General features: G+C 45.3%; 3 pseudogenes across 5 annotated transcripts; all 3 read right to left on the minus strand.

The window, feature by feature from the left end:
• Nucleotides 1–9,879: 9,879 nt before the first annotated feature.
• On the minus strand, nucleotides 9,880–114,029 carry LOC147706490 (epidermal differentiation-specific protein pseudogene; annotated as a pseudogene). Of its 3 annotated transcripts, XR_015297643.1 has the most exons (3): nucleotides 35,180–35,309; nucleotides 17,468–17,558; nucleotides 9,880–11,587 (listed from the first exon to the last, which is right to left on the minus strand). The product of XR_015297643.1 is annotated as an epidermal differentiation-specific protein pseudogene, transcript variant X1 (transcript). The 3 variants fall into 3 exon arrangements; XR_015297645.1 differs by lacking the exons at nucleotides 17,468–17,558; nucleotides 35,180–35,309 and adding an exon at nucleotides 113,977–114,029; XR_015297644.1 differs by lacking the exon at nucleotides 17,468–17,558 and having other exon boundaries at nucleotides 35,180–35,293.
• On the minus strand, nucleotides 103,416–133,706 carry LOC147706491 (epidermal differentiation-specific protein pseudogene; annotated as a pseudogene). The gene is made up of 3 exons (XR_015297647.1): nucleotides 133,661–133,706; nucleotides 113,977–114,067; nucleotides 103,416–105,896 (listed from the first exon to the last, which is right to left on the minus strand). The product of XR_015297647.1 is annotated as an epidermal differentiation-specific protein pseudogene (transcript).
• Nucleotides 133,707–206,114: 72,408 nt separating this feature from the next.
• Nucleotides 206,115–216,742, minus strand: LOC147706492 (epidermal differentiation-specific protein pseudogene; annotated as a pseudogene). The gene is made up of 2 exons (XR_015297646.1): nucleotides 216,656–216,742; nucleotides 206,115–208,595 (listed from the first exon to the last, which is right to left on the minus strand). The product of XR_015297646.1 is annotated as an epidermal differentiation-specific protein pseudogene (transcript).
• Between the last annotated feature and the right edge of the window lie 71,616 nt (nucleotides 216,743–288,358).

Below are 288,358 nucleotides of genomic sequence, written 5' to 3' on the forward strand. Positions count from 1 at the left end.
GATTTAGAGGAGGTTACTATGTTGCACACGTGACGCATATGCTATCTGATGTGTCACAAGTGCATTATATACAATGGCACGTGTAATACACGAGATGGGATATCGGTCAAGTTTGTGATGGAGTAACCAATCCGCCGAACTGTAAATCACACCCTAAATGTTCAACAACAGAAAGATAACAGTTATCCATAGGCGAGACCTTAAAATAAAGCTACTGGACATACTCTAACTTATATTTGATTAATTCCCTTTAGGAAATTGTAATATTTATTAGGCAATGTTTCTATCATTGCTGCTGAGTTAAATACCATTTAAGGAACATGTGCATAAGATCAGCTCGTCCATACTTAATGAAATCATGAATTTCTACCAGTAGTAGGAAAATATGCTAGAATTATTTTGTCATAATAAATAACTTTGAAAGTGGGGCAGTAGTTCCGATTATTATGTAAATTATATGCAAAGAGAAAAAATTCTAATAATCTATTGTTGATCATTTTAGTATGTTGAATTTTAATTGTGATGGTTCTTACACACTATGGCCCTCATTACGATGTCAGACGGAATCACCTCCACCCGACACTGCATCCGTCAAGGGAGCGACCGCCTCATTAGAATGTGACCAAATTCTGTTCGGTCGCATTCCTACATTTTAATATAGGAGCATGCATTACGACTGTAAACCGGCTGTAATGCATGCTCCCGTAGTAAAATGGGAGGTCTAGCTCATCCCAGCACCCCGTGGCAAGCACCTCAAGGGGCCTGCAACAAGGTGCAGGAATCAACATGGGCCACTGTAGGGGACCCCAAAGGTGCTTTCCGACAGGGTTTCCATGTCAGACAGACCAGCATGGAAACCATGTCGGAAACCATTATCGTAATCTCAAGGGGGGGAAGGCCTGTCCTTGAGATTACTTGCCGGATTCTGGTGGACAGGCTCTCCGAGCCCATACGATGCCAGCCTGAATGACCAGAAGGTTTCCTTTCCAACATCCTCCATTGTAATGAGAAGGTCAGAAAGTAATCCGACTTGCCTACTACGATGCGGCTCGGAACGGAGCCTTCAGAGCCGCATCGAAGTCGGCCCCAGGGCCGGACTGGCCATAGCGTGCATCAGGTGTTTCCCCAGTAGGCCGCTAGGGTGGGGGCCGGTTTTGGGCCCCTGGGGGGCCGTTTTTGTTACCGGGGTCGGCAATGTCGTCCCCCGGTATCAAAATCGGCCGAAACCGGCGTCGCAAACTGCTCAGCTGCACTCCCCCTGACCCCAGGGGGGCCAGCTGAGCAGTTTGCCAGGACCGGTTTCTGTTCTCAGTCCGGCCCTGGTCGGCCCCTTACTTGTTATGTATTCTACTTATCATTTAATGTAATTGTGAAGGTTTTCTTTGTTCAAAGTAAACTGTAACTTTGAATTGTTGATTGTTGTACTCCTTTACGTTATGCTTTTGATAAAATAACAGTTGAAGCGAAATACAGTGCAGAATAATATGTTTTATCTTTTTCTCTCTGCTCAACCCCTGATATTAATTGCATGTAAATAAATGTTTAAAGAGTCCTTAAATACGTTCCAATGAACTTTTTAGGCCCTTTGCAATGTGGCTAAAGATGTCAGTGGTTGTGCATTCAATCAGCTTGTTCAGCTGTTCCTCTTTGGAAGAACATTTGGGTTTTTTCAAATTATATGCTATTTGATGTTTTCAATCACAGTTGGTAGGAGTAAAACAATTAGTGCCACACCTATGATTGTTCACTTCCAGGGTACAGCTATAGTTACAGGGTTTAAGACAGTTGTGTGGCTCTCAGGCCTGATAACAAGAAGTTTTCTTGGCTTCAGGCAGCCATAAGAATGCCTTTCAGGGCCTAGAGATGCCTTAACACTGGCTCAAGGCTCATCAGGGACAACTTTCTGCATTTAGATCCATCTGAAGCCTGTAACATGTTTTGCAAATTAGGCCGTTTGTTCTCGTCGCCTTATGATTATGTAAGTATTAAAACAGAGTTAAAAGGGTGTCTACAACTTGGAAGGATTATAACCTGAACGAAAGTCAAGGCAAATCAGATCAATGTTCAATTGCACACACACTCGCGGGGCGGCCTCCGTAAGGGAGAGAGTTTGTTAATCGGGTCCTAGATCAGGAGTTGTTGGCACAGACTCAAGATCTAGGATTCCTGAGAAGTCTTAACAAAATTCAAACCATAATGTGCTCAGAGTTCTAGGACTGTGCGTGTTTTTGTGTCTGTGTAATATTTTGTTCTGTTGTGTGTATGTGTGTGTGTATATATCAGACTATATTTCTATGTTGGTATTTTATGTGTTTGTGTGTATTTGGATAGTAGTAGATTACTCTGGAAATTGCTTCTGCCTCGAGCTGGGACTCTGGACTGCTGTTTTCTACCTCTGCCTTCACCCTAACTGCTCGCGGAACCCGCTGCGCGGGTCCCGCTTCGTGTGGGGCTCCTTGTGGGAGGTTGACTCTGCAGGGCTGCGAGCGTGTTGCGGCGCAGGACTCCAAGTCCCAGGAGCGCCAGCAACCCCCAACCGCCACCACCTGGGACGCTCTCCCTGCAGCTCCTCCCTGCAAACATCATAGTTAAAAGCCGTCTCCGTTGGCTGTAAGTTGGATTACTCTGGAAATTGCTTCTGCCTCGAGCTGGGACTCTGGACTGCTGTTTTCTACCTCTGCCTTCACCCTAACTGCTCGCGGAACCCGCTGCGCGGGTCCCGCCTCGTGTGGGGCTCCTTGTGGGAGGTTGACTCTGCAGGGCTGCGAGCGTGTTGCGGCGCAGGACTCCAAGTCCCAGGAGCGCCAGCAACCCCCAACCGCCACCACCTGGGACGCTCTCCCTGCAGCTCCTCCCTGCAAACATCATAGTTAAAAGCCGTCTCCGTTGGCTGTAAGTTGGATTACTCTGGAAATTGCTTCTGCCTCGAGCTGGGACACTGGACTGCTGTTTTCTACCTCTGCCTTCACCCTAACTGCTCGCGGAACCCGCTGCGCGGGTCCCGCTTCGTGTGGGGCTCCTTGTGGGAGGTTGACTCTGCAGGGCTGCGAGCGTGTTGCGGCGCAGGAGTCCAAGTCCCAGGAGCGCCAGCAACCCCCAACCGCCACCACCTGGGACGCTCTCCCTGCAAACATCATAGTTAAAAGCCGTCTCTGTTGGCTGTAAGTTGGATTACTCTGGAAATTGCTTCTGCCTCGAGCTGGGACTCTGGACTGCTGTTTTCGACCTCTGCCTTCACCCTAACTGCTCGCGGAACCCGCTGCGTGGGTCCCGCTTCGTGTGGGGCTCCTTGTGGGAGGTTGACTCTGCAGGGCTGCGAGCGTGTTGCGGCGCAGGTCTCCAAGTCCCAGGAGCGCCAGCAACCCCCAACGGCCACCACCTGGGACGCTCTCCCTGCAGCGCCTCCCTGCAAACATCATAGTTAAAAGCCGTCTCCGTTGGCTGTAAGTTGGATTACTCTGGAAATTGCTTCTGCCTCGAGCTGGGACTCTGGACTGCTGTTTTCTACCTCTGCCTTCACCCTAACTGCTCGCGGAACCCGCTGCGCGGGTCCCGCTTCGTGTGGGGCTCCTTGTGGGAGGTTGACTCTGCAGGGCTGCGAGCGTGTTGCGGCGCAGGACTCCAAGTCCCAGGAGCGCCAGCAACCCCCAACCGCCACCACCTGGGACGCTCTCCCTGCAGCTCCTCCTCTTTTTCAAAAGGATTGTACATCAGTAGCAGCCGTGTCCCGCTGCGCGGGAGCGCGCGGGAGTGCGCCTGGAGAAGCCCGGGACAAGGGCGGGCCCTCTGTGGCCCTCAGAGGCCTGAGGCGGCTGGGCTGGGCCAGAAGCCCTGCTCGAACATTGTACTGTCCTGGACTATTGGAGTAAGTGTTTGGGGGCTATTTTATTGTTGAACATTATGTCTGTTGAAACCCTAACCCCGGAGCTTGTTGGCCCCGAGAAACCTGTGAGTTTGATTAATGGGAAATTAGATAATTATTTCAAGAAATCTGTTATGGATACCCCCACTACTCCTACCCTTGCAGAACGCCGGGCTGAGCGCCGACGCTCGGTAGAGAGCCTAAAAAATAGAGTATTATCCGATTCACCTGTTCTGATTAGTTCTACTTTGGAGGGTGGTTTAATTGAGAATGTTTGCACTCTCACTCAGGACAGCGTTCCTTTAATATTCAGAGAGGGTACGCCTACAATTGATATAGAACCCCAGGACATTACCAATACCACATCTAAACCAACTAACTCTAGTATAATTAAAAACATAGTTACAACCAAGGCACTAATAACCCCCACCCCTAGGCAAATTAAATCAGCAAGAAATAGGGTAAAGAAAGTTACACCTACTAAAATGTATGGCCCCCCACCTAACAAAAAGAGGCGGAAAAGGTCCGACTTACCAAAAAGGAAAATTAATCATGCTGATTTTGGCGTTAAAAACGATGCTAGTGTAGGGGGAGAGCGGGTACCAACTATGGATAAAGGAAGGATAGCTACATCACCTATACATTCTTGCCCCACCCCCAAAGTAGTACAGTTCAGCTCTATACCTGATAACTCTCCTGCCGTTGTGACACCACAGGAATCTTCAAATGGTGTCCTAATTGATAGTATAGAGTCCATAATACGGACCTATACTCTTGCCATTGTAGAAAGACTTAACAAAATGGACGACAGGCTGGGGAAGATAGAGCGTGAACTGGGTAGCAAGTTAGTAATCACCAAGGTACCATCTAATCCTGTCCTACAAACTTCCACTATACCAACCCCTTCAAGTACACCAGTTTTAATCCCCACACCTGCCCCTGTCCAGATTGCAGGTATGCCACAATCATTACAAACTGTGAAAGAAACTATACCTAAAGTTAACCCTGCATTACCTAATAGTTTACCCGCACTGCCCCCCGCTGTAACGGTTACCGGTTCGGCGAAGAGCATAGGTCAAGCTCCTGGGAATCAGAAGAGGGACAGAGGGAATGGGCGACCCACATGGGGAAATTATAACAAGGGCCCCCTCCCAGAACTTCCACCGGAAGCAGTGCCTTTCGTGGTGGTACTTACTGGGGTGCCAGAGCTAGAGGCGAACAAACGCGAAGGTTTTGCCCAGTTGAAGAACAAAATAATGCATTGGTTGAGTATGTATAGACCCATTGCAAAAAACATCAATGGCGAAATCGTCCATGTTCGTCGTCTTCCCTGGCTGGGGGGAAGACCCAAAGACATCGAGGGAGATATAGTGGTCATCAATTTTGAGACCAGAATGCTGTCCACTTCATACTTACCTGGCCTTCCGATCATGACAGTAATCATATCACCCCTCGCCCTCTTACTTATTTTTATCCCCGCTCAGTGGTGTTTCCACCCCATCACCAATTCCTGTCAGCCCCTCTCCCCCCTTTACTGAGGCAAGTGTACCCAAATCCATACTGTCCACCCGTATATAATAACGGTTTTACAACCAATGGTCATCATAACATAACAGTAGCTGACCCGCATGGGTGGAATATTGTGGCTCCAAGGCATAATTCTGCCACACACAGGAGAATGGATCATCTCAAACCCTTCACGCCCCTAGAGACCACCAATAGGTTTGACCTGTTTAGCGGCTTAGAGGACTGTGATTGAAGCCAACTAGTCACGGGGGAGGTGGGTGAAGGAACATGTGGAGATGAAGGGGGGGATGTGGGTTTGTGTATGGTGGAGAGAGGCTCTACTATGGACAACCTGCCTAAGGGGTTTAATGCTGCCAGCTATCCCAGTTGCAATAAACTCACTATTGGGCAGATTCAATGTAACCTGGATTCCTCTACTCCGGGAGATGGTATCATAACACCCATAGACTTACCGGTGTGGGTTAGTATTCCCCGGGTATCCGATGAACACACGATCAGGAAGGTGACCCCTCTCCATATGAGCCCTCTGCCCAATGAGGCTGTAAGTTCAATAGAGAGAGGCTATAAGTTAGGGAGTTGGAATATTGCTGGGTGGAACAACAAGACGGATCGTTTAGGGTGGTTAGAATTTCTAACCCAATTCGACATCCTATGTCTCCAGGAGACTTGGGCAGTCGAAGACGTCTACCTTGATGGGTATGCTGCCTATAATTGTCAAGCACAGCCATCCAACATGGGAAGAGCTAGCGGCGGGTTGGTGATATTGCTCTCTGTGAGGCTGCCGGTACAAGTGAAAATCCATCTGACTGTTGGTCTGCACTCGCAGCTGTTATGGTTGCAACACAGGGATGGGCGGAATGTCCTAATAATAAATCATTACAACAATGTTTTTAACCACTCAAACACTGTTATGGTTGAAGAACTTGATGCGGAGGTGGAGAGACTGTGTGGCCGTAGCAGAGTGCCTTTTGAAATTCTGTGGGGAGGCGATTTCAACATTCACATGTGTCCCTTTGCTGGCACGAGGGTGTGTGGGTATGGCGGGGAGGCTGGAGATGATCAGGCCCACTTTCTACATTCGGCCTATGGTGAATCTTTAAACACTCTCATGCTCAAATTGGATTTATGTATCATGTTACCTGGCGTAGACAGTGAGGGTAATTCGGTACCAACCTTTATTGGTAGGAACTGTGCGACGGTTATCGATTACCTCATCGTCTCCTCCAGTATTATGACTTTTTGTACCCCCCCTGTAATAGTTGACCTAGCCCTTAGTGACCACAATTGTTTAACAATGTATCTCTCTTTGTGGGGGGATAAGTCAAAGGTGTCGCATGGTACCGTGACAGACGTTGTTCCACACAGATTAAATGGCCCTAGAATTAAATGGGGTAGGCATAATGAGGAACGCCTACTAAGCACCATAGTGTCAGCCTGTTTAGATGAGGTAGAATGCTGTCTTGAACCCGATAAAGGTAGTGCCGATATATTAGTTAGTTTTGATACCATTAATAAAAATATCGCAAACATTTTAACTGGTACAAAACCTAAAGGCACTAGGACCACTAGTGGATGGTTCAACAAGGAATGCACTAAATCCCTACAAAAACTAAAAGCCGCCCTTAATTGCAAACCTAGGGATAAGGAAGCAGTTAGGGCTCTGAGGAGGGACTACACCACTCACCTGAAGGCCAGGAAACAGGAATTAAGGGAAGAGGCCTGGGACAACCTCACCATGGCCCTGGATCTTAAGGATGCTAAGCTCTTCTGGTCCACGGTCAACAGTCCTTTTCTTCAAAAGGATGAAGCCCCGGTATTGTCTGCCCAAGTGAGCGAAGAACAATGGGTTGCCCATTTTTCCAGCATTTTTAACCCCGACAGATTAGACGCAGGGGGTGACAGGGATGCTGTGGTTGCCCCCCCCTACCTCTTAACATCACAGTCACCGTGGTGGATACTGCCATCCGGTGTAGTAAGGGGGGGAAGGCACCGGGCCCCGATGGGGTACCCGTTGATCTCTATAAAGCTGAGGTATCCCTTTGGAGTCCACTGCTGACCAAGGTGTTTAATGCAGCAGCAATGACCCAAGCCCCTCAGGCCTGGGGGGAATCTATCATCATTCCTATTTATAAAAAAGGTGCGAGAGGAGAGGCAAAAAATTATCGCCCTATCTCGCTCCTTACTGCCTCCCTAAAAATTATGAGTAGGGTATTATTGAGCCGCTTGGAGGATTGGGTTGAAGAAAAGGGTGTCCTTGCGGACTCCCAGTTTGGTTTCCGAAAGGGGCTAGGCACAATAGAACAGTGCATAAACCTGGACCTCATCATAGGCAAATATACGCGTGCTATACTCGCTGTTTCTTTGCTTTGCTGACCTCTCCAGTGCTTTCGACCTGGTTGACCATGGTCTTCTGTGGTCAACCCTACTGGATATGGGTGCCCCACGGGAAATCATCTACTTCTTAGCCCAATTGTATAGGAACCTGTCGGCTAAGATACGTTACGGGCAATCAGGAGAGTGTTCCCCTAATATTCTGATTGGCTCTGGTATTAGGCAGGGATGTGTCCTTGCCCCTCTTCTTTTCTCCCTTTTTATTAACGCAATTGAGTCTGAACTACGTGCTGTCAATGCTGACGCACCGACCGCCGACGGCATACCCATTCCGGTATTGCTTTACGCTGATGACGCGGTCCTACTCTCGAGAACCCCTCTTGGGCTGCAGAAACTCATGGACAAATTTGTGGATTTTATCAACGGGAGAAAATTAAAAATTAACAATTCAAAAACCTTTATTATGGCCTGTGGCAAGAAAGTCAAAAATCTAAGACCTTTTACAGTTATGGATCAAACAGTACAAGTGGTTGACAAATTTTGCTATTTAGGCATCACTTTTAATAGTGGGGGGATGTGAGCGTCCGAAATGACCAATGTAAGAGCTAAAATGGCCAAGTGTTCCTTTGGCATATTTAAGTTTGCAACTAAGCTAGGCTCTAGGCGGATACCCGACATGCTGTACTTATATCGCCATAAATGTGTTGCCCTGGCCCTCTATGGTTCAGGTGTATGGGGCCATTGTAACCATTATATGCTCCAGGTGGAGGAAAACAAATTTGTTAAAAAGCTTTTATGCTTACCATCCTCTGCTTCAACCAAACTGATCCACCAGGAGGTTGGTCTGGAACATCTTTCTGATTTAATCAGCCTAAGACCACTTCTAGTATGGAGATCTATTTGGATTAAGGAGCAGACGGGGTTCACAAAAAAGATCATTCTTGACTGTCTCCACTTGGATAAATGTTCCCGTATCCCCTGGCTCAACTATATTATCCAGGTATTTAAGGATGTCTTCAATCTTTCTGTGTGTGATAACCCACCCTGTGTTATAGACATCCCTAAGAAAGAGCTCAAACATGTATTCCTGAGGGCTGGTACTGTAAAGCGTATTGCTGCTACCTCTCAGTATTCTACACATGTTTTCTACGATAGGTACAACATGTTAGAATCGGGATTCGCAGGATACCTTAGAATGGTCACCATTCGTTCCCACCAATATGTATTGACAAGATTGTGGATGGGGACTGTTCACTTGCTTGTTGCGTATCCACACATCAAGACCCACACCGTTGCCCCCTGTCCATGTGACGGGATTACAAAGCAAAGCCCGGAGCACTTTTTATTGTTATGCCCTTTTTATCTTCATCTCCGTAAACTATATTTGAAACCACTTTTTAAAAAGTACAATGTATCCACAATCGAATCTGCTATGAGGCTCTTATTTGGACTTGATTCGCAGGACATTTGCTTTTTTACTGCTGTATTCATTTTAAAGTCTGTACACTTGAGGAATAATATGTCCCTTGATACATGATTATTCTAAATCAGTTGTATTTATATGTATTTTATCGATTTATGTATGTATGTACTTTTATGATTATTATCAACAAATGATCGAATAAAGTTTTTGAATTGAATGGATAGTAGTATGCAGGCTTGTGTATATCTGTTTATATATCTGTATGTGTGTGTCTGTGTGTGTTGTGTTTCACAGAGAGTTTTGCATATGTGTGTATGTTTCTGGTTACATGTGTCAGTGTGTATGTGTTTTTTGATTGGGACTGTATATGTGTGCATTTCTTTGTGTAGTTTTGTGAGTTTTGTTTATTGTTTTTGCAAGGATATCCATGTGCATGAGTATGAATGTGCAGCATACAAGGATCTTTGTCCAGACTGTTGTGAGTGAATAATAAAATGAGACGAAAGCATAAAATGAAAACAGATTATGTGGGATAGGTATTCTTGGAGACAGACACCATTTTCCGTCTCTAAAACTGTCACTGTCTCTTGGCAGCTTCAGTCACTGTCTCTTGGCAGCTTCAGTCAGTGAGACTGTGCTCTTCAAACTATCCTCTCTAAGACATGTCTTTGTAAATGTTGTGGTCAGAGAAGGCCTGCAATGCAAAAGAAAAGAAGAGACACATGCACACCAGAACTGCTCACAACTGAGGTTTATTTAGTCAGGAGGCATTACAAAAATAACCATACAGGAATCCAAACCCTGATCGTTGACTTGCATTGCAGATTGTAGTAAAGCGAAAACAAAAATGAATACTTAATTATTACATTAGTTATCTTCGCTACCTTCACCATAGTTGTAGGATGTTTAGAAATCGATGATTTGTGTGAATTGACAAGGCTTAAAATAAGATGATAGAAACACTGTACCAGTTTAAGCTGCAGTATGATGGAAGTAAATATTACAAAGAAAATCAAAAAAAGTTACTTCAAATTCAGTGCTGACAATGAACCTGCACATAAATATATCTGAATCATTGAAACTTTGAGGAAACATGATGACAGTGAGTATCAAGTCCAAATATGGCATTGATTGTGATTCAGGTGAGGTTAAATGTATGGCCATCCCACTAAAGGAGGAACACCCTTGATGGCTAGGAAGAAGGGATGGGTACATAGCCACAGTCTCCTGACTAAGGTTGATTTTTGAAGCAATGTCTGGGTACAAGGCACCTATAAATGAAAGGATCCCTCTCAGGCATCTCACTTTAAAGGAAAATACAGTCCCTGAAAAAAGAGCAAACCAATGTCAAGGCATGTGCGCTAAGGTGAAGATAGTGCGGTTCCCACTGCGATCAAGCTACGGGAAGGCTCTGCACATCAATAGTGGTTTCTGTACCAGATTGACATCGGTATGTTCCGGTTTCGATACGAGTTGTGCCGCCCTGGACGATTTTCAGCTCAACCGGCACTGTAATTGTAACCTCCTTGCACATGAAACTGACAGTCACATTCGACCGTGGTGGAGCCTTCACCGGCATGCTCAACTCTGTCTTTTTCCTCATGGTGGATGACTCAGTCTGCCCTTTCTTCACTGTGAAGGTGTTGGACAGCTCTGTATTAATATCGACCACTCCTTTCAGGGTAAATGAGGTACCCACCGTGAGTGTTGTCGAATTGCTGAATTCAAAGCTATGGGAGACAAATTTTTCAAACTCTTTGGAAGAAGTAGCAGTGAACTGCTGCTCAACGCTTGATTGGTTTTTGTAATGATACTGATCTATCTGAACATTCCTTTCACTCTCTACCCTTTTCTTGTCCCACAGAATCGTCGCTGTCACAGAGGACTTTCCACCACGCAGAGGATACACATGGGAGACTTGATCATTGAAACCAATAGTACAGTAATTCGCCAAATATTCACCAGCCCTGGCTACAATGCACCTTCCACCTCTATTTATATGCTCGTATAGAGCCCAGGCTCCACTCTGGACTCTGTGGGAGGATATATTATCATGCATGCCTCCAAACGCGAGATTGGACTCCGCAGTCAGCACTAACGCCTTACCCCCTCCATTGATATGCTCATAGACTGTGATCTGTGGATTGCTCAGGTCATCAGTGATCAGCCTAAGAGAGGTTGCCCCATCATTCATGCTAACTTGTGCATATTCTCCCTCCTCTAGGGGTACGGCTTGTCCCTGATAGTGCAGATGCTCGTACAGGACCCAGGGCTGGCCGACGATCTTCACCGATGAGATGCAGTCATTGAAGTTTTCATTTACCAGATTTGGAACATCTGAAGTAAATATCTTATACATTCCTTGGAAGTTAGCATGTTCATAGACAGTGATTGTGTTCATGGTCGTAAGCTTCAGAATTTGAAACGTGTGCTCTTCTTTGACCCTGTAACAAGGAACAAAAGAAACACAGTAGAGAAAGATCAAGTAAGATTTTGCGCAAATTCACAGCACTGATTCTTCTCCATGCAAAGAAAAGATTTTATCACCAAAATTGTTACATTCTGAGCCTGTGTTTTTAAAATGGTTTTCCAAACTAAGAGCTTTGTTTACCAATAATTTAGAGGTACCACAGATAAAGCAGTTTGCTCCGGCACATTTTCAGGGTTTATTAATCTTGTAGCTAGCCCATACATAATGGTGTGAGTAAATCACCTTATGAACCAGAAACATTGGGCCCGATTCACAGAACTAACTTAAAACAAAATCCTAAACTTACTATTTTGGTATTCACAGAAGTTAGGATTTTGTCTTAAGTTTGTTTTAAGACAAACTTAAGACAGACTTAAGACAAAATCCTAACTCAAGTCTGTCTTAAGTCTGTCTTAAGTTTGTCTTAAGACAAACGTAAGACAAAATCTTAACTTCTGTGAATACCAAAAGTAGTAAGTTTAGGATTTTGTCTTAAGTTAGTTCTGTGAATCGGGCCCATTGTCCTGTTCCACTTTAACAGCAAAGATGTTGACTCTTACTCATGATAGAAACAGAGTAGAGGTCAATATCAATTCCCTCTGCAGTAAATCTACTGATACAAGTTACACAAAAGAAAATCATTTTAAATAAAAAATTCTCTATGTTTCTCTCTTTCCTCACATAACACAGCATTAACTATGAACTAACACTGGAGAACAAACGTAGGGAGTTGTTCACTATTCAAGAAAAGTATGTGAGATGGAAAGTGGACACATTTTCAACTTTGAAAAACAAGTAAATCAATCTTGGGTTGGCAAAGAATATTTGCAAATAAATGTAATTATATTAGTAGACAGACCCAAGGCACCTGCAGAGTAGAATCTAGCCCAAGCGAAGGCAAAACCTGATTCAGGTATTTTAGTCAAATTTTACCTGATGTTCTGTCTGAGAAAAACTGTGTTTTCAAAACTGGAGGGATTCTAGACGTCATTGGCACACTAATTTCCCATAGGATGTGTAGGATCAGATGTCACTCTTGCGGTATCACTGTGCCATCCTTCTCCTAATTTAATCACGTCTGACTGTCTCCTAATATGTTTTTCTGCTCAGGAGTCTTGTGACCTGCTTTTCTGTCATTTGCCCAAATGATTTTGATATTGTGTTCCTATGCAGAGTACTTGACTCTGTGTGGATGAAGTTTCACCCTAGGTTTACCTTACACAGAGAGAGAATACTATTCCCTCTGCCAGGCCCTCAAATAACTGTAGCCAATGGCAACCAAATACTTCATTGGGTTTCAGAATGTTCTGTCTGTAACTTAATTTGAAGGATGACCTTGAGGAGCACAGACACCTGGAACAATATCTCACATACTCCCATACTATTGCCATTTTTTCATGCTAGTGGGCATTGTAGGCTGATTGTAGTTAGTGTTATTGCACAACTATAATACATTGGCTTTAACAATTGCTTTTTACCATTAGTGGATTACACCTATGCTCTTCCTGAATGCAGGAACCTTGACCTATCACTTTGTTGCACACACACTACAACTGGGTGGATCTCACAGATGCTAATTGGTGGCTTGGAGGAGCTGCACCTTTCAATGGGTTGCACTGAAACTGCCCAATAACACTTAATAACTAGGGAGTCTGGAGATCCGTGCCTTCTAGTTTGTTTGTGTCTGAGGGTCTAATTACAAGTGTGGTGGTCCTGGAGTGGGCTGCCACACCACCGCCCCGCTCTAGTACCGCCTGCCTGCTGGATTATTCATTTTTCGTGGTCTGGCAGGGGCATGGCGGTACTTTTTGAAGGCACCTATGTATGCCTTTGAAAAGGTACTGCCACAGGACCGCCGCAGCATGTTACGGCACGGCATGGACTGTGAAGTCCATGCCGTGCTGGAACCGGGGGTGCATGCATACAGGGAGGCCCATGCATGGGGCACGGGAAGCCCTGTAGGACCCCCTTTGTTTAATGACTGCCAATAGTATGAAGGAAGAGCCTCAGTGACAATGCTGGCCGTCCTGAAACATGTAATATGCATGGCAGTGCCGCAGCAGCACCGCTCACATATTATGAGCCCCCAATGCCAGGGGCCCACCAGGGATCACGGTTCCCTGGCAGTTGTGACAGTGCTATGACAGTCCGACTGCCAAAGTTGTAATACAGCGGTTGACCCGCCGATGTGGTGGTGGCTGAAAATCAACACCGTGCCCCAGCGAGTCCAGTGGTCCTCGGACTGCCAGACTCATATTAAGGCCCTAAGTCTCCCGTTCCGTATAGACTATTGTTAGCTTGCAGTTTGGGAAAATTGCCCCTTTTGAGCGTTGCACCTGCACCACTACTAGCTCACCTCATCAGCTATGACTAGCTAGTGATTTAGGGAAGCTGGACCTTCTAATCTGCATTGCCACTCTGCAGGTAATCAGCTCAAATTTTCAAAACGTTGCTGCCTGGGATCTCACTTTTCATAGTGGTAATTTCCTTACAACCATGCTTCTTATTGTAATGTTCCCTCCTCCCATTCTGTTCTACATCTTCACGTCATGCTTTGCACTATCCCTTTCTGGCAACAGGTTAACTCTCCTTTACCCCAACCCTCCTTACCTTACAAGTAACCCTCTTCCCTCATTACTACTCCCTGGATCTCCCCACTCCTCTCACGCTCTCCTCTCTTCTCAACTGCCCAGTCCTTTTCTCCCCTTGACCAACTCAGGATCATTCTTCTAATGCACTTGCCTCCTCTCGCGAAACGTTTTCTCCCACACTCTCGACACGCCTTCTTGCAACTTGCCTTACTCCTCCCTCAACCCTGCACCAGTCTAGAAACACTACCCAAAAGAAGCGGATTGTTCTCCACTTCACACCTCAAGTTCAGATTTTCTCTTCATCACTGAAGAATATTAGGCTGATTACATTATTCCTGCCTTTCATGAGTTTTACTCATCAGTCACACAGTCCTCATGTGAAATTGACCTTCTATGAAGCCAAGCAGAAAAGCTGTAGTCATCCTTAAGAAGTCCTTATCCACCTCCAGCTACTTAGAGTGTTCATCCAAAGAATGCAAAGCTTTACTCATCAATGGTCTACCTTCTCCAACCAGTGCTTTTGGATTTCTATTGAGTTACACACTGCCTCTGAACAATCCAGCCTTCTTTGGCACCATTGCAGATGTCACCACTTTTACATCCGGAAGTCTAGAATATCTGGTCTGACAAACAATACTGTACCCACATCCGCTGATGGTTAGGAACTTAGCTTGGACAACATCCACCTGACCTCAATAACCGCCTGACCTACCTCAGAAACCGCCTGATCTACCTCAACCGCCTGACCTTCTACGCGCCCACCCGCCAGCTACGATCGTCCAGCCTCGCCCTCGCCGCCGTATCACGCATCCGCAAAGCCACCGCCGGGGGAAGTTCCTTCTCCTACCTGGCAGCCAAGACATGGAACTCCCTCCCGATCCACCTTCGGCTGACCCAGGATCATCTCTCCTTCAGGAAGCTCCTCAAGACTTGGCTCTTCGAGCAGTAATGAACCCCTCCCCCCCCAGCGCCTTGAGACCCTCCCGGGTGAGTAGCGCGCTATACAAATGTCCATGATTGATTGATTGATTGATTGATCTTTAATGTTACTCACATACAGCTGTTAACATCCCAGCCAAAATCTTTCTTCCACTGGGACACATCACCATCATAGCAAATCGTTCCATCACCTTAAGTGACAACCACAGCCTTCACTTTAAATACAAAATGTGTTCTATGACTATCACTTCACACAAGCAGTGATTGGCTGAACCTCACCTCCCTTCAGTCAGAGCCAATGAATTTGATGAACTTTGCTAAGCCTGGTTCACCTGAAGAAAATCCTCCTCTCTGCCTCTTCTGCCTTCCCTGTGAGAGTCTTTATCAATAAACTCATCTGGCAGGATCTTCAGTGATCTCAAGGCCCACTACATTAAACTGACCAGTTTCTGACCAGTCTCTAGTGTATGTTTCTTGGTAAGCTCATCAAAGCTTTTGTCCTCTAGTGAGACTTCGGCAGTCAGCATGGAAGCCATGGCCCTTTGAACCCATCTTATACATCAGTGGACACCACTGTAAACAAATGGAGTGCTTCTGCTGGCTTCACTTCGGTATTTAACATGGTGTACCACACACCCTCCTTCATGCAGGTCTGACCTCCAGATTTATGACATCATCCTAGACAGCATTCCTTCAGACCTCACCAAAAGGTACATCATCATCAACACACAAGCAATGACAAATCTCAGTCATTGGAGCTCCACATTAGTGCATGTGCCAGAAGCATCTTCTTCATGTCTCAGTGTTTTTCCCCATTGACCTTCATTCTTGAAATTAAAATTCACTTATCGTCTCAGACAAGGATTCATCAGTTGTAAAAAGTTTACAATTAATGGACCATTATTTTTGTTAACAATATTTAGACATTGATATTTATTTCAAGACATTTATGTTTTTACTTATAATCTGACATACAACCCATCATTTGAACGTCACCAGCATAGTTTTTTTAATTGATTCTTAGGTTAAACAGTAGCTGGTGGAGAGTCTGAAAGTGGTTATTAAAGAGAGTTGGGCACAGACATGATCCTGGAGGCACCAGTATTGGACCTTTACAAGTTTAGTTGATTCCTGTCCCACTCCAACTACAACCTTACTTTCAGGGTGGAAAGACTTCAACCAATTTAGCTACAATACTACTGACACCCAGCAATTCTCACCAGTATTATGAGGTTGACAAGCAAGTCACAAATCCTCCTAAAAATCCAGCAATATCAAGCATGCGCTATCTCAGGAATCTACAGTGTTTAAAATAGAAGAGTTTACATAATGAAAGCAGTCCTTGTAAAAGCTTTGGAACCTGGAACTTGGCTAGCATTCCTGCCGATGCATGTTAGCATGGTGACTGACCTATGGTGTCTGACCTGCACTATGAGGTGCTTTCAATGTAAGATTCTAAGGCTGTCTGGAGGGTGCTGCAGTATTTAATAAACTAGGAAAGATGTGATTGAGAGGGCAGATCCTTCGAACTGGCGACCCCGATTCATAGGGCCCGATTCACAGAACTAACTAAAGGCAAAATCCTAAACTTACTACTTTTGGTATTCACAGAAGTAGGATTTTGTCTTAAGTTTGTCTTAAGACAAACTGAAGACAGACTTAAGTTAGGATTTTGTCTTACGTCTGTCTTAAGTTTGTATTAAGACAAACTTAAGACAAAATCCTAACTTCTGTGAATTCCAAAAGTAGTAAGTTTAGGACTTTGTCTTAAGTTCGTTCTGTGAATCGGGCCAATAGCCTTTAACTTACACTGCAGTTCTGCCAGCTACATCTCAATAAACCAGGCCATCAGACAAACCTAGAGCATGGGGTACAGTCAGGAACCATCTCACCCTGGGTCATCTGGGTAAGGTAGTGCCAGGCATCCAGCCTAATGTACATAAATGGCATCCGCAGTGCAGTGTTAGAGTGTAATCCATTTCTAATAGTGAGTTCATTAACAATGTGAAGCAAAGCTTTGCACCTGAAGGGCTGCCCACACATGAAACAAGAAGCAACAAATCATGCAACTGGAAAAAAAAACAAAATAACCATCCTTTGGCAATCAAATCATAAAGTAAAAGAATTATTGCTGTACAACAACATTATCTCAGTTGAGATCTGGAAGATTGAACAACACTTTCTCTCAAGTCTCACCAGAGCTGGTCCTCTAGTGAGACTTAGGCAGTCAGCATGGAAGCCAGGGCCCTTTTAGTCCTCATCACTCCCTGAGTATTTGCTAATAGGGGACCTATGACACAAGGACCTAAAGCTATCACGCTTACCTCTCCACAAGATGGTTTGCAAATGACTTAAGTGGCTTCCAGAGGACCCCTGCTGGCTCTTACACCGGACAGCTGACAATGATGGCTGGATCTATAAGGAGAAGAAAAACAATGTAAACAATTTAAAATGTTAAGATAGTATATGGATGGCGCATATATTAAATAAACAGTCTTTTGGAAGAAGGCCTCAGGTCCTGCTGCCAGTTTTAGAATGTTTATGAGGGAATCAGAACGTTTTTCACTGCATTGAGACTAGTGTAAAGGGCATTAAATGCAATAGAAGTAACTATGTCACATTAATTTGGCAAAACAGTTCAGAAAAAAATGAGACATCGCAAATGTGTTTTGTTGTACAGAGAGTGCTCATGTCTTATGTCAAGATCAGTAGTGAACAGCAAAGTGATGGTGGGATGCTTGAATTAATTATAGTCACTTGCAATGATTCTGGCTATACGCATTCCAAAAGTTTATGCACAATGTGCTACCTCAGTCTAGACCAACCCACATGCAAATCGGCCTTCATCCCACTCTACTAAGAACAGTTCAACCTGAACTGCCAAGCCAGGTCCTCTCAAAATGAAAACAAAAGCAATCCAAGAACGGTTTCAACCTAGTTGGTTCTCTTCAGTGAGTTATAGCTTGCTTCCAGTAGGACAGTGAGTTTGGGACACCCGTTTGGTCATACTTAATGCACTTTGGGCCTGGTTATGAGAGGCAACAAATCATATGTGTGTAAATCAGTGTATAGAAAATGTTACATAAAGCAAAGGAGACACCAAGGTGTAGGATTTACATGTCTTCCATCCAGATAAGCACTTTTTAAAAGGGGTTGGTCTGGAGTGGAAAAAATCCAGGATTCAGAACATCACACAGAGGTTAAGCTTACTTTAATAACAATCATTTATTTCTACCCTAACAAAACCTTTTTTAGCAACATCAGGATAATAAAAGACTGGGAAAAACATAACTTTCTAACCTGTACCAGGCAATTTGCATTCAACTCTTTGATGGCAGTTCACAACTCAATGTGTTAGAATATGATTGTGACTGATGAACTGCACAATAACAAAACAACCTCTGTAACAAAAGCTTTAAACCATTGAGCTATGCACATAAAATGTTCTTCCTTGATATGTAGGGTACATGTTTTTTGCAGCAGGCACATTAACCCTGTGTGCTACCTTAGATGCGTCCTCCCATCTCTCTCTAGCAGGTATGTTAATCACCAGAATCATCTTTACAGTTTCTATTGTTGCCTGGCAATTGCTGGTTATAGTAGGAACTTTTCCGTGTGTTAAAACCTCTGCGCTGCTGCAAAACCGGCCCTTACTAACAAAACCAGTTGCCTACCCTTTCAGTCTCCTGAGGAAATGCCTGATGCCCAGTATTGCCAGTTCGGCCTTGGATGAGATCACAATCCCACAAGAGAAGCAAACAAACAGGAGCCTCGCACTGACCCAACTGTCCAGTTATACAATTATTTTTTTACCCCAAATTTCCCAAAAGTTACAGAATGGATTCACACCATAGCCTCTCTGTTCCTTCCAACACATCTCACATGATAAATTTATGGACCTGGTCAAGCAAGCAGGCCTGCCAGCAGCCCTTCTGACCCGTGTCCCCCACAAACTTTCAAGACAATTCTTGTAACAACCTCTGATGCCACTCCAGTAAGAAGAATCATCAATGATTCCTTAACTACTGGAATATTTCCAGAAAAACTCAAAAAGTCACAATTCATTGAAGAGAATGACATACTTTCAGACTTCCAAACAGGAATCCATCCGGGAAAAGGCATTGAATCTGACCTCCTTGCCATCTGGGATCACCTGAAGAATACAGTAGACCGCAACGGGGTTGCTGCGCTACTCCTCTTGAACCTCTCGACTGCTTTTGACACAGTTGACCATGACACTCTGAAACAAAGCCTCTATGAAGCCGGGGAACTGTTCCAGACTAGATCGCGTCCTACCGTCGAAACAGAATTAATGTCATCCATACTCCACCTTTCTCTTCCAAACCATCTCGCCCATGCTTTTCAACATCTACATGAAGTCTTTACCGGCACTGATCAATACATTTCACCTCACGTGCTATAACTATGCAGATGACAAGCAAATACTCCTGCAACTGGAATGCCCCAAAGACATTTGAAAAATCCCTAATTTTCAGTTGTCTCAGAGCCGTGGATCAGTGGATGACTTGGAGCCATCTCAAATTGAATGCTTTCAAAAAGGAAATACTCACGTGTGGCGATTGGAAACATTATGACCCGTTTGCTCCCTGGCCTGATGAACTGGGATCACTGCATAAAGTATCGAAGGAAGTAAGAAACCTCAGAATGCCCACGGACTCCCAGCAAGCAAGATCAAGCATGTCACTATAAAAATGCTGCAACACATTTATCCTCATTTGGGATTTCCACACAAGGTCCAAGCTACCATCTCCCTCGTTCTGTCCAAAGTCGATTACGTCAATAGCCACTACCACAGATCACCTTTAACAACCATGAAAAGACTACAACGTATTCAGAACGCGGCTGCCAGTCTACTCTTGCATATCAAACCACAAGGCCACATCTCAACTGCCTTGAAGGCCCTGTGTTGGTCACCAGTTGCCAGAAGATCCACGTTCAAGCTACTTTGTATCACCCACAAAGCAATACCATGGAATAGGACCGCTCTTCATCATGAATAAAATCACCAAACACATTCAACAAAGGAACCTCCGCTCTAAAGGGGCGTCTCGCATCAAAATCCCACCATATAAGAAAAAAAACATGGGTGACACATCCTTCTCTGTTCAAGCAGCCAAACTATGAAACTCTTTTACCCCAACATAAGAACCACTGACAACCACCTTATCTTCAAGAATTAGCTCTTGCCCTCATAAGCACCATACGCAAATAGAAATTCACAGCATATCCCGCCATATATAAGCATTTATTTTTGCTATAGATATGTACCTATCTTTGTGTATTGCTTTGTATAAACATGTAGAATGATTATGTTGTAAAAAAAATCATCTTTGGTCTACATGTACTGTTCTTGCTTCCATTGTGCATCTATGTACCTTCCATGTACTTGGATCTGTGTGTTTGGTACTTTTCTCCTAAAAAAGCATATCCAATGCACTACCCTATTTCTCATTCTGTACCTCTATCAATATCTTTAATCAACATATAATTACCTCCTTTAGGCATCTATATCCTTTCCATGTACTTATGGATCTATATATTTATCACTTTCTTCTAATTTAGCATTTTCAATGCACTACCCTATTTCTCAGCCTATACTTCTCTCAATATATCTTCTAGCCCAACTTTCTGACTCATCTCAAACTTCTTTCTACAACTCTTTCCAATGCACTACCCTATATATCTATCGATATATCCTCTACATCACAAACAACTGGCTAATATTCACCACTCAAATTACTTTCATATGTCACCATACTAATTCAACACTAATCCTTTATGGGTTTCCGGAGTAGCGTGCTACTAGCCCAAAACAAAAAAAAAGCGCTTCAAAATCCCTTAAGGGGTAACAAGTGCTATTTAAAAACAAACCTTTTTTCTCTTCTATCCTTCTGCTATCCTTCCGAATCTAAATAACTGACTAAACCATCCACCACTTAACATTTCTTTCATGTATCACTATACTAATTCAACACTAATCCTCTATGGGTCCTAGAGTAGTGCGCTCACCGCTGAAAAAGCGCTTTGACTCCTTGTCAGGGGTAGTAAGCGCTATATAAATGCAATTACTATACAATACAATTACAAAATCACTAAAAGCACAATCTAGATTCCTGAGAAATTTGGTGAAATTTTATTCATCAGTATTTTCTGCACCCGTTGTCTAAAGAAGCCTATGGGAAATGCATGGGGATTTTAAGTTTTCAGACACCCCTTTTTTCTCAGCCCCTGTTACACAGATCACCCAAAACTTTCCAGGAAGGAGTTGAGGTGGGTGAACTATTATTAATACAAATATTTCTTTTACATTATACACATTTTTTATTACCGCGAAAATGAATAAATGAGTATAAATGTTAAAAAAACGTAATGTAAAATGAAAAGATAACATTTATACATAATAAAACCATAAGAAATATAAACAATTCAATAGCAAAAAAATAGAATAATAACATAGACAATAAATAAAATATTAAAAATGTAAACCTCCAAAAACACTTTTACAAAAAATACTATAAACATTAAAATACATTTAAAAAAAATAAAAAACCTGTAATATAAAATATTAAAAAGTAATGTTCTAAAATATATTTTTGCAATCTTATGAAATCTACTGAAGTCTAAGAATATTAAATATGCTATTCCCGCTATTTATGCAACAGAAGGGAAAGTGCTGGAATTAGGACGGGTTAGATTTACTATTTCTGCTCCAGTCAATGCAACAGCAGAGAATGGACCGAACTTCTAAAGGGTTATATTTATTTACTATTCCTACTACAAACAATGCAACAGAAGGAAAAATGTTCAACTGCAAAGCGGTTAATTTCACTATTCCTACTGCAGTCTAAACAAAAGTAGGGAGAGTACTTCACTGCAAAAACAAAACATTACATATACAAGTAACACTATGAATGTAGAAAAAATATTAAACTCAATATAAAAATTACCAATTAATATGAAAATACATATCTGCAAAGCAAAAATAAAAAAACAATTAATGAATTTACATAATTACTATTCAATAAAATAATTGTCATTCAATGTTTTATTAATTTCCCACCATATAACCCTACATTCCTAGCAGCCTGCAACTGAAATGTAACAAAAAAATAAACAGTACATCATTTACATATTTAAATTCAATTAAATAATTAACAATGAATTACTAACTGTTGAATAATCATTACTTAGGGCCTGATAAAGAGTTTGATGCTCTCACAGTGGGCTGTCACACAGGTGCCCGCTGCGAGACTGCCAAAACCGTAGTCTGACCACCTGCCAGATTACCAGTTGGATCCGGTGTGGGTGGTCCTGCTGAGGCGGTCCCATGGCTGTTCCTTTCTAAGGCTCAAAGCAGAGCCATAGAAAGGCAGCGGCATGGGAGAGCTGCAGCATGTTCCTGCACAGGAAGAAATGAACCTTGTCATGCATTTCTCCATGTGCAGGAACTGGGGGTGCCAACATCTCTGAACTCATCATCTCACAACAGTTGTACCTCCTGATCCTTACCGAAACTAGGCTCAATTACTTCTCTTCCTCAATGCTCGACATCTTAAGCCCTCCTGATTATGACATTATCAGATGTGATAGACTGGTTAAAATGGGAAGGGGCATTGCCTGCATTCATCTCTCTAGCCTCAATGTCAAACAGGCTCCAAAGGTGCTGATGTCCTCCTGTGAGCACCAAGTCACAGAAATCTGGAATAATGGCAAGATTGTCTGTGTGCTCCACACGATATATCATCCACCTAGTAACAATCTGCTCTTCATAGAGCAAATTATGAAGTCCATTTCCTCATGCGCGAACCTTTGCACTAGCCATATCTTCCTCTGGGATTTTAACCTTCACTGGAATGACACAAAGGATCTCCGAACATGCTCTTTTAAGGCTTTCCTCTCCGACCTCAACCTCATCCAGGCCTGCAATGGACCCACCCGCATTAAAGGCGCCACCCTGGACCTTATCATAGTTAGAGACAACTTTATACTTCTTGATAACATTATACCCTGTGATTGGTCGGATCATCACCAAATCTCCTTTCACATTTTGGAAAAGGTCCTACTTAGACATGGTCAACCGCTTAAAACCAAACAGCTGGTTCAAAATCTAAGAGACATCAACATCAATAATCTAACTACCATTAGCAAGAATCTGCCTCAACCTCCCCCTAAAATGTCTAACTTGGACGACCTTACGGATCACTACATAAATTCCATTGCATGTGTATTTGGCTCTATAGCTCCCAAGCAACTCAAAAAGATTCTGATCAAACAATCCAAACCCTGGTTTAATGGATCCCTAAATGAGGAACTTCACAAACTTCGGCTTTCTGAGAGACTATGGAGAAAATCTTCCTTCCCTTCAAGCCTCGATCAGTTAAGGAGGATGAGAAGCGCATAGAACAAACAGATTTGCTGTGCGCCATCAGATCACTTCAGGGTCCAGCTTGACAGCGCTAAAAACAGACCCAAGAAACTGTTTGAAATCGTCAAACAACAAGCTACTCATAGTACAAACCATATATCAGCACTCATGACCTCCTGCCCCAGTGAGGAGGACTTCTAAGGTCACTTTTCAGAGAAGGCAAGGAAAATTTAACTTGAACTGCAATGTGCCACACCAAACCGGCGGTCCTTGAGCTCCCCTGCATTTGGTGTACCTACGGCTAGGATTTTATTTTCCCAAGCCATAGTCTGCTCTCCTAAATACAATGCTTCTTGGAATTCTTTTCTGCTCAGGGATGATGCGGATATTGCACTTTCTCTGGCTTCTCTAAAACCCTCTAACCACTTCAGCGATCCTCTTCCCGCTAAGCTTCTCAAAGATCTCAATTTAACCATTCTTCCACTGTGGACCCGGATCATTTAAGAATCTCTCTTACAGGGGATGATTCCTGACTGCCTCAAGATAGGGCAAGTCACTCCCCTCCCAAGAAATCGAATTCCCACTTAGCAGATCCCAATAATTTCCGTCCGGCCACCAACATCATGAAGTTAGCGACATTTCTCAAGAAATGCATCCACACACAGCACTACAACCACATTGAGAAATTTCAACTCCTTGACCTTTACGAGCCAGATTTCAGAGCAGGGCACAGTACTGAAATGCAACTAACTCACATTGTTGATGACGTCTTGAGATCTCTTGATCAAAATGGCCCTTGTTTTCTAATCCTTCTTGAGGTGTCCTCAGCATTTGACACTAATAAACATGAAAACTCGGTTGCTATTCTTCAACATAGGATGGGGTTATTGGGCCCTGTCTTAAATTAGTTTGCTTCTTTCTTGCATAACCGTACCCCAACAATCAATGGTAACCAATCACTTGCTGTCAGTACCCCAGTCACTATTAGAGTACCTCAAGCTTCTATACTGTCACCAACCCTCTTTATCCTTTTCATGGAACCTCTTTCCAATATTCTGAACGGCTCTAGAATTCAATACCATATATATGCTGATGACACCCAAAAGTATTTAAGGATCTTCTCTCCTGATGACATAAAATCTCTAAATGATGCACTTCCAAAAACTCAACATTGGCTAACACATAATCATCTGTTGTTAAATACCCTCAAAACAGAATTCCTTCTGATTTCCCTCCCGCAACCATTCTGATCCTACCTAAGACTGGAGTAAACAATTCTCTGCACTCAACTGCAGCCCTCATGTGGTTGACTCTGCTAGATCTTCAGGCATCACCCTGGACAAATATCTAAATATGCAAGCTCACATTAGTGCCACTATTATGGGTGCCAATCATCAGCTCAGCACCCTAAGAAAAATTAAGCCATTCGTTCCTCCTGAGGACATCCAGTCACCACTCCAATCCCTACTTATCTCACGCTTGGAATATTGTTTGGTGACCCTAATTGGCCTTCCAAAATCTAGATTGGATCCGCTTAGAGCCACTCTTAACGCGTCACTGGCTCCAGAAAACATGACAATATCACTCCAGACTTAATTCAGCTTAACTGGCTATCCCTTGAAGCATGGATTTGTTTCAAGATAGCTTGCCTGATGCACAGAGCTATTCATTACAACACCCGTGTCTACCTAGCAAAAAAACTTGAGCTATCAGGCTCGAGTCAGAACCTAAGAAGCTCTAATACTCTACTTTTGAAACCACACAAATTCAATAAGAAAAGAACATACAATCGTCCTTTCTCTCGTCTTGCTCCAAGAATTTGGAACGCTCTTCCTCCCAAGATCAGATCCAACCCATCGACTACCTCATTTAAGAAACATGTCAAGTGGCTACTACTGAATAACCATCTACAGCAATAGCCCTTATGCCATCTTTAATCCACTTCCATCGGAAGCTTGAGTCTTTTAACCTGTCGCTCAAAATTTGTTATGTTTCTCTTCACCGGTTCTTTTTGATGTACTAACTGCTGCAACTTTTTTTAGGTACTTCTGGTGTTCTATTTTGTACTGTCACCATGTTTTTAACCCCTTGCCATGTACCCTACTTTTTATAGTGCTCTGATACCCTTTTTGGGTCATGTTCGTGCTTTATAAAACTTTCAAATAAATAAATGGAGGTTGGACCGCCACCAAGGTGGTACGCGGATCATCACTACAGATCACCACCACAGACGTCCAAACTAATAATCGGAGCTTTAAATAACTACACGGCCTAGAACCCAAAAATCTTGCAGCCCGCAACCAAAATATAATTCAATTAAAGAATTATTCCATCATTTAAATATTTAAAACTCAAATAAATATTATACAAATACAAGTTAATAGTTAATTAATTATTGCCTAATAAACTTCCCACCCTATACCCCTACAAAGTTAGCGTCCCACACCTAAATTTTCAGTGAAATTAATCAGTATTCCATATTTTCCGTAATTAAAAATGCATTAAATATATTATTAACATATATTAGTAAATTGTTCATTATTTATTACTTAATTAACTTCCCATCCTATTCCCTTACAAACCTAGCAACCAACAACTAAATTGTAAGTAAAATAAGTATTCCATAAATTAAAAATCAATTAAATAATTAATTGTATTGTATTGTATTGTAAGGGGTGCTTGTAAAGCGCACTGACACCATGGGTTTCCTGGCGCTGGTTGGAAGTAAAGAGGACAGAGAGACTAGCCAGATTGGGGGAAAAGCCAGGTTTTTAAAGACTTACGAAAGAGGGACAAAGAGTTGGAGGTTTTGAGAGATAGAGGAAAAGAGTTCCATAGCTTGGGGGCCAGGTGAGCAAATCTCCGGCCTCCAGATCTGCAGAGCTTATAAGAGGGGACGGTCAAGAAATGAAGGTGAGCGGATCTCAGATCCCGGGATGGGCGGTAGGGAATGATAAGAGATTTTACAAAAGCGGGGCAGGCCCCAGCTAACGACTTAAAGATGATACAGCCGATCTTGAAGGCTACCCTTGAGGAGACAGGGAGCCAGTGAAGTTTGGTAAGAAGGGGCCTGGCGGAATGCCACTTCGGAATCCCTAGGGCCAGTCTCGCCGCTTGATTTTGAACCGCTTGCAGTCTAGCCATCGATGTTTTAGGCAGACCGTGGTAGATTGCGTTAGAAAAATCTAAGCGGGAGAGGACGAGGGCCATGATGACTCGCAGGAGGGCATCAGGTGTAAGGAGGTATGCCACTTTCCTGATCCTGCGCAGCTGGTAGATGCAGGACGAGACCACCGTCCCCACTTGCGGCCCAAGGGATAAGCCGGAGTCGATTGTGACCCCCAGACTCTTCACCGAGGTCACCGGTGTGGGGGAGGGACCAAGTTCCGCCGGCCAGAATTGTGGCCCCCAGAAGGTGGCGCTCCTGCCAGGAAGAAGGAGCTCCGTCTTACCGGGGTTCAATTTTAGCTGGTTGTGGCCCATCCAATGAAGGATGTGGGACATGACTGCCTGAAAGTTGGGAATAGCAAAGGGAGAGTTAAGAGAAAAGATGAGTTGTAGGTCGTCCGCATAATTAAACACGGTGACGTCCCACTGCCTCAGTGAAAAGAGAAGGGGGCGAAGATAAAGATTGAAAAGAAAAGGGGATAGAGAAGAACCCTGGGGGACCCCACAGGGCGAATGCTCCCTGGGAGCCCTAAAAGTGCCCAGACTAAGGGTCTGAGACCTGCCGGTCAAAAAGGATTTGACCCAGGCCAACGCCAGGCCTTGGATGCCAGCCTGCTCGACACGGTGGAGAAGGATGTTATGATCCACCGTGTCGAAGGCGGCTGACAGATCTAATAATACCAAGGCCTGGGGGGTACCCTTGTCGACACCGTCTCTCAAGGCATCCAGCACGGCCAAGATCACTGTCTCCGTAGAGTGGCCGGGTCTGAAGCCAGCTTGGTTGGCCTCGAGGAAGTTGGAACTCTCGATAAACTGAGAGAGACAGGTGGTGACGTGGGCTTCCAGGATTTTAGAAAAGAAAGGTAGGAGAGAGATAGGGCGGTAATTTGCCGGGACGGCAGGGTCAGCCCCTGGCTTCTTCAGAAGGGGCACCAACACAGCCTCCTTGAAGGCGCCAGGCACCGTGCCGGAGGAGAGAGAGGAGTTTAACAGAGGGAGGATGCCGTCGGGTAGAGAATGGCAGATGTCCCGGAGTACGGAGGGGGGGAAGCAGTCGTCTGGGGAACCAGACTTGATGCGAGTGGCGAGAGTGGCCAGAGAAGTAGAATCTAGAAGGGGAAGTTGTGTAAATGAGAAAGTGTTGTGGGGAGGGGAAACAGATCCAGCGCCAGGAGGAATGACTGGGATGGTGTCCCTAATCAATACAATTTTTTCAATGAAAAAGGTGCTAATGGTATTGCATGCTTCCTGTGTGGGGGCCTGAGTTGGCAGCGTCCTAGGGTCGGAGGTAAATTCATTTAGAACTTTAAAGATTTCTTTCGACTGGCAGGGGGCAGATAGGATTTTCCCTGACGCGTAAGCTTTTTTTGCAGCGGCGATGGCCAGTTTGTACCTATTGCGGGCGGCCACATAGGCATCTCTGCTTAGAGAGCTGTAGTCTCTCCTCCACTTACGCTCAAGCTGTCGAAGTTCCAGGTGAAGGGTCTTAAGATGGGGGGTAAACCATTTGTGGGAGTTACTGTGCCGGGATTGGGGAAACCTAGTTAGGGGAGCAAAAATGTCGCTGGCTGACGTGAGCCAGTCTGCCACCGACCCATAAATATTATAGATTAATTGATAATTCGTTTTACTTAACTGTCTGCAAATAACATATAGCAACATAAATCAATATTACATACTTTACATATTAAATATCAATCATATAATAAAATAAAATGATATAACAAAATTCTAATTCAGTTCCCGCATTCTCTATCTACAAAACCAACAATCCGCTAAAACTCTATAAATCACTATTGAAAATTAAATAAAACATTAATACATAAAACATTCTAATTAACTTAAAACTGCTAGCTTATTTTGAAAAAATAATAACATTCATATAAACAATAGCAGCACATAAATGTAGTATATCAATTAAACACATCCAAATAATTTTACAACTATATATTTCACCACTATATTATTGAAAACTACAATAAAACATCAATATTATTAAAACGCTATTACATTCCTCAAAAATGATATTCTTGTCAATGATATTTGTGCATTGCAATATTTATATGTCAAGATATTTAGGGACATGGTAAGAGCGTCAGGGCTTGCTTGAGGTGCTTGCATTTTTGATTGGACTGATTCTTCAGTGGCCTGATAGTTTTAAACTTTAAATGACAGAATGACTGCGTATAAAAAGTAAGTCTGGCATCAGTAAAAAGCCACTGAAACACAAAAATGACAAGAAGTGATGATTATGGAGCTGGTCTCATGATGGATATGGGAGCTGACAGTGCAGACACATAACCCTCAACCTACACAGCTCTACAGTCAGTTGCATTGCATTAGACAAGGTACTGGAACAGAGGCTAGAACATAGGGTGACGTCAGAAAGCATCACATTGGGTGCCATGTGGGTACAGCACTGCTAGGCTGCCCACAGATGCAATACCGAGCAGCAAACCATGCCTCAGGCACCCAAAAACAAATGTAACCATCCTGTGCAAATGTGGGGTCGATGCAGTACATTGTGAGACTTGGGGCCCTATTACTATCTCAGCGGGATTGGGAGCGATTGACAAGTAGCTGGGGACCCACCCAGCAAATTAAGATGTGACCACCGTGTAGGCAGCCAGAATCATGGCTTTTTCCATTGCGGCTTGTGCTGTGGCCCAAAAGGGGCGGCAGAACACGCTGCAATGTTTTTAAACATCCATGCACTGTATGCCAGGAACAATATGGTGCATAGCACATGGGGTATGGAAGTTTGGAGAGGTACCACAGGTGTCCCCCAGGCCTCATAGCGGAGGGCCACGGGTGACGAGGGCCCTGCTAGGGGCCTTCAATGTCCCTTTCCCACAGCTTTTCCATGGCGGTAAGACCCCTATGGTAAGGCAGTTGGAAAGGAACATCGTATTCCCTATGGCAATGCCTGCACTGACACCACCCCTATTGTAGGGAATACAATCCGACTGACGGCCCGACTGGCTCCTTGAGCCCATCAGAAGCATCTGTTGGTCCCTCGGACCGATGCTGTCTAACTGACCGCATCATAATGCCGCAGTCGGACCACTCTGCTGAATGTCGGTTGGACCGCCACTGACGGCCTGTTGGTGGCAGTCTGACTGCTATACTAATGAGGCCCTCTGTCAATCAACATGGAAGCCTTGTTCCTTTTATCCCTGCTCCTCCCTGAGAGTTTGCTTCCTAATGAGAAACCTTTGGTGTAAAGTTTTTTGATTCAGTAATCTTTATTTCGGTTTAGAAAAAGCATAAAAGATACATAATAACATTCATACATTTTGAATATTAACACACAATTAAAAATGAGACATTACATTGGTGCTTCCTTGACCTTTAGTTCAGTCCATAGGCCTTGAAAATGTGTATACAAAACAATAAATAACACCTAATAATAAAAAGGGTAAACAATTATTATAAAAAGAGGCCGCCCAGTACCAGATGATTTTGTGGAGCATGGTCCTGTTTGACATTGCCATTCTAGACTACAATCTAATTGATCATTGCTACTCACATTTTATATAAAAAAGAATTATATATGTTCTCACAACATGTATCATGTAAGTATGAGAATCAGAAACAGTCTGCGGTGAGAGGAGGGAGGCAATTTCTCAGTTTTCTTCATCATTTTTTAAAAGAATCCAGTGTCTATGCTACATTGAGCGTAGGAATCGGGAGACTCCCAATACAATGTCAAGTCAAGTCAATAAATTTTTATAGCGCGCTACATACCCAGAGGGTCTCAAGGCGCTTGAGGAAGGGTGGGGAATTACTTGTCAAATATCCACGTTTTAAGTTGCTTTCCTAATGCTAGGTGGTTCTGAGTAAGGCGAAGATGAGTGGGAAGTGAGTTCCAGGTTTTAGCTGCCAGGTAGGAGAAGGATCTACCTCCCATGGTGGTTTTGTTGATGCGAGGTACAGTGGCAAGGGCTTGGTTGGAGGATCGTAGCTGGCGGGAGGGGGTGTAGAAGGACAGTCGTGTGTTGAGGCATTCGGGTCCGATTTCGTAGAGTGCTTTGTGTGCGTGGGTTAGGAGCCGGAAAGTAATCCTCTTATTGACGGGGAGCCAGTGGAGGTTTTTCAGGTGGCCAGAGATGTGTTCTTTACGCGGTATGTCTAATATGAGCCTGGCTGAAGCGTTCTGGATGCGTTGGAGTTTTTTCTGGATTTTTGCGGTGGTACCGGCGTAGAGGGTGTTTCCGTAGTCCAGTCGGCTCGTGACCAGAGCGTGAGTGACTGTTTTTCTAGTTTCGGTGGGGATCCAGCGAAATGTTTTTTTGAGCATGCGAAGAATGTTGAAGCAAGATGAAGAAACGGCGTTGACTTGTCTGTTCATCGAGAGTGAAGAATCCAGGATGACGCCCAGGTTGCGTGCGTGGTCCGTCGGGATAGGTGCTTTTCCAAGGGCCTCTGGCCACCAAGAGTCATCCCAGGCGGAGGGGGAGGTGCCTAGGATGATTTTTTCTGTTTTGTCTGAGTTCAGTTTCAGACGGCTGTGCTTCATCCATTCTGCTACTTCTTTCATTCCTTCATGCAGGTTGGTTTTGGCCATGTTCGGGTCTTTGGTGAGTGATAGGATCAGTTGAGTGTCGTCGGCGTAGGAGATGATGTTGAGGTTGTGTTGGCGTGCGATGGCCGCGAGGGGGCTCATGTATACGTTGAAGAGGGTGGGGCTGAGTGAGGACCCTTGGGGTACGCCGCAGATGACTTCAGTGGCCTCTGACTTGAATGGTGGGAGGCGGACTCTCTGGGTTCTTCCGGTGAGGAACGAGGTGATCCATTCCAGCGCATTTCCATGGATTCTGACGTTTCTGAGGCGTTGTAAAAGGGTGCTATGACAGACCATGTCGAAGGCTGCGGAGAGGTCGAGGAGGATGAGGGCGACTGTGTCTCCATTGTCCAGTAGAGTTCGAATGTCGTCTGTTGCTGCGATGAGGGCGGTTTCAGTGCTGTGCTTGGCTCGGAAGCCGGATTGTGAGGAGTCGAGGGATTTGTTGGTTTCGAGGAATGCGGCGAGCTGGTTGTTGACCGCTTTCTCGATGACTTTGGCCGGGAATGGAAGGAGTGAGATAGGGCGGTAGTTTTTGAGTTTGGTGGGGTCAGCTGTGGGTTTCTTCAGGAAGGCGCTGAGTTCGGCATGTTTCCAGCTTTCCGGGAAGGTTGCGGAGTTGAGGGAGCAGTTGATGACGTCTCGGAGGTGCGGTGCTATAATGGAGTCTGCTTTGTTAAAGATGTGGTGAGGGCATGGGTCTGTGGGGGATCCTGAGTGGATAGAGTTCATCAGACGGATGGTGTCCTCAGTGGAGATTGGCTTCCAGTCATTGAGGATGTTCAGGGGGGGTGGGGGTCCTGTAGGGGGTTGGGTGGGTTGGTCTTCGGGTCGGTTGTCGAAGCTGTTGTGGATGTCTGCAATTTTGTTGTGGAAGAATGAGGCTAGGGAGTCGCAGAGGGCTTGAGAGGGGGTGATGTCGTTGGAGTTGGCCGAGGGGTTGGTAAATTCCTTGACGATGTTGAATAATTCCTTGCTGTTGTGGGCGTTGTTATCTAGTCGGTCCTTGAGAGCGGCTTTCTTGGCATTCCGGATCAGTTGGTGGTGTATGCGGGTGGCGTTTTTGAAGGCGACCTTGGTGCTGGTGGTTGGGTCTTTTTTCCAGGTCTTCTCAAGGGAGCGGCAGAGTTTCTTGGATTTCTTAAGATCATCGTTGAACCAGGAGGCCTTCTTGCTGCCTAGTTTGATTTGTCGTTTTTTCAGTGGTGCTAAGATGTCGGCGCTGTTGGATAACCATTGGGTGAGGTTGGTGGCTGCTTGGTCTGGGTTTGAGGAGTGGGCTGGGGGGTTATGAAGAAGCGATGAGGAGATCTGGTCGATGGTGATTTTGTTCCAGTTTCTTTGCAGAGTGGGTTGGGGGTGGTTGTTGGAAGTGGGCTTGTTGTAGGTGAAGTGAACGCAGCTGTGGTCAGTCCAAAGGAGATCTGTGGTGTGGCTGAAGGAGACATGTTTGCTGGAGGTGAAGATAGGGTCGAGTGTGTGACCTGCGATGTGGGTGGAGGTGGTGACAAGTTGTTTAAGTCCGAGGTTGGCGAGGTTGTCCAAAAGGGTGGTGGTGTTGCGGTCGTTGTTCTTTTCAAGGTGAAAGTTGAGGTCTCCCAAAAGGATGTAATCCTTGGAGGGGAGCGCGTGTGGAGTGATGAAGTCCGCGATGTCTTCACTAAACTGTGCGCGGGGTCCTGGTGGCCTGTAAAGGAGGGTGCCTCTGAGTGTGGTTTTGGGGTCGATGTGGATCTGGAAGTGAAGGTGTTCAGAGTTGGCGAGATTGACGTCTGAGCTGGTTGAGATGCGGATGGATTTCTTATGGACGATAGCGATACCTCCTCCTGTGTGGTCGGTACGGTCCTTGCGTATGATCTTATAGTCTTCCGGGATGGCAATGGTGATGTCTGGGGCTGATGTGGCGTTCATCCATGTTTCTGTTAGGAAGGCGACGTCCGGAGAGATGGTGTCTAGTAGATTCCAGAGGTCAATGGCGTGCCTGTGGACCGATCGGGTGTTGAGCAGGATGCATTGTAGGTGGTTGGGGTCGGATATCTGTTGTGTGATCGTAGATGAGGAGTTGTTCTTGGTGCCGTCGAACTTGCAGGAGTTGCAGGAAAAGGGTCCATGGGTGTGTCCAGGGGAGGCTTGAACGCAGTTGAGGGAACGACCGGAGTTGAGGGCTAGGAGGGTGGTGGCATCATAAGTAATGCGGGAGGGGTGGACATTACGAGGACCAGGGGCTCTGGCGCTGGGCGCGGTCCAGGCGCAGACGGGCGTAGACGGGCTTACCTTTGGCGCACCTTTGGCGCGGACGTAGCGCGTGGACGCTGCGCGTTGGTACATCTGACATAAATGGAGAGTGGAGGGGGCGGAGCGTGGGAGGGTCAGCAGGGAGGCGGGGGCGAGGTCGAGGGAGGGCTCGGGTCAACCTGGGAAATGGCCGACCAACAACAACAACAAGGAGCAATGGAGTGCTATGAGGGCCAAAAAGATGTGAGTTCGTGCGCGGAGACAGTGGAGATCGTGACACACTTTGAATAAAACACAGCCAATGCAATGCAGACAATCAGATTTTGACACTCTGTATGCCTCCTGACAATGCACAAACCCCAGATTCCTACACAACTGTTTGAGCCAACATTGCCTAGCAAGTTTGTATCCTGGACAAAAAAATAAAATATGAAGTTCTGTCTTGGGGTCTACAGATGGGGCACCCTCGCGAGGCCGTGCTAGACCAACTTGCAGTAAAGGTACGGAGGGGACGGGTGCAGAATCTAAACTGTAGATATCATTTCCTAGCTAGGGGAGGCAAGATATCATCCAGGAAAGGCTCAAATTTGTATTCAACTTTGTGTTTGAGAAAATCTGCTGTGAGATTGCCCTGGTTCCCACAAATAACTGCCAATTTATGTAATCATGAGTTTTGACCAGTTCCACATGCGAGGTTGCCAAGCCTGCTACCTAGGGGTCGCTCCAGAGACTAGGATTACCTATCCTGCTGCACTCTTCCTTTAGGTATGTAAACCAAGGGATCTTTTTCTCTGCACCCCAGAAGACCAAAAGCCCTTTTATTTCTAACTGGTATGCTTCCAACTCTGGGGTCACCCATAGTCTTCGCCATTAGGTTAGGGGTCTTAATGCAGCCTCATCTCCTATTGACCTAATATCCAAATCGAGTCTCAGCGGAATTAAAGGGGTACTAGAGGGGAGACCCAGAGTCTGTCTTAAAAAGCTATTCTCAGCTTTGCTCAATTGGCTCCAAGAACAGTGACCCCACAGTTCAGCCCCATACATTGATGAGGCCCTGGCCTGCACCTTATAAATCTCTAGGATAGGGTCAGGAGGTTTAAAGGAAGAATCTCTCAGTAATTTTGCAATTCCTCCCATGGTCTGGGCTAATTTGAGGTTGGCTTTGGGAATTAGTGGCCCCCACTCCCTATTCTCGGTCATGGTTACACCTGGATAGTCAAATACAGAGACCTTTTCCAGAACCAAGCCATTTAGGCTGGGATTAGGGCGTGTTGTCTTGGCTGGATTGAAGACCATACATTTGGTTTTTATGGTGTTGATTTCCAGCCCCTTGTTATTACAGTAGATTACAGAACTGCCCAGACCCTCTGAATTCCCATTGGTGACTTGGACATTAAAAGGGTATCGTCCACGAACAAAAGTGCTAGGACCTTAGAATTTGCCACTTTGGGGGCATCATTGTCCATAACCTCATTAACTTGCGCAGTCAATTTGTTGAGAAAGACACAAAACAGGGTAGGAGCAAGCACACACCCCTGCCTCACCCCCTTCTCAACGGGAAATTGTTGAGTTAGCTCGCCCTCTTTCCCGCATCTAACTTGCGCAAAATTGGCTTCATGCAGCCTCTCAAACATGCTTAAAAGATAAGATGGGATCCCCAAGTCTCTGAGTTTTTACACTTACCTCTTCACAAAATGTTTTCCCAGCGACTTAAGTGACTTCTGAGGGACTCCTTCTTGATGTTGACAAATCTCGCAGGACACAGGTAACAATTATCACTGGATCTACAAGGAGAAATGAAACACAGCACACCTGTATTAGTTGTAGGCAACACAACATAATATAACGTATTAAAGTGGATTAATCAATATGTTCAGCCTTTCAGCCGTAGGCACCAGGACCTGCTACCAGATGTGGAATGTTTAGAAGGTGACGAGTAAACCATGCATTGCGGTGAGACTGTGTAACTACCCTATGTGCATGAGAAAGTGATAAGAAGCATGAATTCTGAGCATTTGTTGGCATAAATGAGGCAATACAAGCCCGATGCATAGGCAAATAAATGGGTATGGCCTACTCAAGCTCCAGCTCAGAGCCAGTAACCGACGGAGCCTGTCACCTCTGGTAAGATGGCCTGGTGTGTCAGTCACTGAGTGCACTCACACCAACAAACTGAGACTGATGAATCCCAGAAGAGAAGCAAACATACAAGAACCTCATCAATATCTACAGATGGGCTATATGGAGGCCTTGATCGATATAAAGGCGGCAAGAACCATGCTGCGCGTCACCCCATTCAGTGAATGAGCCTCACCGCCACTGCTGCCTCCTGCATTGGCGTGATGCAGCCAACAGTGTGCCAGCACAGCGAGACAGCAGGAACGCACCGTATTGCGGGAGATATGATGCATTCCTGTCCGTTCCCTTTCACATAGACCAGTGTGGCAAGAGGTCTTGCTGTGTTGAGTCGTGTAGGCAAATGATAAATATTACCTATTCTTTGAATCTGCCCCAGACCCATACTCAGTCCAAACTCCTCCACCACCCCAACCTTACCACTGATGTCCTGAACCCAAAACGGGAGTAGAGTCACCTGCACGCAGCGATGGCATAAAATCAAGAAACCTGATCAATTGTAGAGGCTGCTGTAAGCTTCATATATTTCGTTTTGGATTTAGAACAGCTATTGCATGAAAATGGAGCTGTGTTTAGCGCTTTCGGATTTCATTCTGGCTAAAAATTGGGATTTATGGACAGCGAACTTTCAAACAGTCCTAATCAACCATATGTTTAAGCCTTGCTCTCCCGCCGGGTTCTTGCCTTAGCGCCGAAACACTCATTCAGCAACCGCACGCGATACAAATCCAATCATTCATTCAAACAACAGCTGATTTAGTGTTTTTCCAGTTACTTTCCATTTTTGCCTCCGAGCAAAAGAAGCAAAATGTGGGAACTGAGAAATGATCAATGATAAATGTCTGAAAGTGGCATGGAAATGAAAGAAATACTAAAAATAAAGCTGTTCCCACACTTCTTAAGACGGTACTTGAGTGTGAGCAGATGCCCCACGGTACAAAGACGAGGGGTGGGAAGTTGACGTTGTAGGTGTAGGCTCTCCAGTGGCGAAACGAAACCTCAGGGGCCCCCCTGCAAAGTGCATGGAGGTGCCCCCTCCGGACTTACTCCGGAGCTCTCAGGCCATGTACTGTGCTGAGGGGGCCCTCTAGAGCTCGTCCCCCGCACTGCAGGGGCTGTGGGCCCTTTGTTATGCCCCTGTGCATCTTTTGATCATTTATCTTTCAGATGTTTCAACACCTGTTTGCGCTTTTCAGCCAACGCATTTAGTTCAAGAAACTTTCTTTTTTTTTATTTCAAAAGATTTTATTAGAAGAAATTTTTACAAAAACAGTACAGTTTCTCAATCTTTAAATAATGACATTGCTGTGGGTGGAAGAGAATGCTGCTGGATTTGTCAATCGATCTGTGTTTACAAAATACATTGAAAAGGTGTCATTGTAGCTTATTAGAGTATATCTCGAGCCCTACCCTCCGTGCATAGGGTCTCATCCGTCCATAAATAAAAAAGCAAGCAATCCAGCATGTCCCTGTCACATGGCGGAAAGCCGTAGAGCCATGCAAGCGAGCGTGTAGATCCATACACATGTCAGGTATAGACACTATGAGGTATGTGGTCGGAACTGAGTGGTGCATAAAAACACCAAGGCACAAATTTACTAACTTTGGCGCAACACAACTTGCTGCACTGCATCAAATGGCGAGAACAGGAATGTGTCAAATGTACTAATCTATGGCACATTCCTGTTCTCTCTCTGCGCTGGCGCACACACTGCAACCTAGCGCAAATGCACGCTTACAGCATGGGTGAAGCATTCCTGTGTTACAGGTAGGATTTTGGTTGTGCGGGAAGGGACAAATTCAGCACAAAAACTATTTTCAGATGCATTTTCCTCTTTCTCCTTTTGGTGCAGGATGCAGTACACCTTGAAAGAGGAAATAACGAGGAGCAATAAAGATATTTCTCCCTATTACGCCTCTGTTTTGGTCGGGTATATTAGTCCCCTTCCCAACGCAGAGTAATGCAAGGCATCGACTTGTGCTGCTTTGTGTTACTCTGGATTTACTAAGCCATGCAGAGCCATACAGGCTGGCTTTGCATGGCTTAGTAAATCTCGCTGAAGCCCCGGTGTTGCCTTGCACCACCTTGCATGATATAACGGCAACCCAAGGGTTTCAAAAATCTGGGTCCAAGTTTACAGACTAGAAGCCATATTTACTAAAATTTGCTTCGTGGTTGTGCCACTTTTGTGGCACAGCCACTATGCAAAATATTAGTCGATATTTAGGAAGCCATGCAAAGGGCGATTTGCACCACATTATATGGCTTTGTAAAGAACTGTAATGCAACACAGTTGCTTGCGATGCACTGCATTGCATTTCATTCTGGGAGGTGTTCCAGAAGTGGATCATGGGCATTACGTGCATCCACCCACGGATTTCATGCCATGCCAGATTTACAAAGGTTTGTAAATTTGGGATTGCATCAAATAGCTACACCTCCCAGGGGATGGCGTAAGGAGGAGAAATATCTTTATGTCTCCTTGTTACTTCCTCTTTCTATGTGTGCTGCATTCTGCATCGAACCGCAGCCTAGCAGCGTTAGCACTGTGCTATAACCTGACTGAAGAGTGCATGTTTACACAGAAAGATGACCTTGCCCTTTCGCCAAACCTCGAACACTCGTCTTGCGGTGGGGGTGCTTGTGACACCAAATGCATCAAAATTTGCCACAGAGCTATAGCCCAGGGCAGAAAAATGTGCTGCTTATATTGTTCCTCCCCATAGCGCTGCGCCAGGCATGCCCCAAAACGTCCAGAGGCAGGAGCATTCGGCCCTAGAGGGTGCAGTCAGGAGGCTAGAGAAACTGCCCCAATGGGCCCCAGACTCACCGCAAGAAACCACTGATGCTGCCTCCTGACTCAAGAGCATGACAAGACATGGCACAAAGAGGTCGGCACCTGTGGACAGCGTGTCCAGCAGGGAAACAAAGAGGCCGGCACCTGGGTGGGGCAAGTATAAGTAACTGGCCCCATCCCCCCAGGTGCTGGAAATGATGCGGGGAGAGCGCCTGAAGAGAGGGACTGTCACAGGGGTCCCTATGAGTGGAGCCAGGATGAGTGTGCCAGTGTGAGGCCCTATGGACCTGCCCTCTTAAGAGGGCCGACTGCTTGTGCAGCGGTAAGCCACATAGGAAGTGGAAAAAGCCTCAAGGGATGGTTTTTGCGCAGGAAGGTATGCCTTCCTGTACAAAAACAATCCTGCCCATTACTCGGGCACCCTTGTGCCATGGTGCAAGGATGCTCGCATTGGAGATAGGATGCCTGAAGAGCGTCAGTGCCATGAGAGTGCAGACATCTTTTAAGATATGGCACATTTCTGCTCTCTCCCTCCACTTAATGCAGCACAGCAAGTTGCCTTGAGGCACTGTGTTGTGTGAAAGATCAGTAAATATAGGCCTTTGTGTGCTTCCACACATACTATGGGATGGAACCACCAGATACCTCGCGTCTGTGGCTCAGCGTGCAAAGTTGCCGTTGCCACCCAAGATCCCTTACAAACCCCCCCCCCCCCCCGATTTCTTTTTTTTTATGTCACCAACTTGCACTTTGCAAAGCTGGTATAGTTGAAAGTGGCAAAGTAACAAGTCGTTAACTTCTCAAGTTTATAGACCCCTTCAATACTGTATCTGTTCTATGTGAGAGGGAACCTTCAATTGATGTTGCCTATTCTGCTCTGTGTGTGAGGGAAGGTGGTCCAAGTGCCGGACATGCTGTTCCTGCTCAGAGTGTTGGCGTGTGTGGAGGGGGATGCTTGAAGCCACCTGTGATGCGGGTATTCTCTGTGCGGGAATGTTGCACTGGTGCTGCCAGTGGTGGTCCTACTCAGTGTGTGTGTGTGGGGGGGGGGGAGTTGCATGAAGTCAACTGTGTGAGGGAACATTGTGCTGGTGCTGTTGCCTCGTCATGTGCAGTGCATGAAGGGAAGCTGGAGTGAGGGCGCCTCCTGTTCTGAGCGTTGCCTTTGTCATCACATGTTTTGTGAGACTTGAGTTTCCTAAGAGACTCCAGTGCTCCCACCAGTCCAGATCACATGGATCTGAAAATCACTTCAAGATGAAAACTGCTTGCTCGTGAGCTACCGTATTGATAGATGTACTAAACAATCTCTTCTAAGTCTTGGAAGATCACACCAGCATCTCAAGGGAGCTCAAGAGAGACCTAACCAGAGGGACACTGAGGGAGTCACAAGACAGCCCCTTGAGCAAGGGGACCCAGCAATCCCCAAGTGGAATACTTGGCCTTAAAAATAAAACCGAAGTGACATTAACATTATGTAGCTCAAAAAAGAAACAGCTCTGCAATAAAATAAGAGAATCTAGCAAAAGGGCATTGTCCCAAAAATGGAGTTAAAGGAACACATCATCTCCAATTGGTAGCAGAGGCTCAAGTGGCAGATGTGAAGAGAAAACATTGAACTTTGTAAAAAGAACGAAAAACATACAAACATATAAGAGGAGGTTTTTCAAGTAAAAATGGCTTCAAAATGTTTGAAGGAACGTAGCACAAAGAGGAAGAGAACCTCGCGTTCAATACTCCCATTGATACTCCCATAGGTACTCCCACCTCGACGCCAAGACCTGGAACACGCTCCCCATCCTCCTATGGCAAACCCAGGACCTACTAACCTTCAGAAGATTACTCAAGACCTGGCTGTTCAAGCAGTAGGAGCAACCGCCCCCCCCCCCTCAGAGCCTTGATTGATTGGCATTCCCATAGGTACTCCCATTACTTCTATCAGGACTGCTGAGGTGTCAAAACCCTCCGAGACCACCTCTGACCGTCCGAGTAAATGCCGCTGTCTCTCCTTCCTGGCGAAGTGGCATAGACGCCCTTACTCTCCGGAACAGACGTCCCTGTGACTGAAATACCTCACAGAGATGAGCTCTCTACTCACCAGTTCCAATATCCGAAAACGAAAACCTCAGTATTTCAAAATAAATCTCGCCTTCTCAACGAAACATTCACAACACGCACCTCAACACTGTGTTTTTTCATGAAAAAGAACTTGCACTCGTGATGCCCCAGCACTGTAGCAACACAGCCGTGCACGCTTCCTCACAGGCGGACTCTAAAGAGTAACGACATGTGCAGTACAAGCATTTCCGCAATCTATGAGTGCACCTGTGTGGACAGCATTCTATTGGTAAAACGATATAATACTTACAGCAGGCTGAAGTTGCAGAAGTGATGTGCGAGGCGCTCTGTAAAATCTACGCGTTGCACGTGTCACACATTCGAACATACGTGAAAAAGGCCTTGCCTGGTAGTCTCCCTCCATGTTTCTGGCGTGGCTGGGTCCTGGGATGCCTCACCTCTCAAGTCACGCGCACTTTAACTGCGCTCCACAATGCGCAAGACAAATTCAATGGCATTGGTCCCCAGCCCCACCCAGAAGGCAACTGCGCGCCGCTCACTCGCCGTTTAATTAATGAAGCGCCTTGGAGGCCCTGCCGGGCCCGCGTGTGCGCGGTTGAGCTTGCGCACCGTTTAATTCAGTCCTATGTAATTAATCGATGAAGAGCCTCTGAGGCCCGACCGGGCCCGGGCGTGAGCACCATCATGATGCTGGCTCCGAGTGAGCCCCCCCCCCCCCCTAACGCGCCGCGGGGGGCTGTGTTACGCCCCTCAGTCTCACTAAAGCTCAGTGGCGGCTGGTGACATTTGAAAGTGGTGGGGCGTAAAATTGTCGTATTGCACCGCGGCGAGCAAGCGAGCCTGATCAACCTAATTTTGAAAAAAAGAGTGGGATAATGGTGCATTTTCAATCAAATTTTAGGAAGCAGGAAGGTTAATAAAGCAATAAGATTGAATTATTTATCATTTAGGAAATCGCCAATTTTTATGAGCTATAGAGGACAATCTAATCTTTGCGTATGCTGTTATCATTTACCCATATTAACCTTAGAACACACACACTCTTGTAACGGTTTTAACTATACAATAAATACACTCATCGACTGTGCAGTGCTGGGAAAGAGCAGGCTGGACCAGACTGTGTCTGTCGCAGCCACTTAGCTCCGACTTGCAAGTAGGCACACAGCCCACTGAGCTACCGTGATGGCCTCCTATGGCAATGTTATTTGCCACTCGTGACACAGCTTTGACCAGAGAATCCCCTGCTTGAAATGGGGCCTATGACAACCTTCCTATGCTGTGCTGAGTTTAGGAGAAGGTTTGTACGGCTGCCGCTGGTACTGGTTTGAAAGCTCTGACATCCGCAGCTTTCACTGGAACTACTGTGCAATTAATTTCAGACACACTTCCTCTGAAAACTGAAACCCTGCTAAGGTCACACATATTAAACCTTCCAACAATCACCACGTTACTCCCTTCAACTCTCTGCGCATTCTGAAACACTTTCTTCAGTGAGACCCCCAGAGAGGCATTCTGGTACTTGCAGTTTTTCACACCACATCAGACATCAAGGTTAGTATTTTGAAGTTGTTTTCTAGGGAAACTCTGAGGTACTCTGGTTCCTTCAGCTATTCACATCACAATCTTTCCTGTATTTTCTCAACTTAAAGTCAATATAAAATGCATCTAATTAATCACCTTAGATACGTCATTACAATACACACTGATGCCACAAAATAAAATGTACTTCAGGTAACAGATGTACAACTCACCCCGCCCACGACAAATACATACTCGTTTGATCCCAAGATGACTAAAAACTGACAGGATGCCAGGCCAGGCAGCGTGAGCAAGCACTTCCCTGCACTCTTCTTCGACCGGTGCGTGCTGGTAGCTTACCCCATACTACGAACGAACAGCATACCTGCGAGGATTCCTGATGCATCCGAGAGGCCGGCGGGGTTGGAGATGAGTCAGTTACACACCACACAGACATCCCTCCTTTGACCCACTTTTCAACAGCTGAAAACTCCGATCAGAGAGGCTTGAATGCGGCATTAACCCTAGCTCCCTCTTTCGCTGGCACACTAGTTATGGGACATTTTCCTTCAATGAGAAAGTGGAAAACTTGTACACTTTTGTCTCCATGACAAACGAGTACTGGCTCTGCCTCACACACCAGTGTTTCCACATTCCGACAGCTGACATCCCTTTGACCTTCATGCCACTTGGAGGCCCTTTCACCTGAACATCCATTCCAGCAGCCTTTGACATAGCCAACAACAAGCTGCCCTCTGAGCCGGTTCTCTGACCTGCTGCATTCCCTATCGACAAAAAACGTTATATACCTCACGGGGCCGTTTAAATCCCCACGTCTGGTTTATTTAAGCCAGCTCTGTAAGACTAGGACAGGCACATCGATGTCGCTCGGAGAGCATAACATACCTCGACGGGGTCAATGAAACAAACAACCGAAAATAAACTCAAGATCAGGTTTTGTAAATTTGACGTCACGATAAAGCATTTGCACAGCTGCCAACCAGGTCTCAAACAGGAAATAAAACTCGGGCATCCGCTTGATAAAGCAAGCCTTTAATGTTGAATAAATAATGATGCCGGCAAACATAGGCTTATGAACCCCTCTGCACATTAACTCGCGGGACATCTGCTCGGGTTCCTGTTAAAAAACCCACCTCGCTTCAGTTCACGGAACAGCAGCAGGCAGAGTGTTGTAGAAGGAATTGAAACAGGGAGGGAGAGGCGCAGACTCAATACACACTTTACCGGGGAATAAAAAGGAAGAAAACTTACCTGATCGCCGGTCAGCTCCGCATCTTCTAGGCTCTTGGCGCCTTCACTGGAGCGGAAACCGGAAACCCTGCCCTCCGTCCTCAGCCAATCCTGGCGCAGGAGCAGCACCAGGATTGACACAGGGCATGTTTGCTTTCTGCCCGCCTGCCCATTAGGAGAGCGAGGTTTCGCTCTCCTATGGGCATGCGAGGAGGCACAAGTGCGCATGCGTGGGCAAGGATGAAAAATGTGCCTCCGTCCCCATTCTTGCGCACCTGTGCTGCTGTCTGCCCCTGACAATGCCTGTCAGTCAACATGACACAGGACCGCCCACCCCCTTCAGACTCTGAAGAGGGTGGGCGGTCCTGCATCATGCTAACTGACAGGCATTGTCCCTCGCGTATTTGAACTTAAGTAAACAGTTTACTTCAGTTCAGAGAGATGCCGAGGGAGCTGCGGGTACGTGCGGGGGGGCAACGCCCCAACGCCCCCAATGGACGCACCGCCACTGCTAAAGCTCCTGCGTCACTGCTTGCGCCATCTCAGTACCTCTTTCCAAGTCACAAGTAAAGCGTCCGCTTGGCGCGCGCTTACCGATCGTGGCCCACCGCAGGCCTGATGCAGAGGGACAAAGAGGAAGCTCTCCCTGGCGCGCTGGCTTAAATAGGGCCTCTTGATGCCGTCACCGGGGGACCTTCCGTGGCCCTTTCCTGCGCCAGACCAAGGCTCCTGCCTGTGGCACGAATGAGGGCGCCCCTCCTGTAGTTGTGTGTGTGAGGGAGGGGGGGGGGGTATTTATGGCCACGAGACAAGTCCTACACTGTCACCTTCACTTAGATGCCTGAGGAAAGTGCCCTCTCCCGCGGAACGGCATCCACCAATAGAATGACCCACCCAAGGCCATTTCCAGCACTGAAGATACAAGGCCACGCTGAAGATGTGCGTCAATCACGCTGTCACTCACAGCTCAAGGCATGTACTGCTATCTACAATATTAGTAACATGATGTCTAATGCACAGCTAGCGCTACTTGTAGCAAGACCTAACAAGCATTGGAAATGCAATAGGTCTCGCAGCATTAGAGTTAGTGCTTTTAGAATTGTTTATGGTTTTTTTTGTAAATCTTTAGCATTTTTGTTTCCTGTAGCCAATGCTAAAGAATTAAAAAAAAAAAAAGCCATAAACATTTCTAAAAGCTCTAACTCAAATGCTCCGAGACCTATTGCACTGTGTGAGAGTGAGGGGTTGAGGGTGAGTGAGGGTGAGTGAGGGTGAGGGTGGGTGAGGGTGAGTGAGGGGTTGAGGGTGAGTGAGGGTGAGGGGTTGAGGGTGAGTGAGAGTGAGGGTGAGTGAGGGTGAGTGAGGGTGAGTGAGGGTGAGGGTGAGTGAGGGTGAGGGTGAGTAAGGGTGAGGGTGAGTGAGGGTGAGGGTGAGGGTGAGTGAGGGTGAGGTATTGAGGGTGAGTGAGGGTAGAGGGTGAGAGAGGGTGAGGGTGAGTGAGTGTGAGGTGTTGAGGGTGAGTGAGGGTGAGGCGTTGAGGGTGAGTGAGGGTGAGTGTGGGTGAGGGTGAGTGAGGGTGAGGTGTTGAAGGTGAGTGAGGGTGAGTGTGGGTGAGGGTGAGGGAGGGTGAGGGGTTTAAAATGTTACTCAACAAGTGATTAAATTGCATCCTAAAGTACGTAACAGCTTTTTACTAACAGAGCCCCTTCTATCACTCAGAGTAAAATATTTATTGAAAAGTTGCAATTTGCACTTAGCACAAAAAAGTCTATGTGCACACTTATAATAAAAGGTGCCCCTCTTTTATTATGTGCATTCCGGTGATGATAAGGTTTTTTTCAAGCACAGCAGTGAACTGAAAGAATTTGCTGCAGTGGGGGTCAGAGCAGAAAGTCAAAGCATGCCGCCCGCGGCTGACGGGAGCGGCGCCAGCACCTCTGCGTGTGCCGTGGAGGAAAATGCCTGCTGAAGGGGGTGAGCAGTACTACTGGCAGGCCGTTCCCAGAGTATGGGTGAAAGAAATCCGTGCCCCAAGAGGTGTATGCCAGCAAGGTACGTTCCCAACCCAAGCGGAAACGAAGACCACAGAAAAGTAGCGAGATCTGGGAGTTTCCGAAAAGCAACTCCTGCCCCTTCTCCCCACGCAGCGTGGGTAACGAGCGATACAGCGACGGGGCGAGGAGGGAGACAGACGATGGGCCGGTATAGCAGCACGAGTGGCACAGGAAGACGAAACAACGCCTGCCATTCCTGACGCCGCAGTGGAAGGCCAAATTGCTGGGGGGTAGGGCAGGGGAGGGGGCGGAGCGGGGAGAGGGAACAGACGGAGGGAAGGCCAGATAAGGGGAGGGGGGAGGAGAGTAGGAGGAGGAGAGTAGGGTTTGCAGTTTGGTGACTAAGTTGAGGATGGTCTGGCCACTTCCTCAATGAGTCTGTGATCCGTGCTATTTAGTTGTCTATTCTATGATTGCAGGAGTCTGAGCTGGACGTTTTTGTTGTAATCTTATCTAGTTTGCCCTTTCATAATGGTATGTTCCAAACCCCCTTTCCTCCCACCCCGCGTTATCTGTTCCATGGAATGTTGGCAGGGCGTCTGTGATAGAACGTTCACTGAAGGGAGCGGAGTGCATGAGACCAGACGTGAATAAACTAGCTCTTCCATACCTCCGTGTGGTTGCGCACTGGCCGCTCCGTGATTGTCAAAGGAAGTGTCAGCGCTTTTGATATTTGCGCATCAGCCGCTCTGTGACGATCAAGAGAATTGTCAGATTAAGCTCTTGGAGGCATTACTTGTGACATTCACAGAAGGACTGGCGATAATTCAGGCCAGTGTCAAACTTATTATTCGGAGGGCCTCGCTCTGTGAACTGAAAAAGGTTGACGCTCCATTGGTAACTGCTGCCACTGGGAGACTTTTGAACGGATTGGCGCTTAGTGAAGTACCGAGTAATTTATTGTTACGGTGCCAGAGTAATTATGCTGCCGTAAATCCCCTCCTGGCATTTAGGGTTGAGTGAGAGTCTTTGCGGAGAAGCCTTCAGCGGAGAACTGTCAGCTGAATAATACAGCTTTGACGCCACCTACAGTATCCAGCTGATCCTGCAGTTTAGCGCTCCGTCAATCTCAGCTGCAGAGCCAAACTGGGAGTGTATAGAGTTTGCAGGTTACGTGAGGGTGTCCAGTAAGTGAACCTAATTGCAGGAGTGACGCTGTGCATCTGGTTTGGTGCAGGAGTGACGCTGTGCATCTGGTTTGGTGGCAGTTCCCTCAATAGAGGAGCATTAACCTGGTTGGAAGCCTATACAATTATAGACTAAGCTGATGTGGAGCCTACGGGGATAACCACATGAGGATTCTTCAATTATAAGCACAGATTTCGGTGGGAAAGCTTGTCAAGAACCTCTTCTCGTTTTTCAGCTGTTGGGCACAGCTAGTATAAGATTCGTGTGCAGCTAGAGTGGAGGTGCCTAATTACACTGGAAACTGAAGATCACGCTGACAGGCTCAGCCTGCGCCTAGGAATTTTGTGAGAACCCTCATCTCGCTTTTCACGCTGATAGGCACAGCTTTTAGAAGACTCTGGAAGCAGGGGTGTCTATTGACATTAAACTGAGGGTAGTAACGTACTACAGGTATCTGGATCTGATTTGTCTACCTAGGGTTGTCTGTGGAGGTGGTCAGATACAAGTAGTGTTACCCCACTGGGATATTATTTAAAAAGCATTCCATGTTTTGTTCACGCTGACAGGCACAGCATACATCCAAGAGCTTGTCAGAATTTGTTAGTTGTGCATCACGCTGATAAGCACAGCTATTGGAAAAAAAAAGGAGACTCTACATTTCTTCGTGGTGTCTCCTTAGTTTATTCTTCAAGTATTAATGCTTAAATGCCAATCTTGAAAGGGTTTTATATGTTGATGTGTTAAGACTGGTGGGTTCAATCTTCTCACTTGTGTGCCATCGCAGTTAGTATTGTACGGGGGTGAGAAAGTGCATTAAGGGTTAATAGTATGGCTACAGCAATGTCGATGTCACAACCCCCTCCCTTTCTCAATGATGATGGGGAACCACTCACTCCGTGGAAGAATTGGGAGAGGATTTTTGAATCTTATTTGATAGCTATAGGAGGCAACAGATTTTCATCAGTTAGGAAATTACACATATTGTTACACAATTTGGGTAAGCAGGCTAGAGAAATGTATGATAATTTACCTGAAATGGAGATGGAAAGCAGTGGTGGAGGGGGAGAAGGTGATGCTCCACCAGATGTGTACATTATTGCCTTGAAGAAATTAGAAGTACAGTTTGGTAAGAAAATTAATGTTGTGTTGGAGCGGCACAAATTCTTTTCAAGGTCTCAAGGGAAACAAGAAAGTGTGGTGAATTACATTGCAGTCCTTAGGGGGTTATCTGCCACCTGTGATTTTGGTAACCTCACGGATTCACTGATCAGAGACCAGTTGGTCAGGTGCACTTCAGATAGGAAAATACAAGAGAAATTGCTTGCAGATGCCCCCGATTTGAAGCAAGCAGTAGATATAGCTAAAGGCATCGAACACACGGCATTCTGCATGAATGAAATGAAAGAGGCAGTTGAGGTGAAACAGGTGTGTGAGGAGGAAGTACTGAAAGTGTCCAGTTGGCAAGACAAGGGCAAATATGTACAAAAAGGGAGTTCAATTCTGAAGGATGAGTCCCAAAAGATGAAATGTTTCCGTTGTGGTAATCCAAATCATCTTGCTAATAGTGCAAAATGTCCAGCAAGGGGTGCTTTGTGCAGGAAGTGCAACAAAAAGGGCCATTTCACCAAGGTGTGTCATGATTTGGAAAAAGAAGTGACCCATATGATTTGGAATGATGAGGAGCCAAGGGGGGACATTGTATTCATGGTTAACGAATTGATTGAGAATACAGAATGCAGCTACCCAGAATGTGAGATCATGCTTGATGATGTGGCCTATAATGTATATGTGGATTCATGTTCACAGTACACACTTATAAATGAAACTACATTTAAAACCAGGTCTGTTGACAAAGAGTATGAAGTGTTGCCTCCAGACATCAACCCAGCAGGTTACAATTTTGACACTATACCATTGGTGGGAATGATCTGTATGCACATCCGATTCAAAGAGAGAGTCACTGTAGGAAAAGTGTATCTAACAAAGAAGGGTTCGTGCATATTGGGGTGGAAACATCAGAAGGACCTAGGCGTAAAATTAGACCCCAATGCCTCTGAACCAGTATACCTGATGGATCAACCTAGTATTGGTAATGAGGTGTGTGAGGAATTCCCTGAGGTATTTTCTAGTGTGTTGGGGTTATTAAAAGAGTTCCTGATGATAGGGGTTAAATCTGTGACTCACCAGGGGCATGCCCCTTCAGGTGAGGGAACGAAACCTAGAACCAGCCCGGTAGATGCAGTATCGTTGGCATCCGCTCCATCGACCAAGGAGGAGCTCAGGTCCTGTTTGAGATTAGTTGAGTACATAAGTAAGTTCATTGGTAATTTTCCTAGTCACACAAGCAACATGAGGGAGCTGTTGAAAAAGGGTAGTACCTTTGGGTGTAAGGAGGAGTGCAAAAAGGAATTCAAGTATTTTAAGTCAGCCATAGCTAGGGCACCCACATTGGGGATGTTCCATTCCAATGAAAAAACCACACTGACCACAGATGCCAGTAATAGGGGCCTAGGGGTGTCACTCACTCAAAGGATTGGCGGATGCGGAAGTGTAATTGCAGACTTCATGTATAAGTTGCCAATACAAGGAGATGACAATGCGGGTGGGCCACCAGAAGAAGTCATTTTTGCAGTGGAACATCCGGCCATCAGTAAGGAGGAGTGGGAGAAGGATTCCCAAAGAGACCCAGATTTAAAGGAACTGTGGAAGTTGGTTGAGGAAGGGTGGCCAGAGCACAACAGTGAGTTAGCGGGAAACCTCAAACCTTATTGGACAGTGAGGAATGAAATATCCAGCAAGAATGGTCACATTTGTAGAGGGAACAAGGTCATTCCCCCGGGTGGCATGAGAAACAGGATCATTGTGTTAGCACATGAGGGTCATCCGGGAAGGAGCGTGATGAAGTGTATAGTGAGACTACACTATTGGTTCCCAAGCATGGATGTGCTGGTGGAGAGCATGGTAGAAGACTGTGGAGCATGTAGTAGAAGTGAAAATCTAAAGTGGTACATAAGGCCCCCCTCACTCCAGTAGAAGTTCCAAGTAAACCTTGGGACAAGTTGGGGTGACATAATAGGGCCCGTGAATTTACTCTATGCCAACCAGAGGTTATGGTTGTACAGTTAGATTACCATCCTCATTGTATCAGTACCATGTTGTCCCCTCAATAGTTACACGGTATTGGTAGAAATCCTGAAGGTAGCTCCCTGTCGTACATTGGGTAGTGGTCAATGACCTGCTGTAGGTTGAGCAAAAGTGTCCTCCTTTGTAAAACCTGTAAGGATACCGATAGTGAACAATAACTCGCTGTTGCTGGAAGATGGAAGCACTGGAAGCTTGGACATTGTAAGTGCCTGCTCCGACGTGTGTGTACCTACGGACATTGGCAAGGGAAATCTTGGATGGTATTTAACCGGACAGTCAGGAGACCAGAGTGACCAGGATGCGATAGCCACTTAGTTGGCAAATAAGACTATGTAACTTAAGTTGCCTAAATTGTTTCCTCTCCGAGGACTTGTCATATAATTGTTTATCCCGTACAGAGGGAGATGTGTTGTAATCTTATCTAGTTTGCCCTTTCATAATGGTATGTTCCAAACCCCCTTTCCTCCCACCCCGCGTTATCTGTTCCATGGAATGTTGGCAGGGCGTCTGTGATAGAACGTTCACTGAAGGGAGCGGAGTGCATGAGACCAGACGTGAATAAACTAGCTCTTCCATACCTCCGTGTGGTTGTGCTTTATTCCAACAGTTTTCTTGCGAAATTGTTGGTTTATATGTGTGGCGTCATTACACTGGCTTGTAAATTACCGTTATTTTCTCCTCAAGCGAAAGGATCGGAGACACGGCAACACGGCGGGCAGGGGAGGGGGCGGAGCGGGTAAAATAAACAAACAAGACGGAGGGAAGAGAGGGGAGGGGGGAGGAGAAATGCGACACGGCGGGAAGGGGAGGGGGCGGAGCGGGTAAAATAAACAAACAAGACGGAGGGAAGAGAGGGGAGAGGGGAGGAGAAATGCGACACGGCGGGAAGGGGAGGGGGCGGAGCGGGTAAAACAAGACGGACGTGCACGCGCTTTTAAGCTCAATGTGCATGCGCATTGAGCTTAAAAGTCACGGGCACTGCAAGGAATCGCCACGATTCCTTGCAGTGGATAAAGAGTGGATAAGCCCCCATAGTCTCGCTTGCTCGATGCGCATGCGCATCGACAGGCGAGACCTAAAAACCCGTCTGGGCAGCTGTAGCATAGACAACAGAGGTCTGGGCTTTCGCCTTCACAGCATACCAATGTGCATGACATGTTGAAACGGACATTGCACCAGCCACAGAGGAAGTTGCAATTAATTAACTTGATATTTCGCCAACCTATTACAGGAAAAAGGACCTTCTTGCTTCACATGCCGTTGCACATCTACACAGCAGAAACAGCTCGCCCATATCCCGGAAGTACCTGGTAAGGCACGTCATAGGTTTTCAAGAAGTTTGCCTAAGCTGATCACAACTTCAAATATTTCATAAAACTGCAAAGAAATCAAAATATATACAGTATGAAGTTATAGACACATGCTTTCTGTTAGGGCTAGAGCTGTGCACGTGTTATAAATGGACGAGCTGCATTTAGATCTGCGGCAGCTCAAATAGACCACCTTGCCATGTGTAAATTATGCATGAGATGTTTTCATTGTGCAGGTCAAACCGATATACTGGAAAAAGGCAGCTCACCAGGCTCCTGCCCCATCTGCTGCAAAACTCTGGCACGCAGCGAGTTCCCGCCACTCATCAAGAGCTGGTCGAGGCCAGCGTTGGACTTACACAGGGCCCCTATGAGCTGGGCAGTCCTGCTCTCGGGCGCAGTCTGGAATCAGGGGCGGCTCTAGGCCCTTGGCAGCCCTGGGCAGGGAGCGTAGGTAGGGGGCCCCCGGAGGAACGCAGGCGCGGAGGCCAGTAAAGAGGGGGGGGGGATGGTCAGGGTGTTTGGAAGTGGAACAGAGCGGAGGCCGCTAAATCCTTTCCAGGGGCCGCCACACAAATATGTATCCATCCTCAGAGGATTATTATATTAAGAATATATATTGGTGTGGCGGCCCCTGGGGTTTGGCGGCCCTGTGCAGGTGCACAGCTTGCACATGCCTAAGGCCGCCCCTGCTGGAATATTCCTTTTAACAAACCAGTGCTGCTGGAGAGAAAAGTCTGCACAGACCTGGGAAGCATAAGTGCTATATTGCCTAGCCATTAGCAGCACATGTTTTCTGATGTAATAAAAGGTATGTTGTGGGGAAGAAGCAATGCTTTAAATGCAGGTGAACACATCCATGGGCATTACGCTCCAAACTGATCCATAAAAGGCTCTAACATCCAATATAATCCATCGCTAAGCAATTCACCTGTCTCTTTTGACCTCGCAAGCCGCTATCCAACATCACCTCTGCCGTGTTCCCGATCCCAGGAAACACAAGGGACACAGCTGGGCAATCAGGTATACCTTTATTACGTTACACAGTGCACGAGGTTTCCCCGACCTCTCTCCTCGAGGTCCGATCCCAGAATGCCCCCAGGTCCCCTCCCCTGACCGGATGTGGTGTCCGGTGTCCCCTTGTCCCTTGACCCTATGCCCCAGGGTCCTAGTGCCATTGTCCAGGGCACGACATCTCCCCCTGTGTTGTGAACAAAACAATTTTTTTCATTAGGCTTGCTGTTTGACGATGGTGTGAGAGAGAGAGAGAGATGCAGATAGAGAGTGTTTATAGCCTCTGTCCCCTTACATCTCCTCTATTAGTCTTTTTGTCTTTTTGCATTCTCTTCTTGGTCGCTGCTCTTGTAGGTCCGCTGGTGATTCGTTGGTGGTCTGTCCTCCTCCAATTCTTGCTTTGGCATCTCTTCTTCTTTTGTTTTCAGCTCCTTGAAATGCAAGCTATTCCTGGTGATGTGATATTGACCGGCTGAGGCGGTGATCATTGGCCCTTTTACTTCCGTCACCGTCAAAGGTTTTCTTGAGAAAACGCTGTCTGATTTCTTCACTTGCCTCTGTTTTACTAGCACGGTGTCTCCTTCTTTTAGTTTTGTGTTTGCTGCATGTCTTCTCTGGTCAGTATAGGCCTTCATCTTGGCTTTCTGATCCTTGTCCCTTGCGGCGATATCCTTTTGTTCTGTCTTCTCCACCTCCTTTATTTGTGGCAGCCTCGTTCTGCTTGAACGTCCTAGTACCAATTCTGCAGGGCACTTTCCTGTGGAGCTATGAGGGGTGTTTCGATAATCTCTTAGTACCTGACATAAAGCCTGCCCTGTTGATATCTGCGTCAGTTTTGCCCTCTGTATCGCCTTCTTGATGGTTCCCATGAACCGTTCTGCCATGCCGTTTGCCTGTGGCCACAGCGGTGTTATTCTTCTGTGGTTGATTCTCAGATATGCCATGAGTTTTTTGAACTCCTCACCTGAGAAAGGCGGGCCATTGTCTGTTTTCAATGTCTGTGGTGACCCCTATGCTGCGAATACATCATCTAGCACTGGCAGCGTTGCGTTGGCCGATGTGGATGCTACCGGTCTCACTATCGGGAACCTTGAGTATTCATCTACGATCACCAGTAGGTAACTTCCTGTTTCCAATGGCCCATAAAAGTCTGCAGCCAGCTCTGTCCACACCACCGTTGGTAGTTGGGACATTTGCAGCGGTTCCGGCTTTGATGAGGGCCCTGTTATTTGACAAATGTGACAGCGCGTCACCATTTCTTCTACCATGTTGTCTAGTCCTGGAAACCACACCTTTTCCCGTAGCATTTTTTTTGTTGCCACAATTCCTCTGTGCGATTCATGCGCCAATTCTACTGTTCTTTTTCTCAATGTCCGGGGCATTACTATCCGAGTGCCTCTCATTATTATCCCATTTCCGCACTCCGACAGTTCCTCACTTATCCTTTTGAACGCTAGCAGTTCTTCTTTCTCTGCCCCTCTTTCTACACTGCTGTTGCTGTTCACATGCCTCCATCTTTATTTGATGATTCTCATTGTCTCCTGCATGGTGTGGTCTCTTTTTGTTTCGCGTTCCAGTTCTTCCAATGTTATCGTTGTCGGTGTACTTAGTTTCAGTGCAAAATTGAGGTATTCCTCTGCCATTGTTGTTGCTTGCAATGCTTGTGGCAAAGGGTGCCGCGACACATAGTCAGCCGGGTTGTGTTCCTTTCCTGGCTTGTGAATAATCTTGAAGTTGTAGTCCATGAGCCTGATTCCCCATCTCTCTATCCTTGGCGGTATCTTTGCGTTCGGATTGCCATATATTGTTGTGAGTGCCTGATGATCTGTTATGATTGTAAAGGGTTTCCCGTAGACGAACATGTGGTAATGTTCGCAGGCCCACACTACTGCCAAACTCTCCTTTTCTGGTTGAGAGTATCCTTTCTCAATCTCCGACAAGCTCTTGCTTCCGTAGGCCACTATGTGTCTTGGGGAGTCTCTCCCTGGTTCATGCTGCGCCAATATTGCTCCTAGTCCCACTGGACTTGCATCTACTGTTAATTCTGTACACAGTCTTGGGTCGAAATATGCTAGGTTATCCACTGCTGTTACTGCTTGTCTTATATATGTAAAAAGAAAGGGGTATCCCCGACTAGAGTTCCTAATTCGGGATGGGTATGGTATTTGAAAGAAAAGTAATTAGGAACTTGTTTTAAATAAAGAACAGGGACGGACAAGTGACAGCAAAAACTATAAGGAACCGAAGTGCATGGTACAAAATTATGGCTTTTATTTTATTCAATTGTCATTATGATAAAAAACATCATTACTTTATAATAAATTATTATCGTGTGCATGCCTCCACTATACATGTGACTTTTAATCTACATATATATACACATTATTGTGTCCTTAGTGTAATTCAGAGCTTTTCAAAGAAAATTGATTTTGACTTGAAAGCTGTGTGGAAGCTTGTTTTAACACACTGTACATAAAAACATGGCTAAGTATGACATCTACGCGCGTTTCGGCTGAGGGCCTTCATCAGGGAGCCATGTGAGTATCCAAGTGAACCTATGCACATAGAAAGATATAAACAATAGCAGTGCTTGTCAGTGTCCGTGAAATGTCCTAAATATTTACATGTTAAAAAACAGAGAGAAATATTGTGATACATTTATACAGTGATACAAAACATGACAATAGTGTCCTAAAAGTACTCAAACAGCCACGATGGGCGACACCCACGGCGTCGGTCCTTCTGCTGGCTCTATTATGTCCTGCTTCAGTAGTGCTTCCAGCTCCTCTTCTAATTGTGGCTGCAGGTGAATTGGCACTCTTCTGTGGTGTTGTGCAATTGGTCTTACTGTCTCGTCAATGTGCAGCGTAATTTGTCGTCCTTTGAGCTTCCCTAGCCCTTGTAGTAACTTGGGGTATTCTCTCAGAATGTTGTTCCTTTCTGACATGTTGTATGTCATTGCCATGAGACCCATCACTTGAGCCGTGACATTACTCAGCAGGCATGGCGCTGGGATGTCTCCTTTCAGTACGTGTATTTCTTCGGTTGTCTTTTGATCCTTGTACGTCAGTTCTTCTTTGAACTTTCCCATGTTTATATCACCAGTCTTTTGGACCCCCATGTGAATACTTTGACCCGAGATGGTCTTAGAATCGGCTTTATCTTCATTCTTTCATATTCTGAGACACACATAATGTTGCACGTTGCACCACTGTCCAGGACAAATTCTGCTTCATGCGGCCCCACCTTTATGTTCACCGATTCTGTTTTCTTTATTTTCTTTTTTCCTATTAGGCATATTCTTGCTTCATCTTCTTCTTCACTTTCCTCTTCAGTTTCTGACTCTGCGTTGACATCTGTCATGAGATACAATCGTTCCATTTTTCTACTTCTTCCTCTTCTTCCGACTCTACTGATGAGCTTCTTGCTCCTGTCTCAACATGCCTGATGTGTCTGCTTGTTGGCATTTGTGCTCTTCCTGGCCATTCCTCGGTCGTTTCTGAACTGCATTCCTTGACACACGCTTGCTTAGTGGTTTCTTCCATTGCATTTTCTGCAGGTCTGGCCGAATGCCGGGCATGGGCCTCTGTGTGGGAACTCAAGTCCGCACCTTTAGCATGTTCCTTCCGGCTGTTTCTTCACTGCCTGTTCATTCTTTTCCTTCTTCCAGCCTCCTAATCGGCTGTTGTTTGTCATCCGATGAATCTGTTCTCCACTTCTTGTCTTGCCTCGTTCCATTTCCTTTGCATGTGCTGTCGCTCTGGCTTCGGCCCTTCCTAGCGCCAGGATGTTTTCCAATGAGATTGGTTCTTTTAGGATCCTTGTGCGGAATTCGATGTCACAACAGCCTTCGTAATGTTATTGCCTGTTCGTTGTCGAACTTATCAAATTCGCAATGAGTTACCAGTTTCCGCAACCTTGTTGCGAAGTCATCCAGAGATTCTTCTGCTTGTTGGAATGCGATCATGAAGCTGTACCGTTCGAAATCAACATCTCTCTGGGGTTCAAACTTGTCTGTTAAACATTTTATTAGTTTCTCATAGGTGGCAATCTCTTCTTTTGGTAGCGTTACCAGTAGGTCCTCCACTTCATCTCCTACTAGGTTCAGAAATAGACCTTTCATCTTAGCTGTTGTTACATCAGTTGCTTCCACATAGTTTTCAAATCGCCTGACCCATTTTTCCCATCTTATTCCTGTTTGTGGTTCAGATAGACTGAATGGCAGTGGCCTCCTATATTGTGCACTTGGTTTTGGGTCCGCCATTGTTGCCTTCTTTTCTTTGTGTTTTCTTTTGTTTTCTCGTGCCCTTTTCTTGTTTATTTTGTTTTGTCTTTAAGGCTCTTTTTCTTGTGCCTTTACTTTATTTTCCTCTATTAATCTTCTTTTATTTCATCCTTTTGCCTTCCTGTGCCTTTATTTCTGTTTCTTCCCTTTTATTTGCACTCTTTCTGGTGTCCTCGCGCTTTGCCTGACTTCAAAATGGCCGCAGCGCTGTTTCTTGTTCCTTATTGGTCACTTTGCCTGACCACAAAATGGCCGCCGGTATTCTCGCATTGTTTCGTGGCCAATCGGGATCCTGCCTGTCTTCAAAATGGCCGCCCGTGTATTCTCTGCTCCTATTGGCTCACGAGCCTGATCCTAAGATGGCCGCCCCGTCTCTCGCGAGAGCTCGCGCCAAATCTTCAAACTTCGCGCTTATTGCACAGCGTCTTACCGGCACTCCTGGATTTCGTTTCCAGCGATCGGGGTGGGCTCCCACGTCGCTGTATTCTTCTCCTCTTCCTCCGCAATCCTCTGTGGGCAAGCGCAATCCAGGGTGGGCTCCTGGTCTAAAATCGCCGATGTTCGTCGTCGGGATGTTCGTCGTCGGACATCGATGGCCTTGCACACGATGGAAACGTCTCCGCCTCGTCGCCAGATGTCGTGTTCCCGATCCCAGGAAACACACGGGACACAGCTGGGCAATCAGGTATACTTTTATTACGTTACACAGTGCACGAGGTTTCCCCAACCTCTCTCCTCGAGGTCCGATCCCAGAATGCCCCCAGGTCCCCTCCCCTGACCGGATGTGGTGTCCGGTGTCCCCTTGTCCCTTGACCCTATGCCCCAGGGTCCTAGTGCCATTGTCCAGGGCACGACATCCTCTCTCTGAACAATATGCAAAAAGTCTCCGAAGATGGATGTTGCAGAAAACTCAAACAGTCATCACTCAGTTTTGTTGCACAATTGCCTTGGGCCCTAACGCAAGCCAGGGAAGTGGGCCTTCTGGACTGCGTCTGGGTAGCAAAAGCAAGGTAAATTCCTCATCCAATGGTGGCTATGACTGAAGCAGCTGGATCCCTCACTTTGCTGGGGCATGGTGCCACTACTCCTGCAGCACCTAGGATATCTACGCCCGCAGCCAGTTTACAGAAACTCACCTTGCTCTTCACCTCTCCTGTGACATTTATACAAGTCAATTGTAAGTAGGGGTGCGGGAGGTGCACCTGCACCCCCAGAAAACCTCCAAAGTGCCACCTTAACAAAACAAGGAAGACCAGGACTCTGAGCAATGGAGATTAGCAGCAAGTGTGTCAATCCTAAACCCAATTTAACAACAACTTAAAATTGCGACTACGAGTATTCATAGTAGCACCCCAATACACAGTCAATGGAGTCAAGTGAAGAAGCAGCACCCAAGGTCATTGTCAGACAATGATTAGAAAGCTGGTGATGGTGTGCCGCTGTCCTTATGCTACAAACCAAGAGAATAAAGTAAAGAAGTCCGTGACGACCACGGTGAAAGTTTCAAAATTACTCTAGACAGGGAAGCATTGTGGTACAATCGGTGAAGAACCAGGTATACAAACAAAAGGAGTACACCACTTTTCAAGGTAAGAATGTTATAGAGGCGCCATTATATACTGGCAGAAGGTTTATTAGCCGGGTGGTTATACGGGACGAGCGATCAGCCACTTAAAAATATTGGATTTTCAGATTAAGAGGACTTTGACTGATTAATGCGCACAGCAGGTTTACACATGCTGGCTTATTTCTCCCCTTTCGGTTCATAAATGTACAAAGTGTTCTCTCAAATGCTCGCTGGCTTTGACCGGTCTTCATTGTGCTTATTGAAAAAAAGCAAAAAATTAAACGCAACATCATTTCAATTCAACAGAACTAGTGCGTTTGTGCTTTTCTTCGCTGTCGACAAAGCACAACCCATGCAATAAGATTCAGCTTCTGGGTCCAGGTCTCAACTCTTATTTGTCCCACGCAGACTATTTCCTTTGTCTGCTGTAGTTTTCATTTTTAACTCCTTTGCAGCCATCCACGGTACAGCTGACAGTAGTCATGTGCTATTAAGGTTCTTAAAATTAGAACGTCAGAAATTGAAGACCCTGCACGACTTTCGCTGCCCTCATACAATACATATATCAGACTTGTTATGCATTATATTCGGAATACTTAGCTCAAAGTGTGTATCTCTGCTTATAAATAAATAACTGGATAACCGCTCCGGATCTGAATTTTCGTTACAATGGAATGGATGTTATCACCCAAATCTTTGGCACTGATTTAATCTATTCACAAACATAAAAGGGTGTGCAGACATGTGGGATTAGAACCTGTGATCTGAAAATTCGTCACAAGCTGCATTAACAATCTCAGACAAAAAATGCCTAACAAAAGTATTGTGCTAGCCCAAACTGAATCTAAGCAGGACAACTGCGAGTCTCGCCTTCTCAAAATTCATTATTCAATCTAAATCATACAAGGATGTGACATTTACTTTAGAATCCAATCCCTAGCAGCGAGCACAGCGTATCATAACTTCAAAAGAAGTTAGCAAGTTTTGAATCAGACTTTACAGGAGTAGGTCAACAGGTCTATGGAAGCCTGTAAAGTGCTCCTGGACTTACCGTTCTCAGCTGAGAATCATGGGCGGTTAAACTGGCACCTGGTGGGGGGCTAGCAAAGGTGAAGGGAAGGGGCGTTGGAGCGAACAGACACAAAAAGGGGAAAAAATCACACGCCCCGCGCGGCAGAAGGGGGAGGTGCCAGGGGCGTAACACAGGCCCCGCAGCCCACGCGGTGCGGGGGGGCCCTAGCTCCAAGGGGCCCCCTTGGCACTGAACTCTGGCCGGGAGAGCTCCTGATTGAGCCCGGAGGGAGCCCCACTAAGTACCGTGCAGGGAGGCCCCCTCACTTTTCGTTACGCCAGTGGGAGGCGCATGCACCTCACGCAGCAGCAGGGGGAGGAGGGGACCTGCACAATTCCCTTGCGGGAGAGGGCAACCATATGGCGCCACCATGCTGCGTGCTCCCGCAAGGTGTTCGCGCTGAAAATTGAAGGCAATGGAAGGCATGCACGTGTTTAGCTGAAAGCCGAAGTGATAGCAATAGGTCACTTTGCCTATGCAGCGCTTGTGTGCTGCGTAGGCGAGACCTTAAAAACGAAAATCACTTACCTTTCATTTTTTTAAATGTAAGTTTAACTTGTCATTTCTTGTCATCAGGGCACCCCCCCTCAGTGCTCTTGCTTGCACGAGCCGCACCTAGCTACGCTACCCTACGCCAAGGTGAAGGGGTAGGAATGCAGTGTATTTATGCAATACAGTGCATTTCTGTCCTTTCCCCCTGTGCTGGTGCTGTTTTGGCAGCCTAGCACCAACACGAGCACACTTGCACCATGGTGCCTGTGTTGTCAGCAGGATTCTTTGTGTGCAGGAAGGGGTTTTGCTTTCCAAAACCTTTATTCTCATAAAGAGATTAGTGATATTCCTTTTCTCTTTATTCAATTACTGTGTCAAATAAATCAGTTTACAGAAATTTACCAAGAGGGAATATGATTAGGCAATACACACTAAAATACCAAATATGTTCCATAAAGGAAATTCAGCCTCATTCATGAAGCCGAAATCGGCTCGCAAACTGCCAGATTCTGAGAATCTGGCCCTTTGCGAGTGCGATTTTTGCATTTGGGATTCATCATCCCAAATGCAAAAATCGCTAATTGCAATCTCGCAATTTTGCGAGGAATTACATTTAAGGAATCTCTATTTGAGATTCCTTAAATGCAATTCATCATCCAATTTTGTTTTGCGAATTCTCAATTTCTGGCCGCAATTTACCGCGAGGTCAGACCTCGTGGTAAATTGCGAAAACTCAGAAAAATGCTTTTAAATGCATTTTTCTGAGTTGCATGTTACACACACACATGTCCTTTGGACATGTGTGTGTGCAACACCTGTGTAAAATTTCATTTGAGGGGTGCTACAGGGTGTTCTTTGGACACCCCTGGCACCCTTCAAATCGCTATCTTATTTGCGATTAGCTAATTGCTAATTGCAAATAAGGAATACTCCCCATTCATTCCTATGGGCCTTTTGGCCCATAGGAATGAATGGCGAGTTATTCCTTATTTGCGATTAGCAATTTGCTAATCGCAAATAAGGATTATGTAGGAATCGCATTTCTTTATGCAATTTCTACATGAATCCCGTTTTGCGAGTCCTTAATAGCGATTCGCTATGAATCGCTATTAGGGGCTCGCAAAACAGGAGAATGATGAATCAGGCTCTTAGTCCCTACTCTAAGAAAGTCACATTAAGGTCAAGCTATCAAATACATTTGTGCAGAATTCAGAAATTTCTAAAGCTTCTATTTGTTAAAGAGAACTGTTACTGCAGCCTACCAGTGAATATGACTGCCAAACACATTTTGACTACCTGTCATTTTTCAATGCGTTTTCACATTAATATATAAGCCATTTTAGCAGCTTCATTAATTGATTTGAACTTACATTTTCAGCTTTATGCACTTGATTTTGTGATTAGTGCCCCAGGCGCGTCCCAAAAAGTAACGATCAAGAGGCGCAAGGTTCTCATAAATTTGAAGTTAAAAGTCCAAATTGTATAAGTGATCTATGTTAGAAGCAGCTGAGGACACTTCACCTGCTTCTCAATTGGGGACAGTTTTCTGATAAGAGCTGTGGTTGGACCTCTGCTTCCTCTTATAGATGACCCCCACTCCCCAGACCCCCAACATCCATTGAAGCGAAGGCTCACTCGCAGTCACTGCTCAGATATTATGAGTCAGGGAGAGCAGAATTACTGTATGAACCAGTGGCGTAAGAAACGTGAGAGCCCCCCTGCAAAGGTACGTGGAGGACCCCCCTCTGGCCTCAATCAGGAGTCTCTGGCCAGAGTACTGTGCTGAGGGGGCCCCCCTGGAAGTTGGGGGCACCCCCTGTCCCACGGGGGCAGCTGTGGCCTCTTCGACGCGCCTGGTATGAACAGAATTCTACCTGGCAGTAATTCCACCTGGATAAAATGCATGAGACTTTGACTGCAGCTGCAGCATCTTTCCCTCCTCTTTTTCTGGCAGGGGGAGCCGTAGAGTGCTCCCAAGTCCAGACTGGCTGTACTGGGCATCAAAAGTTTCTCCAGGAGGTTGGAAGGGTGGGGGCTGTTTTTGCTCCCGGGGTCGGTTTTGTTACTGGTGGCTGGTTTTTCGCTGAGATGGAGGGCACTGTTGTTGGGATATGGTTCATTAGTGGGGGTAAGTAGGTATCTATCACAAGTCATAAGGCCACAATCACAATATAAGGCACTGCGCATAAAGCAGTCAGCAATAGTGGGCTGATTGGGCGCGGAGCAGGCACCATCACATTTCCAGCCTGAGGAGATGCTGATGTCTGAAAGAATCTTCAAGGTTCAAGGTTCCAACATTCCATAACCACACCTTGTGCATACAACAACAGGCCTCAGGCAATGGATGGGTCCCATGAAGATGCTCATCTTCAAAGACCGGTCTGTCTGGACGTGGAATCTACCACCAGCACGTTTTGTAAAAATAAGGTTTCATGTGCATGCTATTATATATTTCGTAAAAATCAATGCTACCCTCAGTAGAGCAGGAAAACATTATGGGGCATATTAACAAGGGATTTTCTCCGCTTTTTTGGCTTTAAAAGCCAAAGAAGCGGAGTTAAAAATATAGCCCTATCAATAACAGGGTGCTAACATGCAAAATCGCACGTTAGCACCCTTTTTCACTACGCTTCCCTTTGCATCTCTAATGAGATGCAAAGTGGGCGTTCCAGTGCAAACAAATAAGAGAAATGTCACTAAGCGACATTTCTCCTATTATCAAGCTTCACGCTAATCCTGTTAGAGACAAAAAAAGCAGCGCTAACCACGGTTAACCCTGCTTTTTTACGTCTGCTAATTTTCAGATTTAGCCATGTAATCCAATGGGAGGTGGATTACATGGCTAAATCCACCATGGGCTATCAACAAGGATATCCCTAGTTTGATCGCTGCATTACCAGTGATAACCTCCCAAAATGCCGCTATCGCTGGATCTTTTATCGCCTAGGCGGTTATCGTTGTTAATAACACGATAACCAGGCGTTATTATCCAGCGATAGCAGGCGTTGAAAAAATTAACCCTAAGTGCCCTTAGCGTTAATTTTCCCTGTTCCTTGTTAATATGCCCCTACCTTTTTTTAGATTGACAGTTGTTTACTACACCTCGAACAAAATGTACGTTCATTGAGGAAGTCTTACAGCGAAACGTTTTCCAAACTCCCCCCAAGACCCAGGTGGATGTTGCCCACTGTCGTGGGGTCTTTTTTGCATATGAGAAACCTGCTCACTCCACTGGTTTGCCTTTGGACAGTAATATGCCCAACTATTATTCTAATACCTGCATGCATGTATGAATGTATTTTTGTATGTATCTTTGTATGCATGCATGTTTTGTTATTTCTAAGCAAGAATCTAGAGGGTTTACACCAGAGGGGTGGGGGAAGCACCACTGGGGATTCATGGGGGAGTTTGGAATCGACGATAGTTTGAAGGTTAAAGTTGGGAAAACATGAGGAAGAAGAATACAATTTTGTAGAAGTGAGGTATGTTCTAAAATGCTACAGATGTCCCTGCCACCCTAGTGGGAATTCTCAGAGAGGTAAACAATCTTAATAGGGAGGGCGGGACATTCTCCGGTTATGGTGGATTTCCTCCGTCCACAAAACTCTGAAAAATAATCATAAGATCCTTGCGGTCATTTTGACCAAATTAAGGCCCTCGTTTATGGGCATTTGGTGTAGGGCTGTGCAGCAGGTAAGCTTGCTGTGCTGTCCTATGCCAAAGTGAAGGGGCATGAATGCAGGGTATTTCTGTCCTTTCCCCCTGCACTGCTACCGTTTCGGAAGCCCAGTGCCACGAAGGCCCCTCCTTGTAAAATAGTACAAGGGTGCTTGTGTTGTCAGCAGCATTGTTTTTGTGGAGGAACGGGCACACATGGAAAGAGGAAAACACAAGGAGTAATAAAGGTGTTTCCTCTCGTTATGCCTTCCCTCTGGAGGTGTAAGGCTTCGGCACTTCCCCCGGGTAACATGCTCTCGTAATTGTAGGGAAGTCAAAATCCATGGGTGTTGCATGGGGAAACTCGCTGCAGTGTCTATGGAATTCCTCCCAAGCGCAGAGCAAGGCAACACAGCAATTGCGCCGTCTGCCGTACTCCATATCTATGAGGCTATTTGTAGTTCGAGTTGAGGGTAACATACGGCGACGGCTTTCCTTTTAAAATTGAATGTTTTAACATTTTTAGGTACGTTCATAAGTGTACAGGTTAGTGTTTCTATTAATATTCAGATTTTCAGTAGAACTTGTTCTGTAATTACAATATTAACGCAGTAAAACAACATGTTGCTACCGGTCAACAGTTTACATTTCCATTGGTGCACAAGCACTGTGTTAAGTTTCTTGAAAACAAGTGCAACACATGAAGGAGCCTTTAATGTGACGTGCATTGACAAAGCAGTGTGTTTGGATGACCTCCTTATATAAATTGTAGAAGGCACTAGTGTGCACTGCGTGTGAGGAATGTTAGTATAACTGTAGCAAAACGTAGTGAAGTAAGGTGAGGTACAATATGTATGGTTGTGGGTTGCCTTGTACGATACGGGGGAGGTCGCGAAGGGCTTGTCGGTTAGTGGAGGAGAGGGTTTATGATGGCTGGTGTGTTGGGTGACAGCTGCCTGCCTCTCTCGAGCCCCAGCCGGACTCAGACTCGCAATGCTCCTAGCAGTGAGCCCAGCGGGGTCTTGGGGCAGAGTACTCACCCCACCAGCCTCGGTGCACTGCCCGGGTACTATGGGAAAAGAGCTGAGACCAGGTTGGGCCGAGTGTGCCTGCTTGTTCCCCACGGCCACAGCAGGCACAGTGGGAAATGCTCAGCAACCCGGGCAGGAACGGGAGAACCCCCATCCCCCCTCCAGGAGTGTCGTGAAATGGAAGTGGGGGCACATGGCCCTGGGTAAACACTCTAAGCTGTGGCCAGTGTGTTCACCTAATAACTATAGGAGAGCCTCAGCACATCCAAGTGGGTGCATCCCAGAAACATGGAGCAGAGCCCATGTACATAAATCATGTGCACGTGACAGGTGCCATGAATGATGCCGGAAAGCATGCCCTGAATGATGCCGAAAAACATGCCGTGCCTGTAGTAGTAGAAACTCATTAAAGAAAATAGTGCTTGCAGACTAAATAAGCTGTACAGTGTAACAAAGGTAAAAGGGTCAGTCCTCATGGGAGGTTGCAAATGAATACTTGAAAGTTGCGCTCTCCTCATCGGGGAGCGTCCCTTGCATGCACCCCCAAAGATCCCAATGGAAAACAATATTCAACTTGAGTGTGTTTATAGATTCCAATTTTATTCAGGTATTCAATTTTGAAAAGTTTCTTATTTGGAGTTACTAATCCAATATAACTTCGGTGTGTGTTCAATGCACAACAAATTGTACCTCTAGATGCATCATTCAGGCATGTCCGTACCAGGACAGGTCGTAATTTATTATTATGTATGTCCCCAATGCATTTCCGGCACACATCGTATAGTTTTACTATCGAAGAGGACGCAAGGTCCCAAGGACACAGGTTTCCGAATTCACCCCCTGATGTAGGGCAGATGTGTGCCCAAAATGCATTGGGGAGATGCATGCAAATAAGAAAAATAGAATCTATAAATACACTCAAGTTGAATATTGTTTTCCATTGGGATCTTTGGCAGTGCATGGAAGGAATGCTCCCCGATGAGCCTAGCACAACTTTCAAGTATTCTGACACGCCTATGCTCAGAAGGCGATACATTCCTGCATGTCAACAACTTATCATAACAAGATGAAGAATTAGTAAAATATTCATAATCTATTTGGAGTGCGTAAGTCAAGCCCTACTTACTTAAGGATACAAATGAAGATAGGCTTGTTAGTCCATCCTTAGTACCGCCTTATTATCCAGTCAGAAGCCAGCATTTACATGGCCAATGACAAAGGCCAATGACAAATTGGGCAGAAAGTGAAAGGGGCTTCAATTACATACTCCAATACAGCATGCTTCACCGAGCAGCGCTTCAGCTGCCCAGGCTCGACATAAAAACATATTGCCTTTGAGCTGTGATCTAATGAGGAAGGGGGTAGTAATGGTAGCAGTGTGAAGCCCCATCTCCCAAGAATCCCTTTGTTGTTCTCCTTGCAAGAGCAGGAAAATTCCTTACATTTTCATGTGTTGCATATAGATTGGGTCTCTAGAAAAGTAACGCTACGGTCCTCCTATTGCATGGTACACTGCTATCAAGAAACCGCCATATGGCAAGCTCTATTGTGTTGCACGCTTTCCAATTCCAATTCCACATTCCTCCTTCTAAGTATCTTGAAATTGCTGGTGTTTTTGATGAGGTAAAGGCTATAGCACTTCCCCCACACAGAGCTTATGATTGCAGGATCGATTTGATTCCTGGTGCTGAGCTGCCAGTCAGCAGAGTATACGCCTTAACTGAACCAGAGACTAAGTATCCTTAGGAGTATCTGCAGGACATGTTAAAGAAAGGCTTTATCCATCATTCAACCTCCCCTGTGTCCTCTCCTATTTTTTTTATTCTTAAGAGAGAAGGAGGATTGAGAGTGTGCCTGGACTATCGTGCTCTGAACAAAGTGACAGTAAAAAACAAAGACCTTCTTCCACTCATCTCCAATCTTGTGGATCAGGTGCGTAAGGCCAAAATCTTTACTAAGCTTGACTTGCGAGGGGCGTACCATCTGATTCGAGTCAGGGAAGGAGATGAGTGGAAGACGGGTTTCCGCACTATGTTTGGTTTATATGAATACTGCGTAATGCCTTTTGGCTTATGCAATGCCCCTGCAGCTTTTCAAATTTTTGTAAATGAGATACTTCGGGAGTTCTTAGACCAATCTGTTATCGTCTACATTGATGACATTCTTATCTATTCTCAAACTGAACAAGAGCACGTGGAGCACGTATGGTTAATACTGCAACGACTCCAGGATAATCATTTTTTCGCTAAACTGGACAAGTGTCTATTTCATACCCAGAATGTGGACTTTTTAGGTTTTGTTATATCCCCTGATGGTATTCATATGGATCCTACCAAGGTGTCTGCTATCACCTGTTGGGCTAGCCCTAAAACAGTGAGAGAAGTGCAATCCTTTTTAGAATTCGCTGAAGATTTATCCATCACTTCTCTGAACTAGTTGCTCCAATAACAAGATTCCTAAAAAAGGGGGTAACGTTTGAAAGGGACAATGCTGCTGAATCAACCTTCCGGACCCTGAAGAACAGATTTACTTCTGCACCTGTTATAAGACATGCAGATGAGACCCAGATGTATTTTGTGGAGGCTGATGCCTCTCAGTATGCAGTGGGAGGGGTATTATCACAGTGAGACGTAAAGTCAGGCACTCTCCATCCAGTAGCCTACTTCTCGAAAACCCTAACACAAGCTGAACAGAACTATACAATAGGTGAAAGGGAACTCTTGGCCATAAAGATAGCATTCCAGGCGTGGCCTCATTACTTGTTAGGATCTCCTCATGCCATCACAATCTATTCTGACCATGGAAATCTCCAATTCTTTTGCCCTGCTAGTGCCCTTACCCCCAGACAGATGAGATGGGTATCCTTTTTCTGTGAATATGATTTTGTTATTACCCTTTGTCCAGGATGGAAGCAAGGAAAAGCAGATGGCCTATCGCGGTTGGGAAGAGATCACAGGTACATAGAGGAGACCCCTGTACCCATCATACCAGAGAACAAAATCATAGCGCTGGGTGAACGACAAGATGTTGATTCTGACTCTTTTTTTTGCAGTTGGAACAGGAGTTTATCAAGCTTGATAGAGGGAAATGGTTGGCGAATCCTTTGAATAAAACAGTGAAAGGCCTGTTTTACCACAAAGACCGTCTGTTTCTCCCTTCAGAAGAAACTCGAAATCTGATAATGAAATGGTGTCATATCTTACCCATGGCCGCACATCCAGGGGGAGAAAAGACCGTGCAAACATGTCAGAGATGGTTCTGATGGAAGGGTATGACCCAGGACATCTCACATTTTGTCAAAGCCTGTCCTACATGTGCCTGACAGAAACCCCTGCATTGTGCCCCTGCAGGCCTTTTACTACCTTCACCAGTCCCTGATTGTCCTTGGTCCTCTATCAGCATGGATTTTATCACAGATCTACCAGTGAGTAGAGGATTTACTGCCATACTGGTAGTAGTGGCTATGTTATCCAAGATGGCGCATTTCATTTCTCTCAAGAAACTTCTTAAGGCCAAAGAACTCACAGAGGTATTCATAGAAAACATAGTGAGGTTACACGGATTGCCCACAGTGATTGTGTCAGACAGAGGACCCCAGTTCGTATCTAAATTTTGGCAAGGACTATGCAAAGTACTTCACATAGACCATAGGCTCTCTTCGGCTTATCATCCGCAAACGGATTGACATACAGAGAGAGCCAACCAAACCCTTGAGCAGTTTCTTCGGTGTTTAGTTGGCACCACTACCAGTGATTGGGTCCAAGCCCTCCCATTACAGAGTTCGCCTATAATAATTCCACGCACTCCGCTTCCAAAATTTCCCCCTTTTACTTCGTTACAGGTTGCCACTCTAAGTTCCTCCCCCTGCACCTTCCACTCAAGTTGCTAGACGTACCAGCAGTCACTGAACACCACAAACTCCTTATGTCCATATGCGAACAGGCCAAACAAGTATTACTGGAAGCCAAACAACATATGAAAGAGTACGCTGACACACATAGATGTCCTGCACCAGTCTATGCGGTGGAAGACCGGGTATGGCTCTCCACTAAAAACCTCAGGTTACATAGACCACGCAAACTCCATCCCAGATACACAGGTCCTTTCTCAATACTACATGTAGTTAACCCTGTAGCTATGACATTAGAGCTTCCATCAGACATGAATATACATCCTGTCTTTCATACTTCTCTGCTCAAACCTTTTGTCCCTCCTTCATGTCCTGAACCTCCACCTCCTCCCATCACAATTGAAGGGGAACTAGAGTACGAAGTCAGGCGTATTGTTGATTCCTGAAGATACAGAGGAAAGCTGCAATACCTTGTAGATTGGGTGGAATATGCCCCTAAAGACAGACCTGGGAACCTGCGGAGAACATTCATGCCCCAGTATTAGTGAGTAACCCTGGGCGTAGTTCGCGTAGCCGCACTCCGCGGAGCTACGCGAAGATGCACTTGCACTCCGCGAACTACGCATAGCTCCGCGAGCATGCGTAGTAGCTTGCTTGACCCGTTCGCGAGCCATTTTTTGTCTTTGGGAGCGCCGTGGAACTCTGGAACCTGCTCGACACCACATCTCCAGACGTCGCCTTCCTCACGGAAACATGGATGAACGCCTCCTCAGCGCCCGACATCGCCGTCGCCATCCCGGACGGATACAAGATCACCCGGAGAGACCGCGTCAACGAGACAGGAGGAGGCATCGCCATCATCCACAAGAACACCATCCGCATCACGACCAACTCAGACGACACCCTCACAGCCGCTTAACATCTTCACTTCCAGATACACACCGACCCCAAGACCACACTCAGAGGCACCCTCATCTACAGACCCCCAGGACCTTGCACACAATTCAGTGAATGTATATAAAAAGAAGGCGGTCCTAGATACAAGTTTTAAACACGAATGATGATGTGAATTATCATTACTTCACAGTCAACAAAAAATCAGAATAAATCTGAACATACACATACGTGGAGATGTATTATTAGCTTAATCAGCTCAACAAATGCAAACAATGCAGGAAACCCAACACAACAATACTATGACGAATGTTAATGCAGTTTATTTACAAATTCATAAAATTCAGCAAGAGAGAAAAGGAAAGAAAAAAAGTTGGTGCTCAGGTGAAGGAAGGTGTAAGTAAAGATTTTAAAGTGATTTAGTGCAACAGAAAAATTATTTGTACATTGCACATGTAAAGCCTACCCATTTACAATCTATATACAATATTATACAAGGGGACAGGGAGGGGCAGGTGTAGGCTTTAAGGGAATAACGGGGGGGGGGATCGTCGACGTTTCGACCCTGGCGCAATAAGGGGAAGTCACGACCTCTGCTGCGGGTCTTCTTCAGGACGGTTGTGGGGACAGGGGGCAGGGAAGCACCAATTAAAATTGGAAAGGTGTCGCAATTCCGGATCAGTTGGGCGATGCACCTATGGCTGAAAATATCTGCTCAGAAATGGGGTTCAGTCAAGAGACAGTATATACTCGATGGGCAGTCGAATTCAGTCGTGCCTAGTCCGATATCATGCTGGACATTGTACCGGTGATCGAGGGCGAGGGGGTAGTTAAGTTCACGTAATTCTCAAATTTGGAACGTCACCCCAACTCTTCCAAGACGGGGGGCGGCCAGATAGTAGTTCGTTCGGCAGCTCAGCTAGCCGGTCGTGTGAGACGGAAGCTGTCTGTAAAACTCTGAGCTGCCGAACGAACTACTATCTGGCCGCCCCCCGTCTTGGAAGAGTTGGGGTGACGTTCCAAATTTGAGAATTACGTGAACTTAACTACCCCCTCGCCCTCGATCACCGGTACAATGTCCAGCATGATATCGGACTAGGCACGACTGAATTCGACTGCCCATCGAGTATATACTGTCTCTTGACTGAACCCCATTTCTGAGCAGATATTTTCAGCCATAGGTGCATCGCCCAACTGATCTGGAATTGCGACACCTTTCCAATTTTAATTGGTGCTTCCCTGCCCCCTGTCCCCACAACCGTCCTGAAGAAGACCCGCAGCAGAGGTCGTGACTTCCCCTTATTGCGCCAGGGTCGAAACGTCGACGATCCCCCCCCCCCGTTATTCCCTTAAAGCCTACACCTGCCCCTCCCTGTCCCCTTGTATAATATTGTATATAGATTGTAAATGGGTAGGCTTTACATGTGCAATGTACAAATAATTTTTCTGTTGCACTAAATCACTTTAAAATCTTTACTTACACCTTCCTTCACCTGAGCACCAACTTTTTTTCTTTCCTTTCCTCTCTTGCTGAATTTTATGAATTTGTAAATAAACTGCATTAACATTCGTCATAGTATTGTTGTGTTGGGTTTCCTGCATTTTTTGCATTTGTTGAGCTGATTAAGCTAATAATACATCTCCACGTGTGTGTATGTTCAGATTTATTCTGATTTTTTGTTGACTGTGAAGTAATAATAATTCACATCATCATTCGTGTTTAAAACTTGTATCTAGGACCGCCTTCTTTTTATATACATTCAATTACCCAGGCCCTATTGATTTCTTGGGTCTACCCCATTGTTTTCAATGATCACAATTCAGTGAAGACATCGCAGACTTCATCAGCCCGCACGCCGTCGCCTCCGCTGACTACATCCTCCTAGGGGACCTCAACTTCCACCTGGAGAACAACAACGACAACACCACCACCACCCTGCTGGACAACCTCGCCAACCTCGGATTCATGCAACTGGTGAACACCCCCACCCACTACGCCGGACACACGCTTGACCCAGTCTTCTCCTCCAGCAAGTACATCTCCTTCAGCGACTCCACCGGACTCCACTGGACAGACCACAGCTGCGTCCACTTCAGCTTCAGAAAGACCACGACTCACCACCACCCGCAACAGGTTCCCCGCAGGAACTGGAACAAGATCACCACTGACCAGTTCACCACTTCACTGAGCCAGAACCCTCCCGCCAGCTCAACGGACCCCAACCAAGCAGCCAACAACCTCACACAGTGGATCACCAATTGCGCTCGCCCAACCAGCCTCGACCACTCGCAGTCCGGCTTCCGCGCCAACCACAGCACCGAGACCGCCCTCATCGCAGCCACTGACGACATCCGAGCCCTGCTGGAGTGGATCATCTCGTTCCTCACCGGAAGAACCCAGAGAGTCCGCCTCCCCCCGTACAGATCCAAGGCCACCGAAGTCATATGCGGCTTACCACAAGGATCATCACTCAGCCCTACCCTCTTCAACGTCTACATGAGCCCCCTCGCAGCCATCGTACACCAACACAACCTCAACATCATCTCCTACGCCGACGACACCCAGCTGATCCTCTCCCTCACCAACGACCCAGGAACCGCCAGAATCAACCTACACGAAGGGTTGAAAGACGTAGTCGAGTGGATGAGGAACAGCCGCCTGAAACTGAACTTAGACAAGACGGAAGTCCTCATCCTTGGATCATCACCCTCCGCCTGGGACGACTCCTGGTGGCCCCCTGCCCTGGGCAGCGCACCCAAACCAACGGACTACGCACGCAACCTGGGCTTCATCCTGGACTCCTCCCTCTCGATGACCAGACAAGTCAACGCCGTCTCATCATCATGCTTCAACATCCTACGCATGCTCCGAAAAATCTTCCGATGGCTCGCCACCGAAACCAGGAAGACGGTCACACAGGCACTCGTCACCAGCCGACTGGACTACGGAAACACCCTCTATACCGGAACCACAGCCAAACTCCAGAAAAGACTCTAACACATCCAGAACGCCTCCGCACGACTCATCTTGGACATCCCCCGAAACAGCCACATCTCCGGACACCTGAGAGACCTTCACTGGCTCCCCGTCAGCAAGAGAATCACGTTCCAACTCCTCACCCACGCACACAAGGCCCTCCACGACCTGGGCCCCAGGTACCTCAACAACCGCCTGACCTTCTACACTCCCACCCACCAGCTACGATCGACCAGCCACGCCCTCGCCGCCGTGCCACGCATCCGAAGATCCACCATGGGAGGAAGATCCTTCTCCTACCTGGCAGCCAAGACTTGGAACTCCCTCCCCATCCACCTCCGCCTGACCCAAGACCACCTCTGCTTCAGGAAGCAACTCAAGACATGGCTGTTCGAGCAGTAGCGGACCCCCCTCTACCAAGCGCCTTGAGACCCTCTGGGTGAGTAGCGCGCTATACAAATATCCTGATTGATTGATTGATTGATTGCCTGCATGCTCGGGATGTGTAGCGCGCGAAGTTACCCATGAGGTTTGTCCTGCCCGCTCGCGTCCCCTTATTTCCGGTCACTACTAACGTGTACGTGTTCGCGAGTTATTCTGTGCCAGATTCCAGTATCTGCGTGTTCGGCAACTCGATCTTACCGACAAGCATCCTCGCGCACGCGAAAATGCTATTGAGCGCGCGAGAACTACGCTACGCAGCAGTTTGCGGAGTATTCGACAACTTCGCGTTCTCCGCGGAGCGCGGAGTTGCCAAAACTCCGCAAACTCCGCGAACGGAGCATAGTTCTTCGCCCAGGGTTATTAGTGAGAAGAATTCATGCATTACACCCTTCTAAACCTAGACCTGTGAATAGGCCATTAGGGGGAAGAACTGTCAACCGTCAGCCTTCTTGCACCCTTTCCTTGCTTGATAACAATCAAAGAACTACTATTCCCAGGATGCACTGCGATGGCTATCGCATTGTATGCTTTCCCTTGCTGTACAAGTGTAGGTCAGGTGACCTTTTTCAGCATATAGGCAGCCAGCTCCCGTTATCAGGTGCTTGGCTTTCTTTCCTGGTTAGGACCACGCTCCTGCAGCTGCCCTGAATGGTGAATTCTAGTACGGATACCTGATCAACACAGCACATACAGCAGCCCTAAATTGCGAAATGCAAGTAAAGGCTTGAATCCTAACATTGGGTCATTCTTTTTGATTTTTGGTACAGCAAAGTTTGGGGTGGGGGTGAAATGCGTAGTGTGCATTGGAGGTTTTCAACTTGCTACATGTTTCGGTTCTGCTTTTGCTCAACGACATTGCCTCAGCAGACAGCTTCCCCTCCCTGCTGTGGTTGTGACTCTGGTTTCTGTTGGGCTGGGATCCCTGTCTGTTGCTGTAGTCCCGTATTAGTTCGACCACCTGATACCTGTTCTGCAGCTGTGGTGGACGGCTGGCTTCCCTGAGGCTGAGTGTAAGTTCCATTCGGGTATCCCCAGGCTTGGTCTTGTGAACGGAGATTTTTCAGGGACTGACCCATGCTCATCAACCTCTGTTCCTGATATACCTTTAGCTGGCATCGAACAACCATGGTGCCCATTCTGTAGCAATAGAAACATTCTCTAAGGTCTGGATGCTGTCACCCTCCCTTACTTCTGCCATTATAGCTGGGTTGAAACCCTCTGGGAAATTGCAGTGGAGCCCCCTTCAAAACAGGTGCCATTTATACGATTGTGGCCAATACTGACCCCTTGAGGGCGATCTTTTTCAATTTGTGTTGGACCAGCTTAGTGGTGTCTCTCTCGGTGTGCTGCTGTTTCTCCCTATCTTTCTCTTGTTCCTTTTTGTAAAAGTACAATATGTGGGCCTGTATCTCCCGCCAGGGTTTGCATCTAACCCCACTATACAGTCCAAACCCCTGTATACCTCAGTGCGCACCTCCTTTTTGAGGATACTATAAAAGAATGCAGCTTGTGGGCCCATATTCATTCATGGCTGTCCTGTCTCTGGTCCCCATTGTTCCCTCATTGTATCCAGAAAATCAATCATGATCTCCCCAGGCTTCAAAGTTTCCACCATTAAACCGTCACCATCTGGGCAGTTAGGGAACCTTTTCCTCAGGGACATCACTATTTGGTACCTGAAGGAATTAAATGCTGCGGCCCCAACATGCTCACTCTTTGTCAGAGCGACTGCTGGGATACACGTTTGTGTGTACACTGTGCTAGTCGGCTCTCTGATGAGGCTACTTAGCAGACTTTTGACATCGCCTATCACTAAGTTTACTCCTGCGGTGTTCTTCTCCAAACATGAGATTAATTTCCCCACTCCATCTAGCAGGGATGGCAATTTAGTCCTTAGCCCTTTTTTATCCGCCTGAGGCAATGGCGCATAGATTGTCCCTGTCATGCCCTTCTGCATAGGGGGGAAATTTTGGCTTGGGGTAGCAAAATTGCTTTTCCCTCACATACCATTCCCATCATCTTAGGTAAACCTCCATGTAGGGAAAATTCCACTTGGTATTTCCCCCTTCATACCACATACAGTCTTCCGCAACAGCCATGTCTCCCTCCTCCGGCCAGGGTCTATTGTACTGGCCCTTCTCTTTGGTCAAGCCAAGTAGCAAGTGTCAAAGTGTTTGCGGCAAGATCTTGCCTTCCTTTTGGGTTACTATTTCCCTTGTGGTCAGTTTGTCTGTCCTGCACATTCAGGAGGAGCAGTGGGCTTCTTCATTGCTGCCCCCCATGTACACACGCAAAGGTCCCATCCTACTTCTTCAGTGTCGTAGTTGAGTTTGCACCAGGCTAACTTGGTCTCTTATTGCCCGGTCAGCCCCTCTCCTACGTGGACGATCTGGTGAGGCTTATATCCCACACTGAAAACTCCTCTAGTTCTTCCCTGCAATCTCTTCCCTGAGTGGTGCTCTGTACCTACACCACCCTCCTCAGGTGGTGGGCGCACTGCTCTGCATTCTTGCTGTGCTTCCATGGTGCAAGCTCTCTCTCTCCCTCCTTAGTTAGCAGCTTTCCTCTAAATCCCACCTAGATTTCCTCCTTCACTCTGCGCTATGCGATGTTCTTTTTGGCTGGATGTTGTGCTCAAACTCGCTTCCTGTTATTTCTTGGGCTACCTGCACAAACCCCTTTACCCCCCCCTCATCATCAGACCCTGGAGGGCTGGGTATCTCTGTCCAGAACCGCTCTGAATCTCCATGTTACCCAAGTGTGTTTACCTAAACCAATGGGAGTGAATGTTATCTGCACTACTGGGGTTCAAAGAGATGAATGCGATGGATGGGGGTGAGGACGAACTTCGGGGAGCTCGAGCAGTGGACTGGGGTGGTTCTGGGATTGCCTGGGCCAGCTAGCCTGTTAGATTCTCATGCCTCAACCTAACTGTTCATGGTTTGGTAGGGAGCCTTTTGTCTCTCTCAACCGGCAGAATGGAATAATCTATTGCAGGAATAATAGGCATCAGGGAGAGCACCTCCATTCCTGCATATGGTGGGGGAGGTGTGGATGCTGGACTTGCTGACTGCGGGATAGGATTATCAGTCTGTGCCTCCTCAAAGATGGCCCATACCTCTAATAGTGCCTCTTTCCTGTCTTTCTTTTGCCCTACATATGTGTCCTCATGCGTTTGATTATGTTAGTGTCAAAGGCTCCCTCTTTTGACCAGGAAAATGTGTGTGCATTAGTGTTTGTGTGCATTCTTATCAAAGCCTGTTACATTTTTAGCCTGTGAGGGGACCCTGATAAGCAAGTGTTTTAGTGGTGACTCTATGATAAGTTGGGTAGTTTTGGAGGACAGATGCACACTAGTTTTTCTTGTGGGGGAATCCTAAATTCTACTCTGGTCGTGTGGCCAATATATGCACAGGTAATTCTGTTTCTAACTACTTAACTATGCTCCAACTTGAACATTTCATAAAGTAAAATATTAATGCATATGAAGGGTCACAACCTCGAAGAAAGTGCAATTGTTAATCAAACAACATGAAAATTTGGCATCAAATAGAATACCGAATGTTGCTTTGGCTTCAAAATGACCATTTGAGAAATAGCAGCACCCTCTTATACCACACTGAATCATCGCCAAAATACAGCACTTTGGACAAAATACAGTGGCATTAATGATGAGCACCACAACATCAAAGATACATCAATTTCAACTATAATAAAAAATTAATCTTACAGAGAAAAAATGATGACTTTGTCTGCTCCTAACGCATGCTATCCTGTGACCAATGGAAGCTCTGCATGGTACACAGGGCTAAGTGAGCCTGATAGTCTGTCCATATCGGCTATAGGATATAGAAAATAACAATTTATGCAGAGAAAAAAGAATAATGGGGCAATCACAGGCCCTTCTTGACCAAACACAAGTAACACCTAATCTCCCAGGTCCAAATGTTTTTGCTAACATCCGAATCTCACCCTGTATCACACCCTGGGGCCAGGCGAACCATCTCTATCATGCCCAGTGGTCCAAACAAACAACACCTCTCACTTCTTTCAGATACTAACAGTGTTAAGACACTGGTAGCACTGAGAAAACCCTTTTAGACTAAAAAATAAGATTGAAGTGCCGGCCTTATATCATACCCAGGGCCCATGCGGACCATCTATATGACACCCACCAGTCCAAGCAGTGACGATGTATCACACCCAGGGACTAGCGTACCATCTGTATCAGGCCCAGTGGTGAAAGAGACACCCAATATTCACCTTTCCTAGCCTGCTGCCTGTACAAGAAAGGTGACCTCTGCTGGAATGCCTCCGAGGCCGGCTTGTGAGTAATTAGTTTGAGCACATAAAATAGGTAATTTGCCAGATTTCTGTCAGTTGCAGGGCAGACAGGTTACATTTTTGCGCTTCTTCCTGGTTTGCCAAACCCCAAATGCTGGGACTAACGATCAGATGTGATCTCTTACACACTGTGACGGCAGCTTCCAGACAGACTTCCGCCCTGCTGACTTAGCAGAACTTCCAATCTATTGCGATGTCTGATCACCTTCCTTTCAGCACAATTCTGAATCCATCTGAGCGGAGTTCCTTTCCTTCAGCTGAAGTCAGGTCCAAGGTACCAATCTTTCCTGGCTGGCTTGCAAAATGTTGCTTGGAAATGAATTTACCTTGTATAAACAAAAAGCAAGATAGGTTTCGCAAAACAGGAACAGTTGGTTTAATTAAACGCTGCATCTGGGAGTACAGTTACAAAAGCGGGTCTGAGGACTGACTCAAAGTTCTAAGCAGGGTTTGATACATTTCTTTGGTTACCATAAACAGTTTCCGTCAACCCATTTTCCGCAAAAAATGCAGGTCTTGTCTTTAGAGGCATAATAAGTCCCCTGGTAACCAAAGTGGGCCTCGACCTTATGTGGACACAATGTGGGCTAGTGGGTAATTTGTCCAGATGTCTGGCACGAGTGACGCGTGATTGCTGCATGAGTGTTGTGTTTTGATTGTATGGGTGTTCCTAACCTCGTGTGGCATCTTAATTTATGAAGTTTTTGGAAATGTGTGCACCCCTCTGGCCATGTGTGCTTAATTGGGGACAATCTCCCTGCACCATTGTGGTGTTGCTGTGGGATTGATCTGAGTTTACTGTTCGCATGTTTGTCTGCCAGCTATGTGTCACCCCACCTGTGACCTATCAATCATTAACCTCAGGCCTGGGTCTCAGGGCCTGTCAGACCTCATTTTTCTGAGGTGGGGTTCATGGAGAGTTCATGACGGGCAAATTTGATAATAATGATTCGATCTCAGACTTATACTTACTTGTATCATTATGTACATCAGCATCGACTTTTCTAATATTAACAGTCTCAGCTGTGGGAGCAAGGTAACACCTCATAAAGGGGGCTATTTATCTCCTGGGTGACAGTTGGAAGTTCATACAAAAGGCCTTCAGGAAGCTTTAGGCAGGTGACATGCATCATTTTAAAAGTGCCTGTTCTAAAACAATTGTTACAAATCAGATTTTACCAACAAATTTGATTTGTAATAAAAAATGTTAAAGGGCCAAGAATGAACTCTGTGGCTGTTTCCCAAATGGAGATATCAATATTGAATGTATTACAGTATCCTAGTGCTTTCCTATGCAACAGCTAACTCTTTGGTAGTGAATATACGGCCCGATTCACATAACTAACTTAAGACAAAATCCTAAACTTACTACTATTTTGGTATTCACAGAAGGCACTTACTCATTTTGGTATTCACAGAAGGCACTTTCTCATTTTGGTATACACAGAAGGCACTCATCAATGAGTAAGTTACTCAAAATGAGTAAGTTACTCATTTTGGTATTCACAGAAGGCACTTACTCATTGATGAGTAAGTGCCTTCTGTGAATACCACAATGAGTAAGTGCCTTCTGTGAATACCAAATGGTAGTAGGTTTAGGATTTCCTCGTAAGTTAGTTCTGTGAATCAGGCCCATAGCCGTTTGGGATTTTTCCCTGTATAGGCATATTTAACATTTAACCTTTATATTTACAACTCTTGAATACCATGCCCCCTGCCTTAATGAGCAGTAGAGCCCACTTAGGGGTGCTTTATTAATATTTAAAAGGAGGCTTTAGGCCTTTCAAAATGAGTTTAGTTTGTCTGGTCAATTTGCAGTTAAACCTGTACCACCGCAACACACAGACTGGGCCTAAAGTCATTTTAGCCCTGTCTCTGCAGGGGGTGGCACAGTGTGTGCTGTAGTCCACTGGTGACATTTAACTCACAGGCCCTGGGTACACTTTAAGTACCACATACTATGGACTTATAGCTAAGTTGAAGACGTCAATTATGAGTATACTACCATGTTGTAAGGAGGAGCACAAGCATTTCACCATTGGTAAGCTGAGATAAAGTGCTAAAAATTAATAAGCGGTAAAGATAGACTTATATAGCCAGAAAAAATGGAGTTCAGCCAAAAATGCAAAGTAAAACAAAATCTGGAGTGACCCTGAGGAAAGGACACATTTCCAAACCCTTTCTGTACTCCCTGTGTGACCATAAGCAGAGAGGGTTACAAGTGCCAAGATATATCTGGTGCTCTTGCTAAGCAAAGCACATGGAGCACAGCATTTGCCTAGGACAGTTTGATACTTGATTCAGGTTCAGTTACCTGTATAACAAACATATTAAATTAGACAGCTGATCATTACTACTTTGCAGGACAGAATCAGTCAGATATCTGGTGGCAGTACTTCTGTAGCTTCAAAAGGATGCTTTGTAGGGTACATGATCTTAGATGAACATGAAAGTGCAGAAGATCACAGGGAACAGTGACGATGAGCTGTTGAACACATGAGTCTTACTTGACTGTTGGGTTGTAGAAGATGACAGGGTAAAATAGAGATGTCATTCCGTCGCATAGACGCTCGTTGCCTCACACTTCCTGATGAGTAGATTCTGGCAGAGACGCGGGGGTACATGATAGCACCGGGATAATTGGCACACACACACGTGTCTCCTAACTACGGATTGTCATACTTTTGGTCTATTAACATCTTATCCTGTCAAACACACTCGTAGGACGCCGTATTGGCCAGCTTTGAATTTTCAGACCTATATTTTGCTATTGTTCCTTGCCTGTTTGATTTTTGGCATTACTGGCCTTTGAATTTGGATTTTGGAACCCAACCGGGTTGGAATTATCACCGGATCAGGGATTATATATACAGTCTATTGAGACTTGAGCCCTAAAGAGTCTGAGATTATCGGTCCCAGACGAAACACGTGTCGGCTGGCTGTTTTCTGTGCCAACACACATTAAAAGAACAGAGGAATTCACAACCAGATTTTGTTTTCATTATCTTAAATACGATTACATACTGTATAATCTTGATTATATGTGTGCACAGGTCATTGTAAATTGTTGTGTGTGGTTAGTTCTAATCACAAGTAAGGGGTTTATAGGGTCACCCCTTTCCTGTTAGCACCATTAGAAGTTAGAACTGTGTCGGACCGACTACTGGAACTCTTGCTGAGCGCCACTAATTCCTCTATACTAAAACCCTTAATTTCTAGAGATACATTGTCAGGCATCCATGTATTACACAGTTATCAAGCTGAAAAGTATGCCTCTCAATATGGTGGTGAAAGTGAAGTACATGGGCTGCAATGGATCTTGTCCTTGCTTGCAAGGGAAATGCAGGATTTAGTGACTAGACCTAACAGGCTGCCAGTCCCAGCAAGTTAATGTTTCCCAGCCTTTTCACAGCAAGATCTGTAGCACTGAACCTGGGCTCTGTAGATGATGAACAACACACTTCTTTTTTCATTTGGGATTTGCCGTCGTGACGTGTGTGCATCAACCTTCGGGTATAGTCTTAACTCATCGAAGTGAGACAGCTAAAAATTCCGAAGTGGGTACTCACCTTCATAAACATGGTGCTATGACCTCTTTGGCTTGAAAGGCCCACCATGATAAAAGACAGGGGTCAGCTTACACCCAGTCTTGATGCAGTTGTTCCAAATTTATTGGTTCAAAGATTAGACACACAATTTAGGGAGAAGAAAGTTACTTCCTTCTGAATGTTCCAGACATATATGATGTGTTAAAATCTCTTAAAAACTCATGATGTCCTCTTTACGTGAATTCTGTTGATAGTAAGTGTCCCTCTTTAACCGATCTTTGAGCCAGCAATCAAAGAGAAGTAGAATTAGTTATTGCAGACATCCATTCAGGGCTCCCAAAATACCGGGTTGGTGGTGGTGATATTGAAATCCCTTGCCCCAACCATCACCGACAGGGTCACAGACCTCATCAATCCATTGGTGCTTATGATAAGCACTCTTCTATCCATTGCTGTGCTGTTTCACCTATTGCATTAGTAATATCTGCAGAGCTCATCAATAAGGAAATGTAGATGGCTTTTAAAATTGAGTGTATCTTCAAGTGGTATTATTTAAAAAGGTGTGTCTTCAACTCTGTCATAAATTGCAATTAATGCAAGGCGGCGCATCCATGCCTTGGAAATGTCTCCTTTTAATTGAGTCACAAATGAACTGACATCACAGAAAAATACGCCAATTTACATTGAGTAGCATTCTACAGTTAGACTATAATCTTAGAAAGGGTGGATTTGAAGGTTTAGCCAGACCCCTTTTTCTGGAACTCATGGCATCTGTTTGACATACAAAGTTGGAGGACAAGTTTGGCATCATTTGCCCAGTCCTGGATTTTGCAATCACACAACAACCTTTCCTAATTGGCATTCCAGGCAGCTTGCGATTCATCCCTCCAACAGGAGGTCTGGTGGATATGCATGCGAAGCGTATGCAGCTGTGGTGCTTAATCACATGCCATCAATGTACTGCCTGAGAGCACAAGGGTCACATATAAACGGTGGCAAATTCTCGCCATTGGACATTGACAGAACAGGTATAACAGTTTCTTCAGGAGTGCCAGGATATGGCCTGACTGGAGAGCTTCTGGATAGATGGTTTAAGTAAAGGCGTCATTGACAATGGAGAGTAGGAGTGAGAGAGCTTCTTCTGAAAGGTCTATGATCAAGGCAAAGGTAGGATCCAATCTTTATAGGGTTGGCTCTGAGGCAATAGATGCTTTCTGTTAGGTCTATGAGAAAGAAGGGTTTGAAAGATAACCAGTTTGAGATTCAACATGGAGCTGTAGGTGTCCATGGAGAAGCATCCTTCCTGTTGTTAACCTGCTGTGAAATCTTCTGTATTTTTCCATTGAAGAGGAAGCTAATAGCATTTCAATGGTCCATTGAGTATAAGGTAGGAAGGTATAACAGAGGGTTGACGCAGGACTTCATTTTCATAAAGAACATTCTCCTTCCTCAAATTCCACAGTTTTTTATTTTGTGTTTGTAATTAAAATGTTTCCTTCAGTTGAGGCCTGTAATCCTTCACAGTTTGCCAGTGGCTTTCTAACAGACTGTCAGACAAATTGTAGAAAATACTTTGAGCCTGTTGCTACCTTTGTACTTACAGAGTACATCTCGGAGGCAATTGTAGCAATGCTTTGCAGTACAGAAGGAAATGCAGAGACAGTGCAGTTAAATCCAGTAATTTCACACCTGCAGGAACAGACCAGGCCTAAGTTAGTCTCTCCACTGGAGGAAGAAAGGCAAGAGTATCAGATAAGTGCTCTGACAAGTAAGAAATATCCCACTGCCACAAACTCAAAAAGGAAAATAATACATGCATCCCATGAGGAGACCTTAAGAAGTTGATATAAGACTCCCATGCTGCATACCATGACGTATGCTTGAGAGCTCAGTCTCCCCTCTTTATAGCTGATGGCCTACATCCATTTGAAAAGGAGACCCCCCCCGCGGTGCAGACTGCGGATCCTGCTTCTGTCAATGAACTCCTGTATGACTATAAAGATGACAAAGAGTCCCAGGTGTTGGATAGAAGTTCTTGGGGGGCCTGTTGTCTCAGAAGAGGAAAGACAGTTTGCTTAGTGTGACTGAGCCTCTACCTGACAATGACTCTACTCCAAAAGCCTGCGGAAAGAGAAAGAAGAATCTGCTGTAGGGCAGAGTGTGCTAGACCTTTTCTTACCAGTGCTGTTTCCCTGCAGAGCGGCATTAACATGTTCTCTGTCCTAGGGCAATTCTCCAGAGATCTGAAGAACAGGCTGGACAGAGCCCGGCTTGTCTATAAAGAAAGCGGTCAGCTTAATCCTTAACTCCATGTTCTTATTAGAATTAGAACTTTCAGATGCAAACGCTAGAATATTTTGTATTCCTCATCCATTCCACCACGCTTCTAGCCACTACAAAAGTAGTGCAGTTGCTCCTCATTTGAAGCAAAAAAGCCACAGGAATTGCAAAGTCACAAACCCAGGAGGTGTGTTTACCTCCTCTGGGGCAGTAATTAGCATTTTTGCAGCAGCAGCCATTGTGAAACGATAGTTACAGCAGGCTTCCACTGCAGGAAAGCTTGAGAAGATGCTCGTTGGGGGCATTTTTGGGCCTTTCATCTCTTCCTCTGTTGTCCAATTTCAGACCAACCTACCCAACATCTGAGGTGACCATGGAGCTCAGAAGTTCAGATTTTACAGGGTGGGCCTCCCAAATTGATGTCATCAGAAGCACTTTTATCATTCACGAGGGTTTCGCCTACAAATAATAGCCATCAGGTTAGTCAACCTAATTTAGGAATGTTGAACAATGGTTTAGAAGGGTTAGATCTATTCCAGATCATCAAATAAACCCATGCCGAAGTAAATGAGCTTCATTTAGATTCATTGTCATAATAAAACTTCCTTTTCATAGTGTGCTTCATCCTGAAATTCTGTTTCTCAAAATACAACAAACGACAGGTGTTGCTACCATCTAATATATTTTTACTCAATTATTAAGAACTGCGTTAAAATTAACGCTGCTTAGGTGGCAGGAAACTGCCGCTAAAGCGGCAATAATGGGCTTGATAATATGCCCTTGAGAATTCCCATAGAAGCGCAGGTTCTGGTGTGAACCTGGGCTTCTATTGGAATTCTCAGGGGCATATTATCAAGCCCATTATCACCACTTTAACGGCACTTTCCTGCCGCTAAAGTGGCGTTAATTTTAACGCCGTTCTTGATAATATGCCCCTTGGTGTTTTAACATCAGAATCTCACTGTCAAGAGTGTTCTTCCTTCCCATAAAATGTGTAATGTACTGCACGCTGTGCAAGGAGAACAAGTTTGTTTACATTAAAGCCTCGAATACTTAAACAGCTATACCATTTTCCAAAAATCTGTTATTGTGCCAAAACTAGATTTATGTTGCAAACCAAACAAGCATTGAAAGTGCAATAGGTCTCACCCTCGTTTAAGTTAAAGCAATTCTGTTTGTATGAGGTGGCTTATTAGCTTTGCTTTTATTAGTGTTTTTCAAACTTTAATGTACATAACATGCATATGTATGCATATATGTATATGTATAGGTATGCACGCATTTATATTTGTATTTATACAGATATGCAGATGTGTATATATATGTTTATATATGTATGTATGTACATATACACACATACATATATATAAATGCATATGCATATATATATATATATATATGTATATGTATATGTGCATATGTCTGCGCGTAGAGAGGTAGAGAAAGGTGTAAAGAGTTAGAGGTAGAGTGGTAGACAGAGGTAGAGAGAGGGAGAGAGTAGAGAGTAGTAGAGAGAGGCAGAGAGAGAGGTAGAGAGGTAGAAAGTAAAGAGTGAGTAGTACAGTGTAGAGTGAGTAGTAGAGTCTATAGTAGTAGAGAGTAGTAGAGAGAGTAGTAGAGAGTGAGTAGTAGAGAGTGAGTAGTAGATAATTGTAGTGAGTAGTAGAGAGTGAGTAGTAGAGTGATTAGTAGAGAGAGTAGACAGTAGTAGAGAGTGAGTAGTAGTAGTAGAGAGTAGTAGAGAGTGAGTAGTAGAGAGTGATTAGTAGAGAGTAGTAGAGAGTGAGTGTAGAGAGTAGTAGAGAGTGAGTAGTAGTAGAGAGTGAGTAGTAGAGAGTGAATAGTAGAGAGTAGTAGAGAGTGAGTAGTAGAGAGTGAGTAGTAGAGAGTGAGTAGTAGCAGAGAGTAGTAGAGAGTGATTAGTAGAGAGTGAGTAGTAGAGAGTGAGTAGTAGAGAGTGAGTAGTAGTAGAGAGTAGTAGAGAGTGAGTGGTAGAGAGTGATTAGTAGAGAGTGAGTAGTAGAAAGTGATTAGTAGAGAGTGAGTAGTAGAGAGTGAGTAGTAGAGAGTGAGTAGTAGCAGAGAGTAGTAGAGAGTGCTTAGTAGAGAGTGAGTAGTAGAGAGTGAGTAGTAGAGAGTGAGTAGTAGTAGAGAGTAGTAGAGAGTGAGTAGTAGAGATGGATACAGAAGAAGAGGCAGAGCAGAAGAGAGAACGAGGAAGGAAGAGATTGGTAGATGGGAGGAAGGGTAACAAACATATGTGAGTAGAGAGGAAGGGAAAAAAGGAGTGATGGACAGGAGAAGAGGGGAAAAGACAGGGGAAGGAAAGAGGTAAAGAAGTAGTGCTGAAGAGGGGTGTATGGAAGAAGGAATAGAAGTAGAAAGAGAGAAAGGAGTGGATCACATGGAGGGAAAGAGCAGAAGAGAAAAGGTATGAGGAGCTTGAACGAGTGAGAAAAGAGGGGGAAAGAGAAAGGAAAAGAGTGCATGAGACTCAGGCAGACATGAGAGGGACAGAGGATGTGAATTCAGAGACAACCGACAGGTCCATGGAGAGAGAGCAGAGGGTCTAGTAGCAGAGAAGAGACAGTCTGGGGGATTTAGAGAGACAAGCGAGGGCCCGAGAGACTTTGGAAGGAACATGGCCAGGGACAGACGAGAGAGAGAGAGACATTAATGGAGTCAGGGAAGACTTGAAAAAGAGCAGCGAGGTCAAATGATAGAGAAAAGAGGGCCGGTGACAGAGCTAAGAGGGTGAGCACAGAGAACAGAGGCCAGTGATAAAGAATAGAGGGTCAGTGATGGGGAAGAGAGGGCTAGTGGGAGTAAACAGAGCCTTTTGAGCGGAGGGAGACCCATTGCTACACTGGATGGTTCTAGAGAGTGGAGAGACTAAATGAGAGAGCGCCGAGGCCAAGAGACAGAGAGAGGGTCAGTGAAAGATTAGAGAGGCCCGGTGAGAGGGTCGGAGGAGAGCAGAGAAGTAGAATGTTAGAGAGGCCATGTAAAGGAACAGAGAGGCCAAGTGATAGGGTTCGAGGAGAGCAGAGAAGCACATTGACAGAGAGGCCATGTAGCGCAGCAGAGAGGCCAATGAATGGGTTCTGAGGAGAGCACGGAAGCACATTGATAGAGAGGCCATGTAGCGCAGCAGAGTGGCCAAGAGATAGAGTATGAACAGAAAAGCAGATTGGTAGAGAGGCCATGTAAGGGAGCAGAGAGGCCAAGTGATAGGGCCTGAGGTGAACAGAGAAGCACATTCACAAAGAGGCCATGTAACGGAGCAGAGAGGCCAATTAATGGGGTCTGAGGAGAGCAGAGAAGCACGTTGACAGAGAGGCCCTTTAACGGAGCAGAGAGGCCAAGAGATAGAGTCTGAGCAGAGAAGTAGATTGTTAGAGGCCATGTAATGGAGGAGGGAGGCCAAGTGCTAGGGTGTGGTAAGAGCAGAGACGCACATTGACAGAAAGGCCAATAGATGGGAAGGATCTGAGAAGAGCAGAGAAGCACATTGACAGAGAGGCCAAGAGATGGGTAGGGTGAGGGTCTGAGGAGAGCAGAGAAGAACACTGACTGAGAAGCCATGTAGCGCAGCAGAGAGGCCAATGGATAGGGTCTGAGGGCAGCAGAGAAGCACATTGACAGAGAGGCCAAGAGAAGGGTAGGGTCTGAGAAAAGCAGAGACGCACACTGACAGAGAGGGCAAGTAGCACAGCAGAGATGCCCCGTGTCTGAGCCGGGAGAGCATGGCGCTCAGTGATGATGCAGACAGGGCCTCGGGCTCACGCAAGGTATGAGCTTGCGCCTGGTTGGGGTGGGAGTGGGGTCTGCCCCAAAGTGAGACGCTCTAAGTGGAACACGCAGGCGTCGCAAGCACGGAATTCTCTGCGCGACGTGTGTATCTCGCGCTCACATCTTTCCACACTCATTAACTTTGCCATTCTTCTTCCGATTTGTCACCCTTCCCTCCTCCCTCCGGCCCCTCCACTCATTGTTCAGTTAATTAAAACCATAACAATTTTACAAACACTATTTAAAAAAAGAGCAAATTGCGAAAAGTTACATTTCTCTAAAAACGTCTTAAAATGTATACAATTGTAAAAGTTACCCAGTGCTGGACGGGACCTGCCCATTGAAAGCACTGCTTCTGTCCATATGGACTCACTCTCTTTACACATGAAAACCAAGGCCTGTGATGTCTATTCGCCTTAAAGTTCTCTCCATGGCAACTGTTATTTTTCATCAACCCTCCTATGTCAGTGTCAGTCAGTCAGTCAGTCAAGATTAACTTTATTTGGTTTGTCACAACCATAAAGTATACATACACAATTTACAATTTTTAAAAAGATAAAATTCATTTTCTTAAAACATATTTCTATTTTTTCGGTTCTTAAAAAGTAAAACATTATTTTACGGTCCCCACTCTTAAGTTAATTCGGCCTTTGAAAGCAAAGTCTCTACTTCTTTCATAAATTTCACACCGCGGCATATTAAAATGTTCGAGCCTGCACCCATCCAGCTGGTGATAGCCTGCCTGCAGGTACGGATCTGAAGAGCATTTAGAACTGATTTCAGCAAAGTTCTTCTCTCGTCTTTTATTGACTCGCACGTACATAATAAGTGGCATAAGGTTTCCGTGTGATATCCGCATAATCTACATCTCTGTGTGTTTTTCCAAGATGGAATCAGATCTTTAGAAAAGTGGTCGCCCAATCTAAAAGCCATACATTTCGTTTTTAAAGATAGACGGAAATGTGCCGCAAGATAAGGTTGCGGTTTTAATCATTTATATGAATTTAATACAGTCCATGCATGTCGACGTTTGGCCAAGGTCCTTTTATCTTCTACCAGGGATAGAGCTTTTGCGTTTGATTTGCAGATCTTTTTAAAGGATGCTTCTTCCAGTTGGCTGTTCAATATTTCCTCTATTTTAAGGGTTTCCAAAGTTGTTCGCAAATCCTCACCCCAAGAGTTTGGTTCACATTGATCATATTGTTTCTTGATTTCCAGCCAGCATAGGTTATTTAGTGAACCTGGTTCTGCTGATCTGAGCTTCCAGCACCATTTCGCTAAGACTGCTTTCCTTTGGTAGGTTTGATTTTGAAGGCCAAATTCCAATTTTATTTGTGCTGGAGCTGATCCTTTGTAAAGGTTGAACACCGATTTGTATATTTTTGTCTGGAGTGTGTTCAGAATGTCAATTTCTTTCCCGTGCCATATTTCTAGCCCATAGGACAGAGATGGTAATACTTGGGCTGCCTTAACTTTCAGAAGATGTTCGTAGGACGGGCATTTAAGTTTCTTTTGGAGTGTTCTGTAAGCGAAACTCATTGATTGGGCTCTCGCATTGATATTTCTTTTTTGGTGTAATATGGACATGTTTTTGCTTAGTGTAACTCCTAAGTACTTATATTATGTTGTTTCCTTAATATGTTTGTCCTTTGTATACCATTTGAATGATCGTCTGCCTGAGCCCGCCAATCTCACCACTTTCGTTTTTTTGATGTTTAGTTCCAGACCTTCAAAGTCAAAGTACTCAGTTAATTTAGTTATCACTCTTTGGAGGCCTATCGGTGTTTGACTTAAGACCACAATGTCGTCTGCGTATTGTAAGAACTGGATGCATTCATTGGCTAATTTTGGTGGGTGTCCGTTTACATTCTGCAGATGGCTTTCTAAGTCTGCCAGGTATATGTTGAAGAGGCTTGGCGAGAGCACACAGCCCTGTTTGAAGCCATTTCTTGTTTTTAATTCTGCGGATATTCGTCTCCCATCACCTAGCTTTACTTTTGCCCACGTTCCGCTATATAAAGCTATTATAATATCAGTTAATTTCTGCGGGAGGCCCCATGTTTCGAGTTTTTTCCACAAGCAGTCTCTTGGCACGCGGTCAAACGCGGATTTCAAATCTATATAACACGCTAGTAACCCGGTCTTCTTTTTTCCTGCTCCTTCGATAAGCAGCGCCAGTGCTGACAGATTAGTTGTACAACCCGTGCCTTCCATAAAACTCGTTTGGAATTTTGGTACTATTTTGTTTTTATTTATCCATTGTCGAAGGTGAATCAATATACAAGATGCAAAAAGCTCTGCCTCGATATCAATTAGGGCTATCAATCAGTAATTTCCCGGTTCCATTCTACACCCGTTTTTATATATTGGGTGGAAGATGTTACCCTGGTAGGCAGACAAAATATCGAAATTAAAATATCGATATACAATAATATCGATGTTTTAATTTCGACAGTACAGAATATCGATGTCCAAAATATCGACAGACAGAATATCGTTTTTTTAAGGTATGTATGGTACTAATATCGAATTTTACTAATATCGAATTTTTTTTAGTGTTATGTATTTTATTATGTCGTTTATATGTTTGTTAAACATGTTTTGTAATGTATGTTTGAAAATGTGTAAATTTGTTTACATTTTACGTTTTAGTATCAGAGCGTGTTGTGGGTTTATAGGGGAATAGGGTGGGAAGTAATTTAATAATAATTAATTAATTAATATATGTTTGTAAATATTTTTAATTAATAATTAATTGGTAATTAATTAATATTAATTAGTTAATTAATTAATATAATTTTGTACATATTTTTAATTAATGATTAATTGGTAATTAATTAATATTAATTAGTTAATTATATTAATTAGAGTAATTTTTTTATATATAATTTTTTGTTATTGTTAATTAATTAATTGGGAAAAATAATATTAATTATTAAATTTAATTAATTACAGCTAATGTGCTAATATATTTACTTTATTGTTTTTGTTAATTAATAATTAATTGGTAATTAAATAATATTAATTAATTTTGGGTAAAGGAGTATTTTTAGGGTTCAGGGTCAGTTTTCAGTTTTTGGGTAAAGGGGTATTTTTAGGGTTCAGGGTCAGTTTTCAGTTTTTGGGAAAGGGGTATTTTTAGGGTTCAGGGTCAGTTTTCAGTTTTTGGGTAAAGGGGTATTTTTTGGGTTCAGGGTCAGTTTTCAGTTTTTGGGTAAAGGGGTATTTTTAGGGTTCAGAGTCAGTTTTCAGTTTTTGGGTAAAGGGGTATTTTTAGGGTTCAGGGTCGGTTTTGGGTTTTTGGGTAAAGGGGTATTTTTAGGGTTCAGGGTCAGTTTTCAGTTTTTGGGTAAAGGGGTATTTTTAGGGTTCAGGGTCAGTTTTGGGTTTTTGGGTAAAGGGGTATTTTTAGGGTTCAGGGTCAGTTTTGGGTTTTTGGGGTACAGTCGTACAGGGTAAAAATAAAATAAATTTAAATTAAATCAATTAAATGAAATTAAAAAAATTTAAAATTACATTAAATTATTACGTTTTTAATTTATTTTAAATGTATATGTATTAGTTTTAATTTTTTAATTATGTTTTAATATTTTTATTTAATATTTGTAAAATTATATGTATTTAAAAATTATTTTTACATTATTATTAATACATTTAAAAAAACGATATTTTTAATTTCGATATTTTTGTACTAAGATATTAATTTTTCGATATTTTTGTACTTACCTTTATGAAGATATGACTCTGATATTTTTGATTTCGATATTTTTGTGTCGATATTTTTGTATGTAGATATTCTGTCTGTCGATATTATGTCAGACATTCGTTACCCTACCAGGACTGCGGTATCTTTTTTTCCACGAATATTTGGTTAAATAATGGTGTGAGATACTTTGCCCAAAAATCGGGATCATATTTGAATAGAGTGTTTGGGAGCCCATTGGGGCCTGATGCTCCTTCCGCTTTCAGTTTTTTTTATCATGATGATTGTTTGTTTTACTGTTGTCAGCAAAGTTAGATCTTCTGGATCGCCATTGGAAGAATTTTCATACCGGTCATCTTTTGCGTGTCCAGTGGCTGCTTCTTTCTGAACCATTCCTTTTATAGAATCATTATTTATTAATTTGTGTGGTTGGTGCCTGTATGTGTTATACAGGCTTTCAATATAATGTAGCCATGTGGTTTCACTAATTCCTATGTTGTGCTGTCCCCCCAGTTCCTTTTGATAGTTTATTTATTATACTCCAGAATTCACTACTATTAGGTAGTTTGCTTGTCCCTAGCAGATCTTCCCAAATTTTCTCCGTGTGCGATCTTTTCGCTGTTCTACATTCCTCTTTGTATACTTTTCTCATTTTCAATATTTCGTTATTATCTACTTCTTTTCCCAGCCTTTTGTCTACAACTTTTGTTCTTAGTTTTTTTGCCATTTCCCTTTTTTATCTCTTAATTTAGTAGTGTACCAGGGCTCATTGTTAGAATCTTGTCCATATTTTATTGGTGTTTTTACTGGAAATTTTCCTAGCACAAGCTTATGTATGTTCTACCATTTTTCTTCGAGCGATTGGTTTCCAGTGGCCTCCATGATTTTTACTTGTTCAAACACCATTTCCATTATCTCTTTTTTTATAGGACCCCTCCATCTGAGTTTCTTCAAGTTGTATACTTCTGGAATAAAAGCTAATGATACTATCTTCGTTTTTTCTTCGGTGTTTATGCTCAGTATTGTCTCTTGTGGGAAATGATCACTTTCCGGTCGGGTTATTATTTCGAAATGATCGACCGTCTTTATTAGATCTTTACTAATTAGTGTGAAGTCTAGTATGGAGTTTTTCTTTCCACTCGAGAAGGTGAATCTTGTGGGTTGATCTCCCTTCATATTTCCAATTAGGATCGTTAATCCTAGTGATTCCAACTCGTTCCATATTTTTTGGATATTGTTTTTGTCATGCATAACACTTGTTAGATTACTATTAAAGTCGCCTGAATTAAGCATCCCGTGGAATTGGTATGTTTTTTGTAGGGTTTTTATCAAATTTAATAGCGTTAGTAATTTTTTGACTTTTGTTGCCTTGTCACGATGGATGTATATGTTTATGATCAATAACCTCCATCCCAAACTGTCTTTAAATGCTTTGTTTTCTAATTTGATGACTTGTATCCAATTCACCCCTGAATCGAGTGCTTCTGTTTTCCAGGTTAGGTCGTTTGTTATAAAAGTAGATAATCCTCCCCTTGGATGTCCGTATTTATCAATTTTCTCCGCCATTACGTGATGTTCTTCATATCCCATGATTTGTCTCGGGATTTCGTTCCATGTTTCCTGAAGAAATATAATTTCGAATTTGCTCAGAAAAGCTATTGTCTCTTGGTCTTGAATCATTTCTTTAAAACCATGAACGTTCCACAAGCAAATTTTTATTTTCCTCTCTGGTTTCTGGCCTACCTTGATGTTTTGCTTTTGCTTGTTTCGGACCGAGTTACTGCCATCAGGATCGATGCGAGTTTAGGGCTAGTGCTATCCAAGACCAATCTTCGTCATCTTTCGACCCATGGTTCACTTGTGTTATTTTTATGTTATTCGACTGTTGTTGCGTGATTGTTTTGTTTCTTGCCCCCTTTAAGATTGAATGCGTTTTTTCGATTGTGTTCTTAGGTTGGGAAGCCATGTTATTTAGTAAAGGGAATGGATACTTAATTGGCGTTGGGAGTTCTAATGTTATTCCCCATTCTGAAAAGTAAGATCTTGTCGAAAGAATCAGCTCTACTATATCTTTTGATGCCCACGTAGTGCTGCTTATTTCCTCTTCTTTCTCTTTATGTATTTGAACGAATTCTACTGATATGAGGTCACTTGTTGTTATTCCCCTTAATTTGGGTATCTCTCCAAACAATCTCAGTATGTTCCCCCGATTCAACGTGTCCAATTTTCCTCTTATTTGGAATTCCGGCCTAAATAGTAGTTTACAGCCTGTTTCTGGGGATGCCATTTGGGGATTCTGTTTTTGGTAGACTTCTCTTTTTCCCTCTCTTTGATCCAGTTGAATATATGGTATGTGTTGATATTGTCGTTCCGTAGTTGTTGTTTCTAGTCGACTGGGCCCCAGTACTGTCACCACTTTTTGGACTTCCATTAATTCTAGCTCTGCTGGTCCATTGCTTGTGTTTTGCCCCGCCTTATCATTTGGTAGAGTTCCATATGAAGCATTACATGTTCTTCCTTTTTTCCCACCATTATGGTTAGGCGTGTGTTTGTCTCCCTGACTTGATCTACTTGTATTTTTTGGCTTTCTTCTTTTTCCATTATATTCCGCCTGTATAACTCATTTCCTCCTATTGGCCATTTTAAACAGTTTTGTGCTGATAGTTCATGCTCAGGTTTTTGTATTAATGCATTTACTTGTACTTTTTGTTGTTCTGTGTCCTGACCATGAATTGTTTTTGCTATCTCGTCTTCTTTATATGTTATTTTATTCTGTGTGAATATATCAGCTTTTTCCTCGTCCTTTGGTTTTCCTTGTGAGATTGATGTTTTTTCATTCTGCCATGAACATTTTGAATGTTCTTTAGCCTCTTCTTTTTTTGTTTCTTGGTTGCCTGCTTTTTTAATAACCTTTTCTTTAACCGGTTCATTTGGGATCTCTTTCTTTTTTCGTTCGATGATGGCAAAGATTTGTTTTTCTTGCTTGGTTTTGATGGCATTTTTCCTTGCCTTCCTTGCGCGTTTACGCTGTCTTTTGGTTAGGTGTTCTGTTATATCCAATGACCCCAGTGCTTTATTTTCATCTAGTCCTTTCTCAGTTATTTCATTCTCTTCTGATCCATTTAGGGTTTTTTCCTTTTCAACTGGGGAAAATGTTCTATTTTGTTTTCCAATTTTTATAGCCTCGCCGTTAGAATTTTCACCTTGGATATTTTTTGAATGTGTTACGGCTAGTATTTCTCTCAAAATGTCTGGTAATGATGCCAATTTGTCTTTTATTTCCCCGCAGATGCAATTTTGTTCCATTAACTTAGCTTTCCATTGTTTTCTTCCTCCTTTTCTTTTGTGAAATACACCGAGATTGAAACCACTTTGGAATTTATTCCCACTATGTGTATTGCAATTAAGTTCATCAAATCCACCTGAACATCAAGTTTGTTTGATTGAAAATTTAAAGCATTAATCGCTTGTTCTAAGCTTTTTAATAGAGCTTCACCCCAGAACGCTGACTGTGCTATGGTTTGTTGCGTCCGGGTCCTTGTGGTTGAGTTAAAGCTACCTGCGGAAGAAATAGTTATTGGCGAGTCTTCTTCTTTCCCCTCTTTTACTTTATCAGACTCCTTGATTTTAGTGTTCAACTGTCTGATCGGACTTGATGTAAGTTTTTTGGGAGCAAGTGTAGTCTCCTGTTTCTCATCGTCTCCATTTATTTCCAAATTTTCGGATTCTTTCACCTCTGCGTTACTACATCGTTCTGGTTCCGCTTCCTTATCTGTGCTGTCTTCGAGCATTTTCAGAAGTGCTGCCTCTTCAAAAATTTAAAAAGATTTTGACCAGTCTATTTTTTGTATACTTCTATACGATTTTGTTTGGGACCCTGATTGACTTTGGGCACTAAGTATTAAACTTTTTTCATTGCCCTCGGTGGGTTTTTTGTTTGGTGTAGACATTGCTTGGCAGTTAGGTACGTGGATTTGTGCCGTAGTTTTTGCCAACCAGTTTTTTATTGTTGATTTTTCTTTAAACTGGGTGCCTAAACTTAATTCTGATTCATTTCTCTTTTTGCGTTTTTTGCTTGATGAGGTTAAGTTTAGTGGTTTTATTGGACTTTGTAGGGTTTTTGCTTCTTCACCTATGCTGTGAATTACTGCCATTTGATGTTTTAAGAAATGAAATTTGTGCTTAAGTTTTTCCTCCCCAAACTTGAAAGGCTCTGCCATGGGCACTGGTATCGGGTCTGTTTGTTCTTCACTGAGCATTTCGTCTGACCTAATTTTATTTCCTTGTTTGTTTCTTTCCTTTGCCGCTAACCTTTTTTTTATTTTCTGTATTGGTGTTTGTCGAATTGTTCCCGACCGCATGTCCTATTTCTGTTGTTCTGTCCTGTGGTCTGTTTTAGAGGTGTCTAGGCTCTTACTTTATTTTTCGTAGTATGGGTGTATCTGGTTATCCCTTTGTTTTTAAACTATTTCTGTTTCCTTTTGCACAGTGTAAATTTTCATTCCAACTCTTAATTTTTCAGTCTGCTCTGGGTTGCTAATTTACTGATTAGCAAACGGCGTAATATGGTTACCCCTGCAGGTTTCCTTGAGTTCACTGGGCTCAGACTCAGACTCACTCGTTGCGAAGCGTGATATGGTCCCCCTGTTGCTTGTAACCACCTTCACATTTACCTTCACACTTATACTAGCACTCCCAAACCCCCCAAGCCTATCTGCCCCTTGGGTATGGAACAGCTGCCGTCAGGGAGAGAGCGGGAGCGGGAAGGTAGGTGCTGGGCAGTGTAATGCTGTTCTTGATGGAAAATAGTAGGAATGGGTAAGACGAGACCAGCTGTGACTGTCACTGCTTTTTCCAAAGCACGTCAGTTCTTGTATTTCCCGGAGTAAAGTTCTGCGTGCCTGCTTGATGCCTGCTTGATGTTCCGCAGGGAGTATGGGGGGTGGGAGTCTTTTATTTGCGTTTTATGTCTGTCTGTGAGTTTTTGTTGTTGTTTTTTTCACCTGAAGTACAGGGCTTCGGGGCAGGGTTGGGGGTCTGCTGTGTCTATAGCACGGTTTCCACAGTTCATCCCCCCTCCTCTGACTCCTTTGACTGTGTTCGTGTCCCTGTCTCCCTCCCCTTCACTCCGCCCCTTTCTCTTTATCTCTTTCTTTTGGTATTCTAAATTCTCAAGTGAAATGGAGCTTGGTACTCACGAATCCTTAACCACAGCTCGCCCTCACTGCTCCGCTTCTTCGCTGCGATTCTTCTCTTTTGTTCATAGGCCGCCGTTCGACCTCCTGAATGCTTCACTCATTCAGACACTTTCACGCCTCATGCCACTTGCTGTGCCTGGGCTTGGGTATGGGCTTGGGCGGAATATTGGGGTCAGGCTGCTGGTGCCTCCTGCAAAACCCCCGAATTCTCCTGACCGAACCCTGGTTTCTCGCCGCGGCTCCTGCGGCTCTTATGACTCCTCCAGCTCTGTCTTTGGCTCCGGCCGCGGCACCAGCAAGCTCTCTGTTTAGCCCTCTGGGCGTCTCCTGCGGTTTCCCGGCTTTAGCAGTCTCTATACGAAGACTCAGCCGCCGCCGCTTCAGGGACTCTCGGTGCTTGGCGCTTCTGTGCGGCTTTTCCGATGGGGCGCTACGGCAGTTCCCTGGTGTTCCGCTTTGCCTGCTCGCTGCCTGGTCACTCAGTTACAGCTTCTGCGGGACGCCGCCACCGCCTCCGTTACAGCAGCTCCTTGCAGCTCCTCGCTGCTCCGCTGCTCGGCTTGCCTCAGTCTGCTCTGTTGCAGTTTGCTCTCTAGCGCCACCTTTGCCTCCAAACGTCAGTGATGTGTGCTAAGTTATCTTAGGTGGATGACCTCTTTCCATCACCATCCCATTGCCCGACACTCATCCTCCCTATAGTTTTTCCAGATATCTGCCTAGAGTAGGGAATGTTTTACTGGCTGTGCATCCCATAGGTATTCTTTGAAGTAGTGAGCATGACTTGCTCTGCTCTACCCAGTCTGGCAACTCACCTGTTTTGCAACTCCTACGTGATGCTTCTGGTCTCCAAACAATATAGGTGACTGTTCAATACTTCCTCCCCCTCCTACAGGACTTTTTGAGTGTGCAGCTTTGTCATAGAGGTGATATCACAAGTTTTCTTTCAGTTAATCAACCTAGGCTTGATTTGTCTCATACTTAATTAAATTAAATGTATGAATTCGTACTTGTATAGCGCACTTATACCCTGAGGTGTCTTGGCGCTGTACGCATACCGCTGTGGAACCCTTCCTGGCTTTTCCCTGTGAAATGCCCACTCCTGGGCATCCCCAAGGTGAATCCAGGCATCCCAGCGCTGTTGGGCCGTTGTGGAGATTAAGCAAGCTATTGCCCAGAGTTGCAGAGTGGGACACATGATTAGAATAGGCACTGAGGCGAGAATTATCAGGTCCGAGGAAATTGAGCCCAAGACCCGCTGAGGCGGGAATTGAACCCTGGTCCCGGGCCAGTCCTCTGCATCAGGGTCTGCCGCTCTAACCATTAGCCACACTTCTCCAAAGCATATTCAACATCAAATGCTACCTGTGTGGTACTCACTGAGAGGTGATAGCTTTTCTCTGTTTTTTTTGGAACCTATTCTGCTCACTAATGAACACTGTTGCCACAAACCCTGAGTTTGCAGTGGTTTAATCTGCCTCTGTTATGCCTCGTAGTTTGCTCAATTATTTGCCAAGGTGGATTAGTAGGAGTTATGTAAATCTGTGAAGGCCATATGTTAAATGGACTGCTACCAGTATTCATTGATATGCCTCATACTTGAGGCTTCTGGATTTTATGGCATACGCGCACCCGGGAGTTGGTCCAGTGCAGTATCCCGACCACTTTCCTATCTCTTGACTTGTAAAAATACCTTTTCCACAAAGTAGTAGTTCTTGCAGTCCGTGGAGGATTTCTATTTGAGGTGCCTCCTAGAGCCACTACCATAGCCACACCTACCTTAATAATCATTGCAAAGTCAATAGGTCTTGTCTTTAGAATGCAAGTGTAAAGCTATTGGCATTGCCAATGTTTGTTTGTTAATTTTTGAAAAGATAGGAGAAGAACATTTCAAAATACTGGAGGAAAAGCAAACACATATGTTGAAGTATCTTGAAAGTTGACCCGTGTCGAGGCGGCGGGCATTGGGGGCGCGGGCATTGGGGGCACGGCCCATGCCTGGCTCCGCTCCTTTTTAACGGACAGGGAGCAGGCCGTCCACCTGGCAGACTTTGCTGCCCCTCCTCGCAGAGTGACTTGCGGCGTCCCCCAGGGCTCCTCCTTGTCTCCCCTGTTATTTAATTTATACATCTCACCCCTCATTTTTTCTTTACAGCAGATGGAGGTCTCGGTGTTCAATTACGCCGACGACCTCCAGCTCATCTTTAACCTCTCCCACTCCCCCACCTCTGCCCAGAACTTCCAGAGGGTGATGCTCTTCATCCAAGACTGGATGAACTGCAACCACCTCAAACTGAATCCCGACAAAACCGAACTGGTTTTGACTGGGAGTGGTTGCAGTCCTTGGTCCCCTTCCTTCTGGCCCCACTCACTTGGTCCCCCTCCCCTCCTGGTTCCTAAGGTCAAAACCCTAGGCATCTTTATCAACTCCCAGCTCTCTCTTCACACCCAGGTTCACTAAGTGGTGTCTTCCTGTTTCTTTTCCCTCCGCACCATTCGTAAGGTTTCCCGTTTTTTTTCTGCTCCCGCCCTCAAGCTCATTCTCATGGCCATGGTGCTATCGCGCCTTGACTATGGGAATGTGGTCTACAATGGCGCCCCAGACTACCTAATCCGCCGGCTTCAACTGATACAAAATCAGGCCGCCCGCCTGATTTACGGTCTCCCTAAATTTCACCATGCCACCCCTCTGCTGCAATCTTTGCACTGGTTACCGGTGAAGGAGAGGGCTCTTTTCAAGTTGGGCTGCATTACTTATCAGGCTAGGTCAGGGACTGCCCCCGCTTTCCTCTGTGAAGCTATATCTTCCTATCTTCCGGCCAGAGAGCTCTGCTCTTCTCACCAGGCCCTCTTGTCAGTTCCCCGCTTCAGGAAGCAGAGGTCCGGGGGGACGAGATTTGCGGTTCTAGCTCCATCTTTTTGGAACTCGCTCCCTTTTGCCCTCAGAGCTTCTGCTTCCTATCCGGAATTTCGTAAACATCTCAAGACCTTCCTGTTTTCCAGATCCCTAGCAGTCTAGCCTTCCTCTCTGCCTCCACTGGTTCACCGCCGCCTGGCGCCATGAAACCGTCCCGGTATAAGCGCGCTTAATAAATATGTTAAAATTCAAAATTCAAATTCGAAAGTTGTGTGTACAGCGTTGCCAAGCTCAGTGATAGGTTACATGATAAGCACTGTTTGGAACAGATAGCCGTGTTAACTTGCATAGCTGCCAGTGTTTTGTTCCCAGGTGTTCATTCCTGTGGAGGCCTCAACTTAGAGACTGGGACCAGTTAATATACAACAGGATGGCTTCAATAACATTACGTGACATTACTGACATGAGGTTGAACCACAAAATAAATAACACAACACAATACCACTACATGCACCATGATTCAACTCCACATATTTACACTCTGCTCAATACCACATCCACAGACCCCACATAAAATCACTGTCACATAGCAACAATCCACATAGATACTCAAGACCATACCACATAATCTCAATCAGCATAATTACACTAAACAGATTCATGCCTCACAATTCAACTCCACACATTTCCATTCCACACCATATACTTAAGCACCAAACGACACTATTAAACTCAACACAACTGCACAACATACCATATACATCCAATCCATACCACACATTCCACATCATGCCACTGAATTTAATACCAATCCACATAATTACATTCCACTATAGCACTCTACAACACAAAATACCATTCCACATAATTACATTCCATGACGCACAACCCACAACACATAATTCCATTAGACTCAATACCACATAATTACTCTTCACATAAATCCACTGCACACTATGCCACTTAATTCCCCTACGCACATTTACTCCACACCACACAATTCCACCACACATAGTTCCACAACTAACAATACTAATTCAACCGACATAATTCCACTCCACAAAGCATACATCCACTCCACTCCAAGCCAAAACACATAGGCAAAATACATTGTAATTTACAACACCAATAGCTCTAACTCTCACTAGTGCGAAACTGATTGCATTGCAAATGCTTGTTATTATTGCAACTTTATCAGCACATCCATGTAATACAATTCTAAGGGCTTGATTCTCTGCTGTTAAAAATCTATAAGTGTCGTTTTGGAAATGTGTGCCCATGATTTTCCTTTTTTTCTTAGAAGTAGACTCTATATCAGAGTGCTCACTGGTATACTTGGTATAATTTGGAGGTGTTTAGCCTTATGTTATCTCTCAGTGATTTATTTGCTTGACTAACCTTATGCATTTTGTCTTATGTAATGATTTTTTTTAAATACAACTTGCTTGAATCTTGCACTGAATGAATTTTCCTGTGTGGATTTACTTAGTGGGTATTCAGAAGTGCCTAGGGTTCTTGTCCTTTTGGACTTTCGTATGGCCCCAATCCGTCTAATTGACCATTTCAATGCTAAAACATCAACACTATAGGAAACAGGAAACTAAATTTGCCATAAAAGGCAATGAATGGTAAGGATCGGCCAATACAAAGCACACTCTAATTATTGGTGCTGTTCACAGTTAGGAAAGGGGGTGGTGATGAACAGAGTGTCTGAATTAAGCAGACCACTCTTACCCAGTCCAAAGATCAGGGCTTGATCCATCACCGTTTTTTAACTCACTGCACCATCCCAGCTCAGAACTTGGCTATATGCAAATTAGTCTGACCCTGGCCCAGTGCATCATGGGAACAGGGCAGACCAAACTACCAAGCCAATTCTTATACTGGGAAGGAAACAAGCTACCGGGGACCGGTTTCTGGCATTTCAGCCGTCTTCGGCCCGGCTTGCTTGAATCCTGATGCCCTGTTCCCATGATGCACTGGGCCAGGGACAGACTGATTTGCATATAGCCAGGTTCTGAGCTGGGATGGTGCAGTGAGATAAATAACGGTGATGGATCAAGCCCTGATCTTTGGACTGGGTAAGAGTGGTCTGCTTAATTCAGACACTCTTTTCATCACCACCCCCTTTTCTGAATCGTTCACAGTTAGGGCCTGGCTTAGAAGAGGGTTACTCTGTTACACACGTGACTGGTATGCTATCTGATGTGTCACAAGTGCATTATATACAATGGCACTTGTAGTACACGAGATGGGATATCGGTCATGTTTGTGATGGAGTAACCGATCCGCCGAACTGTAAATCACACCCTAAACGTTCTACAACAGAAAGATAACAGTTATCCATCGGTGAGACCTTAAAATAAAGCTACTGGACATACTCTAACTTATATTTGATTAATTCCATTTAGGAAATTGTAATATTTATTAGGTAATGTTTCTATCATTGCTGCTGAGTTAAATACCATTAAAGGAACATGTGCATAAGATCAGCTAATCCATACTTAATGAAATCATGAATTTCTACTAGTAGTAGGAAAATATGCTAGAATTATTTTGTCATAATAAATAACTTTGAAAGTGGTGCAGTAGTTCCGATTATTATGTAAATTATATGCAAAGAGAAAAAATTCTAATAATCTATAGTTGATCATTTTAGTATGTTGAATTTTAATTGTGATGGTTCTTACACATTATGGCCCTCATTACGATGTCAGACGGAATCACTTCCGCCCGACACTGCATCCGTCAAGGGAGCGACCGCCTCATTAGAATGTTACCAAATTCTGTTTGGTCGCATTTCTACATTTTAATATAGGAGCATGCATTACAACTGTAAACCGGCTGTAATGCATGCTCCCGTAGTAAAATGGGAGGTCTAGCTCATCCCAGCACCCCGTGGCAGGCACCACAAGGGGCCTGCAACAAGGTGCAGGAATCAACATGGGGCACTGTAGGTGCCCCCTCTGTCTCCACCCGGTGCCGGTGCGCCCAAGTGGGCACAACTGGGGGACCCCAAAGGTGCTTTTCGACAGGGTTTCAATGTCAGACAGAACGGCATGGAAACCATGACGGAAACCATTGTCGTAATCTCAAGGGGGAAAGGCCTGTCCTTGAGCTTACTTGCCGGATTCCAAATGGTGGACAGGCTCTCCGAGCCCATAGGATGCCAGCCTGAATGACCAGAAGGTTTCCTTTCCAACATCCTCCATTGTAAAGAGAAGGTCGGAAAGTAATCCGACCCGCCCACTAGTCGGCCCCTTACTTGTTATGTATTGTACTTACCATTTAATGTAATTGTGAAAGTTTTTTTTGTTCAAAGTAAACTGTAACTTTGAATTGTTGATTGTTGTACTCATTTACAATATGCTTTTGACAAAATAACAGTTGAAGCGAAATACAGTGCAGAATAATATGTTTTATCTTTTTATCAGCCTCTATTTTGGGCACGGTGACTGCCGCTGAGTCGGCTCGCAACTTAGGGGTCTTGTTTGAGCCTAGCCTGCAGCTTGACGCCTCTGTTAACAGGACTGCAGCGACTTGTATGGGCTTGATTCGAGCCTTACGAAAAATCTTGCCGTTACTCCCTCTAGGAGCCAGAGTAGAATTGGTGCGTAGTTCCATTCTCAGTAGGTTAGACTACTGCAACACACTGCTTCTGGGAGCTCCTAAGATTCTGATACTAAAACTGCAGAGGATTCAAAATATGGCAGCCAAATTGGCTTTATCTCGCCCACGTTCTGCATCGTCATCTGCAGCACTATCTGATCTCCACTGGCTACCTGTTCAGCAGCGGATTGCTTTTAAGGCATTGTGCCTTGTTTTTAGTGCTTTGCATGGACTGGGACCAATGCTGCTCCAAAATCTTTTTTCCTGGTACCAAGCCGCTAGACCCTTGAGATCTTCTTCAGCGTTCCTGGTGATGGTCCGCAAGATTAACAGAGTGAGGATGGGCGGTCGTGCTTTCAGTTTCACAGCCGCCAAATTATGGAACACCTTACCCCTGGCGCTGAGGAGTAGGCAAGATCTGATTTCTTTTAAGAGGGATTTCAAGACCCACCTCTTCCCAAGAGCAATGTAGTGTATTACATCCGATGGAATAGTATGGTCACAGCGCCAGGATACCCTTTGGGTGGCAGCCGCGCTTAACAAGTACTCATACATTACATTACATTTCTCTCTGCTCAACCCCTGATATTAATTGCATGTAAATAAAGGTTTAAAGAGTCCTTAAATACGTTCCAATGTACTTTTTAGGCCCTTTGCAATATGGCTAAAGATGTCAGTGGTTGTGCATTCATTCAATCAGCTTGTTCAGCTGTTCCTCTTTGGAAGAACATTTGGGTTTTTGCAAATTATGAGCTATTTGATGTTTTCAATCACAGTTGGTAGGAGTAAAACAATTAGGGCCACACCTATGATTGTTCACTTCCAGGGTACAGCTATGGTTACAGGGTTTAAGACAGCTGTGTGGCTATCAGGCCTGATAACAAGAGGTTTTCTTGGCTTCAGGCAGCCATAAGAATGCCTTCAGGGCCTAGAACTGTCTTAACACTGGCTCAAGGCTCACCAGGGACAACTTTCTGTATTTAGAACCATCTGAAGCCTGTAACATTTTTTGCAAATTAGGCCGTTTGTTCTGGTCGCCTTATGATTATGTAAGTATTAAAACAGAGTTAAAAGGGTGTCTAAAACTTGGGAGGATTATAGCCTGAACGAAAGTCAAGGTAAATCAGATCAATGTTCATTGCACACACACTCGCGGGGCGGCCTCCGTAAGGGAGAGAGTTTGTTAATCAGGTCCTAGATCAGGAGTTGTTGCCACAGACTCGAGATCTAGGATTCCTGAGAAGTCTTAACAAAATTCAAACCATAATGTGCTCAGAGTTCTAGGACTGTGTGTGTTTTTGTGTCTGTGTATTATTTTGTTCTGTTGTGTGTATGTGTGTGTGTGTATATATCAGACTATATTTCGATGTTGGTATTTTACGTGTTTGTGTGTATTTGATAGTAGTATGCAGGCTTGTGTATATCTGTTTATATATCTGTGTGTGTGTGTCTGTGTGTGTTGTGTTTCAGAGAGAGTTTTGCATATGTGTGTATGTTTCTGGTTACATGTGTCAGTGTGTATGTGTTTTTTGATTGGGACTGTATATGTGTGCATTTTTTGTGTGTAGTTTTGTGAGTTTTGTTTATTGTTTTTGCAAGTATATCCACGTGCATGAGTGTGAATGTGCAAGCATACAAGGATCTTTGTCCAGACTGTTGTGAGTGAATAATAAAATGAGACGAAAGCATAAAATAACAGATTATGTGGGATACATATTCTTGGAGACAGACACCATTTTCCTTCTCTTAGAGGGTCACTGTCTCTTGGCAGCTTTAGTCATCGAGACTGTGCTCTTCAAACTATCCTCTTTAAGACATGTGTTTGTAAATGTTGTGGGCAGAGAAGGCCTCCAATGCAAAAGAAAAGAAGAGACACATGCACACCAGAACTGCTCACAACTGAGGTTTATTTAGTCAGGAGGCATTACAAAAATAACCATAAAGGAAACCAAACCCTGATCGTTGACTTGCATTGCAGATTGTAGTAAAGCGAACACAAAAATGAATACTTAATTATTACATTAGTTATCTTCGCTACCTTCACCATAGTTGTAGGATGTTTACAAATCGATGATTTGTGTGAATTGACTAGGCTTAAAATAAGATGATAGAAACACTTCATGTACCAGTTTAAGCTGCAATATGATGGAAGTAAATATTACAAAGAAAATCAAAAAAAGGAACTTCAAATTCAGTGCTGACAATGAACCTGCACATAAATATATCTGAATTATTGTATACTGCAGCACAATAATGATGTCAATGAAACCTGCCTCCTCAGGTCAGCAGTTGGAACCTTGAACACAGGTGTGTCTTTTGGGATTCTATGTTGAGCTTCATTCAGTACATGTATAAACCATTACAACCATAAACATTTGAAATAAGTGAATGCAGTGTCTTAGAACCAAGTATTGACTGCTCTGGTGATTTAAGCAGTACCAATTTTTCAAGGGATAAATCATTGTCAGACATCTGAACTGTCCCATTGGATCTGAAAGTGTGGCAGAATGCAGTGGGCCAATTCTTGTCATGAAAGTGGGTTGGGCCCTACAAATATGTCAGGTGCAGCAGCGATAACCTAAGGGCAGTCAGTGAATGAAATAATTTGATTTCTACAGGATTTCAGTCAGTGATATTTGGATTACAGATACCTAACTTACTATTCTCAATATGGTAATCTCCTGTGTTCTGGAGAAAACAGATATTGCTGCATCTTGACACCCAATGGAAAGATAAGAGTATGCCATTTGCAAGATGCAGACACAGCAAAAAACAGGAGCTGGTGTAGTACTCAACCTCAAGGCCAGGCTTGGGGCAGCAGTGGTGGAAGCATTGTTGTCTGCAGACAGACACTAATAAACCCTTGGCAGGAAGTGACCTGTCTCAGTAAGACATTTCCTACAGATGTGAAAGGAGCAGCAGACCTAAACATTGACAATCACACTACAGCTTTGAGACTGCCTTTATGCAGGTTACACTCATTCCTTGGTGCCTCTGTGACATCCGGGGTCTGTCAGATTATGGCACTAGCTCTCCACTTTGAGGAAACATGATGACAGTGAGTATCAAGTCCAAATATGGCATTGATTGTGATTCTGGTGAGATTAAATGTATGGCCATCCCACTAAAGGAGGAACTCCCTTGATGGCTAGGAAGAAGGGATGGGTACAAAGCAACAGTCTCCTGACTAAGGTTGATTTTTGAAGCAATGTCTGGGTACAAGGCACCTATAAATGAAAGTGTCCCTCTCAGGCATCTCACTTTAAAGGAAAATACAGTCCCTATGCGCTAAGGTGAAGATAGTGCGGTTCCCACTGCGATCAAGCTACGGGAAGGCTCTGCACATCAATAGTGGTTTCTGTACCAGATTGACATCGGTATGTTCCAGTTTCGATACGAGTTGTACCGCCTTGGACGATTTTCAGCTCAACCGGCACTACGAATGTAACCTCCTTGCACATGAAACTGACAGTCACATTCGACCGTGGTGGAGCCTTCACCGGCATGCTCAACTCTGTCTTTTTCCTCATGGTGGATGACTCAGTCTGCCCTTTCTTCACTGTGAAGGTGTTGGACAGCTCTGTATTAATATCGACCACTCCTTTCAGGGTAAATGAGGTACCCACCGTGAGTGTTGTCGAATTGCTGAATTCAAAGCTATGGGAGACAAATTTTTCAAACTCTTTGGAAGAAGTAGCAGTGAACTGCTGCTCAACGCTTGATTGGTTTTTGTAATGATACTGATCTATCTGAACATTCCTTTCACTCTCTACCCTTTTCTTGTCCCACAGAATCGTGGCTGTCACAGAGGACGTTCCAGCGCGCAGAGGATACACATGGGAGACTTGATCATTGAAACCAATAGTGCAGTAATTTGCCAAATATTCACCAGCCCTGGCTACAATGCACCTTCCACCTCTATTTATATGCTCGTACAGAGCCCAGGCTCCTCTCTGGACTCTGTGGGAGGATATATTATCATGCATGCCTCCAAACGCGAGATTGGACTCCGCAGTCAGCACTACCGCCTTACCCCCTCCATTGATATGCTCATAGACTGTGATCTGTGGATTGCTCAGGTCATCAGTGATCAGCATAAGAGAGGTTGCCCCATCATTCATGCTAACCTGTGCATATTCTCCCTCCTCTAGGGGTACAGCTTGTCCCTTATAGTGCAGATGCTCATACAGGACCCAGGGCTGGCCGACGATCTTCACCGATGAGATGCAGTCATTGAAGTTTTCATTTACCAGATTTGGAACATCTGAAGTAAATGTCTTATACATTCCTTTGAAGTTAGCATGTTCATAGACAGTGATTGTGTTCATGGTCGTAAGCTTCAGAATTTGAAACGTGCGCTCTTCTTTGACCCTGTAACGAGGAACAAAAGAAACACAGTAGAGAAAGATCAAGTAAGATTTTGCGCAAATTCACAGCACTGATTCTTCTCCATGCAAAGAAAATATTTTATCACCAAAATTGTTACATTCTGAGCCTGTGTTTTGAAAATGGCTTTCCAAACTAAGAGCTGTGTTTACCAATAATTTAGAGGTACCACAGATAAAGCAGTTTGCTCCGGCATATTTTTAGGGTTTATCACCATCGATGCTCATGACCAGCTGAGCTCGTCATGAGGCACGGCGCTCCGGTGCTCATGACGAGTTCAGTTCGTCATGAGCAGTTGGAAAGCTCACACATGGGGATCATTCCCCTGCTGTGCTGAGCGTTCCATGGGAACGGGTGCACCTGTGACGAGCTGAGCTCGTCATGAGCACCGGAGCGCCGTGCCTCATGACGAGCTGAGCTCGCCATGAGCATGCGGGTGCTGTATACGCCCCCCGCCCCCCAGCACAGCGGGGGAATTACCCCCCGCAGTGAAGGGGTTATTAATCTTGTAGCTATCTCATACATAATGGTGTGAGTAAATCACCTGATGAACCAGAAACATTGTCCTGTTCCACTTTAACAGCAAAGATGTTGACTCTTACTCATGATAGAAACAGAGTAGAGGTCAATATCAATTCCCTCTGCAGTAAATCTACTTATACAAGTTACACAAAAGAAAATCATTTTAAATAAAATTGCTCTATGTTTCTCTTTTTCCTCACTTAACACAGCATTAACTGTGAACTAACTGTGTAGAACAAATGTAGGAAGTGGTTCACTATTCAAGAAAAGTATGCGAGATGGTAAGTGGACACATTTTCCACTTTGAAAAACTAGTAAATCAATCTTGGGTTGGCAAAGAATATTTGCAAATAAATGTAATTATATTAGTAGACAGACCCAAGGCACATGCAGAGTAGAATCTAGCCCAATCAATCAATCAGCGAATCTGTATAGCGCGCTACTCACCCGCTAGGGTCTCAAGGCGCTGGGGGGAGGGGGAGTCGCTACTGCTCGAACAGCCAGGTCTTGAGTTGTTTCCTGAAGGAGAGATGGTTCTGGGTCAGCCGTAGGTGGGTGGGGAGGGAGTTCCATGTCTTGGCCGCCAGGTAGGAGAAGGATCTTCCTCCGGCGGAGGTTCTACGAATTCGTGGGACGGTGGCGAGGGCGAGGCTGGCGGATCGGAGCTGGCGGGTGGGTGTGTAGAATGTGAGGCGGCTGTTGAGGTATTTGGGGCCCATGTCGTGGAGAGCCTTGTGTGCGTGGGTGAGGAGTCTGAACGTAATCCTCTTGCTGACAAGGAGCCAGTGCAGATCTTTCAGATGGGCAGAGATGTGGCCGTGACGGGGGGTGTCGAGGATGAGTCGTGCAGAAGGGTTCTGTATCCGTTGGAGTCTTTTCTGGAGTTTGGCTGTGGTACCAGCGTAGAGGGTGTCCCCGTAGTCCAGTCGGATGGTGATGAGGGCCTGGATGGCCATCTTCCTGGTTTCGGTGGGGATCCACCGGAAGATCTTTCGGAGCATGCGCAGGGTGTTGAAACAGGATGACGAGACGGCGTTGACTTGCTTGGTCATCGTGAGGGAGGAGTCCAGGATGAAGCCCAGGTTGCGTACCTGGTCCGTTGGCTTGGGGGCGGTGCCAAGGGCAGGGGGCCACCAGGAGTTGTCCCAGGTGGAGGGGGACGGTCCCAGGATGAGGACTTCCGTCTTGTCTGAGTTCAGTTTCAGACGGCTGAGCGTCATCCATTCCGCGACGTCTTTCATTCCTTCCTGGAGGCTGGCTCTGGCGGTGGCGGGGTCGTTGGTGAGGGAGAGGATTAGCTGGGTGTCGTCAGCATAGGAAATGATGTTTAGGTTGTGTTGGCGTGCGATGGCTGCGAGGGGACTCATGTAGACGTTGAAGAGGGTGGGGCTGAGCGAGGATCCTTGCAGAACGCCACAGATGACTTCGGTGGCCGTGGATCGGAACGGGGGGGGCAGACTCTCTGGGTTCTTCCGGCGAGGAACGAGATGATCCACTCCAAGGCCGTTCCTTGTATTCCGGTGTTGCTGAGGTGCTGTATCAGGGTGCGATGGCATATGGTGTCTAAGGCTGCTGAGAGGTCCAGGAGGATGCGGGCAGCTGTTTCCCCATTGTCGAGCAGGGACCTGATGTCGTCGGTGGCTGCGATGAGGGCGGTCTCGGTGCTGTGGTTTGCTCGGTAACCGGACTGCGAGGGATCGAGGGATCAGTTTGTCTCGAGAAAGGCGGAGAGTTGTTTGTTGATGGTCTTCTCAATGACTTTGGCAGGAAAAGGGAGGAGCGAGATGGGGTGGAAGTTCTTGAGGTCCGTGGAGTCCGCGGTGGGTTTCTTTAGGAGGGCGCTGAGCTCGGCATGTTTCCAGCTCTCCGGGAAGGTGGCGGATGCGAAGGAGCTGTTAATGATGTCTCGGAGTTGGGGTACGATGATGGAGTCGGCTTTGTTGAAGACCTGGTGTGGACAGGGGTCGGTTGGGGAGCCGGAGTGGATGGTTTTCATCGTGCGGGTGGTGTCTTCGGTGCTGACCGGGGTCCAGGTGCAGAGGGTGGTGGTGGGGGGCGCTGGTACGGAGGTTGGGTGCGTGGTCTGTGCGCCGAAGCTGTTGTGTATGTCGGCGATCTTGCGGTGAAAGAACGAGGTGAGTGAGTCGCAGAGGTCTTGCGGGGTGTGATGTCGTTGTTGCAGGCACAGGGGTTGGATAGCTCTTTAACGATGCTGAAGAGTTCCTTGCTGATGTGGGTGTTGTTGTCCAGTCGTTCTTTGAATGTTGTCCTTTTGGTGGTGCGGATCAGCTGGTGGTGTTTGCGGGTGGCGTTCTTGAGGGCTGTCATGTTTTCTGTTGTCTGGTCGTGGCGCCAGCCTTTCTCGAGGGTGCGGCAGGTCATCTTGGAGTTTTTGAGGTCGTTGGTGAACCATGAGACTTTCTTGCTGCCGGGTCTGCTGGGGGGGGGGGTTCTTCAGTGGTGCGAGTTCATCAGCGCAGTTGGTCAGCCACTGTGTGAGGTTGCGGGCTGCTTCGTTGGGGTCCGTCATGTTGGTGGGAGGGTCCAGGCTGAGGGAGGTGGGGAGGTGGTGAGTTGGTTGGCGGTGATCTTGCTCCAGCTTCTGTGGGGAATCTGTTGTGGCTGGTGGTGGGTTGTGGTTCTCCTGAAGTTGAAGTGGACGCAGCTGTGATCTGTCCAGTGTAGTCCGGTGGAGTGGCTGAAGGAGATGTGCTTGCTAGAGGAGAAGATGGGGTCTGGCGTGTGGCCGGCGTAGTGGGTGGGGGTGTTCACGAGTTGCTTGAGTCCGAGGTTGTCCAGCAGGGTGGTGGTGTTGCTGTCATTGTTGTTCTCCATGTGGAAGTTGAGGTCCCAAGCAAAGGCAAAACCTGATTCAGGTATTTTAGTCAAATTTTACCTGATGTTCTGTCTAAGGAAAACTGTGTTTTCAAAACTGGAGAGATTCCACTAATTTCCCATAGGATGTGTCGGATCAGATGTCACTCTTGCTGTATCACTGTGCCATGCTTCTCCTAATTTAATCACGACTGACTGTCTCCTAATATGTTTTTCTGCTCAGGAGTCTTGTGACCTGCTTTTCTGTCATTTGCCCAATTGATTTTGATGTTGTGTTCCTATGCAGAGTACTTGACTCTGTATGGATGAAGTTTAACCCCAAGTTTACCTTACACAAAGAGAGAATACTATTCCCTCTTCCAGGCCCTCGAAGAACTGTAGCCAATGGCAACCAAATATTTCATTGGGTTTCAGAATGTTCTGTCTGTAACTTAATTTGAAGGATGACCTTGAGGAGCAAAGACACCTGGAACAATATCTCGCATACTCCCATACTATTGCCATTTCTGTTATGCTAGTGTGCCTTATGGGATGATTGTAGTTAGTGTTATTGCACAGCTATAATACATTGGCTTTAACAATTGCTTTTTACCATTAGTGGATTACACTTATGCTCTTCCTGGATGCAGGAAGCTTAACCTATCACTTGGTTGCACATACACTACAACTGGGTGGATCTCACAGATGCTAATTGGTGGCTTGGAGGAGCTGCACCTTTCAATGGGTTGCACTGAAACTGCACCTGGCTGGTATCCAATAACACTTAATAACTAGGGGATTTGGAGATCTGTGCCTTCTAGTTTGTTTGTGTCTGAGGGTCTGATTACAAGTGTGGTGGTCCTAGAGTGGGCTGCCACACCACCGCCCCGCTCTAGGACCGCCTGCCTGCTGGATGATTCGTTTTTCGTGGCCTGGCAGGGGCATGGCGGTACTTTTCGAAGGCACCTATGTATGCCTTTGAAAAGGTACTGCCACAGGACCGCCGCAGCATGTTACGGCACGTCATGGACTGTGAAGTCCATGCCGTGCTAGAACCGGGGGTGCTTGCATACAGGGAGGCCCATGCATGGGGCACGGGAAGCCCTGTAGGACCCCCTTTGTTTAATGACTGCCAATAGTATGGAGGAAGAACCTCAGTGGCACTGCTGGCCGTCCTGAAATGTGTAATATGCATGGCAGTGCCGCAGCAGCACCGCTCACATATTATGAGCCCCCAATGGCCAGGGGCCCACCAGGGATCATGGTTCCCTGGCAGTTGTGACAGTGCTATGACAGTCCGACTGCCAAAGTTGTAATACAGCGGTTGACCCGCTGATGTGGTGGTGGTTGAAAACCAACACCATGCCCCAGGGAGTCTAGTGGTCCTCAGACTGCCAGACTCATATTAAGGCCCTAAGTCTCCCGTTCCATATAGACTATTGTTAGTTCGCAGTTTGGGAAAATTGCTCCTTTTGAGCGTTGCACCTGCACCACTACTAGATCACCTCATCAGCAATGATTAGCTAGTGATTTAGGGAACCTTACCTGGACCTTCTAATCTGCCTTGCCACTCTGCAGGTAATCAGCTCAAATTTTCAAAATGTTGCTGCCTGGGATTTCATTTTTCATAGTGGTAATTTCCTTACAACCATGCTTCTTCTTGTAATGTTCCCTCCTCTCATTCTGTTCTACATCTTCACGTAATGCTTTGCACCATCCCTTTCTGGCAACAGGTTAACTCTCCTTTACCCCAACCCTCCTTACCTTGCAAGTAACCCTCTTCCCTCATTACTACTCCCTGGATCTCCCCACTCCTCTCACACTCTCCTCTCTTCTCAACTGCCCAGTCCTTTTCTCCCCTTGACCAACTCAGGATCATTCTTCTAATGCACTTGCCTCCTCTCGCAAAACGTTTTCTCCCACACTCTCTGTAGTATGTTGCTTTGTAACTTGCCTATAATATGATGCTCAGCATTGTGGTTGTAGTTTGGAATGTTAGTATTTAGAGTTTGTCCGTCATACTACACTCTCGACACACCTTCTTGCAACTTGCCTTACTCCTCCCTCAACCCTGCACCAGTCTAGAAACACTACCCAAAAGAAGCGGATTGTTCTCCACTTCACACCTCAAGTTCAGATTTTCTCTTCATCACTGAAAAATATTAGGCTGATTACATTATTCCTGCCTTTCATAAGTTTTACTCTTCAGCCATACAGTCCTCATGTGAAAGTGACCTTCTATGAAGCCAAGCAGAAAAGTTGTAGCCATCCTTAAGAAGTCCTTATCCACCTCCAGCTACTTAGAGTGTTCATCCAAAGAATGCAAAGCTTTACTCATCAATTGTCTACCTTCTCCAACCAGTGCTTTTTGATTTCTATTGAGTTACACACTGCCTCTGAACAATCCAGCCTTCTTTGGCACCATTGCAGATGTCACCACTTTTACATCCGGAAGTCTAGAATATCTGGGTTGACAAACAATACTGTACCCACATCAGATGATGGTTAGGAACTTAGCTTGGATAACATCCACCTTATCTTTAATGTTACTCACATACAGCTGTTAACATCCCAGCCAAAATCTTTGTTCCACTGGAACACATCACCATCATAGCACCTTAAGTGACAACCACAGCCTTCACTTTAAATGCAAATTGTGTTCTATGACTATCACTTCACACAAGCAGTGATTGGCTGAACCTCACCTCACTTCAGTCAGAGCCAATGAATTTGATGAACTTTGCTAAGCCTGGTTCACCTGAAGGAAATCCTCCTCTCTGCCTCTTCTGCCTTCCCTGTGAGAGTCTTTATCAAGAAACTCATCTGGCAGGATCTTCAGTGATCTCAAGGCCTACTACATTAAACTGACCAGTGCTTGACCAATCTCTAGTGTATTTTTCTTGGTAAGCTCATCAAAGCTTTTGTTGTCCCCTTTGAACCCATCTTATACTCCATCAGTGGACACCACTGTAAACAAATGGAGTCCTTCTTCTGGCTTCTCTTCGGTATTTAACATGGTGTACCACACACCCTCCTTCATGCAGGTCTGACCTCCAGATTATTGATGTCATCCTAGACAGCATTCCTTCATACCTCACAAAAGGTACATCATCATCAACACATGAGCAATCTCAAATCTCAGTCATTGGAGCTCCACATTAGTGCATGTGGCAGAATCATCTTCTTCATGTCTCAGTGTTTTTCCCCATTGACCTTTATTTTTCCAATTAAAATTCACTTATCGTCTCAGACAAGGATTCATTAGTTGTAAAAAGTTTACAATTAATGGACCATTATTTTTGTTAACAATATTTAGACATTGATATACATTTCAAGACATATATGTTTTTACTTATAATTTGACATACAACCCATCATTTGAATGTCACCAGCATAGTTTTTTAAACTGATTCTTAGGTTAAACAGTAGCTGGTGGAGAGTCGAAAAGTGGTTATTAAAGAGGGTTGGGCGCAGACATGATCCTGGGAGCACCAGTATTTGACCTTTACACGTTAACTTGATTCCTGTCCCACTCCAACTACAACCTTACATTCAGGGTGGAAAGACTTCAACCAATTTAGCAACACGACTACTGACACCCAGCAATCCTCACCAGTCTATCTGACATTATGAGATTGACAAGCAAGTCACAAATCCTCTTAAAAATCCAGCAATATTAAGGATGCGCTATCTCAGGAATCTACATTGTTTAAAATAGAAGAGTGGACATAAATGAAAGCAGTCCTTGTAAAAGCTTTGGAACCTGGAACATGGCTAGCATTCCTGCCGATGCATGTTAGCATGGTGACTGACCTATGGTGTCTGACCTGCACTATGAGGTGCTTTCAATGTAAGATTCTAAGGTTGTATAGTGGGTGTTGCAGTATTTAATAAACTAGGAAAGACGTGATTGAGGGCAGATCCTTCGAACTGACGACACCGATTCATAGGGCCCAATTCACAGAACTAACTAAAGGCAAAATCCTAAACTTACTACTTTTGGTATTCACAGAAGTTAGGATTTTGTCTTAAATTTGTCTTAAGACAAACTTAAAACAGACTTAAGTTAGAATTTTGTCTTAAGTCTGTCTTAAGTTTGTATTAAGACAAACTTAAGACAAAATCCTAACTTCTGTGAATACCAAAAGTAGTAAGTTTAGGACTTTGTCTTAAGTTCGTTCGGTGAATCGGGCCAGTAGCCTTTAACTTACACTGCAGTTCTGCCAGCTACATCTCAATAAACAAGCCCATCAGACAAACCTAGAGCATGGGGTACAGTCAGGAACCATGTCATCCTGGGTCATCTGGGTAAGGTAGTGCCAGGCATCCAGCCTAATGTACAGAAATGGCATCAGCAGTGTAGTGTTAGAGTGTAATCCATTTCTAATGGTGAGTTCATTAACAATGTGAATCTAAGCTTTGCCCCTGAAGGGCTGCCCACACATGAAACAAGAAGCAACAAATCATGCAACTGGAAAACAAACAAAATAACCATCCTTTGGCAATCAAATCATAAAATAAAAGAATTATTGCTGTACAACAACATTATCTCAGTCGAGATCTGGAAGATTCAACAACACTTTCTCTCAAGTCTCACCAGAGCTGGTCCTCTAGTGAGACTTCGGCAGTCAGCATGGAAGCCAGGGCCTTTTTAGTCCTCATCACTCCCTGAGTATTTGCTTCCTAATAGGGAACCTATGACACAAGGACCTAAAGCTATCACACTTACCTCTCCACAAGATGGTTTGCAAATGACTTAAGTGGCTTCCAGAGGACTCCTGGTGGCTCCTTCACTGGACAGCTGACAAAGATGGCTGGATCTATAAGGAGAAGAAAAACAATGTAAACTATTTAAAATGATAAGATAGTATATGGATGGCGCATATATTAAATCAACAGTCCTGTGGAAGAAGGCCTCAGGTCCTGCTGCCAGTTTTAGAATGTTCATGAGGGAATCAGAATGTTTTTCACTGCATTGAGACTAGTGTAAAGGGCATTAAATGCAATAGAAGAAACTATGTCACATTCATTTGGCCAAACAGTTCCAGAAAATGAGACATTGCAAATGTGTTTTGTTGTACAGAGAGTGCTCATGTCTTATGTCAAGATCAGTAGTGAACAGCAAAGTGATGGTGGGATGCTTGAATTAATTATAGCCACTTGTAATGTTCCTGGCTATATGCATTCCATCAGTTTATGCACAATATGCTACCTCAGTCTAGACCAACCCACATGCAAATCGGCCTTCATCCCACTCTACTAAGAACAGTTCAACCTGGACTGCCAAGCCATGTCCTCTCAAAATGAAAACAAAAGCAATTCAAGATCGGTTTCAACCTAGTTGGTTCTCTTCAGTGAGATACAGCTTGCTTCCAGTAGCACAGTGAGTTTGGGACACACGTTTGGGCATACTTTTGCAATTTGGGCCTGGTTATGAGAGGCAACGAATCATATGTGTGTAAATCAGTGTATAGAAAATGTGACATAAAGCAAAGGAGACAACAAGGTGTAGGATTTACATGTCTTCCATACAAATAAACACTTTTTAAAAGTGGTTGGTCTGGAGTGGAAAAAATCCAGGATTCAGAACATCACACAGAGGTTAAGCTTACTTTAATAACAACAATTTATTTCTACCCTAACAAAACCTTTTTTAGCAACATCAGGATAATGAAAGACTGGGGAAAAACATAACTTTCTAACCTGTACCAGGCAATTTGCATTCAACTCTTTGATGGCAGTTCACAGCTCAATGTGTTAGAATGCGATTGTGACTTATGAACTGCACAGTAACAAAAGAACCTCTGTAACAAAAGCTTTAAACCATTAAGCTATGCACATAACATGCTCTTCCTTGATATGTAGGGTACGTGTTTTTTGCAGCAGGCACAATAACCCTGTGTGCTACCTTAGATGCGTCCTCCCATCTCTCTCTAGCAGGTATGTTAATCACCAGAATCATCTTTACAGTTTCTATTGTTGCCTGACAATTGCTGGTTATAGAAGGAACTTTTCAGTGCATTAAAACCTCTGCGCTGCTGCAAAACCGGCCCTTACTAACAAAACCAGTTGCCTACCCTTTCAGTCTCCTGAGGAAATGCCTGATGCCCAGTATTGCCAGTTCAGCCTTGGATGAGTTCACAATCCCACAAGAGAAGCAAACAAACAGGAGCCTCGCACTGACCCAACTGTCCAGTTATACAATTATTTTTTTACCCCAAATTTCCCAAAAGTTACAGAATGGATTCACACCATAGCCTCTCTGTTCCTTCCAACACATCTCACATGATGAATTTATGGACCTGGTCAAGCAAGCAGGCCTGCCAGCAGCCCTTCTGACCCGTGTCCTCCACAAACTTTCAAGACAATTCTTGTAACAACCTCTGATGCCACTCCAGTAAGAGGAATCATCAATGATTCCTTAACTACCGGAATAATTCCAGAAAAACTCAAAAAGTCACACATACGCCCTTTACTGGAGAAAACAAACTTGAACCCGCTGAACCCTGACAACTATAGACCCATTACAAATGGACATTTCCTGGGCAAACTTATAGGAAGAGCAGCGTTAGCCCAAATGTCACAATTCATTGAAGAGAATGGCATACTTTCAGACTTCCAAACAGGAATCCATCCGGGAAAAGGCATTGAATCTGACCTCCTATCCATCTGGGATCACCTGAAGAATACAGTAGACCTCAACAGGGTTGCTGCGCTACTCCTCTTGGACCTCTCGGCTGCCTTTGACACAGTTGACCATGACACTCTGAAACAAAGCCTCTATGAATCCGGCATAGAGGGAACTGCTCTAGACTGGATCGCGTCCTACCGTCGAAACAGAATTAATGTCATCCATACTCCACCTTTCTCGTCCAAACCGTACTCCACAAAAGCAGCGGTCCCTCAAGGCTCTATCATGCCGTCCATGCTTTGCAACATCTACATGAAGTCATTACTGGTACTACTCAATACATTTCACCTCACGTGCTATAACTATGCAGATGACAAGCAAATACTCCTGCAACTGAAATGCCCGAAAGACATTGAAAAATCCCCAATTTTCAGTTGTCTCAGAGCCGTGGATCAGTGGATGACTTGGAGCCATCTCAAATTGAATGCTTTCAAAATGGAAATACTCACGTGTGGCGATTGGAAACATTATGACCTGTTTGCTCCCTGGCCTGATGAACTGGGATCACTGCATAAAGTATTGAAGGAAGTAAGAAACCTCAGAATGCCAACGGACTCTCAGCTAGCAAGATCAAGCGTTGTCACTATAAAAACGCTGCAACACATTTTTCCTCATTTGGGATTTCCACACAAGGTCCAAGCTACCATCTCCCTCGTTCTGTCCAAAGTCGATTACGCCAATAGCCACTACCATGAATCACCTTTAACAACCATGAAAAGACTACAACGGATTCAGAACGCGGCTGCCAGACTACTCTTGCATATCAAACCACAAGGCCACATCTCAACTGCCTTGAAGGCCCTGTGTTGGTCACCAGTTGCCAGAAGAACCACGTATCACCCACAAAGCAATACATGGAATGGGACCGCTCTTCACAATGAATAAAATCACCAAACACATTCAACAAAGGAACCTCCGCTCTAAAGGGGCGTCTCGCATCAAAATCCCACCATATAAGAAAAAAACCATGGGTGGCACATCCTTCTCTGTTCAAGCAGCCAAACTATGGAACTCTTTACCCCCCAACATAAGAACCACTGACAACCACCTTATCTTCAGAAAACGACTCAAGAATTAGCTCTTGCCCTCATAAGCACCATACACAAACAGAAATTCACAGCATATCCCGCTGTATGTAAGCATTTATTTTTGCTATAGATATGTACCTATCTTTGTGTATGCAAAACATCCATGCACTGTATGCCAGGAACCGTATGGTGCATAGAACATGGGGTATGGATGTTTGGAGCGGTACCACAGGTGTCCCCCAGGCCTCATAGTGGAGGGCCACGGGTGACGGGGTCCCTCATAGGGGCCCTCAATGTCCCTTCCCCACAGCTTTTCCATGGCTGTAAGACCCCTATGGAAAGGCTGTTTTAAAGGAACATTGTAATCCCTATGGCAATTCATGCACTGACACCACCCTATTGTAGGGAATACAATCCGACTGACGGCCCGACTGGCTCCTTGAGCCCATCAGAAGCATCTGTTGGTCCCTCGGACCGATGCTGTCTAACTGACCGCATCATAATGCCGCAGTCGGACCACTCTGCTGAATGTCGGTTGGACTGCCACTGACGGCCTGTTGGTGGCAGTCTGACTGCTATACTAATGAGGCCCTCTGTCGATCAACATGGAAGCCTTGTTCCTTTTATCCCTGCTCCTCCCTGAGCGTTTGCTTCCTAATTAGAAAACTTTGGTGTAAAGTTTTTCAATTCAGTAATCTTTATTTCGGTTCAGAAAAACCATAAAAGATACATAATAACATTCATACATTTTAAATGATAAAACACAATTAAAAATGAGACATTACGTTGGTGCCACCTTGACTGGAGCAATTCCTTGTTATGACCTTTAGTTCAGTCCATAGGCCTTGAAAATGTGTATACAATACAATAAATAACACCTAACAATAACAAGCATTGGCATAGCCAATAGGTCTCGCCTTTGGGACATTGTAAGTGTATAGCCATGCAACAGTTGATGTTGCACCAAGGATATTGTGCTGCGTAATTAAATGCTTGAAAGGTCCCAAAGGCGAGACCTATTGGCTATGCCAATGTTTTTGTTATTAGGAACAGTGAAGCCACTCAGGGAGACACTACCTGGTCAGAGGGCAAGCAGCATTAAGACGAGAAAAGAAAACTAGATATGGGTAGGTATGGGCGAGGGACTGAGTAGTTGTATTTTTAAAGTGCATGACTCACGCAGTCCATCGTCCCTACGGCCTAAGGGACCATTACCAAAGGTATTTTTATATTCTCTGGGCCAAGCGGAGGCCGTCAAATTGTATGAGAACTGCATCCTGAAAGACTCCTTCTGACATGTGCTAATTTAATGATGTAATGGTGTTATGATTCCTTGTGTCAGCTTTGTGCTCAAGGCTTCAGTTTATGTAACATAACACAGGCGCCTCATGCGGTGCTGGTGTGAGGGTCACGTGAGGCTCAAAACTGTGCCCTTTTGTGTGGTTCTTTTGAGCGGTTCCTATGGTATCTGTTCTTGTACCCGCTGTTGTCGCAGGCAATGCCCAGGCATATGCTATCTCTTTTGATTCTGCCGAGCCTCTGCCACCTCTCTCTCTCTCCTACCAGACAGTGGGCCCCCCTCAACAAACTTGCCAAGAGCCGCCGAGTCCACCATGGAACAGCACTGAGCGGGTCGGGGGGAAGGGGCGGGGTGGCAGTGGGAGACCGGGCTGGTGGCACTGATGCACAGGCTGCCTGGGCACTCAGGCTAAATAACATGGAAAGTGGAACCAAAAAAAGCAGTGTCTGAGGAGCAGACAGAAATAAAGTGTGAACAAAACTAGACTCCGAGACAGCACGTCCGCCTTTACCTGGGGGTAGGGGCAGCAGCCCCCAGGTTTGCACTGGGTTGCCAAACTGGGACCCGGGGCACTTGTTTGCCAACTCCCAGGGTCCATCTAAGAGCGGCAAGCGGAGGCAACACCCGGCCCTGTAGACAGCAGTGGGAATAGCAGAGTTACCTCTAGGGAAACTTTAGCACTTCTCAAACTTTCAGACACCGGCGAGAGAGAGCAGACGGATAACTTAAGAGATTTGGCAACTTTCGCAGGGAAGGGGCTCTTGTGGGGGATGTATGCTTGCAGTGCGGGCTGGACCTGGACAAGAAGCAGCCTTTCTGTTGTGGGATGCACCAGGGAAATGCTGCAGTCAAGAAGCAGCTTTCTTGTTGTGAGGATGCACCCTAAAAATGGCGCAGACAAGCAACTGCCATCCAGTTGCGGGGATGCGCCCTAGATATTTTAGTAACCCCAAGATGGCTTTCTGATGTGGGGATGCACCCTATAAGTTCCAGACAAGAGGCTACTTTTTTTCTGTTGGGAGGGACGAACCCCAGATATGGTAGAGACATGCAGTAGTCTTTTTGTTGTGGGAACGCACCCTAACATTTTTACCTCGAAGAAGTAGCTTTTCTACCATGGAGATGCGCCGCAGAAATGTGCAGACATGAAATGTGCCTTTCTGTTGAGTAGCTGTGCTCTCTGCCAATGCGTAATAGGATGGGTAAAATTGCCTCCAAAGGAGTTTGTTGATTAGAGAAGTTGATTTAGTTATATAACTGAATTGAGTGCAGGTAACTTAATTATCCTGGGTAAGATTAATTATAATAGCTTCAATGAACATTCATATACTTAACTGGACATAACAACACTTAACATTAAAGCAACAACAAATAGACATGTGTATAGGCAAAAAAATGAATTTTATCAAAATTGAATCATCAAGGGAAAAATACAAAGCATAAAGAATGTGCAATACAGGAATACAGGATAAATGTCACGAAACAAATCAAGAATCACTGTAAAGCCTGTGGGCGGCCTATCCAAAATAAAGATTTTAAGAAATTTTCCTTTGGATAAAGCTGATAGTCGACGTTTCGGTCTTTATGGGTAACTCTTCAAGACCATCATCAGGACAGTAGATAAATAATATTGTAAATCCCTAATAGAAATAGAATAGAACAATATAACTATAACATAATAACTGAATTAGACATTCAATATTGCGCTATACACATATATACAAACAGAAAACATCTGACCAGGCTAAAATATAGTCATTATAATATATGACCTGTACTAAAATACTCAACTAAGTAGTGACAATTAGACAATAAAGACAATGATGACAAAACAGTGAGACAATTCTGTGCAAAAATAGTAACGAGGATTATTTACAATGGAACAACTCATTGCGACATGTAATTTATCTTGCGCCTGGAGATGGGCTAAAGTCAAAGGAATTGCCAAAAATGCATAACAATTTAACAAATCAAGCAGTTGACCTATGATACAGCAATTTACAAAATGCGGACACACATAGAGAAGATACCAGGTGCCTAGAACTCATAGGACATTCTTGTTATCGCATGCGAATGTATCTAAGCGGCTACGATTTAAGTTGGTACCTAAAATTGATAACTTTAACTCCGCGTGGTGGAGAAGGATGATAAGTAGAACCGGGACAGAGGTTGATCTGTAATATTTAAAAAATGGGGGTTGTCAATACCCACTACTGTGCCAATAACTAAGGCAATTCGGCATATAGCGTGATGATATCATTACCTATGGTCTCACACAGAAGTTAGCAATTGGGGCTTTCCCTTTCACTTGGTCGAACCGCACTTGCTTTGTAGGGGAAATCACAGGAGAATTCGGGTAGTCGGAATTGGAGAATCTGTGAGAGTAAAATGGGTCAGATGTTAGAACCCACAGCTAGGCGGAATGCAAAGGGTCCACAGACTCAGGGCATAAACCGGCAGCATTTACCTGTAAAAGCATTAGGTAGAGCAAGAAATTGAGCAATTAAAGCTCTGTTCGTTTCAAGTCCCTCCTCACAGGGGTCGTCTGAGTTGGAGGATCTATGAGAATGAAGTGGGTCAGATATTAAAACCCATAGCTACGCAAATTGTAAAAGAATCCCAAGGTTCAGTGCATAAAACCGGCAACATTTACCTGAGAAAACATTATACAGAGCAGGAAAGTGAGTAATTAAAGCTCTGCTCTTTTCGTGTCACTCCTCGCAAGCTTGTCAAGGGGATCTCAACTAGTAGCCACGTCGTCAGAAATGGGCGATCTGGATGAATGAAATGGGTGAAGAAAATTATTATAACCCATATCAAGTGTGGCAAGGTTTAAGTGGGTCCAAAGAGACCAAACGCATGGGTAGCGAGCATTTACCTGTTTTAGTTTTCACAGTTCCGTAATAGCAAGAGATGTCTGCCGTCACTCTGCAAGCAAGAAGCTGCAGTGCGCGATCGCGTGAATTTAAACATTAATTGTTTGGAGATCGAAAGGGGACTGTGGTACCTATTTGTGCACCATCTTGAAGTGGTTAGAAGTTCGTGTAGATGCAAGCTTATTTGTCAAACATTGAAAACTTGCTAAAGTTGATAGTCTATTATTAAAACTATGCGTGCCACTCGAAATGGGTATTTGTCCATAATGTAAGAGCACAGCATCAGTGCGCGATTGAGTGAATTTAGACATAAAGTATTTGAAGATCGATGGGGGCTATGCTACCTATTTGGGCGCCATCTTAGAATGGTAAGAGGTTCGTGTAGAAGCATGGTCATTTATCAGACATTGAAAACTAACTAAAGTTTGTGGTCTATTATCAGCAATATACGTGCTGTTAGAGATGACTATTACCCAGGATCTAAAGGAACAGCATCGTGACAATCATTTAGTATATTTACAAACAAAGTAAACAAATTTCAAAAAATAGAACAAATTAGCCATATATATACAATTTTTCTCAAAAAGCTTACTCGGATACCATGTAGAGCCAAAGAGATTTCAGTTCTGTATCGAGACTTATTTAAACAACTTTTTGTTATACAGTCAAACCAATACACGTTGGTTATTGAACCAGATGACAACATGTATTATGGGTCATTATATACTGTATCACATACAAATAGGTGTTAGCAGCCTATTCCTTACTTAACAGAAGGGCAGTATGAAATGAAGAGGAACCGAAATCCTATGTTAGGCATGCCAATGCATGCCATTCTGTGGAAGAATTTAGTCCCTTGTTAACCGTGTCTGCAATACATATCAATTTGCCCTCTCGTAGAGAGAGTGTTCTGTCTAGATTATTGTGTCTTTTGTTAGGCTTTATGACCTCAAGAACCCACCAAATCATGTCGGTTTCTTTGTGGCCAAAACGAAGGTAATGCTCAACAAGTGGTGCATTTTCCTTCTTGCACCTAATGCGAGGTTGGTGCTGCAGGATTCTTTTTTTGACAGGTTGGATTGTTTTGCCGATGTAGTGGAGTTGGCAGGGACATTGAATGCAGTATATGACGGTAGTTGTGTTGCAATTTGAAAAGCTTTTCGCTATGAATTTAATGCCATTAATTTCACATGATTTAACTGTTGCGGTTGTAGGACATGCCGCACAATTATGACATTTAAAATGACCTACAACAGGTGATGTTTGCAACATAGTGGTCAGTGAATTTTTTACAGCAGGTTCTTCATAGGCATGAACCAATCTGTCTCGAATATTAGTGCCTCTTTTGAAGGCAAACAGAGGTTTTTGCGTTAATTCAGGAATGGATGACAATAAACTCCAGTTTTTTGTGATAATTTTTTTGATAATGTTGGAATGAGTGCCAAAAGTGGACACACATACTATGTCAGTTTTGTTTTGACGCTCACGAGTACTCAGAAGGGCTTCCGGGTTGTAATACCAGGCCCTTTTCATAGATTTGCGAAGTACCCGTGACGGATATCCACGTGCCATCAATTTCAGTTTAAGTTTGTTGGCTTCGGAAAAATAGTCATTTTTAAAGGTACAGTTTCTCCGGAGGCGGAGAAACTGGCCAAAAGGAAGGCCATCCTTAAGGGCTTGAGGATGATGACTATTGTAACTAAGTAATGTGTTTCTAGCAGTTTTCTTAGTGTAGAGAGTTGTGTACAAACAGTTATTTTCATCAATTTTGATGGTGACATCCAGAAATGGCATTTCTATTGTGCTGTGATCCAAAGTAAATTTTAGATTAACGTTTGTTGCATTCAACCATTGATGGAAAGATTCCAATTCTTGAATGTTACCATGCCATATCATAAAAACATCATCGATGTAGCGAATCCATTTGTGTATATGGTCAACAAATGGATTGGCTACATTGAGGACGTGTTCTTCCTCAAAGGCGGAGACATAAATATTGGCAATGTCAGGGGCATAAACTGCCCCCATTGCTACCCCCTTAAGTTGCTGGTAATAGCAATTTTGAAAGAGAAAGAAATTCTCGCACAAAGATATTCTAATGCATTCCATAATGAATGTTGTTGGTACCGAATGTGGTCGGGGTCTGGACTCAAGCAATTTGTTTAAAAGATCCAGCACGTCAGATTGAGGAATGTTGGTGTATAAGCTCTCTATATCCATAGAGACTAAAATATCACCAAGGGGATCAAACTTCTGATTCTCAACTGCATTTATGACTGACATGGTGTCCCTGATGTAATTGGGATTATCCACAGCAAACGGTCTGATAAAGAAATCGGCATATTGTGCAAGGGGCTTAAGAATTGAGTTGCACCCAGAGACAATTGGGCGGCCCGGGGGATCCACCGGATCTTTATGTACTTTAGGAAGTAGATAGATTACTGGAATGGTTGCTGTTTTATTGACCAGAAAGGAGGCTTCTTTTTCGTTCAGCCAACCTCCATCAAGTCCTTGTTTGCTGAGAGTTTCAATCTCTTTCATTATACGTGCAGATGGATTACCACTAAGTTTTTTGTAGTGAGAAGGAACTGTCAATTGTCTAAGCATCTCTTCATCATATTTAGATTTATCCCAAATCACAATTCCACCTCCCTTATCTGCAGGTTTTAATAAGGCTGTAGGAAGGTTCTGCAGATTCTGTAAGGCCTGTTGTTGAGGTTTTGTTAGGTTTTGTTTATAGCCTAGAGGTTTTATGAATAGGTTCTCTATTTCTATTAGTGTTGCATTTTCAAAAGTAGGAATTTCTTTGCGTACCATTGCATTGGTGGGATAGAAAGTTGAAGGGTTTCTAAGGCCTGTGATGCCTTTCTTGGGATCGCAAATATTGGTAGCAAAATAATTGCGGAGGCGAATGGTACGGAAGAAACGATATAGCTCAAGTTTAGTATTGAAAATGTCATTTCTATAAGTTGGTACATAACTCAATCCTTGTGATAAGACAGATATTTCATGTTCAGATAAGAGATGGGAAGAGAGATTAAAGATTGTAATGGTTTGGTCAGTTTCTACCATTCGTAGTACTGGTTCCGGGTTTGCCGGAATCCCGGAGTGTACTGATTGCGGTACCATCCTCGCTTCGGTGGTTGTGGTCTCCGAGGAGGTCTGGTTGATCTTTGGTCCTGTGGTAAAAAAACCTTTGTTGGAAGTGGAAGTAGATGGTTGTTGATCGTACCGATGGTAATTGGGATCATAAGATTTTTCACTTCCTGTTTCAGATCCTAAATCAGAGAAAGTAACCCTTTTGGATTGTTGCTGATTAGCTCCTTGGTTAGTATAGAAGTCTTTTCTGAGATAGGGATACGTGCGTTCTTTATTGTATCTCCTGATGTCATTTTGTAATTTCTCAGTTTTTTTGTGGGCATTAAATTCTTCAAATTCTTTTACAGTTTGTTTAACTTTGTCAAGTAAAGCCTTACTGTTAGTAATAGTGCTATCGCCTGTAATCTTATTTTCGAGAGTCTCAATTTCTTTGGTAAGGATTTTAATTTGTCTTAATGCTGTTTCAATACTCAAGACCATCCATGTTCTTGAGCATCGATTCACAGAGAAACTAAAACCTATTTAAGACTTCTATACTAACCAAGGAGCTAATCAGCAACAATCCAAAAGGGTTACTTTCTCTGATTCAGGATCTGAAACAGGAAGTGAAAAATCTTATGATCCCAATTACCATCGGTACGATCAACAACCATCTACTTCCACTTCCAACAAAGGTTTTTTACCACAGGACCAAAGATCAACCAGACCTCCTCGGAGACCACAACCACCGAAGCGAGGATGGGACCGCAATCAGTACACTCCGGGATTTCGGCAAACCCGGAACCAGTACTACGAATGGTAGAAACTGACCAAACCATTCCAATCTTTAATCTCTCTTCCCATCTCTTATCTGAACATGAAATATCTGTCTTATCACAAGGATTGAGTTATGTACCAACTAATAGAAATGACATTTTCAATACTAAACTTGAGCTATATCGTTTCTTCCGTACCATTCGCCTCCGCAATTATTTTGCTACCAATATTTGCGATCCCAAGAAAGGCATCACAGGCCTTAGAAACCCTTCAACTTTCTATCCCACCAATGCAATGGTACGCAAAGAAATTCCTACTTTTGAAAATGCAACACTAATAGAAATAGAGAACCTATTCAAAAAACCTCTAGGCTATAAACAAAACCTAACAAAACCTCAACAACAGGCCTTACAGAATCTGCAGAACCTTCCTACAGCCTTATTAAAACCTGCAGATAAGGGAGGTGGAATTGTGATTTGGGATAAATCTAAATATGATAAAGAGATGCTTAGACAATCAACAGTTCCTTCTCACTACACAAAACTTAGTGGTAATCCATCTGCACGTATAATGAAAGAGATTGAAACTCTCAGCAAACAAGGACTTGATGGCGGTTGGCTGAACGAAAAAGAAGCCTCCTTTCTGGTCAATAAAACAGCAACCATTCCAGTAATCTATCTACTTCCTAAAGTCCATAAAGATCCGGTGGATCCCCCGGGCCGCCCAATTGTCTCTGGGTGCAACTCAATTCTTAAGCCCCTACACAATATGCCGATTTCTTTATCAGACCGTTTGCTGTGGATAATCCCAATTACATCAGGGACACCATGTCAGTCATAAATGCAGTTGAGAATCAGAAGTTTGATCCCCTTGGTGTTATTTTAGTCTCTATGGATATAGAGAGCTTATACACCAACATTCCTCAATCTGACGTGCTGGATCTTTTAAACAAATTGCTTGAGTCCAGACCCCGACCACATTCGGTACCAACAACATTCATTATGGAATGCATTAGAATATCTTTGTGCGAGAATTTCTTTCTCTTTCAAAATTGCTATTACCAGCAACTTAAGGGGGTAGCAATGGGGGCAGTTTATGCCCCTGACATTGCCAATATTTATGTCTCCGCCTTTGAGGAAGAACACGTCCTCAATGTAGCCAATCCATTTGTTGACCATATACACAAATGGATTCGCTACATCGATGATGTTTTTATGATATGGCATGGTAACATTCAAGAATTGGAATCTTTCCATCAATGGTTGAATGCAACAAACGTTAATCTAAAATTTACTTTGGATCACAGCACAATAGAAATGCCATTTCTGGATGTCACCATCAAAATTGATGAAAATAACTGTTTGTACACAACTCTCTACACTAAGAAAACTGCTAAAAACACATTACTTAGTTACAATAGTCATCATCCTCAAGCCCTTAAGGATGGCCTTCCTTTTGGCCAGTTTCTCCGCCTCCGGAGAAACTGTACCTTTAAAAATGACTATTTTTCCGAAGCCAACAAACTTAAACTGAAATTGATGGCACGTGGATATCCGTCACGGGTACTTCGCAAATCTATGAAAAGGGCCTGGTATTACAACCCGGAAGCCCTTCTGAGTACTCGTGAGCGTCAAAACAAAACTGACATAGTATGTGTGTCCACTTTTGGCACTCATTCCAACATTATCAAAAAAATTATCACAAAAAACTGGAGTTTATTGTCATCCATTCCTGAATTAACGCAAAAACCTCTGTTTGCCTTCAAAAGAGGCACTAATATTCGAGACAGATTGGTTCATGCCTATGAAGAACCTGCTGTAAAAAATTCACTGACCACTATGTTGCAAACATCACCTGTTGTAGGTCATTTTAAATGTCATAATTGTGCGGCATGTCCTACAACCGCAACAGTTAAATCATGTGAAATTAATGGCATTAAATTCATAGCGAAAAGCTTTTCAAATTGCAACACAACTACCGTCATATACTGCATTCAATGTCCCTGCCAACTCCACTACATCGGCAAAACAATCCAACCTGTCAAAAAAAGAATCCTGCAGCACCAACCTCGCATTAGGTGCAAGAAGGAAAATGCACCACTTGTTGAGCATTACCTTCGTTTTGGCCACAAAGAAACCGACATGATTTGGTGGGTTCTTGAGGTCATAAAGCCTAACAAAAGACACAATAATCTAGACAGAACACTCTCTCTACGAGAGGGCAAATTGATATGTATTGCAGACACGGTTAACAAGGGACTAAATTCTTCCACAGAATGGCATGCATTGGCATGCCTAACATAGGATTTTGGTTCCTCTTCATTTCATACTGCCCTTCTGTTATGTAAGGAATAGGCTGCTAACACCTATTTGTATGTGATACAGTATATAATGACCCATAATACATGTTGTCATCTGGTTCAATAACCAACGTGTATTGGTTTGACTGTATAACAAAAAGTTGTTTAAATAAGTCTCGATACAGAACTGAAATCTCTTTGGCTCTACATGGTATCCGAGTAAGCTTTTTGAGAAAAATTGTATATATATGGCTAATTTGTTCTATTTTTTGAAATTTGTTTACTTTGTTTGTAAATATACTAAATGATTGTCACGATGCTGTTCCTTTAGATCCTGGGTAATAGTCATCTCTAACAGCACGTATATTGCTGATAATAGACCACAAACTTTAGTTAGTTTTCAATGTCTGATAAATGACCATGCTTCTACACGAACCTCTTACCATTCTAAGATGGCGCCCAAATAGGTAGCATAGCCCCCATCGATCTTCAAATACTTTATGTCTAAATTCACTCAATCGCGCACTGATGCTGTGCTCTTACATTATGGACAAATACCCATTTCGAGTGGCACGCATAGTTTTAATAATAGACTATCAACTTTAGCAAGTTTTCAATGTTTGACAAATAAGCTTGCATCTACACGAACTTCTAACCACTTCAAGATGGTGCACAAATAGGTACCACAGTCCCCTTTCGATCTCCAAACAATTAATGTTTAAATTCACGCGATCGCGCACTGCAGCTTCTTGCTTGCAGAGTGACGGCAGACATCTCTTGCTATTACGGAACTGTGAAAACTAAAACAGGTAAATGCTCGCTACCCATGCGTTTGGTCTCTTTGGACCCACTTAAACCTTGCCACACTTGATATGGGTTATAATAATTTTCTTCACCCATTTCATTCATCCAGATCGCCCATTTCTGACGACGTGGCTACTAATTGAGATACCCTTGACAAGCTTGCGAGGAGTGACACGAAAAGAGCAGAGCTTTAATTACTCACTTTCCTGCTCTGTATAATGTTTTCTCAGGTAAATGTTGCCGGTTTTATGCACTGAACCTTGGGATTCTTTTACAATTTGCGTAGCTATGGGTTTTAATATCTGACCCACTTCATTCTCATAGATCCTCCAACTCAGACGACCCCTGTGAGGAGGGACTTGAAACAAACAGAGCTTTAATTGCTCAATTTCTTGCTCTACCTAATGCTTTTACAGGTAAATGCTGCCGGTTTATGCCCTGAGTCTGTGGACCCTTTGCATTCCGCCTAGCTATGGGTTCTAACATCTGACCCATTTTACTCTCACAGATTCTCCAATTCCGACTACCCGAATTCTCCTGTGATTTCCCCTACAAAGCAAGTGCGGTTCGACCAAGTGAAAGGGAAAGCCCCAATTGCTAACTTCTGTGTGAGACCATAGGTAATGATATCATCACGCTATATGCCGAATTGCCTTAGTTATTGGCACAGTAGTGGGTATTGACAACCCCCATTTTTTAAATATTACAGATCAACCTCAGTCCCGGTTCTACTTATCATCCTTCTCCACCACGCGGAGTTAAAGTTATCAATTTTAGGTACCAACTTAAATCGTAGCCGCTTAGATACATTTGCATGCGATAACAAGAATGCCCTATGAGTTCTAGGCACCAAGGGCCCGATGTAGGTCGGTCGGTAACGGCCGAAAATCGGTATTTTCGGCCGTTACCGATCGGTATACATGATTTGACATGTAGGTGCACTATTTTACCGAATCGGTAACTTTACCGATTCGGTAAAGTTACCGATTCTGTAAAATACAGAATCGGTAACTTTACCGATTCGGTAAAGTTACCGAATCGGTAAAATACCGATTCGGTAGTTTTACCGATTCGGAGCCACCCATATGTAGGTGGGACTCTTCAGAGTCCCAGGAGCCTTAACGAATCGGTATTTTACCATCAAATCCTATTTGATGGTAAAATAACGATTCCGGTGTGCATGCACATGTGTGCATGCACACCTATGCCATGTGACAGGCAGACCTGCCCTTAGGGCAGGTATGCCTGCCACATGGCACCCGTGCCTGTTTTGGGGGTGCCAGAGGGTGTCAAAGTGACACCCCCTGCACCCTTGAGAAATTCGGTATTTACCGATTCGGTAAATACCGAATCGGTAATGTCCATTCATTCCTATGGGCTTCAAAGCCCATAGGAATGAATGGGCATTACCGATTCGGTATTTACCGAATCGGTAAATACCGAATTCATCCGATTCGGTATTCCAGCACATCTGGAATACCTACATATCGGACCCATTGATTTACCGATTTTAAATTACCGAATCGGTAAAATTCGGTAATTTAAAATCGGTAAATCAATTTTACCTACATCGGGCCCCTGGTATCTTCTCTTGGGGCCCGATGTAGGTAAAATTGATTTACCGATTTTAAATTACCGAATTTTACCGATTCGGTAATTTAAAATCGGTAAATCAATGGGTCCGATATGTAGGTATTCCAGATGTGCTGGAATACCGAATCGGATGAATTCGGTATTTACCGATTCGGTAAATACCGAATCGGTAATGCCCATTCATTCCTATGGGCTTTGAAGCCCATAGGAATGAATGGACATTACCGATTCGGTATTTACCGAATCGGTAAATACCGAATTTCTCAAGGGTGCAGGGGGTGTCACTTTGACACCCTCTGGCACCCCCAAAACAGGCACGGGTGCCATGTGGCAGGCATACCTGCCCTAAGGGCAGGTCTGCCTGTCACATGGCATAGGTGTGCATGCACACATGTGCATGCACACCGGAATCGTTATTTTACCATCAAATAGGATTTGATGGTAAAATACCGATTCGTTAAGGCTCCTGGGACTCTGAAGAGTCCCACCTACATATGGGTGGCTCCGAATCGGTAAAACTACCGAATCGGTATTTTACCGAATCGGTAACTTTACCGAATCGGTAAAGTTACCGATTCTGTATTTTACAGAATCGGTAACTTTACCGAATCGGTAAAGTTACCGATTCGGTAAAATAGTGCACCTACATGTCAAATCATGTATACCGATCGGTAACGGCCGAAAATACCGATTTTCGGCCGTTACCGACCGACCTACATCGGGCCCTATGTGTGTCCGCATTTTGTAAATTGCTGTATCATAGGTCAACTGCTTGATTTGTTAAATTGTTATGAATTTTTGGCAATTCCTTTGACTTTAGCCCATCTCCAGGCGCAAGATAAATTACATGTCGCAATGAGTTGTTCCATTGTAAATAATCCTCGTTACTATTTTTGCACAGAATTGTCTCACTGTTTTGTCATCATTGTCTTTATTGTCTAATTGTCACTACTTAGTTGAGTATTTTAGTACAGGTCATATATTATAATGACTATATTTTAGCCTGGTCAGATGTTTTCTGTTTGTATATATGTGTATAGCGCAATATTGAATGTCTAATTCAGTTATTATGTTATAGTTATATTGTTCTATTCTATTTCTATTAGGGATTTACAATATTATTTATCTACTGTCCTGATGATGGTCTTGAAGAGTTACCCATAAAGACCGAAACGTCGACTATCAGCTTTATCCAAAGGAAAATTTCTTAAAATCTTTATTTTGGATAGGCCGCCCACAGGCTTTACAGTGATTCTTGATTTGTTTCGTGACATTTATCCTGTATTCCTGTATTGCACATTCTTTATGCTTTGTATTTTTCCCTTGATGATTCAATTTTGATAAAATTCATTTTTTTGCCTATACACATGTCTATTTGTTGTTGCTTTAATGTTAAGTGTTGTTATGTCCAGTTAAGTATATGAATGTTCATTGAAGCTATTATAATTAATCTTACCCAGGATAATTAAGTTACCTGCACTCAATTCAGTTATATAACTAAATCAACTTCTCTAATACAACAAACTCCTTTGGAGGCAATTTTACCCATCCTATTACGTTTTTACCCAAGCCCCCAAAGGTTTACTGGGTTGCTCACTTTATCTACCATAATCCCTGCCAATGCGTGTCACTTACAGAAAGGGGTGTGCACATGAACAATATCCCCGGGGTGTGCCCTCTAGGACACTGAGCGTCACACCTGGACTTCTGTCCGCTTCTGAGATGAAAGTGTGTGTTTAACACAGAGGGCAGTACCCAGACCTCTGGGTAGTTTGAGAGGAAGGGTGAGTGGGCGAGGTAACGGGGACATGTGTGAAACAAAGTCCATGACATCTGTGCCCGCAGTGCGAGAGAGGCCAAAGTGCATGTTAGCCTAAGTTATTTTCCAAGGCGCTAGAACTCCATCTTTATGCACGAGATGGATTACTTTTCAAGGAGCATTACGTCCGCTGTAGTACGTTATATTCTCGTCTGTCCCGGGTTTGTCTGACCAGCGGAGATAAGCCATCAAATGGAAAAAAGCAAGTTCGAACGGCCGCAGGAGGAGGTGCTGCAGCAGGGGGGAGAGGTGGGCCTGCACTTGCGGGAGCGATAATTGCTGCCTTTTGGCAGCGGGCGCTCCCGCAAGTAGATCGCCTCATGTGCACGCGTTGCCATTGATGGCAATGCAACACGTGCACATTTTTGGCCCAAAAAGCAAGTCAATTGCATGAGGTCCCCTCCTATGCAACGCATGTGCGTTGTGTAGGCGAGACCTAAAAAAGGGTAAAAAAATTATTATAAAAAGAGGCCACCCAGTACCAGATGATTTTGTGGAGCATTGTCCTGTTTAACATTGCTATTCTAGACTAAAATCTAATTGATAGTTGCTACTCCCATTTTATATAAAAAAGAATTATATATGTTCTCACAACATGTATCACATGGTTAGTAAGTATGAGAATCAGTAACAGTCTGCGGCGAGAGGACGGAGGCAATTTCTGAGACTTCCTCATCATTTTTTAAAAGAATCCAGCGCCTACGCCACATTGAGAGTAGGAATCGGGAGACTCCAATACTCCCAATACAATGGGCTTAGAGGTATCAGAGGTATCAGCTTTTAACACTCTGTATGCCTCCTGACAATGCACAAACCCCAGATTCCTACGCAACTGTTTGAGCCAACATTGCCTAGCAAGTTTGTATCCTGGACAAAAAAATAAAATATGGAGTTCTGTCTTGGGGTCTACAGATGGGGCACCCTCGTGAGGCCGTGCTAGACCAACTTGCAGTAAAGGTACGGAGGGGACGGGTGCCGAATCTAAACTGTAGATATCATTTCCTAGCTAGGGGAGGCAAGATATCATCCAGGAAAGGCTCAAATTTGTATTCAACTTTGTGTTTGAGAAAATCTGCTGTGAGATGGCCCGTCCCCTGGTTCCCACAAATAACTGCCAATTTATGTAATCGGTGAGTTTTCACCTGTTCCACACGCGAGGTTGCCAAGCATGCTACCACGGGGTCGCTCTAGAGACTAGGATTACCTATCCTGCTGCACTCTTCCTTTAGGTATGCAAACCAAGGGATCTTTTTCTCTGCACCCCGGAAGCCCAAAAGCTCTTTTATTTCTAACCGGTATGCTTCCAACTCTGGGGTCACCCATAGTCTTCGCCAGAAGGTTAGGGGTCTTAATGCAACCTCATCTCCTATTGGCCTAATACCCAAATCAAATCTCAGCGGAATTAAAGGGGTACTAGAGGGGAGACCCAGAGTCTGTCTTAAAAAGCTATTCTCAACTTTGCTCAATTGGCTACAAGAAGAGTGACCCCACAGTTCGGCCCCATACATTGAAGAGGCCCTGGCCTGCACCTTATAAATCTCTAGGATAGGGTCAAGAGGTTTAAAGGAAGAATCTCTCAGTAATTTTGCAGTTCATCCCGAGGTCTGGGCTAATTTGAGTTTAGCTTTGGGAATGTGTGGCCCCCACTCCATATTCTCGGTCATGCTTACACCTAGATAGTCAAATACAGAGACCCTTTCCAGAACCATGCCATTTAGGCTGGGATTAGGGTGTGTTGTCTTGGCTGGATTAAAGACCATAATTGTGGGTTTTATGGTGTTTATCTCCAGCCCCTTGTTATTACAGTAGAATACAAAACTGTCCAGGGCCCTCTGAATTCCCATTGGTGACTTGGACATTAAAAGGGTATCGTCCGCGAACAAAAGTGCTAGGACCTTAGAATTTGCCACTTTGGGGGCACCTTTGTCCATAACCTCTTTAAGGTGTGCAGTCAAATCGTTGAGAAAGAGGCAACACAGGGTAGGAGGAAGCACACTCCCCTGCCGCACCCCCTTCTCAACGGGAAATTGTTGAGTTAGCTCGCCCTCGTTCCCGCATCTAACTTGCGCAAAATTGGCTTCATGCAGCCTCTCAAACATGCTTAAAAGATAAGATGGGATCCCCAAGTCTCTGAGTTTTTACACTTACCTCTTCACAAAATGTTTTCCCAGCGACTTAAGTGACTTCTGAGGGACTCCTTCTTGACGTTGACAAATCTCGCAGGACACAGGTAACAACTATCACTGGATCTACAAGGAGAAATGAAACACAGCACACCTGCATTAGTTGTAGACAACACAACATAATGTAATGTACTGAAGTGGATTAATCAAAATGTTCAGTCTTTCGGCCGTAGGCACCAGGACCTGCTACCAGTTGTGGAATGTTTAGAAGGTGACGAGTAAACCATGCATTGCGGTGAGACTGTGTAACTACCCTTTCTGCATGAGAAAGTGATAAGAAGCATGAATTCTGAGCATTTGTTGGCATGAATGAGGCTATACAAGCACGATGCCCTATACCCCGTTCGGTGAATGAGCCTCACCTCCACTGCTGCCTCCTGCATTGCCGTGAGGCAGACAACAGTGCGCCAGCACAGCGAGACAGCAGGAACGCACCGTATTGTAGGAGATATGACGCATTCCTGTCCTTTCCCTTTCACACAGATCAGTGCAGCAATGGGTTTTTACGGTGTTGCGTTGTGTAGGCAAATGATAAATATTACCTACATTCTTTGAATCTGCCCTAGACCCATACTCAGTCCAAACTCCTCCACCACCCCAACCTTACCACTGATGTCCTGAACCCAAAACTGGAGTAGAGTCACCTGCACTCAGCGATGGCATAAAATCAAGAAACCTGATCAATTGTAGAGGCTGCTGTAAGCTTCATATATTTCGTTTGGATTTAGAACAGGTATTGCATGAAAATGGAGCTGTGTTTAGCGCTTTCGAATTTCATTCTGGCTACAAATTGGGTTTTATGTAGAGCGAGCTTCCAAAAATTCCTAATCACCCATATGTTTAAGCCTTGCTCTCCCGCCGGGTTCTTGCCTTAGCGCCGAAACACTCATTCAGTAACCGCACTCTATACAAATCCAATCATTCATTCAAACAACAGCAGATTTAGTGTTTTTCCAGTTACTTTCCATTTTTGCCTCAGAGCAAAAGAAGCAAAATGTGGGTACTGAGAAATGATCAATGATAAATGTCTGAAAGTGGCATGGAAATGAAAGAAATACTAAAAATAAAGCCGTTCCCACACTTCTTAACACGGTACCTGAGTGTGAGCAGATGCCCCACGGTACAAAGACGAGGGGTGGGAAGTTGACGTTGTAGGTGTAGGCTCACCAGTGGCGTAACAAAACCTCAGGGGCCCCCCTGCAAAGTGCATGGAGGTGCCCCCTCCGGACTTACTCCGGACCTCTCAGGCCATGTACTGTGCTGAGGGGGCCCTCTAGAGCTCATCCCCCCCCCGCACTGCAGGGGCTTTGGGCCTTTTGTTATGCCCCTGTGTATCTTTTGATCGTTAATCTTTCAGATGTTTCAACACCAGTATGCGCTTTTAAGCCAACGCATTTAGGGGCATATTACCAAGGGTGGTGATAGGCAATTATCGCTGGTTTAGCGGCCGTTTTCGGCCGCTAAGCGGTGATAATTCTATCACTCTAATAGCAAGCTGTCACTAACTGATGTTAGCGACAGATTTTAGGCGATAGCGAGCAGTTTGGGGCTACTTTGCATGTCAGCGATGTTTATCGCTAATGACATGCAAAATAGGCGTACCCAACCTGTTAGCGACTGAAGGCAGTCGCTAACGTCGCTATCACCTATTAGCAAGGCATGCGTAGCGATAGAAATGTTCCCGCTATCGCCAAAAACTAACGCCTGCTCAGACCAGTTCTTAGCCATGTTATCCAATGGGAGGTGACTAACATGGCTAAGAGCATTTTGTCGCTAATGCGTGAATATCGCTGTATTCTCAGCGATATTCACGCATTTCGCCGCTATCGCTGGATATTTTAGCACAATGGAGAAAAACGTTGCTAATAGCATGTTTTCTCCGCTAACATATCCAGCGATAAAAAAATTGTCGCTAAGCCTATTTAGCGATAATATGCCCCTCAGTTTAGGAAACTTTCTTACTCTTTACATAATGACATTGCTGTGGGCGGAAGAGAATGCTGCTGGATTTGTGAATCGATCTGTGTTTACAAAATACATTGAAAAGGTGACATTGTAGCTTATCAGAGTATATCTCGAGCCCTACCCTCCGTGCATAGGGTCTCATCCGTCCATAAATAAAAAAGCAAGCAATCCAGCATGTCCCTGTCAAATGGCGGAAAGCCGTAGAGCCATGCAAGCGAGAGTGTAGATCCATACACATGTCAGGTATAGACACTGTGAGGTATGTGGTCGGAACTGAGTGGTGCACAACACCAAGGCACAAATTTACTAACTTTGGTGCAACACAACTTGCTGAACTGCATCAAATGGCGAGAACAGGAATGTGTCACATGTACTAATCTATGGCACATTCCTGTTCTCTCTCTGCGCTGGCGCACACACTGCAACCCAGCGCAAATGCACGCTTACAGCATGGGTGAAGCATGCCTGTGTTACAGGTAGGACTTTTGTTATGCGGGAAGGGACAAATTAAGCACAAAAACTATTTTCAGATGCATTTTCCTCTTTCTACTTTTGGTGCAGGATGCAGTACACCTTGAAAGAGGAAATAACGAGGAGCAATAAAGATATTTCTCCCTATTACGCCTCAGTTTTGGTCAGGTATATTATTCCCCTTCCCAACGCAGAGTAATGCAAGGCATCGACTTGCGCTGCTTTGTGTTGCTCTGGATTTACTAAGCTATGCAGAGCCATACAGGCTGGCTTTGCATGGCTTAGTAAACCTCACTGAAGCCCCTGTGTTGCCTTGCACCACCACCTTGCATGATATAACGGCAACCCAAGGGCTTCAAAATCTGGGCCCAAGTTTACAGACTTGAAGCCATATTTACTAACATTTTGCTTCGTGGTTGTGCCACTTTTGTGGCACAGCCACTATGCAAAATCTTAGTAGATATTTAGGAAGCCATGCAAAGAGCGATTTGCACCACATTATGTGGCTTTTTAAAGAACTATAATGCAACACAGTTGCTTACGATGCACTGCATTGCTTTTCATTCTGGGAGGTGTTCCACAAGTGGCTCATAGGCATTACGTGCATCCACCCACGGATTTCATGCCATGCCAGATTTACAAAGGTTTGTAAATTTGGGTTTGCATCAAATAGCTACAGCTCCCAGGGGATGGCGTAAGGAGGAGAAATATCTTTATTTCTCCTTGTTACTTCCTCTTTCCATGTGTGCTGCATTCTGCATCGAACCGCAGCCTAGCAGCATTAGCACTGTGCTATAACCTGACTGAAGAGTGCATGTTTACACAGAAGGATGACCTTACCCTTTCGCCAAACCTCGAACACTCGTCTTGCGGTGGGTGTGCTTGTGACACCAAATGCATCAAAATTTGCCTCAGAGCTATAGCCCAAGGCAGAAAAATGTACTGCTTATATTGTTCCTCCCCATAGCGCTGCGCTGGCATGCCCCAAAACGTCCAGAGGCAGGAGCATTCGGCCCTAGAGGGTGCAGTCAGGAGGCTAGAGAAACTGCCCCAATGGGCCCCAGACTCACCGCAAGAAATCACTGATGCTGCCTCCTGACTCAAGAGCATGACAAGACATGGCACAACAAGGTCGGCACCTGTGGACAGCGTGTCCAGCAGGGAAACAAAGAGGCCGGCACCTGGGTGGGGCAAGTATAAGTAACTGGCCCCATCCCCCCAGGTGCTGGAAATGATGCGGGGAGAGCGCCTGAAGAGAGGGACTGTCACGGGGGTCCTTATGAGTGGAGCCAGGATGAGTGTGCCAGTGTGAGGCACTGTGGGCCTGCCCCCTTAAGAGGGCCAACTGCTTGTGCAGCGGGAAGCCACATAGGAAGTGGAAAAAGCCTCAAGGGATGGTTTTTGCGCAGGAAGGTATGCCTTCCTGTACAAAAACAATCCTGCCCATTACTCGGGCACCCTTGTGCCATGGTGCAAGGATGCTCGCATTGGAGATAGGATGCCTGAAGAGCGTCAGTGCCATGAGAGTGCAGACATCTTTTAAGATATGGCACATTTCTGCTCTCTCCCTCCACTTAATGCAGCACAGCAAGTTGCCGTGCTGCACTGTGTTGTGTGACAGATTAGTAAATATAGGCCTTTGTGTGCTTCCAGACATACAATGGGATGGAACCACCAGATACCTCGCGTCTGTGGCTCAGCGTGCGAAGAGCAATGTGGCCGTTGCCACCCAAGATCCCTTACTAACCCCCCCGATTTTTTTTTTTTTAATGTCACCAACTTGCACTTTGCAAAGCTGATATAGTTGAAAGTGGCAAAGTAACAAGTTGTTAACTTCTCAAGTTTATAGACCCCTTCAATACTGTATCTGTTCTATGTGAGAGGGAACCTTCAATGGATGTTGCCTATTCTGCTCTGTGTGTGAGGGAAGGTGGTCCAAGTGCCGGCCATGCTGTTCCTGCTCGGTGTGTTGGCGTGTGTGGAGGGGGATGCTTGAAGCCACCTGTGATGCAGGTATTCTCTGTGCGGGAATGTTGCACTGGTGCTGCCAGTGGTGGTCCTACTCAGTGTGTGTGTGTGGGGGGGGGGAGTTGCATGAAGTCAACTGTGTGAGGGAAGATTGTGCTGGTGCTGTTGCCTAGTCATGTGCAGTGCATGAAGGGAAGCTGGAGTGAGGGCGCCTGTCCTGTTCTGAGTGTTGCCTTTGTCATCACATGTTTTGTGAGACTTGAGTTTCCTAAGAGACTCCAGTGCTCCCACCAGTCCAGATCACATGGATCTGAAAATCACTTCAAGATGAAAACTGCTTGCTCGTGAGCTACCGTAATGATAGATGTACTAGACAATTTCTTCTAAGTCTTGGAAGATCACACCAGCATCTCGAAGGAGCTCAAGAGAGACCTAACCAGAGGGACACTGAGGGAGTCACAAGACAGCCCCTTGAGCAAGGGGACCCAGCAATCCTCAAGTGGAATACTTGGCCTTAAAAATAACATGGACATTATGTAGCTCAAAGAAGAAACAGCTCACAACAAAATAAGAGAATCTAACAAAAGGGCATTGTCCCAAAAATGGAGTTAAAGGAACACCCATTATTGTCAGCTGTCCGGTGTAAGAGCCACCAGGAGTCCTCTGGAAGCCACATAAGTCATTTGCAAACCATCTTGTGGAGAGGTAAGTGTGATAACTATAGGTCCTATTAGGAAGCAAATACTCAGGGAGGGTTGAGGACTAAAAGGGCCATGGCTTCCATGCTGACTGCCTAAGTCTCACTAGAGGACCAGCTCTGGTGAGACTTGAGAGAAAGTATTGTTCAATCTTCCAGATCTCAACTGAGATAATGTTGGTGTACTGCAATAATTCTTTTATGTTATGAATTGATTGTCCAAAGCCCGATGGAGCCACCTGATTGCTATAGAAGAGATGGGTTTTGGGACTTCCCCCTCGACCGTCACCTACCCAGCCGGACTTTGGGCAGACTTTACTTCGTCTTTGTGCCGTATCTCCCTCCCACCCCTTTACCCTTACCCCCTTCTCCTCTACACTTCACTTATCCCGTTTTCTATGCTCTTGTAATTGTTTGTCTAGCAACTGATGTAAATTGGAACTGATGTAATCTTGTAATTTTGTGGAACCTCATGTAAAGCGCTCTGATACCTCCGGGTCTAGCCAGCGCTATATAAAACTCTTAAAATAAATAAATAAATAAATAAATAAATCATCTCCAATTCGTAGCAGAGGCTCGAGTGGCAGATGTGAAGACAAAACTTTGAACTTTGTAAAAAGAACGGAAAACATACAAACATACAGGAGGAGGTTTTTCAAGTAAAAATGGCTCCAAAATGTTTGAAGGAACGAAGCTCAAAGAGGAAGAGAACCTCACGTTCGATACTCCTATTGATACTCCCATAGGTACTCCCATTGATACTCCCATAGGTACTCCCACCTCGACGCCAAGACCTGGAACACGCTCCCCATCCTCCTATGGCAGACCCAGGACCTACTAACCTTCAGGAGATTACTCAAGACCTGGCTTTTCAAGCAGTAGGAGCATCCCCCCCCCCCCAGCCTTGGGACCCTCATGGGTAAGTAGTGCGCCCATTGATTCTATCAGGACTGCTGAGGTGTCGAAACCCTCCGAGTCCACCTCTGACAGTCCGAGTAAATGCCACTGTCTCTCCTTCCTGGCGAAGTGACATAGACGCCCTTACTCTCCGGAACAGACGTCCCTGTGACTGAAATGCCTCACAGAGATGAGCTCTCTACTCACGAGTGCCAATATCCGAAAACGAAAACCTCAGTATTTCAAAATAAATCTCGCCTTCTCAACGAAACATTCCCCACACGCACCTCAACACTGTGTTTTTTCATGACAAAGAACTTGCACTCGTGGAGCCCCAGCACTGCAGCAACACAGCCGCACAAGCTTCCTCACAGTCGACCTCTAAAGAGTAACAACATGTGCAGTACAAGCATTTCAGCAATCTATGAGTGCACCTGTGTGGACACCATTATATTGGTAAAACGATATAATACTTACAGCAGGCTGAAGTTGCAGAAGTGATGTGCGAGGCGCTCTGTAAAATCACACATTCGAACATAAGTGAAAAAGGCCTTGCCTGGTAGTCTGCCCAGGCCCTGACTGGCTGTTGACGGCACCGGGCAATCCCCCGGTGGGCCGCATGGTTGGGGCCGGTTTTGGGCCCCTGGGGCCGTTTTTGTTACAGGGCCGTTATGCTGCAAAAACGGCCCTGTAACAAAAACGGCCGAAAACCGGCCCGGTCACAGAGCGCGGTCGCACCGCTCCCCCCTCTCCTCTCCTCCCGGAGGGGGCCGGCCGAGCACTTTGCCAGGGCCGGTTCTGGTTCCGAGTCCGGCCCTGAGTCTGCCTCCTTGTTTCTGGCGTGGCTGGGTCCTGGGATGCCTCACCTCACAAGTCACGCGCACTTTAACTGCGCTCCACAATGCGCACGACAAATTCAATGGTATTGGACCCCAGCCCCACCCAGAAGGCCGCGCACACGCGGAGGCATCTGCGCGCCGCTCACCCATCATTAAATTAATGAAGAGCCTTGGAGGCCCTGCCGGGCCCGCGTGTGCGCGGTTGAGCTTGCGCACCATTTAATTCAGTCCTATGTAATTAATCGATCAAGAGCCTCTGAGGCCCGACCGGGCCCGGGCGTGAGCACCATCGTGATGCTTGCTCCGAGTGAGCCCCCCCCCCATAACGCGCCGCGGGGGGCTGTGTTACGCCCCTGAGTCTCACTAAAGCTCCTGCTTCACTGCTTGCGCCATCTCAGTACCTCTTTCCAAGTCACAAGTAAAGCGTCTGCTTGGCGCGCGCTTACCGATCGGGGTCCACAGCAGGCCTGATGCAGAGGGACGAAGAGGAAGCTCTCCCTGGCGCGCTGGCTTAAATAGGGCCTCTTGATGCCGTCACCGGGGACCTTCCGTGGCCCTTTCCTGCGCCAGACCAAGGCTCCTGCCTGTGGCACGAATGAGGGCGCCCCTCCCCCCTCCTCTAGTTGTGAGTGTGAGGGAGGGGGGGGGGGCTTATTTATGACCACGAGACAAGTCCTACACTGTCACCTTCACTTAGATGCCTGAGGAAAGTGCCCTCTCCCGCGGAACGGCATCCACCAATAGAATGACCCACCCAAGGCCATTGACAGCACTGAAGATACAATGCCACGCTGAAGATGTGCGTCAATCACGCTGTCACTCACAGCTCAAGGCATGTACTGCTATCTACCATATTAGTAACATGATGTCTAATGCACAGCTAGCGCTACTTGTAGCAAGACCTAAAAACCCGTCTGGGCAGCTGTAGCATAGACAACAGAGGTCTGGGCTTTCGCCTACACAGCATACCAATGTGCATGACATGTTGAAACGGACATTGCACCAGCCACAGAGGAAGTTACAATTAATGAACTTGATATTTCTCAAACCTATTACAGGAAAAAGGACCTTCTTGCTTCACATCCCGTTGCACATCTATCCAGCAGAAACAGCTCGCCCATATCCCGGAAGTACCTGGTAAGGCTCGTCATAGGTTCTCAGGAAGTTTGACTAAGCTGATCACAACTTCAGAGATTTCATAAAACTGCAAAGAAATCAAAATATATACAGAATGACGTTATAGTCACATGCTTTCTGTTAGGGCTAGAGCTGTGCACGTGTTATAAATGGACGAGCTGCATTTAGATCTGCGGCAGCTCGAAATAGACCACCAGATGTTTTCATTGTGCAGGTCAAAGCGATATACTGGAAAAAGGCAGCTCACCAGGGGCCATATGTATGAACACATTTCTCCATAGACACAGAATGGGCAAAACCCTTTGATACATCTGGTCCCAAGCTCCTGCCCCATCTGCTGCAAAACTCTGGGACACAGCGAGTTCCCGCCACTCATCAAGAGCTGGTCGAGGCCAGCGTTGGACTTACACAGGACCCCTATGAGCTGGGCAGTCCTGTGTGGTGTTGCCGTGTCATACCTGGAATCAGGAACACTGCTGGGTTCCGGATTCCATGGGTGACAGTTACGACCCAGGCTTCACGTATCCTTCACGTATCGACTTGTTTTCTGTATCTCTCAATAAATCCTCTTTATTCTACATTGCTGACCTCGGAGTTACCATCATTTCATCCTGCTCTCGGGCGCAGTCTGGAATATTCCTTTTAACAAACCAGTGCTGCAGGAGAGAAAAGTCTGCACAGACCTGGGAAGCAGAAGTGCTGAATTGCCTGGCCATTAGCAGCACATGTGTTCTGATGTAATAAAAGGTATGTTGTGGGGAAGAAGCAATGCTTTAAATGCAGGTGAACACATCCATGGGCATTACGCTCCAAACTGATCCATGAGAAAAGCACAGGAGTACGACCCATCAACCACGTTGGGATTTGGGTAAGACTATGTATTAACAAACAGTGTCCCAACAGGTATAATTAAAACAGACAATGAATTATGATATGCAAAAACATTATCAAAAACAGAGACAAGAGACTCAATATATCCATTTGTAAGTGCCATTGGCATCATATTTATGCGAACAATGGAAAGGATGGAGAACAGTACTATCACCACTGCGAGTAAAATTGATACAACCCACGTTGTACTTGGTGCAGACAAGGTGCAAGTGATGTGCACAGTAGCGACGCAAGTGACAAAGGGGATCACTGAAATAATATCGACCTCACAAATATCGAGTTGACAAAATATCGTTGACAAAATATCGATGGACAAAATATCGACTGGCTATATTTAAACAGGTAAGTACAAAAATATCGACTCTAAAATATCGAGTTACTAAAATATAGACTGTAAAAAATATCGTTTTTTTTAAATGTCTTTAAATTAAGTTAATACTAATGTAGTAATAAATATGTTTAGTCTAAACTTACTTTAAATTATTAAAATAATGTTATATTAATAATTATTTATTTTAAAATAAAAATAAATCTAAAAAAATAAAACATATATATTTATATAATTTTTTTATATTAAATAAACATATATAATAATTTTACCGTAGCATAGCAAAATAGTTAACAATTATTGTAACAACTGTAGTGAATTCTACAATAGCTAAAGCGTTGGATAGCGTAGGGGTAAATTTATTATTCCCACTCCAGTGGGTGCAACAGTAGGGAAAGTGTTGGATAGCGTAGGGGTAAAATTTACTATTCCCACTCCAGTGGGTGCAACAGTAGGGAAAGCGCTGGATAGCGTAGGGGTTAAAATTACTATTCCCACTCCAGAGGGTGCAACAGTAGGGAAAGCGTTGGATAGCGTAGGGGTTAAAATTACCATTCCCACTCCAAAGAGTGCAACAGTAGGGAAAGCGTTGGATAGCGTAGGGGTTAAAATTACTATTCCCACTCCAGTGGGTGCAAAAGTAGGGAAAGCGTTGGATAGCGTAGGGATTAAAATTACTATTCCCACTCCAGTGGGTGCAACAGTAGGGAAAGCGTTGGATAGTGTAGGGGTTAAAATTACTATTCCCACTCCAAAGAGTGCAACAGTAGGGAAAGTGTAGGATAGCGTAGGGGTTAAAATTACTATTCCCACTCCAGTGGGTGCAACATTAGGGAAAGCGTTGGATAGCGTAGGGGTTAAAATTACTGTTCCCACTCCAGTAGGTGCAACAGTAGGGAAAGCGTTGGATGGCGTAGGGGTTAAAATTACTATTCCAACTCCAGTGGGTGCAACAGTAAGGAAAGCGTTGGAAAGCGTAGTTGTAAAAATTACAATTCACACTCCAGAGAATACAACATTAGGGAAAGTAAATCTTTCATATATAAATCAAAAATCTAAGAAGAAATATCTAATAATAATTATTAAAAATCAAATAAAAATTTTATGTAATAGAATAAATAATAATTGACATTTACTAATTAACAATAATTCTTTTAATTATTCACCTATTAATACAAATTAATTAAACATAAACAATTAATTTTTGAATAATTAAACATTATTTCACTATTATTTCCAAATAAATAACGTGTATTTTATTTTATTATTTATTAATTATTAATATATTACTTTCCACCCTATGCCCCTATAAACTCACAACCCGCTACAGAAATTAAATTAGTAAAAATCACATAATAACCAATTAATCAATTAATATAAAATAATTAATAATTATTATTAAATTAATTAACACATATAAATTAATTAACAATTAATTACTAATTACTATCAATAAATATATCTACATATTTAATTATTTTTAATTAAATTACTTCCCACCCTATTCCCCTATAATCCCACAACCCGCTACTGCATTAAAGTAGTAAAGTTTACATATTTACCAATTAATCAATTATTAATAATTATTTTGCAATTACTATTAAATTAATTGACACATATAAATTAATTAACAATTAATTACAAATAATATCAATTAATACATTTACATATTTAATTAATTATAATTAAATTACTTCCCACCCTATTCCCCTATAAACCCACAACCCGCTACAGAATTACATTACGCAATAATTATAAAAACAAAAATCATGTAATAAAATTATTTATAACATAAATACACACTTTTTACACATATTATTACATAAAAATACACTATAAAATATTATATATTATTAAAAAATCGATATTTTTGCTATCTATATTTTATACAGTCGATATTACTTCACTTACCTTAAAAACTATATTTTTTAGTCGATATTCTGTCCAGTCGATATTTTGTCCAGTCTATATTATTTACTCGATATTATGTCCAAACGATATTTTGGACTCGATATTATGTCTGTGCACCGACAAAGGTGCTCAGCGTAAACGGCGCAAGAAACAGATGTACATACAGTATATACAGTGATACAATGTGACTAGATCCTGATTTGGAACAAGTAATTCTTGACTAATTAAAGAAGGTCACAATGTAGATAGCGCCTTTTGAATGGGCTGGGGAGTTGGACAATGACATTATCCCCATTTTCAATCTCTCGAAGCAAAATCTAACCGAAGTTGAAACGAGGATACTATCCCGTGGCCTGAGCTTTGTCCCTACTGAAAAAACCAACTTCTTGGAATTACAATCCAGCCTATTGCGATTCTTCCGTCGCATACGACTCAAACAATTTTTCATTGATGAACCTGACTCGACAGACTTGATTGTACAACGTTTTCATCCCCCCTCCACGTTCAACCCTCCCTCCGCCACCATGCCGGCTGAAATTCTAGCCTTTGAAAGACTGGTTCTGCTTGAAATTGCAAAGCTACGAACAGAATTTCAATACATCCCACACAATATCACACGCCAAGAAAAAGACTCTCTACTGAACCTAAAAAAGAACGACAATATCATTATCAAGCTGGCGGATAAAGGTGGTGGAATAGTAGTCATGAGTGCAGAACAATATGACTCGGAAATCAAACGGCAATTAAACAACGTCAACCATTACCGATCCCTCCCTAAAGACCCCCTAATGGAAATCAAACAAAAAAATGCTTTCTGTCACGGAACAGGCCAAAGCTTCTGACATCATTTCTCAAAAAGAATACCTATTTCTCAACAATCCCTATCCCAGAACTCCGGTGATTTACATTCTGCCAAAGATCCACAAGGATAACATCAATCCCCCGGGACGCCCTATCTTCTTTGGTTGTGGATCCATCTTAGAGCCTCTTGGCAAATTCATTGATGCCATTCTCAAAGAATTTGTCCCTCTTACTGATACCTTTATTCGAGATACTATGGATCTCATTAACACCATAGAGCACAGACCGTTTGACATGGACACCGAATTGATGGTAGGTTTGGACATTGAGTCCTTATATACTAACATTCCACACACAGAGGGTCTACAAGTGATTGAGTCCATCCTCCACAACAGATCAAGACCTAATCATTTCCCTACCAATTTCATCATGGATTTACTCCGGATTGCATTACAGAATAACTACTTCCAATATAGAGAGACATTCTACATGCAAATAAAAGGCGTATCTATGGGCGCTTATTTTGCCCCTAATTTCGCCATACTGTTCGTTCATCATATGGAGACTACCCATATTCTTCACACTACCAATCCGTTCTTGTCTAAAATAAATTTGTGGCGACGCTACATAGACGACATCCTCCTGCTGTGGAAGGGCTCCCAGTCTGACCTTACAGCCTTTATGGACTGGTTGAACAACTCGCAGGAACATCTGACTTTCACGAGCGACAGCAGAACTAACGACCTTCCCTTCTTGGATGTCACTATACACTCAGAAGATGACAAACTTGGGACTTGTCTCTTCCGAAAACCCACAGAGATAAACACCCTCCTGCAATACGCCAGTTATCACCTTCGCGGACTGCGTGATGGTCTACCCTACGGACAATTCCTTCGAATCAGGCGTAATTACAAGTGGAGGAGTGACTATTTTCCGTGAATCAGAAGTACTGGCCAACAAACTCATTGCTCGTGGATACCCAAAACGACTTGTTTCAAAAGCCAAAAAGAGAGCCTGGTACTGTCACCGTGAACATCTTCTTACCCCACAAGTCAAGAAACCAATTAAGAGGATTCCATTCGTTTCTTAATTCAGTCCTTCGAGCAATCAAGTGGCTAAAATTATAAAGAAAAATTGGCCCATATTGCGGGCTTTCAGACCATTCCAAGAACCACCACTTTTCTCTTATCAGAGAGGGGACAACTTGGCTACTCATCTGGTTCATGCCATTACTTGGCCTGATATATCTACCGACAGAAACACCCTGACAGCTGCATGGGGGCTCCCACCTGTCACTGGTCATTTTAGATGCCAGAACTGCTCTGTCTGCGAACTAACAACAAACACCAAAGACTTCAGATACCTGAACAGAACACACAAATTGAGACACTTCACTAATTGCAGGTCGACTAATGTCATCTACGCTATTAAATGCCCCTGCAACCTTTTGTACATCGAACAGACCACCCAGATGGTCAAAAATCGAATTATCCAACATAAGAGTTGCATTAACTGCAAAACTATCACTGCACCTTTGGTCACACATGTGTCAGATCAGACAGACAGACAGGAATCGGCATCAGTCTACTCTGGTTCTGAGTCTGAGCAGGTGGCGCTATGAGCAAACTGCAAACAGAGCAGATTGAGGCAAGCCGAGCAGCGGAGCAGCGAGGAGCTGCAAGGAGCTGCTGTAGCGGAGGCGGTGGCAGTGGCGGCGTCCTGCAGAAGCCGCAACTGAGTGACCAGGTAGCGAGCAGGCAAAAGCAGAATACCAGGGAACTGCTGTAGCGTCCCATCGGAAAGCCGCACAGAAGCGCCGTGCACCGAGGGCCCCTGAAGCGGCGGCAGCGGCGGCGGTGGCCACGGCGGGGTCAGTGTATAGAGACCGCTAAAGCCGAGAACCTGCGGAGACGCCCAGAGGGCTTGCTGGTGCCGCGGCCGGAGCCAAAGACAGAGCTGGAGGAGCCGTAAGAGCCGCAGGAGCCGCGGCGAGATACCAGCGGGATTTGTGCAGGAGGCACCGGCAGCCCGACCCCTACATTCCGCCCAAGCCCAGGCACAGCAAGAGGCGTGAGGCATGAGAGAGCCTGAGTGAGTGAGTGAAGCACTCAGGTTCGAGCGGCGGTCTATGAACAAAAGAACAGAATCGCAGCGAAGAAGCGGAGCAGTGAGGGCGAGCTGTGGCTAAGGATTTGTGAGTACTAAGCTCTCTTTCACTTGGAAATTTAGAATACCAAAAGAAAAGAGATAAAGAGAAAGGGGCAGAGTGAAGGGGAGGGAGACAGGGACACAAACACAGTCAAAGGAGTTGAGTCAGAGGAGAGGGGGGTGAACTGTGGAAACCGTGCTATAGACACAGCAGACCCCCAATCCTGCCCCGAAGCCCTGTACTTCAGGTAAAAAACTCACAGACAGACATAAAACGCAAATAAAAGACTCCCACCCCCCATACCCCCTGCGGAACATCAAGCAGACATCAAGCAGGCACGCAGAACCCTACTCCGGGAAATACAAGAACTGACGCGCTTTGGAAAAAGCAGCCACAGTTACAGTTGGTCTCGTCTTACCCATTCCTACTATTTACCATCAAGAACAGAATTACAACGGACACACTGCCCAGCACCTACCTTCCCGCTCCTGTTCGCTCCCTGACGGCAGCTGTTCCATACTCAAGGGGCAGACAGGCTTGGGGGGTTTGGGAGTGCTAGTGTAAGTGTGAAGATAAATGTGAAGGTGGTTACAAGCAGCAGGGGGACCACATCACTCTACGCAACAAGTGAGTCTGAGTCTGAGCCCAGGGAACTCAGGGAAGCCTGCAGTGGTAACCATATTACGCCGTTTGCTAATCAGTAAATTAGCAACCCAGAGCGGACTGAAAAATTAAGAGTTGGAATGAAAATTTACACTGTGCGAAAGGAAACAGAAATAATTTAAAAACAAAGGGATAATAAGATACACCCATACTACGAAAAATAAAGTAAGATCCTAGACACCTCTAAAACAGACCATAGGACAGAATAACAGAAATAGAATATGCGGTCGGGAAAAATTCGACAAACACCAATACAGAAAATAAAAAGAAGGTTAGCGGCAAAGGAAAGAAACAAACAAGGAAATAAAATTAGGTCAGACGAAATGCTCAGTGAAGAACAAACAGACCCGATACCAGTCTCCATGGCAGAGCCTTTCAAGTTTGGGAGGAAAAACTTAAGCACAAATTTCATTTTTTAAAAGATCAAATGGCAGTAATCCACAGCATAAGTGAAGAAGCAAAAACCCTACAAAGTCCAATAAAACCACTAAACTTAACCTCATCAAGCAAAAAACGCAAAAAGAGAAATGAATCAGAATTAAGTTTAGGCACCCAGTTCAAGGAAAAATCAACAATAAAAAATTGGTTGGTAAAAACTACAGCACAAATCCACGTACCTAACTGCCAAGCGATGTCTACACCAAACAAAAAACCCACAGAGGGCAATGAAAAAAGTTTACTACTTATCGACCAAAGTCAATCAGGGTCCCAAATAAAATCACATAGAAGTATACAAAAATTAGACTGGTCAAAATCTTTTTCAATTTTTGAAGAGGCAGAACTTCTGAAAATGCTTGAAGACAACACACATAAGGAAGCGGAACCAGAACGATGTAGTAACGTAGAGATGAAAGAATCCGAAAATTTGGAAATAAATGAAGACGATGAGAAACAGGAAACTACACTTGCTCCAAAAAAACTTACATCAAGTCCCATCAGACAGTTGAACACTAAAATCAAGGGGTCTGATGAAGTAAAAGAGGGGAAAGAAGAAGACTCGCCAATAACTATCTCTTCCGCAGGTAGCTTTAACGCAACCACAAGGACCCGGGCGCAACAAACCATAGCACAGTCCTCGTTCTGGGGTGACGCTCTATTAAAAAGCTTAGAACAAGCGATTAACTCTTTCAATTTTCAATCAAACAAACTTGATGTTCAGGTGGATTTGATGAACTTAATTGCAACACACATAGTGGGAATAAATTCCAAAGTGGATAAAATCTCGGTGTATCTCACAAAAGAAAAGGAGGAAGAAAAACAACGGAAAGCTAAGTTAATGGAACAAAATTGCGTCTGCGGGGAAATAATAGACAAATTAGCATCATTACCAGACATTCTGAGAGAAATACTAGCCGTAACACATTCAAAAAATATCCAAGGTGAAAATTCTAATGGCGAGACTGTAAAAATTGGAAAACAAAATAGAACAATTTCCCCAGTTGAAGAGGAAAAAACCCTAAATGGATCAGAAGAGAATGAAACAACTGAGAAAGGACTCAATGAAAACAAAGCACTGGGGTCATCGGACATAACAGAACACCTAACCAAAAGACAGCGTAAACGCGCAAGGAAGGCAAGGAAAAATGCCATCAAAACCAAGCAAGAAAAACAAATCTTTGCCATCTTCGAACGAAAAAAGAAAGAGATCCCATATGATCCGGTTAAAGAAAAGGTTATTAAAGAAGCAGGTAACCAAGAGACAAAAATAGAAGAGGCTGAAGAACACTCAAAATGTCCATTGCAGAATGAAAAAACATCAATCTTACAAGGAAAGCCAAAGGACGAGGAAAAAGCTGATATAATCACACAGAATAAAATAACATATAAAGAAGACGAGATAGTAAAAACAATTCACGGTCAGGACACAGAACAACAAAAAGTACAAGTAAACGCATTAATACAAAAACCCGAGCATGAACTATCGGCACAAAACTGTTTAAAATGGCCAATAGGAGGAAATGAGTCATACGGTCGGAATATAATGAGAAAAGAAGAAAGCCAAAATATACAAGTAGATCAAGTTAGGGAGACAAACACACGCCTGATCATAATGGTAGGAAAAAAAGGAAGAACATGTAATGCTTCATATGGAATTCTACCAAATGATAAGGCGGGGCAAAACACAAGCAATGGACAAGCAGAGCGAGAATTAATGGAACTCCAAAAAGTGGGGACAGTACTGGGGCCCAGTCGACTAGAAACAACAACTATGGAACGACAATACCAACACATACCATATATTCAACTGGATCAAAGAGAGGGAAAAAGAGAAGTCTACCAAAAACAGAATCCCCAAACGGCATCCCCAGAAACAGGCTGTAAACTACTATTTAGGCCGGAATTCCAAACAAGAGGAAAATTGGACACGTTGAATCGGGGGAACATACTGAGATTGTTTGGAGAGATACCAAAATTAAGGGGAATAACAATAAGTGACCTCATATCAGTAGAATTCGTTCAAATACATAAAGAGAAAGAAGCGTAAATAAACAGCACTACGTGGGCATCAAATATAGATATTGTAGAGCTGATTCTTTCGTCAAGATCTTACTTTGCAGAATGGGGAATAACATTAGAACTCCCAACGCCAATTAAGTATCCATTCCCTTTACTAAAGAACATGGTTTCCCAACCTAAGAACACAACCGAAAAAACGCATTCAATCTTAAAGGGGGCAAGAAACAAAACAATCATGCAACAACAGTCGAACGGCATAAAAATATCACAAGTGAACCATGGGTCGAAAGATGACGAAGATTGGTCTTGGATAGCACTAGCCCTAAACTCGCATCGATCCTGATGGCAGTAACTCGGTCCGAAACAAGCAAAAGCAAAACATCAAGGTAGGCCAGAAACCAGAGAGGAAAATAAAAATTTGCTTGTGGAACGTTCATGGTTTTCAAGAAATGATTCAAGACCAAGAGACAATAGCTTTTCTGAGCAAATTCGAAATTATACTTCTTCAAGAAGCATGGAACGAAATCCCGAGACAAATTATGGGATATGAAGAACATCACGTAATGGCGGAGAAAATTGCTAAATACGGACATCCAAGGGGAGGATTATCTACTTTTATAACAAACGACCTAACCTGGAAAACAGAAGCACTCGATTCGGGGGTGAATTGGATACAAGTCATCAAATTAGAAAACAAAGCATGTAAAGACAGTTTGGGATGGAGGTTATTGATCATAAACATATACATCCATCCTGACAAGGCAACAAAAGTTAAAAAATTACTAACGCTATTAAATTTGAAAAAAAAGCTTAAAAAAACATACCAATTTCACGGGATGCTTATTTCAGGCGACTTTAATAGTAATCTAACAAGTGTTATGCATGACAAAAACAACATCCAAAAAATATGAACGAGTTGGAATCACTAGGATTAACGATCCTAAATGGAAATATGAAGGGAGACCAACCCGCAAGATTCACCTTCTCGAGTGGAAAGAAAAACTCCATAATAGACTTCACACTAATTAGTAAAGATCTAATAAAGACGGTCAATCATTTCGAAATAATAACCCGACCGGAAAGTGATCATTTCCCACAAGAGACGACACTGAGCATAAACACAGAAGAAAAAACGAAGATAGTATCATTAGCTTTTATTCCGGAAGTACACAACTTAAAGAAACTCAGATGGAGGGGTCCTATAAAAAAGAGATAATGGAAATGGTGTTTGAACAAGTAAAAATCATGGAGGCCATTGGAAACCAATCGCTCGAAGAAAAATGGGAAAACTTACATAAGCTTGTGCTAGGAAAATTTCCAGTAAAAACACCAATAAAATATGGACAAGATTCTAACAATGAGCCCTGGTATACTACTAAATTAAGAGATACAAAAAGGGAAATCGCGAAAAAACTAAGAACAAAAGTTGTAGACAAAAGGCTGGGAAAAGAAGTAGATAATAACAAAATATTGAAAATGAGAAAAGAATACAAAGAGAATGTAGAACAGCGAAAAGATCGCACACGGAGAAAATTTGGGAAGATCTGCTACGGACGAGCAAACTACCTAATAGTAGTGAATTCTGGAGTATAATAAATAAACTATCAAAAGGAACGGGCGAACAGCACAACATAGGAATTAGTGAAACCACATGGCTACATTATATCGAAAGCCTGTATAACACATACAGGCGCCAACCACACAAAGAAATAAATAATGATTGTATAAAAGGAATGGTTCAGAAAGAAGCAGCCACTGGACACGTAAAAGATGACCGGTATGAAAACTCTCCCAATGGCGATTTAGAAAATCTAACTTCGCTGACAACAGTAAAACAAACAATCATCATGATAAAAAAACTGAAAGCAGAAGGAGCATCAGGCCCCAATGGGCTCCAAAACGCTCTATTCAAATATGATCCCGAGTTTTTGGGCAAAGTATCTCACACCATTATTTAACCAAATATACATGGAAAAAAAGATACCGCAGTCCTGGCAGGGTAACATCTTCCACCCAATATATAAAACCGGGTGTAGAATGGAACTGGGAAATTACAGACTGATAGCCCTAATTGACATTGAGGCAAAGCTTTTTGCATCTTGTATATTGATTCACCTTCGACAATGGATAAATAAAAACAAAATAGTACCAAAATTCCAAACAGGCTTTATGGAAGGCACGGGTTGTACAACTAATCTGTCATCACTGGCGCTGCTTATCGAAGGAGCAGGAAAAAAGAAGACCGGACTACTAGCGTGTGATATAGATTTGAAATCCGCTTTTGACCACGTGCCAAGAGACCGCTTGTGGAAAAAACTCGAAACATGGGGACTCCCGGAGAAATTAACTGATATTATAATAGCTGTATATAGTGGAACGTGGGCAAAAGTAAAGCTAGGTGATGGGAGACGAATATCCACAGAATTAAAAACAAGAAATGGCCTCAAACAAGGCTGTGTGCTCTCTCCAAGCCTCTTCAACATATACCTGGCAGACTTAGAAAGCCATCTGCAGAACGTAAACGGACACTCACCAAAATTAGCCAATGAATGCATCCAGTTCTTTCAATATAGAGACGACATTGTGGTCTTAAGTCAAACACCGATAGGCCTCCAAAGATTGATAACTAAATTAACTGAGTACTTTGACTTTGAAGGTCTGGAACTAAACATCAAAAAAACGAAAGTGGTGAGATTGGCGGGCTCAGGCAGACGATCATTCAAATGGTATACAAAGGACAAACATATTGAGGAAACAACATCATATAAATACTTAGGAGTCACAATAAGCAAAAACATGTCCATATTACACCAAAAAAGAAACATCAATGCGAGAGCCCAATCACTGAGTTTCGCTTATAGAACACTCCAGAAGAAACTTAAATGCCCGACTTACGAACATCTTCTGAAAGTTATGGCAGCCCAAGTATTACCATCTCTGTCCTATGGGCTAGAAATATGGCACGGGAAAGAAATCGATATTTTGAACACACTCCAGACAAAAATATACAAATCGGTGTTCAACCTTTACAAAGGATCAGCTCCAGCACAAATAAGATTGGAATTTGGCCTGCAAAATCAAACCTACCTAAAGAAAGCAGTCTTAGCGAAATGGTGCTGGAAGCTCAGATCAGCAGAACCAGGTTCACTAAATAACCTATGCTGGCTGGAAATCAAGAAACAATATGATCAACATGAACCAAACTCTTGGGGTGAGGATCTGCGAACAACCTTGGAAACCCTTAAAATAGAGGAAATATGGAACAGCCAACTGGAAGAAGCATCCTTTAAAAAGATCTGCAAATTAAACGCAAAAGCTCTATCCCTGGTAGAAGATAAAAAGACCTTGGCTAAACGTCGACATGCATGGACTGTATTAAATTCATATAAACGATTAAAACCGCAACCTTATCTTGCGGCACATTTCCGTCTATCTTTAAAAACGAAATTTATGGCTTTTAGATTGGGCGACCACTTTTCTAAAGATCTGATTCCATCTTGGAAAAACACACAGAGATGTAGATTATGCGGATATCACACGGAAACCTTATGCCACTTATTATGTACGTGCGAGTCAATAAAAGAGGAGAGAAGAACTTTACTGAAATCAGTTCTAAATGCTCTTCAGATCCGTACCTGCAGGCAGGCTATCACCAGCTGGATGGGTGCAGGCTCGAACATTTTAATATGGCGGCGTGTGAAATTTATGGAAAAAGTAGAGACTTTGCTTTCAAAGGCCGAATTAACTTAAGAGTGGGGACTGTAAAATAATGTTTTACTTTTTAAGAACCGAAAAAATAAAAATATATTTTTAGAAAATGAATTTTATCTTTTTTAATAATTGTAAATTGTATATGTATACTTTATGGTTGTGACAAACCAAATAAAGTTAATCTTGACTGACTGAATTTGGTCACACACTATTTAGAAAGGGGACACAAAGACACCGAAATGATTTGGCAGGTTGTAGAACAAGTCTCCTTGCCCGTCAGAGGGGGTGATATCCGTAACCTCCTTAACCGCAGTGAATGTAAGTGGATGACATACTGTGACTCTGTTAACCTAGGGCTCAATACCCTAGATGAGTGGAACAGTACCATTGTCATATAAAGTCTGGGTCCCTATCTGGTCATCCCCCTCTGACCTTGTCTCTCCGTAGTATCCCCGCACTTCAACTGTACCCTCAGATCACTCTGTATCTTATGTGCTCCTGGACGCTTGCATAAATATTCTGGCTAAAACCAGCAATTTCCCCCATTGAACTATGTTACCACCCTGAATGGCATTATTCTGTATACCATCCTGAATGGCATGATTCTGTATGCCACCAACTGCCAAATGTATATTCATCAGTTATTTCATTTAGCTATTTATTGTAATATGCCACTGTTTGCTAGTTTTACTTGTTCAGTTTATCTAAATGTGAAATGTAAATGTCAAATGTTTAAGTAGCACTTCCAACTTGCCACCCTTCGTCTCCCCGTGCACACGCACAATTGCAAGCCTACTCAGGCTACACACACACACCCCTTCCCTCTACCACTACCCATTGGCCTTTCCCTCGCCCTCAGACCACGCTCCCCCTATCTACTTCTGTTCCATTGTTCCTGGTTGCCCTGACTACGTCCTGAGGCTCCCGACTGAACCCAAAGTACTCCGAACTCAGTCAGAGGTAGGTGGTTCCCACAAGGCTTGTACATGCACTGCCGGCAGCTTCCTCGCAGCCCTTTGATCGGCAATCCTTTCCTTCCCCAGATTTGATCCTTGACCCAGCGGTCCCCGGTGTCTCTGTCGTGCCACGCATGCCGCGCTCACTACTGGTGACTTGCCCGCCCTTGTCCCACAATTGACTCGTAGCGCACTTTGATAATTGTTTGGCCACACGTGGTTATTCTCTACCAATGGCCCCTTACATGACTCCCAGCGCGTTTTAATACATTTTAATATTTGTTTGGCCACACTTGGTTATTGTCCACCTATGGCCCCCAGCAGTTATCAGCCATAATGCTTTGCGCTGCCTATCGACCACCAACCATGAAGACGCTGGCTCCTACCTCGCATGGATTGTTCCACGACTCTCTGGCATACATGGCTCAACTTCTTCTATTGCACTTTAATTTTAATTCTGTATTACCCTGGGTCCCGCTGGTGGAACCTACACACTGATTCTACCCTGGGTACTCATTGGCTCTATTCTGGGGGCTCGCCCATGGCACCTTCACTACCTCCCGCTGTCCTTATTCGCAGTCCTCCTGGCCGTCCACCTTCACTAACGCTACTCCTTTCCCTCCCTATTACAGCACTGCTTCATCCCACAACCCTGTCCTGAGGATGACCCCAACTTAGCCGGATCGAAACGTCGTCGACTCCCCAGCCCATTCAAAAGGCGCTATCTACATTGTGACCTTCTTTAATTAGTCAAGAATTAATGTTCCAAATCAGGATCTAGTCACATTGTATCACTGTATATACTGTACACCTGTTTCTTGCGCCGTTCACGCTGTGCACCTTTGTCACTTGCGTCGCTACTGTGCACATCACTTGCACCTTGTCTGCACCAAGTACAACGTGGGTTGTATCAATTTTACTCGCAGTGCTGATAGTACTGTTCTCCTTCCTTTACATTGTTCGCATAAATATGATGCCAATGGCACTTACAAATGGATATATTGAGTCTCTTGTCTCTGTTTTTAATAATGTTTTTGCATATCATAATTAATTGTCTGTTTTAAATATACCTGTTTGGACACTGTTTGTTAATACCAAACTGATCCATAACAGGCTCAAACATCCAATATAATCCATCGCTAAGCAATTCAGCTGTCTCTTTTGACCTCGCAAGCCGGCTTCCAACATCACCTCTCTCTGAACAATATGCAAAAAGTCTTCGAAGATGGATGTTGCAGAAAACTCAAACAGTCATCTCTCAGTTTCGTTGTACGATTGCCTTGGGCCCTAACGCAAGCCAGGGAAGTGGGCCTCCTGGACTGCGGCTGGGTAGCAAAAGCAAGGTAAATTCCTCATCCAATGGTGGCTATGACTGAAGCAGCTGGATCCCTCCCTTCGCTGGGGCATGGTGCCACTACTCCTGCAGCACCTAGGATATCAATGCCCGCAGCCAGTTTACAGAAACTCACCTTGCTCTTCACCTCTCCTGTGACATTTATACAAGTCAATTGAAAGTAGGAGTGCGGGAGGTGCACCAGCACCCCCAGAAAACCTCCAAAGTTCCCACTTAACAAAACAAGGAAGACCAGGACTCTGAGCAATGGAGATTAGCAGCAAGTGTGTCAATCCTAAACCCAATTTAAAAACAACTTAAAATTGCATTTTAAAAGTGCGACTACGAGTATTCATAGTAGCACCCCAATACACAGTCAATGGAGTCAAGTGAAGAAGCAGCGCCCAAGGTCATTGTCAGACAATGATTAGAAAGCTGGTGATGGTGTGCCGCTGTCCTTATACTACAAACCAAGAGAATAAAGTAAAGAAGTCCAGGACGACCACGGTGAACGTTTCAAAATGACTCCAGACAGGGAAGCATTGTGATACAATCGGTGAAGAACCAGGTATACAAACAGAAGGAGTACACCACTTTTCAAGGTAAGAATGTTATAGAGGCGCCATTATATACTGGCAGAAGGTTTATTAGCCGGGTGGTTATACGGGACGAATGATCAGTCACTTAAAAATATTGGATTTTCAGATTAAGAGGACTTTGACTGATTAATGCGCACAGCAGGTTTACACATGCTGGCTTATTTCTCCCCCTTCGGTTCATAAATGTACAAAGCGTTCCCTCAAATGCTCGCTGCCTTTGACCGGTCTTCATTGTGCTTATTGAAAAAAAGCAAAAAATTCAACGCAACATCATTTCAATTCAACAGAACTAGTGCGTTTGTGCTTTTCTTCGCCGTCGACAAACCACAACCCATGCAATAAGATTCAGCTTCTGGGTCCAGGTCTCAACTCTTATTTGTCCCACGCAGACTATTTTCTTTGTCTGCTGTAGTTTTCATTTTTAACTCCTTTGCACCCAGCCACGGTACAGCTGACAGTAGTCATGTGCTATTAAGGTTCTTAAAATTAGAACGTCAGAAATTGAAGACCCTGCACGACTTTCGCTGCCCTCATACAATACATACATCAGACTTGTTATGCATTATATTCGGAATACTTAGCTCAAAGTGTGTATCTCCGCTTATAAATAAATAACTGGATAACCGCACGGATCCGAATTTTCGTTACAACGGAATGGATGTTATCACCAAAATCTTTGGCACTGATTTAATCTATTCACAAACATAAAAGGGTGTGCAGACATGTGGGATTAAAACCTGTGATCTGAAAATTCGTCACAAGCTGCATTAACAATCTCAGACATCTTACTGTCCACATTGTTCTCCCAAACAAAATGCCTAACAAAAGTATCGTGCTAGCCCAAACTGAACCTAAGCAGGACAACTGCGAGTCTCGCTTTCTCATAATTCATTATTCAATCTAAATCATACAAGGATGTGACATTTACTTTAGAATCCAATCCCTAGCAGCGAGCAAAGTGTATCATAACTTCAATACAGGTTAGCAAGTTTTGAATCAGAGTTTACAGGAGTAAGTCAACAGGTCTATGGAAGCGTGTAAAGCTCTCCTGGACTTACCGTTCTCAGCTGAGAATCACAGGCGGTTAAACCGGCACCTAGTGGGAGGCAGGCAGAGGTGAAGGGAAGGGGGCGCTGGAGCGAACAGACACAAAAAGGGGAAAAAAGGCCGCGTCCCGCACGGCAGAAGGGGAGGAGCATGCGCCTCACGCGGCAGCAGGGGGGAGGAATGGGCCTGCACGATTCCCTTGCGGGAGCGTGCGACCATATGGTGCCACCATATGGCACCGTAAACTCCCGCAAGGAAATCCCAAGACGTGTACGCATTGCCATTGAAGGCAATGGAACGTATGCATGTGTTTGGCTGAAAAGCCGAAGTGATAGCAATAGGTCTGTTTGCCTTCGCAGCACTTGCACGCTGCGTAGGCGAGACCTAAAAAACTAAAATCACTTACCTTTCATTTTTTTAAATGTAAGTTTAACTTGTCATCGTCTTGTCGTCAGGGCCCCACCCCCCCTCAGCGTTCTTACTTGCACGAGCCGCACCTGGCTGCGGTACCCCACGCTAGGCATGGGCGGAAAATCCGTTCCGCTCGCGGATTTTGCGGATTTTCGGGAAATCCGCAATCCGCGAGATTTGCGAATTTCCTGCAAAATCCGCAAATCCGCGAGCAGCGGATTTTGCTCGCACTGCTCGCACTGTTCGCGTGAGTTCGCGCCCCGCGAATAAGTGCGAAATTGCAGAAATACGTTCTAAGCAAAACTGAAAGTAACTACTTACCAGGTTCAAAAGTTCAGGCACATCATTAGTAGCCATTTCCTGTAGTGCTTCCTGAGGGGCCCCTCCAGAGTTCAGTTGCCAGTTGAAACTATTATGTGACCCTGCTCTGAACCTCAGAATAGTTACACATATGCCACAAAGGTCATGAATTACAGCTAAGGGAGACAAGCAGGAGCCAGGCTGGAAGTTAAAATCCATTAATCAGCCCCTAATTCATTATTGTCAGTTGGGGCAGGGCAGGTGTTGTAACTAATTTTGCAACAATGAAAGCACTTAGCAAGTGCAAAAGATCACTAATCAGGGCGCACTAAGGAAGCAGGTGCCAGCTAAAAAAATATTCTGTGACACATTAATCAGCCCCAAATTAATTCAGGTCACTTGAGGCAGGGAAGGTGTGCTTTGCTTTGCCGAAAATAATGTACACTGGACAACCAGAGGGTGTGGTGATGAAACAGAGGGTGGCATGGGTGGGCCAGAGGGTGGCATGAGTAGTCAGAGAGTGGCAGTGGTGACAGAGAGTGGCAGTGATGAAGAAGAGTGTCCCAAACAGGTTGGACACGTAGAAACAACAAGTTCGCAAAACTTGCGACCCAACAGGTAAGTTCGCAAATTGCGAAATTGTAAAAACCCTCGCGAACTGGCAGAAACACGGGCGAACACAAAAAAAAAAAAATCCGCAAATTCGCGGGAATTCGCGGATTTTGCGGATTGCGAGTTCGCAAATCCGCAAATTCGCGGATTGCCAATCCGCAAAATCCGCTCATGCTTACCCCACGCCAAGGTGAAGGGGTAGGAATGCTGTGTATTTATGCAATACAGTGCATTTCTGTCCTTTCCCCCTGTGCTGGTGCTGTTTTGGCAGCCTTGCGCCAACACAAGCACACTTGCACCATTGTGCCTGTGTTGTTAGCAGGATTGTTTGTGTGCAGGAAGGGGCTTTGCTTTCCAAAACCTTTATTCTCATAAAGAGATTAGTAATATTCTTTTTCTCTTTATTCAATTAGTGTGTCAAATAAATCAGTTCACAGAAATTTACCAAGAGGAAATATGATTAGTCAATAACAAACTAAAGTACCAAATATGTTCCATAAAGGAATTACTCCCTACTCTAAGAAAGTCACATTAAGGTCAAGCTATCAAATACATTTGTGCAGAATTCAGAAATTTCTAAAGCTTCTATTTGTTAAAGAGAACTGTTACTGCAGCCTACCAGTGAATTATGACTGCCAAACACATTTTGACTACCTGTCATTTTTCAATGCGTTTTCACATTAATATCTAAGCCACTTTATCAGCTTCATTAATTGATTTTAATTTACATTTTCAGCTTCATGAACTTGATTTTGTGATTTGCGGCGCAGGGGCGTCACAAAAAGTAACGATCCAGCGGGGCAAGGAGCTCATAAATATGCATTTAGGAGTCCAAAACTTATAAGTGATCTATATTAGAAGCAGCTGAGGACACTTCACCTGCTTCTCAGTTGTGGACAGTTTTCTGATAAGAGCTGTGGTTGGACCTCTGCTTCCTCTTCTAGATGACCGATACTCAACAGACCCCCAACATCCATTGAAGCGAAGGCTCACTGGCAGTCACTGCTCAGATATCATGAGTCAGGGAGAGCAGAATTACTGTGTGAACTAGTGGCGTAACGAAACGTGAGAGCCCCCCTGCAAGGTACGTGGAGGACCCCCCTCTGGCCTCAATCAGGAGTCTCTGGCCAGAGTACTGTGCTGAGGGGGCCCCCCTGGAGGTTGGGGGCAGCCCCTGCCCTGCATGGGCAACTGTGGCCTCTTTTACGCGCCTGGTATGAACAGAATTCTATCTGGCAGTAATTCCACCCGGAAAAATGGCGCGAGACTTTGACTGCAGCCGCAGCCTCTTTCCCTCCTCTTTTTCTGGCAGGGGGAGCCGTAGAGTGCTCCCAAGTCCAGACTGGCTGTACTGGGCATCGAGAGTTTCTCCAGGAGGTTGAAAGGGAGGGGGCTGTTTTTGCTCCCGGGGTCGGTTTTGTTACTGGACGCTGGTTTTTCACTGACATGGAGGGCACTGTTGTTGGAATGTCGTTCATTAGTGGGGGTAAGTAGGTATCTATCACAAGTCATAAGGCCACAATCACAATATAAGGCACTGCACATAAAGCAGTCAGCAATAGTGGGCTGAGTGGGCGTGGCGCAGGCACTATCACATTTCCAGCCTGAGGAGATGTTGATGTCTGAAAGAATCTTCAAGGTTCCAACATTCCACAACCACACCTTGTGCATACAACAACAGGCCCCAGGCAATGGATGGGTTCCATGAAGATGCTCATCTTCAAAGACCGGTCTATCTGGACGTGGGATCTAGAATCGTAAAACCAGCAGCATGTTTTGTAAAAATAAGGTTTCATGTGCATGCTATTATATATTTCGTAAAAGTCAATGCTACCCTCAGTAGAGCAGGAAAACATTATGGGGCATATTAACAAGGGATTTTCTCCGCTTTTTTGGCTATAAAAGCCAAAGAAGCAGAGATAAAAATATAGCCCTATCAATAACAGGGTGCTAACATGCAAAATCGCATGTAAGCACCCTTTTTTCACTACGCTTCCCTTTGCATCTCTAATGAGATGCAAAGTGGGCGTTCCAGTGCAAAATAATAGGAGAAATGTTGCTAAGCGACATTTCTCCTATTATCAAGCTTCACGCTAATCCTGTTAGAGACAAAAAAAGCAGCGCTAACCACGGTTAACGCTGCTTTTTTACGTCTGCTAATTTTCAGACTTAGCCATGTAATCCAATGGGAGGTGGATTACATGGCTAAATCCACCATGGGCTATCAACAAGGATATCCCTATACTTGTCATTTTATCGCTGCATTACCAGCAATAACCTCCCAAAATACCGCTATCGCTGGATCTTTTATCGCCTAGGCGGTTGGCGTTGGTAATAACGCAATAACCAGGCGTTATTATCCAGCGATAGCAGGCGTTGAAAAAATTTAACGCTAAGCGCCCTTAGCGTTAATTTTCCCTGTTCCTTGTTAATATTTTTTAGATTGACAGTAGTTTCACTACACCTCGAACACAATGTACGTTCATTGAGGAAGTCTTACAACAAAACATTTTCCAAACTCCCCCCAAGACCCAGGTGCAGACTATGGACCTCTGTTTGGATGTTGCCCACTGTCGTGGGGTCTTTACTGTATATGAGAAACCTGCTCACCCCACTGGTTTGCCTTTGGACAGTAATATGCCCAACTATTATTCTAATACCTGCATGCATGTATGAATGTATGTATGTATGAATGTATTTTTGTATGTATCTTTGTATGCATGCATGTTTTGTTATTTCTAAAGCAAGAATCCAGAGGGCTTACACCAGAGGGGTGGGGGAAGCACTAGTGGGGATTCGTAGGGAGTTTGGAATCGACGATAGTTTGAAGGTTAAAGTTGGGAAAACACGTAGAAGAAGAATACCATTTTGGTAGAAGTGAGGTATGTGCTAAAATGCTACAGATGTCCCTGCCACCCTAGTGGCAATTCTCAGAGAGGTATACCATCTTAATAGGGAGGGTGTGGCATTCTCCGGTTTTAGGTGGATGTCAAACATCCACAAAACTCTGAAAAAAAATCATAAGATCCTTGAGGTCATTTTGACCAAAATAAGGCCCTCGTTTATGGGCATTTGGTGTAGGGCTGTGCAGCAGGTAAGCCTGCTGTGTTGCCCTATGCCAAAGAGAAGGGGCATGAATGCACAGTATTTCTGTCCTTTCCCCCTGCACTGCTACCATTTCGGTAGCCTAGTGCCAACGAAGGCCCCCTTGTAAAATAGTACAAGGGTGCTTGTGTTGTCAGCAGCATTGTTTTTGTGCAGGAACGGGCACACATAGAAAGAGGGAAACACAAAGAGAAATAAAGGTATTTCTTCTCGTTATGCCTTACCCTCTGGAGGTGTAAGGCTTCGGCACTTCCCCCGGGTAACATGCTCTCGTAAATCTGGGGAAGTCAAAATCCATGGGTGTTGCATGGGGAAACCCACTGCAATGCCTATTGAATTTATCCAAAGCGCAGAGCAAGGCAACACAGCAATTGCGCTGTCTGTCGTACTCCATATCTATGAGGCTATTTGTAGAGCGAGTTGGGGGTAAACGGCGACGGCTTTCCTTTTTAAATTGAATGTTTTAACATTTTTAGGCACGTTTTTAAGTGTGCGGATTAGTCTTTCTATTGTTATTCTAATTTTTAGTAGAACATGTTCTGTAATTACAATATTAATGCGGTGAAACGACATGTTGCTACCGGTCAACAGTTACATTTCCATTGGTGCACAAGCACTGTGTTAAGTTTCTTGAAAACGAGTGCAACATATGAAGGAGCCTTTCATGTGACGTGCATTGACAAAGCAGTGTGTTTGGATGACCTCCTTATATAAATTGTAGACAGCACTAGTGTGCACTGCGTGTGAGGAATGTTAGTAGAACTGTAGCAAAATGTAGTGAAGTAAGGTGAGGTACAATATGTATGGTTGTGGGTTGCCTTGTACGATACGGGGGAGGTCGCGAAGGGCTTGTCGGTTAGTGGAGGAGGGGGTTTATGATGGCTGGTGTGTTGGGTGACAGCTGCCTGCCTCTCTTGAGTCCCACCCTGCTTAATTCAGAAACTCTGTCCATCACCACCCCTTGTTGTTAAATATTTTGTCCACCATAAGCGTGGAAGGGTATACTCAGATGTGAGTCCCTTGCTCATTGCACCATCAGGATTCAAGCAAGCCGGGCCGACGACGGCTGAAATGCCAGAAACCGGTCCCCGGAAGCTTGTTTCCTTCCCAGTGTAAGAATTGGCTTGGTAGTTTGGTTTGCCCTGTTCCCATCATGCACTGGGACAGGAACAGACTAATTTGCATATAGCCAGGTTCTGAGCTGGGATGGTGCAGTGAGCTAAAAAACGGTGTTGGATCTAGCCCTGATCTCTTGACTGGGTGAGAGTATTCTGCTTAATTCAGAAACTCTGTCCATCACCACCCCTTGTTGTTAAATATTTTGTCCACCATAAGCGTGGAAGGGTGTACTCAGATGTGAGTCCCTTGCTCATTGCACCATCAGGATTCAAGCAAGCCGGGCCGACGACGGCTGAAATGCCAGAAACCGGTCCCCGGAAGCTTGTTTCCTTCCCAGTGTAAGAATTGGCTTGGTTGGTAGTTTGGTTTGCCCTGTTCCCATCATGCACTGGGACAGGAACAGACTAATTTGCATATAGCCAGGTTCTGAGCTGGGATGGTGCAGTGAGCTAAAAAACGGCGTTGGATCTAGCCCTGATCTCTTGACTGGGTGAGAGTATTCTGCTTAATTCAGAAACTCTGTCCATCACCACCCCTTGTTGTTAAATATTTTGTCCACCATAAGCGTGGAAGGGTATACTCAGATGTGAGTCCCTTACTCATTGCACCATCAGGATTCAAGCAAGCCAGGCCGACGACGGCTGAAATGCCAGAAACCGGTCCCCGGAAGCTTGTTTCCTTCCCAGTGTAAGAATTGGCTTGGTAGTTTGGTTTGCCCTGTTCCCATCATGCACTGGGACAGGAACAGACTAATTTGCATATAGCCAGGTTCTGAGCTGGGATGGTGCAGTGAGCTAAAAAACGGTGTTGGATCTAGCCCTGATCTCTTGACTGGGTGAGAATATTCTGCTTAATTCAGAAACTCTGTCCATCACCACCCCTTGTTGTTAAATATTTTGTCCACCATAAGCGTGGAAGGGTATACTCAGATGTGAGTCCCTTGCTCATTGCACAATCAGCATTCAAGCAAGCCGGGCCGACGACGGCTGAAATGCCAGAAACCGGTCCCCGGAAGCTTGTTTCCTTCCCAGTGTAAGAATTGGCTTGGTAGTTTGGTTTGCCCTGTTCCCATCATGCACTGGGACAGGAACAGACTAATTTGCATATAGCCAGGTTCTGAGCTGGGATGGTGCAGTGAGCTAAAAAACGGTGTTGAATTTAGCCCTGATCTCTTGACTGGGTGAGAGTATTCTGCTTAATTCAGAAACTCTGTCCATCACCACCCCTTGTTGTTAAATATTTTGTCCACCATAAGCGTGGAAGGGTATACTCAGATGTGAGTCCCTTGCTCATTGCACCATCAGGATTCAAGCAAGCCGGGCCGACGACGGCTGAAATGCCAGAAACCGGTCCCCGGAAGCTTGTTTCCTTCCCAGTGTAAGAATTGGCTTGGTAGTTTGGTTTGCCCTGTTCCCATCATGCACTGGGACAGGAACAGACTAATTTGCATATAGCCAGGTTCTGAGCTTGGATGGTGCAGTGAGCTAAAAAACGGTGTTGGATCTAGCCCTGATCTCTTGACTGGGTGAGAGTATTCTGCTTAATTCAGAAACTCTGTCCATCACCACCCCTTGTTGTTAAATATTTTGTCCACCATAAGCGTGGAAGGGTATACTCAGATGTGAGTCCCTTGCTCATTGCACCATCAGGATTCAAGCAACCCGGGCCGACGACGGCTGAAATGCCAGAAACCGGTCCCCGGAAGCTTGTTTCCTTCCCAGTGTAAGAATTGGCTTGGTAGTTTGGTTTGCCCTGTTCCCATCATGCACTGGGACAGGAACAGACTAATTTGCATATAGCCAGGTTCTGAGCTGGGATGGTGCAGTAAGCTAAAAAACGGTGTTGGATCTAGCCCTGATCTCTTGACTGGGTGAGAGTATTCTGCTTAATTCAGAAACTCTGTCCATCACCACCCCTTGTTGTTAAATATTTTGTCCACCATAAGCGTGGAAGGGTATACTCAGATGTGAGTCCCTTGCTCATTGCACCATCAGGATTCAAGCAAGCCGTGCCGACGACGGCTGAAATGCCAGAAACCGGTCCCCGGAAGCTTGTTTCCTTCCCAGTGTAAGAATTGGCTTAGTAGTTTGGTTTGCCCTGTTCCCATCATGCACTGGGACAGGAACAGACTAATTTGCATATAGCCAGGTTCTGAGCTGGGATGGTGCAGTGAGCTAAAAAACGGTGTTGGATCTAGCCCTGATCTCTTGACTGGGTGAGAGTATTCTGCTTAATTCAGAAACTCTGTCCATCACCACCCCTTGTTGTTAAATATTTTGTCCACCATAAGCGTGGAAGGGTGTACTCAGATGTGAGTCCCTTGCTCATTGCACCATCAGGATTCAAGCAAGCCGGGCCGACGACGGCTGAAATGCCAGAAACCGGTCCCCGGAAGCTTGTTTCCTTCCCAGTGTAAGAATTGGCTTGGTTGGTAGTTTGGTTTGCCCTGTTCCCATCATGCACTGGGACAGGAACAGACTAATTTGCATATAGCCAGGTTCTGAGCTGGGATGGTGCAGTGAGCTAAAAAACGGCGTTGGATCTAGCCCTGATCTCTTGACTGGGTGAGAGTATTCTGCTTAATTCAGAAACTCTGTCCATCACCACCCCTTGTTGTTAAATATTTTGTCCACCATAAGCGTGGAAGGGTATACTCAGATGTGAGTCCCTTACTCATTGCACCATCAGGATTCAAGCAAGCCAGGCCGACGACGGCTGAAATGCCAGAAACCGGTCCCCGGAAGCTTGTTTCCTTCCCAGTGTAAGAATTGGCTTGGTAGTTTGGTTTGCCCTGTTCCCATCATGCACTGGGACAGGAACAGACTAATTTGCATATAGCCAGGTTCTGAGCTGGGATGGTGCAGTGAGCTAAAAAACGGTGTTGGATCTAGCCCTGATCTCTTGACTGGGTGAGAATATTCTGCTTAATTCAGAAACTCTGTCCATCACCACCCCTTGTTGTTAAATATTTTGTCCACCATAAGCGTGGAAGGGTATACTCAGATGTGAGTCCCTTGCTCATTGCACAATCAGCATTCAAGCAAGCCGGGCCGACGACGGCTGAAATGCCAGAAACCGGTCCCCGGAAGCTTGTTTCCTTCCCAGTGTAAGAATTGGCTTGGTAGTTTGGTTTGCCCTGTTCCCATCATGCACTGGGACAGGAACAGACTAATTTGCATATAGCCAGGTTCTGAGCTGGGATGGTGCAGTGAGCTAAAAAACGGTGTTGAATTTAGCCCTGATCTCTTGACTGGGTGAGAGTATTCTGCTTAATTCAGAAACTCTGTCCATCACCACCCCTTGTTGTTAAATATTTTGTCCACCATAAGCGTGGAAGGGTATACTCAGATGTGAGTCCCTTGCTCATTGCACCATCAGGATTCAAGCAAGCCGGGCCGACGACGGCTGAAATGCCAGAAACCGGTCCCCGGAAGCTTGTTTCCTTCCCAGTGTAAGAATTGGCTTGGTAGTTTGGTTTGCCCTGTTCCCATCATGCACTGGGACAGGAACAGACTAATTTGCATATAGCCAGGTTCTGAGCTTGGATGGTGCAGTGAGCTAAAAAACGGTGTTGGATCTAGCCCTGATCTCTTGACTGGGTGAGAGTATTCTGCTTAATTCAGAAACTCTGTCCATCACCACCCCTTGTTGTTAAATATTTTGTCCACCATAAGCGTGGAAGGGTATACTCAGATGTGAGTCCCTTGCTCATTGCACCATCAGGATTCAAGCAACCCGGGCCGACGACGGCTGAAATGCCAGAAACCGGTCCCCGGAAGCTTGTTTCCTTCCCAGTGTAAGAATTGGCTTGGTAGTTTGGTTTGCCCTGTTCCCATCATGCACTGGGACAGGAACAGACTAATTTGCATATAGCCAGGTTCTGAGCTGGGATGGTGCAGTGAGCTAAAAAACGGTGTTGGATCTAGCCCTGATCTCTTGACTGGGTGAGAGTATTCTGCTTAATTCAGAAACTCTGTCCATCACCACCCCTTGTTGTTAAATATTTTGTCCACCATAAGCGTGGAAGGGTATACTCAGATGTGAGTCCCTTGCTCATTGCACCATCAGGATTCAAGCAAGCCGTGCCGACGACGGCTGAAATGCCAGAAACCGGTCCCCGGAAGCTTGTTTCCTTCCCAGTGTAAGAATTGGCTTAGTAGTTTGGTTTGCCCTGTTCCCATCATGCACTGGGACAGGAACAGACTAATTTGCATATAGCCAGGTTCTGAGCTGGGATGGTGCAGTGAGCTAAAAAACGGTGTTGGATCTAGCCCTGATCTCTTGACTGGGTGAGAGTATTCTACTTAATTCAGAAACTCTGTCCATCACCACCCCTTGTTGTTAAATATCCTGCCACCCTAGTGGCAATTCTCAGAGAGGTATACAATCTTAATAGGGAGGGTGTGGCATTCTCCGGTTTTAGGTGGATGTCAAACATCCACAAAACTCTGAAAAAAAATCATAAGATCCTTGAGGTCATTTTGACCAAAATAAGGCCCTCGTTTATGGGCATTTGGTACAGGGCTGTGCAGCAGGTAAGCCTGCTGTGTTGCCCTATGCCAAAGAGAAGGGGCATGATTAGACGGTATTTCTGTCCTTTCCCCCTGCACTGCTACCATTTCGGTAGCCTAGTGCCAACGAAGGCCCCCTTGTAAAATAGTACAAGGGTGCTTGTGTTGTCAGCAGCATTGTTTTTGTGCAGGAACGGGCATACATAGAAAGAGGGAAACACAAAGAGAAATAAAGGTATTTCTTCTCGTTATGCCTTACCCTCTGGAGGTGTAAGGCTTCGGCACTTCCCCCGGGTAACATGCTCTCGTAAATCTGGGGAAGTCAAAATCCATGGGTGTTGCATGGGGAAACCCACTGCAATGCCTATTGAATTTATCCCAAGCGCAGAGCAAGGCAACACAGCAATTGCGCTGTCTGTCGTACTCCATATCTATGAGGCTATTTGTAGAGCGAGTTGGGGGTAACATACGGCGACGGCTTTCCTTTTTAAATTGAATGTTTTAACATTTTTAGGCACGTTTTTAAGTGTGCGGATTAGTCTTTCTATTGTTATTCTAATTTTTAGTAGAACATGTTCTGTAATTACAATATTAATGCGGTGAAACGACATGTTGCTACCGGTCAACAGTTACATTTCCATTGGTGCACAAGCACTGTGTTAAGTTTCTTGAAAACGAGTGCAACACATGAAGGAGCCTTTCATGTGACGTGCATTGACAAAGCAGTGTGTTTGGATGACCTCCTTATATAAATTGTAGACGGCACTAGTGTGCACTGCGTGTGAGGAATGTTAGTAGAATTGTAGCAAAATGTAGTGAAGTAAGGTGAGGTACAATATGTATGGTTGTGGGTTGCCTTGTACGATATGGGGGAGGTCGCGAAGGGCTTGTCGGTTAGTGGAGGAGAGGGTTTATGATGGCTGGTGTGTTGGGTGACAGCTGCCTGCCTCTCGAGCCCCACCCGGACTCAGACTCACAATGCTCCTAGCAGTGAGCCCAGCGGGGTCTTGGGGCAGAGTTCTCACCCCACCAGCCTCGGTGCACTGCCCGGGTACTATGGGAAAAGAGCTGAGACCAGGTTGTACCGAGTGTGCCTTCTGCTTGTTCCCCACGGCCACAGCAGGCACAGTGGGAAATGCTCAGCAGCCAGGGCAGGAACGGGAGAACCCCCATTCCCTCTCCAGGAGTGTTGTGAAATGGAAGTGGGGGCACATGGCCCTGGGTAAAAACTCTATAGTACTATAAATAACTATAGGAGAGCCTCAGCACATCCAAGTGGGTTCATCACTGAAACATGGAGCAGAGCCCGTGTACATAAATCATGTGCACATGACAGGTGCCCTGAATGATGCCGGAAAGCATGCCGTGCCTGTAGTAGTAGAAACTCATTAAAGAAAATAGTGCTTGCAGACTAGACAAGCTGTACAGTGTAACAAAGGTAAAAGGGTCAGTCCTCATGGGAGGTTGCGAATGAATACTTGAAAGTTGCGCTCTCCTCATCGGGGAGCGTCCCTTGCATGCACCCCCAAAGATCCCAATGGAAATCAATATTCAGGTATTCAATTTTGAAAAGTTTCTTATTTGGAGTTAATAATCCAATATAACTTCGGTGTGTGTTCAATGCACAACAAATTGTTCCTCCAGATGCATCATTCAGGCATGTCCGTACCAGGACAGGTCGTAATTTATTATTATGAATGTCCCCAACGCATTTCCGGCACACATAGTATAGTTTTACTATCGAACAGGAGGCAAGGTCCCAAGGTCACAGGTTTCCGAATTCACCCCCTGATGAAGGGCAGATGTGTGCCCAAAATGCATTGGGGAGATACATCCAAATAAGAAAAATAGAATCTATAAATACACTCAAGTTGAATATTGTCTTCCATTGGGATCTTTGGCAGTGCATGGAAGGAATGCTCCCCGATGAGCCTAGCACAACTTTCAAGTATTCTGACACGCCTATGCTCAGAAGGCGATACATTCCTGCATGTCAACAACTTATCATAACAAGATGAAGAATTAGTAAAATATTCATAATCTATTTGGAGTGCGTAAGTCAAGCCCTACTTACTTAAGGATACAAATGAAGATAGGCTTGTTAGTCCATCCTTAGTACCGCCTTATTATCCAGTCAGAAGCCAGCATTTACATGGCCAATGACAAAGGCCAATGACAAATTGGGCAGAAAGTGAAAGGGGCTTCAATTACATACTCCAATACAGCATGCTTCACCGAGCAGCGCTTTTACTGCCCAGGCTCGACATAAAAACATATTGCCTTTGAGCTGTGATCTAATGAGGAAGGGGGTAGTAATGGTGGCAGTGTGCAGCTCCTACTCCCAAGAATCCCTTTGTTGTTCTCCTTGCAAGAGCAGGACAATTCCTTACATTTTCATGTGTTGCATATAGATTGGGTCTCCAGAAAAGTAACGCTCCGAGCCTCTTATTGCATGGTACACTGCTATCAAGAAACCGCCCTATGGCAAGCTCCTTTGTGTTGCGCGCTTTCCAATTCCAATTCCACCGTTCCTCCTTCTGAGTATCTTGAAATCGCTGGTGTTTTTGATGAGGTGAAGGCTGTAGCACTTCCCCACATAGAGCTTATGATTGCAGGATTAATTTCATTCCTGGTGCTGAGCTGCCAGTCAGCAGAGTATACGCCTTAACTGAACCAGAGACTAAGTATCCTTAGGAGTATCTGCAGGACATCTTAAAGAAAGGCTTTATCCATCATTCAACCGCCCCTGTGTCCTCTCCTATTTTTTTATTCCTAAGAGAGAAGGAGGATTGAGAGTGTGCCTGGACTATCGTGCTCTGAACAAAGTGACAGTAAAAAACAAAGACCCTCTTCCACTCATTTCCAATCTTGTGGATCAGGTGTGTAAGACCAAAATCTTTACTAAGCTTGACTTGCGAGGGGCGCACCATCTGATTCAAGTCAGGGAAGGAGATGAGTGGAAGACGGCTTTCCGCACTACATTTGGTTTATATGAATACTGCGAAATGCCTATTGGCTTATGCAATGCCCCTGCAGCTTTTTAATTTTTTGTAAATGAGATACTTCGGGAGTTCTTAGGCCTATCTGTTATCGTCTACATTGATGACATTCTAATCTATTCTCAAACTGATCAAGAGCACGTGGAGCACGTATGGTACGACTCCAGGATAATAATTTTTTCGCTAAACTGGACAAGTGTCTTTTTCAAACCCAGAAAGTGGACTTTTTAGGTTTTGTTATATCCCCTGATGGTATTCATATGGATCCTACCGAGGTGTCTGCTATCACCTGTTGGGATAGCCCTAAAACAGTGAGAGAAGTGCAATCCTTTTTAGAATTCGCTAGCTTTTACAGAAGATTTATCCATCACTTCTCTGAACTAGTTGCTCTAATAACAAGATTCCTAAAAAAGGGGGTATAGTTTGAATGGGACAATGCTGCTGAATCAACCTTCCGGGTCCTGAAGAACAGATTTACTTCTGCACCTGTTATAAGACAGGCAGATGAGACCCAGCTGTATTTTGTGGAGGCTGATGCCTCTCAGTATGCAGTGGGAGGGGTATTATCACAGTGAGACGTAAAGTCAGGCACTCTCCATCCAGTAGCCTACTTCTCGAAAACCCTAACACAAGCTGAACAGAGCTATACAATAGGTGAAAGGGAACTCTTGGCCATAAAGATGGCGTTCCAGGCGTGGCGTCATTACTTGCTCGGATCTCCTAATGCCATCACAATCTATTCTGACCATGGAAACCTCCAATTCTTTTGCCCTGCTAGTGCCTTTACCCCCAAACAGATGATTTTTTTATTACCCTTTGTCCAGGATCGAAGCAAGGAAAAGCAGATGGCCTATCACGGTTGGGAAGAGATCACAGGTACATAGAGGAGACAGGGGCAGCTGGTGACATTTGAAAGTGGTGAGGCGCAAAGTGATTTGCATACTGCACCGTAGCGAGCGTGTGCTGCGCGCGAGCCTGAACCCCATAAAGGGGGTTTGGGGGTGTTACCCCCCCCCCCCCAAGAAAATTTTGAAAAAAAAGAAGAAAAATCGTGCATTTTCAAGCAAATTTGAGAAAGCAGGAAGGTTAATAAAGCAATTGTGAAAGTGCAGTTATTACATAAATAGATGGCATAACATAGGTAGCTGCTTATTCAGTATAACCACAGAGCTTCATACATTCTGTCCTATTACGCTCAGGTGCCGAATTCAGACTATAAGACTTTCATGAAAATCTCAGCTCCAAGAGTAGAAGAAGTTGCACAGCAGTTGGGAAACAGCCTTCACAAAGCATTGGGAACCACGCCTTACCTTTACCATTAGAACGCATGTGACTATCACGCATGTCTTTCCACACAGATGATAGTGTTAAGGTGAAACAGAATGTACTTAATATGCCATTTGATTAGTAAAATCTGTGTAGTCTCCAAATAGAACAAACACTACCAAACTTTTAAAAACAGAGATACCGATCCAACTGCAGACCAATCCTGAAGGGCCTAGGCTATTCCACGAAAAACTGATTGAAATGTGAACGTTAACATAGTTCTGCAACTACCTTGAAGAAAAAACCTTTGCCTCCGACTGGGATCTGCCCTAGAAGAGGCACCGACTCTGCACAGATCTCTATGTATAACGATTTACATACATTAGTGGGCACGAGCTTGATCAATACCCTTCTGTAATAAATGGTGCACACGCTGCACTGCAGACTGCCTTTAATTTACGGCTCTCAGTCTAAAAGCACTATTGCTGTTTCAGTATTTAATGGCCAGCACTTAAGAAAGGGCTGATGTTCTTGTGGTTTTTACCTTCACAAAGGCAACCGGTGTACTGTGTGGTGTGCTGCACATAGGGGCGTAGCACTGTACGGGAAGAACCTGTGCTTACTGGAATTCCCTAAAGTGCCTTCAGATCGGTTAGCAATGTGTTAGCATTTCATTCTCACCTGGTTGCATTCTCATCGAGTGGTGAAGTCGGCCTGTGAGAGGGCAGTTGATATTTACAACTGAGTCAGTTGTAAATATCAACTGCCCTCTCACAGGCCGACTTCACCACTCGATGAGTAACCTGGAATTATTCGATTTTGTGGCCGCGCCTTTTCTGCCTAATTATGGATTTGCTTCACTTGCAACACAATCCATCATCTACTGTCTAATCAAAGGATTTGACAAGATTGTTTCTACCTCAGAGGGATCGAAAGTTACCAGGAATGCGGTGACACAGGTCACTCCGCAGTGGAAGGCCCTCTGTTTTGGGTGTCAAACTGGTACTAATGAGGTGAAACTTTGGCCAAGATAGCGTTAACGTTTAAAAATTACAAACCAAGGAGGTAACAGTAGTACAAAGTGCACCGCATTATGCCACATAATATGCCCTTTCATGCCACATAATTTGCCCTCCCTGCCGCATAATTCCGGTGGACCTGCATTTATGCATCAGTGGAGTGGATTACGGTCAGCCTGACTCCGCCACACCCTCCAACCGCTAAAAAATAGTGTCAGAAATTCCCCTCTCTGGATGTTCCACTACACACCATTGCACTGCACATCAGACGTGTCATGCATGATTCCTTTCAAACGCACGCGCAAGAAGACGAGGGCGCTTGTGCGGCCCCGTGCTGCACGGCTATAAAAAGGATATATTTACAGTGCATGCGAGGTGATCCACAGCAGGGAAGCCAGCGCCCAGAGGCCGAACGACAAGCACACTTTGTCATCTGCGAAGCACTTCGTCACTAACCTGAATAGAGTTATGGAATGCTTTTGATGTGAGTGAGTGAGTATGCACGTGTGCGTGTTCTGTTGGCTTGTGTGTAGGTACCAAAGAGCATGTGTATCATGTATTTTTACGTGTGTGTCTGCTCTCGTCTGTGTGTTTCTACAGTAATTACTAGTAATTGTAAGCTTGTGCATGTATTTACTGCCTTCAAATTACTTACAAACCTTACAGCCTCATTTAAATCCTGCCAATGCCACGAGGAAGAATGTGAGACACACGAATGGAGTCACAATACTTCTACTTAATTTATCTGTCAGTACTATATACTCACTATTATGCAAGATATCACGACGATCGACAACGGGTCGAGACTGAGTCAGAGTGAGACTCGATGAGTCGAGATTGAATGAAACCACACAGGGCACAGACACAGGCAGGCTGGCTGATGCGCACAGGGCAGACACCAGGAGGCGACTAGAACCAGATCCTGCCTGCCATCCGACGTCAGCAGCCTGAGCAGCGCCGCGTGCTGCGAAATGGCCAATCACTGCATGACTACATTCAACGGCCACGAAACGCCGGCAGTCATCTTCTGCAGCGCCGTGCTCTCTTCGCATGCAGTCTCTGATGAATCACGCAGAGCGAGAGACAGTACCGGTAGAATAATTTCCGGGCTTTGAAGATTCCAGTCTTCACTGACACGAGTATTTTCGGTTCGGTTATCTGGTCTGACTACAATAAATTATATTCACATAGATCAGACGTGAGGCAAGTGAATAAGGAGAACGTTTTGGTTTTAATTGAATGCCACATTGCAACGGATTTCCTGTTTTCATTCATAGGATAACCATAAAATTTAGTCGGACGATACATGCTCACGCAGGACGTAGAACACAGGCATTGAGCTGTTCCATAATCGCAGTAGAGAGATTGCTTCCATAGTACATCTAGATACAAAGTGAAAGCTTACAAAACGACACCATATCCAGAACTACAAACGTGTTCTTTTGGTCCCTATGTTCGACGATTAGAACCATTTAGCCCCAACTAGAACCAACAACATATTCCTTTGGTTATTATTTGTCATATCCTTTACATCACTGAATTAAGAATTGTTAAGGAAATAGAAGTTGGTTCTAGCCATTGTGATGAAATTTTAATAATATAATTTGTGTCTCCTGAAGAAGGCGCTTGTTCAGATCGCCGAAACGCGCGTCGAAAGTATTGATTGCCACTTTCCTCCTTTTTTAATATTGTGTGATTATATTTTATTAGTATTGTATAATTTGTTTTTTTGCCATTTTTCATGTAACTTGGATGTATATAATGTTTGGTTTTAACATGAAAACTTATTAAAAAGAATAGAGTTTTTGAATCGAAATAAATCGGTAGGTTCCTTTTTGCAACTACCCTTCCCTTTTGTTTGCTAGGATTGTTTGAGTCATCTACACACAGTACATTCAAGTCAGACACAGTGATTTGCCATTATGCAGTGCGGCTGAGCAGCAGTGCAGCACCCACACGCGGCATCCAATAATGGATTGCCCTGCCCTGCTGCACAGTGACCGGCCAATCCTGGCGCTGCATGCAGCGCCAGGATTGGCTAGGGGGGCACACTGACTGCTCCCCCTCTCACCCTTCCTAACGCTGGGGGCTGCTGCCCGGCTAAACCAGCACTCCCCTGGGCACTGTCTATGGGGGGGACCTAACTGCTCATGCTCGGGCTAGTTTCAGCCCCAACCTTCACTTGCGTGCTAGGGGTACCTGTCTCTGCTGCTGCAGCCTTGCTGTCACTGAAGCTGTGCAGGACAGCCCCCCTGCGCGCAGCTCACTCCCGGAAATCTCTGGTCGAGTTTCGGGTGCTGCCCGGATTCCAGGCGGGGCTCGGCGGCGGCGCTTAAATAAATTACTCATGGGTGGCGATTATTTTTTTAAACAAAAGTACAACATTTGCCTTGCAGCCGCAGGTCCCTGTGGGCTAGTGGGGCTATGCCCCTACGCCCCAATGGAAGCAACGCGGTTGAGAGGAGACCCCTGTACCCATCATACCCAAGAACAAGATCATATCGCTGGGTGAACGACAAGATGTTGATTCTGACTCTTTTTTTTGCAGTTGGAACAGGAGTTTATCAAGCTCGACAGAGGGAAATGGTTGGCAAATCCTTTGAATAAAACAGTGAAAGGCCTGCTTCACCACAAAGACCGTCTGTTTCTCCCTTCAGAAAAAACTCAAAATCTGATCATGAAATGGTGTCATACTTTACCCATGGCCGCACATCCAGGGGGAGAAAATACCGTGCAAACATGTCAGAGATGGTTCTGATGGAAGGGTATGACCCAGGACATCTCTAACTTTGTCAAAGCCTGTCCTACATGTGCCTGACAGAAACCCCTGCATTGTGCCCCTGCATGCCTTTTACGACCTTCACAGTCCCTGATTGTCCTTGGTCCTCTATCAGCATGGATTTTATCACAGATCTACCAGTGAGTAGAGGATTTACTGCTATACTGGTAGTAGTATTGGCTATGTTATCTAAGATGGCGCATTTCATTTCTCTCAAGAAACTTCTTAAGGCCAAAGAACTCACAGAGGTATTCATAGAAAACATAGTGAGGTTACATGGATTGCCCACGGTGATTGTGTCAGACAGAAGAACCAAGTTTGTATCAAAATTTTGGCAAGGACTATGCAAAGTACTTCACATAGACCGTAGGCTCTCTTCGGCTTATCATCCGCAAACGGATGGACATACAGAGAGAACCAACCAAACCCTTGAGCAGTTTCTTCGGTGTTTAGTTGGCACCACTACCAGTGATTGGGTGTAAGCCCTCCCATTAGCAGAGTTCGCCTATAATAATTCCACGCACTCCGCTTCCAAAATTTTCCCCGTTTACTTTGTTACAGGTTCCCATCTTAAGTTCCTCCCCCTGCACCTTCCACTCAAGTTGCTAGACGTGCCAGCAGGCACTGAACACCACAAACTCCTTATGTCCATATGGGAACAGGCCAAACAAGAATTACTGGAAGCCAAACAACATATGAAAGAGTACGCTGACAAACATAGACGTCCTGCACCAGTATATGCGGTGGGAGACCGGGTATGGCTCTCCACTAAAAACCTCAGGTTACTTAGACCACGCAAACTCCAACCCAGATACATAGGTCCTTTCTCAATACTACATGTAGTTAACCCTGTAGCTATGAAATTAGAGCTTCCATCAGACATGAATATACATCCTGTCTTATATACTTATCTGCTCAAACCTTTTGTCCCTCCTTCATGGCCTGAACCTCCACCTCCTCCCATCACCATTGAAGGGGAACTAGAGTGCGAAGTCAGGCGTATTGTCGATTCCTTAAGATACAGGGGAAAGCTGCAATACCTTGTAGATTGGGTGGGATATGCCCCTAAAGACAGAACCTGGGAACCTGCGGAGAACATTCATGCTCCAGTATTAGTGAGAAGAATTCATGCATTAAACCCTTCTAAACCTAGACCTGTGAATAGGCCGTTAGGGGGAAGAACTGTCACCTGTCAGCCTTCTTGCACCCTTTCCTTGCTTGATAACAATCAAAGAACTACTATTCCCAGGATGCACTGCGATGGCTATCACATTGTATGCTTTCCCATGCTGTCAAAGTGTAGGTTAGGCGACCTTTTTCAGCATATAGGCAGCCAGCTCCCGTTATCAGGTGCTTGGCTTTCTTTCCTGGTTAGGACCATGCTCCTGCAGCTGCCCTGAATGGTGAATTCTAGTACGGATACCTGATCGACATAGCACATACAGTAGCCCTAAATTGCCAAATGCAAGTAAAGGCTTCAATCCTAACATTGGGTCATTGGTCCTTCTTTTTGATTTTTGGTACAGCAAAGTTTGGGGTGGGGGTGAAACGCATAATGTGCATTGGAGGTTTTCAACTTGCTACATGTTTGAGTTCTGCTTTTGCTCAAAGACATTGCCTCAGCAGACAGCTTCCCCTCCCTGCTGCGGTTGTGACTCTGGTTTCTGTTGGGCTGGGATCCCTGTCTGTTGTTGCTGTAGCCCCGTATTAGTTTGACCACCTGATACCTGTTCTGGAGCTGTGGTGGATCGCTGGCTTCCCTGAAGCTGAGTGTAAGTTCCATTCGGGTATCCCCAGGCTTGGTCTTGTGAACGGAGATTTTTCAGGGACTGACCCATGCTCATCAACCTCTGTTCCTGATATACCTTTAGCTGGCATCGAACAACCATGGAGCCAATTCTGTAGCAATAGAAACATTCTCTAAGGTCTAGATGCTGTCACCATCCCTTACTTCTGCCATAATAGCTGGGTTGAAACCCTCTGGGATATTGCAGTGGAGCCCCCTTCAAAACAGGTGCCATTTATACGATTGTGGCCAATACTGACCCCTTGAGGGCGATCTTTTTCAATTTGTGTTGGACCAGCTTAGTGGTGTCTCTCTCGGTGTGCTGCTGTTTCTCCCTATCCTTCTCTTGTTCCTTTTTGTAAAAGTACAATATGTGGGCCTGTATCTCCCGCCAGGGTTTGCATCTAACCCCACTATACAGTCCAAACCCCTGTATACCTCAGTGCGCACCTCCTTTTTGAGGATACTATAAAAGAATGCAGCTTGTGGGCCCATATTCATTCATAGCTGTCCTGTCTCTGGTCCCCATTGTTCCCTCATTGTATCCAGAAAATCAATCATGATCTCCCCAGGCTTCAAAGTTTCCACCATTAAACCTTCGCCATCTGGGCAGTTAGGGAACCTTTTCCTCAGGGACGTCACTATTTGGTACCTAAAGGAATTAAATGCTGCGGCCCCAACATGCTCACTCTTTGTCAGAGCGACTGCTGGGATACAAGGTGGTGTGTACACTGTGCTAGTCTGCTCTCTTATGAGGCTACTTAGCAGACTTTTGACATCGCCTATCACTAGGTTTACTCCTGCGGTGTTCTTCTCCAAACATGAGATTAATTTCCCCACTCCATCTAGCAGGGATGGCAATTTAGTCCTTAGCCCTTCTTTATCTGCCTGAGACAATGGCGCATAGAATGTCCCTGTCATGCCCTTCTGCATAGGGGGGAAATTTTGGCTTGGGGTAGCAAAATTGCTTTTCCCTCACATACCATTCCCATCATCTTAGGTAAACCTCCATGTAGGGAAAATTCCCCCTGGTATTTCCCCCTTCATACCGCATACAGTCTTCCGCAACAGCCATGTCTCCCTCCTCCGGCCAGGGTCTATTGTACTGGCCCTTCTCTTTGGTCAAGCCAAGTAGCAAGTGTCAAAGTGTTTGTGGCAAGATCTTGCCTTCCTTTTGGGTTTCTATTTCCATTGTGGTCAGTTTGTCTGTCCTGCACATTCAGGAGGAGCAGTGGGCTTCTTCATTGCTGCCCCCCTTGTGCACACGCAAAGGTCCCATCCTACTTCTTCAGTGTCTTAGTTGAGTTTGCACCAGGCTAACTTGGTCTCTTATTGCCCGGTCAGCCCCTCTCCTACGTGGACGATCTGGTGAGGCTTATATCCCACACTGAAAACTCCTCTAGTTCTTCCCTGCAATCTCTTCCCTGAGTGGTGCTCTGTACCTACACCACCCTCCTCAGGTGGTGGGCGCACTGCTCTGCATTCTTGCTGTGCTTCCATGGTGCAAGCTCTCTCTCTCCCTCCTTAGTTAGCATCTTTCCTCTAAATCCCACCTAGATTTCTTCCTTCACTCTGCGGTATGCAATGTTTTTTTGGCTGGATGTTGTGCTCAAACTCGCTTCCTGTTATTTCTTGGGCTACCTGAACAAACCCCTTTTACTCCCACCTCATCATCGGACCCTGGAGGGCTGGGTATCGCTGTCCAGAACCGCTCTGAATCTCCATGTTACCCAAGTGTGTTTACCTAAACCAATGGGAGTGAATGTTATCTTCACTACTGGGGTTCAATGAGATGAATGCGATGGATGGGGGTGAGGACGAACTTCGGGGAGCTCGAGCAGTGGACTGGGGTGGTTCTGGGATTGCCTGGGCCAGCTAGCCTGTTAGACTCTCATGCCTCAACCTAACTGTTCATGGTTTGGTAGGGGGCCCTTTGTCTCTCTCAACCAGCAGATTGGAATAATCTATTGCACGAATAATAGGCATCAGGGAGAGCACCTCCATTCCTGCATATGGTGGGGGAGGTGTGGATGCTGGACTTGCTGACTGCGGGATAGGATTATCAGTCTGTGCCTCCTCAAAGATGGCCCATAGCTCTAATAGTGCCTCTTCCCTGTCTTTCTTTTGCCCTACATATGTGTCCTCATGCGTTTGATTATGTTAGTGTCAAAGGCTCCCTCTTTTGACCAGGAAAATGTGTGTGCATTAGTGTTTGCGTGCATTCTTAGCAAAGCCTGATACATTTTTAGCGTGTGAGTGGAACCTGATAAGCAAGTGTTTTAGTGGTGACTCTATGATAAGTTGGGTAGTCTTGGAGGACAGATGCACACTAGTTTTTCTTGTGGGGGAATCCTAAATTCTACTCTGGTCGTGTGGCCAATATATGCACAGGTATTTCTGTTTCTAACTACTTAACTATGCTCCAACATGAACATTTCATAAAGTAAAATATTAATGCATATGAAGGGTCACAACCTCGAAGAAAGTGCAATTGTTAATCAAACAACATGAAAATTTGGCATCAAATAGAATAACGAATTTTGCTTTGGCTTCAAAATGACCATTTGAGAAATAGCAGCACCCTCTTATACCACACTGAATCATCGACAAAATACAACACTTTGGACAAAATACAGTGGCATTAATGATGAGCACCACAACATCAAAGATACATCAATTTCAACTATAATAAAAAAAAAACTTACAGAGAAAAATTGATGACTTTGTCTGCTCCTAACGCATGCTATCCTGTGACCAATGGAAGCTCTGCATGGTACACAGGGCTAAGTGAGCCTGATAGTCTGTCCATATCGGCTATAGGATAAAGAAAATAATTTATGCAGAGAAAAAAGAATAATGGGGCAACCACAGGCCCTTCTTGACCAAACACAAGTAACACCTAATCTCCCAGGTCCAAATGTTTTTGCTAACATCCAAATCTCACCCTGTATCACACCCTGGGGCCAGGCGAACCATCTCTATCATGCCCAGTGGTCCAAACAAACAACACCTCTCACTTCTTTCAGATACTAACAGTGTTAAGAAACTGGTAGCACTGAGAAAACCCTTTTAGACTAAAAAAGATAAGATTGAAGTGCCAGCATCATATCATACCCAGGGCCCATGCGGACCATCTATATGACACCCACCAGTCCAAGCAGTGACGATGTATCACACCCAGGGACAAGCGTACCATCTGTATCAGGCCCAGTGGTGAAAGAGACACCCAATATTCACCTTTCCTAGCCTGCTGCCTGTACAAGAAAGGTGACCTCTGCTGGAATGCCTCCAAGGCCGGCTTGTGAGTAATTAGTTTGAGCACATAAAATAGATAATTTGCCAGATTTCTGTCAGTTGCAGGGCAGACAGGTTACATTTTTGCGCTTCTTCCTGGTTTGCCAAACCCCAAATGCTGGGACTAACGGTCAGATGTGATCTCTTACACACGGTGACGGCAGCTTCCAGACAGACTTCCGCCCTGCTGACTTAGCAGAACTTCCAATCAATTGCGATGCCTGATCACCTTCCTTTCAGCACAATTCTGAATCCATCTGAGCGGAGTTCCTTTCCTTCAGCTGCAGTCAGGTCCAAGGTACCAATCTTTCCTGGCTGGTTTGCAAAATGTTGATTGGAAATGAATTTACCTTGTATAAACAAAAGGCAAGATGGGTTTCGCAAAACAGGAACAGTTGGTTTAATTAAACGCTGCAGCTGGGAGTACAGTTACAAAAGCGGGTCTGAGGATTGACTCAAAGTTCTAAGCAGGGTTTGATACATTTCTTTGGTTACCATAAACAGTTTCCGTCAACCCATTTTCCGCAAAAAATGCAGGTCTTGTCTTTAGAGGCATAATAAGTCCCCTGGTAACCAAAGTGGGCCTCGACCTCATGTGGACACAATGTGGGCTAGTGGGTAATGTGTCCAGATGTCTGGCATGAGTGGCGCGTGATCGCTGCATGAGTGTTGTGTTTTGATTGTATGGGTGTTCATAGCTTCGTGTGGCATCTGAATTTATGATGTTGTTGGAAATGTGTGCACCCCTCTGGCCATGTGTGCTTAATTGGGGACAATCTCCCTGCACCATTGTGGTGTTGCTGTGGGGTTGATCTGAGTTTACTGTTCGCATGTTTGTCTGCCAGCTATGTGTCACCCCACCTGTGACCTATCAATCATTAACCTCAGGCCTAGGTCTCAGGGCCTGTCAGACCTCATATTTCTGAGTTGGGGTTCATGGAGAGTTCATGACGGGCAAATTTGATAATAATGATTCGATCTCAGACTTCTACTTACTTGTATCATTATGTACATCAGCATCGACTTTTCTAATATTAACAGTCTCAGCTGTGGGAGCAATGTAACACCTCATAAAGGGGGCTGTTTATCTCCTGGGTGACAGTTGGAAATTCATACAAAAGGCCTTCAAGAAGCTTTAGGCAGGTGACATGCATCATTTTAAAAGTGCCTGTTCTAAAACAATTGTTACAAATCAGATTTTACCAACAAATTTGATTTGTAATAAAAAATGTTAAAGGGCCAAGAATGAACTCTGTGGCTGTTTCCCAAATGGAGATAGCAATATTTAATGTACAGTATCCTGGTGCTTTCCTATGCAACAGCTAACTCTTTGGTAGTGAATATAGGGCCCGATTCACATAAGTAACTTAAGACAAAATCCTAAACCTACTACCATTTGGTATTCACAGAAGGCACTTACTCAATGTGGTATTCACAGAAGGCACTTACTCATCAATGAGTAAGTGCCTACTTTGAATACAAAAATGAGTAAGTTACTTATTTTGAGTAACATACTCATTTTGAGTAAGTTACTCATATTGGTATTCACAGAAGGCACTTACTCATTGATGAGTAAGTGCCTTCTGTGAATACCACAATGAGTAAGTGCCTTCTGTGAATACCAAATGGTAGTAGGTTTAGGATTTTCTCGTAAGTTAGTTCTGTGAATCAGGCCCACAGCCGTTTGGGATTTTTCCCTGTATAGGCATATTTAACATTTAACCTTTATATTTACAACTCTTGAATACCATGCCCCCTGCCTTAATGAGCAGTAGAGCCCACTTAGGGGTGCTTTATTAATATTTAAAAGGAGGCTTTAGGCCTTTCAAAATGAGTTTATTTTGTCTGGTCAATTTGCAGTTAAACCTGTACCACCGCAACACACAGACTGGGCCTAAAGTCATTTTAGCCCTGTCTCTGCAGGGGGTGGCACAGTGTGTGCTGTAGTCCAGTGGTGACATTTAACTCACAGGCCCTGGGTACACTTTAAGTACCACATACTATGGACTTATAGCTAAGTTGAAGACGTCAATTATGAGTATACTACCATGTTGTAAGGAGGAGCACAAGCATTTCACCATTGGTAAGCTGAGATAAAGTGCTAAAAATTAATAAGCGGTAAAGATAGACTTATATAGCCAGCAAAAATAGAGTTCAGCCAAAAAGGCAAAGTAAAATAAAATCTGGAGTAACCCTGAGGAAAGGACACATTTCCAAACCCTTTCTGTACGCCCTGGGTGACCATAAGCAGAGAGGGTTACAGGTGCAAAGATTTTTCTTGAGCTCTTGATAAGGAAAGCACATGGAGCACAGCATTTGCCTAGGACAGTTTGATACTTGATTCAGGTTCAGTTACCTGTATAACAAACATATTAAATTAGACAGCTGATCAGAACTACTGTGCAGGACAGAATCAGTCAGATATCTGGTGGCAGTACTTCTGTAGCTTCAAAAGGATGCTTTGTTGGGCACATGATCTTAGATGAACATGAAAGTGCAGAAGATCACAGGGAACAGTGACGATGAGCTGTTGAACACATGAGTCTTACTTGACTGTTGGGTTGTAGAAGATGACAGGGTAAAATAGAGACGTCATTCTGTCGCATAGACGCTCGTTGCCTCACACTTCCTGATGAGTAGATTCTGGCAGAGACGCGGGGGTACATGATAGCACCGGGATAATTGGCACACACACACGTGTCTCCTAACTACGGATCGTCGTACTTTTGGTCTGTTAACGTTTTACCCTGTCAAACACACTCGTAGGACCGGGTAATGGCCAGCTTTGAATTTTCAGACCTATATTTTGCTATTGTTCCTTGCCTGTTTGATTTTTGGCATTACTGGCCTTTGAATTTGGATTTTGGAACCCAACCGGGTTGGAATTATCACCGGATCAGGGATTATATTTACAGTCTATTGAGACTTGAGCCCTGAAGAGTCTGAGATTATCGGTTCCAGTCGAAACACGTGTCGGCTGGCTGTTTTCTGTGCCAACATACATTAAAAGAACAGAGGAATTCACAACCAGATTTCGTTTTCATTGTCTTAAATACGATTACATACTGTATAATCTTGATTATATGTGTGCACAGGTCTATTGTAAATTGTTGTGTGCGGTTAGTTCTAATCACAAGTAAGGGGTTTATAGGGTCACCCCTTTCCTGTTAGCACCATTACAAGTTAGAACTGTGTCGGACCGACTACTGGAACTCTTGCTGAGCGCCACTAATTCCTCTATACTAAAACCCTTAATTTCTAGAGATACATTGTCAGGCATCCATGTATTACACAGTTATCAAGCTGAAAAGTATGCCTCTCAATATGGTGGTGAAAGTGAAGTACATGGGCTGCAATGGATCTTGTCCTTGCTTGCAAGGGAAATGCAGGATTTAGTGACTAGACCTAACAGGCTGCCAGTCCCAGCAAGTTGATGTTTCCCAGCCTTTTCACATCAAGATCTGCAACACTGAACCTGGGCTCTGTAGATGATGAACAACATACTTCTTTTTTCATTTGGGATTTGCCGTCGTGACGTGTGTGCATCAACCTTCAGTTATAGTCTTAACTCATCGAAGTGAGACAGCTAAAAATTCCGAAGTGGGTACTCACCTTCATAAACATGGTGCTATGACCTCTTTGGCTTGAAAGGCCCACCATGATAAAAGACAGGGGTCAGCTTACACCCAGTCTTGATGCAGTTCCAAATTTAATGGTTCAAAGGTTTGACACACAATTTAGGGAGAACAAAGTTACTTCCTTCTGAATGTTCCAGACATATATGATGTGTTAAATTCTCTTAAAAACTCATGATGTCCTCTTCACGTGAATTCTGTTGATAGTAAGTGTCCCTCTTCAACCGATCTTTGAGCCAGTAACCAAGGAGAAGTAGAATTAGTTATTGCAGACATCCATTCAGGGCTCCCAAAATACCGGGTTGGTGGTGGTGATATTGAAATCCCTTGCCCCAACCATCACTGACAGGGTCACAGACCTCATCAATCCATTGGTGCTTATGATAAGCACTCTTCTATCCATTGCTGTGCTGTTTCACCTATTGCATTAGTAATATCTGCAGAGCTCATCAATATGGAGATGTAGATGGCTTTTAAAATTGAGTGTATCTTGAAGTGGTATTATTTAAAAAGTGTCTTCAACTCTGTCATAAATTGTAATTAATGCAAGGCGGTGCATTCATGCCTTGGAAATGTCTCCTTTTAATTGATTCACAAATGAACTGACATCACAGAAAAATATGCCAATTTACATTGAGTAGCATTCTACAGTTAGACTATAATCTTAGAAAGGGTGGATTTGAAGGTTTAGCCAGACCCCTTTTTCTGGAAATCATGGCATCTGTTTGATACACAAAGTTGGAGGACAAGTTTGGCATCATTTGCCCAGTCCTGGATTTTGCAATCACACTACAGCTTTTCCTAATTGGCATTCCAGGCAGCTTGCGATTCATCCCTCCAACAGGAGGTCTGGTGGATATGCATGTGAAGTGTAGGCAGCTTTGGTGCTTAATCACATGCCATCAATGTACTGCCTGAGAGCTCAAGGGTCACATATAAACTGTGGCAAATTCTCGCCATTGGACATTGACAGAACAGGTATAACAGTTTCTTCAGGAGTGCCAGGATATGGCCTGACTGGAGAGCTTCTGGATAGATGCTGTGAGTGAAGGCGTCATTGACAATGGAGAGGAGGAGTGAGAGAGCTTCTTCTGAAAGGTCCATGATCAAGGCAAAGGTAGGATCCAATCTTTATAGGGTTGGCTCTGAGGCAATAGATGTTTTCTGTTAGGTCTATGAGAAAGAAGGGTTTGAAAGATAACCAGTTTGAGATTCAACATGGAGCTGTAGGTGTCCATGGAGAAGCATCCTTCCTGTTGTTAACCTGCTGTGAAATCTTCTGTATTTTTCCATTGAAGAGGAAGCTAATAGCATTTCAATGGTCCATTGAGTATAAGGTAGGAAGGTATAACAGAGGGTTGACGCAGGACTTCATTTTCATAAAGAACATTCTCCTTCCTCAAATTCCACAGTTTTTTATTTTGTGTTTGTAATTAAAATGTTTCCTTCAGTTGAGGCCTGTAATCCTTCACAGTTTGCCAGTGGCTTTCTAACAGACTGTCAGACAAATTGTAGAAAATACTTTGAGCCTGTTGCTACCTTTGTACTTACAGAGTACATCTCGGAGGCAATTGTAGCAATGCTTTGCAGTACAGAAGGAAATGCAGAGACAGTGCAGTTAAATCCAGTAATTTCACACCTGCAGGAACAGACCAGGCCTAAGTTAGTCTCTCCACTGGAGGAAGAAAGGCAAGAGTATCAGATAAGTACTCTGACAAGTAAGAAATATCCCACTGCCACAAACTCAAAAAGGAAAATAATACAGGCATCCCATGAAGAGACCTTAAGAAGTGGATATAAGCCTCCCATGCTGCATACCATGACGTATGCTTGAGAGCTCAGTCTCCCCTCTTTATAGCTGATGGCCTACATCCATTTGAAAAGGAGACCCCCCCGCGGTGCAGACTGCGGATCCTGCTTCTGTCAATGAACTCCTGTATGACTATAAAGATGACAAAGAGTCCCAGGTGTTGGATAGAAGTTCTTGGGGGGCCTGTTGTCTCAGAAGAGGAAAGACAGTTTGCTTAGTGTGACTGAGCCTCTACCTGACAATGACTCTACTCCAAAAGCCTGCGGAAAGAGAAAGAAGAATCTGCTGTAGGGCAGAGTGTGCTAGACCTTTTCTTACCAGTGCTGTTTCCCTGCAGAGCGGCATTAACATGTTCTCTGTCCTAGGGCAATTCTCCAGAGATCTGAAGAACAGGCTGGACAGAGCCCGGCTTGTCTATAAATAAAGAGATCAGCTTAATCCATAACTCCATGTTCTTATTAGAATTAGAACTTTCAGATGCAAACGCTAGAATATTTTGTATTCCTCATCCATTTCTCCACGCTTCTAGCCACTACAAAAGTAGTGCAGTTGCTCCTCATTTGAAGCAAAAAAGCCACAGGAATTGCAAAGTCACAAACCCAGAAGGCGTGTTTACCTCCTCTGGGGCAGTAATTAGCATTTTTGCAGCAGCAGTCGTTGTGAAACGATAATTACAGCAGGCTTCCACTGCAGGAAAGCTTGAGAAGATGCTTGTTGGGGGCATTTTTGGGCCTTTCATCTCTTCCTCCGTTGTCCAATTTCAGACTAGCCTACACAACATCTGAGGTGACCATGGAGCTCAGAAGTTCAGATTTTACAGGGTGGCCTCCCAAATTGATGTCATCAGAAGCACTTTTATCATTCATGAGGGTTTCGCCTACAAATAATAGCCATCAGGTTAATCAACCTAATTTAGGAATGTTGAACAATGGTTTAGAAGGGTTAGATCTATTCCAGATCATCAAATAAACCCATGCTGAAGTAAATGAGCTTCATTTAGATTCATTGTCATAATAAAACTTCCTTTTCTCAGTGTGCTTCATCCTGAAATTCTGTTTCTCAAAATACAACAAACGACAGGTGTTGCTACCATCTAATATATTTTTACTCAATTATCAAGAGCGGCGTTAAAATTAACGCCGCTTAGGCGTCAGGAAACTGCCGCTAAAGCGGCAATAATGAGCTTGATAATATGCCCTTGAGAATTCCTATAGAAGCGCAGGTTCTGCTGTGAACCTGGGCTTCTATTGGAATTCTCAAGGGCATATTATCAAGCCCATTATCACCACTTTAACGGCACTTTCCTGCCGCTAACGTGGTGTTCATTTTAACGCCGTTCTTTATAATATGCCCCTTGGTGTTTTAACATCAGAATCTCACTCACTCAAGAGAGTTCTTCCTTCCCATAAAATGTGTAATGTACTGCACGCAGTGCAAGGAGAACAAGTTTGTTTACACTAAAGCCTCGAACACTTAAACAGCTATACCATTTTCCAAAAATCTGTTATTGTGCCAAAACTAGATTTATGTTGCAAACCAAACAAGCATTGAAAATGCAATAGGTCTCACCCTCGTTTAAGTTAAAGCAAATCTGTTTGTATTAGGTGGAACACGCAGGCGTCGCAAGCACGGAATTCTCTGCGCGACGTGTGTATCTCGCGCTCACATCTTTCCACACTCATTAACTAACTTTGCCATTCTTCTTCCGATTTGTCACCCTTGCATCCTCCCTCCGGCCCCTCCACTCATTGTTCAGTTAATTAAAACCATAACAATTTTACAAACACTATTTAAAAAAAGAGCAAATTGCGAAAAGTTACATTTCTCTAAAAACGTCTTAAAATGTATACAATTGTAAAAGTTACCCAGTGCTGGATGGGACCGGCCCATTGAAAGCCCTGCATCTGTCCATATGGACTCACTCTCTTTACACATGAAAACCAAGTCCTGTGATGTCTATTCGCTGTAAAGTTCTCTCCATGGCAACTGTTATTTTTCATCAACCCACCTATGTCAGTGTCAGTCAGTCAGTCAAGACTAACTTTATTTGGTTTGTCACAACCATAAAGTATACATACACAATTTACAATTTTTAAAAAGATAAAATTCATTTTCCTAAAATATATTTCAATTTTTTTGGTTCTTAAAAAGTAAAACATTATTTTACGGTCCCCACTCTTAAGTTAATTCGGCCTTTGAAAGCAAAGTCTCTACTTCTTTCATAAATTTCATACCGCGGCATATTAAAGTGTTCGAGCCTGCACCCATCCAGCTGGTGATAGCCTGCCTGCAGGTACGGATCTGAAGAGCATTTAGAACTGATTTCAGCAAAGTTCTTCTCTCCTCTTTTATTGACTCGCACGTACATAATAAGTGGCATAAGGTTTCCGTGTGATATCCGCATAATCTACATCTTGTTTTTTGTTGTGTGTTTTTCCAAGATGGAATCAAATCTTTAGAAAAGTGGTCGCCCAATCTAAAAGCCATAAATTACGTTTTTAAAGATAGACGGAGACGTGCCGCAAGATAAGGTTGCGGTTTTAATCGTTTATATGAATTTAATACAGTCCATGCATGTCGACGTTTGGCCAAGGTCTTTTTATCTTCTACCAGGGATAGAGCTTTTGCGTTTGATTTGCAGATCTTTTTAAAGGATGCTTCTTCCAGTTGGCTGTTCAATATTTCCTCTATTTTAACCCCTTCCATGCTGATGACAGAACGGTTCGGTCATCAGCATCGGCTGAGCTGTGCTGATGACGGAACCGTTCCGTCATGACTCCGCCCGCGCAAGGCGGAGTCAGCACAGGCGGAAAATACGCCCCGCACGGAAGGGGTTAAGGGTTTCCAAGGTTGTTCGCAAATCCTCACCCCAAGAGTTTGGTTCACATTGATCATATTGTTTCTTGATTTCCAGCCAGCATAGGTTATTTAGTGAACCTGGTTCTGCTGATCTGAGCTTCCAGCACCATTTCGCTAAGACTGCTTTCCTTTGGTAGGTTTGATTTTGAAGGCCAAATTCCAATTTTATTTGTGCTGGAGCTGATCCTTTGTAAAGGTTGAACACCGATTTGTATATTTTTGTCTGGAGTGTGTTCAGAATGTCAATTTCTTTCCCGTGCCATATTTCTAGCCCATAGGACAGAGATGGTAATACTTGGGCTAACTTAACTTTCAGAAGATGTTCGTAGGACGGGCATTTAAGTTTCTTTTGGAGTGTTCTGTAAGCGAAACTCATTGATTGGGCTCTCGCATTGATATTTCTTTTTTGGTGTAATATGGACATGTTTTTGCTTAGTGTAACTCCTAAGTACTTATATTATGTTGTTTCCTTAATATGTTTGTCCTTTGTATACCATTTGAATGATCGTCTGCCTGAGCCCGCCAATCTCACCACTTTCGTTTTTTTGATGTTTAGTTCCAGACCTTCAAAGTCAAAGTACTCAGTTAATTTAGTTATCACTCTTTGGAGGCCTATCGGTGTTTGACTTAAGACCACAATGTCGTCTGCGTATTGTAAGAACTGGATGCATTCATTGGCTAATTTTGGTGGGTGTCCGTTTACATTCTGCCGATGGCTTTCTAAGTCTGCCAGGTATATGTTGAAGAGGCTTGGCGAGAGCACACAGCCCTGTTTGAAGCCATTTCTTGTTTTTAATTCTGCGGATATTCGTCTCCCATCACCTAGCTTTACTTTTGCCCACGTTCCGCTATATAAAGCTATTATAATATCAGTTAATTTCTGCGGGAGGCCCCATGTTTTGAGTTTTTTCCACAAGCAGTCTCTTGGCACGCGGTCAAACGCGGATTTCAAATCTATATAACACGCTAGTAACCCGGTCTTCTTTTTTCCTGCTCCTTCGATAAGCAGCGCCAGTGCTGACAGATTAGTTGTACAACCCGTGCCTTCCATAAAACTCGTTTGGAATTTTGGTACTATTTTGTTTTTATTTATCCATTGTCGAAGGTGAATCAATATACAAGATGCAAAAAGCTCTGCCTCGATATCAATTAGGGCTATCAATCAGTAATTTCCCGGTTCCATTCTACACCCGTTTTTATATATTGGGTGGAAGATGTTACCCTGGTAGGCAGACAAAATATCGAAATTAAAATATCGATATACAATAATATCGATGTTTTAATTTCGACAGTACAGAATATCGATGTCCAAAATATCGACAGACAGAATATCGTTTTTTTAAGGTATGTATGGTACTAATATCGAATTTTACTAATATCGAATTTTTTTTTAGTGTTATGTATTTTATTATGTCGTTTATATGTTTGTTAAACATGTTTTGTAATGTATGTTTGAAAATGTGTAAACTTGTTTACATTTTGCGTTTTAGTATCAGAGCGTGTTGTGGGTTTATAGGGGAATAGGGTGGGAAGTAATTTAATAATAATTAAGTAATTAATATATGTTTGTAAATATTTTTAATTAATAATTAATTGGTAATTAATTAATATTAATTAGTTAATTAATTAATATAATTTTGTACATATTTTTAATTAATGATTAATTGGTAATTAATTAATATTAATTAGTTAATTATTTTAATTAGAGTAATTTTTTTATATATAATTTTTTGTTATTGTTAATTAATTAATTGGGAAAAATAATATTAATTATTAAATTTAATTAATTACAGCTAATGTGCTAATATATTTACTTTATTGTTTTTGTTAATTAATAATTAATTGGTAATTAAATAATATTAATTAATTTTGGGTAAAGGAGTATTTTTAGGGTTCAGGGTCAGTTTTCAGTTTTTGGGTAAAGGGGTATTTTTAGGGTTCAGGGTCAGTTTTCAGTTTTTGGGAAAGGGGTATTTTTAGGGTTCAGGGTCAGTTTTCAGTTTTTGGGTAAAGGGGTATTTTTTGGGTTCAGGGTCAGTTTTCAGTTTTTGGGTAAAGGGGTATTTTTAGGGTTCAGAGTCAGTTTTCAGTTTTTGGGTAAAGGGGTATTTTTAGGGTTCAGGGTCGGTTTTGGGTTTTTGGGTAAAGGGGTATTTTTAGGGTTCAGGGTCAGTTTTCAGTTTTTGGGTAAAGGGGTATTTTTAGGGTTCAGGGTCAGTTTTGGGTTTTTGGGTAAAGGGGTATTTTTAGGGTTCAGGGTCAGTTTTGGGTTTTTGGGGTACAGTCGTACAGGGTAAAAATAAAATAAATTTAAATTAAATCAATTAAATGAAATTAAAAAAATTTAAAATTACATTAAATTATTACGTTTTTAATTTATTTTAAATGTATATGTATTAGTTTTAATTTTTTTATTATGTTTTAATATTTTTATTTAATATTTGTAAAATTATATGTATTTAAAAATTATTTTTACATTATTATTAATACATTTAAAAAAACGATATTTTTAATTTCGATATTTTTGTACTACGATATTAATTTTTCGATATTTTTGTACTTACCTTTATGAAGATATGACTCCGATATTTTTGATTTCGATATTTTTGTGTCGATATTTTTGTATGTAGATATTCTGTCTGTCGATATTATGTCAGACATTCGTTACCCTACCAGGACTGCGGTATCTTTTTTTCCACGAATATTTGGTTAAATAATGGTGTGAGATACTTTGCCCAAAAATCGGGATCATATTTGAATAGAGTGTTTGGGAGCCCATTGGGGCCTGATGCTCCTTCCGCTTTCAGTTTTTTTTATCATGATGATTGTTTGTTTTACTGTTGTCAGCGAAGTTAGATCTTCTGGATCGCCATTGGAAGAATTTTCATACCGGTCATCTTTTGCGTGTCCAGTGGCTGCTTCTTTCTGAACCATTCCTTTATAGAATCATTATTTATTTATTTGTGTGGTTGGTGCCTGTATGTGTTATACAGGCTTTCAATATAATGTAGCCATGTGGTTTCACTAATTCCTATGTTGTGCTGTCCCCCCAGTTCCTTTTGATAGTTTATTTATTATACTCCAGAATTCACTACTATTAGGTAGTTTGCTTGTCCCTAGCAGATCTTCCCAAATTTTCTCCGTGTGCGATCTTTTCGCTGTTCTACATTCCTCTTTGTATACTTTTCTCATTTTCAATATTTCGTTATTATCTACTTCTTTTCCCAGCCTTTTGTCTACAACTTTTGTTCTTAGTTTTTTTGCCATTTCCCTTTTTTATCTCTTAATTTAGTAGTGTACCAGGGCTCATTGTTAGAATCTTGTCCATATTTTATTGGTGTTTTTACTGGAAATTTTCCTAGCACAAGCTTATGTATGTTCTACCATTTTTCTTCGAGCGATTGGTTTCCAGTGGCCTCCATGATTTTTACTTGTTCAAACACCATTTCCATTATCTCTTTTTTTATAGGACCCCTCCATCTGAGTTTCTTCAAGTTGTATACTTCTGGAATAAAAGCTAATGATACTATCTTCGTTTTTTCTTCGGTGTTTATGCTCAGTATCGTCTCTTGTGGGAAATGATCACTTTCCGGTCGGGTTATTATTTCGAAATGATCGACCGTCTTTATTAGATCTTTACTAATTAGTGTGAAGTCTAGTATGGAGTTTTTCTTTCCACTCGAGAAGGTGAATCTTGTGGGTTGATCTCCCTTCATATTTCCAATTAGGATCGTTAATCCTAGTGATTCCAACTCGTTCCATATTTTTTGGATATTGTTTTTGTCATGCATAACACTTGTTAGATTACTATTAAAGTCGCCTGAATTAAGCATCCCGTGGAATTGGTATGTTTTTTGTAGGGTTTTTATCAAATTTAATAGCGTTAGTAATTTTTTGACTTTTGTTGCCTTGTCACGATGGATGTATATGTTTATGATCAATAACCTCCATCCCAAACTGTCTTTAAATGCTTTGTTTTCTAATTTGATGACTTGTATCCAATTCACCCCTGAATCGAGTGCTTCTGTTTTCCAGGTTAGGTCGTTTGTTATAAAAGTAGATAATCCTCCCCTTGGATGTCCGTATTTATCAATTTTCTCCGCCATTACGTGATGTTCTTCATATCCCATGATTTGTCTCGGGATTTCGTTCCATGTTTCCTGAAGAAATATAATTTCGAATGTGCTCAGAAAAGCTATTGTCTCTTGGTCTTGAATCATTTCTTTAAAACCATGAACGTTCCACAAGCAAATTTTTATTTTCCTCTCTGGTTTCTGGCCTACCTTGATGTTTTGCTTTTGCTTGTTTCGGACCGAGTTACTGCCATCAGGATCGATGCGAGTTTAGGGCTAGTGCTATCCAAGACCAATCTTCGTCATCTTTCGACCCATGGTTCACTTGTGTTATTTTTATGTTATTCGACTGTTGTTGCGTGATTGTTTTGTTTCTTGCCCCCTTTAAGATTTAATGCATTTTTTCGATTGTGTTCTTAGGTTGGGAAGCCATGTTATTTAGTAAAGGGAATGGATACTTAATTGGCGTTGGAAGTTCTAATGTTATTCCCCATTCTGAAAAGTAAGATCTTGTCGAAAGAATCAGCTCTACTATATCTTTTGATGCCCACGTAGTGCTGCTTATTTCCTCTTCTTTATGTTTTTGAACGAATTCTACTGATATGAGGTCACTTGTTGTTATTCCCCTTAATTTGGGTATCTCTCCAAACAATCTCAGTATGTTCCCCCGATTCAACGTGTCCAATTTTCCTCTTATTTGGAATTCCGGCCTAAATAGTAGTTTACAGCCTGTTTCTGGGGATGCCATTTGGGGATTCTGTTTTTGGTAGACTTCTCTTTTTCCCTCTCTTTGATCCAGTTGAATATATGGTATGTGTTGATATTGTCGTTCCGTAGTTGTTGTTTCTAGTCGACTGGGCCCCAGTACTGTCACCACTTTTTGGACTTCCATTAATTCTAGCTCTGCTGGTCCATTGCTTGTGTTTTGCCCCGCCTTATCATTTGGTAGAGTTCCATATGAAGCATTACATGTTCTTCCTTTTTTCCCACCATTATGGTTAGGCGTGTGTTTGTCTCCCTGACTTGATCTACTTGTATTTTTTGGCTTTCTTCTTTTTCCATTATATTCCGCCTGTATAACTCATTTCCTCCTATTGGCCATTTTAAACAGTTTTGTGCTGATAGTTCATGCTCGGGTTTTTGTATTAATGCATTTACTTGTACTTTTTGTTGTTCTGTGTCCTGACCATGAATTGTTTTTGCTCTCTCGTCTTCTTTATATGTTATTTTATTCTGTGTGAATATATCAGCTTTTTCCTCGTCCTTTGGTTTTCCTTGTGAGATTGATGTTTTTTCATTCTGCCATGAACATTTTGAATGTTCTTTAGCCTCTTCTTTTTTTGTTTCTTGGTTGCCTGCTTTTTTAATAACCTTTTCTTTAACCGGTTCATTTGGGATCTCTTTCTTTTTTCGTTCGAAGATGGCAAAGATTTGTTTTTCTTGCTTGGTTTTGATGGCATTTTTCCTTGCCTTCCTTGCGCGTTTACGCTGTCTTTTGGTTAGGTGTTCTGTTATATCCAATGACCCCAGTGCTTTATTTTCATCTAGTCCTTTCTCAGTTATTTCATTCTCTTCTGATCCATTTAGGGTTTTTTCCTTTTCAACTGGGGAAAATGTTCTATTTTGTTTTCCAATTTTTATAGCCTCGCCGTTAGAATTTTCACCTTGGATATTTTTTGAATGTGTTACGGCTAGTATTTCTCTCAAAATGTCTGGTAATGATGCCAATTTGTCTTTTATTTCCCCGCAGATGCAATTTTGTTCCATTAACTTAGCTTTCCATTGTTTTCTTCCTCCTTTTCTTTTGTGAAATACACCGAGATTGAAACCACTTTGGAATTTATTCCCACTATGTGTATTGCAATTAAGTTCATCAAATCCACCTGAACATCAAGTTTGTTTGATTGAAAATTTAAAGCATTAATCGCTTGTTCTAAGCTTTTTAATAGAGCGTCACCCCAGAACGCTGACTGTGCTATGGTTTGTTGCGTCCGGGTCCTTGTGGTTGAGTTAAAGCTACCTGCGGAAGAAATAGTTATTGGCGAGTCTTCTTCTTTCCCCTCTTTTACTTTATCAGACTCCTTGATTTTAGTGTTCAACTGTCTGATCGGACTTAATGTAAGTTTTTTTGGAGCAAGTGTAGTCTCCTGTTTCTCATCGTCTCCATTTATCGCCAAATTTTCGGATTCTTTCACCTCTGCGTTACTACATCGTTCTGGTTGCGCTTCCTTATCTGTGCTGTCTTCGAGCATTTTCAGAAGTGCTGCCTCTTCAAAAATTTAAAAAGATTTTGACCAGTCTATTTTTTGTATACTTCTATACGATTTTGTTTGGGACCCTGATTGACTTTGGGCACTAAGTATTAAACTTTTTTCATTGCCCTCGGTGGGTTTTTTGTTTGGTGTAGACATTGCTTGGCAGTTAGGTACGTGGATTTGTGCCGTAGTTTTTGCCAACCAGTTTTTTATTGTTGATTTTTCTTTAAACTGGGTGCCTAAACTTAATTCTGATTCATTTCTCTTTTTGCGTTTTTTGCTTGATGAGGTTAAGTTTAGTGGTTTTATTGGACTTTGTAGGGTTTTTGCTTCTTCACCTATGCTGTGAATTACTGCCATTTGATGTTTTAAGAAATGAAATTTGTGCTTAAGTTTTTCCTCCCAAACTTGAAAGGCTCTGCCATGGGGACTGGTATCGGGTCTGTTTGTTCTTCACTGAGCATTTCGTCTGACCTAATTTTATTTCCTTGTTTGTTTCTTTCCTTTGCCGCTAACCTTTTTTTTATTTTCTGTATTGGTGTTTGTCGAATTGTTCCCGACCGCATGTCCTATTTCTGTTGTTCTGTCCTGTGGTCTGTTTTAGAGGTGTCTAGGCTCTTACTTTATTTTTCGTAGTATGGGTGTATCTGGTTATCCCTTTGTTTTTAAACTATTTCTGTTTCCTTTTGCACAGTGTAAATTTTCATTCCAACTCTTAATTTTTCAGTCTGCTCTGGGTTGCTAATTTACTGATTAGCAAACGGCGTAATATGGTTACCCCTGCAGGTTTCCTTGAGTTCACTGGGCTCAGACTCAGACTCACTCGTTGCGAAGCGTGATATGGTCCCCCTGTTGCTTGTAACCACCTTCACATTTACCTTCACACTTATACTAGCACTCCCAAACCCCCCAAGCCTATCTGCCCCTTGGGTATGGAACAGCTGCCGTCAGGGAGAGAGCGGGAGCGGGAAGGTAGGTGCTGGGCAGTGTGTCCGTCGTAATGCTGTTCTTGATGGAAAATAGTAGGAATGGGTAAGACGAGACCAGCTGTGACTGTGGCTGCTTTTTCCAAAGCACGTCAGTTCTTGTATTTCCCGGAGTAAAGTTCTGCGTGCCTGCTTGATGCCTGCTTGATGTTCCGCAGGGAGTATGGGGGGTGGGAGTCTTTTATTTGCGTTTTATGTCTGTCTGTGAGTTTTTGTTGTTGTTTTTTTCACCTGAAGTACAGGGCTTCGGGGCAGGGTTGGGGGTCTGCTGTGTCTATAGCACGGTTTCCACAGTTCATCCCCCCTCCTCTGACTCCTTTGACTGTGTTCGTGTCCCTGTCTCCCTCCCCTTCACTCCGCCCCTTTCTCTTTATCTCTTTCTTTTGGTATTCTAAATTCTCAAGTGAAATGGAGCTTGGTACTCACGAATCCTTAACCACAGCTCGCCCTCACTGCTCCGCTTCTTCGCTGCGATTCTTCTCTTTTGTTCATAGGCCGCCGTTCGACCTCCTGAATGCTTCACTCATTCAGACACTTTCACGCCTCATGCCACTTGCTGTGCCTGGGCTTGGGTATGGGCTTGGGCGGAATATTGGGGTCAGGCTGCCGGTGCCTCCTGCAAAACCCCCGAATTCTCCTGACCGAACCCTGGTTTCTCGCCGCGGCTCCTGCGGCTCTTATGGCTCCTCCAGCTCTGTCTTTGGCTCCGGCCGCGGCACCAGCAAGCTCTCTGTTTAGCCCTCTGGGCGTCTCCTGCGGTTTCCCGGCTTTAGCAGTCTCTATACGAAGACTCAGCCGCCGCCGCTTCAGGGACTCTCGGTGCTTGGCGCTTCTGTGCGGCTTTTCCGATGGGGCGCTACGGCAGTTCCCTGGTGTTCCGCTTTGCCTGCTCGCTGCCTGGTCACTCAGTTACAGCTTCTGCGGGACGCCGCCACCGCCTCCGTTACAGCAGCTCCTTGCAGCTCCTCGCTGCTCCGCTGCTCGGCTTGCCTCAGTCTGCTCTGTTGCAGTTTGCTCTCTAGCGCCACCTTTGCCTCCAAACGTCAGTGATGTGTGCTAAGTTATCTTAGGTGGATGACCTCTTTCCATCACCATCCCATTGCCCGACACTCATCCTCCCTATAGTTTTTCCAGATATCTGCCTAGAGTAGGGAATGTTTTACTGGCTGTGCATCCCATAGGTATTCTTTGAAGTAGTGAGCATGACTTGCTCTGCTCTACCCAGTCTGGCAACTCACCTGTCTTGCAACTCCTACGTGATGCTTCTGGTCTCCAAACAATATAGGTGACTGTTCAATACTTCCTCCCCCTCCTACAGGACTTTTTGAGTGTGCAGCTTTGTCATAGAGGTGATATCACAAGTTTTCTTTCAGTTAATCAACCTAGGCTTGATTTGTCTCATACTTAATTAAATTAAATGTATGAATTCGTACTTGTATAGCGCACTTATACCCTGAGGCGTCTTGGCGCTGTACGCATACCGCTGTGGAACCCTTCCTGGCTTTTCCCTGTGAAATGCCCACTCCTGGGCATCCCCAAGGTGAATCCAGGCATCCCAGCGCTGTTGGGCCGTTGTGGAGATTAAGCAAGCTATTGCCCAGAGTTGCAGAGTGGGACACATGATTAGAATAGGCACTGAGGCGAGAATTATCAGGTCCGAGGAAATTGAGCCCAAGACCCGCTGAGGCGGGAATTGAACCCTGGTCCCGGGCCAGTCCTCTGCATCAGGGTCTGCCGCTCTAACCATTAGCCACACTTCTCCAAAGCATATTCAACATCAAATGCTACCTGTGTGGTACTCACTGAGAGGTGATAGCTTTTCTCTGTTTTTTTTGGAACCTATTCTGCTCACTAATGAACACTGTTGCCACAAACCCTGAGTTTGCAGTGGTTTCATCTGCCTCTGTTATGCCTCGTAGTTTGCTCAATTATTTGCCAAGGTGGATTAGTAGGAGTTATGTAAATCTGTGAAGGCCATATGTTAAATGGACTGCTACCAGTATTCATTGATATGCCTCATACTTGAGGCTTCTGGATTTTATGGCATACGCGCACCCGGGAGTTGGTCCAGTGCTGTATCCCGACCACTTTCCTATCTCTTGACTTGTAAAAATACCTTTTCCACAAAGTAGTAGTTCTTGCAGTCCGTGGAGGATTTCTATTTGAGGTGCCTCCTAGAGCCACTACCATAGCCACACCTACCTTAATAATCATTGCAAAGTCAATAGGTCTTGTCTTTAGAATGCAAGTGTAAAGCTATTGGCATTGCCAATGTTTGTTTGTTAATTTTTGAAAAGATAGGAGAAAAACATTTCAAAATACTGGAGGAAAAGCAAACACATATGTTGAAGTATCTTGAAAGTTGACCCGTGTCGAGGCGGCGGGCATTGGGGGCGCGGGCATTGGGGGCACGGCCCATGCCTGGCTCCGCTCCTTTTTAACGGACAGGGAGCAGGCCGTCCATCTGGCAGACTTTGCTGCCCCTCCTCGCAGAGTGACTTGCGGCGTCCCCCAGGGCTCCTCCTTGTCTCCCCTGTTATTTAATTTATACATCTCACCCCTCATTTTTTCTTTACAGCAGATGGAGGTCTCGGTGTTCAATTACGCCGACGACCTCCAGCTCATCTTTAACCTCTCCCACTCCCCCACCTCTGCCCAGAACTTCCAGAGGGTGATGCTCTTCATCCAAGACTGGATGAACTGCAACCACCTCAAACTGAATCCCGACAAAACCGAACTGGTTTTGACTGGGAGTGGTTGCAGTCCTTGGTCCCCTTCCTTCTGGCCCCACTCACTTGGTCCCCCTCCCCTCCTGGTTCCTAAGGTCAAAACCCTAGGCATCTTTATCAACTCCCAGCTCTCTCTTCACACCCAGGTTCACTAAGTGGTGTCTTCCTGTTTCTTTTCCCTCCGCACCATTCGTAAGGTTTCCCGTTTTTTTTCTGCTCCCGCCCTCAAGCTCATTCTCATGGCCATGGTGCTATCGTGCCTTGACTATGGGAATGTGGTCTACAATGGCGCCCCAGACTACCTAATCCGCCGGCTTCAACTGATACAAAATCAGGCCGCCCGCCTGATTTACGGTCTCCCTAAATTTCACCATGCCACCCCTCTGCTGCAATCTTTGCACTGGTTACCGGTGAAGGAGAGGGCTCTTTTCAAGTTGGGCTGCATTACTTATCAGGCTAGGTCAGGGACTGCCCCCGCTTTCCTCTGTGAAGCTATATCTTCCTATCTTCCGGCCAGAGAGCTCTGCTCTTCTCACCAGGCCCTCTTGTCAGTTCCCCGCTTCAGGAAGCAGAGGTCCGGGGGGACGAGATTTGCGGTTCTAGCTCCATCTTTTTGGAACTCGCTCCCTTTTGCCCTCAGAGCTTCTGCTTCCTATCCGGAATTTCGTAAACATCTCAAGACCTTCCTGTTTTCCAGATCCCTAGCAGTCTAGCCTTCCTCTCTGCCTCCACTGGTTCACCGCCGCCTAGCGCCATGAAACCGTCCCGGTATAAGCGCGCTTAATAAATATGTTAAAATTCAAAATTCAAATTCGAAAGTTGTGTGTACAGCGTTGCCAAGCTCAGTGATAGGTTACATGATAAGCACTGTTTGGAACAGATAGCCGCGTTAACTTGCATAGCTGCCAGTGTTTTGTTCCCAGGTGTTCATTCCTGTGGAGGCCTCAACTTAGAGACTGGGACCAGTTAATATACAACAGGGTGGCTTCAATAACATTACGTGACATTACTGACATGAGGTTGAACCACGAAATAAATAACACAACACAATACCACTACATGCACCATGATTCAACTCCACATATTTACACTCTGCTCAATACCACATCCACAGACCCTACATAAAATCACTGTCACATAGCAACAATCCACATAGATACTCAAGACCATACCACATAATCTCAATCAGCATAATTACACTAAACAGATTCATGCCTCACAATTCAACTCCACACATTTCCATTCCACACCATATACTTAAGCACCAAACGACACTATTAAACTCAACACAACTGCACAACATACCATATACATCCAATCCATACCACACATTCCACATCATGCCACTGAATTTAATACCAATCCACATAATTACATTCCACTATAGCACTCTACAACACAAAATACCATTCCACATAATTACATTCCATGACGCACAACCCACAACACATAATTCCATTAGACTCAATACCACATAATTACTCTTCACATAAATCCACTGCACACTATGCCACTTAATTCCCCTACGCACATTTACTCCACACCACACAATTCCACCACACATAGTTCCACAACTAACAATACTAATTCAACCCACATAATTCCACTCCACAAAGCATACATCCACTCCACTCCAAGCCAAAACACATAGGCAAAATACATTGTAATTTACAACACCAATAGCTCTAACTCTCACTAGTGCGAAACTGATTGCATTGCAAATGCTTGTTATTATTGCAACTTTATCAGCACATCCATGTAATACAATTCTAAGGGCTTGATTCTCTGCTGTTAAAAATCTATAAGTGTCGTTTTGGAAATGTGTGCCCATGATTTTCCTTTTTTTCTTAGAAGTAGACTCTATATCAGAGTGCTCACTGGTATACTTGGTATACTTTGGAGGTGTTTAGCCTTATGTTATCTCTCAGTGATTTATTTGCTTGACTAACCTTATGCATTTTGTCTTATGTAATGATTTTTTTTAAATACAACTTGCTTGAATCTTGCACTGAATGAATTTTCCTGTGTGGATTTACTTAGTGGGTATTCAGAAGTGCCTAGGGTTCTTGTCCTTTTGGACTTTCGTATGGCCCCAATCCGTCTAATTGACCATTTCAATGCTAAAACATCAACACTATAGGAAACAGGAAACTAAATTTGCCATAAAAGGCAATGAATGGTAAGGATCGGCCAATACAAAGCACACTCTAATTATTGGTGCTGTTCACAGTTAGGAAAGGGGGTGGTGATGAACAGAGTGTCTGAATTAAGCAGACCACTCTTACCCAGTCCAAAGATCAGGGCTTGATCCATCACCGTTTTTTAACTCACTGCACCATCCCAGCTCAGAACTTGGCTATATGCAAATTAGTCTGACCCTGGCCCAGTGCATCATGGGAACAGGGCAGACCAAACTACCAAGCCAATTCTTATACTGGGAAGGAAACAAGCTACCGGGGACCGGTTTCTGGCATTTCAGCCGTCTTCGGCCCGGCTTGCTTGAATCCTGATGCCCTGTTCCCATGATGCACTGGGCCAGGGACAGACTGATTTGCATATAGCCAGGTTCTGAGCTGGGATGGTGCAGTGAGATAAATAACGGTGATGGATCAAGCCCTGATCTTTGGACTGGGTAAGAGTGGTCTGCTTAATTCAGACACTCTTTTCATCACCACCCCCTTTTCTGAATCGTTCACAGTTAGGGCCTGGCTTAGAAGAGGGTTACTCTGTTACACACGTGACTGGTATGCTATCTGATGTGTCACAAGTGAGTGCATTATATACAATGGCACTTGTAGTACACGAGATGGGATATCGGTCATGTTTGTGATGGAGTAACCGATCCGCCGAACTGTAAATCACACCCTAAACGTTCTACAACAGAAAGATAACAGTTATCCATCGGTGAGACCTTAAAATAAAGCTACTGGACATACTCTAACTTATATTTGATTAATTCCATTTAGGAAATTGTAAGATTTATTAGGTAATGTTTCTATCATTGCTGCTGAGTTAAATACCATTAAAGGAACATGTGCATGAGATCAGTTAGTCCATACTTAATGAAATCATGTATTTCTACTAGTAGTAGGAAAATATGCTAGAATTATTTTGTCATAATAAATAACTTTGAAAGTGGTGCAGTAGTTCCAATTATTATGTAAATTATATGCAAAGAGAAAAAATTCTAATAATCTATAGTTGATCATTTTAGTATGTTGAATTTTAATTGTGATGGTTCTTACACATTATGGCCCTCATTACGATGTCAGACGGAATCACTTCCGCCCGACACTGCATCCGTCAAGGGAGCGACCGCCTCATTAGAATGTTACCAAATTCTGTTTGGTCGCATTTCTACATTTTAATATAGGAGCATGCATTACAACTGTAAACCGGCTGTAATGCATGCTCCCGTAGTAAAATGGGAGGTCTAGCTCATCCCAGCACCCCGTGGCAGGCACCACAAGGGGCCTGCAACAAGGTGCAGGAATCAACATGGGGCACTGTAGGTGCCCCCTCTGTCTCCACCCGGTGCCGGTGCGCCCAAGTGGGCACAACTGGGGGACCCCAAAGGTGCTTTCCGACAGGGTTTCCATGTCAGACAGACCGGCATGGAAACCATGTCGGAAACCATTATCGTAATCTCAAGGGGGGGAAGGCCTGTCCTTGAGATTACTTGCCGGATTCCAAATGGTGGACAGGCTCTCCGAGCCCATTGGATGCCAGCCTGAATGACCAGAAGGTTTCCTTTCCAACATCCTCCATTGTAAAGAGAAGGTCGGAAAGTAATCCGACCCGCCCACTAGTCGGCCCCTTACTTGTTATGTATTGTACTTACCATTTAATGTAATTGTGAAAGTTTTTTTTGTTCAAAGTAAACTGTAACTTTGAATTGTTGATTGTTGTACTCATTTACAATATGCTTTTGACAAAATAACAGTTGAAGCGAAATACAGTGCAGAATAATATGTTTTATCTTTTTATCAGCCTCTATTTTGGGCACGGTGACTGCCGCTGAGTCGGCTCGCAACTTAGGGGTCTTGTTTGAGCCTAGCCTGCAGCTTGACGCCTCTGTTAACAGGACTGCAGCGACTTGTATGGGCTTGATTCGAGCCTTACGAAAAATCTTGCCGTTACTCCCTCTAGGAGCCAGAGTAGAATTGGTGCGTAGTTCCATTCTCAGTAGGTTAGACTACTGCAACACACTGCTTCTGGGAGCTCCTAAGATTCTGATACTAAAACTGCAGAGGATTCAAAATATGGCAGCCAAATTGGCTTTATCTCGCCCACGTTCTGCATCGTCATCTGCAGCACTATCTGATCTCCACTGGCTACCTGTTCAGCAGCGGATTGCTTTTAAGGCCTTGTGCCTTGTTTTTAGTGCTTTGCATGGACTGGGACCAATGCTGCTCCAAAATCTTTTTTCCTGGTACCAAGCCGCTAGACCCTTGAGATCTTCTTCAGCGTTCCTGGTGATGGTCCGCAAGATTAACAGAGTGAGGATGGGCGGTCGTGCTTTCAGTTTCACAGCCGCCAAATTATGGAACATCTTACCCCTGGCGCTGAGGAGTAGGCAAGATCTGATTTCTTTTAAGAGGGATTTCAAGACCCACCTCTTCCCAAGAGCAATGTAGTGTATTACATCCGATGGAATAGTATGGTCACAGCGCCAGGATACCCTTTGGGTGGCAGCCGCGCTTAACAAGTACTCATACATTACATTACATTTCTCTCTGCTCAACCCCTGATATTAATTGCATGTAAATAAAGGTTTAAAGAGTCCTTAAATACGTTCCAATGTACTTTTTAGGCCCTTTGCAATATGACTAAAGATGTCAGTGGTTGTGCATTCAATCAGCTTGTTCAGCTGTTCCTCTTTGGAAGAACATTTGGGTTTTTGCAAATTATGAGCTATTTGATGTTTTCAATCACAGTTGGTAGGAGTAAAACAATTAGGGCCACACCTATGATTGTTCACTTCCAGGGTACAGCTATGGTTACAGGGTTTAAGACAGCTGTGTGGCTATCAGGCCTGATAACAAGAGGTTTTCTTGGCTTCAGGCAGCCATAAGAATGCCTTCAGGGCCTAGAACTGTCTTAACACTGGCTCAAGGCTCACCAGGGACAACTTTCTGTATTTAGAACCATCTGAAGCCTGTAACATTTTTTGCAAATTAGGCCGTTTGTTCTGGTCGCCTTATGATTATGTAAGTATTAAAACAGAGTTAAAAGGGTGTCTAAAACTTGGGAGGATTATAGCCTGAACGAAAGTCAAGGTAAATCAGATCAATGTTCATTGCACACACACTCGCGGGGCGGCCTCCGTAAGGGAGAGAGTTTGTTAATCAGGTCCTAGATCAGGAGTTGTTGCCACAGACTCGAGATCTAGGATTCCTGAGAAGTCTTAACAAAATTCAAACCATAATGTGCTCAGAGTTCTAGGACTGTGTGTGTTTTTGTGTCTGTGTATTATTTTGTTCTGTTGTGTGTATGTGTGTGTGTGTATATATCAGACTATATTTCGATGTTGGTATTTTACGTGTTTGTGTGTATTTGATAGTAGTATGCAGGCTTGTGTATATCTGTTTATATATCTGTGTGTGTGTGTCTGTGTGTGTTGTGTTTCAGAGAGAGTTTTGCATATGTGTGTATGTTTCTGGTTACATGTGTCAGTGTGTATGTGTTTTTTGATTGGGACTGTATATGTGTGCATTTTTTGTGTGTAGTTTTGTGAGTTTTGTTTATTGTTTTTGCAAGTATATCCACGTGCATGAGTGTGAATGTGCAAGCATACAAGGATCTTTGTCCAGACTGTTGTGAGTGAATAATAAAATGAGACGAAAGCATAAAATAACAGATTATGTGGGATACATATTCTTGGAGACAGACACCATTTTCCTTCTCTTAGAGGGTCACTGTCTCTTGGCAGCTTTAGTCATCGAGACTGTGCTCTTCAAACTATCCTCTTTAAGACATGTGTTTGTAAATGTTGTGGGCAGAGAAGGCCTCCAATGCAAAAGAAAAGAAGAGACACATGCACACCAGAACTGCTCACAACTGAGGTTTATTTAGTCAGGAGGCATTACAAAAATAACCATAAAGGAAACCAAACCCTGATCGTTGACTTGCATTGCAGATTGTAGTAAAGCGAAAACAAAAATGAATACTTAATTATTACATTAGTTATCTTCGCTACCTTCGCCATAGTTGTAGGATGTTTACAAATCGATGATTTGTGTGAATTGACTAGGCTTAAAATAAGATGATAGAAACACTTCATGTACCAGTTTAAGCTGCAATATGATGGAAGTAAATATTACAAAGAAAATCAAAAAAAGGAACTTCAAATTCAGTGCTGACAATGAACCTGCACATAAATATATCTGAATTATTGTATACTGCAGCACAATAATTATGTCAATGGAGCCTGCACCCTCAGTTCAGTAGTTGGAACCTTGAACACAAGTGTGTCTTTTGGGATTCTATGTTGAGCTTCATTCAGTACATGTATAAACCATTACAACCATAAACATTTGAAATAAGTGGATGCAGTGTCTTAGAACCGAGTATTGACTGCTCTGGTGATTTAAGCAGTACCAATTTTTCAAGGGATAAATCATTGTCAGACATCTGAACTGTCCCATTAGATCTGAAAGTGTGGCAGAATGCAGTGGGCCAATTCTTGTCATGAAAGTGGGTTGAGCCCTACAAATATGTCAGGTGCAGCAGCGATAACCTAAGGGCAGTCAGTGAATGAAATAATTTGATTTCTACAGGATTTCAGTCAGTGATATTTGGATTACAGATACCTAACTTACTATTCTCAATATGGTAATCTCCTGTGTTCTGGAGAAAACAGATATTGCTGCATCTTGACGCCCAATGGAAAGATAAGAGTTTGCCATTTGCAAGATGCAGACACAGCAAAAAACAGGAGCTGGTGTAGTACTCAACCTCAATGCCAGGCTTGGGGCAGCAGTGGTGGAAGCATTGTTGTCTGCAGACAGACACTAATAAACCCTTGGCAGGAAGTGACCTGTCTCAGTAAGACATTTCCTACAGATTTGAAAGAAGCAGCAGACCTAAACATTGACAATCACACTACAGCTTTGAGACTGCCTTTATGCAGGTTACACTCATTCCTTGGTGCCTCTGTGACATCCGGGGTCTGTCAGATTATGGCACTAGCTCTCCACTTTGAGGAAACATGATGACAGTGAGTATCAAGCCCAAATATGGCATTGATTGTGATTCTGGTGAGATTGAATGTATGGCCATCCCACTAAAGGAGGAACTCCCTTGATGGCTAGGAAGAAGGGATGGGTACAAAGCAACAGTCTCCTGACTAAGGTTGATTTTTGAAGCAATGTCTGGGTACAAGGCACCTATAAATGAAAGTGTCCCTCTCAGGCATCTCACTTTAAAGGAAAATACAGTCCCTATGCGCTAAGGTGAAGATAGTGCGGTTCCCACTGCGATCAAGCTACGGGAAGGCTCTGCACATCAATAGTGGTTTCTGTACCAGATTGACATCGGTATGTTCCAGTTTCGATACGAGTTGTACCGCCTTGGACGATTTTCAGCTCAACCGGCACTACGAATGTAACCTCCTTGCACATGAAACTGACAGTCACATTCGACCGTGGTGGAGCCTTCACCGGCATGCTCAACTCTGTCTTTTTCCTCATGGTGGATGACTCAGTCTGCCCTTTCTTCACTGTGAAGGTGTTGGACAGCTCTGTATTAATATCGACCACTCCTTTCAGGGTAAATGAGGTACCCACCGTGAGTGTTGTCGAATTGCTGAATTCAAAGCTATGGGAGACAAATTTTTCAAACTCTTTGGAAGAAGTAGCAGTGAACTGCTGCTCAACGCTTGATTGGTTTTTGTAATGATACTGATCTATCTGAACATTCCTTTCACTCTCTACCCTTTTCTTGTCCCACAGAATCGTGGCTGTCACAGAGGACGTTCCAGCGCGCAGAGGATACACATGGGAGACTTGATCATTGAAACCAATAGTGCAGTAATTTGCCAAATATTCACCAGCCCTGGCTACAATGCACCTTCCACCTCTATTTATATGCTCGTACAGAGCCCAGGCTCCTCTCTGGACTCTGTGGGAGGATATATTATCATGCATGCCTCCAAACGCGAGATTGGACTCCGCAGTCAGCACTACCGCCTTACCCCCTCCATTGATATGCTCATAGACTGTGATCTGTGGATTGCTCAGGTCATCAGTGATCAGCATAAGAGAGGTTGCCCCATCATTCATGCTAACCTGTGCATATTCTCCCTCCTCTAGGGGTACAGCTTGTCCCTTATAGTGCAGATGCTCATACAGGACCCAGGGCTGGCCGACGATCTTCACCGATGAGATGCAGTCATTGAAGTTTTCATTTACCAGATTTGGAACATCTGAAGTAAATGTCTTATACATTCCTTTGAAGTTAGCATGTTCATAGACAGTGATTGTGTTCATGGTCGTAAGCTTCAGAATTTGAAACGTGTGCTCTTCTTTGACCCTGTAACGAGGAACAAAAGAAACACAGTAGAGAAAGATCAAGTAAGATTTTGCGCAAATTCACAGCACTGATTCTTCTCCATGCAAAGAAAATATTTTATCACCAAAATTGTTACATTCTGAGCCTGTGTTTTGAAAATGGCTTTCCAAACTAAGAGCTGTGTTTACCAATAATTTAGAGGTACCACAGATAAAGCAGTTTGCTCCGGCATATTTTTAGGGTTTATCACCATCGATGCTCATGACCAGCTGAGCTCGTCATGAGGCACGGCGCTCCGGTGCTCATGACGAGTTCAGTTCGTCATGAGCAGTTGGAAAGCTCACTCATGGGGATCATTCCCCTGCTGTGCTAAGCGTTCCATGGGAACGGGTGCACCTGTGACGAGCTGAGCTCGTCATGAGCACCGGAGCGCCGTGCCTCATGACGAGCTGAGCTCGCCATGAGCATGCGGGTGCTGTATACGCCCCCCGCCCCCCAGCACAGCGGGAGAATTACCCCCCGCAGTGAAGGGGTTATTAATCTTGTAGCTATCTCATACATAATGGTGTGAGTAAATCACCTGATGAACCAGAAACATTGTCCTGTTCCACTTTAACAGCAAAGATGTTGACTCTTACTCATGATAGAAACAGAGTAGAGGTCAATATCAATTCCCTCTGCAGTAAATCTACTTATACAAGTTACACAAAAGAAAATCATTTTAAATAAAATTGCTCTATGTTTCTCTTTTTCCTCACTTAACACAGCATTAACTGTGAACTAACTGTGTAGAACAAATGTAGGAAGTGGTTCACTATTCAAGAAAAGTATGCGAGATGGTAAGTGGACACATTTTCCACTTTGAAAAACTAGTAAATCAATCTTGGGTTGGCAAAGAATATTTGCAAATAAATGTAATTATATTAGTAGACAGACCAAAGGCACATGCAGAGTAGAATCTAGCCCAATCAATCAATCAATCAATCAGCGAATCTGTATAGCGCGCTACTCACCCGCTAGGGTCTCAAGGCGCTGGGGGGAGGGGGAGTCGCTACTGCTCGAACAGCCAGGTCTTGAGTTGTTTCCTGAAGGAGAGATGGTTCTGGGTCAGCCGTAGGTGGGTGGGGAGGGAGTTCCATGTCTTGGCCGCCAGGTAGGAGAAGGATCTTCCTCCGGCGGAGGTTCTACGAATTCGTGGGACGGTGGCGAGGGCGAGGCTGGCGGATCGGAGCTGGCGGGTGGGTGTGTAGAATGTGAGGCGGCTGTTGAGGTATTTGGGGCCCATGTCGTGGAGAGCCTTGTGTGCGTGGGTGAGGAGTCTGAACGTAATCCTCTTGCTGACAAGGAGCCAGTGCAGATCTTTCAGATGGGCAGAGATGTGGCCGTGACGGGGGGTGTCGAGGATGAGTCGTGCAGAAGGGTTCTGTATCCGTTGGAGTCTTTTCTGGAGTTTGGCTGTGGTACCAGCGTAGAGGGTGTCCCCGTAGTCCAGTCGGATGGTGATGAGGGCCTGGATGGCCATCTTCCTGGTTTCGGTGGGGATCCACCGGAAGATCTTTCGGAGCATGCGCAGGGTGTTGAAACAGGATGACGAGACGGCGTTGACTTGCTTGGTCATCGTGAGGGAGGAGTCCAGGATGAAGCCCAGGTTGCGTACCTGGTCCGTTGGCTTGGGGGCGGTGCCAAGGGCAGGGGGCCACCAGGAGTGTCCCAGGTGGAGGGGGACGGTCCCAGGATGAGGACTTCCGTCTTGTCTGAGTTCAGTTTCAGACGGCTGAGCGTCATCCATTCCGCGACGTCTTTCATTCCTTCCTGGAGGCTGGCTCTGGCGGGGTCGTTGGTGAGGGAGAGGATTAGCTGGGTGTCGTCAGCGTAGGAAATGATGTTTAGGTTGTGTTGGCGTGCGATGGCTGCGAGGGGACTCATGTAGACGTTGAAGAGGGTGGGGCTGAGCGAGGATCCTTGCAGAACGCCACAGATGACTTCGGTGGCCGTGGATCGGAACGGGGGGGCAGACTCTCTGGGTTCTTCCGGCGAGGAACGAGATGATCCACTCCAAGGCCGTTCCTTGTATTCCGGTGTTGCTGAGGTGCTGTATCAGGGTGCGATGGCATATGGTGTCTAAGGCTGCTGAGAGGTCCAGGAGGATGCGGGCAGCTGTTTCCCCATTGTCGAGCAGGGACCTGATGTCGTCGGTGGCTGCGATGAGGGCGGTCTCGGTGCTGTGGTTTGCTCGGTAACCGGACTGCGAGGGATCGAGGGATCAGTTTGTCTCGAGAAAGGCGGAGAGTTGTTTGTTGATGGTCTTCTCAATGACTTTGGCAGGAAAAGGGAGGAGCGAGATGGGGTGGAAGTTCTTGAGGTCCGTGGAGTCCGCGGTGGGTTTCTTTAGGAGGGCGCTGAGCTCGGCATGTTTCCAGCTCTCCGGGAAGGTGGCGGATGCGAAGGAGCTGTTAATGATGTCTCGGAGTTGGGGTGCGATGATGGAGTCGGCTTTGTTGAAGACCTGGTGTGGACAGGGGTCGGTTGGGGAGCCGGAGTGGATGGTTTTCATCGTGCGGGTGGTGTCTTCGGTGCTGACCGGGGTCCAGGTGCAGAGGGTGGTGGTGGGGGGCGCTGGTACGGAGGTTGGGTGCGTGGTCTGTGCGCCGAAGCTGTTGTGTATGTCGGCGATCTTGCGGTGAAAGAACGAGGTGAGTGAGTCGCAGAGGTCTTGCGGGGTGTGATGTCGTTGTTGCAGGCACAGGGGTTGGATAGCTCTTTAACGATGCTGAAGAGTTCCTTGCTGATGTGGGTGTTGTTGTCCAGTCGTTCTTTGAATGTTGTCCTTTTGGTGGTGCGGATCAGCTGGTGGTGTTTGCGGGTGGCGTTCTTGAGGGCTGTCATGTTTTCTGTTGTCTGGTCGTGGCGCCAGCCTTTCTCGAGGGTGCGGCAGGTCTTCTTGGAGTTTTTGAGGTCGTTGGTGAACCATGAGACTTTTTTGCTGCCGGGTCTGCTGGGGGGGGGGGTTCTTCAGTGGTGCGAGTTCATCAGCGCAGTTGGTCAGCCACTGTGTGAGGTTGCGGGCTGCTTCGTTGGGGTCCGTCATGTTGGTGGGAGGGTCCAGGCTGAGGGAGGTGGGGAGGTGGTGAGTTGGTTGGCGGTGATCTTGCTCCAGCTTCTGTGGGGAATCTGTTGTGGCTGGTGGTGGGTTGTGGTTCTCCTGAAGTTGAAGTGGACGCAGCTGTGATCTGTCCAGTGTAGTCCGGTGGAGTGGCTGAAGGAGATGTGCTTGCTAGAGGAGAAGATGGGGTCTGGCGTGTGGCCGGCGTAGTGGGTGGGGGTGTTCACGAGTTGCTTGAGTCCGAGGTTGTCCAGCAGGGTGGTGGTGTTGCTGTCATTGTTGTTCTCCATGTGGAAGTTGAGGTCCCAAGCAAAGGCAAAACCTGATTCAGGTATTTTAGTCACATTTTACCTGATGTTCTGTCTAAGGAAAACTGTGTTTTCAAAACTGGAGAGATTCCACTAATTTCCCATAGGATGTGTCCGATCAGATGTCACTCTTGCTGTATCACTGTGCCATGCTTCTCCTAATTTAATCACGACTGACTGTCTCCTAATATGTTTTTCTGCTCAGGAGTCTTGTGACCTGCTTTTCTGTCATTTGCCCAATTGATTTTGATGTTGTGTTCCTATGCAGAGTACTTGACTCTGTATGGATGAAGTTTAACCCCAAGTTTACCTTACACAAAGAGAGAATACTATTCCCTCTTCCAGGCCCTCGAAGAACTGTAGCCAATGGCAACCAAATATTTCATTGGGTTTCAGAATGTTCTGTCTGTAACTTAATTTGAAGGATGACCTTGAGGAACAAAGACACCTGGAACAATATCTCGCATACTCCCATACTATTGCCATTTCTGTTATGCTAGTGTGCCTTATGGGATGATTGTAGTTAGTGTTATTGCACAGCTATAATACATTGGCTTTAACAATTGCTTTTTACCATTAGTGGATTACACTTATGCTCTTCCTGGATGCAGGAAGCTTAACCTATCACTTGGTTGCACATACACTACAACTGGGTGGATCTCACAGATGCTAATTGGTGGCTTGGAGGAGCTGCACCTTTCAATGGGTTGCACTGAAACTGCACCTGGCTGGTATCCAATAACACTTAATAACTAGGGGATTTGGAGATCTGTGCCTTCTAGTTTGTTTGTGTCTGAGGGTCTGATTACAAGTGTGGTGGTCCTAGAGTGGGCTGCCACACCACCGCCCCGCTCTAGGACCGCCTGCCTGCTGGATGATTCGTTTTTTCGTGGCCTGGCAGGGGCATGGCGGTACTTTTCGAAGGCACCTATGTATGCCTTTGAAAAGGTACTGCCACAGGACCGCCGCAGCATGTTACGGCACGTCATGGACTGTGAAGTCCATGCCGTGCTAGAACCGGGGGTGCTTGCATACAGGGAGGCCCATGCATGGGGCACGGGAAGCCCTGTAGGACCCCCTTTGTTTAATGACTGCCAATAGTATGGAGGAAGAACCTCAGTGGCACTGCTGGCCGTCCTGAAATGTGTAATATGCATGGCAGTGCCGCAGCAGCACCGCTCACATATTATGAGCCCCCAATGGCCAGGGGCCCACCAGGGATCATGGTTCCCTGGCAGTTGTGACAGTGCTATGACAGTCCGACTGCCAAAGTTGTAATACAGCGGTTGACCCGCTGATGTGGTGGTGGTTGAAAACCAACACCATGCCCCAGGGAGTCTAGTGGTCCTCGGACTGCCAGACTCATATTAAGGCCCTAAGTCTCCCGTTCCATATAGACTATTGTTAGTTCGCAGTTTGGGAAAATTGCTCCTTTTGAGCGTTGCACCTGCACCACTACTAGATCACCTCATCAGCGATGATTAGCTAGTGATTTAGGGAACCTTACCTGGACCTTCTAATCTGCCTTGCCACTCTGCAGGTAATCAGCTCAAATTTTCAAAATGTTGCTGCCTGGGATTTCATTTTTCATAGTGGTAATTTCCTTACAACCATGCTTCTTCTTGTAATGTTCCCTCCTCTCAATCTGTTCTACATCTTCACGTAATGCTTTGCACCATCCCTTTCTGGCAACAGGTTAACTCTCCTTTACCCCAACCCTCCTTACCTTGCAAGTAACCCTCTTCCCTCATTACTACTCCCTGGATCTCCCCACTCCTCTCACACTCTCCTCTCTTCTCAACTGCCCAGTCCTTTTCTCCCCTTGACCAACTCAGGATCATTCTTCTAATGCACTTGCCTCCTCTCGCAAAACGTTTTCTCCCACACTCTCTGTAGTATGTTGCTTTGTAACTTGCCTATAATATGATGCTCAGCATTGTGGTTGTAGTTTGGAATGTTAGTATTTAGAGTTTGTCCGTCATACTACACTCTCGACACACCTTCTTGCAACTTGCCTTACTCCTCCCTCAACCCTGCACCAGTCTAGAAACACTACCCAAAAGAAGCGGATTGTTCTCCACTTCACACCTCAAGTTCAGATTTTCTCTTCATCACTGAAAAATATTAGGCTGATTACATTTTTCCTGCCTTTCATAAGTTTTGCTCTGCAGTCACACAGTCCTCATGTGAAAGTGACCTTCTATGAAGCCAAGCAGAAAAGTTGTAGCCATCCTTAAGAAGTCCTTATCCACCTCCAGCTACTTAGAGTGTTCATCCAAAGAATGCAAAGCTTTACTCATCAATTGTCTACCTTCTCCAACCAGTGCTTTTTTATTTCTATTGAGTTACACACTGCCTCTGAACAATCCAGCCTTCTTTGGCACCATTGCAGATGTCACCACTTTTACATCCGGAAGTCTAGAATATCTGGGTTGACAAACAATACTGTACCCACATCAGATGATGGTTAGGAACTTAGCTTGGATAACATCCACCTTATCTTTAATGTTACTCACATACAGCTGTTAACATCCCAGCCAAAATCTTTGTTCCACTGGAACACATCACCATCATAGCACCTTAAGTGACAACCACAGCCTTCACTTTAAATGCAAATTGTGTTCTATGACTATCACTTCACACAAGCAGTGATTGGCTGAACCTCACCTCACTTCAGTCAGAGCCAATGAATTTGATGAACTTTGCTAAGCCTGGTTCACCTGAAGGAAATCCTCCTCTCTGCCTCTTCTGCCTTCCCTGTGAGAGTCTTTATCAAGAAACTCATCTGGCAGGATCTTCAGTGATCTCAAGGCCTACTACATTAAACTGACCAGTGCTTGACCAATCTCTAGTGTATTTTTCTTGGTAAGCTCATCAAAGCTTTTGTTGTCCCCTTTGAACCCATCTTATACTCCATCAGTGGACACCACTGTAAACAAATGGAGTGCTTCTTCTGGCTTCTCTTCGGTATTTAACATGGTGACCACACACCCTCCTTCATGCAGAGTCTGACCTCCAGATTATTGATATCATCCTAGACAGCATTCCTTCATACCTCACAAAAGGTACATCATCATCAACACATGAGCAATCTCAAATCTCAGTCATTGGAGCTCCACATTAGTGCATGTGGCAGAATCATCTTCTTCATGTCTCAGTGTTTTTCCCCATTGACCTTTATTTTTCCAATTAAAATTCAGTTATCGTCTCAGACAAGGATTCATTAGTTGTAAAAAGTTTACAATTAATGGACCATTATTTTTGTTAACAATATTTAGACATTGATATACATTTCAAGACATATATGTTTTTACTTATAATTTGACATACAACCCATCATTTGAATGTCACCAGCATAGTTTTTTAAACTGATTCTTAGGTTAAACAGTAGCTGGTGGAGAGTCGAAAAGTGGTTATTAAAGAGGGTTGGGCGCAGACATGATCCTGGAAGCACCAGTATTTGACCTTTACACGTTAACTTGATTCCTGTCCCACTCCAACTACAACCTTACATTCAGGGTGGAAAGACTTCAACCAATTTAGCAACACGACTACTGACACCCAGCAATCCTCACCAGTCTATCTGACATTATGAGATTGACAAGCAAGTCACAAATTTTCTTAAAAATCCAGCAATATTAAGGATGCGCTATCTCAGGAATCTACATTGTTTAAAATAGAAGAGTGGACATAAATGAAAGCAGTCCTTGTAAAAGCTTTGGAACCTGGAACATGGCTAGCATTCCTGCCGATGTATGTTAGCATGGTGACTGACCTATGGTGTCTGACCTGCACTATGAGGTGCTTTCAATGTAAGATTCTAAGGTTGTATAGTGGGTGTTGCAGTATTTAATAAACTAGGAAAGACGTGATTGAGGGCAGATCCTTCGAACTGACGACACCGATTCATAGGGCCCAATTCACAGAACTAACTAAAGGCAAAATCCTAAACTTACTACTTTTGGTATTCACAGAAGTTAGGATTTTGTCTTAAATTTGTCTTAAGACAAATTTAAGACAGACTTAAGTTAGAATTTTGTCTTAAGTCTGTCTTAAGTTTGTATTAAGACAAACTTAAGACAAAATCCTAACTTCTGTGAATACCAAAAGTAGTAAGTTTAGGACTTTGTCTTAAGTTCGTTCGGTGAATCGGGCCAGTAGCCTTTAACTTACACTGCAGTTCTGCCAGCTACATCTCAATAAACAAGCCCATCTGACAAACCTAGAGCATGGGGTACAGTCAGGAACCATGTCATCCTGGGTCATCTGGGTAAGGTAGTGCCAGGCATCCAGCCTAATGTACAGAAATGGCATCAGCAGTGTAGTTTTAGAGTGTAATCCATTTCTAATAGTGAGTTCATTAACAATGTGAATCTAAGCTTTGCCCCTGAAAGGCTGCCCACACATGAAACAAGAAGCAACAAATCATGCAACTGGAAAACAAACAAAATAACCATCCTTTGGCAATCAAATCATAAAATAAAAGAATTATTGCTGTACAACAACATTATCTCAGTCGAGATCTGGAAGATTCAACAACACTTTCTCTCAAGTCTCACCAGAGCTGGCTCAGCATGGAAGCCAGGGCCCTTTTAGTCCTCATCACTCCCTGAGTATTTGCTTCCTAATAGGGAACCTATGACACAAGGACCTAAAGCTATCACACTTACCTCTCCACAAGATGGTTTGCAAATGACTTAAGTGGCTTCCAGAGGACTCCTGGTGGCTCCTTCACTGGACAGCTGACAAAGATGGCTGGATCTATAAGGAGAAGAAAAACAATGTAAACTATTTAAAATGATAAGATAGTATATGGATGGCGCATATATTAAATCATCAGTCCTGTGGAAGAAGGCCTCAGGTCCTGCTGCCAGTTTTAGAATGTTCATGAGGGAATCAGAATGTTTTTCACTGCATTGAGACTAGTGTAAAGGGCATTAAATGCAATAGAAGAAACTATGTCACATTCATTTGGCCAAACAGTTCCAGAAAATGAGACATTGCAAATGTGTTTTGTTGTACAGAGAGTGCTCATGTCTTATGTCAAGATCAGTAGTGAACAGCAAAGTGATGGTGGGATGCTTGAATTAATTATAGCCACTTGTAATGTTCCTGGCTATATGCATTCCATCAGTTTATGCACAATATGCTACCTCAGTCTAGACCAACCCACATGCAAATCGGCCTTCATCCCACTCTACTAAGAACAGTTCAACCTGGACTGCCAAGCCATGTCCTCTCAAAATGAAAACAAAAGCAATTCAAGATCGGTTTCAACCTAGTTGGTTCTCTTCAGTGAGATACAGCTTGCTTCCAGTAGCACAGTGAGTTTGGGACACACGTTTGGGCATACTTTTGCAATTTGGGCCTGGTTATGAGAGGCAATGAATCATATGTGTGTAAATCAGTGTATAGAAAATGTGACATAAAGCAAAGGAGACAACAAGGTGTAGGATTTACATGTCTTCCATACAGATAAACACTTTTTAAAAGTGGTTGGTCTGGAGTGGAAAAAATCCAGGATTCAGAACATCACACAGAGGTTAAGCTTACTTTAATAACAACAATTTATTTCTACCCTAACAAAACCTTTTTTAGCAACATCAGGATAATGAAAGACTGGGAAAAAACATAACTTTCTAACCTGTACCAGGCAATTTGCATTCAACTCTTTGATGGCAGTTCACAGCTCAATGTGTTAGAATACGATTGTGACTTATGAACTGCACAGTAACAAAAGAACCTCTGTAACAAAAGCTTTAAACCATTGAGCTATGCACATAACATGCTCTTCCTTGATATGTAGGGTACATGTTTTTTGCAGCAGGCACAATAACCCTGTGTGCTACCTTAGATGCGTCCTCCCATCTCTCTCTAGCAGGTATGTTAATCACCAGAATCATCTTTACAGTTTCTATTGTTGCCTGACAATTGCTGGTTATAGAAGGAACTTTTCAGTGCATTAAAACCTCTGCGCTGCTGCAAAACCGGCCCTTACTAACAAAACCAGTTGCCTACCCTTTCAGTCTCCTGAGGAAATGCCTGATGCCCAGTATTGCCAGTTCAGCCTTGGATGAGTTCACAATCCCACAAGAGAAGCAAACAAACAGGAGCCTCGCACTGACCCAACTGTCCAGTTATACAATTATTTTTTTACCCCAAATTTCCCAAAAGTTACAGAATGGATTCACACCATAGCCTCTCTGTTCCTTCCAACACATCTCACATGATGAATTTATGGACCTGGTCAAGCAAGCAGGCCTGCCAGCAGCCCTTCTGACCCGTGTCCCCCACAAACCTTCTAGACAATTCTTTTAACAACCTCTGATGCCACTCCAGTAAGAAGAATCATCAATGATTCCTTAACTACCGAAATAATTCCAGAAAAACTCAAAAAGTCACACATACGCCCTTTACTGGAGAAAACAAACTTGAACTCGCTGAACCGTGACAACTATAGACCCATTACAAATGGACATTTCCTGGGCAAACTTATAGGAAGAGCAGCGTTCGCCCAAATGTCACAATTCATTGAAGAGAATGACATACTTTCAGACTTCCAAACAGGAATCCATCCGAGAAGAGGCATTGAATCTGACCTCCTTGCCATCTGGGATGACCTGAAGAATACAGTAGACTGCAGCGGGGTTGCTGCGCTACTCCTCTTGCACCTCTCGGCTGCCTTTGACACAGTTGACCATGACACTCTGAAACAAAGCCTCTATGAAGCCGGCATAGAGGGAACTGCTCTAGACTGGATCGCGTCCTACCGTCGAAACAGAATTAATGTCATCCATACCCCACCTTTCTCGTCCAAACCATACTCCACAAAAGCAGGGTCCCTTAAGGCTCTATCATGCCGCCCATTCTTTGCGACATCTACATGAAGTAATTACTGGTACTGATCAATACATTTCACCTCACGTGCTATAACTATGCAGATGACAAGCAAATACTCCTGCAACTGGAATGCCCCAAAGTCATTTGAAAATCCCCAATTTTCAGTTGTCTCAGAGCCGTGGATCAGTAGACGACTTGGAGACATCTCAAATTGAATGCTTTCAAAATGGAAATACTCACGTGTGACGATTGGAAACATTATGACCCGCTTGCTCCCTGGCCTGATGAACTGCGATCACTGCATAAAGTATCAAAGGAAGTAGAAAACCTCAGAATGCCCACGGACTCCCAGCTAGCAAGTTCAAGCTTTGTCACTATAAAAACGCTCCAACACATTTTTCCTCATTTGGGATTTCCACACAAGGTCCAAGCTACCATCTCCCTTGTTCTGTCCAAACTCGATTACGCCAATAGCCACTACCATGAATCACCTTTAACAACCATGAAAAGACTACAACAGAGTCAGAACGCGCCTGCCAGACTATTCTTGCATATCAAACCACAAGGCCACATCTGAACTGCCTTGAAGGCCCTGTGTTGGTCACCAGTTGCCAGAAGATCCACGTTCAAGCTGCTTTGTATCACCCACAAAGCAATACATGGAATGGGACCGCTCTTCATCATGAATAAAATCACCAAACACATTCAGCAAAGGAACCTCCGCTCTAAAGGGGCTTCTCGCATCAAAATCCCACCATATAAGAAAAAAACCATGGGTGGCACATCCTTCTCTGTTCAAGCAGCCAAACTATGAAACTCTTTTACCCCAACATAAGAACCACTGACAACCACCTTATCTTCAGAAAACGACTCAAGAATTAGCTCTTCCCCTCATAAGCACCATACGCAAATAGAAATTCACCTCCGCTATCCTTCTCACTCCAAATAACTGGCTAATATCCACCACTCAAATTACTTTCATATTTCACCATACTAATTCAACACTAATCCTTTATGGGTTTCCGGAGTAGCGTGCTACTTGCCCAAAACAAAACAAAAAGCACTTCAAAATCCCTTAAGGGTTAACAAGCGCTATTTAAAAACAAACCTTTTTTCTCTTCTATCCTTCTGCTATCCTTCCGAATCTAAATAACTGACTAACCCATCCACCACTTAACATTTCTTTCATGTATCACTATACTAATTCAACACTAATCCTCTATGGGTCCCAGAGTAGCGTGCTATCCGCTGAAAAGCATTTTGACGCCTTGTCAGGGGTAGTAAGCGCTATATAAATGCAATTACTATACAATACAATTACAATATCACTAAAAGCACAATCTAGATTCCAGACAAATTTGGTGTAATATTGTTCATCAGTTTTTGCTGCACCCGTTGTCTAAAGAAGCCTATGGGAAATGCATGGGGATTTTAACTTTTCAGACACCCCTTTTTTCTCAGCCCCTTTTACACAGATCACCCGAAACTTTCCAGGAAGGAGTTGAGGTGGGTGAACTATTATTAGTACAAATATTTCTTTTACATTATACACATTTTTTATTACAGCGAAAATGAATAAATGAGTATAAATGTTAAAAAAATGTAATGTAAAATGAAAAGATACCATTTATACATAATAAAACCATAAGAAATATAGACAATTCTACAGGAAAAAATAGAATAATTAACATAGACAATAAATAAAATATTAAAAATGTAAAACTCCCAAAACACTTTTACAAAAAATACTATAAACACTAAAATACATTAAAAAAACTGTAATATAAAATATTAAAAAGTAATGCTCTAAAATATAATTTTACAATATTATGAAATCTACTGAAATCTAAGAATATTAAATATGTTATTCCCACTATTTATGCAACAGAAGGGAAAGTGCTGGAATTAGGACGGGTTAGATTTACTACTTCTGCTCCAGTCCAGTCAATGCAACAGCAGAGAATGGATCGCACTTCGAAAGGGTTATATTTAGTATTCCTACTACAAACAATGCAACAGTAGGGAAAATGTTAAACTGCAAAGCAGTTAATTTCACTATTCCTACTGCAGTCTAAACAAAAGTAGGGAGAGTACTTCACTGCAAAAACATTACATATACAAGTAACACTATGAATGTAGAAAAAATATTAAATTCAATATAAAAATTACCAATTAAAATGAAAATACATATCTGCAAAACAAAAACAAAAAAACAATTAATGAATTTACATAATTACTATTCAATAAAATAATTGTCATTCAATGTTTTAATAATTTCCCACCATATAACCCTACATTCCTAGCAGCCTGCAACTAAAATGTAACAAAAAAATAAATAGTACATAATTTACATATTTAAACTCAATTAAATAATTAACAATGAATTACTAACTGTTGAATAATCATTACTTAGGGCCTGATAAAGAGTTTGACGCTCTCACAGTGGGCTGTCACACAGGTGCCCGCTGGGAGACTGCCAAAACCGTAGTCTGACCACCTGCCAGATTACCATTCGGATCCGGTGTGGGTGGTCCTGCTGAGGGGGTCCCATGGCTGGTCCTTTCTAAGGCTGAAAGCAGAGCCAAAGAAAGGAAGCGGCATGGGAGAGCCGTAGCATGTTCCTATGCAGGGAGAAATGAACCTTGTCATGCATTTCTCCATGTGCAGGAACTGGGGGTGCCACCATCTCTGAACTCATCATCTCACAACAGTTGTATCTCCTGATCCTTACTGAAACTTGGCTCAATGGCTTCTCTTCCTCAATGCTCGACATCTTAAACCCTCCTGATTATGACATTATTAGACGTGATAGACTGGTTAAAATGGGAAGGGGCATTGCCTGCATTCATCTCTCCAGCCTCAATGTCAAACAGGCTCCAAAGGTGCTGATGTCCTCCTGTGAGCACCTAGTCAGAGAAATCTGGACCAATGGCAAGATTGTCTGCGTGCTCCGCACGATATATCATCCACCTAGTAACAATCTGCTCTTCATAGAGCAAATTATGGAGTCCATTTCCTCATGCGCGAACCTTTACACTAGCCATATCTTCCTCTGGGATTTTAACCTTCACTGGAATGACACAAAGATCCCTCAATATGTTCTTTTAAGGCTTTCCTCTATGACCTCAACCTCATCCAGGCCTGCAATGGACCCACCCGCATTAAAGGCGCCACCCTGGACCTTATCATAGCTAGAGACAACATTATACTTCTTGATGACATTATACTGTGTGATTGGTCAGATCATCACCAAATCTCCTTTCACATTTTGGAAAAGGTCCTACTTAGACAAGGTCAACCTCTTAAAACCAAACAGCTGGTTCACAATCTAAGAGACATCAACATCAATAATCTAATTACCATTAGCAAGAATCTGCCTCAGCCTCCCCCGAAAATGTCTAACTTGGACGACCTTACGGATCACTACATAAATTCCATGTGTAATTGGCTCTATATCTCCCAAGCAACTCAAAAAGATTCTGATCAAACAATCCAAACCCTGGTTTAATGGATCCCTAAATGAGGAACTTCACAAACTTCGGCTTTCTGAGAGACTATGGAGAAAATCTCCCTTCCCTTCAAGCCTCGATCAGTTAAGGAGGTTGAGAAGCGCATAGAACAAACAGATTTGCTGTGCGCCATCAGATCACTTCAGGGTAGCTTGACAGCGCTAAAAACAGACCCATGAAACTGTTTGAAATCGTCAAACAACAAGCTACTCATAGTACAAACCATATCTCGGCACTCATGGCCTCCTGCCCTAGTGAGGAGGACTTCTAAGGTCATTTTTCCGAGAAGGCAAGGAAAATTGAACTTGAACTGCAATGTGCCAAACCAAACCGGCGGTCCTTGAGCTCCCCCGCATTTGGTGTACCTAAGGCAAGGATTGCATTTTCCCAAGCCATAGTCTGCTCTCCTAAATACAACGCTTCTTGGAATTCTTTTCTGCTCACGGATTATGCGAATATTGCACTTTCTCCGGCTTCTCTAAAACCCTCTAACCACTTCAGCGATCCTCTTCCCGCTAAGCTTCTCAAAGATCTCAATTCAACCATTCTTCCACTCTGGACCCGGATCGTTCAAGAATCTCTCTTACAGGGCATGATCCCTGACTGCCTCAAGATAGGGCAAGTCACTCCCCTCCCAAGAAACCGAATGCCCACTTAGCAGATCCCAATCATTTCCGTCCGGTCACCAACATCATGACGTTAGCAAAATTTCTCAAGAAATGCATCCACACACAGCACTACAACCACATTGAGAAATGTCAACTCCTTGACCTTTACCAGTCAGGTTTCAGAGCAGGGCATAGAACTGAAATGCAACTAACTCACATTGTTGATGACGCCTTGAGATCCCTTGATCAAAATGTCCGTGTCTTCTGATCCTTCTTGAGTTGTCCTCAGCATTTGACACTAATAAACAGGAAAACTTGATTGCTATTCTTCAACATAGGATGGTGCTATTGGGCCCTGTCTTAAATTGGTTTGCTTCTTTCTTGCATAACCGTACCCCAACAATCGATGGTAACCAATCACTTGCTGTCAGTACCCCAGTCACTATTAGAGTACCTCAAGCTTCTATACTGTCGCCCACCCTCTTTAACCTTTTCATGGAACCTCTTTCCAATATTTTGAACGGCTCTAGCATTCAATACCATATATATGCAGATGACACCCAAAAGTATTTGAGGATCTTCTCTCCTGATGACATAAAATCTCTAAATGATGCACTTCCGAAAACTCAACATTGGCTAACACATAATCAATCATCTGTCATTAAATACCCTCAAAACAGAATTCCTTCTGATTTCCCTTTCACAACCATTCTGCTCCTACCTAAGACTGGATCAAACAACTCTCTACACTCAACTGCACCCCTTATGTTGTTGACTCTGCTAGATCTTCAGGCATCACCCTGGACAAGTATCTAAATATGCAAGCTCACATTAGTGCTACTATTATGGGTGCCAATCATCAGCTCAACACCCTGAGGAAAATCAAGCCATTCTTACCTCCTGAGGACATCCAGTCAGCACTCCAATCCCTGGTTATCTCATGCTTGGAATATTGTTTGGTGATCCTAGATAGCCTTTATAAAGCTAAATTGGCTCTGCTTAGAGCCAGTCTTAACGCTTCGGCCAGACTCATCACTGGCTTCAGAAAACATGACCATATCACTCCAGACTTAATTCAGCTTAACTGGCTATCCCTTTGAAGCATGGATTTGTTTCATGTCTACCTAGCAAAAAAACTTGAGCTATCAGGCTCGAGTCAGAACTTAAGAAGCTCTAATACTCTACTTTTGAAACCACACAAATTCAATAAGAAAAGAACATACAATCGTGCTTTCTCTCGTCGTGCTCCAAGAATTTGGAACGCTCTTCCTCCCAAGATCAGATCCAACCCATCGATTACCTCATTTAAAAAACATGCCAAGTGGTTACTACTGAATGACCATCTACAGCAATAGCCCTTATGCCATTTTTAATCCACTTCCATCGGAAGCTTGACAGTCGTTTTACCTGTCGCTCAAAATTTGTTATGTTTCTCTGCACAGGTCCTTTTTGATGTACTGCCTGCTATAACTTTTTTTAGGTACTTCTGGTGTTCTATTTTGTACAGTAACCATGTTTTAAACCCTTTGCCATGTACCCTACTTTTTACAGTGCTCTGATACCCTTTTTGGGTCATTTTCCTGCTTTATAAAACTTTCAAATAAATAAATGGAGGTTGGACCGCCACCACGGTGGTAAACCTTGCCCTGAACCCTAAAAATACCCCTGTACCCCAAAACCAATACCTATCCCTAAACCCTAAAACTACCCCTGTACCCCATAACCCAAAACTATATCTGAACCCTAAAATACCCAAACACCCCAAAATATATACCTCAGTACCCCAAAACATATACCCCTATACTTACCTTATCCAAACATTAAAAAAAACATGCTTTTACCATTCATGCATTTGTATTCGTTATAAAAGCATATAAAATGTAATGACATGCGTTATAACCCCTTCCATGCTCATGACGAGCTGAGCTCGTCATGACCACACCCATTTCTATTAGGGCCCAGCACAGGAGAGGAATCTCTCAAACAGCGATGTGGTTAATGGCATTGCGAAGTCATGGTACTTTCGTAATGAAAGTATGCGGAGTGATGGTATGCAGAAAGAAAGTTGAGGAATAATGGGTGTTTACCCTCCCCCGGTAAGTACATTGGTGGCACGGCGGCCCACATCTCCAGCAACATACTCATATTTTTTCACCACCCATTTGAAAAATGCACAGGTCTCTCTCATTGATGGGCAGCACCGACATACACTTTTAGACACACCTCCCGCCACAAGTTCTAGAATTGCAAACTTTAGAGCTGGGGAGCTATTTTCGAATCTCTGCATCAGCTCAACATCCTGTGATTCCAGGCAAATCGCTTTGTCTCCCCGTGCCTACCACAAATTAATGTGTTCTTCTGTAAGGTAAATTGTGCTCATGCCATGTTGTCAAGTTCGCGCTATATAATATTGCAAGGAAAAATAAAGTAGGGAAACTCGAGTTCACACACTACTGAGCGCGCACTCTTAAGTGCATCAGCAGTGTACTGTGAATCGGAGCGTTTCACAGGCCTGTCACAGATAAAAAATGCTATCAAAACGAAATCCTACAAAACAATATACAACTGGCCGGCAGCAATTCATACCCGGACAACGTCGGGACGGGCTGCTAGTCATATAATAAAATAAAAGGCTTTACAAAATTCTAATTCACCTCCCACCCTCTCTTTCTACAAAACCAACCGCTAAAACTCTATAAATCACTATTGAACATTAAATAAAGCATAAATAAATAAAACATTCTAATTAACTTAAAATTGCAAGCTTGTTTTGAAAAAATAATACCATTCATATTAACAATAGCAGCACATAAATGTAGTATATCAATTAAACACATTCAAATAATTTTACAACTATATATTTCACCACTATATTATTGAAAACAACAATAAAAACATCAATATTATTAAAACGCTATTACGTTCCTCAAAAAAGATATTCTTGTCAATGATATTTGTGCATTGCAATATTTATATGTCAAGATATTTAGGGGCATGGTAAGAGCGTCAGGGCTTGCTTGAGGTGCTTACTTTTTTGATTGGACTGATTCTTCAGTGGCCAGATAGTTTTAAACTTTAAATGACAGAATGACTGCGTATAAAAAGTAAGTCTGGCATCAGTAAAAAGCCACTGAAACACAAAAGTGACAAAAAGTGATGATTATGGAGCTGGTCTCGTGATGGATATGGTGGCAATGAAGCACCTGGGAGCTGACAGTGCAGACACATAGCCCTCAACCTACACAGCTCTACAGTCAATTGCATTGCATTAGACAAGGTCCTGGGACAGAGGCTAGAACATAGGGTGAAGCCAGAAAGCAGCTCATTGGATGACATGGGTGTACAGCACTGCTAGGCTGCCCACACATGCAATACCGAGCAGCAAACCATGCCTCAGGCACACAAAAACAAATGTAACCATCCTGAGAAAATGTGGGATCGATGCAGTACATTGTGAGTCTTAGGGCCCTATTACTATCTCAGCGGGATTGGGAGCGACTGACAAGTAGTTGGGGTCTCACCCAACAAATTAAGATGTGACCACTGTGTAGGCGGTCGGAATCATGGCTTTTTCCATTGCAGCTTGTGCTGTGGCCCAAAAGGGGCGGCAGAACACGCTGCAATGTTAAAAAGCATGTTTTTAAACATCCATGCACTGTATGCCAGGCACCATATGGTGCACAGCACATGGGGTATGGATGTTTGGAGGGGTACCACAGGTGTCCCCCAGGCCTCATAGCGGAGGGCCACGGGTGACGAGGGCCCTGGTAGGGGCCCTCAATGTCCCTTTCCCAGAGCTTTTCCATGGCGGTAAGACCCCTATGGTAAAACTGTTGGAAAGGAACATCGTAATCCCTATGGCAATGCCTGCACTGACACCACCCCCACAGGGAATATAATCCGACTGGTGGCCCAACTGGCTCCTTGAGCCCATCAGAAGCATCTGTTGGTCCCTCGGACCGATGCTGTCTAACTGACCGCATCATAATGCCGCAGTCGGACCACTCTGCTGAATGTCGGTTGGACCGCCACTGACGGCCTGTCGGTGGCAGTCTGACTGCTATACTAATGAGGCCCTCTGTCGATCAACATGGAAGCCTTGTTCCTTTTATCCCTGCTCTTACCTGAGCGTTTGCTTCCTAATAAGAAATCTTTGGTGTAAAGTTTTTTGATTCAGTAATCTTTATTTCGGTTTAGAAAAAGCATAAAAGATACATAATACCATTCATACATTTTGAATAATAAAACACAATTAAAAATGAGACATTGCATTGGTGCCGCCTTAACTGGAGCAATTGCTTGTTATGACCTTTAGTTCAGTCCATAGGCCATGAAAATGTGTATACAAAACAATAAATAACACCTAATAATAAAAAGGGTAAAAATACATTATAAAAAGAGGCCACCCAGTACTAGATGATTTTGGGGAGCATTGTCCTGTTTGACATTGCTATTCTAGACTACAATCTAATTGATCATTGCTACTCACATTTTATATAAAAAAGAATTATATATGCTCTCACAACATGTATCACATGGTTAGTAAGTATGAGAATCAGTAACAGTCTGCGGCGAGAGGAGGGAGGCAATTTCTGAGTTTTCTTCATCATTTTTTAAAAGAATCCAGTGTCTACGCCACATTGAGAGTAGGAATCGAGAGACTCCAAATACAATGAGCTTAGAGGTATCAGAGGTATCAGATTTTGACACTCTGTATGCCTCCTGACAATGCACAAACCCCAGATTCCTACACAACTGTTGAGCCAACATTGCCTAGCAAGTTTGTATACTGGACAAAAAAATAAAATATGAAGCTCTGTCTTGGGGTCTACAGATGGGGCACCCTCGCGAGGCCGTGCTAGACCAACTTGCAGTAATCTGCTGTGAGATGGCCCGTCACCTGGTTCCCACAAATAACTGCCAATTTTTGTAATCGGTGAGTTTTCACCTGTTCCACACGTGAGGTTGCCAAGCATGCTACCACGGGGTCGCTCCAGAGACTAGGATTACCTATCCTGCTGCACTCTTCCTTAAGGTACGCAAACCAAGGGATCTTTTTCTCTTCACCCCGGAAGCCCAAAAGTTCTTTTATTTCTAACCGGTATGCTTCCAACTCTGGGGTCACCCATAGTCTTCGCCAGAAGGTTAGGGGTCTTAATGCAGCCTCATCTCTTATTGGCCTAATACCCAAATCGAGTCTCAGCGGAATTAAAGGGGTACTAGAGGGGAGACCCAGAGTCTGTCTTAAAAAGCTATTCTCAGCTTTGCTCAATTGGCTCCAAGAAAAGTGACCCCACAGTTCAGCCCCGTATATTGATGAGGCCCTGGCCTGCACCTTATAAATCTCTAGGATAGGGTCAGGAAGTTTAAAGGAAGAATCTCTCAGTAATTTTGCAATTCATCCCTTGGTCTGGGCTAATTTGAGCTTGGCTTTGGGAATTTGTGGCCCCCACTCCATATTCTCGGTCATGGTTACACCTAGATAGTCAAATACAGAGACCCTTTCCAGAACCATGCCATTTAGGCTGGGATTAGGGCGTATTGTCTTGTCTGGATTAAAGACCATAATTGTGGGTTTTATGGTGTTTATCTCCAGCCCCTTGTTATTACAGTAGATTACAAAACTGTCCAGGACCCTCTGAATTCCCATTGGTGACTTGGACATTAAAAGGATATTGTCCGCGAACAAAAGTGCTAGGACCTTAGAATTTGCCACTTTGGGGGCACCTTTGTCCATAACCTCTTTAAGGTGTGCAGTCAAATCGTTGAGAAAGAGGCAACACAGGGTAGGAGCAAGCACACACCCCTGCCTCATCCCCTTCTCAACGGGAAATTGTTGAGTTAGCTCGCCCTCTTTCCCGCATCTAACTTGCGCAAAACTGGCTTCATGCAGCCTCTCAAACATGCTTAAAAGATAAGATGGGATCCCCAAGTCTCTGAGTTTTTACACTTACCTCTTCACAAAAGGTTTTCCCAGCGACTTAAGTGACTTCTGAGGGACTCCTTCTTGACGTTGACAAATCTCGCAGGACACAGGTAACAATTATCACTGGATCTACAAGGAGAAATGAAACACAGCACACCTATATTAGTTGTAGACAACACAACATAATGCAATGTATTGAAGTGGATTAATCAAAATGTTCAGTCTTTCGGCCGCAGGCACCAGGACCTGCTACCAGTTGTGGAATGTTTAGAAGGTGACGAGTAAACCATGCATTGCGGTGAGACTGTGTCACTACCCTATGTGCATGAGAAAGTGATAAGAAGCATGAATTCTGAGCATTTGTTGGCATAAATGAGGCTATACAAGCCCGATGCGGAGGCAAATAAATGGGTATGGCCTACTCAAACGCCAGCTCAGAGCCAATAACCGACTGAGCCTGTCACCTCTGGTAAGATGGCCTGGTGTGTCAGTCACTGAGTGCACTCACACCAACAAACTGAGACTGATGAATCCCAGAAGAGAAACAAACATTCAAGACCCTCATCAATATCTACAGATGGGCTATATGGAGGCCTTGATCGATATAAAGATGGCAAGATCCATGCTGCGCGCCACCCCATGCCCTCTACCCTATTCAGCGAACGAGCCTCACACGCCACTGCTGCCCCCTGCAGGAAGGAGCGAATAATGACCTCAAAGCCACCTATGAAGCAGATGGAGCAGCAAAGAGAACCCCACTGCTGCACTTCACCAGAGAAGAAAGTTACAAACGCAATCCAAACTTACCTCAAGCATGAAAAACACACAAGGCACCCTCTTCAACTTCACACTCTATGTGAAACAAATACAGACATTAGACAAAGGGTCACCCTTACACATGCTTAATTTGAGCAGGTGTTGGCCAGGGCCCAGGCCTGGCACCCATGTAAGAGTTCTGGGGTTGCCTCTGGATGCCTCCATTTATGGTTGCACTGATTGTGCAGTGGTCAGATTGTTGTACATTTGGAATAGAAAAATGTCTGCTGTTCACCAGCTAAACTAACTGCACAAGAGGAACGCACGTTATTATTTCAAGAACGCACTTTTAACACCGCAATGCAAAGCTTTTTTTCTGGGACCTTCCTTATGCGTGATTTGCTTCAAACGGGTCATTAGAGACAAGGTGAGTCAGGGTAGCTGTTCCTTTCTAGCTCGCCTTGCATTGAAAGGTTCAGCAATGTGGGTCTGTCTACTCTGGTCCAGGGGAGGCCAGATTTAGATTTAAATAACCCCTGCCAATACCCAGCGGTGACCCTTGGCAAACAAGTAACCTATCCACATGCTTGACTACAAGACCCAGTATGCAAAGCAAACAAGCCCTGGACAGACTCCTCTCCCCAGAAAAGACGCTCTAACAACGTTCTAACGATGCGCTGACTTTAGGAGTTAAGGATGTGTGTATCCTGTCTCACTTTAGAAAGGTTTACTTGGATGAGGATAAAGCAGCTATTTATTTTCTTTCTTGAAGGACCTGACAGATATGTCTATGGGTATGACCTCCCTACGTTTAACATGATGCCAGTTTGGGAATATTTCACAATTTTGTATGTGAAAAATGTTTCGTACTAAAAATGTGATTAGACATAAATGTGTTAACTTGCGTTGCAGAAAGTCCTAAGTTGAATGACGCTGCCCTCTGGTGGTCATTACTGGTGTGAGCTGCAGTGAAGCGCTTAAAATAAGGATGGAACACAGCAGAGGGTGATGATGACTGATGCTAAATCATTTGCCTGTCACCGGCTGTCTGTCACTTCCTGCTGCGGAGGCAGAGAGTATGGTCACTGTAATGTAAGTAAAACTGCCTCACACTCACACTGCCTGAGAAGCCAAACACTGAATGGGTGCCTTTGGGCCGACACAAAAAATGTATCTGAAAGTCAGTGGCTGAAGAAGGCTGGCTCAGACTCGAACTATTCTGTCATCTGTTTTTTGGGCTAAAACAAAACCTAAATGAGATACCGTTTGACCAATGGCGTTTTTACAGAAATCGTAAATTATTTTTTAAGAAACAATAGTCTGTCAAGGCAGCTATAGACCACACTTATGTTTGGAAATAGGGGAGGGGCAATCAAAATAGAAATATAGGGGCATGTGTATCTACGTTTTGCGCTGTCCTTGCACCACGCAAGGGACCGCAAGGGCAATCCAAAAACTAGATGAGATTCGCCAAGCCACGCAAGGCACCTCGCATGGCCCGGCGGTGCTTGATATCTGGAGAAAAGCCGCTGCCTTGCGTCACTCTGCCACGGGGAGGGGGTCCATGGGTGGAGTGTAATGTTCACTCTCATCCACCCACGGATTTTAGCACATTCACAAATTTACCATGAGCGGTCGACCTGGGAATGCTCAAAATGCTGCTCCTTCCCAGGGAAGATGTAACGAGGAGGAAGATCTTTATTTCTCCTCAGTTGTAACTCTTTCTACAAGTGCTGAATTATCCAGCACACGCAGAAAGAGCAAACATCCTCAGAGGATTGTTTTTGTGCAGAGTGCAAAGGTGTCTGCATTGGCGCTAGACAGCCAACAGTGCGCCAGCGAGACAGCGGGAACGCGCCGTATAGCGGGAGATATGACGCACTCCTGTCCTTTCCCTTCACACAGAGCAGGGCAGCCAGGGGTGTTGTGGTGCTGTGTGTGTAGATAAATGATAAATCTTGCCCTTCATCTTTTGAATCTGCCCCAGCCCACACTCAGTCCAAAGCAGAGTCGGATTGGTAAGGGGCACTCGAGCAATGGCCGAAGGGCTGGTGGTCGAGTTCTAGCTGCGGGCTGCTCTTTTGGGCAGCCTGGGGCTGTCTGTGCTGTTAGGATGTCGCCAGCAGCCCAGTGGGTGCATGGCAGAGGCGCAACTAGAGCCGAATTTCGGGGGGGGCGAGGGGGGGGGTAAGGAAAAATTTTGGGGGGGCTGACCTCTAATCAGTAGGCACAGTGGAGCCGCAGGGACTCTTGGAAGGGGGTGAAACAACTGCAAGGCCTAATTAACATTCAAATGGTCATTTAAAGACCTGTGAAACGTTCGGGTGCGGCTCTGTGTGTGCCCGGGATCTGTCTCATCCCGGGCTGACACACACAACGGAGGGGGAGGGGGGGGGGGAGGGGGCTGAAGCCCGGTGAGTCCAATGGGTGTTGCGCGCCTGGTGCCTGGGTGGCCTTTCTAGAGGCAAATGGGTGGAGGTATCATATATTTGTCATTGGAAATGTTGCCAATCACAGGGGGTGACGAGAGCCGTCACCCGTTGCACGGGGTCGGCCACGCCCTGTTCTTGAACCTGCCTCCCATCGCGCGCCTTCACCACAGAGCGAGGTGTTCACGAGCAAGACATGCAAACAGTGTCCGTCAAGTGGTCAGCCCAAAAGATGAAAAGATGATGTATGTGTGTGTTTGATAGCGCTGCGAACACAGCAGGCTGGTAAGCAGGCCCGGTTCTAGCGGGTGGGCCGGGTGGGCCAGGCCCACCCAAACATGAGCCTGGCCCACCCAAACAGGATCTTTGGCCCTCGCAGTGAGGGCTTGAAGGCAAGCTTCTTTTCTTTGGGATCTAAGTGCTTCAACCCTCCCCCGTCGCGTGTGTCAGCCCAGGCCGAGGGGCGCACACACACAGACAGTTTTAGAGATGATCGCAGCCGCACCCGAGTACTTCACAGGTCATTAAAGACCATGTATATGTTAACGAGGCTTTGTTTATTTTTCACCCGTTCATTCATCTCTGCAAGGCGAAAGGCGACAAACCCTTTCTTTGACAAGGGTAACCTTTGCTTACTGTCCTGTTGCGTTGATATTTATTTTTATATGCAGCGCAGGAGAACCGTTTCTTTATTCCTATTCACCTTTCCTGACCCCTGCAGTGGCTTATCACATAAGGCTGTGACACAAAGTTTGACTAATGGAGTAGGTAAGAGAATGTGCTACTATATATTTTTCTTTTTAAAATTTGCACAGGCCCAGCAGGACACATACGTGTGTGCTTCATTTAAACAGTTTTTATCATTATCATGGCCGATGCAGGACAACAATAAGAATACAAAATGCCCAGATAATGCTGGTGATTAATAATCCTGCCGGAGAGCAATCATTTGTCTGTTAGTAGCTTTCAGATGCAGATTAACTGTATTTTATGTGGATAGCTCCAAGGCTTTGAGTGGGAGGAAAAAACTGGGGGGTCTTTCAAAGGGGCGTGGCCAATGTAATTGAGGACGTGGCTTAAAAACAGTATGTTAAAAATCTGTGTTTAGCAGTGTGCGTCCCGACTTGTATTTTGCTGTTTCTGTCATTGCATTGTTTGATACAACAAGTAACATCATACCTACAAGTCAAGACTATTGGCTTTGTCAATGGTTGTTAGTTGCATAAGATAAATAACAGCAACAATGTTGCTGCTCCGGAGTTTCAAAAAGAGAAGGAAAATCCAGAGAGAAAATGACTCTCTTTAAAGGATTTCCCTTCCCCTTACAACGCTCACCTGGCATGACGTCATGCCGTAACATTCCACTTGTGAGTAGTGTGAGCAGGGTACACCGACGTGCCTGCTGTCGCGAAACGGAACTCTATTGGGCTTTGTTTTGTGCCGTGGCACGTTTTTCCGGACTGCAGTGACTGCTGTCACTGCAGTTCAGAAAATAACAGACTACCTGTGACCAGCGCACAAAGCAGAGCCCGATAGAGACCCGCTTCGAGGCCCCTTTATAAAAACTGCTGGTGCACAGACCCAGTGAGACCCGGCCCACTTAAAGCCCTGGATAGCTCAGTGGCCTACTGCCTTTGTCACAGAGATCCTTGTGTTACTTGCAGTTCAGAAGTTACAATCCTAACATAAGACAGTAACAAATGAACTGTCATCTAAGAGCTGCATACAAACATGAATGGTATAGTTAGAACTTCACTTTTTTGGTTTTGTGATATAGTTAGAACTTCCCCAGTCTTTCATTATTCTAATGTTGTTAAAATGAGTATGTTTGGGCAGATATACATTTTTATCAGTAAAGCTGACCCCCATGGAATACTCTTTAAATTCTAAGGTTGTGTTTCCCCAGACCAAATCCTCTTAAAATAGCCTGCCCACCAGTATGGATGACATGTGATTTATACACCTTGTAATCCTCATTGGCTTATGTGACATTCCCTATAGACTGATTTACATACTTGTATGATTCATTGTATCTGTATAATGTGTGCGTTGTGTAAAGTACTGACACACACTATACCAATATGAGTAGCGCTATGCGACAAATGAAATGCATGTGAGAGAGGGGCTACGTAAAGATAAGGGGCACTGTGGGAGGGTGGCAGTGAGGGAATCTGTGGAGGAGGTAGTGGGAGGGGCTATGGAGCGATGAGGGGCACTGGTGGAGGGTGGCATTGAAGGAATCCGAGGAGGTCAATAGGGGGAGGGGCTGTGGGGAGATGAGGGGCACTTGTGGCGTGTGGCATTGAGGGAATCAGAGGAGGAGGTCAATAGAGGGGGGCATTGGGAGATGAGGGGCACTGTTGGAAGGTGGGAGTAAAGGTATTTACGGAGAAAGAGGTTATTGGCGCAGCCCCAAGAAAGACTTTCGCATCAGCACTGAAGCCAGCCTTTCTGTTTTTGTTTATTTAATTAGAAGTCGGGTCTTAAGGGCTACTGTGGAAAATACTTTAAAGTGCGTGCTATTTATATTTACTGCTATATTCATTGTTTTAAGTTTGAAGGTGATTTTCCTAATGTTTTTACCGGGAAAAATGAAAGTGGAGCCCAATGGTGCCTTATATGGGGCTGGGACCCAAGGTCAGTGGTGAGATAAGGTGCACTGGAGAGGAGTAGTGGATAATCAAGCATGTAAGGGAGTGCGTTGCAGAGTCCGTGGTCAGGTGGAGGGAGTAATGAAGAGGGATTCTCCCTGAAGGCTCGCACACAGGGAGCCCGAGAAGTGTCACTTGCCTGATACTCCCACCTCAGAAACCTCCTCTTCCCATCAAAGGGACATTACGTGGAAAAAACACTTTTTGAGAGTGATCACATTTAGAAAGAGATTTGGGAAAGAGTGCGTTTTACTGGGCATTGTAAGACTTAGAAGAGATAAAGGAGGGCTCTGAAGCAGGTCTGCCTAGACATATATGCGAAAAATCGAGCTCGCAGTGGCCCACCTGAATGCACCCTTGGCCCACCCAAATAAAAATTCCTGGAACCGGGCCTGCTGGTAAGAAAGCGCTGGTCTAAAGGAAGCACCAGTGGGGATACAATGGGTGGAAGGGGTGAGAGGTCAGCCTGTCTGAGGCAGTCTCCCCTGAGGTTACAGTTTGTCCCTGACTCGCGCGTGGGTTGGTATGGTTGGGGCGTGGGGGGATTTGGGGGTCCTTGGAGCGGCCATGGTGAGGGGCTGCTTCTTCAAAGACTGGCTTTTAATGAGACAGAAGGGCTCGTTGATATCCAGTGTGATCAGGGCCTGGAAACATGTGTGTGCTACTGCTCGACAGGCACATGTATTGTGCATCGGTCACAGTGTGACACACACATGAGGCTGTTCCCTTTCTATGTCGGACAATGGCAAACATGCTGATGAGGCGCTGGGCAGATCCCGCCCATGGCCCCCGTCTCTGCTCCCGAGCAGGGCTTACACGGCCGCAAGACACTGGTGGTGGTTACCTGCAGGGGCGTGACGAAACTTGAGGGCCCCCCTGCGAGGTGAGTGGAGGGGCCCCCTCCGGACCCTATGAGGTGCTCTCCAGAAGTGCTGTGCTGAGCCCCCCGGAGCATAGGACGCCGCAGGAGCTGCGGGGGCTGCGTTACCCCCTGGTTACCTGGTTAGATTCCTACTCTGCCTCTGGAGGTTATTTCACATTATTGGCCGTCTCTGATGCTCCTTTGCGGGGGTACCCCTGCCCTGGACTGCTGATGTTGCCCCTAGGCCCTGGCTCTTGTTTTATGGAGCTGTACACACCCAAACCACAAACCAAGTCACACCCCACGCCCTCCGAGCTACAAGCATGTATGTCCTTTATGCCTGTTATTTTTATGTCTCACACTGGCTGAGTTTCCCCACCTCCTTTTTGACTTGTACCCTGACTGCATAAATGACGTCATTCCAAGGGTCTCTGCTTGCAGGTGCAGGGTGTGTGTGTATACGTGTGTGTTTGTGTTTATGGTTACACATAGTTTGATGTCTGTGTGTGTGAGTACAAGCATGTGTTTGTGGATCCTTTTTTATTTCTGGGTGTTAGAGTGTCCCTAGTGTAAGGTGTGAATGTGGGTGCTTATCTGTTTCAGGTGTATGTATGTGTTGTGTATGGATATGTCATGTGTGTGTGTTTGTGTGAGTGCAAGCATGTCTTTCTGGATCTGTTTGTTTCTGCATGTTTGAGCGCCCTTGTGTAAGGTGTGAATGTGTTTGTGGGTGTTTCGGGTGTGGGTGGTTATCCGTTTCAGGTGTATGTGTGTGATGTGTGTGGATACGATATGTTATGTGTGTGTGTGTTTGAATAAGAGTGCGAATGCATGCACAAAGCCTGCGCGCCACCAGATAATCCAATTACAATCCAAATCCCCGAGTAAAATCTCTCTCTGTCTCAAAGATTATCCGAGTTAGTATCCCCCATGCAGTGTACTCACCGAGAGATGTCCGTCCCCTCGTCAGTCGCATCAAACACTTACCTGTCCCGAGCACTCTTTATATAACACCCAGCTTCGGCCGCTCCCAGACCCCCGGGCCACCCTCCCCCTCTCATCCCACCCCTTGAAAGATTGACACTTGTTTACCACATCTGGAACAAAAAGTACCTTCGGTCAGAAAGATTTCCAGTGAAACCTGCTCCGTGCTCCCCCAGGGCCCAGGTGCAGACACTCGGCCTCTGTTCGGAGCCCGCGGCGAGAATGGTGTAGGTGGGTGTGGGTGGCAGGAAGTGGTGTTGGGTGACACCCCCTCACCTCTCAGTGCACACACTCAAATGTTGCAGGCTTTGTTATTTCTAAGTAAGAATATAAAGCGCTAAGAACAGAGCGGTGTGCAGGGTGGAAGCACCGGCGGGGATTCTTCGGGGAGTTTGAAATCGACGAAAGTTAAAGTTTGGAAAACTCGTAAAGGAGGAGAACAATTTAGGTACATAACTGCCACAATGCTACAGATGCCCCTGCCTTGCTAGTGGGAAATCCTAGAGAGGTATACAATCTAAAGAGGGGGGCGAGTCATTCTCCGGTTTTAGGGGGATGTTCTACACCCACAGAGCTCTACAAAAAAAATAATCATTTCACCCTTAAGGTAATTTAGCGCAAAATAAAGCCCTCGTTTATGAGGATTTGACATGGGCCAGCCCAGCACATCAGCTTGCGAGGGCTAGGTAGTCTTACATTTAAAAAAAAACGAAAATCACTTACCTTTTGTTTTTTTTAATTAAAGTTTAACTCGTCATCGTCTTGTCGTCGCCCCCCTCAGTGCTCTTGCTTGCACGAGCTGCACCTGGCTGCGCTACCCTACGTCAAGGTGAAGGGGTAGGAATGCACTCTATTTATGCAATACAGTGCATTTCTGTCCTTTCCCCCTGTGCTGGCGCTGTTTCGGCAGCCTAGCGCCAATACGAGCACACTTGCACCATGGTGCAAGTATGCCTGTCTTGTCAGCAGGATTCTTTGTGTGCAGATAGGAGCTTTGCTTTCCAAAACTGAGATTAGTAATATTCTTTTTCTCTTTATTCAAATAGTGAGTCAAATAAATCAGTTTACAGAAATTTACCAAGAGAAAATATGATTAGTCAATAACAAACTAAAATGCCAAATGTGTTCCATTAAGGAATTGCGGGCACGTGAACGCCCGGGTCCTGCATTCGCCCAATGCCCGTGTGCGCATCCATGGACCGGTGCGCGTGAACGCCCGAGTCCTGCATGTGCCCGTCAGGCGGGATGTATGTCACTACCACGCACACTTTTTACAACGCGTACCATTACAACACGGTTGTAACAACGCAAGTCGTTACAACGACTTGCGTTGGGGGGGGGGGCAAATTTAAAAAATATAATTTACTATTCCAACACCAGTCCCCGTGGATAGTAGGGAAGGTGTTGAGATAGTAAATTAAATGATTTATTATCCTTGAGCGCCACCCAGCGCAATTCGTTGTAACAACTTTCATTGTTATAACCGCGTGGTAATGGTACTTCGTTGTAATGCTCGCGTTGTAAACGTTGTATACCGTCAGGCGTGTCTCTGTTGTGGCCACGCCTTACCCAGCCTTGCCGAGCCGAGCCGAGAGGAGAGACGTACGCAGACGCAGACCAGCTAGTCAGCGCGGAGGTGCGTCGAACATCGTGGTGTATCGCCGTGAAGCAGGAGCGGCGGAGGAATGGCGGGGGACCGGAGGGGGAGCAGACCTAACCCCTACTCCTAGCCCGATATCTCTCATTAGCCAAAACCCGCGTAGACAATGTAAGCCCCAGATCCAAGCCGAGGTAACCCAGCGGGGTGTGGCGCAACGGATCGGCGGGCGCAGAGAAGGACGCCGAGGAGCAGGAGCTCGTGGGCCCCCGTAGCCGGGGCGGAGGCGGGTGCAGCTAGCCAGAAAGAAGCTGGCGTAGTGTTGTGTGGCAGACACGGCGTAAACAAGCAAATGAGTGGTTAAAACTCAGCACAGCCCACCCAAAAAACATCAGGATACCCTAGCCTAGGGGCAGAAGACGATAAAGAGGCAACAGCTGAGAGATAATACCAACAGGGAAAAAGAGGAAAAAGGAGTTTTTCCCTCCAACTTCTGGCAAGGCAGGCTGGTGGATAGCGGCACAACAGAGGTAAGTGAGCAGGAGTGCACATATAAAAAGTGGAGTGTATTAGCAGTTTCCTGTCACCATATTTGATTTTATCGGCAAGTAAGGGAGAGCTGTAGAGATAAGTCGGGAACTCCCCTACATAAATAACTACAAAAGGACATGGGCCCAAAACGTAAACAGAAATCACGGAAGGAAGCTCAAGAAAACAGCCCGGAAATGAGCGAGATATTGGCAGGATCAAGGTCATGGGAAGAGAGCCAGGAAAGTCAGGTCTCCCATGAGGATATTACTGAGGGGCGACGTAAGAAAGGGAAATGTAAAAAAGGAACTAAACAGGCCCCGCAAACAAAAAAGGGGGGTACGTCAATAGCTACCAAAAAAAAGATTACTGTATCTTCTAATCCCGTAAAAGACTTTGTAGGTAAATATTACAAAGCCCAAAATTCATCTGCAATAAACTTGGAATCTGAAGAGGAGCCCCGCCCTGATAACACAATTAGTACAGAGACAGAAGATGTGCTCCAGGTGGAGAAAAGCAAGAGGGGAGCGCCAGAAAAAGATCCGGAGGATGAGTTAGAGGACCCCTTGCTAATAAATCTATCACTCCAGAGTCAAAACTCAAAAATGGTGGCACTGCGGCTTTCATCATCCCCAAAACTTTTTTCCCTGCAAACGTCGGGACATGAAGGGCAATTGAGAAGAGAAAGCTTCGAGACTAGTTTTATTTGGGAGGCACCTGCTAACCAAGTGTTAAATAGTCTTGAGGACAAAAATAACTCAAAACAGCAGGACCAAGGAAAGACCGGAAGCCAAGTAACCCTAGAGAGAAATAGCCCACATGACTCGGACTTGACAGCAGCACCTACCTCGTCAATTATGGACTTATTACTAATGTTGCAGAAAACCCTTCAGGGAATCCTAGAAGTGTCACTGATGAACAATGGTGTATTATATGCCCACAAATCTTTCCTAAAAAAGATAGAAGATGAGCTGGCAGGAATTAAAGGACAAATGCGTCTCATGTTAAGACCAGTAGGGTCCCCACAAACTATTGATCAAAGTATAAGAAGTGAACTGGAAGAGCCATTAGATAATGTGTATATATCTAGGCGCCCAATGCTGGTAAAAAGGAGGTGTGAACATGTAAGGGTCCGTACTAAAGGCAGGGCAGGCAAAAAGCAGATACCACAGGTAGTGACAAGGGAAAATAGGAAGAAAAAGGAAGATGGGGGAACACTAAATGTCTTGGCCCGGTCCTTTGTACCTATCGGACCCCCGGCAACGGAGGCCATAAGAAATGTGCAAAATACACAAAAGAAATCTCAGAGTAGTAAGGCCCCAAAAGAGAAAGTACTAAAAACCAAGCCTATAAAGCAGAGATTAATCCCATCGCTGAAAAGCCACTTGCAGACCCCCCTGAGGCATTGCAATTTGGAGGCAACACCACAGCCACATGAGCCAGAAGTAGGGACCACAGGGAGGGAAGAGACTAGACAGATAAACCTAGCTTCCCCAGAGAAAGGATGTGAGTGGGGGAACAATAAATGGGTCTATTTGGAATCAGCAGAACAAAGGGGTAAGAAATCAAGGAAAATCAAGCCCTTAAATAGGGAACAAGTTCTGCTAGTCTTCTCCAAATGTATTAGCCTGAGTGAGATTGGTACAAAAGATTTGAGACAGGTGGGCTTCATAGAAAGTACAACAGGAAGGGAAGTAACAAAAGTACTACTATACTCGGACCTGGTAAAAACGGCAATTATGAAAGCAGCCAGCGAGATACTCAAAGGGGGAGTAAGGGTGATCACAGAAAAAGATCTAAGGGGCGAATTACAACCTGGAAGGAATTTCCTAAAGTGCCATGCAGGCCTGAGTAGGAGACAGGTAAGGCTACAAAAGGTTAACAAAGCGAGTGTAGCCGCCTGAAGGTAGTAATAAACAATACTGTAAAAGAGGACCTGTGGGGTAACTGGAGCCAAGCTAGTTATCTAGAAGACCCCTCGGAGAGATATTTGAATGGAATGGGGGATGCTGGCGGCTTAAGCGAGGTAGAATAGGAGGGAGGGGTGCCGCATAGCCTAAGTCTCATATCGTGGAATGTAAACGGGTTAGGCAATGAGTTAAAACAAGAACATACAAAGAGACAAGTAAATAAAGTAGCAATTGCCTGCCTACAAGAGACCTGGGCATGCGGCGAAACCCCTAACTTCGAGGGCTACCACCAACTAAATCGTTTGGCCAAGAGGAAAAGATTCGGCCGACCATCGGGGGGAGTCATGACACTAATCTCGACAAAAACACTAAGTAATGTAGTACTGTTAAAAGTTAAGTGTAAATGGCTACTGGCTTGTAGATTAAAACAGCTGACTCAGGATAAGACATGTGAAATGATAATCGTCATAAACGTCTATATGCAGTGGGACAATGTGGGTGAATATGTAACTGAGATGGGGAACTTTAAACAGGATATAGATGCTATTTTAGAAATGTATGCTTCAGATGTAATGTTAATTTTGGGGGATTTTAACCACAAATTGCATCCAATGAAGACAGATCGCTGGTATACAGAACTATTGGATACCTATGGATTTAACTGCGCCAGCTTCCCAGTATGTGTTCCCTCGAAACAGTATTTGGACTTGGTCAACTATTTAGGGGAAAAGGGCCTCTTCTGCTTAAATGGCAGGTTTAAAACAGACTGCCCGGCAAAGAAGACCTTCAAAAAAGGATCACAAAACTCTCCAATTGACTGTACCTTCATGCTAGCCTGGAACTTCCCCTTAGTGCGGGAATTCAAGGTACAACAAAATGAGAGTAGTGACCACAACCCGCTCCAACTGAGGTTAAACGGAGGAAGGTTGGAACCAAGAGAAAAGGCGATCCCACAAGAGGTGGATTACCCAAAACGGGCGACAACAAGACTAACAGATGAGTGCCAGGAAAAGCTAAAATCCTTCCAACTAAAGGTAGAACTAGTAAATTACGAGAGGGAAAACGTGGAGTGGTATGAGGAGAAAATAGCCCAAGTAGTCCAGTGCCTTAGAATAGAATTAAAAAAGGTTAAAAGAATAGGTACAATAAGCCGGGTCAATCGTTGGAGATGGTTCTCAATGGACTGCCAAAGTAAAAAAAGAGAGATAAGGGCAGAAGCTAGAAAGCAAAGGAAAGAGTTCAACCAAGAGAGAAAAAACTATGTTATTAAATTGAAAGCAAGCCGGGCCGAAGACGGCTGAAATGCCAGAAACCGGTCCCCGGTAGCTTGTCTCCTTTCTGGTGAAGAATTGGCTTGGTAGTTTAGTCTGCCCTGTTCCCATGATGCACTGGGCCAGGGACAGACTGATTTGCATATAGCCAGGTTCTGAGCTGGGATGGTGCAGTGAGATAAATAACGGTGATGGATCAAGCCCTGATCTTTGGACTGGGTAAGAGTGGTCTGCTTAATTCAGACACTCTGTTCATCACCACCCCCTTTTCTGAATCGTTTTTGGCCACTATAGGTGTGGCAGGGTATACTCAGACATGAGTCCCTTTCTCGCTGCACCATCAGGATTCAAGCAAGCCGGGCCGAAGACGGCTGAAATGCCAGAAACCGGTCCCTGGTAGCTTGTCTCCTTTCTGGTGAAGAATTGGCTTGGTAGTTTAGTCTGCCCTGTTCCCATGATGCACTGGGCCAGGGACAGACTGATTTGCATATAGCCAGGTTCTGAGCTGGGATGGTGCAGTGAGATAAATAACGGTGATGGATCAAGCCCTGATCTTTGGACTGGGTAAGAGTGGTCTGCTTAATTCAGACACTCTGTTCATCACCACCCCCTTTTCTGAATCGTTTTTGGCCACTATAGGTGTGGCAGGGTATACTCAGACATGAGTCCCTTTCTCACTGCACCATCAGGATTCAAGCAAGCCGGGCCGAAGACGGCTGAAATGCCAGAAACCGGTCCCCGGTAGCTTGTCTCCTTTCTGGTGAAGAATTGGCTTGGTAGTTTAGTCTGCCCTGTTCCCATGATGCACTGGGCCAGGGACAGACTGATTTGCATATAGCCAGGTTCTGAGCTGGGATGGTGCAGTGAGATAAATAACGGTGATGGATCAAGCCCTGATCTTTGGACTGGGTAAGAGTGGTCTGCTTAATTCCGACACTCTGTTCATCACCACCCCCTTTTCTGAATCGTTTTTGGCCACTATAGGTGTGGCAGGGTATACTCAGACATGAGTCCCTTTCTCACTGCACCATGAGGATTCAAGCAAGCCGGGCCGAAGACGGCTGAAATGCCAGAAACCGGTCCCCGGTAGCTTGTCTCCTTTCTGGTGAAGAATTGGCTTGGTAGTTTAGTCTGCCCTGTTCCCATGATGCACTGGGCCAGGGACAGACTGATTTGCATATAGCCAGGTTCTGAGCTGGGATGGTGCAGTGAGATAAATAACGGTGATGGATCAAGCCCTGATCTTTGGACTGGGTAAGAGTGGTCTGCTTAATTCAGACACTCTGTTCATCACCACCCCCTTTTCTGAATCGTTTTTGGCCACTATAGGTGTGGCAGGGTATACTCAGACATGAGTCCCTTTCTCACTGCACCATCAGGATTCAAGCAAGCCGGGCCGAAGACGGCTGAAATGCCATAAACCGGTCCCCGGTAGCTTGTCTCCTTTCTGGTGAAGAATTGGCTTGGTAGTTTAGTCTGCCCTGTTCCCATGATGCACTGGGCCAGGGACAGACTGATTTGCATATAGCCAGGTTCTGAGCTGGGATGGTGCAGTGAGATAAATAACGGTGATGGATCAAGCCCTGATCTTTGGACTGGGTAAGAGTGGTCCGCTTAATTCAGACACTCTGTTCATCACCACCCCCTTTTCTGAATCGTTTTTGGCCACTATAGGTGTGGCAGGGTATACTCAGACATGAGTCCCTTTCTCACTGCACCATCAGGATTCAAGGAAGCCGGGCCGAAGACGGCTGAAATGCCAGAAACCGGTCCCCGGTAGCTTGTCTCCTTTCTGGTGAAGAATTGGCTTGGTAGTTTAGTCTGCCCTGTTCCCATGATGCACTGGGCCAGGGACAGACTGATTTGCATATAGCCAGGTTCTGAGCTGGGATGGTGCAGTGAGATAAATAACGGTGATGGATCAAGCCCTGATCTTTGGACTGGGTAAGAGTGGTCTGCTTAATTCAGACACTCTGTTCATCACCACCCCCTTTTCTGAATCGTTTTTGGCCACTATAGGTGTGGCAGGGTATACTCAGACATGAGTCCCTTTCTCACTGCACCATCAGGATTCAAGCAAGCCGGGCCGAAGACGGCTGAAATGCCAGAAACCGGTCCCCGGAGCTTGTCTCCTTTCTGGTGAAGAATTGGCTTGGTAGTTTAGTCTGCCCTGTTCCCATGATGCACTGGGCCAGGGACATACTGATTTGCATATAGCCAGGTTCTGAGCTGGGATGGTGCAGTGAGATAAATAACGGTGATGGATCAAGCCCTGATCTTTGGACTGGGTAAGAGTGGTCTGCTTAATTCAGACACTCTGTTCATCACCACCCCCTTTTCTGAATCGTTTTTTACCACTATAGGTGTGGCAGGGTATACTCAGACATGAGTCCCTTTCTCACTGCACCATCAGGATTCAAGCAAGCCGGGCCGAAGACGGCTGAAATGCCAGAAACCGGTCCCCGGTAGCTTGTCTCCTTTCTGGTGAAGAATTGGCTTGGTAGTTTAGTCTGCCCTGTTCCCATGATGCACTGGGCCAGGGACAGACTGATTTGCATATAGCCAGGTTCTGAGCTGGGATGGTGCAGTGAGATAAATAACGGTGATGGATCAAGCCCTGATCTTTGGACTGGGTAAGAGTGGTCTGCTTAATTCAGACACTCTGTTCATCACCACCCCCTTTTCTGAATCGTTTTTGGCCACTATAGGTGTGGCAGGGTATACTCAGACATGAGTCCCTTTCTCACTGTACCATCAGGATTCAAGCAAGCCGGGCCGAAGACGGCTGAAATGCCAGAAACCGGTCCCCGGTAGCTTGTCTCCTTTCTGGTGAAGAATTGGCTTGGTAGTTTAGTCTGCCCTGTTCCCATGATGCACTGGGCCAGGGACAGACTGATTTGCATATAGCCAGGTTCTGAGCTGGGATGGTGCAGTGAGATAAATAACGGTGATGGATCAAGCCCTGATCTTTGGACTGGGTAAGAGTGGTCTGCTTAATTCAGACACTCTGTTCATCACCACCCCCTTTTCTGAATCGTTTTTGGCCACTATAGGCGTGGCAGGGTATACTCAGACATGAGTCCCTTTCTCACTGCACCATCAGGATTCAAGCAAGCCGGGCCGAAGACGGCTGAAATGCCAGAAACCGGTCCCCGGTAGCTTGTCTCCTTTCTGGTGAAGAATTGGCTTGGTAGTGTAGTCTGCCCTGTTCCCATGATGCACTGGGCCAGGGACAGACTGATTTGCATATAGCCAGGTTCTGAGCTGGGATGGTGCAGTGAGATAAATAACGGTGATGGATCAAGCCCTGATCTTTGGACTGGGTAAGAGTGGTCTGCTTAATTCAGACACTCTGTTCATCACCACCCCCTTTTCTGAATCGTTTTTGGCCACTATAGGTGTGGCAGGGTATACTCAGACATGAGTCCCTTTCTCACTGTACCATCAGGATTCAAGCAAGCCGGGCCGAAGACGGCTGAAATGCCAGAAACCGGTCCCCGGTAGCCTGTCTCCTTTCTGGTGAAGAATTGGCTTGGTAGTTTAGTCTGCCCTGTTCCCATGATGCACTGGGCCAGGGACAGACTGATTTGCATATAGCCAGGTTCTGAGCTGGGATGGTGCAGTGAGATAAATAACGGTGATGGATCAAGCCCTGATCTTTGGACTGGGTAAGAGTGGTCTGCTTAATTCAGACACTCTGTTCATCACCACCCCCTTTTCTGAATCGTTTTTGGCCACTATAGGCGTGGCAGGGTATACTCAGACATGAGTCCCTTTCTCACTGCACCATCAGGATTCAAGCAAGCCGGGCCGAAGACGGCTGAAATGCCAGAAACCGGTCCCCGGTAGCTTGTCTCCTTTCTGATGAAGAATTGGCTTGGAAGTTTAGTCTGCCCTGTTCCCATGATGCACTGGGCCAGGGACAGACTGATTTGCATATAGCCAGGTTCTGAGCTGGGATGGTGCAGTGAGATAAATAACAGTGATGGATCAAGCCCTGATCTTTGGACTGGGTAAGAGTGGTCTGCTTAATTCAGACACTCTGTTCATCACCACCCCCTTTTCCGAATCGTTTTTGGCCACTATAGGTGTGGCAGGGTATACTCAGACATGAGTCCCTTTCTCACTGCACCATCAGGATTCAAGCAAGCCGGGCCGAAGACGGCTGAAATGCCAGAAACCGGTCCCCGGTAGCTTGTCTCCTTTCTGGTGAAGAATTGGCTTGGAAGTTTAGTCTGCCCTGTTCCCATGATGCACTGGGCCAGGGACAGACTGATTTGCATATAGCCAGGTTCTGAGCTGGGATGGTGCAGTGAGATAAATAACAGTGATGGATCAAGCCCTGATCTTTGGACTGGGTAAGAGTGGTCTGCTTAATTCAGACACTCTATTCATCACCACCCCCTTTTCTGAATCGTTTTTGGCCACTATAGGTGTGGCAGGGTATACTCAGACATGAGTCCCTTTCTCACTGCACCATCAGGATTCAAGCAAGCCGGGCCTAAGACGGCTGAAATGCCAGAAACCGGTCCCCGGTATCTTGTCTCCTTTCTGGTGAAGAATTGGCTTGGTAGTTTAGTCTGCCCTGTTCCCATGATGCACTGGGCCAGGGACAGACTGATTTGCATATAGCCAGGTTCTGAGCTGGGATGGTGCAGTGAGATAAATAACGGTGATGGATCAAGCCCTGATCTTTGGACTGGGTAAGAGTGGTCTGCTTAATTCAGACACTTTGTTCATCACCACCCCCTTTTCTGAATCGTTTTGGCCACTATAGGTGTGGCAGGGTATACTCAGACATGAGTCCCTTTCTCACTGCACCATCAGGATTCAAGCAAGCCGGGCCGAAGACGGCTGAAATGCCAGAAACCGGTCCCCGGTAGCTTGTCTCCTTTCTGGTGAAGAATTGCCTTGGTAGTTTAGTCTGCCCTGTTCCCATGATGCACTGGGCCAGGGACAGACTGATTTGCATATAGCCAGGTTCTGAGCTGGGATGGTGCAGTGAGATAAATAACGGTGATGGATCAAGCCCTGATCTTTGGACTGGGTAAGAGTGGTCTGCTTAATTCAGACACTCTGTTCATCACCACCCCCTTTTCTGAATCTTTTTTGGCCACTATAGGTGTGGCAGGGTATACTCAGACATGAGTCCCTTTCTCACTGCACCATCAGGATTCAAGCAAGCCGGGCCGAAGACGGCTGAAATGCCAGAAACCGGTCCCCGGTAGCTTGTCTCCTTTCTGGTGAAGAATTGGCTGGGTAGTTTAGTCTGCCCTGTTCCCATGATGCACTGGGCCAGGGACAGACTGATTTGCATATAGCCAGGTTCTGAGCTGGGATGGTGCAGTGAGATAAATAACGGTGATGGATCAAGCCCTGATCTTTGGACTGTGTAAGAGTGGTCTGCTTAATTCAGACACTCAGTTCATCACCACCCCCTTTTCTGAATCGTTTTTGGCCACTATAGGTGTGGCAGGGAATACTCAGACATGAGTCCCTTTCTCACTGCACCATCAGGATTCAAGCAAGCCGGGCCGAAGACGGCTGAAATGCCAGAAACCGGTCCCCGGTAGCTTGTCTCCTTTCTGGTGAAGAATTGGCTGGGTAGTTTAGTCTGCCCTGTTCCCATGATGCACTGGGCCAGGGACAGACTGATTTGCATATAGCCAGGTTCTGAGCTGGGATGGTGCAGTGAGATAAATAACGGTGATGGATCAAGCCCTGATCTTTGGACTGGGTAAGAGTGGTCTGCTTAATTCAGACACTCTGTTCATCACCACCCCCTTTTCTGAATCGTTTTTGGCCACTATAGGTGTGGCAGGGTATACTCAGACATGAGTCCCTTTCTCACTGCACCATCAGGATTCAAGCAAGCAGGGCCGAAGACGGCTGAAATGCCAGAAACCGGTCCCCGGTAGCTTGTCTCCTTTCTGGTGAAGAATTGGCTGGGTAGTTTAGTCTGCCCTGTTCCCATGATGCACTGGGCCAGGGACAGACTGATTTGCATATAGCCAGGTTCTGAGCTGGGATGGTGCAGTGAGATAAATAACGGTGATGGATCAAGCCCTGATCTTTGGACTGGGTAAGAGTGGTCTGCTTAATTCAGACACTCTGTTCATCACCACCCCCTTTTCTGAATCGTTTTTGGCCACTATAGGTGTGGCAGGGTATACTCAGACATGAGTCCCTTTCTCACTGCACCATCAGGATTCAAGCAAGCCGGGCCGAAGACGGCTGAAATGCCAGAAACCGGTTCCCGGTAGCTTGTCTCCTTTCTGGTGAAGAATTGGCTGGGTAGTTTAGTCTGCCCTGTTCCCATGATGCACTGGGCCAGGGACAGACTGATTTGCATATAGCCAGGTTCTGAGCTGGGATGGTGCAGTGAGATAAATAACGGTGATGGATCAAGCCCTGATCTTTGGACTGGGTAAGAGTGGTCTGCTTAATTCAGACACTCTGTTCATCACCACCCCCTTTTCTGAATCGTTTTTGGCCACTATAGGTGTGGCAGGGTATACTCAGACATGAGTCCCTTTCTCACTGCACCATCAGGATTCAAGCAAGCCGGGCCGAAGACGGCTGAAATGCCAGAAACCGGTCCCCGGTAGCTTGTCTCCTTTCTGGTGAAGAATTGGCTGGGTAGTTTAGTCTGCCCTGTTCCCATGATGCACTGGGCTAGGGACAGACTGATTTGCATATAGCCAGGTTCTGAGCTGGGATGGTGCAGTGAGATAAATAACGGTGATGGATCAAGCCCTGATCTTTGGACTGGGTAAGAGTGGTCTGCTTAATTCAGACACTCTGTTCATCACCACCCCCTTTTCTGAATCGTTTTTGGCCACTATAGGTGTGGCAGGGTATACTCAGACATGAGTCCCTTTCTCACTGCACCATCAGGATTCAAGCAAGCCGGGCCAAAGACGGCTGAAATGCCAGAAACCGGTCCCCGGTAGCTTGTCTCCTTTCTGGTGAAGAATTGGCTTGGTAGTTTAGTCTGCCCTGTTCCCATGATGCACTGGGCCAGGGACAGACTGATTTGCATATAGCCAGGTTCTGAGCTGGGATGGTGCAGTGAGATAAATAACGGTGATGGATCAAGCCCTGATCTTTGGACTGGGTAAAAGTGGTCTGCTTAATTCAGACACTCTGTTCATCACCACCCCCTTTTCTGAATCGTTTTTGGCCACTATAGGTGTGGCAGGGTATACTCAGACATGAGTCCCTTTCTCACTGCACCATCAGGATTCAAGCAAGCCGGGCCGAAGACGGCTGAAATGCCAGAAACCGGTCCCCGGTAGCTTGTCTCCTTTCTGGTGAAGAATTGGCTTGGTAGTTTAGTCTGCCCTGTTCCCATGATGCACTGGGCCAGGGACATACTGATTTGCATATAGCCAGGTTCTGAGCTGGGATGGTGCAGTGAGATAAATAACGGTGATGGATCAAGCCCTGATCTTTGGACTGGGTAAGAGTGGTCTGCTTAATTCAGACACTCTGTTCATCACCACCCCCTTTTCTGAATCGTTTTTGGCCACTATAGGTGTGGCAGGGTATACTCAGACATGAGTCCCTTTCTGACTGCACCATCAGGATTCAAGCAAGCCGGGCCGAAGACGGCTGAAATGCCAGAAACCGGTCCCCGGTAGCTTGTCTCCTTTCTGGTGAAGAATTGGCTTGGTAGTTTAGTCTGCCCTGTTCCCATGATGCACTGGGCCAGGGACAGACTGATTTGCATATAGCCAGGTTCTGAGCTGGGATGGTGCAGTGAGATAAATAACGGTGATGGATCAAGCCCTGATCTTTGGACTGGGTAAGAGTGGTCTGCTTAATTCAGACACTCTGTTCATCACCACCCCCTTTTCTGAATCGTTTTTGGCCACTATAGGTGTGGCAGGGTATACTCAGACATGAGTCCCTTTCTCACTGCACCATCAGGATTCAAGCAAGCCGGGCCGAAGACGGCTGAAATGCCAGAAACCGGTCCCTGGTAGCTTGTCTCCTTTCTGGTGAAGAATTGGCTTGGTAGTTTAGTCTGCCCTGTTCCCATGATGCACTGGGCCAGGGACAGACTGATTTGCATATAGCCAGGTTCTGAGCTGGGATGGTGCAGTGAGATAAATAACGGTGATGGATCAAGCACTGATCTTTGGACTGGGTAAGAGTGGTCTGCTTAATTCAGACACTCTGTTCATCACCACCCCCTTTTCTGAATCGTTTTTGGCCACTATAGGTGTGGCAGGGTATACTCAGACATGAGTCCCTTTCTCACTGCACCATCAGGATTCAAGCAAGCCGGGCCGAAGGCGGCTGAAATGCCAGAAACCGGTCCCCGGTAGCTTGTCTCCTTTCTGGTGAAGAATTGGCTTGGTAGTTTAGTCTGCCCTGTTCCCATGATGCACTGGGCCAGGGACAGACTGATTTGCATATAGCCAGGTTCTGAGCTGGGATGGTGCAGTGAGATAAATAACGGTGATGGATCAAGCCCTGATCTTTGGACTGGGTAAGAGTGGTCTGCTTAATTCAGACACTCTGTTCATCACCACCCCCTTTTCTGAATCGTTTTTGGCCACTATAGGTGTGGCGGGGTATACTCAGACATGAGTCCCTTTCTCACTGCACCATCAGGATTCAAGCAAGCCGTGCCGAAGACGGCTGAAATGCCAGAAACCGGTCCCCGGTAGCTTGTCTCCTTTCTGGTGAAGAATTGGCTTGGTAGTTTAGTCTGCCCTGTTCCCATGATGCACTGGGCCAGGGACAGACTGATTTGCATATAGCCAGGTTCTGAGCTGGGATGGTGCAGTGAGATAAATAACGGTGATGGATCAAGCCCTGATCTTTGGACTGGGTAAGAGTTGTCTGCTTAATTTAGACACTCTGTTCATCACCACCCCCTTTTCTGAATCGTTTTTGGCCACTATAGGTGTGGCAGGGTATACTCAGACATGAGTCCCTTTCTCACTGCACCATCAGGATTCAAGCAAGCCGGGCCGAAGACGGCTGAAATGCCAGAAACCGGTCCCCGGTAGCTTGTCTCCTTTCTGGTGAAGAATTGGCTTGGTAGTTTAGTCTGCCCTGTTCCCATGATGCACTGGGCCAGGGACAGACTGATTTGCATATAGCCAGGTTCTGAGCTGGGATGGTGCAGTGAGATAAATAACGGTGATGGATCAAGCCCTGATCTTTGGATTGGGTAAGAGTGGTCCGCTTAATTCAGACACTCTGTTCATCACCACCCCCTTTACTGAATCGTTTTTGGCCACTATAGGTGTGGCAGGGTATACTCAGACATGAGTCCCTTTCTCACTTAACCATCAGGATTCAAGCAAGCCGGGCCGAAGACGGCTGAAATGCCAGAAACCGGTCCCCGGTAGCTTGTCTCCTTTCTGGTGAAGAATTGGCTTGGTAGTTTAGTCTGCCCTGTTCCCATGATGCACTGGGCCAGGGACAGACTGATTTGCATATAGCCAGGTTCTGAGCTGGGATGGTGCAGTGAGATAAATAACGGTGATGGATCAAGCCCTGATCTTTGGACTGGGTAAGAGTGGTCTGCTTAATTCAGACACTCTGTTCATCACCACCCCCTTTTCTGAATCGTTTTTGGCCACTATAGGTGTGGCAGGGTATACTCAGACATGAGTCCCTTTCTCGCTGCACCATCAGGATTCAAGCAAGCCGGGCCGAAGACGGCTGAAATGCCATAAACCGGTCCCCGGTAGCTTGTCTCCTTTCTGGTGAAGAATTGGCTTGGTAGTTTAGTCTGCCCTGTTCCCATGATGCACTGGGCCAGGGACAGACTGATTTGCATATAGCCAGGTTCTGAGCTGGGATGGTGCAGTGAGATAAATAACAGTGATGGATCAAGCCCTGATCTTTGGACTGGGTAAGAGTGGTCTGCTTAATTCAGACACTCTGTTCATCACCACCCCCTTTTCTGAATCGTTTTTGGCCACTATAGGTGTGGCAGGGTATACTCAGACATGAGTCCCTTTCTCACTGCACCATCAGGATTCAAGCAAGCCGGGCCGAAGACGGCTGAAATGCCAGAAACCGGTCCCCGGTAGCTTGTCTCCTTTCTGGTGAAGAATTGGCTTGGTAGTTTAGTCTGCCCTGTTCCCATGATGCACTGGGCCAGGGACAGACTGATTTGCATGTAGCCAGGTTCTGAGCTGGGATGGTGCAGTGAGATAAATAACGGTGATGGATCAAGCCCTGATCTTTGGACTGGGTAAGAGTGGTCTGCTTAATTCAGACACTCTGTTCATCACCACCCCCTTTTCTGAATCGTTTTTGGCCACTATAGGTGTGGCAGGGTATACTCAGACATGAGTCCCTTTCTCACTGCACCATCAGGATTCAAGCAAGCCGGGCCAAAGACGGCTGAAATGCCAGAAACCGGTCCCCGGTAGCTTGTCTCCTTTCTGGTGAAGAATTGGCTTGGTAGTTTAGTCTGCCCTGTTCCCATGATGCACTGGGCCAGGGACATACTGATTTGCATATAGCCAGGTTCTGAGCTGGGATGGTGCAGTGAGATAAATAACGGTGATGGATCAAGCCCTGATCTTTGGACTGGGTAAGAGTGGTCTGCTTAATTCAGACACTCTGTTCCTCACCACCCCCTTTTCTGAATCGTTTTTGGCCACTATAGGTGTGGCAGGGTATACTCAGACATGAGTCCCTTTCTCACTGCACCATCAGGATTCAAGCAAGCCGGGCCGAAGACGGCTGAAATGCCAGAAACCGGTCCCCGGTAGCTTGTCTCCTTTCTGGTGAAGAATAGGCTTGGTAGTTTAGTCTGCCCTGTTCCCATGATGCACTGGGCCAGGGACAGACTGATTTGCATATAGCCAGGTTCTGAGCTGGGATGGTGCAGTGAGATAAATAACGGTGATGGATCAAGCCCTGATCTTTGGACTGGGTAAGAGTGGTCTGCTTAATTCAGACACTCTGTTCATCACCACCCCCTTTTCTGAATCGTTTTTGGCCACTATAGGTGTGGCAGGGTATACTCAGACATGAGTCCCTTTCTCACTGTACCATCAGGATTCAAGCAAGCCGGGCCGAAGACGGCTGAAATGCCAGAAACCGGTCCCCGGTAGCTTGTCTCCTTTCTGGTGAAGAATTGGCTTGGTAGTTTAGTCTGCCCTGTTCCCATGATGCACTGGGCCAGGGACAGACTGATTTGCATATAGCCAGGTTCTGAGCTGGGATGGTGCAGTGAGATAAATAACGGTGATGGATCAAGCCCTGATCTTTGGACTGGGTAAGAGTGGTCTGCTTAATTCAGACACTCTGTTCATCACCACCCCCTTTTCTGAATCGTTTTTGGCCACTATAGGCGTGGCAGGGTATACTCAGACATGAGTCCCTTTCTCACTGCACCATCAGGATTCAAGCAAGCCGGGCCGAAGACGGCTGAAATGCCAGAAACCGGTCCCCGGTAGCTTGTCACCTTTCTGATGAAGAATTGGCTTGGAAGTTTAGTCTGCCCTGTTCCCATGATGCACTGGGCCAGGGACAGACTGATTTGCATATAGCCAGGTTCTGAGCTGGGATGGTGCAGTGAGATAAATAACAGTGATGGATCAAGCCCTGATCTTTGGACTGGGTAAGAGTGGTCTGCTTAATTCAGACACTCTGTTCATCACCACCCCTTTCCGAATCGTTTTTGGCCACTATAGGTGTGGCAGGGTATACTCAGACATGAGTCCCTTTCTCACTGCACCATCAGGATTCAAGCAAGCCGGGCCGAAGACGGCTGAAATGCCAGAAACCGGTCCCCGGTAGCTTGTCTCCTTTCTGGTGAAGAATTGGCTTGGAAGTTTAGTCTGCCCTGTTCCCATGATGCACTGGGCCAGGGACAGACTGATTTGCATATAGCCAGGTTCTGAGCTGGGATGGTGCAGTGAGATAAATAACGGTGATGGATCAAGCCCTGATCTTTGGATTGGGTAAGAGTGGTCCGCTTAATTCAGACACTCTGTTCATCACCACCCCCTTTTCTGAATCGTTTTTGGCCACTATAGGTGTGGCAGGGTATACTCAGACATGAGTCCCTTTCTCACTGCACCATCAGGATTCAAGCAAGCCGGGCCGAAGACGGCTGAAATGCCAGAAACCGGTCCCCGGTAGCTTGTCTCCTTTCTGGTGAAGAATTGGCTTGGTAGTTTAGTCTGCCCTGTTCCCATGATGCACTGGGCCAGGGACAGACTGATTTGCATATAGCCAGGTTCTGAGCTGGGATGGTGCAGTGAGATAAATAACGGTGATGGATCAAGCCCTGATCTTTGGACTGGGTAAGAGTGGTCTGCTTAATTCAGACACTCTGTTCATCACCACCCCCTTTTCTGAATCGTTTTTGGCCACTATAGTTGTGGCAGGGTATACTCAGACATGAGTCCCTTTCTCACTGCACCATCAGGATTCAAGCAAGCCGGGCCGAAGACGGCTGAAATTCCATAAACCGGTCCCCGGTAGCTTGTCTCCTTTCTGGTGAAGAATTGGCTTGGTAGTTTAGTCTGCCCTGTTCCCATGATGCACTGGGCCAGGGACAGACTGATTTGCATATAGCCAGGTTCTGAGCTGGGATGGTGCAGTGAGATAAATAACGGTGATGGATCAAGCCCTGATCTTTGGACTGGGTAAGAGTGGTCTGCTTAATTCAGACACTCTGTTCATCACCACCCCCTTTTCTGAATCATTTTTGGCCACTATAGGTGTGGCAGGGTATACTCAGACATGAGTCCCTTTCTCACTGCACCATCAGGATTCAAGCAAGCCGGGCCGAAGACGGCTGAAATGCCAGAAACCGGTCCCCGGTAGCTTGTCTCCTTTCTGGTGAAGAATTGGCTTGGTAGTTTAGTCTGCCCTGTTCCCATGATGCACTGGGCCAGGGACAGACTGATTTGCATATAGCCAGGTTCTGAGCTGGGATGGTGCAGTGAGATAAATAACGGTGATGGATCAAGCCCTGATCTTTGGACTGGGTAAGAGTGGTCTGCTTAATTCAGACACTCTGTTCATCACCACCCCCTTTTCTGAATTGTTTTTGGCCACTATAGGTGTGGCAGGGTATACTCAGACATGAGTCCCTTTCTCACTGTACCATCAGGATTCAAGCAAGCCGGGCCGAAGACGGCTGAAATGCCAGAAACCGGTCCCCGGTAGCTTGTCTCCTTTCTGGTGAAGAATTGGCTTGGTAGTTTAGTCTGCCCTGTTCCCATGATGCACTGGGCCAGGGACAGACTGATTTGCATATAGCCAGGTTCTGAGCTGGGATGGTGCAGTGAGATAAATAACGGTGATGGATCAAGCCCTGATCTTTGGACTGGGTAAGAGTGGTCTGCTTAATTCAGACACTCTGTTCATCACCACCCCCTTTTCTGAATCGTTTTTGGCCACTATAGGCGTGGCAGGGTATACTCAGACATGAGTCCCTTTCTCACTGCACCATCAGGATTCAAGCAAGCCGGGCCGAAGACGGCTGAAATGCCAGAAACCGGTCCCCGGTAGCTTGTCTCCTTTCTGATGAAGAATTGGCTTGGAAGTTTAGTCTGCCCTGTTCCCATGATGCACTGGGCCAGGGACAGACTGATTTGCATATAGCCAGGTTCTGAGCTGGGATGGTGCAGTGAGATAAATAACAGTGATGGATCAAGCCCTGATCTTTGGACTGGGTAAGAGTGGTCTGCTTAATTCAGACACTCTGTTCATCACCACCCCCTTTTCTGAATCGTTTTTGGCCACTATAGGTGTGGCAGGGTATACTCAGACATGAGTCCCTTTCTCACTGCACCATCAGGATTCAAGCAAGCCGGGCCTAAGACGGCTGAAATGCCAGAAACCGGTCCCCGGTATCTTGTCTCCTTTCTGGTGAAGAATTGGCTTGGTAGTTTAGTCTGCCCTGTTCCCATGATGCACTGGGCCAGGGACAGACTGATTTGCATATAGCCAGGTTCTGAGCTGGGATGGTGCAGTGAGATAAATAACGGTGATGGATCAAGCCCTGATCTTTGGACTGGGTAAGAGTGGTCTGCTTAATTCAGACACTTTGTTCATCACCACCCCCTTTTCTGAATCGTTTTGGCCACTATAGGTGTGGCAGGGTATACTCAGACATGAGTCCCTTTCTCACTGCTCCATCAGGATTCAAGCAAGCCGGGCCGAAGACGGCTGAAATGCCAGAAACCGGTCCCCGGTAGCTTGTCTCCTTTCTGGTGAAGAATTGCCTTGGTAGTTTAGTCTGCCCTGTTCCCATGATGCACTGGGCCAGGGACAGACTGATTTGCATATAGCCAGGTTCTGAGCTGGGATGGTGCAGTGAGATAAATAACGGTGATGGATCAAGCCCTGATCTTTGGACTGGGTAAGAGTGGTCTGCTTAATTCAGACACTCTGTTCATCACCACCCCCTTTTCTGAATCGTTTTTGGCCACTATAGGTGTGGCAGGGAATACTCAGACATGAGTCCCTTTCTCACTGCACCATCAGGATTCAAGCAAGCCGGGCCGAAGACGGCTGAAATGCCAGAAACCGGTCCCCGGTAGCTTGTCTCCTTTCTGGTGAATAATTGGCTGGGTAGTTTAGTCTGCCCTGTTCCCATGATGCACTGGGCCAGGGACAGACTGATTTGCATATAGCCAGGTTCTGAGCTGGGATGGTGAAGTGAGATAAATAACGGTGATGGATCAAGCCCTGATCTTTGGACTGGGTAAGAGTGGTCTGCTTAATTCAGACACTCTGTTCATCACCACCCCCTTTTCTGAATCGTTTTTGGCCACTATAGGTGTGGCAGGGTATACTCAGACATGAGTCCCTTTCTCACTGCACCATCAGGATTCAAGCAAGCCGGGCCGAAGACGGCTGAAATGCCAGAAACCGGTCCCCGGTAGCTTGTCTCCTTTCTGGTGAAGAATTGGCTGGGTAGTTTAGTCTGCCCTGTTCCCATGATGCACTGGGCCAGGGACAGACCTATTTGCATATAGCCAGGTTCTGAGCTGGGATGGTGCAGTGAGATAAATAACGGTGATGGATCAAGCCCTGATCTTTGGACTGGGTAAGAGTGGTCTGCTTAATTCAGACACTCTGTTCATCACCACCCCCTTTTCTGAATCGTTGTTGGCCACTATAGGTGTGGCAGGGTATACTCAGACATGAGTCCCTTTCTCACTGCACCATCAGGATTCAAGCAAGCCGGGCCGAAGACGGCTGAAATGCCAGAAACCGGTCCCCGGTAGCTTGTCTCCTTTCTGGTGAAGAATTGGCTGGGTAGTTTAGTCTGCCCTGTTCCCATGATGCACTGGGCCAGGGACAGACTGATTTGCATATAGCCAGGTTCTGAGCTGGGATGGTGCAGTGAGATAAATAACGGTGATGGATCAAGCCCTGATCTTTGGACTGGGTAAGAGTGGTCTGCTTAATTCAGACACTCTGTTCATCACCACCCCCTTTTCTGAATCGTTTTTGGCCACTATAGGTGTGGCAGGGTATACTCAGACATGAGTCCCTTTCTCACTGCACCATCAGGATTCAAGCAAGCCGGGCCGAAGACGGCTGAAATGCCAGAAACCGGTCCCCGGTAGCTTGTCTCCTTTCTGGTGAAGAATTGGCTTGGTAGTTTAGTCTGCCCTGTTCCCATGATGCACTGGGCCAGGGACAGACTGATTTGCATATAGCCAGGTTCTGAGCTGGGATGGTGCAGTGAGATAAATAACGGTGATGGATCAAGCCCTGATCTTTGGACTGGGTAAAAGTGGTCTGCTTAATTCAGACACTCTGTTCATCACCACCCCCTTTTCTGAATCGTTTTTGGCCACTATAGGTGTGGCAGGGTATACTCAGACATGAGTCCCTTTCTCACTGCACCATCAGGATTCAAGCAAGCCGGGCCGAAGACGGCTGAAATGCCAGAAACCGGTCCCTGGTAGCTTGTCTCCTTTCTGGTGAAGAATTGGCTTGGTAGTTTAGTCTGCCCTGTTCCCATGATGCACTGGGCCAGGGACAGACTGATTTGCATATAGCCAGGTTCTGAGCTGGGATGGTGCAGTGAGATAAATAACGGTGATGGATCAAGCCCTGATCTTTGGACTGGGTAAGAGTGGTCTGCTTGATTCAGACACTCTGTTCATCACCACCCCCTTTTCTGAATCGTTTTTGGCCACTATAGGTGTGGCAGGGTATACTCAGACATGAGTCCCTTTCTCACTGCACCATCAGGATTCAAGCAAGCCGGGCCGGAGACGGCTGAAATGCCAGAAACCGGTCCCCGGTAGCTTGTCTCCTTTCTGGTGAAGAATTGGCTTGGGAGTTTAGTCTGCCCTGTTCCCATGATGCACTGGGCCAGGGACAGACTGATTTGCATATAGCCAGGTTCTGAGCTGGGATGGTGCAGTGAGATAAATAACAGTGATGGATCAAGCCCTGATCTTTGGACTGGGTAAGAGTGGTCTGCTTAATTCAGACACTCTGTTCATCACCACCCCCTTTTCTGAATCGTTTTTGGCCACTATAGGTGTGGCAGGGTATACTCAGACATGAGTCCCTTTCTCACTGCACCATCAGGATTCAAGCAAGCCGGGCCGAAGACGGCTGAAATGCCAGAAACCGGTCCCCGGTATCTTGTCTCCTTTCTGGTGAAGAATTGGCTTGGTAGTTTAGTCTGCCCTGTTCCCATGATGCACTGGGCCAGGGTCAGACTGATTTGCATATAGCCAGGTTCTGAGCTGGGATGGTGCAGTGAGATAAATAACGGTGATGGATCAAGCCCTGATCTTTGGACTGGGTAAGAGTGGTCTGCTTAATTCAGACACTTTGTTCATCACCACCCCCTTTTCTGAATCGTTTTTGGCCACTATAGGTGTGGCAGGGTATACTCAGACATGAGTCTCTTTCTCACTGCACCATCAGGATTCAAGCAAGCCGGGCCGAAGATGGCTGAAATGCCAGAAACCGGTCCCCGGTAGCTTGTCTCCTTTCTGGTGAAGAATTGGCTTGGTAGTTTAGTCTGCCCTGTTCCCATGATGCACTGGGCCAGGGACAGACTGATTTGCATATAGCCAGGTTCTGAGCTGGGATGGTGCAGTGAGATAAATAACGGTGATGGAGCAAGCCCTGATCTTTGGACTGGGTAAGAGTGGTCTGCTTAATTCAGACACTCTGTTCATCACCACCCCCTTTTCTGAATCGTTTTTGGCCACTATAGGTGTGGCAGGGTATACTTAGACATGAGTCCCTTTCTCACTGCACCATCAGGATTCAAGCAAGCCGGGCCGAAGACGGCTGAAATGCCAGAAACCGGTCCCCGGTAGCTTGTCTCCTTTCTGGTGAAGAATTGGCTTGGTAGTTTAGTCTCCCCCGTTCCCATGATGCACTGGGCCAGGGACAGACTGACTTGCATATAGCCAGGTTCTGAGCTGGGATGGTGCAGTGAGATAAATAACGGTGATGGATCAAGCCCTGATCTTTGGACTGGGTAAGAGTGGTCTGCCTAATTCAGACACTCTGTTCATCACCACCCCCTTTTCTGAATCGTTTTTGGCCACTATAGGTGTGGCAGGGTATACTCAGACATGAGTCCCTTTCTCACTGCACCATCAGGATTCAAGCAAGCCGGGCCGAAGACGGCTGAAATGCCAGAAACCGGTCCCCGGTAGCTTGTCTCCTTTCTGGTGAAGAATTGGCTTGGTAGTTTAGTCTGCCCCGTTCCCATGATGCACTGGGCCAGGGACAGACTGACTTGCATATAGCCAGGTTCTGAGCTGGGATGGTGCAGTGAGATAAATAACGGTGATGGATCAAGCCCTGATCTTTGGACTGGGTAAGAGTGGTCTGCCTAATTCAGACACTCTGTTCATCACCACCCCCTTTTCTGAATCGTTTTTGGCCACTATAGGTGTGGCAGGGTATACTCAGACATGAGTCCCTTTCTCACTGCACCATCAGGATTCAAGCAAGCCGGGCCGAAGACGGCTGAAATGCCAGAAACCGGTCCCCGGTAGCTTGTCTCCTTTCTGGTGAAGAATTGGCTTCGTAGTTTAGTCTGCCCTGTTCCCATGATGCACTGGGCCAGGGACAGACTGATTTGCATATATCCAGGTTCTGAGCTGGGATGGTGCAGTGAGATAAATAACGGTGATGGATCAAGCCCTGATCTTTGGACTGGGTAAGAGTGGTCTGCTTAATTCAGACACTCTGTTCATCACCACCCCCTTTTCTGAATCGTTTTTGGCCACTATAGGTGTGGCAGGGTATACTCAGACATGAGTCCCTTTCTCACTGCACCATCAGGATTCAAGCAAGCCGGGCCGAAGATGGCTGAAATGCCAGAAACCGGTCCCCGGTAGCTTGTCTCCTTTCTGGTGAAGAATTGGCTGGGTAGTTTAGTCTGCCCTGTTCCCATGATGCACTGGGCCAGGGACAGACTGATTTGCATATAGCCAGGTTCTGAGCTGGGATGGTGCAGTGAGATAAATAACGGTGATGGATCAAGCCCTGATCTTTGGACTGGGTAAGAGTGGTCTGCTTAATTCAGACACTCTGTTCATCACCACCCCCTTTTCTGAATCGTTTTTGGCCACTATAGGTGTGGCAGGGTATACTCAGACATGAGTCCCTTTCTTACTGCACCATCAGGATTCAAGCAAGCCGGGCCGAAGACGGCTGAAATGCCAGAAACCGGTCCCCGGTAGCTTGTCTCCTTTCTGGTGAAGAATTGGCTGGGTAGTTTAGTCTGCCCTGTTCCCATGATGCACTGGGCCAGGGACAGACTGATTTGCATATAGCCAGGTTCTGAGCTGGGATGGTGCAGTGAGATAAATAACGGTGATGGATCAAGCCCTGATCTTTGGACTGGGTAAGAGTTGTCTGCTTAATTCAGACACTCTGTTCATCACCACCCCCTTTTCTGAATCGTTTTTGGCCACTATAGGTGTGGCAGGGTATACTCAGACATGAGTCTCTTTCTCACTGCACCATCAGGATTCAAGCATGCCGGGCCGAAGATGGCTGAAATGCCAGAAACCGGTCCCCGGTAGCTCGTCTCCTTTCTGGTGAAGAATTGGCTTGGTAGTTTAGTCTGCCCTGTTCCCATGATGCACTGGGCCAGGGACAGACTGATTTGCATATAGCCAGGTTCTGAGCTGGGATGGTGCAGTGAGATAAATAACGGTGATGGAGCAAGCCCTGATCTTTGGACTGGGTAAGAGTGGTCTGCTTAATTCAGACACTCTGTTCATCACCACCCCCTTTTCTGAATCGTTTTTGGCCACTATAGGTGTGGCAGGGTATACTTAGACATGAGTCCCTTTCTCACTGCACCATCAGGATTCAAGCAAGCCGGGCCGAAGACGGCTGAAATGCCAGAAACCGGTCCCCGGTAGCTTGTCTCCTTTCTGGTGAAGAATTGGCTTGGTAGTTTAGTCTCCCCCGTTCCCATGATGCACTGGGCCAGGGACAGACTGACTTGCATATAGCCAGGTTCTGAGCTGGGATGGTGCAGTGAGATAAATAACGGTGATGGATCAAGCCCTGATCTTTGGACTGGGTAAGAGTGGTCTGCCTAATTCAGACACTCTGTTCATCACCACCCCCTTTTCTGAATCGTTTTTGGCCACTATAGGTGTGGCAGGGTATACTCAGACATGAGTCCCTTTCTCACTGCACCATCAGGATTCAAGCAAGCCGGGCCGAAGACGGCTGAAATGCCAGAAACCGGTCCCCGGTAGCTTGTCTCCTTTCTGGTGAAGAATTGGCTGGGTAGTTTAGTCTGCCCTGTTCCCATGATGCACTGGGCCAGGGACAGACTGATTTGCATATAGCCAGGTTCTGAGCTGGGATGGTGCAGTGAGATAAATAACGGTGATGGATCAAGCCCTGATCTTTGGACTGGGTAAAAGTGGTCTGCTTAATTCAGACACTCTGTTCATCACCACCCCCTTTTCTGAATCGTTTTTGGCCACTATAGGTGTGGCAGGGTATACTCAGACATGAGTCTCTTTCTCACTGCACCATCAGGATTCAAGCAAGCCGGGCCGAAGACGGCTGAAATGCCAGAAACCGGTCTCCGGTAGCTTGTCTCCTTTCTGGTGAAGAATTGGCTTGGTAGTTTAGTCTGCCCCGTTCCCATGATGCACTGGGCCAGGGACAGACTGACTTGCATATAGCCAGGTTCTGAGCTGGGATGGTGCAGTGAGATAAATAACGGTGATGGATCAAGCCCTGATCTTTGGACTGGGTAAGAGTGGTCTGCCTAATTCAGACACTCTGTTCATCACCACCCCCTTTTCTGAATCGTTTTTGGCCACTATAGGTGTGGCAGGGTATACTCAGACATGAGTCCCTTTCTCACTGCACCATCAGGATTCAAGCAAGCCGGGCCGAAGACGGCTGAAATGCCAGAAACCGGTCCCCGGTAGCTTGTCTCCTTTCTGGTGAAGAATTGGCTTCGTAGTTTAGTCTGCCCTGTTCCCATGATGCACTGGGCCAGGGACAGACTGATTTGCATATATCCAGGTTCTGAGCTGGGATGGTGCAGTGAGATAAATAACGGTGATGGATCAAGCCCTGATCTTTGGACTGGGTAAGAGTGGTCTGCTTAATTCAGACACTCTGTTCATCACCACCCCCTTTTCTGAATCGTTTTTGGCCACTATAGGTGTGGCAGGGTATACTCAGACATGAGTCCCTTTCTCACTGCACCATCAGGATTCAAGCAAGCCGGGCCGAAGATGGCTGAAATGCCAGAAACCGGTCCCCGGTAGCTTGTCTCCTTTCTGGTGAAGAATTGGCTGGGTAGTTTAGTCTGCCCTGTTCCCATGATGCACTGGGCCAGGGACAGACTGATTTGCATATAGCCAGGTTCTGAGCTGGGATGGTGCAGTGAGATAAATAACGGTGATGGATCAAGCCCTGATCTTTGGACTGGGTAAGAGTGGTCTGCTTAATTCAGACACTCTGTTCATCACCACCCCCTTTTCTGAATCGTTTTTGGCCACTATAGGTGTGGCAGGGTATACTCAGACATGAGTCCCTTTCTTACTGCACCATCAGGATTCAAGCAAGCCGGGCCGAAGACGGCTGAAATGCCAGAAACCGGTCCCCGGTAGCTTGTCTCCTTTCTGGTGAAGAATTGGCTGGGTAGTTTAGTCTGCCCTGTTCCCATGATGCACTGGGCCAGGGACAGACTGATTTGCATATAGCCAGGTTCTGAGCTGGGATGGTGCAGTGAGATAAATAACGGTGATGGATCAAGCCCTGATCTTTGGACTGGGTAAGAGTTGTCTGCTTAATTCAGACACTCTGTTCATCACCACCCCCTTTTCTGAATCGTTTTTGGCCACTATAGGTGTGGCAGGGTATACTCAGACATGAGTCTCTTTCTCACTGCACCATCAGGATTCAAGCAAACCGGGCCGAAGATGGCTGAAATGCCAGAAACCGGTCCCCGGTAGCTCGTCTCCTTTCTGGTGAAGAATTGGCTTGGTAGTTTAGTCTGCCCTATTCCCATGATGCACTGGGCCAGGGACAGACTGATTTGCATATAGCCAGGTTCTGAGCTGGGATGGTGCAGTGAGATAAATAACGGTGATGGAGCAAGCCCTGATCTTTGGACTGGGTAAGAGTGGTCTGCTTAATTCAGACACTCTGTTCATCACCACCCCCTTTTCTGAATCGTTTTTGGCCACTATAGGTGTGGCAGGGTATACTTAGACATGAGTCCCTTTCTCACTGCACCATCAGGATTCAAGCAAGCCGGGCCGAAGACGGCTGAAATGCCAGAAACCGGTCCCCGGTAGCTTGTCTCCTTTCTGGTGAATAATTGGCTGGGTAGTTTAGTCTGCCCTGTTCCCATGATGCACTGGGCCAGGGACAGACTGATGTGCATATATCCAGGTTCTGAGCTGGGATGGTGCAGTGAGATAAATAACGGTGATGGATCAAGCCCTGATCTTTGGACTGGGTAAGAGTGGTCTGCTTAATTCAGACACTCTGTTCATCACCACCCCCTTTTCTGAATCGTTTTTGGCCACTATAGGTGTGGCAGGGTATACTCAGACATGAGTCCCTTTCTCACTGCACCATCAGGATTCAAGCAAGCCGGGCCGAAGACGGCTGAAATGCCAGAAACCGGTCCCCGGTAGCTTGTCTCCTTTCTGGTGAAGAATTGGCTGGGTAGTTTAGTCTGCCCTGTTCCCATGATGCACTGGGCCAGGGACAGACTGATTTGCATATAGCCAGGTTCTGAGCTGGGATGGTGCAGTGAGATAAATAACGGTGATGGATCAAGCCCTGATCTTTGGACTGGGTAAGAGTGGTCTGCTTAATTCAGACACTCTGTTCATCACCACCCCCTTTTCTGAATAGTTGTTGGCCACTATAGGTGTGGCAGGGTATACTCAGACATGAGTCTCTTTCTCACTGCACCATCAGGATTCAAGCAAGCCGGGCCGAAGATGGCTGAAATGCCAGAAACCGGTCCCCGGTAGCTTGTCTCCTTTCTGGTGAAGAATTGGCTTGGTAGTTTAGTCTGCCCTGTTCCCATGATGCACTGGGCCAGGGACAGACTGATTTGCATATAGCCAGGTTCTGAGCTGGGATGGTGCAGTGAGATAAATAACGGTGATGGAGCAAGCCCTGATCTTTGGACTGGGTAAGAGTGGTCTGCTTAATTCAGACACTCTGTTCATCACCACCCCCTTTTCTGAATCGTTTTTGGCCACTATAGGTGTGGCAGGGTATACTTAGACATGAGTCCCTTTCTCACTGCACCATCAGGATTCAAGCAAGCCGGGCCGAAGACGGCTGAAATGCCAGAAACCGGTCCCCGGTAGCTTGTCTCCTTTCTGGTGAAGAATTGGCTTGGTAGTTTAGTCTGCCCCGTTCCCATGATGCACTGGGCCAGGGACAGACTGACTTGCATATAGCCAGGTTCTGAGCTGGGATGGTGCAGTGAGATAAATAACGGTGATGGATCAAGCCCTGATCTTTGGACTGGGTAAGAGTGGTCTGCCTAATTCAGACACTCTGTTCATCACCACCCCCTTTTCTGAATCGTTTTTGGCCACTATAGGTGTGGCAGGGTATACTCAGACATGAGTCCCTTTCTCACTGCACCATCAGGATTCAAGCAAGCCGGGCCGAAGACGGCTGAAATGCCAGAAACCGGTCCCCGGTAGCTTGTCTCCTTTCTGGTGAAGAATTGGCTTGGTAGTTTAGTCTGCCCTGTTCCCATGATGCACTGGGCCAGGGACAGACTGATTTGCATATATCTAGGTTCTGAGCTGGGATGGTGCAGTGAGATAAATAACGGTGATGGATCAAGCCCTGATCTTTGGACTGGGTAAGAGTGGTCTGCTTAATTCAGACACTCTGTTCATCACCACCCCCTTTTCTGAATCGTTTTTGGCCACTATAGGTGTGGCAGGGTATACTCAGACATGAGTCCCTTTCTCACTGCACCATCAGGATTCAAGCAAGCCGGGCCGAAGACGGCTGAAATGCCAGAAACCGGTCCCCGGTAGCTTGTCTCCTTTCTGGTGAAGAATTGGCTGGGTAGTTTAGTCTGCCCTGTTCCCATGATGCACTGGGCCAGGGACAGACTGATTTGCATATAGCCAGGTTCTGAGCTGGGATGGTGCAGTGAGATAAATAACGGTGATGGATCAAGCCCTGATCTTTGGACTGGGTAAGAGTGGTCTGCTTAATTCAGACACTCTGTTCATCACCACCCCCTTTTCTGAATCGTTTTTGGCCACTATAGGTGTGGCAGGGTATACTCAGACATGAGTCCCTTTCTCACTGCACCATCAGGATTCAAGCAAGCCGGGCCGAAGACGGCTGAAATGCCAGAAACCGGTCCCCGGTAGCTTGTCTCCTTTCTGGTGAAGAATTGGCTTGGTAGTTTAGTCTGCCCTGTTCCCATGATGCACTGGGCCAGGGACAGACTGATTTGCATATAGCCAGGTTCTGAGCTGGGATGGTGCAGTGAGATAAATAACGGTGATGGATCAAGCCCTGATCTTTGGACTGGGTAAAAGTGGTCTGCTTAATTCAGACACTCTGTTCATCACCACCCCCTTTTCTGAATCGTTTTTGGCCACTATAGGTGTGGCAGGGTATACTCAGACATGAGTCCCTTTCTCACTGCACCATCAGGATTCAAGCAAGCCGGGCCGAAGACGGCTGAAATGCCAGAAACCGGTCCCTGGTAGCTTGTCTCCTTTCTGGTGAAGAATTGGCTTGGTAGTTTAGTCTGCCCTGTTCCCATGATGCACTGGGCCAGGGACAGACTGATTTGCATATAGCCAGGTTCTGAGCTGGGATGGTGCAGTGAGATAAATAACGGTGATGGATCAAGCCCTGATCTTTGGACTGGGTAAGAGTGGTCTGCTTAATTCAGACACTCTGTTCATCACCACCCCCTTTTCTGAATCGTTTTTGGCCACTATAGGTGTGGCAGGGTATACTCAGACATGAGTCCCTTTCTCACTGCACCATCAGGATTCAAGCAAGCCGGGCCGGAGACGGCTGAAATGCCAGAAACCGGTCCCCGGTAGCTTGTCTCCTTTCTGGTGAAGAATTGGCTTGGGAGTTTAGTCTGCCCTGTTCCCATGATGCACTGGGCCAGGGACAGACTGATTTGCATATAGCCAGGTTCTGAGCTGGGATGGTGCAGTGAGATAAATAACAGTGATGGATCAAGCCCTGATCTTTGGACTGGGTAAGAGTGGTCTGCTTAATTCAGACACTCTGTTCATCACCACCCCCTTTTCTGAATCGTTTTTGGCCACTATAGGTGTGGCAGGGTATACTCAGACATGAGTCCCTTTCTCACTGCACCATCAGGATTCAAGCAAGCCGGGCCGAAGACGGCTGAAATGCCAGAAACCGGTCCCCGGTATCTTGTCTCCTTTCTGGTGAAGAATTGGCTTGGTAGTTTAGTCTGCCCTGTTCCCATGATGCACTGGGCCAGGGTCAGACTGATTTGCATATAGCCAGGTTCTGAGCTGGGATGGTGCAGTGAGATAAATAACGGTGATGGATCAAGCCCTGATCTTTGGACTGGGTAAGAGTGGTCTGCTTAATTCAGACACTTTGTTCATCACCACCCCCTTTTCTGAATCGTTTTTGGCCACTATAGGTGTGGCAGGGTATACTCAGACATGAGTCTCTTTCTCACTGCACCATCAGGATTCAAGCAAGCCGGGCCGAAGATGGCTGAAATGCCAGAAACCGGTCCCCGGTAGCTTGTCTCCTTTCTGGTGAAGAATTGGCTTGGTAGTTTAGTCTGCCCTGTTCCCATGATGCACTGGGCCAGGGACAGACTGATTTGCATATAGCCAGGTTCTGAGCTGGGATGGTGCAGTGAGATAAATAACGGTGATGGAGCAAGCCCTGATCTTTGGACTGGGTAAGAGTGGTCTGCTTAATTCAGACACTCTGTTCATCACCACCCCCTTTTCTGAATCGTTTTTGGCCACTATAGGTGTGGCAGGGTATACTTAGACATGAGTCCCTTTCTCACTGCACCATCAGGATTCAAGCAAGCCGGGCCGAAGACGGCTGAAATGCCAGAAACCGGTCCCCGGTAGCTTGTCTCCTTTCTGGTGAAGAATTGGCTTGGTAGTTTAGTCTCCCCCGTTCCCATGATGCACTGGGCCAGGGACAGACTGACTTGCATATAGCCAGGTTCTGAGCTGGGATGGTGCAGTGAGATAAATAACGGTGATGGATCAAGCCCTGATCTTTGGACTGGGTAAGAGTGGTCTGCCTAATTCAGACACTCTGTTCATCACCACCCCCTTTTCTGAATCGTTTTTGGCCACTATAGGTGTGGCAGGGTATACTCAGACATGAGTCCCTTTCTCACTGCACCATCAGGATTCAAGCAAGCCGGGCCGAAGACGGCTGAAATGCCAGAAACCGGTCCCCGGTAGCTTGTCTCCTTTCTGGTGAAGAATTGGCTGGGTAGTTTAGTCTGCCCTGTTCCCATGATGCACTGGGCCAGGGACAGACTGATTTGCATATAGCCAGGTTCTGAGCTGGGATGGTGCAGTGAGATAAATAACGGTGATGGATCAAGCCCTGATCTTTGGACTGGGTAAAAGTGGTCTGCTTAATTCAGACACTCTGTTCATCACCACCCCCTTTTCTGAATCGTTTTTGGCCACTATAGGTGTGGCAGGGTATACTCAGACATGAGTCTCTTTCTCACTGCACCATCAGGATTCAAGCAAGCCGGGCCGAAGACGGCTGAAATGCCAGAAACCGGTCCCCGGTAGCTTGTCTCCTTTCTGGTGAAGAATTGGCTTGGTAGTTTAGTCTGCCCCGTTCCCATGATGCACTGGGCCAGGGACAGACTGACTTGCATATAGCCAGGTTCTTAGCTGGGATGGTGCAGTGAGATAAATAACGGTGATGGATCAAGCCCTGATCTTTGGACTGGGTAAGAGTGGTCTGCCTAATTCAGACACTCTGTTCATCACCACCCCCTTTTCTGAATCGTTTTTGGCCACTATAGGTGTGGCAGGGTATACTCAGACATGAGTCCCTTTCTCACTGCACCATCAGGATTCAAGCAAGCCGGGCCGAAGACGGCTGAAATGCCAGAAACCGGTCCCCGGTAGCTTGTCTCCTTTCTGGTGAAGAATTGGCTTCGTAGTTTAGTCTGCCCTGTTCCCATGATGCACTGGGCCAGGGACAGACTGATTTGCATATATCCAGGTTCTGAGCTGGGATGGTGCAGTGAGATAAATAACGGTGATGGATCAAGCCCTGATCTTTGGACTGGGTAAGAGTGGTCTGCTTAATTCAGACACTCTGTTCATCACCACCCCCTTTTCTGAATCGTTTTTGGCCACTATAGGTGTGGCAGGGTATACTCAGACATGAGTCCCTTTCTCACTGCACCATCAGGATTCAAGCAAGCCGGGCCGAAGATGGCTGAAATGCCAGAAACCGGTCCCCGGTAGCTTGTCTCCTTTCTGGTGAAGAATTGGCTGGGTAGTTTAGTCTGCCCTGTTCCCATGATGCACTGGGCCAGGGACAGACTGATTTGCATATAGCCAGGTTCTGAGCTGGGATGGTGCAGTGAGATAAATAACGGTGATGGATCAAGCCCTGATCTTTGGACTGGGTAAGAGTGGTCTGCTTAATTCAGACACTCTGTTCATCACCACCCCCTTTTCTGAATCGTTTTTGGCCACTATAGGTGTGGCAGGGTATACTCAGACATGAGTCCCTTTCTTACTGCACCATCAGGATTCAAGCAAGCCGGGCCGAAGACGGCTGAAATGCCAGAAACCGGTCCCCGGTAGCTTGTCTCCTTTCTGGTGAAGAATTGGCTGGGTAGTTTAGTCTGCCCTGTTCCCATGATGCACTGGGCCAGGGACAGACTGATTTGCATATAGCCAGGTTCTGAGCTGGGATGGTGCAGTGAGATAAATAACGGTGATGGATCAAGCCCTGATCTTTGGACTGGGTAAGAGTTGTCTGCTTAATTCAGACACTCTGTTCATCACCACCCCCTTTTCTGAATCGTTTTTGGCCACTATAGGTGTGGCAGGGTATACTCAGACATGAGTCTCTTTCTCACTGCACCATCAGGATTCAAGCAAGCCGGGCCGAAGATGGCTGAAATGCCAGAAACCGGTCCCCGGTAGCTCGTCTCCTTTCTGGTGAAGAATTGGCTTGGTAGTTTAGTCTGCCCTGTTCCCATGATGCACTGGGCCAGGGACAGACTGATTTGCATATAGCCAGGTTCTGAGCTGGGATGGTGCAGTGAGATAAATAACGGTGATGGAGCAAGCCCTGATCTTTGGACTGGGTAAGAGTGGTCTGCTTAATTCAGACACTCTGTTCATCACCACCCCCTTTTCTGAATCGTTTTTGGCCACTATAGGTGTGGCAGGGTATACTTAGACATGAGTCCCTTTCTCACTGCACCATCAGGATTCAAGCAAGCCGGGCCGAAGACGGCTGAAATGCCAGAAACCGGTCCCCGGTAGCTTGTCTCCTTTCTGGTGAAGAATTGGCTTGGTAGTTTAGTCTCCCCCGTTCCCATGATGCACTGGGCCAGGGACAGACTGACTTGCATATAGCCAGGTTCTGAGCTGGGATGGTGCAGTGAGATAAATAACGGTGATGGATCAAGCCCTGATCTTTGGACTGGGTAAGAGTGGTCTGCCTAATTCAGACACTCTGTTCATCACCACCCCCTTTTCTGAATCGTTTTTGGCCACTATAGGTGTGGCAGGGTATACTCAGACATGAGTCCCTTTCTCACTGCACCATCAGGATTCAAGCAAGCCGGGCCGAAGACGGCTGAAATGCCAGAAACCGGTCCCCGGTAGCTTGTCTCCTTTCTGGTGAAGAATTGGCTGGGTAGTTTAGTCTGCCCTGTTCCCATGATGCACTGGGCCAGGGACAGACTGATTTGCATATAGCCAGGTTCTGAGCTGGGATGGTGCAGTGAGATAAATAACGGTGATGGATCAAGCCCTGATCTTTGGACTGGGTAAAAGTGGTCTGCTTAATTCAGACACTCTGTTCATCACCACCCCCTTTTCTGAATCGTTTTTGGCCACTATAGGTGTGGCAGGGTATACTCAGACATGAGTCTCTTTCTCACTGCACCATCAGGATTCAAGCAAGCCGGGCCGAAGACGGCTGAAATGCCAGAAACCGGTCTCCGGTAGCTTGTCTCCTTTCTGGTGAAGAATTGGCTTGGTAGTTTAGTCTGCCCCGTTCCCATGATGCACTGGGCCAGGGACAGACTGACTTGCATATAGCCAGGTTCTGAGCTGGGATGGTGCAGTGAGATAAATAACGGTGATGGATCAAGCCCTGATCTTTGGACTGGGTAAGAGTGGTCTGCCTAATTCAGACACTCTGTTCATCACCACCCCCTTTTCTGAATCGTTTTTGGCCACTATAGGTGTGGCAGGGTATACTCAGACATGAGTCCCTTTCTCACTGCACCATCAGGATTCAAGCAAGCCGGGCCGAAGACGGCTGAAATGCCAGAAACCGGTCCCCGGTAGCTTGTCTCCTTTCTGGTGAAGAATTGGCTTCGTAGTTTAGTCTGCCCTGTTCCCATGATGCACTGGGCCAGGGACAGACTGATTTGCATATATCCAGGTTCTGAGCTGGGATGGTGCAGTGAGATAAATAACGGTGATGGATCAAGCCCTGATCTTTGGACTGGGTAAGAGTGGTCTGCTTAATTCAGACACTCTGTTCATCACCACCCCCTTTTCTGAATCGTTTTTGGCCACTATAGGTGTGGCAGGGTATACTCAGACATGAGTCCCTTTCTCACTGCACCATCAGGATTCAAGCAAGCCGGGCCGAAGATGGCTGAAATGCCAGAAACCGGTCCCCGGTAGCTTGTCTCCTTTCTGGTGAAGAATTGGCTGGGTAGTTTAGTCTGCCCTGTTCCCATGATGCACTGGGCCAGGGACAGACTGATTTGCATATAGCCAGGTTCTGAGCTGGGATGGTGCAGTGAGATAAATAACGGTGATGGATCAAGCCCTGATCTTTGGACTGGGTAAGAGTGGTCTGCTTAATTCAGACACTCTGTTCATCACCACCCCCTTTTCTGAATCGTTTTTGGCCACTATAGGTGTGGCAGGGTATACTCAGACATGAGTCCCTTTCTTACTGCACCATCAGGATTCAAGCAAGCCGGGCCGAAGACGGCTGAAATGCCAGAAACCGGTCCCCGGTAGCTTGTCTCCTTTCTGGTGAAGAATTGGCTGGGTAGTTTAGTCTGCCCTGTTCCCATGATGCACTGGGCCAGGGACAGACTGATTTGCATATAGCCAGGTTCTGAGCTGGGATGGTGCAGTGAGATAAATAACGGTGATGGATCAAGCCCTGATCTTTGGACTGGGTAAGAGTTGTCTGCTTAATTCAGACACTCTGTTCATCACCACCCCCTTTTCTGAATCGTTTTTGGCCACTATAGGTGTGGCAGGGTATACTCAGACATGAGTCTCTTTCTCACTGCACCATCAGGATTCAAGCAAGCCGGGCCGAAGATGGCTGAAATGCCAGAAACCGGTCCCCGGTAGCTCGTCTCCTTTCTGGTGAAGAATTGGCTTGGTAGTTTAATCTGCCCTGTTCCCATGATGCACTGGGCCAGGGACAGACTGATTTGCATATAGCCAGGTTCTGAGCTGGGATGGTGCAGTGAGATAAATAACGGTGATGGAGCAAGCCCTGATCTTTGGACTGGGTAAGAGTGGTCTGCTTAATTCAGACACTCTGTTCATCACCACCCCCTTTTCTGAATCGTTTTTGGCCACTATAGGTGTGGCAGGGTATACTTAGACATGAGTCCCTTTCTCACTGCACCATCAGGATTCAAGCAAGCCGGGCCGAAGACGGCTGAAATGCCAGAAACCGGTCCCCGGTAGCTTGTCTCCTTTCTGGTGAATAATTGGCTGGGTAGTTTAGTCTGCCCTGTTCCCATGATGCACTGGGCCAGGGACAGACTGATGTGCATATATCCAGGTTCTGAGCTGGGATGGTGCAGTGAGATAAATAACGGTGATGGATCAAGCCCTGATCTTTGGACTGGGTAAGAGTGGTCTGCTTAATTCAGACACTCTGTTCATCACCACCCCCTTTTCTGAATCGTTTTTGGCCACTATAGGTGTGGCAGGGTATACTCAGACATGAGTCCCTTTCTCACTGCACCATCAGGATTCAAGCAAGCCGGGCCGAAGACGGCTGAAATGCCAGAAACCGGTCCCCGGTAGCTTGTCTCCTTTCTGGTGAAGAATTGGCTGGGTAGTTTAGTCTGCCCTGTTCCCATGATGCACTGGGCCAGGGACAGACTGATTTGCATATAGCCAGGTTCTGAGCTGGGATGGTGCAGTGAGATAAATAACGGTGAAGGATCAAGCCCTGATCTTTGGACTGGGTAAGAGTGGTCTGCTTAATTCAGACACTCTGTTCATCACCACCCCCTTTTCTGAATAGTTGTTGGCCACTATAGGTGTGGCAGGGTATACTCAGACATGAGTCTCTTTCTCACTGCACCATCAGGATTCAAGCAAGCCGGGCCGAAGATGGCTGAAATGCCAGAAACCGGTCCCCGGTAGCTTGTCTCCTTTCTGGTGAAGAATTGGCTTGGTAGTTTAGTCTGCCCTGTTCCCATGATGCACTGGGCCAGGGACAGACTGATTTGCATATAGCCAGGTTCTGAGCTGGGATGGTGCAGTGAGATAAATAACGGTGATGGAGCAAGCCCTGATCTTTGGACTGGGTAAGAGTGGTCTGCTTAATTCAGACACTCTGTTCATCACCACCCCCTTTTCTGAATCGTTTTTGGCCACTATAGGTGTGGCAGGGTATACTTAGACATGAGTCCCTTTCTCACTGCACCATCAGGATTCAAGCAAGCCGGGCCGAAGACGGCTGAAATGCCAGAAACCGGTCCCCGGTAGCTTGTCTCCTTTCTGGTGAAGAATTGGCTTGGTAGTTTAGTCTCCCCCGTTCCCATGATGCACTGGGCCAGGGACAGACTGACTTGCATATAGCCAGGTTCTGAGCTGGGATGGTGCAGTGAGATAAATAACGGTGATGGATCAAGCCCTGATCTTTGGACTGGGTAAGAGTGGTCTGCCTAATTCAGACACTCTGTTCATCACCACCCCCTTTTCTGAATCGTTTTTGGCCACTATAGGTGTGGCAGGGTATACTCAGACATGAGTCCCTTTCTCACTGCACCATCAGGATTCAAGCAAGCCGGGCCGAAGACGGCTGAAATGCCAGAAACCGGTCCCCGGTAGCTTGTCTCCTTTCTGGTGAAGAATTGGCTGGGTAGTTTAGTCTGCCCTGTTCCCATGATGCACTGGGCCAGGGACAGACTGATTTGCATATAGCCAGGTTCTGAGCTGGGATGGTGCAGTGAGATAAATAACGGTGATGGATCAAGCCCTGATCTTTGGACTGGGTAAAAGTGGTCTGCTTAATTCAGACACTCTGTTCATCACCACCCCCTTTTCTGAATCGTTTTTGGCCACTATAGGTGTGGCAGGGTATACTCAGACATGAGTCTCTTTCTCACTGCACCATCAGGATTCAAGCAAGCCGGGCCGAAGATGGCTGAAATGCCAGAAACCGGTCCCCGGTAGCTTGTCTCCTTTCTGGTGAAGAATTGGCTTGGTAGTTTAGTCTGCCCTGTTCCCATGATGCACTGGGCCAGGGACAGACTGATTTGCATATAGCCAGGTTCTGAGCTGGGATGGTGCAGTGAGATAAATAACGGTGATGGAGCAAGCCCTGATCTTTGGACTGGGTAAGAGCGGTCTGCTTAATTCAGACACTCTGTTCATCACCACCCCCTTTTCTGAATCGTTTTTGGCCACTATAGGTGTGGCAGGGTATACTTAGACATGAGTCCCTTTCTCACTGCACCATCAGGATTCAAGCAAGCCGGGCCGAAGACGGCTGAAATGCCAGAAACCGGTCCCCGGTAGCTTGTCTCCTTTCTGGTGAAGAATTGGCTTGGTAGTTTAGTCTGCCCCGTTCCCATGATGCACTGGGCCAGGGACAGACTGACTTGCATATAGCCAGGTTCTGAGCTGGGATGGTGCAGTGAGATAAATAACGGTGATGGATCAAGCCCTGATCTTTGGACTGGGTAAGAGTGGTCTGCCTAATTCAGACACTCTGTTCATCACCACCCCCTTTTCTGAATCGTTTTTGGCCACTATAGGTGTGGCAGGGTATACTCAGACATGAGTCCCTTTCTCACTGCACCATCAGGATTCAAGCAAGCCGGGCCGAAGACGGCTGAAATGCCAGAAACCGGTCCCCGGTAGCTTGTCTCCTTTCTGGTGAAGAATTGGCTTGGTAGTTTAGTCTGCCCTGTTCCCATGATGCACTGGGCCAGGGACAGACTGATTTGCATATATCCAGGTTCTGAGCTGGGATGGTGCAGTGAGATAAATAACGGTGATGGATCAAGCCCTGATCTTTGGACTGGGTAAGAGTGGTCTGCTTAATTCAGACACTCTGTTCATCACCACCCCCTTTTCTGAATCGTTTTTGGCCACTATAGGTGTGGCAGGGTATACTCAGACATGAGTCCCTTTCTCACTGCACCATCAGGATTCAAGCAAGCCGGGCCGAAGACGGCTGAAATGCCAGAAACCGGTCCCCGGTAGCTTGTCTCCTTTCTGGTGAAGAATTGGCTGGGTAGTTTAGTCTGCCCTGTTCCCATGATGCACTGGGCCAGGGACAGACTGATTTGCATATAGCCAGGTTCTGAGCTGGGATGGTGCAGTGAGATAAATAACGGTGATGGATCAAGCCCTGATCTTTGGACTGGGTAAGAGTGGTCTGCTTAATTCAGACACTCTGTTCATCACCACCCCCTTTTCTGAATCGTTTTTGGCCACTATAGGTGTGGCAGGGTATACTCAGACATGAGTCCCTTTCTCACTGCACCATCAGGATTCAAGCAAGCCGGGCCGAAGACGGCTGAAATGCCAGAAACCGGTCCCCGGTAGCTTGTCTCCTTTCTGGTGAAGAATTGGCTGGGTAGTTTAGTCTGCCCTGTTCCCATGATGCACTGGGCCAGGGACAGACTGATTTGCATATAGCCAGGTTCTGAGCTGGGATGGTGCAGTGAGATAAATAACGGTGATGGATCAAGCCCTGATCTTTGGACTGGGTAAGAGTGGTCTGCTTAATTCAGACACTCTGTTCATCACCACCCCCTTTTCTGAATCGTTTTTGGCCACTATAGGTGTGGCAGGGTATACTCAGACATGAGTCTCTTTCTCACTGCACCATCAGGATTCAAGCAAGCCGGGCCGAAGATGGCTGAAATGCCAGAAACCGGTCCCCGGTAGCTTGTCTCCTTTCTGGTGAAGAATTGGCTTGGTAGTTTAGTCTGCCCTGTTCCCATGATGCACTGGGCAAGGGACAGACTGATTTGCATATAGCCAGGTTCTGAGCTGGGATGGTGCAGTGAGATAAATAACGGTGATGGAGCAAGCCCTGATCTTTGGACTGGGTAAGAGTGGTCTGCTTAATTCAGACACTCTGTTCATCACCACCCCCTTTTCTGAATCGATTTTGGCCACTATAGGTGTGGCAGGGTATACTTAGACATGAGTCCCTTTCTCACTGCACCATCAGGATTCAAGCAAGCCGGGCCGAAGACGGCTGAAATGCCAGAAACCGGTCCCCGGTAGCTTGTCTCCTTTCTGGTGAAGAATTGGCTTGGTAGTTTAGTCTCCCCCGTTCCCATGATGCACTGGGCCAGGGACAGACTGACTTGCATATAGCCAGGTTCTGAGCTGGGATGGTGCAGTGAGATAAATAACGGTGATGGATCAAGCCCTGATCTTTGGACTGGGTAAGAGTGGTCTGCCTAATTCAGACACTCTGTTCATCACCACCCCCTTTTCTGAATCGTTTTTGGCCACTATAGGTGTGGCAGGGTATACTCAGACATGAGTCCCTTTCTCACTGCACCATCAGGATTCAAGCAAGCCGGGCCGAAGACGGCTGAAATGCCAGAAACCGGTCCCCGGTAGCTTGTCTCCTTTCTGGTGAAGAATTGGCTGGGTAGTTTAGTCTGCCCTGTTCCCATGATGCACTGGGCCAGGGACAGACTGATTTGCATATAGCCAGGTTCTGAGCTGGGATGGTGCAGTGAGATAAATAACGGTGATGGATCAAGCCCTGATCTTTGGACTCTGTAAAAGTGGTCTGCTTAATTCAGACACTCTGTTCATCACCACCCCCTTTTCTGAATCGTTTTTGGCCACTATAGGTGTGGCAGGGTATACTCAGACATGAGTCTCTTTCTCACTGCACCATCAGGATTCAAGCAAGCCGGGCCGAAGATGGCTGAAATGCCAGAAACTGATCCCCGGTAGCTTGTCTCCTTTCTGGTGAAGAATTGGCTTGGTAGTTTAGTCTGCCCTGTTCCCATGATGCACTGGGCCAGGGACAGACTGATTTGCATATAGCCAGGTTCTGAGCTGGGATGGTGCAGTGAGATAAATAACGGTGATGGAGCAAGCCCTGATCTTTGGACTGGGTAAGAGTGGTCTGCTTAATTCAGACACTCTGTTCATCACCACCCCCTTTTCTGAATCGTTTTTGGCCACTATAGGTGTGGCAGGGTATACTTAGACATGAGTCCCTTTCTCACTGCACCATCAGGATTCAAGCAAGCCGGGCCGAAGACGGCTGAAATGCCAGAAACCGGTCCCCGGTAGCTTGTCTCCTTTCTGGTGAAGAATTGGCTTGGTAGTTTAGTCTGCCCCGTTCCCATGATGCACTGGGCCAGGGACAGACTGACTTGCATATAGCCAGGTTCTGAGCTGGGATGGTGCAGTGAGATAAATAACGGTGATGGATCAAGCCCTGATCTTTGGACTGGGTAAGAGTGGTCTGCCTAATTCAGACACTCTGTTCATCACCACCCCCTTTTCTGAATCGTTTTTGGCCACTATAGGTGTGGCAGGGTATACTCAGACATGAGTCCCTTTCTCACTGCACCATCAGGATTCAAGCAAGCCGGGCCGAAGACGGCTGAAATGCCAGAAACCGGTCCCCGGTAGCTTGTCTCCTTTCTGGTGAAGAATTGGCTTGGTAGTTTAGTCTGCCCTGTTCCCATGATGCACTGGGCCAGGGACAGACTGATTTGCATATATCCAGGTTCTGAGCTGGGATGGTGCAGTGAGATAAATAACGGTGATGGATCAAGCCCTGATCTTTGGACTGGGTAAGAGTGGTCTGCTTAATTCAGACACTCTGTTCATCACCACCCCCTTTTCTGAATCGTTTTTGGCCACTATAGGTGTGGCAGGGTATACTCAGACATGAGTCCCTTTCTCACTGCACCATCAGGATTCAAGCAAGCCGGGCCGAAGACGGCTGAAATGCCAGAAACCGGTCCCCGGTAGCTTGTCTCCTTTCTGGTGAAGAATTGGCTGGGTAGTTTAGTCTGCCCTGTTCCCATGATGCACTGGGCCAGGGACAGACTGATTTGCATATAGCCAGGTTCTGAGCTGGGATGGTGCAGTGAGATAAATAACGGTGATGGATCAAGCCCTGATCTTTGGACTGGGTAAGAGTGGTCTGCTTAATTCAGACACTCTGTTCATCACCACCCCCTTTTCTGAATCGTTTTTGGCCACTATAGGTGTGGCAGGGTATACTCAGACATGAGTCCCTTTCTCACTGCACCATCAGGATTCAAGCAAGCCGGGCCGAAGACGGCTGAAATGCCAGAAACCGGTCCCCGGTAGCTTGTCTCCTTTCTGGTGAAGAATTGGCTGGGTAGTTTAGTCTGCCCTGTTCCCATGATGCACTGGGCCAGGGACAGACTGATTTGCATATAGCCAGGTTCTGAGCTGGGATGGTGCAGTGAGATAAATAACGGTGATGGATCAAGCCCTGATCTTTGGACTGGGTAAGAGTGGTCTGCTTAATTCAGACACTCTGTTCATCACCACCCCCTTTTCTGAATCGTTTTTGGCCACTATAGGTGTGGCAGGGTATACTCAGACATGAGTCTCTTTCTCACTGCACCATCAGGATTCAAGCAAGCCGGGCCGAAGATGGCTGAAATGCCAGAAACCGGTCCCCGGTAGCTTGTCTCCTTTCTGGTGAAGAATTGGCTTGGTAGTTTAGTCTGCCCTGTTCCCATGATGCACTGGGCAAGGGACAGACTGATTTGCATATAGCCAGGTTCTGAGCTGGGATGGTGCAGTGAGATAAATAACGGTGATGGAGCAAGCCCTGATCTTTGGACTGGGTAAGAGTGGTCTGCTTAATTCAGACACTCTGTTCATCACCACCCCCTTTTCTGAATCGATTTTGGCCACTATAGGTGTGGCAGGGTATACTTAGACATGAGTCCCTTTCTCACTGCACCATCAGGATTCAAGCAAGCCGGGCCGAAGACGGCTGAAATGCCAGAAACCGGTCCCCGGTAGCTTGTCTCCTTTCTGGTGAAGAATTGGCTTGGTAGTTTAGTCTCCCCCGTTCCCATGATGCACTGGGCCAGGGACAGACTGACTTGCATATAGCCAGGTTCTGAGCTGGGATGGTGCAGTGAGATAAATAACGGTGATGGATCAAGCCCTGATCTTTGGACTGGGTAAGAGTGGTCTGCCTAATTCAGACACTCTGTTCATCACCACCCCCTTTTCTGAATCGTTTTTGGCCACTATAGGTGTGGCAGGGTATACTCAGACATGAGTCCCTTTCTCACTGCACCATCAGGATTCAAGCAAGCCGGGCCGAAGACGGCTGAAATGCCAGAAACCGGTCCCCGGTAGCTTGTCTCCTTTCTGGTGAAGAATTGGCTGGGTAGTTTAGTCTGCCCTGTTCCCATGATGCACTGGGCCAGGGACAGACTGATTTGCATATAGCCAGGTTCTGAGCTGGGATGGTGCAGTGAGATAAATAACGGTGATGGATCAAGCCCTGATCTTTGGACTCTGTAAAAGTGGTCTGCTTAATTCAGACACTCTGTTCATCACCACCCCCTTTTCTGAATCGTTTTTGGCCACTATAGGTGTGGCAGGGTATACTCAGACATGAGTCTCTTTCTCACTGCACCATCAGGATTCAAGCAAGCCGGGCCGAAGATGGCTGAAATGCCAGAAACCGATCCCCGGTAGCTTGTCTCCTTTCTGGTGAAGAATTGGCTTGGTAGTTTAGTCTGCCCTGTTCCCATGATGCACTGGGCCAGGGACAGACTGATTTGCATATAGCCAGGTTCTGAGCTGGGATGGTGCAGTGAGATAAATAACGGTGATGGAGCAAGCCCTGATCTTTGGACTGGGTAAGAGTGGTCTGCTTAATTCAGACACTCTGTTCATCACCACCCCCTTTTCTGAATCGTTTTTGGCCACTATAGGTGTGGCAGGGTATACTTAGACATGAGTCCCTTTCTCACTGCACCATCAGGATTCAAGCAAGCCGGGCCGAAGACGGCTGAAATGCCAGAAACCGGTCCCCGGTAGCTTGTCTCCTTTCTGGTGAAGAATTGGCTTGGTAGTTTAGTCTGCCCCGTTCCCATGATGCACTGGGCCAGGGACAGACTGACTTGCATATAGCCAGGTTCTGAGCTGGGATGGTGCAGTGAGATAAATAACGGTGATGGATCAAGCCCTGATCTTTGGACTGGGTAAGAGTGGTCTGCCTAATTCAGACACTCTGTTCATCACCACCCCCTTTTCTGAATCGTTTTTGGCCACTATAGGTGTGGCAGGGTATACTCAGACATGAGTCCCTTTCTCACTGCACCATCAGGATTCAAGCAAGCCGGGCCGAAGACGGCTGAAATGCCAGAAACCGGTCCCCGGTAGCTTGTCTCCTTTCTGGTGAAGAATTGGCTTGGTAGTTTAGTCTGCCCTGTTCCCATGATGCACTGGGCCAGGGACAGACTGATTTGCATATATCCAGGTTCTGAGCTGGGATGGTGCAGTGAGATAAATAACGGTGATGGATCAAGCCCTGATCTTTGGACTGGGTAAGAGTGGTCTGCTTAATTCAGACACTCTGTTCATCACCACCCCCTTTTCTGAATCGTTTTTGGCCACTATAGGTGTGGCAGGGTATACTCAGACATGAGTCCCTTTCTCACTGCACCATCAGGATTCAAGCAAGCCGGGCCGAAGACGGCTGAAATGCCAGAAACCGGTCCCCGGTAGCTTGTCTCCTTTCTGGTGAAGAATTGGCTGGGTAGTTTAGTCTGCCCTGTTCCCATGATGCACTGGGCCAGGGACAGACTGATTTGCATATAGCCAGGTTCTGAGCTGGGATGGTGCAGTGAGATAAATAACGGTGATGGATCAAGCCCTGATCTTTGGACTGGGTAAGAGTGGTCTGCTTAATTCAGACACTCTGTTCATCACCACCCCCTTTTCTGAATCGTTTTTGGCCACTATAGGTGTGGCAGGGTATACTCAGACATGAGTCCCTTTCTCACTGCACCATCAGGATTCAAGCAAGCCGGGCCGAAGACGGCTGAAATGCCAGAAACCGGTCCCCGGTAGCTTGTCTCCTTTCTGGTGAAGAATTGGCTGGGTAGTTTAGTCTGCCCTGTTCCCATGATGCACTGGGCCAGGGACAGACTGATTTGCATATAGCCAGGTTCTGAGCTGGGATGGTGCAGTGAGATAAATAACGGTGATGGATCAAGCCCTGATCTTTGGACTGGGTAAGAGTGGTCTGCTTAATTCAGACACTCTGTTCATCACCACCCCCTTTTCTGAATCGTTTTTGGCCACTATAGGTGTGGCAGGGTATACTCAGACATGAGTCCCTTTCTCACTGCACCATCAGGATTCAAGCAAGCCGGGCCGAAGACGGCTGAAATGCCAGAAACCGGTCACCGGTAGCTTGTCTCCTTTCTGGTGAAGAATTGGCTTGGTAGTTTAGTCTGCCCTGTTCCCATGATGCACTGGGCCAGGGACAGACTGATTTGCATATAGCCAGGTTCTGAGCTGGGATGGTGCAGTGAGATAAATAACGGTAATGGATCAAGCCCTGATCTTTGGACTGGGTAAAAGTGGTCTGCTTAATTCAGACACTCTGTTCATCACCACCCCCTTTTCTGAATCGTTTTTGGCCACTATAGGTGTGGCAGGGTATACTCAGACATGAGTCTCTTTCTCACTGCACCATCAGGTTTCAAGCAAGCCGGGCCGAAGATGGCTGAAATGCCAGAAACCGGTCCCCGGTAGCTTGTCTCCTTTCTGGTGAAGAATTGGCTTGGTAGTTTAGTCTGCCCTGTTCCCATGATGCACTGGGCCAGGGACAGACTGATTTGCATATAGGCAGGTTCTGAGCTGGGATGGTGCAGTGAGATAAATAACGGTGATGGAGCAAGCCCTGATCTTTGGGCTGGGTAAGAGTGGTCTGCTTAATTCAGACACTCTGTTCATCACCACCCCCTTTTCTGAATCGTTTTTGGCCACTATAGGTGTGGCAGGGTATACTTAGACATGAGTCCCTTTCTCACTGCACCATCAGGATTCAAGCAAGCCGGGCCGAAGACGGCTGAAATGCCAGAAACCGGTCCCCGGTAGCTTGTCTCCTTTCTGGTGAAGAATTGGCTTGGTAGTTTAGTCTGCCCTGTTCCCATGATGCACTGGGCCAGGGACAGACTGATTTGCATATAGCCAGGTTCTGAGCTGGGATGGTGCAGTGAGATAAATAACGGTGATGGATCAAGCCCTGATCTTTGGACTGGGTAAGAGTGGTCTGCTTAATTCAGACACTCCGTTCATCACCACCCCCTTTTCTGAATCGTTTTTGGCCACTGCAGGTGTGGCAGGGTATACTCAGACATGAGTCCCTTTCTCACTGCACCATCAGGATTCAAGCAAGCCGGGCCGAAGACGGCTGAAATGCCAGAAACTGGTCCCCGGTAGCTTGTCTCCTTTCTGGTGAAGAATTGGCTTGGTAGTTTAGTCTGCCCTGTTCCCATGATGCACTGGGCCAGGGACAGACTGATTTGCATATAGCCAGGTTCTGAGCTGGGATGGTGCAGTGAGATAAATAACGGTGATGGATCAAGCCCTGATCTTTGGACTGGGTAAGAGTGGTCTGCTTAATTCAGACACTCTGTTCATCACCACCCCCTTTTCTGAATCGTTTTTTGCCACTATAGGTGTGGCAGGGTATACTCAGACATGAGTCCCTTTCTCACTGCACCATCAGGATTCAAGCAAGCCGGGCCGAAGACGGCTGAAATGCCAGAAACCGGTCCCCGGTAGCTTGTCTCCTTTCTGGTGAAGAATTGGCTTGGTAGTTTAGTCTGCCCTGTTCCCATGATGCACTGGGCCAGGGACATACTGATTTGCATATAGCCAGGTTCTGAGCTGGGATGGTGCAGTGAGATAAATAACGGTGATGGATCAAGCCCTGATCTTTGGACTGGGTAAGAGTGGTCTGCTTAATTCAGACACTCTGTTCATCACCACCCCCTTTTCTGAATCGAGTTTAAAAAGATGGTCTCCGATGCAAAAAGGGTTTATAAAGAGAAATGCTGGAGTGAGCTGCTAGAATCAATCGAGGCTAAGAACTTGAGACAATTCTGGAAAGTGGTAATATCAGCATCGCCCCCCCCAGCTGGAGAAATGTTATGCGTAGTAAGTGAGGCCGCCTGGGATAAATACCTAAGGGAACTGTATGGAGCCCGAATACCCTCGGCAGATACAGTACCCCAAGGTTGGCAAGAAATCTCAGAAGAATTCAAATTAGATTTCACTGAAGAGAGAGTGGAAGAAACGATTAAGAAGCTGAACCTAACCTGGGCCGCAGGGCCAGATAATCTTCCGGCGATAATATTAAAGTCTCAAACAAAGTGGTGGGCAAGATTCCTCTCTCAATTATACCAAGTAATTTTAACAGAAGGTAAAATGCCAATAAACTGGAAGGGTGCAATAATTAGACCTATCCACAAAAAGGGCAGTATGGGGGAACCTCAAAACTACAGACTGATAAACCTCTTCGATATAGGGGAAAAGGTATTCTCAAAACTAGTCTTAAATAGACTAAACAACTGGGTTGAAGAGTATTCAATAGTACCCATTGAACAGGGAGGTTTTAGAGAGGAACACTCGACAATAGACCACTGCTTCTCTTTATGGGCAATGGCAAGGAAATCAACGGAGCAGAATGGAAAGTTCTGCTGCTGCTTCGTTGACTTCCGAGCCGCGTTTGACTCAGTGGATAGGGGCAGTCTCTAGGAAACATTAACTAACAAAAATATCCCAAGAGATTTGCTGACTATACTAAAAGAATTACACCAAGGTAACTGGGCCCAAGTAATTAGGGACACCGAGGGCTCATTGACGCCAAAAATACCCATCGAAAACGGCCTGAGACAAGGCTGCGTACTGGCCCCACAGCTATTTTCCATATTTCTATCAGAATTACCGGCTTGGCTAGAGGTGAAGGGTAGTGCCAGCCCAAGAATGAATGGCAAAAAGGTGCTGTGTCTGTTATACGCGGACGATCTCGTAATAGTGGATCAAACAGAAATAGACCTTCAAAGGAAGCTGAATTCTTTTAATGAATATTGTAAAAAGAAATTTTTAACGGTAAATCTAGACAAGACAAAAATCCTATGCTTTGGGAAAAAAGCGATTAAGTTTAATTGGATTTTAGGGGATCTTAAATTAAAATCTGTAAATGAATACCGCTACCTAGGGGTGTGGTTCAACAAAAGATTAAACTGGCAAACACACCTAGAAGCCCTAAAAGCGAAGGCACAAACATCAATCGCTGGCTTAAAAATGTTTAATCGCGAGTATGGGGATAAGTCCCATCGACCACTACTAAAAACTTTCACTGCAATGATACCACCGCAAGTACTCTATGGTGCAGAAATCCTTTATTTGAGTGGTAAGGGAGCCTGGGACCTAGAGGAAGGAAAATGCCTGTAAAAATCTTTTATCCCTGCCCTCATCAGCAATGGTGCAAGCACTAAGAACAGAACTAGGCACTGTAATGTTTGAAGACCGCATGTGCGCGGTCTAGTGGTTACGCATGTAGCAGTGCGCTAGCGCGACCGTGACGTGTCACGGCCGCGCGTACTATAAATAAAGGAAGGTGTGGTCACGGAACTAGTCCGGACCACGCGGAGACTAAGAGTGTGTCCTGGGGTCCGTCATTGCCGCGCTGCGACTGGGGGGCGCTGCGTGGTGCGCATGAGACCCTGACAATGGCGACGAGGGCCTAGAGAGCCCATGGTGTGCCCTGAAGCACTACCTGCCCCGCCCCTCTACTGATCGGTGATGTCCTGTGCCTGGCTGGGCCCCGCTGGCGGTACCACGTGGGATGTGAGGCCCCAGAGCGAGTGGATGACGGCACGCGCATAACTTCTCAGCTGCCAGAAGGTCAGAGAGGAGCTCAGCCTTTTAGGAAGCCCCTGAGGTGCCCAGGCCCAAGCAGAGAATCCTGCACTGCTGTCCTACGCGCTCCCCGTGCCACCAGTGGCACTGGAAGACAGTAAAGCACACCCATGCACAGTGTCCTGAGGAGGCCCTTTTAAGGACGGCCCAGCGTCACGCTCCCTGCAGGAGTATCCCGGCGGCCCAGTCGGTGCGGAACATCGGCCCTGCGGCTACTTGCCCCGTGTGCCCGTGGCAGTGAGAGACAGCAGATTCCCCCACCATGGCGTCCATTCCGCCAATCGAGCCCTTCTCCGTCGACGGCGCGCCAGCTGCCCTTGCCCCAAGATGGAAGGACTGGGTTGAAAGGCTACAATTCTACTTCAAAGGCGCAGGTACGGCGAGGGAGAGACGCAGGGCGCTCCTACTACATCTTGGTGGGAAGGATATTTATCGGATCTACAAGACCCTGACGGAAGCTACTCCACACACATATGTCACGCTCCTTAACGCGCTCAATGCCCATTTTGAGCCGATGCATAGTAAGGACTACGAGCGATTCATATTCCGGCAAGCGCGACAGGAAGCGGAAGAATCCCTCAACGCTTTCCATGGCCGCTTGAAGGAGCTCGCGGGCACGTGCGGATTCCGCGACGAGCAAGAAGAAATTCGAGGACAAATCATCCAAGGCTGTTACTCCTCCGACCTGAGGGTGAAAATCCTCCAAGAGGATGGCAAACCACTAGTGGAGATCCTAAAGCTGGGCCGCTCTAAAGAATTATCCCAGGCGAGGGCGTCTCATATGGAAGCAGCTCTCCACAGACCAATTAAAACAGAACAGGTGCACGTAGCGGAACACGTCAACGTGGTGCGGCCTAAACAACGCCCAGCGGGGAGAGGAAGGCCGCTAGAACGCCGCAAAGACTGTGGATACTGCGGTGGTGCGCCACACAGAGCACAAGACTGCCCAGCCCGAGGAAGAAAGTGCGGGTCATGCGGGCGCATGAATCACTTCGCATCTGTATGCAGGTCGTCCAAGCCCAAACCCGAAGCTGCTCACGCCATACGGGAAGACCCCGAGAGCGACGACATGGATGACGACACACACAGCTACCCAGTACACTATGTGTTTGCCATAGATCAGCCGCTGAGGAAAAAACGGCGACTCCCAAAGTGCAGAATAATGATACAGAACCAAGAGTTGAGAGCAACCATCGACACAGGTGCATCCATCGAACTTATGGCGGCAAACGTTTATGCTCAACTGCGAGACAAACCGAGTCTAAAACCAGCGAAGATCAGAGTTTTTGCTTACGGCCAAAAGACACCCATACCACTGATCGGGTGTTTCCAAACGGAAGTACAACACCAGGACAAGAGAGCACCATCTACCATCTATGTCACCAAAGAAGGTAGTGGAATGCTACTCAGTGGCCAAACAGCCGAAGAACTGCATCTAATATCTTTCGCAATGGCAGTACTAGAGGAAGAACTCGAAACGATCATTGAAGAATTCGAAGACGTCTTCAAAGGCATCGGATGTCTCAGTGGAAAGGAAGTATCTTTACACAGCGACCGGTCCATTCAGCCGGTGGCCCTGCATCATCGACGGATAGCATTCCATCTAAGAAAGAAGGTGGAACAGGAGTTGGAGAACCTTGAAAAGCGGAGAATAATCGAGAAAGTCAGTGGACCCACCCCCTGGGTATCGCCAATCGCGGTGGCGCGAAAACCCAAGCAACCAGGGCAAGTGCGCATCTGCGTCGACATGCGCCTGCCCAACGCTGCAGTAAGAAGAGAAAGACATCTGACGCCCACGATAGACGACATTCTGGGAGAGTTAAATGGAGCGAAGTGGTTTTCCAAAGTGGACCTGAGGTCAGGATATCACCAACTGCCACTGCACCCGTACTCAAGATATATCACCACTTTCTCCACTCACGTCGGACTCCGGCGCTATCGTAGGCTCAACTTTGGGATATCAAGTGCAGCGGAAGTATTCCAAAACACCATTCGAGAGGTACTGAGCGGAATAACAGGAGTCCTCAATGTCAGCGACGACCTGCTGATATACGCCGACACCGTGGAAGAGCACCACCGGAGGCTCAGGAGTGTACTACAAAGGATCAGAGACTCAGGCCTTACGCTACACAGAGAGAAGTGTCAGTTCCTACAGAACACCATCAGCTTCTTCGGATACACCTTCTCCGACAAGGGAGTAGCGCCAGACCCTGAAAAAGTGAGAGACGTGCAAGCAGCCCCCGCCCCGACCAACACGTCAGAAGTGCGGAGTTTCCTCGGAATGGTGAATTTCTGCGGGCGGTTCATCCCTGACCTCTCCAACCTCACAAGACCACTAAGGGAGCTTACGAAATCCACCACCCCATGGCACTGGGGAAAAGAACAAGAGCTGGCGTTCCAGAACACCAAAGCCGCCCTGTCCGCCAACACCACTCTGTCATACTTCGACCCCACCAAAACAACCAACATCGCTGTTGACACCAGCCCGTATGGACTGGGGGAAGTACTGACACAGAGCCAAAACGGAGAGGACTGGGTGCCTATAGCCTATGCGAGCCGCTCCCTAACGGAGACAGAACAGCGATATTCTCAAATTGAAAGGGAGGCCATCGCAATCCACTGGGCCTGCAGGCACTTCCACGTGTATGTCTATGGACATCCCTTCACCGTATCCACCGATCATAAGCCTCTACTTCCCCTCTTCCGGGGATCAGTCTCCAAGCCTTCCCCTAGAATCGAGAAGTGGATCCTACAGCTCCAAGAGTATGACTACAAGCTGGAGTTCAAGCCCGGCGCAAACAACCCGGCCGACTACCTCTCCCGGCATCCCCGAGCGGCTACCACACAGGAACGGGAAGATGCGGAAGAAACGGAAGAGTACGTAAGGATCATCCTGGAGCGCTCACGACCCCTACCTATGGGCATCGACCTGATCGTGGAAGCGACCCACAGTGACGAGATCCTCCAGCTAGCAATAGAAGCGTCACGAAACAGCGACTGGAAGTCACTCCAGAATTCCTTGGGTCAGAGAACTCCCGAGGCCAAGAAGGCCCTAGAGGCGATCCTCAGAGTGAAGGATGAACTGTCGGTGGATGCCCAAGGGTGCCTTCTCCGCGGACCCCGAATTGTAATGCCAGCGAGTCTAACACAACAGGCCGTCGAGCTGGCCCATCGCGGCCACCAAGGGATCGTGAAAACAAAAAGCAGGCTCAGAGCAAAAGTTTGGTTCCCGGAAATGGACGATAAGGTCGAACAGCTGGTAAAAGGATGCCACTGGTGCCAAGCGGCAGGTCCACCCGAGCCTCCGGCCCCAGTAATCACTGAGGATGATCCGACGAAGCCCTGGGAACGAGTAAGCGCCGACTTTGGACACCTTCCGGACGGCCGCTACATGCTCGTCGTCATCGACGATTTGACGAGATATCCCGAAGTAGAAATAATAACATCTTTGACTGCCAGGGAAGTGACTGCCAAACTGGAAAAGATAATCGCCACACATGGCATTTTTGAACAAATGAAGACGGACAACGGGCCACCGTTCCAAAGCCAGGAGTTCGCCAACCACCTCCAGGAATGGGGGATTCAGCACAGGAAGATAAC

This window comes from Lissotriton vulgaris, chromosome 7 (genome assembly GCF_964263255.1).
Source record: "Lissotriton vulgaris chromosome 7, aLisVul1.2, whole genome shotgun sequence".
Taxonomy (NCBI): Eukaryota; Metazoa; Chordata; class Amphibia; order Caudata; family Salamandridae; genus Lissotriton; species Lissotriton vulgaris.